Source organism: Melanaphis sacchari, unplaced genomic scaffold, assembly GCF_002803265.2.
Source record: "Melanaphis sacchari strain LSU unplaced genomic scaffold, SCAv2.0 Contig85_pilon_pilon, whole genome shotgun sequence".
NCBI classification, from domain to species: domain Eukaryota; kingdom Metazoa; phylum Arthropoda; class Insecta; order Hemiptera; family Aphididae; genus Melanaphis; species Melanaphis sacchari.
The window spans coordinates 2,177,917-2,400,441 of record NW_020271605.1 but is presented as its reverse complement, the minus strand read 5'-3'; the positions used below and the strand labels follow the sequence as shown (position 1 = coordinate 2,400,441).

General features: G+C 26.5%; 9 protein-coding genes and 1 pseudogene across 17 annotated transcripts in view; 4 read left to right on the top strand and 6 right to left on the bottom strand.

Annotated features, from left to right (window-relative positions):
- Positions 1 to 5,060: 5,060 nt before the first annotated feature.
- On the top strand, positions 5,061 to 8,487 carry LOC112602243 (ADP-ribosylation factor-like protein 5A). Of its 2 annotated transcripts, none has more exons than XM_025350211.1 (5): positions 5,061 to 5,945; positions 6,148 to 6,226; positions 6,314 to 6,522; positions 8,073 to 8,308; positions 8,374 to 8,487. In XM_025350211.1, exons 2-5 carry the CDS (start codon positions 6,181 to 6,183, stop codon positions 8,420 to 8,422), a joined length of 540 nt encoding a protein of 179 aa, XP_025205996.1. In that variant the 5' UTR covers positions 5,061 to 5,945; positions 6,148 to 6,180; the 3' UTR covers positions 8,423 to 8,487. The 2 variants fall into 2 exon arrangements, with proteins under 2 accessions (XP_025205996.1, XP_025205995.1); XM_025350210.1 differs by having other exon boundaries at positions 5,062 to 5,933; positions 8,374 to 8,486.
- Positions 8,488 to 8,596: 109 nt separating this feature from the next.
- LOC112602225 (cathepsin B-like) lies at positions 8,597 to 15,011 on the bottom strand. 2 transcript variants are annotated; one of them, XM_025350184.1, is made up of 7 exons: positions 14,661 to 15,011; positions 13,882 to 14,127; positions 12,205 to 12,405; positions 11,375 to 11,549; positions 11,189 to 11,299; positions 9,419 to 9,646; positions 8,597 to 8,970 (listed from the first exon to the last, which is right to left on the bottom strand). In XM_025350184.1, exons 1-6 carry the CDS (start codon positions 14,781 to 14,783, stop codon positions 9,441 to 9,443), a joined length of 1,062 nt encoding a protein of 353 aa, XP_025205969.1. In that variant the 5' UTR covers positions 14,784 to 15,011; the 3' UTR covers positions 8,597 to 8,970; positions 9,419 to 9,440. The 2 variants fall into 2 exon arrangements, with proteins under 2 accessions (XP_025205969.1, XP_025205968.1); XM_025350183.1 differs by lacking the exon at positions 8,597 to 8,970 and having other exon boundaries at positions 9,211 to 9,646.
- Positions 15,012 to 26,390: 11,379 nt separating this feature from the next.
- On the bottom strand, positions 26,391 to 31,464 carry LOC112602251 (cathepsin B-like). Its single transcript, XM_025350224.1, has 5 exons — positions 31,245 to 31,464; positions 29,978 to 30,295; positions 27,741 to 27,891; positions 27,329 to 27,436; positions 26,391 to 26,694 (listed from the first exon to the last, which is right to left on the bottom strand). The coding sequence occupies exons 1-5, from the start codon at positions 31,440 to 31,442 to the stop codon at positions 26,492 to 26,494; spliced, it is 978 nt and encodes a 325-aa protein (XP_025206009.1). The 5' UTR covers positions 31,443 to 31,464; the 3' UTR covers positions 26,391 to 26,491.
- A 1,636-nt stretch (positions 31,465 to 33,100) lies between these two features.
- On the top strand, positions 33,101 to 34,695 carry LOC112602299 (annotated as a pseudogene).
- Positions 34,696 to 37,404: 2,709 nt separating this feature from the next.
- LOC112602217 lies at positions 37,405 to 45,731 on the bottom strand. Its single transcript, XM_025350168.1, has 11 exons — positions 45,526 to 45,731; positions 45,074 to 45,451; positions 44,711 to 44,867; positions 43,971 to 44,078; positions 43,695 to 43,903; positions 40,104 to 40,286; positions 38,697 to 38,918; positions 38,419 to 38,619; positions 37,987 to 38,146; positions 37,772 to 37,882; positions 37,405 to 37,704 (listed from the first exon to the last, which is right to left on the bottom strand). Exons 1-11 carry the CDS (start codon positions 45,622 to 45,624, stop codon positions 37,499 to 37,501), a joined length of 2,034 nt encoding a protein of 677 aa, XP_025205953.1. The 5' UTR covers positions 45,625 to 45,731; the 3' UTR covers positions 37,405 to 37,498.
- A 1,704-nt stretch (positions 45,732 to 47,435) lies between these two features.
- On the bottom strand, positions 47,436 to 49,733 carry LOC112602216. Its single transcript, XM_025350167.1, has 4 exons — positions 49,398 to 49,733; positions 48,494 to 48,556; positions 47,554 to 47,643; positions 47,436 to 47,492 (listed from the first exon to the last, which is right to left on the bottom strand). The coding sequence occupies exons 1-4, from the start codon at positions 49,731 to 49,733 to the stop codon at positions 47,436 to 47,438; spliced, it is 546 nt and encodes a 181-aa protein (XP_025205952.1).
- Positions 49,734 to 54,068: 4,335 nt separating this feature from the next.
- LOC112602297 (sodium channel protein para-like) lies at positions 54,069 to 61,109 on the top strand. Of its 4 annotated transcripts, none has more exons than XM_025350301.1 (13): positions 54,069 to 54,222; positions 54,296 to 54,506; positions 54,780 to 54,910; positions 54,969 to 55,255; positions 56,192 to 56,365; positions 56,578 to 56,700; positions 58,094 to 58,216; positions 58,295 to 58,492; positions 58,602 to 58,746; positions 59,151 to 59,254; positions 59,336 to 59,606; positions 59,681 to 59,985; positions 60,110 to 61,109. In XM_025350301.1, exons 1-13 carry the CDS (start codon positions 54,204 to 54,206, stop codon positions 60,899 to 60,901), a joined length of 2,883 nt encoding a protein of 960 aa, XP_025206086.1. In that variant the 5' UTR covers positions 54,069 to 54,203; the 3' UTR covers positions 60,902 to 61,109. The 4 variants fall into 4 exon arrangements, with proteins under 4 accessions (XP_025206086.1, XP_025206087.1, XP_025206088.1 ...); XM_025350302.1 differs by lacking the exon at positions 56,578 to 56,700 and adding an exon at positions 57,249 to 57,371 and having other exon boundaries at positions 54,204 to 54,222; positions 54,975 to 55,255; positions 60,110 to 60,901; XM_025350303.1 differs by having other exon boundaries at positions 54,204 to 54,222; positions 54,975 to 55,255; positions 60,110 to 60,901.
- A 2,593-nt stretch (positions 61,110 to 63,702) lies between these two features.
- Positions 63,703 to 64,122, bottom strand: LOC112602296. The gene is made up of 2 exons (XM_025350299.1): positions 63,935 to 64,122; positions 63,703 to 63,880 (listed from the first exon to the last, which is right to left on the bottom strand). The coding sequence occupies exons 1-2, from the start codon at positions 64,120 to 64,122 to the stop codon at positions 63,703 to 63,705; spliced, it is 366 nt and encodes a 121-aa protein (XP_025206084.1).
- Positions 64,123 to 66,413: 2,291 nt separating this feature from the next.
- LOC112602295 (sodium channel protein para-like) lies at positions 66,414 to 126,093 on the bottom strand. 4 transcript variants are annotated; one of them, XM_025350295.1, is made up of 25 exons: positions 125,663 to 126,093; positions 83,949 to 84,042; positions 83,518 to 83,746; positions 83,246 to 83,278; positions 80,440 to 80,595; positions 80,016 to 80,221; positions 79,426 to 79,554; positions 78,713 to 78,804; positions 78,381 to 78,593; positions 78,238 to 78,304; positions 78,024 to 78,168; positions 77,745 to 77,909; positions 77,395 to 77,676; positions 76,871 to 77,014; positions 76,117 to 76,365; positions 75,921 to 76,017; positions 75,455 to 75,523; positions 71,493 to 71,800; positions 71,183 to 71,356; positions 70,937 to 71,099; positions 70,686 to 70,873; positions 69,496 to 69,700; positions 68,813 to 68,935; positions 67,659 to 67,773; positions 66,414 to 67,180 (listed from the first exon to the last, which is right to left on the bottom strand). In XM_025350295.1, the coding sequence occupies exons 3-25, from the start codon at positions 83,668 to 83,670 to the stop codon at positions 67,174 to 67,176; spliced, it is 3,483 nt and encodes a 1,160-aa protein (XP_025206080.1). In that variant the 5' UTR covers positions 83,671 to 83,746; positions 83,949 to 84,042; positions 125,663 to 126,093; the 3' UTR covers positions 66,414 to 67,173. The 4 variants fall into 4 exon arrangements, with proteins under 4 accessions (XP_025206080.1, XP_025206081.1, XP_025206082.1 ...); XM_025350296.1 differs by having other exon boundaries at positions 71,493 to 71,773; XM_025350297.1 differs by lacking the exons at positions 66,414 to 67,180; positions 83,246 to 83,278 and having other exon boundaries at positions 67,655 to 67,773.
- Positions 126,094 to 216,181: 90,088 nt separating this feature from the next.
- LOC112602287 (paired box protein Pax-5) overlaps positions 216,182 to 222,525 on the top strand; it is a 67,750-nt gene continuing 61,406 nt past the window's right edge. Inside the window, exon 1 of the mRNA XM_025350281.1 lies at positions 216,182 to 216,794. The gene's annotated coding sequence lies outside the window, so the exon portion shown is untranslated. The remainder of the gene's footprint in view (positions 216,795 to 222,525) is intronic.

Sequence of the window (222,525 nt, the reverse complement as noted above, 5' to 3'; positions counted from 1 at the left end):
ATGGATAAACATTATTATGATTTATAGTTTATGTTATAACTTATACTAGATACGGTTATATTGTCGTATATTCTTTACCGGCAATATTTCGATTGCTGTATGCGCTCTACCGTTTGATTACGTTCTACTGTGTTTTACCACTTTACAATCATACTTAGATTTTAGACAATATATTTTCGTAATAAGTTAGCGATATAAAAGTAGTTTTAATGATGAAAAAAATTCTAATAAATAGGTAATATATTATTTAAAATTATTATATATCGTCATCTCGTTAATCCGTTTTATTACCATTAATAATCATAAATATAAAAAATAATTAGAAAAAATGAAAATAAAATAAATACCTAAATATTAAAATACTTGTGTCATATCTCTCAAAAATGCGTTAAATGTGTCACTTTTGTAATTTGTTCATACTTCTCCTACACTTTTCAATAAGATACCTGTAATAGTTATTATACATATATATATATATATATATAATTATATTTTTTTATACCTTAGAAGCAAATCTGGAGTTGTACCAATGACTAAATATACGATCAAAAATTATATCGTACAGAAAAAGAGAGTGCTATTCTTTATTAACATTAAGCCCAATAATAAAAATATAAATTGGGTAGTAGAGCGCATTATACATCAAGCGTCCCGTAATTACAGGTAGACCATAATCAGCGGTAAAGCGCATGCATTGCGCTACATTCAGACATTGAGTTAAAACAAAAGCCTGCTAGTCGAGTACTTATTGTTATACAAGATAAATATAAAATAGATACTGAAAAGCTACCACAATAATATCATGTTTCAACTGTAATGGTGTTAATTGTGATATTAAGACGTACACCAGGCATTTCGCATCCACCAAGTAATGGAAAAACTAAAAATTCCTAAGGAAAGTCAGTGGTCCCAAACTGACTTTCTCAATTTTGTTTTTAAATATTATATCGTTTAACTGTCCCGCGCGAATCCCGAATGTATATTTAGGTACTCTGTATAATTTACGATCGTATGATAAAAATTAAATTCCAAGATTTTATTTTTTAAATGTATATCACTTGACAATATTTAAAATAACTCAATAACACTTATAATAATACATTGAAAACTAGAAAACACCAAATATGGATTTTGAACACACATTTGATGAACACAACTGCAAACAACACTAAAACAGTGAATACTAAAATCAGCAGTGTTGAGAAATATCTAGATAAATTATCTAGATAGAATTGATTTATCTTTTATCTTATTTAGATAATTCTTAACTCATCTATATTTATCTTCATCTAGATAAAATTCTAGTTATCTATGAGTACCTATCTAGATAATTTATTTTTATGGCTTAAAAAAAAAATTAAAATTAAAAATATTAATATTTTCAAATGTAAATTTTTTTGTTTTATTAACTCAGAGATTGACTTATTATCTTCTAGTAAAGTTTATTAAAAAATTATTTTTTTTTTATTTTTTCAAATTTAGGATTTTTTTGTATTGTTAAATCAAAAAATGACTTTTCATTTGTTCTAATTAATAAACTATTTTATTTTATGTTTATATTTTAAAATGTTTTAAATAATATATTTTTTTACCTAATATCTGTGATATAACCTATATCACTGAATACTTGCAAAATTAATGAAATTATCTGATATTTATTTAGATAAAAATGTATTAATTTTTATCTTTATCTAGATAAAATTAAGAGTAATTATTTTTATTTATATAAAAATTAGTACAATAATCTTTATCTTTATCTAGATAAATTATTAATTATCTATTCCCAACACTGAGTACCAGTATCTAATAGTTATCACTTCATTAGTAAGACTGCAAGAGTAGTAAGACAATAACCATATCAGTGTATAAGTGTTAAATTAAGCTAATACGTTGATTGCTTTGTTATCATCTTTAAAATCAACCTTCAAGATATAAGGTTAAAAGAAACAGATACAATTTGTAACAAAACATAATATGATGAAATCATTTCCATATTTTATAAGAATAATACAACCATATTACTTGATATTATACATAACAAATGAAGGGTTAATACTATAATACATTAAAACTTAAATCTGTAATAAACTTTTTGACTAATAAATTAAAATAATAAAATAATTATACACTTTTACAAAATTTGTGTTAGGTATTTTAAATTTTTAAATATGTATTTATCCAATAGAATATGAATTAAATAATTCATTCATAATTTAAAAAAAAAAAATATATATATCTCATTCTCACGATCAACAAATTAGGTTCATTAATTGTCTTTTATCTTCCGTCAAAGTTGAGTTAAATTGCATTAAATTATAACATATATATATTTTCAGAATGTCCTTGTTCCATTAACAGTACAATATCTAACATGCGGTTCCGGTTTCTTGGAGCTGCGAGAAAGTGAAAAACTGTGAAAGTGCTGTACTATATTATAATACAAAATATGTTTAATATATACATATAATACTTATAATAATTAGTAATGATATGTGCTTGAATTCCAACTCCTGTGAAAAACCACCCAAGAACTTCGAGGATACTAGATCTACATATTATGCTTTTATTCCTTTTTGTAGATGTGTAACAGTAAATTCGCGTCAGCGGTACCAATTTTGTGTAGCTGTTACATTGGTTCAAATTTTTTTTTTGCGTCTTTTTAATAGGTATTTACGATTACACATTCTAATCAGGGCTTGAATTAGCACAAAATAGTAAAGGATACCTGTGATTCCTATTTTAATTTGAGAGTATTCATTTAGTATTACCCAATAAAACTACTAATCATTAAATAAGGCATAGGTTATTTATTAATTTATCTGAACAAAAATGTATTTATATTTAAAATGATATTATATGGATAACTAATAAAATCTACAAATATTGTTGATTGCTAAGTATTGGCTATTGAGCTACGTATTTGTTATAAACGAATTGTTTAGGCCAATATTATCCATAACTATTACGGACACGAGTTTCGTTACCAAAATACTAATTACAGACATCAAGTTAATAAAAACCATGTGAATCGTGAACACAAATATTCCCCTTCACCATTTTTTTTTTTTTTTAGGACTAAGGACTCAAAAGCACTGGTACACTCTTAATGCTAATAAATAGTCTAATTAGATGTCAATTGTTTATATCAAGTACAAATTTCAGAAGGTTTGCAATCGTTATATTGAAAATAATGATTAGAATTGTGTCTGAAATTAATACGTTATATCATTTATTATAAATAATATTTATAATCAATGGTTATATTTATGTCCGTAATTCGTACACTACCTTCAACCTTGTTCCGGACGATAACTCGCATGGTTTTTATTACTTTGTTCACAATTCCGGAATTATCGGAGTATCGATAAAGGTACGTTGAAGGTATCTAATAATTGAATAGGTAGTAGGTACCTAATGGCGGCTGCAACGAACAAAGTCTCCATTTAACTGTTTAAAACAAATTGAGTCCAGCGTTGTTTCAAGATACATATTGAGCTAATGATTAAATGTTAACCGAGTGTCGTAAGTCAAACTTTAAAAACTTTGACTTAGTTATGTAAAAATTTTCAAATAAAAATTATTGAAGTAACAATTTGTAGTAAAAAAGAATAATTGAAATATAAACATGTTAGTATTATCATAGGATTATCCTTAAATAGCAAAAGAAGTCAATATAGTTCTTATTTGAAAACATGGTGTAATAATGAAAATAATACAAAAATCAGATTATGAATAATTAATGTATTATTTTTATTTTTTATTTAAAACTACTAATACATAATACAATGATAGCTTGAAAATTACGAAATAATTGTTTTATCAAAGGAGAAAAGAAGGTGAGCATGTTTAGTGAATCAATCTGTATATTTTGTATATATATGTGATATACTGGTATCATAATTATTTATTATATCCCTTATTAAATGATAAAATATAAATAGTGCAACGTGTAATATTATTAATAACTATGAAGACGTGTCTATTAAAATATTGTGTATGAATTATGAACTAATTAGTAATTATAAGTTATTATTATGTATGCATGCAACAGTCTACCATCATCTATTTAGATTATATAGCTTCGCAGTAGTTATAATATATCCAGCCATATCATTTAAGTTTATCTATAGGTTGTACTTATTTAAAGGCCATTATTTGATTTTTAGTATAACTTGTTATTATACAACTATAATAGGTATACGTACAATTGCTAACTTATATAGATAAAATTTAAATTGGTGTTTATCGCAGTTTGAACGGAATAGGTATCTCGTAACCAGTAGAAGAATGTTTAATAATAATTAATACCTAGCCGTTAAAATGATTACCTACTAACTAATTGAAATTAAAAGTTTAAATTTTTGAAAAAATAGATTGTTAGATAATGTGAAATCTGGTTAGAAAAATTTAAAATTCGTTGACTCGTAAGTTGTCTGCAGTTAAGAAAATAATAATAAAATAGATAATAGTATAATCAGCTAAGAATACAAATATAGGTACTTGATAGGCAACGCAAAGTGGTTATAAGCAGTGATACTAGCTAACATTTAGTTAACATAACTTGTCACAACAACTTGGTTTAATAGAGTAAGCGCAGGAACTCGTGATGTATCGTATAGATATGGTCTCGGTTGTGATTAAAATAATATTATATTAGTTTATTATTGTTCACCCAAACACAAATACTATTCTTTTATTATTATACCCAACAAATATTATGTATAATGAATAAATTAATTATACATTAATACTACAACGCATATAACACAGTATATTAACACTGTTGTACAGTTGTACGGGAATAGAAAATAATATTTAAAGTTTAATCGTTTAATAGGTAGGTACTTATAAGTTATAAGTAACTAATAAGTAAGGTCACTAAAAATTAGGTATTTTTATTTTTATCATAATTATGTCCGATCCGACCTGTGGAATTAACAGTGACGCATTTAATCTATTCTGTGATTGCACGACGCATCTCGGACGTTATCAGTGGTAATGAAATGATATAGATAAGAATATTAAAGGTAGCAGCGATAACGCGCGTAGTTGAACAAAGAATGATTAATATTAAATAATTTTTATTTCTATGCTCCCATTAATCGCCCCCTCCTAAAAGCAATTCAACTTTCACTTCTACACATTAGCGATCAGCCTCGCGCAGTGGTTCACTGGCACGTTTGCTTCTGAATTCGTGCATTGACGTGCAAAGGTTATCACCGTAAGTTGACTTCACATACTTAGTTCTTACTTCTTACCTCTATAATCTTCAGTGGTATATCCTGGTATAAACCGCGTACGTTTGTTATTGTTGTTGTGGTTATTAATATTTTTTATTATATAACTATTAAATACCTATTTATTAACGTCATGTCGCTGAGTTGAATAATAATAATAATAATATTGCAATATTGCATTGTTCCTATTCGTGTGAAAGTGTGAAACCGCGTTACTGCGATCTTGTTCAGTCGTACCGAATGCCCGTGTCGTCCAGTAGTCTGTTGTCCGGCAGTGCGCTCTCAGTCAATCAATCGGTCAGTCGGTCGTCTTCTCGTTATTATTATTAACTTCATAGATGTGGTCGCGCACTGCACCACCTGCAGCCCAAACGACGGCCGTAGCAATTAATGCGGCGGCAGCAGCAGCAGCAGCAACTATGACCTCCGTACCTTGGAGGTGCCGAACGTTCGTCGCGACCAGCTGAAACCCGACACCCACTGCGGCACGATATTTTACGCGACCGCCGTGCGTGTGTGTACTCCTCGAGCGAGTACGCGACGTCGGATAATAAGGATATTACAATCAGTTGCAGCGGCGACGATTGTCGTCCTAGCAGTGCAGTGATATCGTCCCGTCTCTTTGTTCCCGGGTTTTAGTTGTACAACCGATTCGGCGACGAAAAACCTACTTTTGTGGTCTGTGGCCGGAGATTGGTGAGTGTATAGGTAGGTGTCCTACCTCATCTGCTTATAACTTTAGTAGAGCTATGTGTATTTAAAGTGCTGTGGGAATGGGTCTGAAAGCTAATTGTACTCTGTAGGTCTAACGTAGACCAGCAGTTGTGTATTATAGTAATCCTTAATTGTTAGCAAACATTATCGATGTACATTCTAACTTTTATTAATTCTCGTGATGTTTTGCTTACAGTACTCTCATCAATACAGCCTGCCCACAGTCACCATGGGCCTCTTGTTTTCAAAAATATGGAGTTACTTTGGCACCGAAGGTAAATATTTTTAATATTGTCACTTTATGACAATTGATTCATATGTTTTGTTTGCGTTAATAATATCATGTTTTTGTATTGTTACAGAACACAAAATCGTCATCATTGGCCTGGACAATGCGGGCAAGACTACCATATTGTATCAGTTCCTAATGAACGAAGTTGTACATACTTCACCAACTATTGGCTCAAACGTTGAAGAAGTGATATGGAATAATATACATTTCATAATGTGGGATCTGGGCGGACAGCAATCCCTTAGAGCCGCCTGGTCCACCTACTATTGTAACACTGAGGTATATATTAATCAATAAACTTTGCTTTTAATCTTGAGATAATTTTGATAAAACATAAATATTAATTATTACAGTTAAGTAGGTATTTATTAAATTAACTTTCTATTAAAATTAGAATATTATAATCATGTTTTTAATAAAATAAAGTCATAAAGATAGATATTCAAGAGAATCAGTATTTTTTAATAATACCTTGGTATTAGATATTAACTATTTAAAACAGCAAGATTAAAAGAATATATAATCTGTTTATCTAAAATAAGGTTAAACAAGTATAGTCTCTTAGAAATAAAAGAAACCTAAAATAGCATGTATTTGATTTATATTATTTAAATATTTATTTAGTATCTACTTTAATCCTTGCAGTACACCTGTGTTAGAAATAAACTGAAATTTCTGTTTTTAGTATCTATATTCTATATACTTAGTACTTATCAAAGTATATTGAAAATTTTTTTAAGAAAATATTTAAGTTATTCACAGTCATGAAAGTAGGTAGGTACTGTAATCTATATTAAATGCATTTTTGCTTTGTTAATTTATTTCAAACAATTATTCATAAATATTATTTATTTAATTATTTTTTACTATTTATTTAAAATTTTAAAAATGAATATCTGTACGATTTATAATGTTTTGTTATGTTATGTATCGTATGCACTAGATATCTATATTTAAAATAGTAGGTACCTAATAAAAAAATAAAAATAAATGTAGTTGTGAAATGTGATAACATTAAAGTTGTTAATTATCATTTATCTTAGGAAAAATATTAAATTTTGTTTTTACATTATACCATTTAGGTATATAATATTTTTCAGTTTTACAATAAAATTTAAATATTTTTTAATCGGCTAAAACATCTTTTATCATTGATTAAACAATATTCTAATCAACCATGCGTGTAAGCCAAATAAGTATTAGATATTTGGATGCAATCCATAGGTGTTTGGTGGTTGCTAGCCGGAATATATTGTATCATAGCTGATGTAACATCTATTAGTGGATGTCATTTTTTTCTATATGCGTGGTTGATTTGAATATTATTTGATAACTACTGTAGTTTATTGATCAATTAATAAATGTATGATTAAGTTCTGATTACCAATTATATTTTGTCAAGTTATACTCATAAATAATTAATAAGGGATCATGATTGATAAAAATAATGAATAGAAGTTATGCATTTGACCTTCATTTATTTAATATTCAATTCAGGAAGTATTAAAATAACTTGTATTAATTGTATTCCTTACTTAATAATATTTTATATTTAAATTATCATTAAGTGTAAGCATACTATTCATTAATTTTTTCTTATCAAGTAGCATAAAATTACATGTTAACTTACAGTATTATTTCAATTAATAATAAAATCTAAAATTAATGTGTATTAATGGGTTTATGATGAATTAATTTTACAATATGAAAATGAAATTTTTTTATAATTTGTTTATAAAAAAATTTCAACTTAAATACTCATTTATCAACTGTGTTGATATCTTATCAATGTTAAATACATAATAATACTAATTGTATGTATGTTTTAGTTTGTGATAGTGGTCATTGACTCAACTGATCGCAGTCGTCTGGATTTGAGTCGTGAAGAACTGTATAAAGTGTTGAATAATGAAGAACTTTCTTCAGCTGCTGTTCTTGTTTATGCCAATAAACAAGACATGAAAGGTGCATTAACTGCTGCAGAAATCAGTAAACACTTAAACCTGACTTCCATTAAGAAACAACAGTGGCACATTCAAGCTTGTTGTGCATTAACTGGTGAAGGGTAGGTGATTTAATAGATAATTGTAATTGAACTTAGGAAATAATTTGACACCATATATTTTACAGATTGTATCAAGGTTTGGAATGGATATGCAGTCAATTGAAGAACAAATGAACACTTGTTATTATTTTTTTATTTAATTTTTAAAATTCCTTTTGTAGATTATTAAATGTATATAAAATGTATTTAACATAATAAGAATAAATTATTGTAATATATTAAAGATGTAATTAATATTCTAAAGTTAAAGTAATTAATAACTGTTCTATAATATATAATTTATTTGTTTTTATTTTTTAAACTTTTGGTTGAGTTAAAGAAACTTAAATGTCTAGTTATTAGATAACTAAGGTCTAAGGTAAATAATAGAAACTGAAATAATTTGATTTTCCAAATCTTATCTGAGCTGGTAAAAAATTCAGTTTATAATAGGTTTATGACTTGTGTATCTTCAAAATGGTATATAAATTATAAATTTGTAAAAAAACTAATGCCAATTATTAATATGCCCCTTATATCTTTGTGAAAAATAATCCGAAAAGATTCTCTGCTATAAAGTAGGTGTCAAGTGTACTTTTTCATATTGTAAGATATTAATGGTTGTACTTGTGTTGGTGAAAAGTTCAAGTCGCAATAGTGAATTATTCATTTTTGATTTTCAACTAAAAAACAATTAATATTGTCAAAAAATGGTTTTTGTGTTTATTCTTTATCTCTAATATCAGTAATATCTATGTTTTTCTTTGATTTTGAAAATTACTAAAACCTTTTATTTTTGATACCAGAAATCACTCTAAAAGTTGAAGATAATAATTGTTGTAAGAGTTGGTGATAGTCACACACAAAAAAAAAAAAAAAACTTAAATTGTAAAATCAATACATTAATATCATTATCAATATCAATTAATACAATCAATATTGTTCCACTCATAATCTATAGAATATCTAAAGAATATATTTTTTATTCAATAAGACCTAGGCAGTAATTTTATTCAGTGGTGAATTAAACAGATTTCACTTGTATCTGCTATAATTAATTATAAGAATGTAAATTAATTGCTGTGTTAACTTTTATCTGTACTTTAAGTTTTATTATATTTTATTAGGTACCTAATGTTTCACTGGTCTGACATCATAATTTTGGTATGCCAGCGTATCTGAAATTCTCAATCCAACATTCATTTGCAAAGCGTTTGATTTTGAAAAATCCATTGTCGCCCCAAGAAGTTCCCCATGAATTAGCTAATAACCAGTACCCTTGTCCTCCTTCCAAACCCCATCCGATCATCCGAACTGACAACAGTCCCAAATAATCACCAGTAACATGATGGTAAACACCTATTGTAAAAATAAAAATAAAAAAAAGTTTAGTAGATATACGCACAGCTATTATAATATAATATAATTAGTATTTTAGTTTAAGTCATTATTCTTAAGGCACATTTTGAATTGTTAACTATAGTAGCATGTAGGGTTTTAGAATGAAATATTATTCAGGATATCTGCAGGACTTATCTGGATTTTAAAATGTTACAAAATGAAATATCGAAACTCATTAAAATATATTTAATACTAGCTGTACCTGTACATTTCGTCCTGTATAAATTGCATTCGTGTCAAATTTGATTGCTTCATGCTAACATTTAACGTAGTACGTATGGATAATTAATATTTTTGGTTTTTTGATTTGGTGTATAGATAATATTTCTGACATAGTAATTTTACATAATATTGCCTCGCTCGGCATTGCTAGTGAACATTTTTTTTAATATTTTAAAGCAGTATTTTTTGCTTGGGTGGCCTGTGTTGAACTTCATATTTATTTTTTAAGTTGGCTTTCTTCAAAATTTCTATCAATTTTTAATATTTCTTTGTAAATTATATTATTTGTTTTTATGATTCTAGGGGGTTCTCCTAGGTATAAACGTATAGAATGTTTTCTGAGTTTACACGGGAGCAAGCAACATAGCAGCTATCCTTGTAGGTACACTTCGTTGTTCATTAAAATTACGACTTTTTTGTGGTTCAAATGATGTTTAATTTGTTATTTATACTCGTTCACAGAAGACATAGTATTTCTTTTAAACGTTTATATGCGTATTTTTCGATTATTTAAAAAATAAATAACTTAGTTGTTAATTAAGTATAAACATTGATTATAGAATATTCTATTCCATAATAAATTATTTAAGTACTTATGTACCATTAAAGGTTGTAAAATAATTATAAAATAACGTATTAACAAAAAATAATTTTACACGAAAAAAAATTCCTGAAGTAAAAATATGATCTAGTATTAATAATAGGACTTACTTGCATTAGACAATAATAAAAAAAAAATCTGGGAGGTGAGTAACACAAGATTTTGAAACGGAGTGTTAAGAGTTTTAGATAATAATCTTCCATACACCCTTCAAAAATTTTCTGTTAAGGTACCTACTATTTATTAACTATATGAATAAAATGATAAATTATCCTAAATTGTTAATTTGGTGGGCAAGTTGGTTTAACTATGGTACCTACCTATTTAAATTTTTATTATTTTTATATTGTTTTTTTTAATAGTAGATAGTCTAATTAGTTATGAAACATACTAATGTTCTATTTATAAAAATATTTAAACAAAAGCTATGTGCGTTTAAAGTTAAAATATTAAGGAAACATGCTATTTTCACGTATAATAAAATTTTATATTTTTAGGTTCTCCACACGTTTAGCGGGGGAAATCCAAAATGATGGAATGGTGGGTGGATATGTTATGAAGATCAACCCGATTATTATGTTATAACAGTCAACCTAAATTTTTCTTATATTTAAAATCGTATTGAAAAAAATATTTTACATAATATTATAGGTACTGATTTTTTATATTATTTATACCAGACTTGTAAGCGAGGAAATCTTCGTAAACTCGCATCGTGACTACGTATGGCCCGTGTTTTCTTAAGATTTTCCTTGCTGAACACCCATCGAACGTAAAAACTTTCTGAGCTGTCAAAAACAATAAAGTATGTATATAATATATTACTATGTAGAATCATCATTGTAAATCTCCGTTCGACGTACCTTTAATAATTTCGTCCAAGTACTTGCCCTTGTGTTGTGCATTATAGCAGCTCAAATCACATTTCGGAGTAACTACCGGGTCGCCGCCACACACGCCATGTGGTCCGAGCATCGAGCTATGATCAGCGGACGTTGTAGATGCGTTGCATGGCTTCACGAGCCACGGTTGACAGCCCTATTGATAAAGAGAAGAAAAGAAAACAATTTTAGTATAATAATTATTAATTTTATGATTGTTTGATCAATACAAGCGAGTCCTGGTTCAAAATTGTTTTGATGAGTGGTATATAATAAACGAGTTGGTACCTATGTGTATTCCTTACGACAAAAGAATATTTTATATGTTATATTATATTAATGATCTAATGTTTTTATAGTATATTAAATTACCTATTAAACCTTTTTTTTTTTTTTTACAGTAAACTATTTTGTATGATTTTTTATTTGAAATTGTGTTAAAAAGTATTTATTAAAAAAAAAAAAAAAATACTTAGGTATAAAATATTACTTCATATTATTTACTATTTAAATGAAGCGGCAAACCTTTACTTTTCTCTTATCTCATTTCTGTTAATTTTTATGATACGATGTCATAGTATTATGATGAACGCTTTTATGATCAATTACTTTATGTATAATTTTTTTGTTTTTAAAGGGTGATGAAGGGGGAGTTTAAAATTAAATTATATAACATTCCGAATCTCCAACTACTGGTATATTTTAAATATTATTTTTATCGAGAAAATTTTATTTGTGAATTAAAAATATACAGGTTTTAAAATCGTTTTCACGATCAATTCACATTTTTACATACAAATAAGTATGGATACCTGATTGCTTCCGTAGTCGCCACCAGTAACAATTCCTTTTCTTAGTATATATTTCCAAGCGGCTGCAGTATATCCTCCATTGCATCCGTTACCACAATCTTCGCAACAGGAAACTAGTTTTTGTGGCGAATAAAGTGCAGTAATGTTACCCTTGGATGCAATACATATGCGATCGTTCATCGCCGAAGTTACAGAAATGGCCTAAATAGATTACAGTTTTTTAGTTTTTTTTTTTTTTTATAGCTAAAATTTTAAATATAGTAATTAGATGAAGTTAAATCACTGTAAATTACGTATTTTCAATATTGATACATAATTATTCACTACCGTGACATTGTGGTGATACTAATAATTGGTTTGTGATGAAAACAACTAAAATATGTCTTATAGGGAACATGAAGTTGGCATTTCGTAAAATAAATAGGCACTGAAGTTCGAAATACCTACCTAGATTAAATAGTATTATAGTATTAAAAGTATTATATAGGTACACGTCTGTCATTACATAGCGAATTTAATACAATAGTTAATATGATAGCTAATAATCTAATTACTTTTTACTTACACTTTTACTAGTCATTGATGAGATTGTGTACTTCTATACACAGATATACTATCATATTAACAGGTACCTATAATTTTAATAGGCATCTTTAAAACAGAAATATGAAACTGCTTCTATGAAAATTTCATTGATTGATAAATTATAAGGGACATATTTTATTCAAAATTATGACAAAATGATAGCACATGTTCTGAAAAGGGCTAATCATACTGTAATAAACGATATACAATTAATTAAAATATAAAATTACTCTAATGATTAATAATTTAAAATTGTTGAATTTGCAAGTTATGAATATTAACGGTGTTCTATGTAATAATCTTGCATATGTATCGTTTATCTTTAATTATTCAGTGTTAAGTTTATTTAATCATTTACTTTATACCAAAAGGAATAAAATAAATAATGATAACAATATAAGTTGTATTTATTATATTATATTTTATTATTAATACGTAGATAATATATAATTTATCTTTAATTGGTACTTGTGCTTTTGGTGATATTTCATGTTTTAAAATGTCATCTATTATTTATTTTTTTGAAAAACCTTAAATATTATAATATTTTATCATAGACTATATATGTTTTTTAGATAGGTACTTGATACCTATTCAGATTTTTATTAATTTCTTATGAGTGAATTTGAGCGACTGACCGAGTTATAAATTATAAACACTATCATAACTTCTTTATTGATGATTCGTGATACAGTTTATATAAATATATATATATGTACAAAAGGGGAGGATATATTATGATCAATTCACTCGAGTCTTGTCTTCGCAGTGGTACATCATAAATTTTAACTCGTCAGATTTTAGTTGTAATAAATGGATACATTATGATGGACATATTTTATTGTTCAGTAATCTATTATCTTCAGGAGGTGATTACAAAATTGTCACTAGAAAAAAGAAATCCTTGCGGTAAAAATAAATTTGACGAAATGGAAAATATTGGGCCTATTAGTTGGTAATCATATCACCAACACTTGGCTATGACATAGTTTTGTATAAGACGATATTATTTTCCTGATATTTATTATTCACGCCTATCTATACATTTACAAAGATATGCACGTAAATATTGATAAATTAATTGTTGCGTACCCAATCAGCGGCACAGTTGCCTTGATTCCAGATGTGTGAAATGGAAGTGCAATTGAACCAATGATATCGGGCGTCGAAACTCTCAGGTGTCAGGTTCTCGTCGCCATCACCGTCTTTGTCACAATCGCCACCCCTGTCAGAACTGCCTTCAAAGATCTCGTGGTCCAAATCATGATTTACCTCGAGATGATGAAAAGTTCCCACTAATTTTTTGTGGTCGTTTGTATGAAAACTGTTTATTCCGGCCTAAACACAATTACGACATACTTTAACGCATTTATGGTAAATGAAAAATATCGTTTTAATCTCTGCGGTTTAATTTATAATACTGTCGAGAATGCATGTATAGTGCAGTTTATCTTGTTTTGTCCTACTACTCTCACTAGTCTCACTGCATTATATTATGGGATATAATTTTGAAATTGGTGATAATTTGCAATTGTCTACACGCATAATTTTATTACGCGAATGACACAATGCAATATTTTGGTTATTATACTCGTGTAGTTTTTAAGCACAGTACTGGACGAGATTCGTCAATAATTTTGTATTTTTTTAAGGGATTAAAATTGTTAAGTATCATTATAATTTTTTTTCAGTCTTAAATATCTTGAACGAATTTTTATTGCATAAGAAAAATATTTGTATGAAATCTGAAAAACACTGTTTGATTTCATATTTATCTGGTTTTGTAGAACAGAAAAAAATATGCAGGATATAGTTTTCAATTATTACTGTTAAAGTTTCATTTCATAAAAAATCTGACGTGATATTCTTACCTGCCATGTTGTGTTTGCGTTGTTGACGTGTGCGATGATTTTATGCAATTTTAAATTTGTGCCACATGATATCCAAAAACTGGATACGAGTATCAAGAGAATTTTCATTGTGTTGTACGACATACTTCTGCTTTACAGTATTTATTACTTGGTCGTTGAGTGTTAATTTATAGTTTTATAGTGTTTATTTATAGTTCGTTGAATTTCGATTTCGTGTTTTATCGACATTCGAATACGAGGTATAGGTATACCGACATTTGGTGCTACTATGAATTAATTGCCTGTTGTGTCGCGTTTTTTAGAGAGCGTTTTGACAGTTGTCGTGAACTTGTGAAAAAGTATGGATGTACTAAGAGAAAAATAGTTGTTAATGTATAAAAATTATTATTTCTAACTTAAAAATGTTTGTTTAAGATTGGAGTGATTAAATTTAATTTCAGTGAGTACAAGTACTTGAATAAGTACTCAAATTATGTATATTGTCAAAGTATATTTGTAGATTGTAGTCTATATATTACTCAATATTATATATTTATATTCATACATATAACAATTTTGATTGATGACCTTGAAATGTAAATTTTGCTTAGGAGTTATGAAACTTAATTTTAAAAGTGAAAGCAATAATGATAGTTATTAATTATGACAAAAATATTTTTAAGGTGAACATAGAAGTAAATTAAAGAGGCATAATAATATTGATAATGGGATTAAATTCAACTTAAAAAATAATTATATATTAATTTGAGAGTCGAATTGTTAAGTGTAGATAATATTTGTATAGAGTACGTTGATATGAAATACAAGTATCATCTTTAAAAGATCCACTACATATATTAATTAATTATTAATTGATTTTTCTAACATGTATTCATGCACACTAAAATATATTTGCCATAGATATTGCTATGTATAAAAGTTGTAACAGTAAAATAAAAGTGAAATATTTTCTAATAAACTATTTAGTATACTTAGAATATATTTAAAATTTTAAAACTATTGGTTCTAAATTCAACGCCTTTTATTGTATTGGAACAATATTTTAAATCATTTTTTAATTTTAAAATGGAGTATAATTCGTTAGCTATTTTAAACGTTTGTTTCTTATTAATGACATGTTATATTTAATACCGATTGCTTTAAAAAAACAAAATACTTATAATTTATCGATATAAAAATAACGACTTGTTTTAATTAATTGACAAGTGTGTTTATTGTTAATGCGATAGGTATACATTAGGTTATTAATGAAGTTTTTAGTCGTCACCATGCCGTGGTCCGGTGAACAACGTAGTTTCGTTATCGAGACATTTTTCAAAAACGCCAAATGTGTGACTGCGACAAAGAGAGCATTTTGCACTCGGTTTAAATTCAAACGAAAGTGTAACTGATCGGAAAACGATTTTGAATTAGATACAAAATTTAAGAGCAACACTGCAGCAACAGGATCTGCAAAATACCTAAAAACCAGTTGGACGTCTCAAGTTTGTGAGAACACCTGAACACATTGCTGCAGTAAGAACATCGATAGAGCAGTCTTCATCGGCGTTCTGCTCGAAAACATGCCTCTGTTCTCGAAATATCGGATCGAACGTAAGGCATTTTTTGTACTGTGATCTTAAATCACAACCATACAAGATTATGATAACTCAAAAATTAAGTTCAGTAGATTGGGAAAAACGAAAAGATTTGGTTCTTACAATTATTGTGCCTCCCAACGGTATTAAGTGGAGTAGCGACGAAGCACATTTCCACATTTCTGGCATAGTGAATAAACAAAATTTTCGTTACTGGACTGCTGAAAACCCTCGAACAATACACCAATGACCTTTTCATAGTTCTAATAAGTAACAGTTTGGTGCGCTTTGTCAACGGTAGGCACTAGGCATTGCGGGACCTTAATTTTTTTAAGAGGGTGGTGTGACAGTTACTGTGATTTCCAAACGGTACTGCGAGATGCTGAAAAACTTTTTACGTCTGAAAATTGAAGAGTATACGAAAATACTGATGCCTTTTAGTTTTGACAGGATGGAGCCATAGCTCATACTGTCCGTCGTTCTTACGCAGTTTTGAAAGAAATGTTTTCTGGTCGTCTGATCTTCTTAAGGGAAAACATTACATGATTTCCTTGCTCCCTTGATTTGAGCCCATGCGATTATTTCTTATGAGAATACTTCAAAGCTGAAGTTTTCAAACATCGACCTAAAACCATTGAAGAACTAAAGGAGGCTATTCGTCAAGAAATCTTCGGGATTCCAATCAATATGCTGGTGAGAGTGATGAACTTTCGAGAAAGGTTCCATATGTGCGTCGCTCGTTAATCAATTGGACGCAATCATTTGGACGATATAATTTTTAAAAAATAATTTAAAAAAAAACCTTATATAATATAGTTTAAATAAATAACATTTTTTTTTCTATATTATATTGTATTGGTTTTTTTTTTAAATTCACCTCGAAAATGTGGGAGTTCATTACGCCGAATTCTGTATTATAGTTATCAGTTATCACAGATAACTTTTATTGACCTAAGTATCTGCTCTCATATAATTGTTTGTTAAACAATTTTTATAACCAACAGTGATTAATAAAAAATAATTAAATATATTTAGTAAAGTATTTTATTTAATATATTTTTCAAATTAAATTCATTACTTTCATTACTAAATACTAACATAAACACTAAACACGTCATACGCCAACATTCATACTACAATTGAAACAATTATTTCTCTGTAATATAATATTGTTATACAAATTAAAATTATGACTAACTATGATAGGTAGCTATATGATTTTTATGATGTATTTTAGTTTACTATTTAATCAAACCAAAGTATTATCCAAATATTTCAAATTGGTATTATACACGTGAATTAAATAAGTACCTCATCGAGAATATTGTATAATTTTTTGGTAAGTTTTACTAATTTTGTAGCGAGCTATAAAAATTCTAATAAATAATATATTTAAAACATTTTAATTTCAGTGTTGTCAGTTCTATACAAATTTTTTACAAATGTATATTGATTGAAAGTTATTAATTTATTATGCAATATTCATAGTAAGATCATTTATAACTTTTTAACAAAGTTGCATCATAACTTCCAGTTATTAATCCAGAATATTTGTTATACATTAAAATTCTGCTTATTGATATACTAAGATTATTTATATGTACTAAGAATATTTTTGAACAGATGATTTAAAGAATATTTTTAAAAAAAATTTAATATTTTAACACAGAATAACATTAATTAGGTGTGTATAAATATTTTTTACCGGTAACATTATTTAATTTTGTGGGCAAGTTATTAGGTTTCACTTTCTTTTTTTTTTAGATAATTTAGTTCAAAGAAATGTAAAATAATCAAGTTTCCCAACTTCATTTCTGAAGAAAACTGTAAATTATCAAAAAATAATGTGTAAAGAAAATAAAAAATAATAAAAAAAAATATTGGTGCTAATGTATTATAATTTTAATATTTCATAGGTAAAATTTAATATAAGGCAAAAACATCAATCATTACAATTTAATTCATAAATTTTATGTATTTAATAATAATTATAATAAAATAATTATATCATGTATAGATGGTGTAAATTATATTAATATTAAAAAAAAACCTATCACGCATGTATATAATGATCACTAAGTTGTCGTTTACATATTATACAATATACCCAGTTTTAATACTAAATATTTATAAAAATATATTTTTTAAATTATATTGTATTACTTAGGAATATGTTAAATATTGATATTATTTATTATTTAGTAAATTGTTGATGTTGTTGCCTATTTAATGCTAAATATTAATTAATTATTCTAATTACTAATAAATATATTATTATTAGTGCCATTTTTAAATACTACTATTGTTTTAAATCTAGGGTTAATGAAGGATTTATTTTTATTTTTTGAATATATGTTTATCATTATTCATTACTCATATTTTGCACAATTAAAAAATGAAAATTTTGATTAATTTGTGTCATCAAATTTAGAATAGATTTTTCATAATCCTGGACTTTCAAATGATATCAATATTTTATAGTGGTTTCTAATAGTATAAAATAATACAAATTAAATAATTTATTTGTGACTGGAGGTCCGGTTTTAATGTAAACAATTGTAGAATATAAACATATGTATGCATCAACAATAAACATATTGTTTGTGAATAATTTGTTAATTTATATAAATACTTTGAAAATTATATTGAAGATTTAAAGATGTATTAACAATTTACTATGAAAAATTGAAATGTCATTATCATAGGAATTATAAATTTGTAATTTTATTGTATAAAGTTAAAAATATTTTATTTAATATTTTTAAAATATTAAAGTTGTATCCAATAGGTATTGTAACCATCAATAAAATGTAGAACTTGTATTAAATTTTACTAAATAATAAGATTAGGTATATTATTAGCTATAGAGATAGGTATTTTATTCACTATATAAATAGAATCTATGTATTAGAAAATGTTTATCAAAATAATTTAAAATGCAGAAAAAAATATAAATTATGTAAAATATCGGGCCCTTTTGACTTTAAACAAGTTGTTTACTTAAAATATAAATGTGTTTAACAAATGTAATAATAATTACATATTTATCTTATATTACCCAATCGACAATCGTGGTATTTATAATTATGCCTTGTTCCAAATGACTCTCTGCGGTTTTTTTCAAATCCTGTTTTCGACGTAAGGTATTCACTTTCAGCGAATTTCACTGGTTCTAGTATGAATATAAAATTATTATAATAATGTATATTTAATATTTATACCATATTATATCAATAACATATTAGTTCTGTGAATACTGTATAACAGTAAAATTAGATTATTTAGATTCATATTTTATAACAGTATCTATTAACTAATGGCCTTCGCTGCCGAGTTGTTTTAAGATAAATAAAAAAAAAAAATAGTACCTATAAAGTAAAAATAAATAATATTTTATAATGAATAAAAAATGTTGTTGTGTTCAGTAAACTTCGTGAAATATTGGGTGGAATATTCGAACGGCCGATTTTAAAAATAGATTTTCCCAGTATTAATTAAGATAAGAATTATCGCTAAATATTATTCTAAAACAACGCGTGCCATTTACTATTTAGTATTCATGGAACAGTGAAGTGGTGAATAACGTGCTCGTCCGATAAAATTGTTTTACAAAAATAATGACAACGTAGCCTCCCTGTGTTCATTTCGTCTTTGCTTTAATCTTAAACGCTATAATTCGATACCATTTATTAAAGCTGTTAAAATATGGATTACTAAGTTCTAAAAAATGTGTTCTTGAACGAAACCTATACGAAAAAAAAATCATTCGTCCACTTGAAAATGTACCACCTTTGCAAGTGATATAACGTTTAGTGGAAAATATACGAAGTAGGTCTGAGAAGAAATGGCCATCATCTTGAGGACATGATTAAAAAAAAAAAAAATTGTAAGTTATTTACATCATTATAATAGATATAGGTAATAATTAATTTTTATTCGTTTTTTTATTTTATTGTTTATCCTTGAAAATCGGTTGTTTTAGTTCCTCACTTTGCAAAAAATGCATACAAGTTTTTTAGGAACCCACGATTTTTTTAAACTACAGCAAAATAATTATCATATCATTATTTATTGTTTAAAAAAGTAAATTTCTCTAAATTAGAACTTTAAAAAAAGTAAATTTCTCTAAATTAGAACTTTAAAACGTCTATAAAAAATAATTCTTTAATAAACAGTGTTTCATAGTAAACTGACAATTATACTTTTGTTCTACTGAACATTTTCAACTCATATTTTTTTTTAAATTATCAATTGTCATCTGCGTTACATTTAAATTTATTTTTTTTAAATTTTTTATGCAAAATTAAGAAATTAAAATTTTTTTTATTTGATATTTAAAAAGATTAAAACAGCCATTTTATTGATATCATTTTTAAAATATGTTAGGAAAAAAAATTAAAAATGTTCTACCATTTATTTTCTACGATTTTTTGAAGTTTGCATAATTTTGTTATTTCAAATAGATTTTCTGGTTTATCGGTAATCGATAATCGCTGTAACATTGATAAACAAGAAATTAATTTGATTTTATGTAAACTTTAAAAATTGTTCAAAAATTATTGAGTCAACCTGAGTAAAAGTTTTTGACACCAAAATTTTGCTAAAAATCTGATTTAAAATATCTATCTTGATTATTTTAAATATCAATTACACATTTTTTTGATTTTTTATTTTGCATAAATAATTATCTAAAAATATTTTAAATGTAGCGAATATAACAATTGTCAATTAAAAAAAAAAAGTTGAAAACGTTCAATAGAAAGTTATTGCAATTGTCAGTTCATGGTGTAATATTCTGTATTTTTATATTTTATCGTTTAAATATGAAATATTTATGATCTTGTACTAAATTTTCAAGTATTTTTACTTGCAATAAAATTTAATTGATATTTAATTAAATAAAACTAAAAAATTGAAAATTTATTATGCCAATAAAAAGCTCAAAAATAGTTAAGGAATTTAGAAAATGTTATCATAAATAAAAAATAATAATTTAAACATTTGGTTAAAAATTTTGAGTATCCACGGTTATTCGTTTTTAAGATACATAATTATAATATGCTGACATTTCATTGTATAATAGCTAAAAAAATAACCTAATTTAATTTAATATAAGTTAAATATTAAATGTTAAGACAAAAGTTCAAAAAAAAAAAAAAAAAAAAAATGTAAAAGATATAAAACTTAATTTAAGTTAATTTAAGTTAAACAAAATGTTTATGTACGACGATTGCAAAAAAAAAAAAAATAATAAAATGATGTAAAAATATAATATATTCTAGGTACTTAATTTAAGTTAACATAAGTTAAACATAAAATGTTCAGACAAATTAAAAAAAAAAAAAAAATAATGTGAAAAAATATAAAATCTAATTTAATTAAATATAAGTTAAATATCAAATGTTCAGACAAAGTTCAAAAAAAAAAAAAAATAAAAATAATGTTAAAGATATAAAACCTAATTTAAGTTAATTTAAGTTAATCATAAAATGTTTATGCATAAGTTCAAAAAAGAAAAAAAATAATGTGAAAAAAGATATAACCTAATTTATATTAATTATAAGTTAAGCATTAAATGTTTATGCACAACTGCAAAAAAGAAAAAAAATAATGTAAAAATATTTAATCTACCTAATTTAAGTTAGTAATTATAAGTTAAATAAAAAATGTTCAGACACAAGTTCAAAAAAAAAAAAAAAATAATGTAAAAATATATAATCTAGGTACCTAATTTAAGTTAATATAAGTTAGTCATAAAATGTTATATTACATATAAGTTAAAAAATAATGTGAAAAAAGGTATAACCTAGTTTATATTAATTATAAGTTAAATATAAAATGTTCAGACACAAGTTCAAAAAAAAAAAAAAAATGTAAAAATATATAATCTAGGTACCTAATTTAAGTTAACATATTAAGTTAAACATAAAATGTTCAGACAAATTAAAAAAAAAAAAAATAATGTGAAAAATATAAAATCTAATTTAATTTAATATAGTTAAATATCAAATGTTTAGACAAAAGTTCAAAAATAATGTAAAAATATATAATCTAGGTACCTAATTTAAGTTAATATAAGTTAGTCATAAAATGTTATATTACATATAAGTTAAAAATAATGTGAAAAGTATAACGATTTATATTAATTATAAGTTAAATATAAAATGTTCAGACACAAGTTCAAAAATGTAAAATATATAATCTAGGTACTAATTTAAGTTAATATATTAGTTAAACATAAAATGTTCAGACAAATTAAAAATAATGTAAAAATATAAAATCTAATTTAATTTAATATAAGTTAAATATCAATGTTTAGACAAAGTTCAAAAATAAAATATGTAAAATATATAATCTAGGTACTAATTTAAGTTAATATAAGTTAGTCATAAAATGTTATATTACATATAAATGTTAAAAATAATGAAAAGGTATAACCTAGTTTATATTAATTATAAGTTAAATATAAAATGTTCAGACACAAGTTCAAAAAAAAAAAAAAATGTAAAAATATATAATCTAGGTACCTAATTTAAGTTAACATATTAAGTTAAACATAAAATGTTCAGACAAAAGTTCAAAAAAAAAAAAATAATGTAAAAGATATAAAATTTAATTTAAGTTAATCATAAAATGTTTATGCATAAGTTCAAAAAAGAAAAAAAAATAATGTGAAAAAAGATATAACCTAATTTATATTAATTTTAAGTTAAGCATTAAATGTTTATGCACAACTGCAAAAAAGAAAAAAAATAATGTAAAAATATTTAATCTACCTAATTTAAGTTAGTAATTATAAGTTAAATAAAAAATGTTCAGACACTAGTTTAAAAAAAAAAACAAAAATAATGTAAAAATATATAATCTAGGTACCTAATTTAAGTTAATATAAGTTAATCATAAAATGTTATATTACATATAAGTTAAAAAATAATGTGAAAGATATAAAACCTAATTTAAGTTAATTTAAGTTAATCATAAAATGTTTATGCACAAGTTCATAAAAGAAAAAAAAATAATGTAAAAATATATAATCTAGGTACCTAATTTAAGTTAACATAAGTTAAACATAAAATATTCAAGCAAATTAAAAAAAAAAATAATGTGAAAAAATATAAAATCTAATTTAATTTAATTTAAGTTAAACATAATGTTTATGTACGATTGCAAAAAAAAAAAAAAATAATAATAAAATGATGTAAAAATATAATATATTTTAGGTACTTAATTTAATTAAAAAAATAATGTAAAAGATATAAAATCTAATTTAAGTTAATTTAAGTTAATCATAAAATGTTTAAGCACTAGTATCTAAAAAAAAAAATATAATATTGTAAAAAAATATATAACCTAATTTAAGTTAATATAAGTTAAGTATAAAATATTTAGACACAAGTTCAAAGAAAAATAAATAATGTAAGAAAAGAAAACTCTGAGTAATAGGCTTAAAAAATTTTTTTTTTTTTAAATTAATAAAGTATAAGAAAATTATCAATAGTCAATAAGTTAGTATCACATAAAACTAGAAAGTAAAGGATAAGGCTAGTTATGCGAATGCATTGGCCTTTGATGAAGCTGCTAGCCTCTTGCTGGATTGACCACATCGTCTCTTTCGCCAGTGCATGTGCACCCAACACCCGAGCAATAGTTCTTAACACAAGATTCTGAAAGCGATAATTGAATCTTTTCTTTTCAATAAGTTAAACCAGTGATATTTTTTATTTGGACTCAAGTGTTCAGAAAGTTGTCTTCGTATTTGTGTTACCTTACTTTTTCCTAACAAGTATTACATATTCACTACTGCAAATCTGGTAAGGTGCATGAATGTATGATTATATTATGACGTTATATATTGTTATTATTATAGATAATAATATATTAAATCTAAAAAACAGTGTACTTGATCATATTTTCGAGAACCCTCTGAAGATCAAGAGGAAAGTGTAATAACTTGAATTTAATATTAGTATCTGATGCGTGATTATATTTTTCAGCACTTGTAAGTATAGGAAAATACGCCCCAGTTACATTTTTACTTACATTTATTTTTGCATTATTTCATTTTTTTCTCCAATTTTTCTCGCTTTTACATAAATAAATTTATCAACAATCTGATTAACTAGAAGATTGCAGTTTTTCCTAATTTTTTTTTTATTTTCCCCATTATAAAAATTAGTTCTGAGAATTTTTAAGTTAGATTTCATAAAAGTACAGACTAGATACAAAATTATGTTCTAAACTACCTTCATTTGTGAAAGTTGAAGCATTTTATCGACAATTTATAATATAGATATTTATCAAAAAATAACAAAAAACAAATATAATATAATACAATTAATGGTTATCATTCTGCTCAGAATTTAAAATAAATTAATCTAATAATACTTAAAGGTATTGTGTATAATATCATAAGTTTCAGAATTTCAGATTTTCAAAAGGATATAATATAGCCATGTAAGAATGAAGATATTTTTTAAATCCACTAAAACAACTGTAATGATATGCTCACAAATCATAATTTATTGTATATTTTATCATTTCGTTAAATACAGTAACGGTCAAGTTGTCGCACGCAGATAGCCCTCAATAAAAACCAAACGAGAGAGACGATCTATATTGTTTGGCCACGTGGGAACCCAAACGCTATTGCGACCATATGGCACAAAGCGTTTGACCTATTTTCGTGTGCCGCCAAAGACAAGGGATGGTCCAATGAGGCTCTCCGTCGTCGGGGACCCTGGCTGTCTTGACCACGCCGTCATCTTTAGTCAGTGCATGAGCACCAGCAAAACTATCGAGTGCATGAGCACCGACAAAATTACAAGTGCAGGCGCACCAGACAAGCGAGCAGGAGCTCTTCCCAAAACCTATCACGCACCCCACAACACAAGACTCTGCGAGCGACAGCTGGACTTCTTTCTTTTTCTAAGATAAATCAGTGTTGTTTTTCTTATTTAAATTTAAGTTTTCCTTAAATCGTATCGCAACTTGTGTTATCTTACATCTTTCTCTGAGGATCGTACTACAGGTATTCACCGCGGCGAACCAGGTAAGGTGCATGCCCTAAATACTTATTGTCAGTACGAAATCTTTTACTATTCAATTTACATACGGTGTATTTGATCATATTCTCGAATTACGATCTCGAGAACCCTTCGAAGAACAGGAGAAAGGTAATAACGCAAGAATAAGTTCATTCAATATTTATTAGTACCGGACTTAAATATAAGGTTTGTGTCCCTTGTGTCAGTCCGGCCACATCATACTCATAACTTATACCCTTTTATTTTTATTTTCTTATTTTTGTGTTATTACACAACCTAATAAGAAATCTCATATTAAAATATTCAAATTTTAATTTTTTTTTCAAAATTTCAAATGTCTATAAATAGTATTAAAAATGCCAAAATGTTTTAAAAATTATATTAAATCAAGTAAAAGTTATGAATATTTTGTGAAATTTCCAAGTTTCTATGACTATTTATTGTTGAATTGATTTTATCAAAAACTATATAGTTTTGTGTAAAATTACATTTTTCATTAATTTTTCTTGATAACTATGAAAATTATTAAGATATTTTCATTTTTGCCATCCAAAAGTACTATCTAGATTCATATTACTTCTAGGAATCATCTTAAAAGTTAAATATCTTAGCATTTTGCCTATATATACACAGAAAAAATAAAAATATGAAATTATTCAGCTTAAAATCTAAAAAATATACTATTTTTAACAAACTTGTAGATCTATTAGTTGTTATGATGAGATTTAAATTCACTGTATAGTATATAAATGATAAAAGAATCACCCTGTATAATATTATGTACACATTGTTATCGTAATTTAAAAATTTTTACTTGTTCTATTTTTAATGTACTAATCCACATAGTTTTTATATTTAGGTCATAACAAATGTATTAGTCTACATTGAATTGATAGAATCAAAACTTTAAAAATTAGCATATTTTTTTTCTATTAGAAATCTTATGGTATAATAAGAAATATATTATTCAAAGTTCCTATATATTTCATGTTATGATACGTTATAGGTACGTATAAATATCTAATTTCTACTTAAAATTCTTTTAAATAACAAACTTTAATACTTATATTTTTTATTTTTATGAATAATAATATAATAATAGATAGGTATTAAGTAACCATGTAATTTTTTGATACAGAAGAGAAGAAAAAAATGTCAGATAAAGATTAAAAGATCTTATCCGGTCAATCAAATTGTATATTATGACAATTCATAACGGTAATCCGGCGTACATATATTCTTCTATGTAACATTCGTTGGCACCTCGTTTAATTTTGACGAACCCATTTTCGCCCCAGTATGTATTGAACGAATTGGCTGCCAACCAGTATGGCGTGCCGTTTTCTTCTCCCCAGCCTATGATTTTAACCGCTTGAGTGGTAACGTATTTTCCAGAGTTATATGCGTATACACCTTGAACAGACAAAGAAAGCTTAGTTTTGAAGCAATTACAAATAATAACGGTTGTTAAAAAGTTACAGATTAGCATAACTTATATCTGTTGAGCTATGGCGTAGTGAAGTGAACCTACCAGTTACCATTCCGGATTGGTATTCAGCACAAGAGTTCTCAACCAGGGTATCGTAAAATTATTTTAAATGTAAAACAATTAAATATGTTATTCAAAAATTAAAAAAAAAAATTATTTTTTGAAAGATAGAAACTTGTGTGATTAATGTATTAACTAATTAATTTTTTTATAAAATGTATTAATATGTATTTATTATATATTTAGCAAAAGAAAACCAAAATTATAAAATATGAATACATGATAAACTACTATAGGGTGCCTCAAGATTTAAAAAAAATACCTTAAGGTGCCGTGAGCAAAAAAAGTTGGGAACTTTTAGTTTAATCATACATTTAGTTGCTTATCCTCGAATAAAATATTTGAGAATTTAAGTAGCACAAACGCCATGTACCATTTCATGTAAGAAAAAATCATATTTTTAAATACCAATCGTTGTACATTTTTAATAAACAAATAGATTACGAGTAACTCTTTAAATCTAAAGTTTGCAGACCAAAAAAAAAAAATTATGCATACCTGATTGATAGTTGACAAAGTCTTGGTACATATAAAATGACGCCGTTATCGGACCGTTTTCGTAAATTTCTTTCATCGCTTTGTATGCTGGGACACGATAATACTTTCCTATAAAATGTAATACAATATGTTATAAGTTTATTATATATTATAAATAGTTGGTAGGTGTTCTAATAAGAAGTTTCAGAATACCCACGACTCTATAACAGTGTCAATAATTTTCACCGTCATATAGTTGTGAGAGTTACACATTCCATTTTATTACATTGAGGTAGAGCTAGTAGAGGTCAACATATATGTGTATTGTAATGTTTTATTTACAAAAACTAATTTGAATGTTAAATACGAGTATTCAATGATAATATCATATAATAGTATACACTATATAATTTTCATGTAAAAAATTAAGTACCTTGATGATTGTCTTTCACGTACTTCGTCTCATAACTAGGATTATAACATTGGAAATTGCACTCTGGAGTGAAAAATGTTTTATTCGAGCATGCGTTATCAACTGCGTTTTCCGCATGTTGACATGGTTCAATCGTGTATGGTTGACATCCCTATAAAAAATAGAAAACACATACCTGCCATATAACACTGTTATATGAAAATAGATATTTGCTGTTGATATCAAAATAATATTAGGCCTGCGTTTGTTAATACTTAAATACGTTTCCTAAAAAATTGTTTGAATCGCATGCCATGGATATAATAAGCTATAAAACACACACACATTATAGAGTGTGTTTATGCTGAGAGATATGAATAAATATTTCAGTCAGATGGCCTTGTATTGAAATGGGGTTTTTGGAAAATGAAAAGAAATACTGAAATGAGAAGTATGCATTTTCAAATAAATTTCAAATTTTTAAAACTTGGTAAACAACGTGCACTTTAACTTGCTTTATTTTTTTTTAAACAGAACGTCATTTTTTTCAAGTAATATTTTTTTAAAACAAGTTTTGTATAAAAAGTTTTTTCTAAATACAAAACTGGCAAATAAAATTTAATATTTATGAATCATTTGATGACATTTTAACAGGTATATTTAAGAGGATGCCACACAGAAATTTTTTATCTCTGTCTTACAAGTGCGTAATATAGCAAATTTATGTTCAGTAGTTTAGGTTTAGCTTCGTTAATTTAAAAATTAGAGTGAATCGACCTATAACGAAACTTGATGGTAAAAACATTTTTTGTGTTTGTATGTGGGTTTTTTACGATAGTTCAATTTTTTTAGTGAGTTTTGCATATGAAAAATATAGTAAATTAAAAATGCTCATAACTCACTTAAAAAATTGAATTATCGTAAAAACCCACATACAAACACAGAAAATATTCTTATCATCAAGTTTCATTATAGGTCGATTCACTTTAATTTTTAAACTAACGAAACTAAACCTAATCTACTGAACGTAAATTTGCCATGTTACGCACTTGTAAGACAGAGATAGCAATATGTCTGTGTGGGTCCTCTTAACTCGTACGTGAAAATCGAAATAATACTTATGATATTGTTAAATAACTGATTGTACAAGATAAGACATAAATCAACACTAAATATTCATTTTCTTTATTTGTACTTCTGGAATAATGAAGTTAAATATTGTAGGTAATGAAAATAATAAAAATGTAGAGACTACGAATTTTGATTAAATTTATTTATTTCTAATTATTAGTTTTAACTACCTAATACATAAATTATTCAGAGTTTCCACTTTGATGTTACATACATGATTCTAAATAAACGTTTTAAAAATTCTATCGATGTAGTAGTGTTTATTTGATTTTCTCTCAAATTATTATATGTCATTTTTATTTTATTTTTTAAATCTTGGATGAGTAGGATGATCTATATATACCTACTGCAGTTTTTAAATGTTTCTACAAAGAAAAAAAACCAACTGATTTAAGTCTGGACGTTTCTACGGCCAATTGGTATCAATTCATTGGTTAGGGAATATTATGAAAATAAAAGTGTTTATTTTTATCTTATAAGTCTACATACGGTTATTAATAATATCGGAAATATTATATTGAATATAATTAAAATTTTGTTTAAAGCAAATTATTTGTAAACATTAAACTTCAACTTTAAATTAAAAAACTTTTAATTTGCTTAATTTTAATTTTGTTATTGGAAAAAAAAATGTTTTAAATAAAAAATGGTTTTAAAAAAAATTTTCTACTCGATTTATACCAAAATAAAATTATACTTTCACTTAAAAAAGTAAATTTTATTATGCGTATCAAAAGGGTTAAACATTTAAATTTGTCTGAAAATGTGTACTCCTTTTCATTCCCCGAATCCCTATTTCAATATAACACCATCTAACTCAAATATTTAGTGATACCTTTAGCGTGAACATACTGTACATAATTTTTATTTATTAAATAGTTTTATGTAATATTGAACTCAAAATAAAATTAAAATGTGTAATTTGCTTCTATCGATTCTAAATATGATAAAGTGAGTAGAGAAAGGTTACTTTAATTTTATTTGAATTTTAAATATAACTATTTGAAATGATTTCTATTATTTGTTTAATTTTAGTAGAATAATAGAAATTATAACGGGTAATAGTTACATGGTTAAGTACTTTGTATCCAATTCTAGGTATATTCTATAAAAATAAATGTTTATACCTCGTCCGAACCATATTCACCTCCGGATACCAATCCGTGTCTTCTATAGAAGTCCCAAGACTCGAAATGGTTGCCCCCCATGCAGCCATTTCCACACAGGTAGCAGCAGGACAATATTTGCTGTGCTGACAGTTTTGGTTTTATCGTTCCATTTGAATGGATACAAATTCGGTCGCTTACGGCTGACGCCACGGAAATAGCGTAGCTTGACTTGCAGTTACCCTGATCGTAAATATGACCAATAGACGGACATTTGTACCATTTTGCTCTAGAGTCGAACTTTTTCGGCAGGTTCAGTGGATTCCAAAAATCATTTTTCTACAGATAACACATTTTTTCAAAACATATTCATCTAGTGTGGGTGTTATTAGAATTATATCATTTTATGTGTATAACAGTCAGAAATCAACTAAGTTATATTATATTATGTTATTACTTATTATCAGAATAACATTTATTATAGTCGGCAAGTGGCCGCATCGTACCCTGGATATCACTCAGTAGTTAGTGGTTTTAATTTTACTGCAACCACGTAGTGCGCCAACCAACTGTCGTATTATGAATACGAATATCGTACAAACATTAAATATCAATTTTTTATCCTCTTTTTCTCTTGTTAACATTTCACGTATGCACATTATGTCAACATTAAAAAATAATAAGAAAAAGTCGTTTATAAAGACGAAATATTTTTAAAAAATTTTAGTAAATAATTTAATAACCACTGCCACAAAAATTCGGATGGGATCGTTGCGGTCACTCATCAATTTTCGTCACTGACTAGACTTGTAATAGGTAGGAATGTTAGTCTGACTGGAGGTAATTACAAGTATAATTTTATTTAAGATAGTGAAATAAATAAAAATAGTTAAGTTATTATTGCATACAATTACTAAATACCCATTTAGTTTTGAAAAAAATGTTTGAGTGCAATAATTTATTGAAAGAACATTTAAACCTTTTCTCATACGTGTGTGTATTACTGCTTACGCTAAATATTATTTTCAATGCATTTTAGCTAAGTATGGCATTGAGTAAAACAAATAAAATTATTTACGATTACTAATACTTGAAATGTAGAATTTATCTGTGACAGCAAAATTAAAAGTTGTTGAGTTTTGTCAATTCTATATTTTTAGATAACGCAATTTAGATTACATCAAGTGCTATGTTAACTGTTTTTGTCGAACAATCAATAATTCAAAGTTATCAAGGTTTAAGTTACTGTTACTCGGATTTAAAGTGAGAATTAATTTTTTTTACATACCTCAGAACGAGTCTTCATGGCACCAGCTGGTGCATTTACATTGTTTAAGAAATTGTTTTTGTCGTTTAAAGATGCACACCGTTCGCTGAGAACGATTATACACAGTAGTAAAATGAAAACGTTTACAACAGACATCTTATTACGAATGGAATTAAAACGAGAATGCGTTTTTTGTTGTGATTTTAAAACGTACTTCATAGTATTGATAAATAATTGTTCTGACTTCTTAAACGCCAACTTATATAGTTAATAACAGAGGTACTTGATAAAATTAGGTAAACGTTATGATATCTTTTTAGATAATTATTTGGCTTTTAATTAAGATATTATTTTGAATATTAAAACTAGGTACAATGGCAGTGAAGTTATTACATAGCTCTTCGACAAAAATCATTTTTGTTATTTTCGATAATTGTATATCCATTTAAATAGTAGTTATTTATCAAACCAGGTATCCAATATCAAAGGTTTTAGTGGAATCTATAGCAAGTTTATAATAAAAAAAAAAATAAAAGTAAGTTTTTGATGAACCATTTATTGTACGATATACAGTTATCTAAAGTAGCTTATGAATGTTTTCCTTAAAATTTTAACATATCAATTTATATAGCATAATTTATGCTGGCTATTCTAAATGTATTATGATGTATAAAATGAGTTAAACAAAAAAATCATAGTTGTTCGGTGATTCTATCATTGTATATATAAACCCAAAGTTATTATTGAATTATTTTTTTAAATGTATGATAATTTTTAAAATCAATTTCAACTATTTTACTGAAACTTATGTAATTTTTATAATATAGACTTGATATACAATTTACACGATGAATATATTATAAGATATTATTGAGTATATTCGTATTTTGTGATAGGTAGGTACTTTGAAGAATCAAAAATAATTTTCAGTACATAAAGTAATTGTATTATTTATTGGGAATAACGGGAAGTATGCAAAAATGATATTATTATTTTGAATTAATTCAAAAAAATTTACATTTTTTTTGAGCATTCGTATTTTAAATTTTGATGAAATCGGATATTACATCAAAGTATATTTACTTGTGCGATAATAGGATTTTAATTATTAGCAAATCTAAAAAAAATTTGTTCTGCGTCAACCTTTAAAAATTCATTTTTTTTTTTTGCGTAGGTATAGTATATATTTATAATTTTAACAATATGATTTTGGTATTTTAAGCTAGGATTTTTTTTTTTTTTAATTATTTTTGTTTATTTATTTTAAATATTTAAATAAAAATATAATTAGGTTTGTTTAGGACTCTGTGGGAAATTATTGTCATTATTAATATTTATAGATGATTTTGTAATTATGAAGAAAATATTGATGAAGTTTAGAATAAAATATCAATTAGGTATCAATAGTGTAGTAAAAAATTAAATAGATCATGTACAATGTGATCTAAGAACAAACGCCACTAATTTTAAATATAAACCTTGTGTAGTTTATTTAATTAATGTTATTAATTTAAGCTTAAAAATTATTAAACTATTGTGCATTAATTGTTACTATATGTAGTATAATCATAAATGCAATACCATTTTCAAATATTTTGTATAATGTAAATTCTATCAAAGAATAATTCACTTAAATATCGAATAGGTATTTTATAAAATCAATTTTTGCTTGAGTGCATAAAAAACATATTTATTTTAGAAAAGTGTCCTGAATAATTCCGTAAAACGGACAATCAACTAATAATCTAATCATTCATTGTATTCGTGTTTACATATTCATTCAAGGTACTCGCAATATATACTTGAAGGTTATTTGCTAGTTTTTCTAACATTAATCGATTTTAACGTTTTAAACATTTGTTGTTGACAATGTATATTATATATAATAGAACATCAATTCTTTAAGTCCGAATAAAATATTGTACAATAAGCATTGAGAGAAATACAACCGATATTTTACTTAGTTCAAAACATTCAGCACGAAGTATCTATATTTTACATATTATGCAAGCGTTACATGTTCGCATGAAACCGATTATGTATTTCTGTCACCTATACGGTATGGGATTTTGTCATGAAAATTTTTGGATTATTTATTTTCTATTGATATTCATTAACATAATTGCAAGTATTTATGTATACTATAAAGTTTTCATTTTTGTCCAAACGCATTTATCGATAATGTTAAACTTGTCTACAATAACATCCGTTATTCGATTGCATATCCGTTTTTTAGCGCAACCAATTATGATCGTACTGTTGAGTGTTAAAAAGACGATCATTGTAAACTACATAAGCGAATTCGATAGTCTTGTCCTCAGAATTAATAAAATTTCACTTACGCCGTACATGTTACGCTTCTTTGGATGGCTAATATCTACTTTGATCGGAGAATCCGTACAAGTTATGGCGTTCCACTATCGTACAAACTTACAATTTTTTTCGATATTTTCCACTTCTCAGTTCGTCTTCTCTAATGTTTGGATAGTCACGCCAATTTTGATGTACATTTTTCTCATCTCGTTGGTCACTCATGGTATACAAGAAATTAACAATGATATAACTTCGATCGCAGAGTGGAGAAAAAACAGTCTCAAATGGAAAGAGCTGCAATACATGGGAATTGTTCTAACAAACTCTGTGTTTGGAAAGATTATCATTATATTTATAATGTACACTATTATGGAGTTAACCTTTCTTTTTTATGCAATGTATTTAAGTTGGATGGGACATTTTTTTTATTGAAATTGTTGGATATATCATGATCTTGTTTGTTCGGGCTGGTTTGATGTTTCATCTTTTCCGAACAACCCAGAGTTGCAAGTCAAATGTAAATAGATAATTAAAGTAACGTATTGTTGTATTTGTTTGTTGGGATTAATTAATACCTTACAATTATTTGTAGTAATTATTTAGAAATTCACGTCTTTGAAGTTAAAACAGCAGTTTTATCATTTTTTTTTTAAACGCTTTGTATATGTCCAATATATCTTTGCATTGTGATTATTACTATAAAAATATTTTAGATAGAATAGATTATAATTTGTTTTTATGTTTTTAACTATAATTAGATTTTTATAATTATTAGTTAAATCATAAATAATTAATTTTAATTTCAAATAATTTATCTAATTCCTCTAATTTTTAAGAAACAGATGAAAAAAAACACAAGTACTTTTGAATAGCACTGATAAGACTACAGTTTTCGATTACAAAGAAGTATAAAAAGTTGATTTAATAATATTAAAATAGGCACTTAACTAATTTTGTTTTATTTAGTTTCAGTTCACCTCTTTGTACATGCTACATACTGATTTCAGTTTCATGCCATGTAATGTGTTTGATTTAACATACAGAAATTTAATAACTGTAAGTAATATAAAATTGTATTGATAAAATAAAAATAAATTCACTTTTTTTCTAGATATTTACCATAATTGCAGCCTACTCGATTTTTCAAATTCAAATGAAACCTAATGTTACATAATATATTTTTTAAACTTTTAATGTAATGTTAATAAATCATAATAAGAGTATCATCTTTTATTATTAATACTTCTTTTTCTATTTGAATTATTTTTCTGTTTACTCCTTCCCAAAGGAGCCTATATTAATTTGTATAATAATAAAATTATATAAATCTAATGTTATTATTATTTTTAATTTATGTTTTAGTCATAGGTAAGCATATTTCGTAAAAATATACGATTAATTTTAGTAATATTTTATTTTGAGGATAAAGAATGAATGTTTCGATAAAATATTATTAAATACTTTTTTTCTCTCTTTTGATTGTTAAAAATATACAACTACAAATTGTATATAAGAATTACATTTTAAGACTAGAAATAACAATTATAAGAATCAAAATTTAATATAATATCTCAATAAAGTTTAGAAAAATATTCTATTATAGTTTAATTACTATTCTACAAACCTATATAATATACTTGTATCATACTTGTAGGTTAGGTTAATAATAACGTTTAAATTTTTAAATAGTGAAAATTAATTAAATTGAGATTTTTGTTATCGTGTTTTTTTTTCAAAATGTATTCAGAAAAACGTTCGTAGTAATAGATACCTATAAATACTTAATATATATTTATATAATAAGTATTTATATTAAATATATTGTTTGTATATTTCTATATTTTCACTATAGTTTTTATTAAGTGAAAATATTATACAGTATACTTAATTTTATGTTTTTAAATACATTTAAAAAAAATTATTGTTATAAATTTAATTTCATCAATAATTACTAAATAGTGAGCTGTAATTTTTTTTTTTAAATTTATTAATTATTTAAACATATTAAATGTTTTTACTAAATATTATTGTAACACTAGTAACAATTTTAATTTATTATTTGAATCATTTTTTAACAGATAAATATTTTTTTTTATTTCAGAATTGTTTTTGTTATTTAAATTACATTAAGTATTTTATACAAAACGTTGCTCCAATAAAAAAATTAAAATAATTATTATTTAATTTATAGAACCTGAACGGAATGATGTATGTATTAGTTTTACAGTAATAAACACATATAATATAGTAGAATAAAATCTTCAATATTTCATTTTGAACAAGGTTTCTGGTAGAAAATTAGACTTAGTTTGTACTTTGGATGATCAGAATTCAAAATGTCCCAGTAATTTATAGGGACTGGATTATACTCGTAATTTACTAAGTACCAACTGCTTTTACTTATCTTATATAATTTTGTAGTTTAGTTTTCTAAAAAAAAATAATTTCGTTATTACTTTATTAATATTAAATATTAAGAACAAAAAAATTATATGAGCATGAAGTATACACACTCCGATTTATGTATGGAATATAATATCTAGCATATGTCCACCTCTGCTTCGCTGGCAAGCTTCAGTTCTGGCCACAAAATTGCCTATCACACGCAGAAAGAAGTACAGTGGGGTTAAGTCACATGACCTGGGAGGCCATTATGGAACGCCAAATTCGGCGTTCTTAATGAAACACCCAACGCCGGATTTAAATTGCCCAGTAATTTTCAGGTCATGTGACTTAACCCCACTAGACTTCTTTCTTTGGGGTTACGTTAAAGTTCACGTCTATCAAAATAAATCGCGAACCATTGAAGAACTTAAGGATGAAATTCGTCGTGTTATTGGTGAACTAAACCAGGATATGTGTTAGCGTGTGATAGGCAATTTTGTGGCCAGAACTGAAGCTTGCCAGCGAAGCAGAGGTGGACATATGCTAGATATTATATTCCATACATAAATCGGAGTGTGTATACTTCATGCTCATATAATTTTTTTGTTCTTAATATTTAATATTAATAAAGTTATAACGAAATTAAATTCGGCGTTCTCTTAATGAAACACCCTATATATGTATAGATGATTTAGTTAAAAATTAATAATTGTACAAGAAGTATGGCTTATGCATGTTTATTATTATTTAAAAAAAGTAGTTGATTAAATTTTAAAATATAAGAATAATAATATTATTATGATTTATACATTTTTCTTTGGACATTGATCCCATGCTATTAAATTGTATGCACATTTTGCTGGGTTTATAGTAAATTAATTTTCTTTTATTTGGTTGATTATTTTTTGAGATATTTTGTTCTCTAAATGAAAGCTTTGGATAAAAACATTAATGTATTAAATATTTTCTTATTGAATAAATGTTAGTATATTATAAAAATAATATACTACTCTATTTGTCAATAGTCAACTGCTCAATACACAAAGTGATGCTTTTGAATTGCTTTCACGATGAAGATAATATACTATAGATAACTATAAAGATAAAATATTAATGTTTTCAGCTAAATTTTGATCGCCGTTTCATTATGGAGGAAGCGCCATGCAGTATAAACTATATAATCTGTTAAGCTTTATGGTTCGTTAGCAACCAATCTGATCGAGTGCTGTAAAGTTAATTCTCATAACTGATGTGATATCAAATATTTTTTTAAGAAAACATTTTTTTTTTTTTTTTTTTTGTGTATTATTATGAATTATTAGATTTTTATATTTTTATAAATTTACATTAGTTGTTTGATTTACATCATTCTTATGCGAAATACCGCATTGTATAATAATTCAAAATGGTAACTAAATATCTTATTTATAAGTATTATTTTTAATGGAATTAATATAAAATAGTTTGTTAAGAAATACAACATATTATTATGTGGCTATACATTTTAAATCCTATGTTGATTGTTTGTTTATTTCTAGTATAATATTATTTCATGAACTATAACTCTTACATTTACATTATGAAACTGGTTTTCCAGTTGTAAAATAATCTTCAAACAAACATTCATTGGTACCACGACGAATTTTGAAAAATCCTTTGTCTCCCCAAGAAGTACCCCACGAATTCGCAGCTAACCAATATTGAACGCCTCTGTATACACCCCATCCAATGAGTTTTACCGTTATCTGACCAAGTAATTTTCCAGTTACATGTTGATAAACTCCTGAAAATGTAGAAATTAGGTAATATATTTGTAAAATTTGTTTTTATATTTTATCACAGTATCACACCTGATTTGTATGTTAGGAAATCTTCATAAACACGCATTATAGCAGTTACAGGTCCACGTTTTTTCAATTCTTTCTTGACCATTCCCGGACAGGTCCTTTCAATTCGTATTCCTAATATAAATTATAATATTTAAACGTTTACAAAACACAATTAGTTAAGATATTAATAATAATAATAATAATAATTTAATTTAAATGTTTTTTCATAAACCTACCCTTTGAAATGTCTTTTAGGAAAGGTTTTGAATAATTTAAGTTGTAGCAATTTAAACTGCATTTTGGCGTTTCTGATTTATATTTTCCACACATATATGACGGACTTTTTTCATCCAAAACTGTATGGTTACATGGTGGTATCAACCATGGTTGACAGCCCTTTAACGATGTGTTTTTATTTAGTGATTTCAATTTTTAAATTAAAATTTTTATTTTAATAATAATGGAGGTGGCATAAAAAATACTAAATATATGTAATTTTAATTGAAATTTTTCGAAAAAAAAAAGAAATAAAATAAGTAAATTTATGATATATAGTGCCGAGTTCAGATGTTATGTGAAAATTATTTCCGAGTAAAATAAATGTTTGAACTAATTTCGAAAAAAATTATGAAAAGTATTTAATATCAATTATACGTAATTCAAATTACTTCATTGCTACCGTAATCTCCACCTGTGACCAACCCTCTTTTTGTCCAATAATGCCAGGCTGCTCCAGAATAGCCACCATTGCATCCATCACCACAATCATCACAACAAGACAAAACTTTTTGTGGAGAATAAAACGCCGTTATTTTTTTCTTTGATTTAATACATATGCGGTCGTTAATAGCCGAAGTGACGGAAATCGCCTGAACATATGTTTTGAAAATACATTCACGATGTTTAAGAACGTTATAATCGAATAAATTATACACCTAATACATACCCAGTCAGCAGCGCAGTTTCCCTGGTTCCATATGTGAGAAATAGAAACGCATTCAAACCAATTATTTCGGGCGTCAAAAGTCTCTGGAATATCATTCGATCCATCCGTATCGTGATTGTCGTCTTTATGACCGATAATATCGATAATTTTATCATCTTTTTGAAAGCCCCAAGTCCCAATTATGTTTTTGTAGTTAGACGTACTGAATTGATTAATTCCAGCCTGTATGAAAAAAATTATATGATTTATTTATTAGTTGGTCTGAGATGGTTTAGTCCAATCTATATCTATGAAGAAATTATACTTATTAGTTGGTACACATTTTGTGTATACTAACGATTAGCGTTCATGAAATAAAAAAATCATGAGTTCACTTTAAAAAAAAAAAATGTATTTTTGTATACGTAGGTATATAGGTTAAACTTATAAATACTTTATATTGGATCTTACATTATTATAAAAAAAGTTAATAATATATTTATTTTACACTAATGGAAAGTTAATCAAGGATAAAATAATAGATAATGTGTCAGCATTTTTTATTTTTATTTTATCTGTTGGCTTTTGAAATATATCAAAATTATACTTACACTGAATATACATTTTAAGATGAATTCGATTTCCGACAATTTCATCATAATTATTTTTTATTAATTTTAAATTAAAGGTAATTTATTGCATTTGGAAAATAATGTGAGCGGTGGTCGTAGTTCCAAGAGTTATACATTTTTATATAAATCTAAAATTAATAAATATGCTAATCTAATAATTAGTAATTTTGAAGTTGAAATTTGTATTCAACTTTCAATTGTGACTCTTATAGTAGCTGATTTTATAAAATAGTTGTTTAGAAATATAAAATATATAAATTAAATTAATATTGCTTAATAAAATAAATTAAAAAAACTATCATCATATAATGTTGTTTATATAAGTATTTTATTAAACTTCCAATATGTTAAATTCAAAAAAAAAGGTTAGAAAATGTTTACAAACTATACTAGTATAGTTAGAAAATCTAAATTATATAACATTATAAATCTTTAAATTCTAAATCACTAAAAAAGCTGTCGTATATTTTTTGGATGAATTAATTTTTAATTTAATCTATATTTTTTTTTTATTAAGATTAATAAATTCAATATGGTTCTAAGAATAAATAAGTTATATATTTTAAGTTAAATACGTATAGTAAACAATTTACAAAGTTTCTTCAAAAAACTTATTTTTAGTAATTTTAAAGCTTTCAAAAATAATACAGTTTGTGATAAAAATTATAAACAATATAAACCATTAAGGTTTATGAAATAATAATATTACAAACATTTATTATAAACAAACATGAAATAAATAACGTTTTATCTGAATATTGATGTATCTTATATATTTTTATTTTATTTTACTTACTTCCCATGTTACGTTAGCACGGTTTACGTGTTCGACGATATGTTGAAGTTTAAATTTTGCATTGCACGACAACCAAATATTACAAAATAATAGTAATAATATTTGATTATTTCTTAACATGATGATGATTGATATTCGTAATTTTTTTCTTAAGTGAATACTAAAAAATAATTTATAGATATTTATTGTTAAATTAAGACTGATATTATAATCTTTTAAAATAACATTTAATTTTAAGTGTTATGTTCATTTTTTAAAGTAGATTTACTTATCGAAAGTTAAAATGGAATTGTTTACTTAAAATATATTGTTTAAGAGTAATTTTTTTTTTTCAAATTGTGTAAATATATAATTTTTTTTTGTATCTGTATCTATTTAGATAAAATATTATCTAATACTTCATGATAAAATATGTTTTACATACGTGACAATTTTTATACAAGAGTAATACTAAAACTATTGACATTGAGTAACATTTTGTCTAACTCGTCATTGAGTAGGTCACTTTAATGAATGTGTTGAATTTAAATTCTTTGATAATTAATTATATTTAGTGTACAATTGAAAATGATTCTTAGAAGATATGGCATATGTTGAATTATATCTCTAGGCTGATTTCTAGGGTAAATAATATAACTGTTTGAACCATTTTTTTCCAAAATCAATATTATAATAATAATATTATAAAACAGTTATTATGGTAATATAAGGATAGTTGTTATACTAATTGATCATCATAATACAGACGTGCGCACGGGTGCAGCAGAAGGTTCATGACGTGTTGCATTTGCAACATTTTTTGGGTCCAATAGATTGGTCCGCAAGCCGTAGGTGATTTACGTTTAAAGTTATAGCCGCTCAATCAAAGTCAACGTGGGCTGATTAATTCCAATTGCTGAATCTGCAGTTAAAATTTACGCAAGCTTATAATTATAAGTCAATACCAACGTAGGCAACGTAGACCAGTGTAAATTGGTTCGTAGAATAAATAATTTGAAAAAATCTGAATATTTAAAGAAAATATTAACAAAATGGTAATTTTCGTTTAAATAACCAATTTTGTTAAAATTTGAAGTTGAAATTACTATAAAAATAATTGTGTATATTATGTGTTTTTAATATTAATTTTTTGAGATTAGGAATCTTCATTTAATTTTCAAGCTTTAGCTATTAAAACTCTGAAAACATTTTTAACTATGAATGAATTTGAAAATTTTTATAATTTTGATGAATTTTATAAAAATTTTAAACTCAAATTAACTCTTTAATATAAAATTATGGTTATAATATATTATCAAATCATATAAAAATAAATATTAAAAAAGAATAAATATTTTGAAAATTCCAATATTTTTCGCAGTATATAGAAAGTGATAATTAGTATAATTGTAGAATTTCAGTGTGAAAAAAAAATAACAAAAATAGAATAAACTAAAAAGTATACAATTTCAATTACCTATAAGAAAATAGAAAACCTTAAAATGTTTTGAACATTTTATTATTTCTACTAAATGGTTTTATGAATGTTTAGTAAACATTTAAATTATTTACAGTTATTCATTTTTTAATTAAATATTGATTTTTTTTTTATTTTTGAAAGGTTTGTGAAATTTTTACCATTGACCTCATAAAGTTATAATTAGATCAATTTTATTTTTTTTAAATTTGATGACAGACAGATATATAATATATATCATTTTAAAACTAATGCAAATTTATTGCTTTGTTTAGAATTTAATAGATTTGTGATATTATTAATTTTTATCAATATGATATTTACTAGGTTATGACGTGATAGTGATCAATTTTTGAAAACTTATTTAGCTATTGTAAACGATGACTCGATAGTGTGATTTTTCAATTTTATCTAAAACAACTAATAATTTGAATTTGTACAAAAAATAAAAAAAATGTAAATTTGCTATTTATTTTTCTAATCAGCAAATTATATTCATTGAAGGGTATGACATAAGTTACTTAGTCCATAATCGTGTTTTATGATTATGAATTTATGAATAATTATGATACGCGGTTTTCATAGCTTATTATAGTGATAGTTATGATATACTTTACGTTTTATTGACTGTAGTTACCACTTACTAACTAAAATTGCATTTACTATTTTAATATTTAATATCTAAGTACTGAACATTAATAATTTATTTTCCATTGACACATTAATTCCATAAAGGCTATATTTTATTGATAACCATATACGTTTTATATTTTATAGCCTAATGTACATTTCTTACATCAAATTATTATAATGCTCCGTGTACTTATGTGTGCATTTACTATGAATTATATTTTATTGTCAATAGCGAACACCGTTTTATATATTGTATTTGAAAAAGAATTTAAAATAACAAATTATGTATTAGCTCATAGTATTTTAAATTTATTTTGTATTTTATATTTAACCATTAATTTGTCTAACGCTTGGATAGATAGGTAGAAAGGTTCGCAATTTTTATAATCTATCATTATATTAATAGTATGGGATTAGACAACTTAAAAAATAATAAAAACTAAAAAAATATCTTATACATTCTATCTTCACCAGTATTAAATCATAATAATAGGACCACATATTAAACTCAGTAGTTTGGTAGATTATGGTGTATTATGGTGTATTATAGGCTTATCAATTCAACGGTGTAGCAAATTTAAACTCGTACGTAATCCTCTACATTAAATCGAGGACCTTAAGCACTTCCGCATATAATAAGAATAATAAGTGTTAGGTAAACGAAATTATATTTAAAAATATACATTTGAATAAATAGTATATTATGTGTATAGTTAACTATACAAAACTATAAAAAATAATATACTTACTAAAATAACAAATATATAACAAACAATTCATTGCGTTGTAGTATAATAACTTAAATTGTTATATTTTTTTATAATTGGTTTATAGACATAATATACGTAAACAGTATATTTTATAAATATTTGTATATATCGATGTATAAGAAATACAATTGTTTAAATATTTCTGAAACAAGTTTGAAAATTTATTTTACTTTCAAAACATGATGTTTTAGATTAACGGTGAAATTTGCTACAGTAGTCATGCTTGGGTTAATCTATTTAAATTCGGAAATGTATTTATTTATTTTTTTGAAATTCCAAGATATTACAACCTACTTGTATTGTGTAGTTAATGATTAATTAATATTTTAAACTATATTAAATGTAGTTATTCAATTATCATACTTTGAACTCAACTCAAGTTTTTTTTTTTAATAGTATTAAATATTATACCGTTGATGTATTATACAATAATCTTGTAATTTGGAAAACAATTTTTAAATAACTGTATTAAAAGTTTTTTAATATCTATAGGATCATTAAAAAATAACACAAATAGTTTGGTATATAAAAACATAGTAAAAATGTTCAATGGTACTTAAAAAAAAATGTAAACCATGGATCTTTGAAGTGATAGGTTTTATTTTTTAATTTTAATATCATGCCATACACATGTCAAACATTTTAAATACATTATTCAAAGTAGGTATTAATGATAAACACTTGAATGATGCTTGCTTATAATTATTTTATGATACCGTGAACAATTCATCATAATGGCAATCCGGCGAACATTTTTTCTTGAAAAAAGCATCCGTCATTACCTCTTGAAATCTTGAACGTTCCGTTATCACCCCAATCTGAACCAAACGAATTGGCTACTAACCAATAAGGGACACCATTTTCTTCACCCCAGCCGAAAACCTTTACGCTTTGTACAGTGAAGAAGGGCACGTCTGATTGCTCGTCGTACTTATATACACCTTTAAAATTTAAAAAAAGTATATTGTCATTGTGTAACCACTATAAAAATATGTAATTTTCACATACCGGATTTGTAATCGACCAAATCATCGTACATGAAGAACTGGGTTGTTATCGGACCGTTATCGAAAATTTCTTTCATAGCCATGTAAGGATACACTTGATAATATTTACCTATATTTATATGGACAATAATAGTGAAGTTTTAGAAATATAGTTGAAACATTAATAATATTAATGACAAGATATTACATAGATTGCAATGATATGGAACGGATTTAAACTATTTATTGTATTATTATATTATTATTGTTATATAAATTAGTTAGAAATGATAAATTTGTGCATATGATGGACTATTAGAGTAGAATTGGATTAACCACCTATATTTTTTTATAACTGTTTAAAAAATGTAATAGTTTTGATTGTAAATACGCATGAAAAAATAACATATTACTTAAAATGTATTGAATATAGAAACAATCTCGAGCAGTTTGAAATGTAAATCCTATATATTTCAGAAGTTTGGTAGTTCATACAATGAAAATTTTGTATTTTGAATTAATTATACATTTTAGTATAGTTAATTTAAAGAACAAATTTTTAAACTTTATGATTCAAATAAGTATAGTACGCAATTAAATCATGTATAATAAATTAAATCATCATTTTCTTTAAAACATATCTAATATACGATTTTAGGCGAGGTAAAAATAACGTGAAACTTTAGAACATAGCTATGAAAATCATACAAACTAAATTATACACAATTATATATTTTATAACATTATTATAGTATTATATACCTTTATAAATATCGGTTTTGAACGAAGTGTAATAATTTGGGTTATAACACTGCATTTCACATTTCGGTGTTTCCTCTGTTCGATATGTCTTACAACTATGTCCAGATGGTTCTTCATTTGTTAGTTTACAAGGTGGCATCTTATACGGTTGACATCCCTAAAAAGTAAAATCAAAATATTTAATGATATTGTTATTTTTGAATAAATACAAGTATGAAAAAAAGATATTTATTTTTAAGTTGGATCAAAAACTGATTGAAGTCCAATAGATTCCAGAATTAGATTTGGTACTTAATTTAGTTAAAATTATATAATTATATATATATATATATATGAGATATTTATTGATACAATTATAGGTACCTGGCTGGAGTTGTAATCGCCACCTGATACAAACCCATGTCTTCTGTAAAAGTCCCAAGACTCAAATTGTGATCCACCATTACATCCATATCCACACAAATAGCAACAAGAAATAATCTGCTGTGCAGACATTATAGGATTTTTTGTGCCATTTGAATGTATACATAATCTGTCAGTTACTGCAGACGCTACAGATATGGCATAACTTGAATGGCAGTTTCCTTGATTATAAATATGACCGATCGATGGACATTTTGGCCATTTTTTTCTTGAATCGAAATTTCTTGGCAAACCATTCGTATAATAAACACTATTACTATCTCCGTATGAATTCAAATTTGTATTACCTTTATTGTTAAGTGCTGGTTCTGAAATAAGCTACTCAAAGTGTACATCGTTATTGTAAATGCTTTTAATAACATTTTTTAAATATGTTTAAATTAATTACGAACCTTAAAATAATCGTTTTCATTATATTGGTAGTTTGTTTTGATATCCCGCCCGGTGACATATGTTACAAAAACCAAAATTAATAAAAATTTAAAAATCATTTTTTTTTTTAAATTTAAATAACATACAAAAGTTAAAATTTAAAGTTATAACGCTACGTTTACAAACTATTCAGGAATAGCTGCAGTCACGTCTGATTTAAGTTTCAAGAGTGGCTCTATAAATAATAAATAAAAGATTGCATAGTACTTAAAAAGCATTTAAGCTGCTTATTAAACTATTAAAATGGGTATTATAACACAAAACTTATTGATTACCTGAATACATATTATTATCATATTAAAATTATCGACATTATTTTTACTATCTAATTTTGAATATTTAAATTTTAAACAATATTATTAGTTTACTCATTTTTAATTTTAAATTATACCATTATAGAATGTTTTCTTTTTATTATTGTATGTGTTCTAAAAAAAAAAAATAAATACTTCAAATAATATGAGTACAAGTGTGTAAACATTTATTACAAACGAATTATTTGAATAAGTTTTTATTATTTGTATATTATAATCTATTGTAATATTGCTTATATTAATATGTTCCATTTAATAAAAGTTATTGAAATATAAATATTTTAAACATTAAACAATTTTAACGATGTGTTTAGAACTGTGAAGCTAGTATTGACAATTTGTTTTAGTTGATAGTACACAGTAAATTATAACAGTAAATAATTAAGTACTTATACGAAATTCGCATTTTTTAAATTGTTAGTTAAATTTTATTGCCTTATGTATAGGTTGATATATATAAAACGCGTAGTATGGCTAAATAAAAAAAATTAATCTATTTTTTCAAAAAAACAATAATTTTAAATGTATAGTAAATAATTTTCAAATATATAAGTAATAAATAAATGTATATCTAGTAAATTTAAAAAGAAATTATAAATAATGTGCATGTTGTATGTCTAAAAAAATGTTCGTTTCCTATTTAACCGTCTTTTCGGTTATCCGTCAAGGCTCCGGTCTTAAGACTGATGGGGTTAATTGAGGTTCTTCTATATATAACATTAATGTGTATTATAATAACCGAGATTTCAGTAGTTTCACTAACTCCGTTTATTCCAATTACGTCAGCTGCAGTTAGAATTACTTTTTATGCAGTCTGTTATGTTAAGTACATAACGCTATAAATTTATCTATTCCCATGAATGGTTTTTAATTGTTTTGTACTGAATTAACAAATGTTAACCCTTCATTATATTATGTTATTATAACTCATGAGTATTACCTACCATTAAGATAATGTTAAAATTCAAGATGTTGAGCTGTATAATGTATAGTAAATTTCAAATGTAGGTACTTCGTCAATGATTGGTCACTGTAATGGATGAATTAATATTACATAATAAATCATCGTATACAATGAAAAATTCAAATCTTTATTTTAAAAGATATTTTATTATATTAAGTTATTTATTTTTCTTTTACAACAAGATGGGTTGATTTAATTCTAGCTAAAAAAAATATAAGCTATTCTATTATGTTAAAAACTAATTGTGATAACTTATAATGTATTTTTTTTCCTATTTTTGATTACCTACAACTTAAACAGCTAATTAGTTTTAATTTATTTATTTTTCAACGCTAAATTAAATTAAAATTTTTCACTTATTATATTTGTAATACATGTAAATTGAAGTAAAATATTATTAGAATTCCAGTCCGGTTTCTCCGAGGAAGGGAATGGGGTCGTTTAAGATATCTGGGCCTATGGTTTCATTAAATTTCAGTTGATGTTGTGCTTGAGTTTTGTTTCTTTGCAAGGTCAGCTACTTGTGAAAATAAGTTTGACTGTTATTACCACACTAGATCATGTTATTGAGTCTTCCAATATCCAATATTTTTTAGGTTAATTTCATTTGAATTTGAAAAATCAGGAATGCTGCAATTAATGTGATAATCTGAAAAAAAAAACAAATATATTTAAATTCAAGTAATCATTATATTTAAATTGTAATATACTGATTTCAGACTTCTGTAATTCATTTCGAAAATATTGCATGGCATGAAATTTAAATCTGCGTGTAACATATATAAATACGCATATTTTATCTGAAAATAATAAGTAAGTTTTTAATTAAAAATTAAAATATATAGTTATTTATCTATAAATTTAATGTGTTCTGTTATTATAATAGTATCAATAACTAATTAAAATACATTTTTTTCTTATACTAGTTCAGAGTTTTACTTATAAATAATATCATATAATTTAACGATTGAAGGTAAGTTACTATAGACTTTATACCATTTAATTTAAATTATTGCATGTTGTCATTAATGATCTTAAATAAAAAATATGAATACAAAAGGCAATGATTATAAATACTTACAGGTAATTATTTTAATAATTTAAAACGATGGAAATATCAAGATTTTAAATTCACTTTGATATTAAATATTAAAAAAAGTTAATTGATGAAAACATTATAAATTATTTTTTAAATCTTTTTTATATTATTAATTTGATAATTTGAAATACTTTTCAAAATGTTTAAAATATTAGACATACTAATGTAATATAATAAACGTTACAACTTACGACTTTCGTAAACTACAAATGTTATTCGATTGGTCAAATCTAAACTGATAGTTCTTATGAATAAAATACATCAGTGAACTGTTCAATACTAATTAAAAAAAAAGTTACTTTGGTTCAGATTATGAAGTTATTACAATAGTACATACAATAATTTAATTTAACTATCAATGGGCAGGCATGATCCATAGCGAACAGCTCGCGGGATGTCTGGACCAAATTTTAAATTCCTTATTATTTGTGAATACATATAATTTAAAACCTAAGGATAAAGGGGCTCGCACAAAAAAACGTGTTAATTAAATAATTTAAAATTTAATCGGTTCTTACTTTAATATACTATCTTACTTCGTATTTATCTACCTGTTTGTCATGTGAATTGAGGTTAATGCTGATTGAATTCAAGACCTTTTGTGTTCTCTGTAGCTAATAATTAGATAAAATAAATAAATGATTTTAATTGAAGAAAAATATTATTTATAATTTAAATTATGAAAAATAGTAACAATTTCTGAAATAAAAACATGTATTCAGTTCTTAAAGAGCGGACGAAAAAAAAAAGAATATTCGGGCATAAAATATAATTAGAAATAAAAGCATATTGATCATGGTTAACAATAAATGTCGAATAAAATGTATTTAAATTATTATTTAAAAAACTTTTTGGTTGAAATTGATTATCATCTTCTAAGATTATAATATACTTAAAATTATATTATTTGTTTTAAAAATAGTAGAAGTATTTTTTGAATTACTGTAGAAAGTAATTTTGATCGACAAAACATGATATCATGCGAATCAAATTATTTTAACCATTCAAAAGTTTTCTGTGTAAGTAATAGGATCACGGGTCACATCACATTATTTAAAAATTTTAATGGTTATTGTTTTTGAATTGTAACTACAAATCGGGATCAAGACGTCTTTACAGAAAATTATTGTTTTATGCGTAGGATAACGCGTTTTTTTTTTACGTATTTTTGGATTTCGAAAGAATGATTTTCTGAACGCGTTATAATATGCATTTGAAAAAACCACGATACGTGAAAAATTTGGTCAGCTTACGTCTCGTTTACAAAAAAAAAAAAAAAAAACGCAAACAAGAAAATATGTTTTAAACTCATCCCTCAGCACTCAACTCACACCGCGTTACCGGGTGACCCGAGATCTTACGACGGTTTCGAGTCCGCATCATTATTAAGGTATATATTTAGGTATTTCGGAAAAACTATTAACACGCCGGCGTCGCCGAACGGCGCATGCCCACCTCTAGTTTGCAGTTTTTCGTCTTGCGGATGATCTCGAACATCCAGGAGACGCTGAACACCGCGTTGACGGAGTAAACGGATATCCGCAACGCGTCGAACTTGTACGTCTTGATGCCGGACAGGTACAGCGAGAACACGAAGAACACGATTTCGGCGATCGTGCGCACGACAAACACGACGATGGCGACGCCGAACAGGTCGCGGGCCAGCCGGACGGCCGCCCGCCTGAGGTCGTCCCACCGGCCGCGGTACGCCCGCCAGTCGGCCACGGTGACGAGCCGGCCGTTGATGTCCCGGACGGCCGCCCGGACCGTGTCCAACAGGAACGCGTACATCAGCAGCGGCACCCTGGTCCACACGTTGTACGGATATCATGGCGTACTCGGCGACCGCGAAGTAAGCGAAACCGGTGTCCAAGTGGAACATGAACACGGCGAACTCGACGAGCGTGGACGCGCACAGGCACGCGCGAGTAGCGCGCGGACGGCGCGAGCGGCGCGGCCGCGGCCTCCCGCCATGCCCGTCCAGCGCGGACATGACGTCCGACAGCGACCGCCTGTTGCACCGCCACGCGATCAGCATCACCGGCGGTCAGCAGTACGTGTACACCTTGGCCACGCTCATCACCGTGGTGATGTCCCATATGTGCGGCATCCGCTGCTGCACCAGCGACGTCACGTGATCGGAGCCGTACGCGCAGTACGACAGGTTGGCCAGGAAGATGAGCGCGTCCGCGGCCGCGGCCGCCGGCCGTCCGGCTGGAGCCCCATACCGAACAGCCGGTAGACGTTCATCGCCGAGTTCAGGCGCGCGCGCAACGTTGCCGTGTTTGCGCCGTTTGTCCTGTGAACGTCGTCGAAGTCGTCGTCGTGTCGCGATCGCGACATAAATAAATCATGTCGGTCGGTCGGTCTTACGAAATCGCGACGCAGACGACCGTATTTTGGGGGAGGGGGCGTTCTTCTGGCATTTGTCTTGCAGTGTTTTTTTTTTATTTTTATTTTTTTTTATTTTAAATAATGTAGTTATTTGCGGGTCGAACCGATTGCGGGTGTACTGCTGTGGTTTACGCGTTCGATGTCCGCGGCGGTTGGGGCGATGCTCGGAGAATTTTTTTTTTTCTGCACGATCGATGCGCGACAGAATAATAATTGCAGTAGTTGACAATAATTGGGTTGATGTCGTCGGTAAAAAATCGATAGGGGGATGTAAAATTGTTGTGAGCCGAACTCGGTATAGAAAATCCAATAGAATAAAGTGAAAAAAAGTGTCAATAATAGCGTTTTTATGAATCAAGTTCCGAGAAAGGTAGTCGTAACAAAATATTCATAATGTTTTCCGTATTTATACATAATGTTTATTTATATTTTTTCGGTTAGATTCGCGTCACGGTCGACGGAGCTAAATACATTCTTCATGACCAATTGAAGGTTTTTAATACTTTTGACGTTTTATATTTACTATTTAGTGCTTGAAAAAACGAAAATACTTCAACTGAAAGTCCTAAATATTTCAAATTTTCAACCGATCATTTTTTAAGTAACTTTATTTTCGTTGACAACAACTTTAGTTTATTTTTTGCGCTACGATTTTTGCAACGTCAAGTTTACTGTAAAGTAAGCAGAGAATGTTTTGTTTTAAATTTCATATGAATCAGCTATACGTGTAGGTAACTTTTTGATTGAAGCTCTGGATCGAATAATCGAAAGAAAAAATTAAAGATTAAAATTTGAAATATCTCGTAATTTGGCATATTTTATTTTATGTATTTTTATCATATTTTTTAAATTTACATCGTAACTCCATTTAGTTAAATAAAATAAATATTTTTCAATACTTAAATTAAACAAAATACTATAAACGCTTCTACCAATTAATAAGCTAATCGATCTTTATTAATATTTTATTTTTTTGTTGCATTTTTTCTTCGCTATAATATCAATCACTGAAACCTTATTATTCATACGTAAATTCTACTAATTCAATTTTTTAACCGGTTTTTTGTCACTTATTATTGCTTACGAAGAGTAGTTTTATTATAAATAATCAAAACTATTGTCAGTATGTTCGACTGTCAATCGTCATGCAAATAAAACAGTAATACTTTGAGAAATACGTCAAATTTATAATAAAATTACAGATAAAACAAATCCACTGTCCACATTTTAGAATCCACAAAATAAAATTGGTCTTTCGAATAATCGGCTATATTCATGTATAGCAGCTTAAATTTAAAATCCCTGCATAGAAATCACAGTATCAAATTTAAAGTATATTTAAAATAATTACACGCATGAAAATACTCAAATTAAATAACCAGAAATTAATCCAGTCATATGATGAAAAACCAGTAAAATTGTCCAAAGAAGAAGAATTATTTAACATATTATTGACGCATCAAATGCTATATGAAAATGAAAAATTTTTACTCGTAGGTTCTTAAGCTATGTTAGCCAATACGTGACTGAAGTATTATTGAATTATAAGTGGTCGAAATACTGCTAGACATAATATATTTTATAAATGCATTAATTGTTTTAGAATTTGATCTATTTTAGTAGAACCCATAATGGCTAATTTTCTGGTTCAACGCTTAAAAATATATCGAGTCTTTAAAAAAATGCAGTCTATATTTTCCTGTTCAATAACCATCAAGCTCAGTTAAAGAAAAAAGTCGGCAGTAAATAAAGGCAAATAAAGAATATGTTTGTGTGTATATATAATATAATAATAATACCACTAATTTCGTCGGGAAAAATAAAAACTTTTAGAACTTAAATGTTTGTTTCATCAGCGACTCATTTGAACACATTGTATAATGTGTAGAGTAAGAGGCTATTAATTGGAATTTTATTCCACCACGATCGTCTCATTTTGATGGGCTATACGAGGCTTCCATAAAATCTTAAAAACACATCTATTAGGTAAATATTATTTTACATATTATGAAGAATTAAATACCATTTTAATAAAAATATAAGCTGTTCTAAATTCTCGTCTACTCACTCCTTTATCCTAAGATCGTCTGGACGTGACCTCATTAATACCAGCACGTTTTCTTATTGGTAAACTTACCTATTCATTAATCAAACCTGACTTGTCTTCTGTATGATAATTACTTAAAACAATGGCAGCGTATTACTCGACTTACGCTATGTCTTTGGAAACGTTGGAATGATTAATATTAATCCCAATTTCAAACCAGTAAAAAAATGATTTTCAAATAAAGGCCCAGTTTTAAGTGTTGATACTTTACTGCTAATTAAAAAAGATAATGTTTTTCTATTGACTTTGTCTCTAGGTTGCATAGTACAATATGTGCAGGCTAAAGTTGACGGTGTATTTTTTGTAGCAACTGTTTTAAGCTGCAGTAAAGAAATTAAAAGGTTAGTTTGTAAACTATGTACCCTTCTATTTAAATGTAACCTTCAGAAATGAAACATATTATGTTTATAATCTTAATTTTTTAAAAAAAACAGTAATAATATTAATATTTCGTCTTTATTCATTAATTTTATTTTGAATTAACATTTTTTTTTTTTTTTTACCTTATCGCAATTTTTTTTTTTATAATTTATGTCATAAGTATATTTTGATTTTTATATATGTTAGAAGGTTATGATGAAGATTATTTTTAATATTTCAATGCAGGTGGCATGTAATGCGTATATTTTATCAATTGTTTTTGTTAACCAGATTTTTGTCGTTAATTATTGTCGCTTGTGAAGAGCAGTTGTATCAATTTTTAATCCAAACCATTGTTAGTTTGAGTTTGACTGCCAATCGCCGTGTAAACAAAGAGTAATACTTTAAGTTATACCTCAAATTTATATTATTGCAAAATAAAACAAATCCACTGACCACTATCTATTTAAAATTCATTAAATTACACTTATTAATATACACCAAAAATTACTTATTAGTCCTAACTGATCTATCATTTATCATTAATTTTATTCCTCTATAAAATATGAAATATTCATAGAACAATTATTCTAGAAGAATTTTATACAAAAAAAGTATATTTGATATTATATATAACATAGTTAAATTTTATAATTATCATATTAATATTATTACGTGTGTAATAATTATTCTTAGTTAAAGTAATAGACAATAATAAATTTCAAAATAATTTAATTTAATAGAAAATACAAAATGTAAAATTTTTTGGACAGCTATTATATTATGTTTTATAGCAACATAATATTTATACATGTATAAAATGTATATAATAATGGAAAAAAAAATCATTTTTTTTAAATATTTTACAATGAATTATATATAAATAGGTATATGTCGACTTATTTAATACGTAGAATAGTTTAACCAATTTTAAAAAATATTATAGACTTTTAGTAATAGTACGATATTTAAATGTAAATACGGTTAAACTGATGTTTAAAAATGGAGCGTAGACATGCACTGCTTGTGGATAAAATATAAAACATAATACCTACAGGTTTTATTTTTATTAAATCGTTAACTTGTAAATTTCTAAAATATTTACAATTAAATTGTTAAAGCTAAGTCTAAAATAAAATAAAATATAAACATAATATTTTATTTTATTATTAAATTTAAAGGAAGTGAATGTGTTCTATGAGCGCTCCTATGACGCCTTTGAGTAACGATAAAATCAATAACATGGACTCCAGTTTGAGTTACAATGTAGGTTAACTCTCGTGTTATTTACATTATTTCTAACATATGATATTTTAATTTGTTTATCAATCGAAATAGTAATGTAAACGTTTAAGTTATTATTATAGTATAGTAGAGTGGTCAATAAAATATAGTTGGAGATGAGTGTGTACAGTAGTGGTAAATATTTATTTATAAAAAACGTGTGATATTTGTATAGTATGATATTAAAAATATTTATTTTTATGTTCAGAGGAGCTTCTGGATGCTGGAATTATTTATCGCAATAAAAAAGAACAACTAGATGTGACTATAGGCGATGGAATGGAGTTACTCATACGCGGAGAAAAAAATAAGAAAAAAAAGCCACCGGCGAGTAGTTCGTATAATTCGTTTGGAATGCATCAAAGCAGTACTGACGAGAACTATTACCTAAAAGATAAATATGAATACGACACAAGAAGGTAATATTCTATTTTTTTATACAAATTTAACATTTTTCGGAATAATTAATGAAAAAATATTTATAAAATAAGTTTCATTTCTATAACATAGTATTACGAAGTAATACTTTTTTTTTTAATTTTGTTCAAATCTACCTTGTTTTTTTTTTTTTTTTTAGGTTGTAAATCATTATTATTTAATAATCGTCATTATATAATAATTTAATCTCAGTTTATATCTATTTAAATGTTTTCATAAAACATTGGATAACAATGATCTTGTTGTTTTAATAGTACTAAATCTTACGGGAGTCACGAGCACGATCCTTACGATAGTGAGAGTCATAGAGGAAGTAAAAGAAGCTTACATAATACTGAGGAAAAAAAAGATCCTATCAAGGAAGACATTGAAATAAACCAAGACAGTGTGTAGTATTTGATGTTCAAGACATTATATTATAAATAAAGTTTAAAATGTTTAAGTTTTAGGCGGCGGTCTTGACGGAATTGCTGCAGAAGAAATTAATGATGACGAATACAAAGAACAAGGACCTGTTGAAATGGTAGAAGACATATTCGAAGAAGAAGAATATCCTGAAGACTGTTTTCCACCAAATTGTTATAAAAAATTTCCATTTTTAGCTGGCGATGATGAAACGCCATTTTGGTTAGGGTGGGGACAGCTCAGACTGAAAACATTTCAACTTATAGAAAACAAATATTTCGAAACTGCTGTGATCACTATGATTTTGCTTAGCAGTTTGGCGTTGGTACGTATACCAATATTACTAAAAAATAATATAAATACTCTAAATATTTTTCTAATGAATACATTGTAAAAATTAAAAAGTCACATATTTGATCCAGTGTTCAATATAAGTTTCCAAGAAGAGCGTACTTTATTTAATTAATTAATAGAACAATACTAATAACGTTGATATCTATGTTACTCGCTTAATCATAAAAATAAGTAATTAATATAAAGGAAATTAGCATAAAAATAAACTTAATATGTCACGTTATTTACTAAATATAATATTTAACAACACTATCAATATATAAATACGTTTAAATGAATTCCTTGGTAAATGGTAATATACAAATCAGCTCAATTAAGACACCTAAAATATTAAATAATTAAAAAGTTAGAACAAGAATATAATGAACATAATATTATAATATTATTATTATTATATTATTATAATAATAATATTATTATTATGAACTGTATAAATATAAAAAATGTATTGCATTGATCAAGATGTCATGAATTATTTTTAAATAAATAACTAAAAAATAAATAAATAATAATAATACTTTATATATATATATATATATATATATATGTATATACATTTGTAGTTGTGACATTTCTAATAAACTGTTAACTAGCAGTGGTGAATATTTATGTTGCAATTTTCGGTGAACGTTAATAAAATATTTTTATTTATTGACCAAATTAAAAGTGAATCTTCCTAATTAATATTGACCGTTCCGAATTTGATTCAAATACAGTATCTTAAAATGTCTCATTAAAATTTTTGTTTCTAAAACTTAATAACTCTTAAAATTACTTTTATTTTATAATAATAGCTTCATTATGGGTTTTAATAAAATGGGATATTTTTCTTAAAATACTTACTGGGAATAAGACTTAGTAATTAACTTGAAACAGTTATTAAAAATTAAAATAAAAAAACCCACAGGCTCTAGAAGATGTACACCTTCAGCATCGACCGGTTTTACAAGACATTTTGTATTACATGGATCGGATATTCACTGTTATATTCTTTTTGGAGATGTTGATCAAGTGGTTGGCGTTGGGTTTCCGAAATTATTTTACAAACGCCTGGTGTTGGCTGGATTTCATAATTGTTATGGTAAAACAAAATATTCTTATTGATTTATTACAGTTACCTTACTCTCTAAACTTTAATTAATATTTTAATATTCTTGGAAATTTATAAAAAAAAAAAAAAAAAAAAATGTGTAATAATTTTGAGCCAAATTTTCGAGAGGAAAATTATTACTGTCGTCACTGTTCTGCGCCATGGTTTTTGTACTCATTGGACACTATAATATTATCTTGTAGTTGTCATTAGTTAACTTGGCAGCAATATGGTTTGGGGCGGCAGACATACCAGCGTTCAGGTCAATGAGGACTCTTCGGGCTTTAAGACCCCTAAGAGCGGTATCTCGTTGGGAGGGTATGAGAGTAAGTACGAGCTGTCGGAAAATTTGTGATGTGGACATTTATATACTCACTATCTGTGTTATTTTCTTTCATTGTGTATAAATTTATATATATATATATATTAAATATTTATATATATATGTAATGCATTTGTTCTACTTTTTCTTTTATATGGCTACAATAACTAAGTACAAAGCCACAAAAGCTGCTACACGATGTTAAATTAATATTTGACTTGCAGTGATTTTTTGCCTGGGATGCGATTTTGTGTGCGTATGCGTGTGCATTTGTTTCGTTGCGAAATCGGCCGTCAGGATAGCTGTTATTAAACTAATCAGAAATAATACTATGAGCAACCGTTAGATTTGTTTATGAATATTATTAAATGAATAATTATTTTAAATCGTTCAAAGGCTGACTGGAGGATGCTCTATGTTGAATTTGATATAGAAACTTTATTATTTCTATGCCCGTACATATTTATAAACAAGAAAATCACAGCTAAATAACATTATTTTTTTTTTGGCTCTACCATTGTAATGCGTACTCTATGGCTCTACTTCACACAGGTTTCTCTGATAAATTTTGTTGCTGCCTTGTTGGGAGCCAGTGGAGTCCAAGCTTTCAAAACTATGCGAACTCTAAGAGCTTTGCGGCCACTGCGAGCTATGGCTAGAATGCAGGGTATGAGGGTACGTGATCGACAATATATAATAATGAAATACAGTTTTAAAATCCAATATTATTTTTATTGTTTATATCTATAAAATATACATATTATATTATTATACATTTTAGTTTCGGTATTTTTCTCCAAACGCTATACTAGAACATTTAGATGTGATAAAATTATATTTTACTATCAAATTCGTAAAATGTTCGCAACACTGTAGTGCTCGAGAAAATTAATTAATTTTATTTTTTTAAACGTTATTAATAGGTTGAATATATCGTTGTTATTATTATTTTTTATCAATTTGTAATATGAATCATATTATTATTGAACTCTTGATCATATATCATTATTAGGTATGGTAACATATTAAAATGTTGTTATTATGTATACATATAGCTAGTTATATTGTGTATGTGATCTACGCCCATTAAGAATTATATAGGTATAGTTATTTTGATGTGCGCAGATATTTAAAACAACTATTATATACTCGTATAGAATTGGCTGTCAATCTATTTAGATGAAGACCCGCATACCCTTTGTGCTATTTATTGTAGTTTCGCACCGTTTGGCTTGCGAGTATGCTGTGTGATTGACATCCTTGCATGGTATTATGGTTTATACTGTATTTTATTACTATTTACAGCATGATAAATAATTAAAATTTAAATTAGTTTTTTTTTTTTATAGTATCTTTACTTTTATCTTATTTGTGTTTATATTATTATATTATACCAGGTGGTGGTTAACGCTTTAGTACAGGCCATTCCTAGTATTTTCAACGTGTTACTGGTGTGTCTGATATTTTGGCTGATTTTTGCTATAATGGGTGTACAACTTTTCGCCGGAAAATATTATAAGGTAATAGAAAAGTGGTATTTTAATTAAAAATGTATCTGTTGATATTTTCAATATATACCACCAGACATATTTTTACAGTGTGTTGATCCTAAAGACGGGAAAATGTTGAACCACGAAATTATACCGGACAAAAATGTCTGTATAGCCGAGAATTACAAATGGGAAAATTCTAAAATGAACTTTGATCACGTAGGGAACGCGTATCTTTGCCTTTTTCAAGTGGCTACTTTCAATGGATGGATGGAAATAATGAGAGATGCTGTAGATTCAAGAGACGTAAGTGCATAGAAATTCATAAATAAATAGTTATATACATAAATATTGGTATAATAATATTATATAAATGTCTAAAACACTCAATGTATTATAAATTTATGTTTTTCAGACGCACGGGAAACAGCCAATTCGTGAAATTAATAATTATATGTATTTTTATTTTGTATTTTTTATTATTTTTGGTTCATTTTTCACTCTTAATTTGTTTATTGGTGTGATCATCGACAATTTTAACGAACAGAAGAAAAAAACAGGTGAATTATGATAAACATAATATAATCTATGAGTATTAGTTATTATTTTAAATAACCTTAGACATATTGGGAATAATCATAACTATATGGGCTATAATTTTAAGTATAATATTATGTTCATGTTCCAAACTACGAACTTTTGATTAAGCTAAAGAAAAAGAAGTTTAAGAAATATGCGATTAAGATTTATTCATTTTTAATTATGATTAATAATTATAAAATATTACAATAGTTCTCAATATGTTTCGTATACTTTAAAAAAACTATACATTTTATATTTAACTGTATACATTTTTTTTTTTTTTTTTTAAGTTATTAGCTATTATTCTATTAATTTATTTTAATTTTGCTTTTTTCTGTGCTAAAATATAATAAATTTAAAATTAAGCCTGATGAAATTTCAGGAGCTTCTCTTGAAATGTTTATGACAGAGGACCAAAAGAAATATTATAATGCTATGAAAAAAATGAGTTCCAAAAAACCGCTTAAAGCAATTCCAAGACCTAGGGTTAGTTGCAGAATTACTACTATAATTTTATTGTTTTACTATATTTATATTAGTTAAACTAAAATTTTTAATTTATTTTAGTGGCGTCCACAATCTATTGTCTTCCAAATCGTAACGGACAAAAAGTTTGACATGTTAATCATGTTGTTCATCGGTCTTAACATGTTGACTATGACACTTGACCATTACCAACAGACCAAACTGTTTACTGATGTATTAGAACGTCTTAACCAAATATTTATTGCTATATTTTCAACTGAATGTCTACTGAAAATATTCGCATTGCGATATTATTATTTCAAAGAACCGTGGAACTTATTCGACTTCGTAGTCGTTATACTTTCCTTAGCGGGTACGTATTGAAATAATAATAATAATATATTACATATAATTTCCTTATCATAATACTTAATTAAACTTCTACAGGTTTGGTGTTAAGTGATTTGATTTCCAAGTATTTTGTGTCACCAACGCTCCTTCGAGTGGTCAGAGTAGCTAAGGTGGGCCGAGTGTTGCGTTTGGTAAAAGGAGCAAAAGGCATTAGAACTCTATTGTTTGCTTTAGCCATGTCACTCCCAGCGTTATTCAACATATGTTTGTTACTATTTCTCGTTATGTTCATATTTGCTATATTTGGTATGTCATTTTTCATGAACGTAGATAGCCACGGAGGTTTGGACGATGATTACAATTTCCGTACCTTCGGGCAATCAATGATACTTTTATTCATGGTAAGCCATCAATCAGTCATATAAATGTCATGTCTAACGACAATAGTGATTCAATAGTATTTTTATATGCAATGACATAATATAGTTTGGTCAGATTTCTTATTAGTTAAATAAATATTTTCAGCTGTCTACGTCTTCCGGTTGGGATGCTGTACTGGATGGTATAACGAACGAGGAAAATTGTGATAAGCCAAATTTAGAGATGGGTATCACGGGCAGTTGTGGTAGTAGTGCTGTGGGCACGGCATTTTTGCTTTCGTACCTGGTGATTAACTTTCTCATCGTCATAAACATGTACATTGCGGTCATCTTGGAGAACTATTCACAGGCCACGGAGGACGTGCAGGAAGGTCTTACGGATGACGATTACGACATGTACTACGAGATATGGCAGCATTTCGACCCTAATGGTACGAGATATATTCGATACGACCAGCTGTCAGACTTCTTAGATATTTTGGAACCACCGTTGAAGATCCACAAACCAAACAAGTACAAGATCGTGTCCATGGACATACCGATTTGCAAAGGCGACCTAATTTACTGTGTAGACATACTGGACGCGTTGACCAAGGACTTCTTCGCGAGGAAAGGCAATCCCATCATCGAGACCGTGGCCGAGATCGGAGAGATGCAAACGCGACCGGAAGAGGCTGATTACGAGCCCATTAGCTCATCTTTGTGGCGTATGCGCGAAGTTTATTGCGCAATGATCATACAGAAATCGTGGCGCAAGTACGTGGCCGCCGCTAAACAGAAGTCGGCGGACGAAGACCGGAGTGATGGCGCTGCTTCGCCGGATGGTCGTGAAACCGCCGTGTTAGTCGAGAGCGATGGTTTTGTCACCAAAAACGGTCACAAGGTTGTTATTCACTCGAGATCATCGTCAAAAAGCTCAAGACTCGCCGATGTTTAAAACACGACACGATACGTCCGTATTGCGAAAACAATGTATTTTGTACGTTATTATTATTATTATTATTATTATTATTGATATTATTTATATAATGTATTTATTACGATTATTATGGCAACATTTGCGATTGGAGCTTTATTTTATAAAATGATATTGTTATATTCTTGATTTTCACTTAAATTTTTAACACTCTTATAATATTACTATTGGCCAACTGCTGTGATATATATATATGTATATATATATATATATATATATATATATATATATATATATATATATATAAATAAATATATTTTATAATTTGTAGTATTTAAGGTTTACACGAGAGCTTAAAATGATTATTAAGTGATATTATTGTTCGTTTATTAATGATGTTATTTGTTTCCCTATGCATAGTGGTTTGTAGCCAGCAATGAAGTTAAACTATTTAAATAAAACTTCACGGCTTATACACACTAGGTTAAAATACTTGTATTTTTGTTATTATTATGTTTATTATTTTTAAATTTTGTAATTTTATTAATGTAAAGTTTTTAATAATGTTTAAAAATGGAACGTAGACATGCACTGTCTCTGGATAAATTATAAAATATACCTACAAGTTTTATTTTTATTAAACAATTAACTTGTAAATTTTTAAAATATTTACATGTACATTTTTAATTATTAGAACCAAGTCAAAAACGAAAAAAAAATATAAACATAATATTTAAATTTATCATTAAATTTTTATAGTTTCGTTTCGCACACTAAATAAGCAACACGTATGTTTCGATCTCGCATTTGGCAAATAGTGCTGTACAAGTTACTATAATTTTTTGTTTATGACTACAATGCAAGCCGTGATCTGTCGGACGGTAAGTTTTTATAAACAAATATATTTTAAGTGGGTCACACTCAAACTGACCGAATGGCATAGTGTATGAAAATATGGATGTCGGTACAAATCCACCGATGCTAGTATTTGATATTTGGACACAATTATTAAACAGTAATGAGAGTTTGAAACATATAGTAACGGAATCGCGATTAAACAATGAGAAATTACAATTTCAGAATTCTGAAATAACTACTGGGAGCCTTAAAGAAATTTTGAGACCTCTTAAAAAAACAATCAAATGGACAAACGAATTAGCGAGAACTTCTGTAAAAATCCACAAACCACCTTTAATAACAATATGTGTGTATATAATTTTAAACAATTAATGATTAGTTTAAAACTCAAAGAAACTGAAGGACATGAACAACAAATGATAATATTGGCTAATGGTAATATTAAAATAGCAAAAGGTAACGAATATTAGTTTAATTAGTGGAGTAAAATGCAATTTTTTTAAACTATATGTTGTCATTTTTAATTTCTTATATAATCTTGGAAATTTGTTGGTGATAATAGGTAAGTGAAACACTTGCCTATAATTTTTAGTTTATAGTTATTATATTTTACCATTTTTTTTAAACATTTTTTCTTGTTGAATTAAAATAATATAATAATACAAATACGGTCATCCGATGAAGGGCTGATAAATACTATGTGGCATGATGCTGAAATGATAACAAACAAAGTACCAATGTTTTTATCAATAAATTACTAACATTTCTTAAACATTTCAATACTTACAAATAGCTTAAATAGTCTAAATATTTAAACGTGTTTATTGGGTCTAGGAAAATATAATTTTAGTGCTATGTTTTAAGTTTTTACAGTTAATACTTTTTGAATAGCAACAAACTGAAATTGTTTGATGAAAAAACTTTATTTTATGTGTGAATATTCAATTTTACAAAATTTAAATTTTAAATGTCATTTTTCTATCTTATATATTAATAATAAGCAATTTATGTGTGTAGGTTTATAAAATCCACAGAAATTCTCCACATTGATCGCTCTTTAATTTGGTACATAGGCGAGAATTTACACTTTTTAGGTCAATTTTTAAATTTTGTATTTTTAACAGAGACTTATAAAAGTTTTTATTTGTGCAATATAAACGAACCTTTTTTTGTAGATGTATGATTTCTATTGATAACATAAATTAAAATCATTTTTAAAATTATGTATAATGCTATACCTATATCTTATATTTGGTCAAAATAATTAATGTTGTGTTAAAAATATGAGTAGCTTACATTCATTAAAGTTTAAGACAGGGTAAATACACTGTAACTATTTTATGTGTCACAAGAAATAGCGCGCAGGATCAGTTATAATTAATAATTATTTACCTAACATATAAAATCTAAAATCTAAAACGGATGATATTTATAAAAATCTACAGTTTTCAAACCGATTTTTATAAATTAACCATGAATAGTTTTTTAGTAAGATCTTCAGTATTCTTTCTATTTTTTATTGTATATTTTTTATTTTTAGCACATATCTACATTTTAAATATAAATGACTTTATAATAAATTTAGATTTTTTTATCTGTTTTGCAGTTAATAAAATAGTTATTACGATTGGATATAATTTTAGACCTTTAATTTATACTTGATCAAAATGGCCCGAAAAACTGTGTTATAATATGTATAATTTACATAATATTTTAACGAAGTTTAAGAAGGAATAAATCCATAAGCATTTAATTAGTATCGGACAACATAGTTCAGAATAAGCTCAAAAAAAATATTTGTTTAATGAGCGAATGAAACTCCACTTTTTTTTTTAATCGAAGAAAACTAATCGAAACATTTTTGTATGATAAGCTTTCTTAAAAAAAAAAAAACTGTACTTGTATTCGTTTGTTCAAAAATTTTATTTGCGTATTTCGTTTATAATGTATGAAAGATGTTTTAATTATGATTTATGTTGTTGCCGTTTTGAAATTTGTTTATTTGATACTTTTTTAACACGTATTTTGTGGTTTTCATCGATTTCTTTCAATAATTTAATTACTGCACAATTTAATCCCATAAGAAATTGTTCTGATGGCGCAGGAACATTTTTATATGAATTTTTTAAAAAAGTCATGTTTCTATAACCAAATGTATAAATCTATTAAACATCATTTCTGACTTTTATTACCTACCTGATATGAATACAACTGTCATCTTCTGGATTGGACGGTAGTTCATATTGAACTGTAGATGTAGAAGCCATATTGTAGTCATAATTAGCCACAAATGATGTACCTGGTTGTTGTGTTTTTGAGTTATTAAATTTAATGGTTCTTTTATTTTGACAAAAAGAACATTTATTTTTATTAGACGATGACATGGTCATCATTAAATAAAAAATATTCTCAAAATGATCGACGATTTGGTTTTTATTTCATTTAGTTTTTAATAATACTTATTAGAGTAAAATATATAAATATTAATAGTCATTACAAATATTTGTATGATGTAAAATATTTATATAATGTAACTATAGTAACTTGAAAAAAAAAACTATTATTTGTTCATTTGAATTATGATTATAAACCTACGTCTTACAATAATTGAATAGACGCAAGAACTTATCAGTAAATTTTAAGCTTTCATAAATCCATTCCTTGCCCTTCTTATTACAATCCTAGTAGAATTTGAAATACAAAATTACAAAAACCACTCTGACCTCTAAATAATTATAACCATAATAAACTCACGTCAAAGTGTTATAACTGGTTAATGTATCCATCGTGTGTAAATAAATATATATTTTTTTCTTATTGTACTATGTGTAGCTTATATGATTATCTGAATAAAAGAAAAAATTTAATATTTATTAAGTTTTAAAAGTAATTGCAGTTTATATGACAGTTGACAAATATAGAATGTTATTAAGAATTTTCTACAGAAGAGCTTCAAATATATTCATCCGAAATTAAAAATAGATAAGAAAATTGTGTAATAATAATTTATAACCATTAAATTAATGGTAGTTTGAATTGATGAACAATTTTATGATTTAATTGTATCATTATTGTCGTTTAATTATATTAACAATAAATATTTTACTGAGTGGAATATTCATATGTTTTGTAGTTTTATATATCGTGTTTAAAAGTATGTATATGAACAATATTGGCAATAAATTGGTTAATACTAAATTGTGAATGTTATACATTATAATATTTATAATATACGTAAATATAATATATGAAAATCTACGTATGGATCAAGTAGAGGGTTAAAAAAAACACATTTTTTTTCTCAATTTTTTTTATTAAAGAGACAAACAAATTATTGCAAAATATGAAATGTACATTATTAAAAAATATCCGTAGGTAGGCAATATTATCCGACAATTTTCGTACCGCCAAAGAGGGAAGGACATGCCGGTGCGAAAAACGTCGCATACATATTTTGTTTACATTATTCAGCGTTGTCCTTGTCTCAGATACAGCAGATAACAATATAATTAAATTAATTTGGTTATTAATTTGCTTAGTATAAATTTACCCCGAAACAATAATAATAACGTCTCTTAAAAAGTATGCATAAAAACAATAATTTTGTTAACCCTTTAAGCAAAAATTATAGGTAAGAGGGTGTTTACACAATACTTATCATCCATCAATTAACAATTTTTTTACAATATTTTCTAAATCTTAAAACTTTCAACAATATTCAAAAGTGTAACAAAACGATTTTTCAATATTTTTTCAGTATTACAAATTTTGAATCTAAAAATAACAGTGCGTTTAGGACGAGTTTAATTGGTAGTTTTCCAATAAAAATGCATCGTTACAAAATTTGTGCGTTTTTCGAGTGATTGAGTCAAGCGTTTTTTTTTTTTTTTGTTCTTTTGTTCTTTAAGAAAAAAGGTCATATTATTAAGTATTTACGCTTCGTTTTTTTTTTTAAATTTTATTTTCTCTCCAAAAACTGGTATTTATTTAATGCTTTTAAGCGAAAGCGACGTCATTTTGGTAACTCTAATCTACCTAACACATTTAATTTTGAACTAAAAACTTAACAGATTACAACAAATTTAACTAAAAACTATGTTAAAATCTATTCATTAATTATAAATTAAAATTATCTAAAGCGCTTGATGTTATTTCTTTGTTTTCATTTTGGTGTTATCGCTTGTTCAATGTTAATCCCATATTTTAAACACGTATAAATAAATAAATATATAGATGTATATATATATATATATATATATAGGGCTGAATTAAAGCAATACAAGGTCAAGCCAAAACGAAAATGAATAGTCTCTACATAGTAGATTATTTTATTATAAATCATTAATACAAGTTTAATTATTTTTATTATTATTATTATTATTATTATTATTAATAAACATTTTTACAAATAAATTCGTTTGTTATGTACATTATTTTACTTTCTTTTGTAAAATTGTTCGTCCGTAGACAAAAAACAAAATACAAACAAAACAAAAACGGGCGAAAATAAAATAAAAATTCAATCACAGATACGACGTATATAGAAATATCACAGATCATTTTATTTTAAACTGCGTATTTATTATAATTATTGTATATATATATAAATACATATATAAATATATATATATATATATATGTGTGTGTGTGTGTGTGTGTATGTAGATAATATTATTTTTTTTTAAAGGTCTGTCAAATAAAGCCTGGTTTGGTGAATTGTTTTTATGTGTTAAGATAATCATTTTTGATTGTATCATATATTACAGTATATTAGCCAAAACTGTTTAACTGGTTAAACTGTATAGTGTAACAATATTGAAAAGCGTGTCGAGCTTAAATACTAAATAAGTTGTTTTTATCGTTTAGGTTACCAAAATGACGTTCAGTATAATGTATACAATAAGTTAAATGTGAATATACTTTAGCGAGTATAACTTAAGCTCTTCAGTGTCATTTTCACAGACCTACCTAAAACAACACCACAGGCTTTTGTAAGTGCATGTGCAATGGAAATATTCAAACACGCGTAAAAAAATCACATCTGGCACGGTAGGGATCGAAACGTTAGATCACCGAATCATTGTTTTGATTGTGTTTTCAATTTATTAAACGCTTACAGACATATAAATTATTCATGTTGAATAAAAAGAAAAAAATACCCACTGAAATTTACACGGAAAAATGTAATAATTCGATCCCTAGTAGTCATGGTGAAAAACATAGTTATTTTTCATCCAATAACAGTGCACGTGTAATTCATTTATGGCATTTCTTATAGAACAAATGTAGTAATTTAAATTCTCAGTGCTTTGTTTCGGTTCTCTTTTATCTTTTCATTATTTTCATAAGAAATAAAGAGAGAAAGTGAGCTGTTTTCCTAAACAGCGTAGTGTGTAGCCGGCTGAAGCGGTTCTAACAGCCGAGTTAATTATATGCTAGCATCTGAAATGTAAAAAATGACATAAGCAATTAATATTAATTATTATTTCTAAGATAAAAATTTAATTTTCATAACTGTTTTGAAAATAAAACTAATATTTATTTTCTTTTTTAGATTTTGGATTGATGACTGTATTAGTTTTACAATAATTGAAGTGTGTTTTATTTGTGTCATCACACTTTAGATTAGTAAAAAAATTTTGATTTTCAATTATGAGACTGATTTTTGGTAGCAATTTTAATCTAATTGATGGGATTTATAAGATTAACATATCTATTAAAGTTACCTACTCAATTTCGTGTTTCACTAAATACCTATACAACCAGTCGAGTTTCCGATTTGTATCTGTATTGAAAAATAAAAAGATGTTTTTGTTTCAATTGTATAAATAACTAATAATTTTAATTAACATTTTATTTTTAAAACAGCTATTATATTTTTTAAAAATGCATGATTTATTTGCATAAATTTATTTATTACTTTAAACTATCCAGGTCGAAACTTTCCTTTTTGTAATCATTTCCAACTTTATTTCCTTGATGATTTCCAATCGAATTCCCAACTTGGTTCTTTTTTATTTTTTGTTTTACATCACCTATATACACATAATAAAAATGTATTAATGATACAGCCTTACAGATTATTATATTCTTATATATTTTAATGAAAGATCTAAAGCTAAATTTAAAGTTTTATCAAAACAGCCTAACTTTTTATTTTTTGGTATAAAATATAATTTCATGAAATGATTAAACTTTTTATTTATTTATATAATTTGCGAACTTGGTATTAGAAGAGAAAAAAAAAATAATACATATAAATTATCATTAGATTTATGAGAAGTTTCGAAATTTCGATAAATACATTTGTTTTTCATTTTTTATTAAATTAATCGTTTGCAGATATTTTGCAAGAACCAAAATATATACTAATTTTATTTTATAATTGGCTCTATTAATAATTAATAAATATTATTAATCTTTAACTTTGAACTAATGTTAAAATATAAAATATACATTTTTTTCTTAACTAATAAACTTAGCATTGTATCAAAACAAAATTGCAAATAATTTTACTTATGCTATTAGTAATTTATATTTATAAGTTTTATTGATCGATTTAAAAATGGCTGATATCGATATAAGTTCGTAATACATTATATCGATATAATGATATCAATTAATATTAAAATAGTCAATGTATAATATGTATGTATTAAGTGGCGTTGTGGCCATATTTCATTAAAGATATTGGTTTTCTTAACAGGAGTAACATAATGATGTTTTTTTGAAACTGGCTAAATAATTTCAAATTCATCCATTTGTGACATTTACCCTATTCTTTAAAACATTGGGATTATAAATTACACATTTTCATTAAACTATACAGTATAGCTATTACAAATAAATCATATATATATGTATATATGTACAATGTACATATGCTATTTGTAATAATATTCCAAAAAGTAAAAAAAAAAAACTTGGCTTGTTATTTTTTGTATTGAACAAATATTATAAGAACCTAATAATTTTTACTGTAATTGTATTGATAAATTATTTCATTTATTTATAAAACAATTATTATGCTAATAAATTAAATAATATACTATATTTTAAATTATATAAAATTACCTGGAATTGTGAATTCCATCCCGTCACCAATTGTCATCTCCACTGGTTCTTTAGTGTCTTTAAATGGTGCAATAACGTCTACAATTGTTTCGTCAACAGGCAAGTCTATATCTTTACCACGACCTAAAAGTGATGAATACAAAAATATAGAAAACATATAAATAATCGTTTATTTTTTATTTTTAATGATACTACCACAGAATCTACAGTATTATGTTACATATTTTTATTATACTCGTACAATCCTATATGATATAAACATTATGCTATATATGTTATAAGAAAACACGTTTAAATTTATTTTGTTAGTATCTATACGTTTATTCTCAAATTTATTATTAAATAATTAATAGTAGACACATATATTATCATAGGAAATTATTGTTATATTTACTTTAGAACTGTCTTTTTAAATCTTCATAATTATTAATTTAACAAAGTATATTATCCTACTGTTTTCAAAGTGAAAATTGAAAGTATTTATTATATAAAAAGTGTACATGTTTATAAAAGTATAAATTAATAAGTTACTTTTATGTGTTTAACGCTATTGTATACACAATTTTATTTATACATTTTTTATTCTGCTAAGATCGGATAAAAAATAAAAATAGAAAAAAATTTATGATTTTTTTCATTTAATGGGAAATAGAAATTGGAAATATAGTTTAAACACTTCTCACCTGACACTTGAACCGATATCTGATTGGTGAGTTTCGCTCGGAGTGCTTTAAGGAAGTCCATTATATGCTTTTTCACCCATTTATTGAATCGGCCAATACGTTCAAATGCTTCTGTGATCTTGTTTGTGTCGCTATCAGCCGTAGGCACCGATAAATTAGATGAGCCAAAATTACTCAATAACAACGCCAAGAAAAGATTAAGTACCTGAAATAAATCATCTATTTGAACAATGGAAATTTATATTTTGAGATATTCTTGTAAATATTACAGATACAGATACTCGTTTACTTTAAAAAATTATAGTAAGTACCTATTTTAATTTTGTTAATATTTTATAGTCATAGTATCACTAGTATCAGAGATATAATTTGAGTTTTTGTACCTTATTTAAAATGTTGATGTCAAATCTATTACCTCTACTTGAAAAAAGTTATCATTGATGACTATTTGGATATCAAAATTTTTTTAGAACTTATATTTATTTGTATATTTTTTAAACTCTTAAAATTTGGTACATATCATAAAATAGTTGTTAAATTTAGAAATTTTATAGAAATAACAAGTACATTTTTCAATTCTTTTTGTGGCTATTTTTTTAGATTGTGCATATAAAGTTTTTTATTTTATTAATCATTTCAATATTTTAATGATTTCAAAAAATGATTAATTTTATTTCTAAAATTAGCTTAAATAATGAATAAAAAAATTAATAACTATATTTATAGAGCGTTTGATTGAAATATAAAATAACTAATCAATAGCTATTAGTATATTAGATTCATACAGTTAATTGTGTTGCTTTGATTTTTAAGTAGTAATATTAACCATATTAAAGATTTTTCAAACATATAATAATTTTATAATGCTGGTAAATTAGTTTTGGTTATTTATACTAATAATTTTTGAATAATGAATAATAATATCAATAATATTTTACGGAACATAATGGAAAAAAATAGATTATGAATATTTTTTAGATTATTTTACAAAAAAAGTGATTCAATTTGTATAATAATTAAAAATGATTTTGAATTTAAGATATATAAACTCGTTTGACGAATGATAATGGACGATGGTTGTAGATTTTGGAGAGTAATGATACCACTCCTTCGCCGTTTGTATTCAATTGTCACTCTAAATACTTTCCTTGGGTAAAAATTATTTTTATAATATCATAACTTATACATACCACGAGGTTACCGATGACAACGGTAGCCAAGAAAAATGGTATACACGTTGGTTCTCCGACATGTAAGCAGTCCCACATTGATTCAATCCATTCGCCACATAGCACTCGAAATACTATCATAAATGAGTGCAAAAAATCGGTGAAGTTCCACCGGGGAAGCTCGTGGTCTTTGAATAAGTATACTTTTTCTATAAATAAATACAATTTTATTTTTTTTTTTTATCTCTGTGCTAGATAACATTATAGATTACCTGTGTAGTTTTTTCCAAATAACTGCATACCCATAACGGCAAATATAAATATGATTATGCACAACACAAACGTTAGATTACCCAAAGCACCGATGGTTCGACCCATTATTGAAATTAAAAGATTCAGTGTGGGCCAAGATTTCGCCAATTTAAATACTCGAAGCTATAGTTGAATATTTCAAATCATTAGTTAATTATAACTTTATTTTGTCACATAGTAACCATTAGGATTTAACAAATACTTACTAAACGAAATGAACGCAATACGGATAGTCCTTGGTAACCCGCGGAGAGCAATTCTACTACAGATAAAATTACGATGATGAAGTCAAAGATGTTCCAGCCCATTTGGAAGTAATATTTAGGACTCATAGCCATCAGTTTCAAAGCTGCTTCAACGCCGAATGTTGCGCTGAAAAACTGTAAGCGCATTCGGAATTAGTAGAAATTTCAATATTAAACTAGGTAAGCTCGAAATCTTTTTCAACCGTTCAATGTTAATTTTGAGCCGTGGGTAAACATTATATCATTAATTTCATGGTACTATCATACTTACAACGTTAGCTTTGTTGAGGATGAAATCTAATTTGGGATCCATTTCATGATGATCGAGCGCCATGAACAATGTGTTCACTACAATACACAAGGTGATGTAGAGTTCAACGAATGGATCGAATACTATGAACGCGAGTCCTTGCTGAAACTTGAGCCACGGCCATCCACAGTCCCACACACAGAATGTGTCAATGAATTTCAATAACCATACTTGGAACTTTTCACGAAAAGTGGGTTCCTCGTCTTCTTCCTCTTCATCTTCCCCATCTACCGCATCTTCATCTGTTGGAAACACGTACACCGTGGACACTGTACCCCATGCACCCACGAGAGTACCCCCCGTTATTACTATTAATATAACACACATTCACTATCTCAGCACTTTTTTTGTTTTAATCGTTTATAAAATATTATTCCATCATAAATCAAAGTATAATAATCTATTTTACCATTTTCATAATAATACATATTTTATTCAAGAGTCTGTAAAAAAAAAAAATGTATTAAATCCACACTGTCTTTTAAAATTATAAAAATTACCAAATTAAAATTATATTTGAAAACTTTCTAGAATAACTATGATTATGTATTTTTTGAACCCCAATCTAAAGTTTGTAGAATATATTAATTTTATGCACAATATTTTATTTTGGAATATAAAATAATAAGTAATCAGTAAAGGTGTTATAAATTCAAAAACATTCTATTATAATTTTTATAATATTGCAATAAAATTGTAATAAAAATGCATCTGTGTTACGCTCATAGGCAATATGACTACGATTATTCTGCAGAGGTAACATTTAATATCCAGTGCCATTAAAATTGTCATTATTTTAATTTTTTAAATTATTAGGGGTAGAAAGTGTGGGAGAAAATCATTTATCCTCAAGCTTATATTTTGAAAGGTGAATTAGTAAGGTTTATTTTTCATAGGGCTTATGATTTTGTGTAATGATTATTGGTAGGAAAATTCCAAATGTATCACTTAATCAGTAATACCAATTCATTTTTATTAAAAATTCAAATACAAAAATAGATATTTAAAATCTAAAACCTAATAGTAATTGAAAAATTTGTAAATATTTTCATGACTGTCAATTATATGGCAGCGCTTTTAGAAAATGACAGACGCAACATGTCATGTAGTCTCTGCTTTATTCGTAGTCACGCCTATGGATGCGTTTATAAAATACTTTAAATTTAGAAGACCTATTGTTAGAATAAGATATTGTGAAATTAATTCAGCGGTTGTTCTATGTTTATCAAAGCTTTTCTTATTCTAAAAAAGGTATTCTAAAAAAAATGTGAAACAAATATTAATTTTTAAAATTGTTTACATACAAGCGAATTATTTTAATAACATTAAATACAATTTTGAAAGAGTAATTTTCCATCCAGTGATTAAAATATTGGTCAAATTACGTGTAAAATATAAAAAAAAGTATTTAATTAATAATGAGTTGAATCTGCTTGGTAAACTTATTGAATCTACAAGATTATTATTATAATTTAAAAAATATAAGCTAATAAAATGTTAATAAATTGACGTTAGTGCAATATTAAAAATATATAATATATAACCTCAAAGCAAATTTATATGTACTTAGAAAGTAAACATGTTTAATTGCATCATCATATTTGCTAAAATTTAACTATACATAAAATAATAAACTTATTTAGTGTTTTTCTATAGATTATGAAATAAAGGTTACATTTTTTTGTATAATTATTGATTCGTACTTTGATTAGTAAAATTATATAAGCCCATATAATATTAAATATTTAAAAATAATATTATTGATCAAATTATTTCTAAAGAAACCACGTATAGGTACTTTATAAAAGTTTTAAAACATAATAGAAGTTAAAAAAAAAAAAAACTATTAATTTTTTTAGTTTGTGTAAGTGCAAAATATTTGATTAAATATTTAAGTTACAACTTTAAATTAAATTGAAATTAAGGTTTTCATAATTGTTTGTAAATATGTTTATACTTTGGTTTACATTTTGAGTGTTGGGTAAACAAATTAATATGCATTTATTTATTAATTTTAAACGCTAACCTTTTATAGTAGTTAAGCAGTTTATAATGAGAATGTGTTCGTCAATCACTCAGTTAAATTCATTAGAAATATCAATAAAACTTATTAGATTATAGTATATTACAATAAATATGTATGAAAAATTATAAACTTATGAAAATAATTTCATAATATTTAATATATATTGAAGATTTTATGACCTTTGTTCAAATGTATAATGGATACATACACAATTAAAGTATATTTTACATTTTATTACGTTATAAAACAAAAAGGTAAATGTGGATTTAATTAATAAATATTTAAAAATGTTTAATGATTCACTGCTTTGTATTAAAATTTTAGAAATAAAAGTATTAGCTTGCTTAACTTTACTTGTAAAATAATTTATGAAAATATAATAATTTATACGTTGCTTATGTTATTTATCCTAACTTCAGTATATACAATTATTTCTAACTACAATATGAATATCTAAGTACTTTTAAAAACAATTAAATTTTTTCTAGTTATAACTATTATTATTTGCAATCTACATAGAAAGTGTGATCAATTATATATTATAATACACAAAATAAGTAAAATAAAATATAATACGAAGCTTAATTAGTAACTAAATCAGTAAGCTATAGATATACCCAAAATAAAATTAAAATGTATTAACTATAAGTACTACCAAAATGATGTTCATATTTAAAAAAATAACAATCTACGCAATATAATACTCCTTGATAGCTTAAACAAATCGAACATAGAAATAGGTTAAATATTAAAAAACATGGTGATAATTGTTTTTCGTTTACAGTATTAGCTAACAATTTCAAGTTCACATAAATATTATTATGGTCGCAGACTCTTGGATCTTTATGTTTCATTTCAAGAAGGAGAAGAATTAAACGCTATAATATACTATCATGCGTAGACAAAAGTACTGATTAGCAATTATAGTTATATTAAGAGTAATAAATAGTAGAAACAGATTTTGTCTAATAATAGTAATAATAATAATGATAAAATTAATATTATACTGCACACAAATTCTTATTTTTCTTCTATTATGGGCACGATGAGTATGCTGTTCAGGGGTGGGATAAATTTCAGGTACCTATAGGTAAAATATACTTATATCTAAGAAACGTGAATTGGATATGTTTTTTCACTGTAACTTGTATCTTTGATTTTTGCTAATGGTATTAAGTATTTTATAATTAAAAAAAAAAAAAAATAATGTTTAATATAAAATAAGTTTTTCACTTTCAGCATTTTATTTTCATAGCAAATTGATTAAATCAAAAAATTAATCATAAAACTGTTTAAAGATATCAGAACTTTGCAGTGTATAATACTAATCATGTAATAAGAAAATAATAATAAAAAAATTAATATTCTTTAAATCAGATATTGGTTATGCTTATATGTAGGCCATCTACGTATTGGTGATTGGTTTCACTATCATGATTTAAACAATTTAAAAAAATGTATCTTGTATCTCAGATGCATTATTTAGTACCTATCTTAAATTGTTAGAGTAAATATTGTTGTAGATATTTAATATATTGTAACTATATATTTTATTCAAATACCTATCTTGTGTCCATTAATAAAATAAGAAGAACCAATAGATCGAAGTGTGCTACGTCTGGTGAAAGACAATTAATCGTGTTGACAGAGATATTATGGTGTATGAGACTATGAGCACATTTAACATGCAAATCTATAGAGGGTGATAGCAATGTATTGTTTATACAGCGTTTTTTTATTTTTGTCATGGGAGATGAATTACGTTATCACAAACATGACGCGTAGAACATAAACATAAGACATATGTAATTACATTATTACTATTATTACACACATTCAACAACGACAACAAAAACAAGAAGAAATATGTATACGAATTTATTGGTTTAAGGCATACCTGCTTTTTCACTACCCCTACTTTGACGTCCGGCTGCTTGTTCGATGATATCGTTCAACACCATCACGTCTGAAACAATATTACATATTATATAAATATATTTCAACTGTTGTACGTCGCTATAATTATTGCACCACTATAATTTCTGTACAACGGCTGGTCTAGGAATGAATAAAAAAGAGCAAAACCTCAAATTTAATATATATTATGTTGTATGAGTATAAATTAAATATTCATATAGTTTTAAAAAGAGATAAATCACAAATAGTCGTTTTAAATATAATATAAATTTATGATAATAAACTATAACAATTAATGTTGATAATATGGATCAATTAAAAATAAGAAAATAGTCTATGAGACACTATATCTAACGATTTAAGGACTTTCAGTTCAGTTTTATGATCATTTGACGAATTTATATGTAAAAATATATAGCATAACTATTTGGACGTAATCAGTTTACCTCTCATGTCAACAACCGTATGTTTTTGCGAATCATTGTAACTGCACTCGTCTACTTTTTGTTTCGATTTGGACATGGAACTCGTATCGTAATCATCCTGAAACCCGATGTGATCAGTTAGTATTTAGTTATAGTAGATATGTGTGCACGTAAATATTTCTGTATCACTATTACTACTATATTTTAAATGCCTTACGTCTCGGTGATATCTCTGATCAGAGGAATTAAAATAGTTTCTGGCTGACCTCGACCTCAGCTGCCTCTCTTTGGTCATGGGTGGTTTGAATAGATCCGCATGCGACGTGTACGTAATTCGGGACGTGTGTGACGTGTAACTGCTATGCCTTGAACCAAAGTTTGCGTATGACACGGGTACAATGATGGCGCCATTCTCCTCACTCATAGGCGTCACTGCGTTTGAGTCGTCAGCATACGGCAAATGTTCCTGAAAATTTTAAGCGCGTATTTAGAATTTTTATTCGAAGGAGGAAGGAGAAGAAGGGGAGCTTATAAATTTTCCTATTTCCCCTTACATACTAATATGAAATTACCACTAATTCAAATTTTATGACATCGTTAGTTTATACTTTATAGTAATATAATTATTATCGATCAAAGAAGACAGCATACAGCCGTCCGACATAAGTACTTAACCATCACTTTACAAATCTAAAAATAATGTTTGATGAAATAATCGATTGGCGATAGCCACAAATCTTATCATTTACAATTTTTGATCTGTATCAAATTTTATAATCCGATTAGAAGAATTAAAACATTATTGTAATATACTTGTGACAAAACAATATACTATTCTAAAAAGTTTAAAGGGGTGTTTGTCTCAAAGCAACCGTGCACCATGGTGGTTAATTCATATTTTTTTGTGTTCCATTCAGTTAACGTAGATTTGAAACGGCGTGTCAGTGTTTCAGACTATCTTTTTCACTTACCTCTGCGTCGAGTAACGTGTTTAAGACCAACGGCTTTGTATCCGCTCCAGTAAACCTCGGTCTACCGTTTCGGTGTGACAGTTGGTGACTGCCACGCGATGCCCGTCGAATATTGAATGGCGATCCCGGCAGGCTGAGACTTGCCTAGAATTTAAAAGAAAACATTATAGATGAGCTGGTAAAAAATTAAATATAATTATTAAAAATATAATTGTAGTATTGGAGAAAAAACTCAATTGTTGACTGATGATTAAAGTTTATAAAGATTAAATGTACATAATATTAAAAGTTAATAAATTTCAATAAATATACTAATTTTATACATTATTAATATTTAATACAGAACATTTATTTTATTTGTCATTACTTAAGTATTATAAGACTATACCTATTATGCACTATATTATTCATGTTAAAATAAATAGTATTTAACATTTAGGAAAAATACTTGTTAGTTACAGTGATTAAAAAATGCATTATTGAGTTTTTTCTCAACACGACCCCAAGTTGGGCACGGGGCATACTTTTCTTGTTTTGCCGCTTTGCCTGTCTACACTTCCTGTGTCCGAATGTTTGTCGTGACTCGTGATCGACACCGATCGTAGGCTCATTTTCTCTCTATGATGATCGTTGCCAATCCCTCGGTCTTGGCCACCGGCGAACATATTGTCGTAGCTTTGGCACGAAAAGTCAGAAGGCGATTTCGGATGTTGAGTGACGTGCCGCGCTCTTTCTGCACGCTCCGCCACTCTTTCCTCGTGAGCTTGCCTCCGAACTTCCCTGTCTTTAGCTGCTTGTTCCGCTTCCTACGCGTTGTACAAAATTCGTCAATTATTATATATTTGGAGGTTCAGCTCGATTGTAAATCACTTACCCTGATCGCTTCTTCTTCAGCTGCCTCTTCTTCTTCAGCTTTTTTTTGCAACTCGTCGTAGGACATTGCTACGATAGCTAATATCAAATTGACAAGATAAAACGAACCAAGAAATATAATCACAATGAAGAAGAACATATGCCATGGTCCGGCAGCTCTTAACACCTAGATATGAAAATTTTATAATTTTTAAACACAATCTAAGTATGATATAATAATAGTTATTATATTTGCATAAAATATTATACGAGTTCTATGTATTCTGACAGTATCAAGTACCTGTTGGTATAATGCTTCCCAATTGTCTTGAGTCATTAATCTAAATGCCGATAGTAAAGCCCATGCAAATGTATCAAAACTTGTGTATCCATAATTAGGATTACTCCCAAAGCCTTGGATACACATATAACCTTCCTTGCATTGTCTATAATATAAATATAAATAAATAATTATTGTAGTGAAAATATAGATACTTATAACGTAATAGGCTTACCCAGCACCTGTACCGTTCCCACATAATGGATATTCATCTGGTTCATCTTCGCCAGGTTGCCAATTTGCTGAATTATATGAATACGATTATAATTATAACATAATTATTATCTTTAAAAAACTAACAAAAACACGTTTACATACATTTATTTGACATGAACGCAAACCAATTTTCATTGGTTAAATTTCCGGCTGAGCCGTCATCAGGAAAATGTTTTATACATTTCTGTGTTAACACGCCCATATAAATTTGTAATCCCAGTAATGCGAACACAGATAGTGAAAATATTGTTAATATAATGACATCCCTGAGGTTTTTCACGGATTCTATCACAGCTCCAACGATAGTCTTTAATCCTAAAAAAGTAAATCATTAAAATTTTACAGCTTTTCCTCTAAATAAAAATTAATGTTAACATTAATCATATCAAAAAAACGTATTAGTGTAATATGTAATTATGTCGTTTTATATTTACCAGGCACAATGGCTACAGTTTTGAGCGCTCGCAGTACTCGAAATGTTCGAAGAACCGCTAAATTTCCAAGTTCTATACCCATAGTAACGTAACTGAAAATTACAATATTTAACTACACGTGCTATAATTAAGTTATTGTATTGTACTAATTAATATTTGGATACCGATAGTCCACAAAATATTTAAACCTACCTTCTAAAAACAAAGGGCTATATACTAAGTATACTAGTCAAATAATAATATATACTATATGTATGTAAATATAATATATATATATATATAAATATATATATTTTAATATGGCTATGTTTAATTTAAAACCCGATTCTAAATAGTATCAGCTATAGGTCTAAATTCCGAATAAAAACGATTACACTAAACTATAAACAAAATATATATAACATATTTTGAAATTTGATACAAAAATAATAATAATGTACCGATATATACGTCTATTAATATTAATAATATAGATAAGTACATAAAATACAATAAAAAAGTAATTTACCATTTTCAATTATCGTATATATATATATTTTTTTTTTTTTGAAAGTGAATAAACCCAAATTTTATTTTATCGTATGTATTATAGCACCCTGCCAACCTTAACCCTGTCCCTCTTCCACCATCAAAACAAAATACATTATATCTTCGATTGTGGTTATATCGCCCTAGTAACGGTAGATATCTACAAATCTACTTCTACTACTCACGCTAATGCAATAACAATGAAGTCTAGCCAATTCCATGCATCTCTAAGATAGGTGAAGTGTTCTAATATGAAACCTCGGGCCATTACTTTCACAGCCGATTCGAATGTGTAGATGCCGGTAAATATTACTCTGGAAACGATTAGATTACAATATAAAACATAAATTATAAAAATCAATAATCATCCTAACGCTACATACACATAATAACACTATCCTCAACAATTTACCAAGTTCGCTAGCGATCTAGTATGTATAAGCTAAGACTCACTAACGTATAATAATAATAATAATAATAATAATAATAATAATCATTAATTATATAAATGTTGGTAAGTTCTAATAAAATATAATATAAACCTAAGGTCGAATAAGAATATAAATTGGAACATAATATATGTGTAAACATTAGATATTATTAAAGGATATAATAAAAATTACAATAATAGTAACAATAACAATAATAATAATAATAATGACAATAACAATAACAATAACAATAATAATACAAATAAAATAAAAACAAAAACAAAAATTTAACAAATAGATAATAAAATTTACAAAAAGAAGTTTTATTATTATTATTGACTTACTCAGACGCTTCAATAGTCGGAGTTGGGGGCATTATCATGAACACACAGTTTGTAAGTATAGTAGTGATGATTGTTACAGAAAATATCGGGTGGACTAATATGTAAATAGCCACCCGGCGGATAGGGTTGAAGGGGTCGAGTGCCCAGAGGCCATCGGTGGCGCTGAACCTGAAGATATCTTTTCCTTTGCTAATTACTACAAAAGTCTGCAAAAACAAAAACAGCAGAATGATAGACGGTTGTTTTTTTTATGTCATAGGCAACATTATTATAGTATTTAAATGTACATGACATTATATAATATGTATAATGTGTATATAAGGAGGGTCCACTCTGCCACTGCCGTCACCACCGCTGCCCGAGACCGCAAATGGACTTCCACGGCGGTGGAGACCGTAGTCGCGTAAACCCGACCTGTGCTTACTTTTTGATTGTGATAGTAAGGGTCGATATCCTCGAGCGGTACGGACGCTAATTCCGGTGGGAACGTGCCGACCAAACGGACCGGCAGTGGAGCTCCTTGTTCCAGAGTCGCGTCCGGCTGGGGACCTTCATCTTCGTCCTCGTCCTCATACCGAACCTATTAACAATAGAGTTGTACGACTTCTGAGCTTACGCGAAATTATTGACGAGTTCAACCGGTGAAACTCGATCAAACGGTGTTTGTATATGACTATATTGAAATTATTATAGTATAATACTATTAATAATGAAAACAAAATTATACTATAAGATTACAAATTATATACGACGATGCAGCAGCTATTATATACTTGTTCTTTTAGCGTGTTATGTTATAATAGATAATGATATGTTGTGGACATTTATGTTACAGATCAAATGGTCACATGGCACTGAACTTAATTTTTGCAACCATCTAAAAATTATCATAATTTTGTATATTGTACACTTGACAATGTAAAAATTCTAGACGCCACCTGTCTTGTATAATATAATATTTGTTAACTATTACAACGACCATTGATATCGATCATGGGGTGTTTTATCGTATGTGTTTTAGATAATAATATTCTTTGCCTAATTATTTATTGTAGTTTTTTTTTTTCGCGTAATTTTAATGTGTTTCTTTGTTACAGTATAGTTTTGTACGAGTATTATAAATTTATAAACAATGACTACCTACAATAAGTAACAAATAAAAAATACATCAACAATTTTTAACAATATTATTATTTATCTGTGGAAAGGTCTCTACCAAACGACAATCGCTTGTGTATGAAATAGTTCATAGGTACACGGGTATAGTATAGAAAACTTAAAATCGGTGTAATTAATATTTACTATGTCATATCAATTATATTTTCTAAGCACGCGCGTAATTCACATCATAGGTATAACAAGCGCAATTTACAATGCATGTTGACGTTATAATTACGTAAATTGTATTGATGGCATATATTTTATACAATTTAACCGATTTGATACGACACGGTTTTATCATGTTAAGTTGCACTACATTGTGTTCGACCACAATGTGAACACAAATTGTTCACGTCATCACCTGGTACACCATAGTACACCGGATCGGCATACAATACAATGCGTTCCTATTATTACGGCATAGACCGCAATCGTCGCCCGCGCATTCAAGTTATTAAAGGTCGTGAACATTTTTTTTCATCGCAGAGTAGGCAATCGATTTAATTTAACTATTAATTAAACGTGTTATTTATTCGCTGCATTTAATTAAAATTGTTCAGAAATGTTAGCAATAGATAGGTAGCATTGTTATTTAATACGGAAAATGAAAAAAAACCAACAATTTTTCCTAGAACGAATGATAAGTTGCAAATGCTTTGTTTTCATACAAAAACAAATATCAATTAACCACCACCGTCAAATTATTCGCAGAAGTCTTTACATTAAGTTATATTATGAAATTAATTTAAACAAAAATCATATTTTTCATATGCAGTAAACTTATGTTGTTATTAGTTTTATTTACATATTAGTTAGCTGTACAATTCTTTAATATACCTTGAGATGAGTATTATTACATCAGTAACATGAACATGGATAAATAATCAATCATGCACTCGTTTCATGTCAGTTATATTTACTATCAGAGTAATGTAACTTTGTTAAGTGTTAACTAATAATTAGAATTTATGTTACGAGTACAAGAAAAAATAAATGAATACCTTAAATTGTATAATTAACATTAAAACATGTTAGTTAATATTTAGCAAACGAAAATAAAACTCATTGAAATAATATGTGGGTAAACAAAATATAAAAATAATTTATTCGTATTTAAGCAATTAAATTGTTTACGATCTTAACATGTTTTTTTTTGACATTTTTTCAAAGAATTTAAAAAGTAAATTAAACGAGTATCTAAAATAAAGTTTATAGTTGCTATTTGTTTTTTAATTTCTTTGAAATTCTTCAATGAATTTAATTAATAATTCATTCTCATAATATAATTAGCAATAAAATAATAACGATTAATTTAATTTGAAGTTTCAATTAATTACATTGTTTATGTTACAAAATTACTGTTTCGATACTTTTTTTAGTCATATGATTAGGTACCTATGTTGATATGATGATAATAAAGATTCAATATGGTCCAACCAAAACGCATTTATTCCTTGATAATTTTATTAATCAAGTTAAATTAATCAGCTAAATTAATGATAATTATTACTGCGTTTCAGTGTAATATTACCATATAATAGTATAGCTCATTCCTTTTATTTCGAAAGTGCTAACTTACGTTTAGTCTAGCGAAAACTATTCTAGAAACTACTATAACTATAATTATGCGCACCTTAATAAATTGCAATAACTACTTTAATATTATAATACAGACCTAACTAACTATACATTACAATATAATATAGGCATGTATCAATGTATTTAAATGTATACATTTTTTGTAACAAACTTTTTGTTTGTTAAGCTCATTGTCATGACTCATGATACTATGTATAATTTAGTATAATTTATTACTTCGACATTATGGTATGTGATACTAAGAATTTGTGTGATGACATGCTTTTATACATTTGCTAAAAATATTAAGTAGCAAGTAAATTAGTACGCATTATGTACATGGTAACAATTAATAATATAATAAATGGATAATGTATATAATATGTATAATATATTATACATCATATTAAGATATGAATAATGTATGAATTCTAGCCTAATTTGTGGCCTAATTATAAATATTTCCTCTATTTTTTTTTCTACTTGCTTACGTCTTTATTTTTATTTCTCTTCCATGGCAAGGGCTGTTGTCAAATAATAAAACAAATAACATTAATATCAGAACTTGGCACAAATATATACTAGTTCCGTCTTAAATTCCACATTTAAATCACATTTAAAGCTAATTGTAGTTTTATTCCGGACGTCAAAAAGTGTTCGGCTATAAATTTTGCTTCCAAAAATATGGTAGTAGGGTTAAAATTTAACGACGAGAACGTGGAATGGATTCCGGCCGATTTGGCCAGAGTTCAACCAAACTCACCTCCCCTTCAGCTCTTTTTTCCTCAAGTTCTTTCTGTTTAGCATGATCTTCAGCTATACGCTGTTCGATGGCCCTCAGTGATTCGCGGGTGAACGGACGGAATAGGCTTTTTTCTTCACTGGAGAATGAAGAATCGGTGTCAGCAATGGACATGGTCGAGTGCACCTCTTATACCCTCGTCGGCCTGCCCCCTCCGGACTGCTGGAGAGGGCTCAAGCACGTTAACCCTCTATAATAATAACATAAAGTGATTAAATCAATACTTAACTAACAATTTTTTAACTCTGTGGTAAATTATATACTTGATGACCCAAACACAAACAAGTTTTCTATCATTAATTATTAAAATAGTTTTTAATCAATACAAGTTTTTTTTTTTAATTTTCTATTTCTATTGTGAGTATAGGGTATTATAGTGTTATGATATTTACCTCTCGTCCATCCGGAAAATGGCACCTGTGGCGCTCTATTTTGGATACATCCCTTAAACAAGACAGTTTGAGCAGGGTTTGTACACCTAATAATCTGAAAATACCAAAAAAATTATATTAAATCATATAATATTATATATTATAAATTATGAGGATTTAACTAAAATCAATATTTAAAAAAATAAGTATAATATTAGATGTTTAATGTTTTACTATAGATTATAATAATATAAATATTTTTTGGATAAGTAACAGATTATTCTCTGAAAAATATTCCGTAAAATTTTGGTTTAATAATAGTTATTAAACACGAAAATCAACTTCGTTAAAATAATTTTACTTAAAGTTTTATATTTTAAAAATGGTGCAATATATGACAACCATAAGAGCGGATTGTGTTCAATTTTATGAATTCCAACAAAATACTGCTAATAACATCAATTTCTGTTTGAACTTATCCTGCAGTACCGTAGCAGAAACAGGAGAAGTGTAAAACGACGGTAGTATACTGGGTAAAAATAAGGAAACCGTGAAAGAGAAAGTAGAGAAAATTTTAAGGGAAGATACAGAAGAAGAGAGAAGTGTTTAAGATGAAAAAGGAAAGATACACAGACAAATTTAAAGAGAGAGAGAAAGAGGCTATTGACCCTAAATTCTCCAAGGTCTTGCCTAAACTAAGTACTTTATTCGCATACGTAATTATTGAATTATGCACAAAAAATGTCACTACACCCAAATTTAAACTTTATGACATGATGTCGTTTGAAAGTCTTGTGTGTTAAAGTGAACAATTAAAAATGATCACTTAATATTTAGCATATATCTTTGAAATATCATAAGTTAAGTTAAAATATGTATATATATATATATATATAGGTGATTATATTGAGTATAAGAAATTATTTGCAATAATGAATGATAATTTTTTTTTTTTTTTTTTGCAAACTTTAATATGATATTATAATTTATAAACGAAAAAATAAGACTATAATTTTACAAATAGTGATTCCTTAAATTCTTGTTATTGCTCAATTAGTATTGAAGGAATCCAGTATGATCATAATTATATAGAAGAGAAATGTATCTTACCATCGTCATTTTTATAGATGTACACTACAATACATTATTTTACTATAAATATATTATAAAATAAAAATAAAAACCATTTATGATATCATCATATTAATAATAATCTTAATTATTAAATATTTTATTGCGCTCTTAGCAAAGTATAGTACTGCAATGCCTTTCGGTCTAAATGTACCCATAGGAATCATTGTCACTCTCATGAGAATATCGTGAACTCTTTAAACATCTAGGTAAATAACCGAACTAATAACCAAAAAGTACTTCTTCTTACTCAAGGGTTGTAAGAATAAAACATACTCGTATGTATATCATAACAATACATTTAGAGGTACGTTATTTATAAATGTATATACAAAACAACACGGGATGTACTATCGTATATAAGTATTATAATACATGTATGCATCTACTCTGGAGCGAGTTGAATATTATGTATTTTCTAAAATGTTTATTGATTATTTCTTACAGTTTTATTACATTTCTGAGGTTGGTTGAAGAGGGCGTGAGTACTTGCGGGTATAAACAATTGGCTTTGTCCTTGCGCACTCGAATTATGCGTTACAAAAGTGTTATGCTAAGTGAATATTTCATTGCGAACTTTATCATTTGTTTTGAGAGGATATATAACACATGGATATGGGACGACCACTCTTTTTTTTTACCTATTTTGTACAATCCATTCGATATCGAATGTGTACATAATAAGTACACAACATATGCGATGCCCTTAATAAATCCAAACTGTTATAATTTCATAGTATATATATATTATAAGTAAGTATTACGGTTGGAGACACGCTAAAAATTTATAGATTATAATATAAATTGAACATACAAATAATGTAAAAAACTATTGCATAAATGCATTAGTATAAATATCATATATGGATATAATATAAACATGAAACTAAAAAAAAAAAACAATGAAAAAAATTGAATTAGTAATAGTTTTTAGAACAAATACAATACTATAAAGTGTGTTCTTATTATTTTTCTATTGTAAAGTTGTTAAAAAAAATCGTTAATATAACAGATGAATTATTACATAAACTACAGAAGAAAATGAATGCAATAATTATATATGTACATCGTATTTCCACAGGCTACTAAATTCAAAACTAAAAGCACATTATGGAAATATATTTTCGATAAAATATATGATCTGATGACGAGTTTTATTTCATATAGTACAACAAGATGATTTTTTTTCTTTAATATCCATTGTTAAATTATTCTAGAACATTTTGGATTCTAAATGGAGCAATATTTTACGATGATTTGTTTTCTTTTTGATATCTGTCACCTCCTTATGTAACAGTAAAAATTATTCGATCTCTCAGTCAATATATTTTTTCATAGGAAAGTGAATATGTATAGTTAGTACTAGTGTGAGGTTAGGTTAAAATTAACAAGTTTTCAATACTTTTCATAATTATTGGGAAAACGTTTTTCTACACACGGTATTACATTAAAAATATTCTTTTCGAGGTATTTATAGATATATGAAACTTAAAATTCTTTTTCTAGTTTTTCTTCTATAAAATTTATAGAAATTTAAATAATATTTAATATTGTTAAAAAATATGTATACTTGTCAAACAATTTGAAAATACAAATAATTAATATATCACATAAGTTGTTTTTTTTTTTTTATAACTATTTCTAATTAAAATATTGACAAAATAACTATACACATTTTATTTTATTTATTTATTTATTTTTTTTGTTAATCAAAAATATTATTGATGGAACTTAAAATACGTGTTTTACGCAAAGTTGTTTTTAAAATATTTAGATTAATTTTCAGTTCTTGACTATTTATATAGAATAATATTAATAGTAAAATCAATTTAAGTTATAATAGCAATATCTTCTTTCTCTTCATCTTTCTTGACTTCATGGGGTCGGCTACCTTGGTCCTACATCTCCATAGGGCTTTGCCCCCACTTCCACTTTACTTACACCAGCTATTTTCGTGTCATTCTCTATTCTGTCTATCCATCTTTTCTTTGGTCTTCCTTTCAATCCCTATAGTATCAATATGAATATATTATAAGAAAATATACATAGTAATATAAGCTGACAGACCATCTTTGCTCAAAATCGATTTTCGTAAGCAATGATTTATCATTGGATTCAAATTTAACACATCCATTATAGTAACCTACTTAATGATGAGGTAAACTTGACATTTTCTGCAAAGCAAAGCATATATTTACTAGTCTATTTTTTTTTTAATATTATTTTTACTAATAAATAATAATCGAAATATGAAAATTTGAAATATGGTTTGATTTTATGTTTAAAACAAGATATTTTTTATTTTCTTAAAATTTAACGTAACATAATTTACAAGCATAGGTACGTTATATTTATTCATGCTGTTGTAAAACAATTATTCTAGAAATTAAATCTGTTTCAAAAGAAACTCATACAGTGAGGAAAAATTATTTTTACCGTATTATTGATCCTGTTACGGTGTTTTTATTTCAAATTTTTGGGTTTTGAGGAAGTCATATCCACAAAAAATGTTGTCTTGTTTTACTAAACTATAGAATATTATAACATAGACATTTTACTTTCAGATAAATCTATTTTACTAAATTATTTTTGTACTAAAATAAATTAAACTGCTATCAAATTTGAAAAATAAGAATATTACCTAGGGTTCCCCACGTAAGATGTTTTTGATATTTAAAAAACATTATGAGTGTTTTAAAAAGTTAAAACAATTTACTATTTTAATGAACATTTCTGACTCGGTTTAATATCTTGACCACACCCGGATTAGAGTTAAAAAATAACAACGTTCAATCGACAATATAATAGTTTATTATTGATCGTGGGTGTTGAAAAATAGTTTCGTGTCAAATATAAATTCAACTACACATTGTCGAAAGCGTCTATTTTAATGAAAGTTTTACATACGGTCAAGGTAGGCAGGAAACCTTAAAACTTTTCAAAATTAGTGCATTTTGACGATTTTTAGGGATTATTTCCATTTTTAAAATTTCATTATCACTTGTCTTTTTGCCCTAACTACTAATTGCTATCTAAGCGATTTAAATACTTACTTATCTATGTAATTTATAGTTAATAAATTATTTTATACACATGAATTCAAATATTTAATATAATATTGCCGAAGAATGATATCCAATATCTAGGTTTAAAGTTTTCAGGATGATTGAGATGTTTGAATGTATGTGAATTTTCTTCGACTCTTATTGATTAATTTAGAGATAGTATTATTAAAATAATGTACAATATGGTGAACAATATCTCAGTAAAAAAAGAAAAATTCAATTACCCATCCACAAAGTTACTTATAAACTTTACACTAAATCGATTGTCCAATTTTGTTACGTACAAAAAATAATAAAAAACATGTCTTTTGAAACCAAAATTACAATGGTATATAACTGGATTAATAAAATATGACTTTTGTCGGCATTATAATGTATGAATAGCACGCACTCTATAGGTGCGGTATACATCGACAGCCTATGATAGTATTAAATTAAAAATCTATTATTATTTTTTATGTCCTAGTCATAATATTCACGAAAAATGTTTACAGGAGAAATCAGATTATCATTGTTTAACTAAAATATATAAATTATATTTTTGTTTATTAACAAGATTGAGCCAAAATGCTGCCCTATTCGTCACAGAACCGTTCCTTTCGCCACAGCGAAAACTTATTTAAAGACTTATTAATTTTAATATAATAGGTATCCCAGACGCACCAAGGTGGTATCCGTTGTATCCAAAAATAATATAGAGCTGTAGGTGCCGAGTATTCTGATAAAATTTTATAACCCTGTAAAAGTTCTATGACACGTCGATGAAGTCGTTTGAAAAATATAAAAATTAATAGCGGGTGAAGTTATTACGAATACCTAGCCGCTTTATCGCACACACGACAACGTGGTTCTAACGAAAACCTCATGAACCCCAATTGTATAGTAGCATTATATGGTACAGGTCACGCAAACTACTATGGTCGTCGCATTGCAGCTTCTCCCAACTTTCCAAGTGAGGCATGCACGATTCGGCGTTTTTTTCTTTGTTTTTAACGAAAATAAAAACGCACCAAGAAAGTTATTTTTACCATGCGATTAAATTATGTAGATGCGGTGAAACATTTAAATACTCTCTTTCTCTCTCTCTCTCTCTCTCTATATATATATATATATATATATATTTAGCATATAATATATTATATGTACTATAGCACCACGAATTATTTTTATACCATCGTCGTATTTAACTTCAATAACGCACCGAATATATTTCATTATACGTGCATCGCGTGCTCGTGTATTCAAACCGGTGAAATTGCATAAAAGTTTATCACTACGACGACAATAATAATGGGACACCGTTCAGCTAACGTATGTGCCTTTTGTGTGTACAGCAAATAGGTAAGAAAAAAATATCGTAACAACGACGTAAAAAAATATATACCCAATACATTTTACGTATGTATGTGTGGTGTTAATAACAATGTTCTTGTATATGAAGAGGGATTTGAACAAATGTAAAGCTTTTAGTGAATTTGATAGTTAGGTATTTTATGCAGCTAAATGTATAGTCTAGAAGTTTGTCCGTTTATATAAACGTAATTTTATCTTCTCTTGTGAAAAAAAAAAACCCAAAATAAAAAAAAACTACAAAAATCTATGTATACCGTGTACAGTAGGTACACATTTCGTTTTTACATTGTTTCATTCGATGACCTCATTTTGTTTTTTGAAAAATGGATATGTATAAACTATAAAGTAGTCTGTTGCTGGATCATTACATTCTGTCAACGTTATTTATGAAATGTATTCACCTCACCCTACATGACAAAAAACTTATTTACCAAAATTACGTTTTGCTGTTGTGCGCACGTACGAAAAAATAATATTATAATAAAATATAAAGAACAACTCACCCAACGGAAAATTAGTTTACTGTAATTAAGTTTTATGTTTTATATTTTATTATTATTATTTCTCGTTAATATTTGCAAAATAAATTGAAAAATCTTAGTAATTTTGTTTTATATACAATTTCTATAAGAGTAATAAAAGTAGTATTAATACAGTATTAGATAAACCAAAAAAGCTGCGTTTCAAAAAGTAGCTTTTGTTATAATTATTTTTTGAGGTAATACGTATAAAAATTATAATGATATAAAAAAAAAAAAAAAATACCAAAATATGTTAAAAAAAGATCAAAGCTTAAAAGATTTATTATGTTTTTTTTTCATAGAATTATTTAAATATTCCATAATTTTAACTTCTATGAATAAACTTTAACAAGTATACAAATAATACAAATAAATAATCACCGAGAATTAAATTTTAATTTTGATACATTTTCAGTTAATTAGACAAACAAAAAATTGCTTTTACTAAATTTGCAAGCTAAACATTTTTAATGAAAAATGAGAAATTCATAATTTCAGTAGGTATCTATTTATTGATATGTAATAAATTATTTTTAAGTAAAAATGTGCTGTTTATATCTAAAACATAATATTAAAATAGCTTATGTTCAATATAGTAAATAAACATTAACTTAATACATAGAAGATAATATACCGATTAATATTTTGAAGAAAAAAATATGATTGAATATACAATTAAAAAAAATAAATATTTATATTATTTATATTTAATATATTTATGTCTATCAACTAGATAATATTTTAACTTTGAATTTGTTACGTATTATGCTTTTTATAGATAAAAACCATATGACATGTTGTATAATTAACTGTAAATAATTATATTTTTAAATTTTCCATTTTAATTTTAATTTATAAAATACACGTTTTTTTTATAGTCATAAATATTCATAATATTTATACGAAACTAAACTAACACTGTATCTACACAAAAATAATCACAAAATAAGAAAGTAATATACAAGAAAATGTATTATATATTATTATCCTCAGAAAAATTTAATATATTTATATAATTTAAAAGTTTTGTTATGCGTTATAGTTAAACTTAAATTAACTAAAATAAATATTTATAAAGTGTATTACTTTTATTTTTATGATTTCAATACGTATATTGATGATTTTTCAATATGTCATATCGGCTTACGATTTCAAAAATTTTAGTCTATATATATACATATATACAATTTATATTTACTAAACTTAACAATCCACACCTTTTAAATATTTAATCACATAAGTTCACTAATTTGATTATGATGTATTTTTTGAAAACTATTGGTTTATTAATGATACATATTACCCACATTTTATTCGTTATTAAAAAAAGGATCGAAGACTATAATTTATATTGTATATTGCTTTAAAGAACTATATTTTTATAAAAAATAATCAATAAACTTATCTTATTAATAAAACATAACATAAAAATAGACATATCTACAGATCCATTTTTTCACTGTTTATTTTTAAATTTTTACTTTTTAAAATGGGTTGTATTTTTAACTTAGTATTCTAGTTGAATATTTTTCTTAAAATGTGAATGTGCAGTTTGTAAACTCTAAGCAGAATGAAAAATGTATTTATTTTACAGTGTATATTTTATTTTATTTTTATTATTTTTGTCTCTTTTCACGTTTTGAAACAAAAAGTTCAAATTTTTAAGATCAATATATCTGTTACAGTAATTTGTTCCTGAGATACATTTGAAATCTACTATACAGTAGAAATAATGAATTAAATTAAAAAATTAAAATCGTTTTTTACACAAAATATTCGAGTTTATTTAAAATTTTTAGTTTTACATTAAAAATATTTATAGAACTTCATTCAATTTTTTTTTTTAATTCTTGTATACAAGGTTTACATGAAACCTTATATTATATTGCAAAACCCTTAAATAGTATGAACTTTCAAAAAAAAAAAATTGTGAATTTTTGTGATTATCTAATTTCATAACCTTATAAAAAAATACTATAGATTTGTGATAGAGCTTAAGATAGAATTTATATAACTATTAGTGAGTTTTCAGACTCAGATAAAAATCTAAATGTTGGTTGTGAAGATAAAATTACATTCTGTGAAAGACATGATTTCAATCTACAGATATTTGTTTATTTAGCGATTTCGTATTAAAATATAAATCTAATTTAATCAACTTATGAGAAATTGTGTAACTATTTTCTTATTTATTGTTATATTAAAAAAGAAACCAAAAAATTTAAAATTTAAAATGTCTAGAAATAGCTCTAACACCCGGTTTTTCTTATTTATTTATTGTTTTTTGTTTTTTTCTGATTATTAAAAAAAAAAAAAAAAATACTAAGCACTAAAAAACAAAAATGTGAAAAAATGTTAACTGCTTCAAAGGATAGTGATGGATTCAAACAATAAAAATACACATGCACACAGTTTAAATGTATTTAAATAATAGTTTTTAAATTAGCTATTGTAACTTACCAAAATTTAACACTGATCGAAACATATATTTTAATTAAATAGATATTTATTTATATAAATTAGGTTTTTGACCATTTTTAATTAAGTTTTAAAATACTTTCAATATGGAAAATTATAATATAAAAGTTCTGTAGACAACGACCTGGAATAACAAGCCTTAAAATAGTAATTATTGTTATTAGAGGGCTATACTTACATTATCATTCAATCTCCTCTTAATTCAACGAGTAATTTAAAAGTACTGCACTTTTAGTGTCAACATTATAATGGCTCCTAAAGCACTTTGACTTAAATAAATTGACACATCCGCCACTTTTGCTCTCTTAAGTTAGATGAGTGGTACGTAAGTACTTATGATTTTAAAGCTCATTATATATTTTTACATTGTAGCAAATTATGATAAAAAAAAACCTAAACTTTGTAATATATAACATATATGTTTATATTTATTATACGCATATATATAATACTTTTTATCTTAAATAATACATCTCGTATGATTAAATAAAGGACGTTTTCTTTTACCATTTGTATCAAGATAATGTATTGATTCAATATGCAATTAAACAGTCAGATAATGCGCAGACGGAGTTGGCTGCAGTGATTAATTACTATTACAAGCATACAATTTAATAAACCATAGACTAGTACACTACCTGATGTATATATACATATATATATATATATATATATATAAGTATGTAACTAAGGTTAGCTTAATGGATTCGAATAATGTTTGTGTGAGTGTAGGGTGTTGGCGCTTGTTGGCCATGTCGTCGGAAAAGGGTGAAAAAAGAGCACACAGTCAAGGTCCACCGCGAAAATCTTTAATCATTGTTGTTTGCCAACGATGGGGTTGGCAGTCAGGGTGGGACCGCATAAGTCGCGACGGCGGTAGCGAAGTAAAGAAACCTGAAGAAAGCGCATTTGTCAAAGTTTAATTAAAACGAAATAAAAGTAAGTATACACAGAGTTGGCCACCGCCGTTCGGAAAACAATAAATTTTAATGGATATCCGACAGATGGGTGTATAATGATATAGAGGTATTGTTTGTGGTGGTGAGGTGGTTAGGGGGGCCGGACAGGCATATAAAACGAATGTCCAACGTCGTGGTAGTATTATTAAAATATTTGTAACGGAAGTCGGTCGTTATAAAGTCATCGTTTTCGTTATCGAAAATAACGAATAATATATAACGTTCTATATATTATGCATAAAAGAGCGTAGTGAGCGCTTAACTTTATTTGGCAATCAGTTATTTGTGGCCAAATATTCTGTTGAAAAAATGATCAATAAATTGACTTAAATTCAATTCCTTATCCGTCTAAGCACATTAGTCGACTTTTCAACCGAAGCCACACACTACAACGCTTATTAGTTATTACGAGTACACTTATACGTCAGTATCTACCCAAACACCTAACCTTCAGAAGTTTTAACATTATTAATAAACTTGCACATAACTCACCTAATACACACAAAAATTGTTATTGAAAAATAGAGCTTGAAGCAGGAGTATTCCGAAAAAGTTATTTGATGTTTACAAAAAAAGAATATAATTTTATTTTAGAAAACTTTACAGATTGTATTGTACTTAAAAACAAAATTAATAAATCAAAATTTCAGAAAATGTAGTGCAATTTGTATATTACTACTTTTCTTTGAGTTTATTTAATTTATACATTATTGATTTAAAGAATATACAAATTAAAAATACAATTTATTAATTGTTGAAAATTGTATACAAAATTATGTCTTCTACATGTTTGATTCAACAGAGGATTTTAATAATTTTATTTTATTTAAGACACTAAAACGCGTAACCTGAAACAGTGAACAGAACAGTAGGTACAAAATAGTGCTTACACTAAGAAGAGTATACGACTCAATAACTAGTGACTAATGTGATGATCTTTAAGATGAAAGAATATAAAGTTCAATAGTCTTAATCATAGGTAATACTTTTTATAAAAAACAAAATTAATCCGTTTGAACTAAAATTGTTACAAATTCGTTTTAAATAGTTTTATTTTCAAAGTTAAGTTATATTTCTTTTATTAGTGATTCCATTTTTTTTTCCGGAAAACAAATCTATACAACATATTAATTTTACTATATTTTATTTTACAAAGTTTTGTAAAATAAAATCATTAATATTGACAATTACAATTTAAAATGAACTATTATAATTTAACAACTATACTACTTCACAAAAAAAAAAAAAACAAAACATACATTTTCTATAAAACATATTATATGAATATTATACATACATTTATTTACTTAAGATTTTTTTAAAGTTGGTCACAAATAATCGTATTTTAGAGATTTATTTTTAAATTAATCAAAATTCAAAAAATCAAAATCATTCAGTTAACATGTTTACCGCTATATTTGATATGATAATATTTTAGTATTTTACACTGTATTTGTATACATAAAAATATTCTATGCTTATAAATATTGTAAAGAGTTATGTAGTGTCAATATAAACTATGACACATTGTATAATAATATGTATAATACTGATACATGTTTCAAAAGTTAACATTAAAAATGTTTGCTAGGTAAAATGCTTAGATTTCAAGTGTGTAATATAATATGTGTGGACTTCAAGGAGTTGAAAGGACTCAGAAAACGCGGTTTGGCCCTTTAAACGACCCCAATACAGACAGACAGTAATAATATATAGTATAATGTATAGTTAGATTTATTGATAAAGTGCGATTCGAAAAATCGTAAGGTCATTTAAAAATCGTTTTCCCGAGTACTTGAGACTCTCTATATGGTACCTTTACAAAAATACCATTGCAGGGTATATAAATACATACAAAACACTCACTCTCATCTTGTATTTTCTTTGTTATAGTTTATTGGCATGTGCACATGACACTTGTTTCTTAAGAATATGAGATGATTGAAAAACGTACCAACCCAATTTTCTCATTTTCTAATAGATATTATACAGGACTATTTACCAAACATGTTTATTCTCAATTTTATCTTTGATAATGAATTTATTATAATTCTTATTTTTGTAAGTCTTAAATTTGTTAATAACATGTTAGATAATAGTTTCCGAATTTAGTATCCACCTAAATGTTTAAGCTAAGTATAATAGTCCTTAAAAATTTTAATTATTTTTAATATTAGATCAAGTATTTATTAAACTTGAAAAATGTTTACAAATTTTAAAATATTGATAAATTAATATTGATTTCCAAAATTTTTAAATCATCATAGATTAGAACCCATTTTCCAAACCCATTACCACATGTAACTATTTTTAAAAGTATCATGTATTTTTTACTTTTAACCTCCTAAAGCACTAAATAAATCCAATATGCTACCAGATATTTTTTAATACCTCATATATAAGTTGATGAGAAACAAAAACAGACATTATTGTATTATCAATACATTCATCAATTAACTTAGAATCTAAAAAAAGTTAGCATTGCCGCAGTACGTATATAAAATACTAAAAAAAATCTAAGTATCTAAAGTGTCTTTAAGCATATTTAAAAATTATAAACATCAGAATTTGAATAAATTCATTATTAAAAGAAAAATTGGGTGTGAGAATGCTGGGTAAATCACCACGTATATACATATTCATATACAATACCTGTCGAACCTATGTTGGCAGTTGTGTTGATAAAATATTGACGTGAGGGTTTCTGCCACCACCATATCATGAAAGTTTTATAAAGCTGAATTTATGTCCGCGCGATATACTGAAACGTGATTGCCGTTGAACATACAGTGTATATATGAAAAGTATAAAAGCGTTTTTATAACATTTTCGACCTTTTTTGGCTTTTTATGGCTGACGTATATTTCATATCACTTTTCCCCTACATTCTCCCTGTAATGACATTACATTATGTATAGGTGTTGTATATGGGACGTCGACATTCTATCCTTTTACTTAATTTTTTTCAGTTATTCTTACGAATACATTTTGACATGCCGCTGTCACTGCCGTCGTAAAGTGTAAGTACACATATTATACACACATACACTTATCTTGTTTCCTTATAAAAACCTGTGGTCATCACGTTTTACATAATTTTAACTGTTTACAGACTAAAATAGAATTCACTTTTAAGAAAGAAAATAATAATAGGAAGAAAAAAAAATGATAAGAAACCATTATTGCACACTATATAATATCATGATCGTATATAGAATTAAAATGGTGATTGATATTTATTTCGAATATTAACGTAGACTGTAGACCAAACTAAATTCAGTCCCAAAATTGTGGGTTCATTTTTGTCCATCTTTTAAGAAATAGAAATTAATTTAACTAATGGAGCATGGAGCTTAACTTAACCAGAGAAAATAAAATATATAAATCCACAATGTTGAAACTCGCCGCATAAAAGATAATATAAATATCCACTACAACGTCGAGATCAGTGCTGCGCATTTGCGTATTCCGAAAAGAAAAATAACCGTCTATTGAATCGAAATAATTTTATCAAAAAACTCGTTACTTATAATACGTTTCAATGTTTCATTAATATAAACGTGCGTTCAGTACCATCGAATTTATTACCATCATTTTCTTTCATCAATTTAGCCTTGTTTTCATAATATATATTATCAATCTGGAGTAACTTACATAAGTATAACGATAAGCAATAAACATAATTAGAAAAAGTTTATCTGTACATGAAAATTGTTCAAGTGTTAAATAATGTTTTAAATACATTTTTTCAACTGTTTTCCATTAATTATTGAATAAACAACAATATTTAAATATTTAAAAGTTATAGGTTGATTTGTATGATAAAAACAAACATACAAACCACCTTATTTTAAATAAAATGTTTTTTTTTTTTTTTATTTTTTTTTATTATTATTATTATTATTATTATTGAAAATAAATAAAGTAAGAAAATTATTATCTGTAAAATTAAACAAAAATGTATGTGAGATTATTGAGATTATTATAAGAGAAAATAACTGAAAGACAAGATGAGATATCCATTGCCACTGATTTAACTATAACTTATTTTTTATATATAAACACTTGTAATTGCTTAAGAGGACACGTGGTTAATTCAATTTTATGTGAAAAATCATCTGAGATAGTGATATAACAGTATTAAGCATAAGATGATTTGGGTGATATATAGTATTAAAGTGAACTTTTGTACTGTAAATGATAATTTTTATCAAGTATAGAAAGGAGGAATGTTAAGGTCGTTGTGTTGTGAAGAGTATGTTGCTAACATAAGCTATAGCATATAAACGATGACCAATTTATTAGAAGGATAAAGGAAAAAGTAATTTTTTGGATGAGAGACAAATAGGTTTATATTTTATAAGATGTTCATGGACATATCTGATGGGAAAAATTGTGTGCTTTTAGCTTACAATTTGTTTAATAGCTTTTCAAAGTGAGTTATCTGAGTTTGTTAATGATTTTATATACTGTTAATTAATTTTATCTTATATTTACAAAGAAAATTTTTCAAAAAACAATTAATATTGTAAATATTGTAGTATTAGCTTTTGTCACTATAAATAGTTAAAATAGTTTTCTTCGTGCATGATAAAATTATTTTGCACTACACCAACATTTTTAACTGATATTAATATTATTAATGTTATGATAACAATAATAAAAAGTAAGAACATTACTTGATTTTTTACAACTGTTTAAATTCGGTGATACACAAAGATATTTAATGGCAACAAACTTTTGATAGCAGAAATATATTATTTTTTATTTACTGGCGTGAATATTTTCACTTTTAATTTCGGTGTAGTAAAAAAAATTATTAAAAATCTAGCTGTATCTATTTTTAAGGATACGCTATACGTAAAATACAAGTGGAAGAGAAACTTTAGTTGTTGATCGAAGAACATTTGTTTTATTTTTGAAGTACTCGTATAATTAGGTGACAGTAATTATAAATTTTAATCTCTTTAAAGGGGTAGCGTGGTAAAAAATCTATGTAATACATGACCATCATCATTTATTGTTGTGTGGAAATTAGCTTATTGAAATTAAATTTAATTTATAATTAAATGAAAATATAATTATAATTATAATTATAATTATATAATTTATTTATTGAATATTTAACCTAACCACGCCCCACCCTGTATAAGTAATAACTAAACAGTAACATTTTGCTGAATCGGTAAAGATTTTAGCTATATTTGTTGAAAATGTTCCCCTTCAGTTATTTTTTTGATAGTATTTGTATGCGACATTGTTTTCACTATATTTAGACTCTAATTCTATGTTGTAAGTTTGATAAACAGGATGTTTTAGAGTATCGAGATAATTTAAAAACAATAATACGTAGTTTTTTAAGGTATAAGTATTTTTTGTTATTGTTAAGAATAACTGTGTTTCGTTAGTAATTGGATGCAAAAAATGAAAGTTCAAAACTCATATAAAAATGAAAATGCGCTTTGAAAAACTCTGTAAACAATACTTTTGTGTTATTAATATGAATACGGTTTTAGAATTTTTATTTTCCATGGTTTGAGTTTATAGTTTATTGCGATATAACGGAAATAAGTGAACTATGCAATGAAGTATAACCAGTGACATTAATTATTAAGTAATTAACTTTAGATATATGATTTGAGCTGCGGTGATATATTCTTTTTTCTGGTCAATATAGTATAACTAGTTGAATAGTTCACCATTATTGATTCAGACGGTTTTTTTTTAAGAAAACGGACAAAACTTCTAAAATTAATTAAGAAACAATAATATAACGATGCACGATGTTTCATTATCAAAAATCACAACCTAACTGGAGCCAAATTAAAATAAAATTAGTTGTACTAATGTGTACATTTTTTATATTAAATAATACTATATACATTTTATTATTATAATTTAGCCATTAGTGAAACATGTATGCATTAAAATTATACAAGACGCTGTAAAATAATTAATGATACAAACACTAACGACAGTCATATTTTACCAATTAAATATTCTTATTACTTATTTGTTTATTATTTCAAGGAATCTGATAATAAAGCAATTGTTTTCTAAAATATAGTAAAGATTTAAATATACCACCATTTAAAAAAAAAAATATTAATTTTATGTATACATGAAAATTTTTGGAAAAAATTATAATATTCTAAAATTAACAGGACAGAGGATAGAGTAGAACATAATTACATCATACATAAAGCGTATATTTATTGCAGCCATAAAAAATTGTTCATTTAACAATGATTTTGCTATCACAAAACGATATTTATGATATAATCATTTTTAGAACAATCATAATTTCTGTAGTTAGGTTATAAATCAATGAATATAATATAACGATTTACGTCAATATAATAAACATGCGATGATGGATAAAGTTCAAAACTAATAAAGTTTTTATTTTTTTTTTTCATCAGATTTAAGAAAACATCATGTAAGCATTGAACATAATCTTGAGTATCAATATATTGTTAGTATATGTGACCAGTGGCTAATTTCATGATTGAAATATGACTTATGTTACAACTATAATTTTTGTAGACTATATTTTAAACAGTACACCAGTCGTATTTTATTGAGTATTATATATTTTTTTTCAACGAGGTAAAATATTTAGTACCGTCTTTTTGAACACGGACTCATAAAAACATATTATTTATACTTAATAAAATAAATATTTATTTTTTTTTTCACTGTTAAAATAAAATAATAAAATAAGAATTGGAATGCCTATAAAAATACATATATTTTTTGCACTTTTTTACGTGTATTTAATAATCTTGAGTTTTAAAAAAAGTCTACTTCATGCATACTTAATTCTTAAAGTTTTCACTTGACTGAAAAAAACTACAAAAATATCAAGAAAAATAACTATTGATTTTTAAGTTTTACACAATAGTTCGATTTGATCTATACATTAGAGCCTTTGAAAATTCTTCCTATTTATTTTTTTTTTTTTATAGTGGTACATAATATGTATTATTTACATCATACTAGGTTTATTCATTAAAACGATTAACCGCAAATTCTAAGCAAAGTGCTACATGCTACTCCACTTACCATATCCCTATAATTTTACCACTAATATATATATATTCCTGAATCATTATTTTTTTTTTTTTTATTTTTTTTGAAGCTTCACTAAATTAAATCAATGCGCTTATAAGTTATATACTTTAATTCTAGGAATTTTTTTTTTTTTTGATTATTATACCTATTCATTTTTATGTCGAAGGCCGCTTATATGGTAGTGGCTCGAGAGAATGGTATAAATTTATTTTTTCTTTTAATTTTTCTTTATACTTTTTAAATTTATTTTTTAATTATATATTTATATAATGTCTTTACAATGTACGAATTTAGTATGTTTATATTATTACATAAATACACGTATATAATGTTCAATAACAGTGACCTGAAGGATCAATACCTGTGGTTATATTTGTGTTTATGCGTACCTAGCTAATTCTAGTTGCTCACGAACTCGGAAAGCGAACGTCACGCCAGTAGAATAGTCAGTCAAAAAATATTAATTTACACTAAGCATTGTGTGACCTGCAGGGTTCTCTTACATAATAAAATAAATACGTAATGCATAACAATATGTAAAATATATTCACATAATTATGTGGTATAATTTGTTAATTACTATAATGTGCATGCTATTATATATTCATAAATCCATAAGTATTATATATAAATTTATAATTGCAATTTATATTAAGTGAATTAGAAGTGGATTGGTCAAACACACTTGACCAGAAAAAAAAGGTTATAAAAGGCTACCACTAATCCATTAGTTACTGATGTTGCCTTTGTTTAATGCTACATAGTACTACCATGGTCGCTATTTATTAATATTTATGTAGTTAAATGTCAATGCAATAAGTAAAACAATTGATAAAATTAGTATGCATCATATGTACTGTTTGCCTTATAATTTTTTAAGTGACTTTATCTGAACAAGAAACGGATTTTGCATGTATTTAATTGTGAGTAATTATAATAGTAGTACAATATAATTATTCTATTCTTATATAACGGGTGATTTTAATTACCAAAAGTATGTGAAGTCAAAGTATCGAGTATTTTCCCATTTATATTTTTCTTATATTTACCTTAATATGTAGATTTATACTTTACCTATACTAACTACAACCGATTATGTGAAACACAGAGAGTGATAAAAAGAAAAATAGAGTTTTTAAATAAAAGTTTTATTTTTTTATTAATTTTTTTTTTTTATGAAAAGTTTTAGATAAAAGCGATTGAGAGTAAATTATTATATATTTTTAAAATATTTAACAACTAGAAATCTAGAAATTAACAAATTACTGTGGAAGTTAGAAGTAATAATTAATTTAAATACCCTGAATTTAAATTCTTAGTTAATTTTTAGATAAACTCAGTACCTAATACAATGTTTCACATACTGTTATGATAATAATCCAAATACTTTTGATGTGTATTGGATAACAAAATGTTTTAAATACAGATGATTTGAAGTCAAAAATTTTAGTTTTTCTGTTGTTTTTTACTATATTTATAATTATTAAATTAATAATTTTAATTTTAATAATTCTTAAAGGTATTTAAATCACATGTAAAAATAAAGTATATTTAACTTGGAGTTCATAATAAATTGCATATAATATTCACTTAACAACTCAGTTCAAACTTAAAACTATATAAATATAATAATAGACATTAAAAATAACAATTTTGGTAATATAAATAATTTAAGAATTTAATAAGTTTAAAATATTTTTAATGTAACATTCAATATAAAAAAAGTTTTATGTTTAAAATATTTTAAATGGAAATGAATGAAACTTTAGTAGCTTCACAATACTTCATACAAGAGTTTTTTTAATATAACCGAATAAAATTATCATTTAATAAAATAAAACTTTGTATAAAAGGTTTTATTGGGTAAAATTTTAAGTTACAAATATTACATCTTTGCGCAATGTTTTCATTAGTTGAACCGTTGTTTTAATTACACAAATATAAAACAAAATACTTGACCTTTGCTTTAACTGACATTTATACGTATAAACCTCGACTTTATAATAATATTATCATTATATTACGATCCATGACATTTTGTCAGTTGCTTTGATGTAATATTTTGCCTTAATAATATATTAGATAAATTATTACTTTATCGTGAATTTTAATGTTCATAAATGAACTTCCTAAACTTGGTTTACAGTACATTTATTAACGGATTTTTTAAGCGTTTAAAAGTAAAATATTTATTTTTGTTATGCATTTCAGAAATACATAGTGATAATAATTATAATTGTATGCTATTTCATAGTCTACATACATAATAGGATGTTTTCCTCGATTTCCGGGTATAATATGAATAACTAACATCTGTACGATGCAAATAATTATAAACACTGAAAGCTTAAAGCTTAATTTTTGATTCAATTAAAATGTTACCTAAGACACAATATTTCAATAGATTTTAAAGTCAATTTACGTGATGACTACTATAAATAGTAAAGAGCAAATTTTTCTGCAGAATGAATGGTTAAACTCTGAACATACGTACATAATATTATTAGAGTTGTAGTACCAGTATAGATAATATAAACGTAATCACATTTTACTACTTAACGCAACATTTATTGAATTCTAAAGTTTATTGAGAGAATAATTTTTATTCGTTAGGCTGATCATGGAACATTTTATGTTCAAAATACAACTATAGATCTAAAAAACCATTTGTTCCACGAGTCACGTTTATGGAGTCTTGTCCCATAGGCCGTAACACGTCTTGTTTTTGGCACCGAATAAGGTGAACATTTTAGGCCTAATAAAATAATACATTTTCTATAACTATTTTTTAGCCATATATTCTAGCCTGTAATAAATTGTATTTTAAGAGGATTATGGATAATAATGCATAATTTAATTAAATAACAAGATTATCATAAGTGCAATTGTGCCATGGGGTGTTAATCAAATTAACCAGTATTAAAGTAGTCGACGTTCTCTTTACATTGAAACTATATTATAGTAGAATGAATAATATAATCCTAACTATTTATGATAATTAAATGTTTATGCTTTAGAAGTGCGGTAAAGCATTCAAGTACTTATTTATAAATCGATTAATTTTAAAACGACATACTCATAAACGTTAATCAGTCATAAATATAATAATTGAACGTTAAAGTTAATTTATTCAAGTTAAATTACTATAGAAATTTTAAATAATTATTTTTTAAGAATATTAAGAATATTACAAAACAATACATGGAACTACTTCGTGAACTTGCTGTTCCATATTTATATCGATGACAACATTTATAGTCTTTGTAGCAAGACATATAAGAAACATTTATTTTTCCTTGATTTATCGTCTACATATAGTAAAATAATATAATATAATATTGTCGTTTAAAAAGGATTTATCATAATATAAATTAATCCTATACGAATATAAGACATGCAAACTGAAACGAAATGTCTAAATTCGCATTTTTTATTTTATATTATATATAATCACAACACTTAATAAGGAGTAATTAATTTAACTACTACTCTACCTAAATAATATTCAATATTATGTTGTTTTTAACAATATTATTCTAAAATTACAAAAATATAATCAATCAAAGTTACTTTTACTTTCATTAACAACTAAATACCAAAATCTTATACATATCTAGAACAGTAAATTATTAAAATGTTTAATGTAAGTCTTGTAATTTTATATAATTACGTTAAATCGATTTAAGTAATTTTTCTATCAATTAAGAAAAATTAATATTTATTTTGCTATAATGATGATCCACTAACAAATTATAGCAACGATAAAATATATTAAGTTGATGTTCTATTATAAATTACAATGCATTACTTGGGAGTAATATGTTTGGCTAACTCACAACGCTGAGAAAAAGAAAACAGAGATAATATTATTTGTGATAGAAATAAGGGTATGTGGAATCCAATAATAATTTTTACTATTTACTATACATTATTTGGAGGAGAAATGATTAAACAAACTACTTTTTCGTCGGTTTAAAAGAAGAACACCACATAACTCACATCTAATATGTAGTTAGTTTCAAGTGTTAAATTTTAATTCAATGATTAGTCATTGACCATTGTATACGAAAATACTATCCTGAGATGGCATGACTGATAGATCATCATCCGATTCCAAGAATAGCTTATATTTTATGATTATATTGTTTTTTTTCTTTTAACTGTTTCACTTTTTTTTCTTTTTTTTTTTTATCGTATAATATACTGTATGCTTTTTCAATTTACTAAAAAAAAAAATCTTAGAAATTAAATTTATATTTTCAACCTAGTACTTAACCTTATATCCAAAGTATCAATTAAATCAAATTGTCTACCATGAACTATTCTCAACATTTAAGGTTAAATCAATCCTAAATTGTGAGTGTAGACACCAAATTTTAAAATATTATTAGTCAACACGAATAAATAACATCGCAGTAAAAATATAGAATATATCACATATTGTATATGGTAATGGAAACATCATAACGTTATTATTAATACAAATAACGAAAACTAATTTTATTGAATACTCTTGTTGTTCACGTTTTTGTCAAGTCTATCGTACTGTTGACATATGTGTCGTCCAATAAGAGGATATTTTATTAACACTAGATATTTACAGAACTAACGAGCAGAATAATATATCACACACTTATACATACGAGTGATTTATTTGTATTTGACCAGTTGGTTTTTACAAATAATAACACCGATGACGTATCTTATTATTAAATAAGATCGTGTATTATGTATAGTACTTGTTGAATATATTACTTTTATTTTTGAGACTTAGAATATATCTGCAAGTTAATCAAACTTCGCAAATATTCTTAATAATACTAAAAGAAATCTGTACAAGAGTAAGTGTTTAAAAGATCCTAATATGTATTTATTCGAACGTTCCAAAAATAAAATATTATTCAGTTAGGAAACCGGATATTTTTAAGCTCTGGAATCGATTTTGAAGATTATTTTAACCGTGCGATGATCAATATGAGCTCTAAACAAATCTCAAATTTGTTCCTTATACGTTTCATATATTTTATAGAACCCCGTCTGTCCGAAAATCGAACTTTACGTGTGATTGGAGAAGGGATGGTTGAAAAACTTCGACGTGGTTGTAGAAACGATTTATGCGCTTCACACATAGATTCTGCAGACGTTTGGCAAAAATAAAAATCAGACGCCTTTTTCCTGCGACATGCTGGTTTATGCGTGGTAATGGTATAAACGGCCAGCCGACGGTAGATTTGTATTCCGATACCGTAGTCACATACACAAGCATTATACATACACAACGTGTTTGCACATGCAAAACACACACATTTTATAGTCTCAGGTAGATAGGTTATAAGACACAATGCGTATGTGTTCTATTCCCAAATGGTGGTAGTATAGACGGTACCCGAAAATACGAAAAAAATATATATAATAAAATAAATAAATAAAAAAGAAATAAGACGACAAAAGGTACAAAAGGACAAACCGTATTCATGAAAGAAGTGAAGAAGACGAGGTAGTCGAAGTGGTGGTGGTGGTGGTGGTGGAGGCGGTGGTGGTTATGGTAGTACGCGAGTGCTAGTACCAGTAATAGTAGTTGTAGTAGTGGTGATAGTATAGTAGTTATAGTAGAGTAGTGGAGGTGGCGATGTCGGCAGCTGGAAGTTGGAGGGAGGGTACACCGTTACGATCGGCGTGTGAGGGGGCGGCGGGGGGGCGGCACGCAGGGAAACAAGCCCGGACGACGCCCTTGCCACGCGAGTGTATAAGCGCGTGCGCGCGCGTGTGTGTGTGTATAAACATGTACATGTGTATATGTGTTCGTTTGTGAATGTGTATGTGTGTATTCGTTTGTATATATATATATATATATAAATATATGTGTGTCTGTGTGTATGTATTCGTTTGTGTGTGTGTGTTCGTTTGTGTGTGTAGTCGTGATCGATACGGCGGCGTCGAGGCGCCTGGCCCATACCACTACTACCATAAAACGTCAGGTCAATATAAGAGTTTTAAATGGGATGTAAATGTGTGTGTGTGTGTGTGTGTGTGTGTGTGTGAGTGCATTTTGATAATTTTACGTTGAATTAGACGTCACCGGGTTCCAAGGCGGCGCACTCGTACCGGTATCCTGTAACAACGTACAGCTTTATTCGCGACGTATCTTGCCGAGTGTAACGTTGCGCCGCCGAAGCTGCGACGGACACTGATATCTTATCGCGAGTTTAATAATAATAATATTATACGGCGCCGAAATTAAGACGTAATGTCTTAAGTAGTGTGTGCCGACGTGTTCGTGCTATGAAAACAATAGGCTGACCCGCGGTGCACGCGGATATAGGGGATACAAAAAATATTGTTTAAGCCCGAAACGCTGACGACGCGCGGGAGTGTTGTAGCACCTATACAATAATATACCACTGCCAAACAACGGTGCAGCGCCAATAGGTATAGTACGCAAAAGCGTAGGTAACAATATTACACGCAATATAGTGTTAATAATAAAATCGTCTTTTTTGTAACCCTCCCCGAGGGGGGGGGGGGCGAACGCGTTGCTTTTGTCAGACATGCAAGTAGCCGACACGAATTCAGTTCAACAACCCGACCACCGCCGAGTGCCGCCGCCGACGATTAGATGACATTTTCACACGCGCGAGTCACAATAACGTAGATTTTTACAAATTGGCCTTATAGCAACCTTTCATTAAAATTACATCATCGTTCGATTTTGGTCACGACGATTTTAAATGGATTTTCCTTACGTCTATAAAGGCATTTTACTTGTTTTTCGACAAAACTCTGTTCACTTATCTTAGTGAAATTCCGTTGGACCGGTTAGTCGAAACGATATACCAGGATTTATTTTTTACGTACCTGATAACTGATGATTAGCTACAGCATACAAAATTATGATAACTAAGACACCTTGAGAAAATCTCGATGAGGGAAATTGTTTTTATTCTTTATATTTAAATTTTCTTCGAATACACTGTAGCATTGTTGCAAGTTGCAACTGGCACAATAATTATTACGAGTATAAAGATTAAAATACGTAAAATAGGAATACTTATCGGGGCTTATATTACGCGCCATAGGCTATAAATCATTAATGACATTTTGTACTATGATAATCGTTCAATGTTTACCAAACAGTTTAAAATATAGTGTTCGAGAGTAGGTGTTCATTTAATTCCGTTAATAATTTAACACAGTACGAACCGATATTATTTCTGACATTGTTAATTTTTATTTTGAAAAAAATAAATATTAGTAAAATTATTGGTAAATATTTTTGAATAACAAAGTCTTAACAATTTATATTATATGTAATGTAAAAAAAAATTAAGTATATTTACTTTCAGTTTATTTAATTCAATTTAAAATTGTTCAAGCCTTTTTAAAGGCTATGCTTAATAATTTTCAATGCTGGTCTTCATGCATTAGAAATGAAATTTACAACCAAATATCTACCAAATAATTATTACAATAGTAGTTGAAGATTTGTATGATAATTTGAATTTGAATTCTCCCAAATAAGTTGGAAATAATAAAATAATATTAATAATATAATATGTATATGTTTGTTTTACAATTATATAAATATATATATGTATAATCATCATTTTTTTGTTTTATTTATACTGTGTCTACTATATGACTATAATTGTATGTTTGTATAGTTTAAGTATAAATCAGAAGATGGAGTGGACTTACAAATGAATCATGTTGTAAATCTCATATCATGGAAAATAATATCCCGTGAAAAACCGTCAAAATATATTATATCCTTTAACTAGCTGAAATTTCAATTTATAAACAATTTAGATTTTTTTAAACTATGGTACTCTGTATGCATATGAATAAATCTATAACATGAGCTACTCGGCGGCCAAATTCGCAGGGGCCAACCCGAGCAGATCAATATTTTTGAGAGTCATAAACATCAACGGGCGAGTCTGTGTACTACTGCGTTCGAAATAGTGTACAGAATTTTAAATGTTCACTAGTCTTTAAATAGTTAAAGGTAGCAACAAAAAAATTATTTATTTTTATTTTCTATATTTATAGTTGACGAAAAACAATACAATTTAATTTTTATCTTTGATATCAACAAATTGAATAGTTTTGATTAAAAAATTAAATAGAGTTCTTCGCCAAATTAAGCCTATTTATCTTATTAGAGATAATATGGGTTAAGTTATCAGAATAGAATATTTTAATTGAAATATTTTATTGATATTCTTCAATATTTTTTTTGAAAATTTTTAAATAATATATAAGTATCTACTTATTAGTTATAACCCAACTTATTGCATTAAAACTCTTATGATCATAACATTATTACCTATTATAATTGAAAAAACACATATATTACAAGTTTGTAATTAAGTTATCTATCTTATAGGAAATTTAAAATGATAAAACTCTGATTAAATTAAATTAAATTGAATTCCCTAACGAAAATACTATGTCGAAAAAATTACTTAAATAAAAAATAATTTAATTTTTTTACACGATTTGCCTAGGAACAGATTTTATCTTCACTCCATCATAACCGAGAGACTAAATTAAAAATGTAAGGCAAATATAACAGGATGATATTATTATATATTATTGTAAAAAAATAAACCATAATTAATTTAAATAAAAATATCTTATGTATCCATATCACTTGTATTATAATTTCCATGTAGATTGACGTTATATACAATGTGGTGATCGTGAGTGTAGATATTTAAGTGAATTTATATAATAAATTGAAAACATAGTTATGGCGGAATAAAACATTTACAGTCCTAAGATAAGTAGGTAAGCCAAGTTTAGTACGATAAACAATCAAAATTGATAGTTTCCTGTATACGTGCACGTTTCCGGACATGAAAAACGCTAAATTTATTTTAGTAGTTTTTAATCAGACGAACGGGGTTTTTTTTTAAATTGAAATAATAAATATAATATATGAACTTGATATTATAATCAAAAAAAAAAAAATGTTCAACTTGTAAGAGATATGCACAAAAAATGTCTATTTATATTACACGTTGATAAAACAATGCTGTAAAAAAAAAAAAAAGTATTATGTAAATTCAGTTGTATATATTTATGTTGCCTAGAGATAATGTTCAGGAAAATGTTCAAAAGTTTATATTTAAACCTTATGGATATTCAAAATAATAATAATTTATTTGAAAATTCTTTAAAAATGTAACAATCTGAGTTCATATCGATATTGTATCTTTATGTGAGTATTGTAAATGGTTTTTTTATGTGACTATTTTATTATTTGTTTAAATTTTATTTTTGTTTTAATAATGATTTCAGCATTACAATATAAACAACTATAATAATAATAATAATAATAGTCTCTTATTTATAATACAAAACAAAATATTATAGTTGTGGATATTCTACTGAAATTGTATTATTTAAATTTATATTTCAATATTTTTTATGAAACAATACTATTATGCGTAGATAATATTCATAATATATTATCCTCACATCATAGTCAGTACATTGTATTACTTTAATAATATTAAGTGATTAATAAATATCTATCACTCGTTATGAGTTATTGTTAATTTTAAATTAATAGAAATTAGAGTTCGTATCTTACTGTAATCTGTATTCAGGAAGTTGAAAAAAATGTATAATATTTTTAAAGTCCTAGATTATATATTTATACGTATAAAAATAGTTTTTTATTTACGTAATTTATCCAACATCAAAATTATATGTTACAAATATAATATAGCGATGATTACATAAGAATCATATGCGTACTTAGTAATTTTTTCTTTGATATACACAATTTGCCATTTTGTATAATATATATTAATACTTTAGAGTCTTACAAAAAATATTTTCCTAAATTATTTACTTAAATTTTAAACAGCATAATTTATTTTATTTCGTCAAACAGTATTTTAAAATAATTAAAATAATATAATTTATATAAAACAGGCATAATAATAAAATCCTAAATAGATTTCACTAAAAGAAAATATTCTATATTTTTCGATTGCTGAATAGTGATAAAACATTATTACAATTAAGATATTAATTTAAAATTAAGAAATTAAATTACAATTGAGTTTGAACTTTTAATTCAAAAGCAGCATTAAATTCATCACGATTAAAATATTACTCGAGCTATTGTAAATTGAATATACATTTTTAAATTACTTATGGTACCTACACGTATACATAAGTTGGTTCTTTATTTGAAATTAATTAATAGTTTCACTAAAAAACATATTTGAGCAATTTAAATATTAATGTTCACGGAGCTGAAATGGGGAGATATTTCCACTATACATTTATAGTATATGATTTTACTTGGATAATTTATCATGATCTCCATGACTCCATCACACACAATTTTGTTATTATATTTACTAAAAGTATCATCGAAACATTATAATTCTAATTTCATTTATATATTAGCAAACTTCAGCTAAGATTTTTGGCGTATTTACATATTACCCAGTTTTGTTGTTTAAAGTATTCTATACAGTATAATATACTAATACACTAAAATATTGGTTTTAAATTTTATATTAATGTACATAATTATGAGTATGATAAATCTTATATATACAACTTATAAATGAATGGTATTTACAAGTATATTATGTATATCATTATTTTGATAATGGATAGATATTGTTTTAATAAAATATAAAAATTGTAGATCAATTTTTTTTTTTTCTTGTAAATGTGTCATCAAATATGAATAAATCATTAAGATATACTATTATATTATATATACTTAATAATTTCATAGAAATAGGTATACTAAGCAATAGTGAATAAAATATAAAAATTTTTAAATAATTTCTAACTTAAAATTAAATACGTATAATTATTTATTTTATATCAATTATATACTTTGTTTCATTTTCAATAATACTCTTTAGTATAATGGATAGTACGTACAAATTACAATTAACGAAATGTGTATATGCCAGTTATACTGTGTTTTTATTTGGGCGTTTCCTCGTAATCAAACTTGCGTGTCATATAAATATGTGTGATAGTATATATTTATATACTAATGCCTTAATTATTATTATTTTTTTAATGAATTGTGATACTCTAATAAATTAATGTTATAGGTTAGCTACCTTTATAGTTATTGAACCTCCATTTGTCAAAAACTCAAAACTAATAAAATAATTAAAGCTAATTAAATATAATATAATTTATGTATGGAAAATACATTGTATTAAGTTAAACCATAAAATGTTTTAATTAATTAAGTGAAATCGATGATGACACTTTTAATAATTTAAAACAAAAATTATGTTAAATTTTTAATTTTGAGCATTGGGGTTAGAATTTTGTCCTTTTTGATAGGAAATTAAGTATATTTCACATTTTTTGAGGTAAAAATGAAAAATTTATTATAAACTGTATTATTCTTAAAATTAAGCAAAATTAAAAAAATAGTTTCAAAAAAAACTATGACACACAATAATTTTTGATAATTGTTTCATTGTAATTCAAAAACAGATAACTATTAATAGGTACTTAATATTTTCATAAAATATTTATATCAATTGAACAATTCTAAAATTATATGGTTTCAAAATATTCTGGTATTTTTTTTATGCTTAGTCAAAAATTTTGAAAATTTATTTTAAGCTTTCTCATAAGTTCTTCTTATAGAAATGTAAAAATTATTGGAAATAAATATAATACACACATTTCTGTTTATAGAAATTTTAAGTTAATTTTTTACGAGATTTAAATTTATTTAAAAGGTTTTATTACTAATAAAAAAAAAAAATAAATAAATGATATTTCTCACAGGGACTTCAAAAGTTTTTAACATTAAACAAATATATATATTATTTCTGATTGAAAATAAAAATTAAAAGAAATTTAAACAACAAATATATAATAAAGTATTGAAATAATTGTATGCTAACAGACTACTTTCAGAATAATTGCTTTAGTTATTTATTGAATTAAGATTTTTTAATAGTTTATTATGATACAACAAGCGATTATATAGTTTCTTTTCCAAATTATGGACTATTGGAGTAGGATGTTTATTAATTATTTTGTAAATAAATATTTAGTAGGTGTATTCACTGTAATCACTTTAAACACACCATATCATATCTTTAAATTATAGAAATCAATTATTGAAATTCATCCAATATCCTAGCTAAAAGTATTTAAAATATAATACACAGCATTCAACTTGGCAATTATGTAATATGTTATAAGCAATAAAAACTAAAATAATGTTTAATTTTTATCAAAAATTATTAACTTTAATATTACTTTAACAAAGATTGATAAGTAATCAAGTATATAATTATGTTATTTTATTTCAATCTTTTATATGTTGATGATCGAAGTAAGATACTCGTCGATTCAATAAAGGAATTTATTCAGAGGCGATTAATGGAAACTATAAAACGTTGTCTTCATTATACTTTTAAGCGTTTTAATATTAGTATAAAATGGAAGATAATATTTTATAATTACTACTTAAAAGGCTGTTGAACATTACCATACAATAAAAGTTTTATAACAAAAACAATATCAAAAATTTTAAGTTATAATAATACATTTAATAATGACAAACAAAAAATCTATAATATATCATTTTTTTTTTTTTTTTTTTTTTTAATTTGAACATATATAAATGACATTCAATTTTGAATTCAAATTTATAAGATTTATTAATTGTATAGCTATTTTTAATAATATTTAAGATAATAACTTATTTGAAGTGTAAAGCTAAATAATTCTGAACATTGAATGTTTGTAGCAATTTTTTCAAACTATTTTACAATATATTCTGCAATCGTATTATTTTGCCTAAGTATACCTGGCCTAAATGTTTATCATGTTATATTCATTTTACATTTAGAACAATCAAATACAGTTTTTTATGAAAAAATACCATTCTTTTTTAGTCAGATGCAACATTGACGATTGAAGACAACTATTAATTAGCTTTTATGTAATAGTTACCTAGTTCAAGTTGTTTATTTTTTTGTATACAAAAAAGTTATTTATTGCGTTATCGTGTTTCAAAATGCGGTAGTTTTTTAGAATTTAGAATATGTGGTGTTTTAAATTATGTCAATACCAATCAAAAGCTATCACCACCATCTATTGTGAAAAAAAAGATAATCGGTCAGAAAATACGATACATGCAGACAATACGTTATATTCGTATCAGCGTCGATTACACGTTGACAGCACTCCCTTCTTACCCTTCTCATAGGCTATAGCAGTTACCAAAGTATGTTTGTGCTACACAAACACATAACTAGTGATATTTTTCAAACTCTTAAATATAGAATTACATCGATTTTCACACCTTCCATTTTACAGAATCATATCTTGTCAGAAAACACTATCGAATGAATCGTAAACACTTGTATAAATAATTGTATTGTCTTTTCGTATTTAATACTCATATCATAAAACAATATTGATCAACAATAGTATTTAGTCATTGTTATGAAATGTAAATGTATTCACAAAATAAATAATATTCATCAATGTGATATTGGAATTTCAAATTATAAATAAATACTATTTTTATTGTAATAGTAATACGCAAGTCTAATTATTGAATAATTGCGTAAGAAAAATAAATTTATGTTGTTATTATCATGTAATCAATTTATTGAAATTTAACAATACTTCTGAGTTACATAACTTCATCTCTTGAATTTAATTAACATCAGGTATGATGTAATATTTATATAAATTAATTTCAATTTTACTATACATAGAGTATATGTCTTATAGTTTATTATAGATCAATTAATGGAAAATATGTGTTAATGGCCATGGTAAATATTATTATAAAAAGTGTTAAATTTACTATATAGTATATAGTAATGTCTTGAAAGTTATTCTAACAATAATTCTAAAATTATGTAAAATAGAAAAATAGAATATAACTTTAAGTATAGGAGTATATTTTTATTAATATGGAATATAATAATAATTCATGAAAAATAAATAGTTCTAATTAAAATCAGAGTAAAAGATTATGTTTACAAATTAAAAATCGTTAAAAAAAAACATAGTTTTATTTCAAAAATATATAATCTTAAACTAGTTAACTGGAAACCATTATAAGTTTAAAATAACTAATTGTAATATATTAAAAAGTTTATTAATATTAATATTCAATTATTTCAATATAAATATATATATATATATATTAAATTAAAATAAAATAAAAACAATAACCAATTTTGCTGACCATTGATTTTAGTGATCAGGTAGGAACTATTTGAATTAAGATAAACCTTAATTAGTTCGTTTTAAATGTAATTAACATGATTATTTTGATTGAATTTATTCAGATTTTCTAAGCTCTTTGGTATTTTAAAAAATCAATACAATATTTTTTAATTTCAAAATAACGGACGTAAAGGTGTATGAATAATTTAGTGAATTTGTGCATCCTACCTTAAACCATTGCCTTGCGTATAATCAACAAGAAACTGTCGTAAAAGTTTCTTTGTGCTAAACGTTATTAAGATTCGTTTTACGAATGCCCATTTTTAACAAAATGAAATTTGTTGTTTTGGTGTAACTCGAAAATGAATAACTGTTGATACTTGAAATTTTCACTAAATTTTTATATTAATATTTTAATTATGTGATAAAATTTTCAAAATATTTGAATACTTTTTTAGCTATTTATAGGGATAACAAATTTGTAATACTTTAAAAATTTTTTTTATAAATTTTGATAAATAATTATTTTCTTGGTCGAAATTCTTGAAAATTTAATACAAGATCCTACATAAGTTGTTTTATGCCTGTATAAAAATATTAAAAAAGAATCCAATTTTTTTTTTTAATATGTATTTATATTTTAGTATCATTAGTGGATGACTTCTCATAGCATGTGCGTGTCATGTGAATATATATATATATATATTTATGTTGGTTCTCTATTTTTTAGATATATTAATGTATAATGTATTTATACATTTTTTACCTTTTATCACACTTATTGCGCCTATTAGGTATAGATTGTTTATTTCAAATAAAGAAAAAAAATATTTATTTAAACTTAAAATTTTGATAAAATTTGTCAAAATTGCAAAAAAAATGATAACTGTTTTGTAATAAGAAATACATAAGAACTTTTTTTTTTTTTTATATCTGAATTTTCAAACTTTAATACACGATTCCTCACAAAATGTTCATACTAAAATAATAAAATCTAATAAATATAAAAAGACGATTATTATTCTAATAGACATTTAAAGTTAAAATTTAGACGAAATTACTTATTTAAAAATAAATAAAAATGTTAATTACTTTATTATAATTTAAAAACATTCACGGGGACTTAAAACTTTTACGTTTATTATATTATTATGAATTTTACAATACACTATGATATTCTTGGTTTTTTTTAAGATATAATTATTTATTTATACTATGAATCTATTTTTATTATTTTGCGGTATTTACACAGATAGATGTCATTAAATTTTGAGCTAAATTAGTCGACTAATGTGGTATAAATACAAATTATTATAATAATTATTAAATAGTAATAATATAATGAATGCAATATTTTTAGAAAAAAATGTTATAAATCTAATTTAAGTAAAATATAGGACTTTAATAGCCATATCAAAAAACTATTACGAAATATTATATTTAATAATATAGGGCATAGGCTGATGACCGTCTCCACTCAGAATCGTTTTTCGTAATCAATTCTATTTATTTTATTATTGATTGCTACTAGAACTAAGTACTACTTAATACTTATCTACCATTTAAAAAAATTCTTATATGGTGAAAACTATGTAATGCGGACCCTGAATAAAATGGAAAACTATCCAATACGAAATTTTTCTATGGTCCCGGTATGTCTCTATAGTGTTATATAGACATTGAACCTCAATAAAACGGAATCTTCCTAACACGGAAGCGGAACGATTTTGTAAGTCCAATGAAGTAAAAACTTTTCTTAAGCCGAAAATATTTCATGCGTCATGTTACGTTGATATAAATATGTCATAAAACGATAATTAATATAAAATTGCCCTACACCATGTATTAGTTAGGTAATTTGTATTTTTTGGTTATTGTATTAACGATACAAATTTATCTCGTATGTATAATGTATAGCTGTGGAACAATTATGCACCAATTGCAGTCTTACACTGAACAGTTTTCTTGTACATACTAAATGATGTCCATTCAAAAAATTATGATATTGGAAAAATAGCAACAACAGTGAAAAAACAAAAACTCTACATGATTTTTAGAAAAGATAAATGTTAAATTTAATTCCCAACCTTCATACTTATGTAATATGTAAGAAAATAAGTCTATAATTAATCTAAAATAAGTTATATGAAGTAAAGTAATAAACTAAGTTTATAATTAGTCTCTAACTCAAAAAATAAAAATTATAAATGTCGTAAACTAATTATTTAGTGTAAAAAACTGATACGAATTTGTAATCTGGAATTTTTCCGTTTTATTCAATAAAGCGGAAAGCTGCTTAAAGCAGAATTATTAATTGGCCCCATGTTATTCCGCATTAGACAAATTTCATTGTATATCTAATTAGAAATTCAAACTAATAACTTAATAATTTTTAATTCATTTAAATTCGTATGCAGATGGAAATGAGTTAGGAAGATGTATTAGCTTTAATAGTTATTAATTATATTTAATAATGTGTAAATAATGTACGAGTCAATAATCACTGTACCCAATATAACATATATTTTATGTTTTTTTTTTTTTAACTATTTTTAATGACTTTTATTCTGGTTTTTTGTACTTTTTAATATTATAAAAAATACTCAGATGCATCATCAATATTTAAAAAAAACATATAACAACAGTTTACCATAAAAAATGTTAGTTTTCATTTGAAAAATAGAAGTTTGCATCTTGTATGTTTGACTCTCTTTAAATATTATACACATCGATATAACTTTAAATATGTCCTTAAAATATACATACAAATTAAAAAATAGTGAATTCCCTTGTGCAATATGCACCCACCACTCACATATTATGATGACACAAAAACTGTTTGGTCTAAAGTAAAATTTTGAGGATTTCATTATCCTGCATAGCAGAATAAAACACCGATAAACGGTATGATCAATAATTAAACGGCCAAATTATCTGAGGAAAAAACGACTGCAATGGCCGTCGATTAAGACCGACTAATGGAAAATATCACGGATACTTGTTTTTCATGAGTACATACCGTAAACAACATGGTCGGCAGTCACTTCAATCATATTTATCGCAATTGAAATGTGCAAGTTTAGATCCTCATCGAGTTTCACCGATATATGTTTCGACAACAACTTTCAGAACTCATTCGCCCGAAAATTCCATAGTGAAATTGTATAAGCTTGCAATTTTCCAAACGTTAACAAGTTAACTGCTTAGTTGAGAACTAACCAAACCTACGGTATATTTATGGCGAGCGAGTTATAAAAGTATTATTTGAGGGTTATCTTTCTCCATGTTCGTCTCAACATCAATAGATTTACGATGATTTTCGATCGAACCATTTTTCCATCACTATCCACAAGTGTGTAAAAGTATAGTACTTATTGTATGACGGGATTCCGGTGAAACAAGTTTCTTCATCCCCGGCGCGACAAAACGCCACCACCTGTTTTTTTGAGAATATCGTTAAGTATAATAATTTACCTATATTATGTTATATCATGTTGTACTAGTTGATCCTGCATGACGTTGCCTGTGAAAAATTAAATAACACCAGCAGATTTACTACGTCTTAAAATCGATTAAATGTAAACACATATTTTTAATATGGTAATTTAGATGCTTTAAACTAAATATAAAATACAGGTCTAAAATTATATAAAATTATAATAACTATTTTATTTTATGTAACCAATGGCAATCCTATACAAACAAAAAAATAATATTCGTTTTTCATGAGTCAACAAACCCCTGTGTCATCCGCCCTTTTTAGGTAACAGCTCTGCTATACTCTAGGTGTCTAATATACCACTTTATTGAGAACGTAAGCCACTATAATGTATGTATTAAATTTTAATTCAATAATAAATCATTTTACACGAAAACCTAATTTAAGTGAAGGTGGTCTGTCAATTTATATTAATATGTATATTTATTTTTATGATATTACACTAATACTGCTAATAAAGTAAATTATTTTACTATTAGTAATACATGCAGGTTGAATAAATGTTTGTTAAAACACTGTATTAGAAAATATCATTGTGTGTTTAAATTTAAGCTTAATATTTCAAATAAACCCGTTTATAATATTTTTAATCGTAACAAAATAATTAAAATTATTTTTTGAAAATGGTTTTGTGAATAATTTTGAAAGTACAGCCCATGAAAAATATAAATATTTTTATTGTTTTGCTTGGTAGACGTTTGACGTTCAACAAAACTGTACGTACCTTTGCAAGATCAACCGAAAAACGGTATTAAAAATAATATACCATATTACTAAATGGAAATGAGTATAAACAAAAAGTCAAAATTACCAATATCAACCGTCTCTCCGAATTAACTTATACACACATCGAAAATGAATAAGCGCAAGTAGTGTGATCCATAGTGCATATTGAAAAGCGGGTGTTGACGTGGAATATAATGAAAGGGAATAGGCAATTGTGTGTTTAAGGTACATGGTGGATAAGATTATATTTTGTTTAATACATTTTATTTTTTCAACGTAAAATTATTGGACTACCTTTAATCGGTATTAATGAACAATATTAGAATTGAAATATATATTTGTGTGATGGTCCGAGTGTGCTTTTAAATGTATATGACAGTGAATTTAATTCCTTTGGGGACTACCACAAAAAGCCACAAACAAACACGAATATAATATATATCTTCGGTCACACGCACGGTATGTCCGATGGGAATTCCTCATGCTTAGTGGACACATTTCCACTGTGTGAGTGAGTGTATGGTAACAACAAAGTTACATTGTAGGTGTAACAACTTCAAAGGATAACGTACACACTAACAAGTTTATTATCATCTAACACTGTCATAAGAATAATAGTACCAATATTAATCAGTCCGGCGTCAGTTGTGCGTTCACGCTTTCCGATTGCATAAAAAATAAAACTAACCAATTTCCAGCTATTATATCGACGCCATGCATCCCAGATTCGATTATAATTATAATATATTGTGAATGAAAAAAAAATATATTATGTAAAAAAATAAATAAGATATAACGTGTAATAAAAATGTATTTAATTTGATATATATATATATATATAAGAAAGTATATAAGCATGTTACTACTCGTACATATACTATTCGGTCAAGTTTTATGATAGTTGTATAGTAAGTTCGTCATCCCTTTCAAAAATTTCGGTTACGTTTTTATATATTTTATTATTCTATACGTGATAGTATTGTGTATGTTATTGTCATATGAAAATTTCCTTCCAAGCTTTTTGTGTTCAATAATAACTTAAATAATTTATATAAAATAATACTATTATTATGTAAGACATGGAAGTATTGATTTACTATGTACTTTGCTATTTTTAAATATTTTTACTATGTACGTTTTACACATACCTATTAGTTTTTTAAGGCATAATAACCTTTGAATTTAATTTCTGTTAAGACATACCTATGCATAATAATTTAATATTGTACTACAAATGTTTTCATATTCGTATTATAATTGAACATCAAATACATTTTTACGACTAATTGACTCCTCATTTGCCACAATTTATTATTAATTTATTTTTAATGTGTTAAAATTTCCTATTATTGATTAAAACTTAAATATAATCGTAGTTTAATATAGCTCTAATGTATTTTAAACGATGAATATCGCGTTAATGATTGTTGAAATTAATACTTTTATTTAATAATAATATAAAGTAAATTACAACAGTATTGCTTAATTATTTCGTACTCGCAAATATTAAAAAACAATACTGATTGGCCAATATCTGCCAATAATACTGCTGATACAATGCCGCAGGTTTACTTAAGGAATATGTAATGAACAACTTACAGTTCAAGTAATTATTATAATTATAAACTATACAATTATTGATACATGATATCCATTATGTTGTACTTATATAATGTAGACAAGTGTTTTAAATTTTAATTTCTTCTACGCAATTATTTAAAGAAAACGTTTTTCAAAGTATAAATTTTGTTTATAACAGTGAAATAGATTGACAATATTTACAACTATATCTATAATTAGGTTGTTAACGCGATGATTTTCTACAACAGTGTAGTTTTCGTAGTAATTAACTACCCGATTTACTAATTTGATTTTAGAAGATTCGTGTGATTTTTGGCCACCTTCTTTTATATAGGCCGCAGTTGGTTTTTTAATTTTTTGAATAGATATATTTCAGAATTTAAATATTATCTTTAACAATCTTTTAAACCTTTTTTTTCTTTTACATGTTTTGTTATTAGTTTTACTTCGCAGCACGGTGGTTGTTATCTATTTGAGAGGATAAGGCGGTGAAACAATTTCTTACATTATATAACTTTTATCAAAAATTAAATAAATAAAATAACGTTCAAGTACATTATTTTCAATTATTCTATAATATATTAAGTCTCGTGTTCACATGTGAAATATAAGTCCAGTAGATCGAGTCAAAAAATACTATAAAAGAGTACTACCTAACATCAAATACCGTTGTGCTATGCTGTCTCATGTTTACACACGGAATAAATGCTATCTCATTTTACGAAATAATATGGTTTGGAAAATTATTTACCGAAAAACAAACTAATAACAAAGTTACTTACAAGTAGACGGAAAAAATACTTATTCATTAATGTATAATTTGCTATTATCATCATTGTTCGAACATATCAATCAATTAACCTATAAATCCTAAATTTAAAATATTTTAAACTAATTTTTCAGGAACAAGTTAATATTCTGAGCGAATTTGAAAATGAATATTTTAAATTATAAGATTCTCACTAAGAGAAAATAAATTTTTAATTTTATGTCTTTTGGTAAAATTTTGTACGGTGGATTATTTAAGATTACTTATAAATAAACTATTAGTACATGAATTAATAATTTAAATATTAATTTAAAAAAAAAATTTTAATAACTAATTTTTTTTTTGCATTTTTATAAGTAATGATTGACTGTTTTTGAAAAGTAAATAATACAATGTAATTTTGTAATAGTTTACCTACGTTTATAAAAAACATCTGCTTGAGACATTGCTACCAACTGATTCGTTTTCTCGGCATCTTATCTTAATACATGCACATATTGTAATTTAGATCGTGTTGTAATTTACATCTTTCAATAATATTATCATGATCACACGGCGTTTTGTAAAGGCAATTTAGCTACATAACAGGTATTTCGTGTATATCACAATTTACAAGTCACATCTAATAAAACGTATGATATTATCAATTTAATCTACCCTATTACATTGGTTAGTTTAAGTAGGTACATAAAATTACAGCGTTGATGAAAAATATAGAGCAAGGTGAAATTATAATATTGCATATTATTTTATTGTATTTTCAACAATTTAACGTAATTTTAAGCAATTGAAAATGAAACAATTAGTATTTAGTTAAAATTACAACTTTGTCAAAAATTATTATTTATAAGACTATTTTATTTAAATTTATGTAGTTCCCAACAATTGATTATATGGAAAATTATTATATCAAATTATATTTAAAATAATTCACATCTTCTTACTTTATTGAAATTTATAATGATATTTATAATTATTCAATAATTTATTTAATTGTTACTTTTTTTTTTTTTTTTTACTGTATTGAAATAACATAAGTTAATTCTATGATAAAATATGCTTTAAATATTGTTATTCGATGAAAATATAATTGATACAGTAGATATATATTATCATAATATAATCATTAATCTCTACAAATAAATGAAAAATACTCAAAAATAGGTGTGATTTTACGTTAAAATTCATGAAAAATACGAGGATGCTTATGATGTATGATTGAAAAATATTTAATAAGATCATACACATTAAATACCCATCTACCTCAAAGTTCTCAACCACATACGTCAGTAAACGAATAAGTTATCATATCTACTAAACTTCGTAGATACAACTTTATTTATAATATTTTTATTTAATGTTAAATTATAGTGCACGTTTTCGTTAAAGAAACATGCAATGAATTTTTTTTAAGAGTTCGTGAAATGTGGTAATATCTATTCTCATAAGGAACACGATACACAATTTGTATCATGTATACACGAATATATAACAATAGGACACGTCATGATGGTTAGTTGGTTTTGAAGAGGCCATTACTTAATGTAGATAGCGTCACAAACTTAATAATTGCCAAAACGTGGTGAACAATAAAATATTGTTAGTAGTTACATCATAAACTTCATATCCTCCAGAGAGAATATGTGGGTGTATATCATTCTATTCGTATGAATTTTAACTACAACACTAAGAAGCAAAAAAATAAATAAATATGCTTTATGAATATAATTTTATAACCAGGTTATTGTTCGTATAATATGGACTGATGTGGTTGTAACTTGATTATTATTATTTTTCTTTCTAGAAAAAAGTGGTTGTCAGAGAAATGGTACAAAGGTAAACGAACGTTGGTCGACTAAAAAACGCAATGTTTGCAAATACCTAAAGTATAAGGTTGAAAAATATTTTGTACTACCTGCCGTTCGTGTTTACTCACATTTAGAACATTAAATTTAAAATTATTTATGTATATAAATACATAAACAAAAAAAAAAAATTAGTATTAAGACTTTCATAATAGGTCAAGAAGGTATGACTTGCTAAATGTAAATAATTACGCTTCCATGACGTACAGCTTATTGTATAATATAAATTCATGCCTTCGTTCAAAAAAATACAATGACGTCATTAATGAGGTGAAAATGTAATATAGTAACATGGTATTTCTTTTTCCTGGTTGTATATGGTATTATAATTATTTAAATTGACCAATATTATAGTCTCTGACCATTGTTGTGCGTGATAAAATATTTTACGTTGTCGTAAAATTATATTTTGTTCAACGACACACGTGTTATTTTAGTATTAGTCAAAAACAGCAAAAACGATACACTTGGATAATCAATTATTATTTTGACTCATTGAATTCCATTATATCACATAAATTCGACAAATATAATGGTTGAAAAATAAATTCAACTTTTATGCAGAGAGTATATACGTTAGGAATAAATATTATTGTACGTATTATATATTATGTCAAACATTAAACAAGATCAAGTATATTATTATGGTTACAAAATATTTAAAGCGATATAATACATGTATAACACAATTAATTAAATACTTAAACAATTATAATTAATTAAATATTTTTATATTCTTAGTAATTTATTACATGAAACGAACATGAGCAAATTCTCAAAATTTAAATTTTAAAATGTACCGGTGTCCAGTACTGTAAACAAAAAGAATCTTAAAAAGTATATTTTTCCAATTGCAAGATTAATTTACTTATAGTTTGTAATTTAAATTATACAATTAGACAGAATTATGCACTGTGATAATTGGTTAAACAATGTATTTATGAATTATGATAAAAATTGCTTCGGAAAAAATACATAATTTAAGATAATCTTAACGGAAAAAAAATAATTTAGTACCTTAATATTAGTATTCTTCTATTTGTGTGTGTGTAAAGTTTCTAATTTTAATGTAATTATTCAATTTGTAGTTTTTAACATGTTTAACTATTATTTGACATTGTGTTGTAATAATAACTGAAATTCGATCATTTATCAAAAAAACAAATTAGGTACTTAGTTCTTAAATAACATTTTTAAATATTTTAGTGCATGCACTGGTGCATAACATTCAACGTGTACAAAACCGATTGGATAATAATAGCATCGAAAAAGCCTATACGTAGGTACTGTAAAATTCGATTATTTTACAACACAATAAATTATACTTGGAACAATTTACGTGGAAAAATTAATCACGTTTCAATAATAGATTAATGTGCGAGCTGTTATAAAAAAAAACACCCAAATTAAGGCATGCTTACGACCATTAAATAATAATATTAATGACCAACATTGACCTAATAAAAAGACTTTAACTTTTGATCAAAACAATAATTTTCACTATAGAGATATTCCAAATTGCTCCTTACACCGATTGCTGACCGTAAACTCAAACAAAATTCTCAGAAAACTTTATTATTATTATTGTTTTTCAAATACCTACAATAAATATGATATAATATATCAACTACATAATAGTATGACATTATTAAACAATGTACATAAATATCGTAACTCTCAGAACAAATTAAGTCACCAAACGAATTATTTAAAAGAAGAAAAGCTATAATAGACATATTATAATTATTTTCGTGTAAGATTCATCTTAAGGGTAAAATATTATACATACACACACGCGTGTGCATGTGGCATACGATTTACATTTACTTGCAATATTCTATATGGTACCTACAGCTTATCATAACATATAATATAACGGTATTCGAGTATATATAATCATACTATTGAATATATATTACCTATAATTGCGTCCAAATAGACCACGACACGCTGTACAGAGTACACTAAAATTACAACAGTGCAGTCAACGAACTCTAAGTGCACCGAATAGAGCACAATTTATGATAAATTATATCGCTCAGAGGTTAATAAAGTGACCGCTGACCCGGGGTATGTAGTCCCGAGCGTCGGATTTGTACTATGGGTGTCCCCAAGGCCGGTAGTGTCTGAACCCCGTGACCTCAAGTCCGCAAACTTAAATCTCGCCGGCCACGAGACGACAAATTCATGAGCGCCTGACACGGGTAAGTATCACTCGGTCCCACTATTGCTCAGCATACACGACTTTCATGCCGTTTTCAAGCACCCCATTCCCTCGCCCAGCAACCGTCAATGAGATTGTTCATTCGAAGACGCGCATCGCGACCTGTCCCGTAATCACGGTACGCACTGAGACGGCAATATCCCCTCGCGATAATTTTATAATTTGCACATACGTACGACACCGTGAAAACTGCAGTAATGTTACATGATCGTACACGCGTTAGCCACATAAACAAATTATATTTTATGCAATAAATTATCGTCACATGTGTTGTTTAGTTACCTGCGATGCGCGTGTCAGTGGTGACGAAAAGTCGCCACTGTCGAGCCGGATCGTCGATCGGGTTCGGTGCTTTCCATTTGCGGTCGGTCCGATTGTGTGATATGGTTTCCGAGGGGTGTTGTAAAAATGATGTTAGAGGAGAAAATTTAAAAAAAAAAAAAAGGCGAAAAGAAAAAAAAAGCGAAAAGAATTTTCGAAAAAAATCAGTTGACGACTTGCACTCGACAATCGATTTCTGTGATATTAAACGGATTCAAAAGTGAGTGACACCGACACCACACGATAAAGACGAACTAGAAGACAAAGTAGGAGACACGCGAAGTATATTGTAACAAACGGCAACGGCAACGGATGGGTATATAATATAAATGTGTGTGTGTATGTGTGTGTGTGTGTATGTGTGTAGGTGTGTGTGTGTGTGTATGTGCGAGTGTGTGTTTATTTGTATTTATGTGTGTTTGTGTGTATGTGTGGGAGTGTGCGTGTGTGTAGGTGTGTGTTTAGGTGTGTGTGTATGTGTTAGAAAAAAAAAAAAAAAACAATTTTTACAAATATTATTGCAAAACCCTCCAAAATTAGCCGCGTATCGGTCGTCCGGCTCGCCTAGTAAACGTCATCCCACTGCGGAGCGGGGTTTTCGTCGTCGTAGCCACCGTAATCGTAGTCACCACCGTAGTCGTCGTAGTCGTCGTCGTCGGCGTCGGCGTCGGTGGCGGCGGCCGTCGGTCGGCGTCGTCGGTGGCTCGTGTGGCGGTGCGTTCCAGCGCCGAGCCGAGCGTCGCCGTCGAGTTGCTCCGGAACTACACTCACACACGCACGCTAACACACTACCACGCACCGACACACGGTCGCTGCGCGCCCCCGTCCCGAGCAATCGATAGCCGATAGCCGCCGCCGCCGCTGCCGCCGCCAAAACCCTGGGACCGCGCCCTCTCTGACCCTCCCTCGCCACGATCGCGAAACTCGTCCGTCCGGCGGTGGAAGGGTACGACTACGACGGCGAAGAAGACGACCTATGGACGGCGCGGCGATTCGTGAAGGGTACTGTGCGTAATAGGGGGGTGTCGGGCAGTCGGGTGGAAGGGGTGGGGCGCGGAGAGGGGCCCCACGGTTTGCGTTATAGAGTGCGGGGTAGGTGTTACAGTGTATAATATATTACATAGGTACGTACCGCGCGGCGGTGTGCGGGTGACACAGGTGCCTTTTAGGTTCACTCAACCCTTCCCCACCGCCAACTCTAACGAGCTACTTTTCGGTCGGGCGGCATGTATAACATCATTATAGGTATAGAGGCATAGGTCGCCCTAGGGAATACATCATCGGTGGCGAGTTTAGAGGGTTTCGTACTTATGAACGCGTGGTCTTCCGTGAAGATTTTTCCCCGGCAAGGAAAAACCAAAATAATCGCAAACATGAATTTTTTATTGCACGCTGTACATGTTACACCATCCTTGACGAAATTCCCGATAATTTATCGGATTTAAACCGACTCAAATAACGATCGTCCATCAACTTTTGGAATATCGCTGTATAATATTATCATAACAATAGTGCCGCCGTCACGTGCGATGTAATACGTCTCGTGTGTATATTATTATATTATGTGGGTAAAACGATAATTTAGAAGGTATATTATAAAATATTAGTATTATTATCGGTATTGTTTTTCGTGAAAGATTTATTGGATAAAGCGGTCGTCGTATACAGCAGTGTACATAGATAGTTCGAAACTTCTACTAAAACTTTTCATGAAACATTTTTTCCGTCATATTCAATATACAGGGTGAATCTCCGAGCATCTCTTCAATCTCCTTTCATCCTCTAGTAAAGCATTTATTTAACTTTTGATTTTTAAAAGTTTTAACTAAGTTTTTTACTATTAGGAACCATATTTTAAAATTCTTAAAATTTATATACGATTGAAAGCTTTTATATGGAGATACTATTTTTGAAAAAAAGGATTTTTTGAAATTTTTATATCAAAAAAGTACTAACTCGGAGATTTGTTGGTTCACGAAAAACAAGTATATGGTTTTCTTATACATATAAATTATATTTAAAGGGTCAACAGTGGATGCAAAAAATAAAACATTGACTATGATTAAATATAATTTTAGACCTATGTTTGAAGTTTGGTCAAAACCATTCAAATGATCATATTAAAAATCCGCGTCGTTTACATTTAATGTAGCTTAAGCTAGGGTAAATTCGTAAGCATTAAATTTGTCACAAACAACGCGATGCAGGATCAGCGAATAAAATATAAAATGTATTATAATGATTAGTCTACTCGTATAATACCTTTTATATTCAACCCAATTTTTCAAATTATAAAATATTTATAAATTAATATATGTTATATTACCATACATGAGACTATTAACATGATCCCAATCAGAATTTGAATAGATTTATTATTTGAGAAAAAAACAAAGGTGAGCATGCTGTATATATTTTATTATTTACAAAAAAGTTTTTCATGTCTGTTAATATGTTTTATTTTTTTTTTTTTATTTCATCGATTTTTCAATTACAATAATTGCATTTATTTAAATTATTTCAAAAACTAATCTACAAATTATACTCTTAAATAATTTGATCAATACACTTAATTGATGCACAATATAAATCGTAACCAAGTTAAAATATTAACTCAATATTGATATCAAACTCTACTGTAGCCCGCTTGTACACAAACACTAAATATTTACTATTGATATTTTATATATTTATCCGAAAAGTTGAGGTTCACACAATATAATACTCCTTCTTTGAAGTATCACAAACACGCTTGATATACTTCTCCAATTACATTAAAGGTTTCTTTTCACTTTATTATTTTATTTGCCTTTCATGTCATCATTCTATACGACAATTTAAAGCAATCATGTAAACAATAAAATAGATAAAGTTATAGTACTAAGAGATTTAATTTGAACTTTTAAATCATATGCTTTATACCTACTAATTGTATTCTACTATTATTTCAATTAAAACGATTCTGATTTCTGTCCAATTAGTATAATATGCAAAAATAAGTTAGACATCAATGAATATACTTAAAAATATGTAAATATGCACTACAATTTTTTTTTAACGTTTTTCCCAACAGATTAACTAACCCAAGTAAGAAAATATTTTTAAAAATCAAATTAAAAAAAAAAAAGTACTTGTTTGAAAATACAATTACATGTATTTTTCAACAAAATAATTAGTCAAATAATACATTGTATTATGGTTTCCACTTTTATTTATATTTATAATGATAGCAATGTATATTTTATTAAAGGCTAAAATATTTCCATGCATTTTGTCACAGAACTATTCATGTGTATTGTTTGTATTAGAATGAAATTATTTCTTAACAAAGTGATGATATATCACCGATGCAGAAATCTGGAAATATGACAAAACAACTGACGTAATAAGAACGGAAAAACGTATGCACTTGACAAGTATTTTTCAAATATTTGCAATTCGTTTCTTTATAAGACGATAAAACGTTTAAAGTCTAAAATTACAATCAATTGGTACCACAATGCATTTTTTCTCTTTTTTCGTGGAATTTCAAATGAAAAGTAATTTTTATTCAAATAAAAAGTATAAAAACTACTGAGTATTTACTTACAATCTATAGATATATGAATAGAAAAAAAATGTTATAACAAAAACGGGTTTTTTTCAATAAATATTGTAATTATACTTTTTACTTTTTAGTGATTATAAGTAGGTAATCTATTCTATCTACACATAATAAGTACGATGAAAAGTGAAATATAATTAAGTAAATTCTATCAGAGTATTAACAATCAAACTTAATTACATCTATGATTCTTTAATAACAATAGTTAATTAATATAAAGGTATTTAATAAAACTTTTAATTCTAATTATATTAGGAGTATCAAAAATATATAATATTATAATTTGTGCTTTTAACTATTATTTTTTTTAAAGCACGCAGCATTACTGACTGATTTAAGTTATGGGTATTTTAATTGACTGTCTAGTAAACTTTTACACTCTGTCCATTGGACTTTTGTCCCGGTAACCTTTTGGACTATGATAAATAGAACGAGCAATAATGAGTGGTTAAAAAAATAAAAACAAGACGAGATTTCAAAGAGATTGTAATGATTTTACAGTTTAAAACGGATTTTTAAAGAGCAAATGCTGTTGAGTTAATATATTATTATACTAAGATACTTAAAGCTAGGAATAGTGTTTTGGTACCTTCGTAAATTTTCGTAAACGAATACCGTTTACGTATAAATATAATATTATCAACGACATTATAGTATCTACACGATCTATGAAAAATAAAAAATGACAGTTTAATCTCCTCTCTACAGACGCACCCAGAAGACGGCCGAGTAGATGAAGGGTCAAAGCCCAAATCTTGCAATAACAACGCCAAGAAACAGTCAGTTTCTTCACAATGTTATGACCATACATATATGTATGAGCGGCCAACGGTGCATAAGAATTAACAATACATTTATGTGAAAGAGGACGAGTAACATAATAAAAAAACAACAAATTTACGTTAAAAAATCGTTTTTATCACTGCGGTTGTCGTTGGACGGCCGGAGCTATAGTTGAAAAAATGTACAGTCGTCAGCTCTATAATATATATATATATATATATACATATATAAATATATTTAGACTATGTTATATATTCATGATAACACGGACTACTGCTGCTCCTCTGTAATAACATCGTTGTAAGTCAATTTGTCAATTTGTTCGTCTGTGTCGTCCGTTTATTAACTGTGTACATAATATATAGTATTAATATATATATAAATATCGTTCCCTGTGGCATTACTACCACCACTGTCGCCGCCGCGGCAGTTGTGAATGCTGTGATGATCTTGAGCGAGGAATTTCATTATCGGTGACGAAGCACAAAGTCGTCTTTTCCCGGGAATATTACTCTACACCTGTCCCTACCAAAGATTTCGTGGTAACCAATTTCACTACTTTGCTATATATAAACTATTTTCCTTTTTATTTATTTTATAAATAAATACGATAAATTCGATGAAGTCTTTGTCTCTCTCTCTCTCTCTCTTGCATACAGGATGAATCCTTTCGTCATGGTCCGAGGAAGAATAAATAATATTGTTAGATTATTACATAATTTTGAAGAGATGTATAACTGAATAAAATAAAATATTGTAAATCGCAGTTTTACTTACGATACACTATTCCAATGCAAAAGAGTAATCAACGAATGTACAATTTGTACAAACATACGATTTAGCAGTAAAAAATCCGTATCTACGTATTTTAAATACACACACACAAAAAAAAAAAAAAGAAAACGATTTAATAATTAGTGACTTTTTGATGTATTTCAAATTACATAATATTATAATATTGAACAATGTTTCAACTCCACAAGAACAACATTCCTCCTTTTCATGATAAACTCACATTAAATTATATAATGTGCTTACGCTTTGAGCAAAGAAAAAAAATACTAACGATACTCCATCAAACCCTTACTGCAACCGATAACCTTTCCTTGTAGCTTAATAATCAGTATATAAACATGTATTATAGGATAATGGATACCTATATGATCCAATAATGTGCACATGAAAACCGTATTCAATTTTTCAGACGTTAAGTAAATTATTTAGTCATCCAATATAAATGATTTATTTTTGGTTCATAAGAAAACTGTAACAAATTTAATGAGAAATAATCCATAATATATTTACTTTAATTAATCCGTGGCCCTGTATAATAACTTTTTAAATTGTTATATATACCTAAAATATATTAATATATTATATACACGTAAAGAACAAAATAAAAACCTGTACATTCCATATATGATATTATGAATTCATAACATACTATATAGTATATTATAGTAGGTACTTTGAATATCTTATTACTTATTATTATTATTATTCATACAAAATACAAATGGGTGAAAAGAAATAAATTAATCTCATCGAGTATATGACATAAAACTTGTTAAAAGTTGCAAAATTATATAACACGAAAAAGACTGTATTAAAATAAACAATGGTATTTTATAATTTAATGGACATATTATGCGGTAAAACACGCGCAATAATACATTTTATTGTTATGTTGGTTTATTGAAAAAAATAAATTATCGTTTGTTACGATACGCTCGCAAGCTACGAATGCGATAAGTAGAATATCGATTTACAGCGTTTGTTTTTATCGCGATATATCCCAATGTGCTATTTACTAATATTTTGCACACATCAACCATAAAAAAAGATGTAAGAAAAAATAAAAATCTTTCTATGGATAATCAATGAAAACTTCGATTCTAACAGCAATACAATAGAATATTTTTGGTATTCTGAAATTGAAAAAATTCATATCATAATTTCAAAATACAAGATAACTTGCTTAATCCAACAATCAATGGACTATAATGGCGTAAGTTAATTATAATGTATATATCTATTATTATCAACTATTAGCTTTCACGGTGTTATTGAATAAAACATTTTAGTTTCAGGATTCAACTAAACTGAGTATGCGCTATGGATTTGCAGTATGATTAAAATGTTACCTTATCCCATGCGACAAAATCGATATTATTTCTAAATAATAAGAGGGGTAATTTCCTACCTATACTATCCGAAACAACCACTCGAAAACAATTAATTAAAAAATCGAAATTTTTGTACGCCTAGTGAATAATATTCATTAGTACGAAAAAATATATAAACACAATATTGGATTATTATTAATTTGATAAATATTAATTTAAAAGTATGATATATTTTGTATGTTGGCGTATAGTAAATTAATAAACACTCTAATGCAGTAATGCAATATTTAAAAAATGATGTAAGTAATTCAATATGAATACAATTTTATATTACACAATATGATGAAAAGTTATTGAGACATTAATAAAATAAAATTAATAGTGAATATCACTGCATTCTTGTTTTTAATGAAATTGATTTTAGTTACAAAAAAAGCAACATAAAATAAATTGTAACTTATAATTATTTATTTATGTAAAATATGATTTAATGTTTTAAAATTGACCATTTTATTGAAACGAGAATATATTCTAATTTAGATTTTGAGTGAAATAATAGTTTTATTAATTTTACAATAGTATATATTTTTCAGTAATTTTTGAAAATGTTTGTGTCCACATATATTTTTTTTAATGGAAAAAATACTCTGATCATCAACTTTGATGAATGATCAAGGTTTCTAAAAGAAAATATGATTTAAATAGTACTTGTAAGTTGTAAGTGATAAAAATTGAAAACTGTCTATATTTTTAAAACAAACGGAAAAAAACTCAAACAACATTAAATATCTTTGAAAATGTTAATACTTGGGTCTTATTCAGAGCAGGGCAGAATGGCATAGGCCGGGCGCGCAATTCTAAGAGGGGCCCGAATTTCAATGCTACTTATGTAATATTTTTTTTACATGATATTTGAAAAATTTATAATGATTTTAACAATTTACTACACTGAAGTTTCGTTTTTATTTTATTGTATACAAGTACAAACATCGTTATAGTTTTAAATTCAAATATCAATAGTTATTAGTTTTTGAGTAACAGAAAAATAAGAAAACATGTCGGTCTCTACGTATATTCAAAATTATATTTATTATCTCCAAACTATCAACTTAAAAATCAAATTATTCTGTATCCCCAGTTTAAGTTTGTTAAAAATATATAAAACAACGCGATGTATAGACAATACAGATACATAATACAATGTACAATAAAGGTATTGGTTGAAATATCATAAAATGTACCAATTACAAACTATGATTTTCTAATTAAAACCAATTATTAATTTTAAATGAAAATTTAAATATACCTAATGAATTTTATTTGAAAAAAGTATACTTATATTTGTATAAAATGGATTTTTATATTAAAGTTATATGTACTTTAAACTTATAAAGAATAATTTGTTAAAAATAAATAAATATGTGTTTAATTAATTTTGATATATATTTTTAGGAATAATTTTTTTTTTTTTTACAAAAATAATTGATAATAATAAAAATATTAAAATTTATCAATTATCATATTGAAATATTATAGTGATTAGGGATGTTGATACTATGACAGTTTTCATGGTTTATTGATACCTCTCCTCCTTATTACTTATTTTATTAGCACCTATAAAATGAACATGAACAGACACATCTAATGGCTTAATATTCCCTTTAAAAACTTAATGAAAATATCCTTGCATTTATATTATCACTTACTGATTGTTTAGATAATATACACAGTACTTTACTAATGGTGAGAATGATGAGCAGGGATACGTGGGGTGCCTCAACTAAATTTTTAGATATTTTAGCATATTCCAATTTTTCTAATGATGGTACATAATACAACTATACTCTGCTTATGGATTTTTTATAAAGTTAACATTATTGTTAACAAAATATGTGTAAGTATTGAAGTATTAATAACTGATACATCAATACACGATAATTATTTAATGCGTTTACGTTTTGTGTTTAGGTACAAGGTGATAAATTACCACGAAACAGTAACAGAAAAGAAGACTACGAATATTTGTCCTAAAAGACAATAAGACAATGTTCAAAAATAAAAAATATTCTCATTATTCATTATGGTTGACATTCTCCACTCTGAATTGCATGAAAATAAATATAGAAACAAACTCGGAAAGTTATGGCTATAAATATCTCGAACATTATATTTGTAGATTGTGTAATACGATACTAATAATAGTAATAATATAGTTCATGTACAAAATACATAGGTAGCTCACGATACCGCAGATATCACAATAATAATCGATACATTATACTATTATACGAGCAGTGTACCTATGCGTAGTATTCATATAAATAAAATAAGTACTTGCTTTCAAAATATCATATTATACTATAATAATGTTATTATAGGTTTCTGCATTCGAGTATAAATTATATATATATATATTAATAAAATATTTATATTGTATAGGTGCACATCACAATAAAAATATGAACGCGACAGATTAAAAATGCTACAAAAATATTTAAATATTTGAGGGAATACTTTTTGAACTGGGTCCTTCAAATCGAGTAACATTAAAAATAGTCATTTTCATTTTTACGTTAACATTCATCCATAAAATTATTTATTAAAATTATTATAAAATATCTTTGGTAAATATTACTAATAATAACTAGTTTTATATATTTTTTAATGATTACAGTCATAGAACAAACGAGTATTCAGATATAAGGACAAATTTTATACATTTACATGGAATAAATGTTTTATTAAATCACTGTAAAAGACAATTTTTAGTAAAACTTTTGTTATTTATATTTATTCAACGTAGAATTTAAAATGTACATATGTTGACCTAGTAAGTAATATAACCTCCTTTTTTTACCCTTTATATCTGACATATACACACATAAATATGGTTCTTGACTTAAGTAGTAAAAGGAGACTACATAAGTAATTATTTTAATTTTAGAAGAGGAAGTTTGTATATTCCACAAAAAATAACAAGTTCTTTCCATCTGAAATTATATAGAAGATATGTTTTTCATGATTTTTTTTTTAAGTTTGTGCAATTTTATGATACATTTTATGATATAATATAATTTTAAATGGAAATTTATTGATCGATTGATGTATTATTTAAGCATAATACATACGTCGAATCATAAAGTGTTTTACCTTTTATAGCAAAAACCTTAATAACAGTAGTGGCACTAAAAAAAAAAAAACTAACACAATATATTTTTACTTGGTACCTATCTATATTTTATGTAATTATTGATTTTTTTATGCTAATAATAACCATGCAATATACTTTAGATTATTGATAAAAAATTTACAAAACTACTATTTATTAGTCATAACGATTCAATTCTGATCATAGGAGTAAAATTTTTAAAGATATTAATTACCTCCTCAGAATTTATTTTATATGTTAGTTATTTTAATTACAAGAGTAAAGTTACTCTCATCAATTTTTCAAGTTAAACCAAATTATTTTATTATTTAAGGTTATTATACAAAAATTGTGTACATCACTTAAACCGACTATAAACATTTCAAAAAAAGTTGTAAAAGTTCTATTAATATATTTTGTAGGTCATCGAAAGAATCGTACTTCATAGTGTTTTATAATTTATTTTTTATGACATTATTCTTGATAAATACTCATAAATGAGAGCAATTTGTATAATAAAGAGTACCAAAACAATTATTAATATAATGTCCTCAATGGTTTGAAGATATTTCAAAATTAAACTTTTCTTCTACACTAGTTGTGTTTTCTCAATCAACAAAAAAAAAAAAAAAAAATATTAATATCTAATTACTTATCTATACATTTTAAGAATTTATTGTGATATATAATGATTACCTATTTCAATTTACGATGGTAATCATTTTACACAGCATGTATACACCTAAACAACTTTTTTAGTTTCAATTTATTTAACATAGTTGGAGAAAATTCTAAAATACTTACCTGCGTTTATTTATCTCCTCTTTCTTCGGTTGTTGAGGTCATATGGGTGTTGGTTTCTATTACTACAGTTCACAACACGTACCTGTTTCTATTACACTTGTATACATCTAATATTTATATTGATTCATCCTTATTCCTTGTACATTTTATTTAAATTATGAAATTTTTTTTTCTAAATTTTACTATTATTATTGTATTTTTTTTTTTTTTTTTGTCTATTCATTTATAATTTACAGAAATGAATTCATCTGTATTAATATAATACACCATTTTAATAAATATAGCTTAAATAAATAATATTAGCTTATATCATACTGTGTAAGATAATATGATTGTAAGATTTTATAGATTAATTAAAACACCTAGGTAGTTAATATACGTTAAATGTACTTAATACTTTAGCTTACTGGCAAATGGCAATTTTCTAAATCATAGACATTAATCGTTTAGTATTAGATAACAATAATAAAAGATACCTATATTATAATAAATTTAAATAGAAAATTTAAATTGATATAATGTGTCGTACAAAAATGTATAATAGTAAATACTTACTAATGCACTTGATACATAGTTAATGGCTAAATATAATTCTACAAATCTACCACCTACATCTTTAATAGGAAAAAAATAAAAATAAATTTAATAACAGGATATAATGTACAAATTTGATTTTAAATAAAACCATCAAAATAGGTTCATTAAAAAAATATATATCGAGTTATGTAATTAAATTGTATTACTATACATGTTAGAAATTTGTTTTCGTTTAACAATTATTTAATTTTAATATTATTATTTTAAATAAAACTTATTTTGTACTTATAACCTACATATTTTCGATACATAGTTCTTTAGAACAGATTTAATGCTTGAGCTCAGCGACAACAGATGGCGTTAGTAATTCATTTTAATACAAACCGTACATGCTTTTTTTTATTGACATTTTCGATTACATTTTAGTTAATATATCATATTATTTCTATTTAACTGCTTATATTCGCTTACAGTCGTTTTTAAAATACTTTTAAAATGTTATATCCAAATGCATTACTAAATGTTGCAACTAAATAAACAAAATTAACTCAATTAATAACTACACTCGATGGTTATATTTGATAAATGACTTTTCTTTTAATTTATTTCTTATGTTATTTGCCATTTTTTGTAAACTATTCGAAAATTTGATTATTAAGTACAATTTGGTTAGTCTAGAAACGGAGTGTGTGAATTTTTGGACTTTTTTACTTCTCAAGTATTAATCAACATAAAAGGTAAAAAATTTACTCGAGGATCATTCATTACTTGAACTATTGTTCCTTTCACTATTCATAAAATAAAATAAATATATTCGATAAATATTTTATATTATCATTAAACATAGACTTAAATAAGATGGATACCATTTTTCAGATATTCAAAAACTGAAGTATTATTGTACACAAATAACTTAGTACATACCATACTATAATTTAGTAATGTCCAAAAATATATTATAATCTAAAATATAGACTAAAATGAACTCTTTAATTGGGTACAAATGGTATTTTTAAAAACCCTGATTGAAAAAAAAAATATTAAAAATATGAAGAAATATTGTTAGTTTGAAATTATCTTAATACAATCACGATTTATATAATTAATTAATTTATATTCTTTACAATAAAATAATAAAAAATATGATTTTTCTTTATACTAAACACAGCACGGTTAATCGTTTATTATATGTATCCAAATCTGATTTTAAAAAAAGGTACAATAGATTTTTTTTATTTATAACCCAAAATATGATTAATATTATACGACAATCGTTATTATGTTGTTAGTTTAATGATTTTGTTTCATAAGCTAAAAACGACCAAAAGGATTAAAGGATTTTAGCGGTATACTATACGGAATAATAGGTAAAAGATAAGGATTGAAGATGCCGCAGCCGTCGTCAACAGGTGTTATTAAGAAATACCATCAAATCGATAATTGATATTGATCGTTTTCGATAAAAACGAGTCGTTGAGTTTTAATGATAATGTATTATAAAAAAAAGAATAAAAAATAAATAAAATATGAGAAAACTGGTCTTATACTATAGGTACTCGATATCAAAAGTCGCATTCTATTGTCCAAAACAGCAGGACAATGCTTAACGTTGACTTCAGTCGAGTATCTTTTCGAGTGCTCACGTAACAATTTTTGAGAGTGTTTTTAATCGTATCATTTTTTTTTTCCCCCGAAAAGACAACGGGCTTGTTCAATATCATATTGTGTGTTGCCACTGAAGCAGTATTTCATATTCAAATATTATATTTACTTTGAAGATTTATGGACTCCCCGTGGATTGTCAACCCCAATGTTACGTATTACGTATCTAAAGTTTTCGGGTTTCTGCCATTCGCCGGAAACAGCAGAGCTATCATAACATTGTTATACTCTTGGTTAATATGGATATGTATGGGCTTTTCTGGGATTTACGTGAACATATACCATTACAAGAAAAACCAAAACGTGTTGCCACAGTTTAATATGCTAACAAAGGTATGTTCATCGTTGTTATAAATAACAAACAGAGTAACTCTTTACACGAGGATAAACTGATTTCTCTGGAAATATTATGAGTAACTAAAACTTATTATTTGTAATATTTTGTTTTGTATTTTTTGGAAACTTATTAAAACTGAAAATAAACAATATTAATACTTTATTTAAAAACATTTTCATAACTATGGTGATCATTAACCATAAAAAATCAGCTTGAACCACTTTTAACCCTTATAAATTATCATATTATTCATATTCCTTATTATTATATGATGGCTTAACCTATTTTTATATGCTAAATTAGAACTATTTTTTGATCTGGTAAAATTCACTAACTAAACTACTAAGGACATAAATTATAAATATTATTAATTGTTATTTTCGTGTATTATAATACATTTTTTTTTCTTAAATTAGTATTAAATTTAGTGATATTCATATAATACAACACTAAAAAAGATTTGTTTCTTAATTTAGTTACATTTCCTATAATTGTTTCAAAAGGTATATAAATATATATTATAAATTTGCAATAACTTACAAGGGTCTCTGGAACAACAATATCGAGTACTGTCAATAGTTATTAACTTATAAAGTTATAACTTTAAAACAGGGCTATTAATATATTAAATAGATTAAGTATCGATAAATTGTAAAAGCCTTTTTTTTGTTTATTAAACTCTGTTTATACAACGGTACACCTAAATGAATTTCTCGAAATAGTTGCGGGTTGTTCTTTGAGTGAAACTTTCGAAATTAAATCTATAGTAACTATTTCACTTAGAAAATTATAGTTTGTTTTATTTTATATTTTCAACGTGTGTATTTTATTGATTGTGATATATACAATGTTGAATACTATAAAATGCCTAATAATGATGCACAATATGTATTAAATTCGTTGCGGTTATATATAACCTTAATGAAGACCGATGCTAAGTATATCAATTTACCATACCCAGTAAACAAACTATTAATATTATATCGATTTATTAATGAATCATTTGTTTAATTTTAAATAATATTTATTTGGTATATTTTTTAAGTATTATTTATGTATAAATTTCGTTCTTTAGTTAAATTTTGTTTTGAACATATTTTAAATGTTAGAAATACTTCATTGATAACTACTGTAATACGGTTTCAGGTGATTTTTATCGAAGTACTGACCAAATTCATCGTAAACATTTTTAGTATCTCAATATCGGTGTACAGGAGCCAAGACTATAATCGGCTGTTGGAAAAATTCTACAAATTTGACAATTCGGGGTTGAGAATGCCGTGTCTGCCGGATGTGCACATTCAAATGTTTTACTTACTGTACGTCTTATTCATGAGTGTCCACAATTTTATTTGTAGTATTTTATATACGAGCATCCATACATACATATTGATGGCGTGGAATCTGTTTTGTTCATCGACAATACTGGTGATCGTTCAGTACATGGTATACGTCCGGATGTTAAGAGACAGGTACGAGTCGGCCAACAAAATTTTCAAAAAAAGTAAGCTCATAAGTATTTAATTTTTTGAAAATGACTAGATAGGTAATAATATACAGATTAATAGTTAATACATCCATTACTTTCGAATTCTAATTAACTCAGTATAGGTATAGCTGATATCAGGTATATATGTAGTATGTACTAAGTCATAATCTGAAATCGTATAATTTTATATTTTATAATATTACAGGATGTCTTACAATATTTTGACTTCGAAATGCCCACAAATAATAATATATAAATATTTTGTGGTTATATTACCATCTAACTTTTAACAGTCTATTTGAATAATTTAAAAAAAAAATCAAATTAAAAAATATATTAGTCAATATTTCCATTTATTATACAAGCAATTTACCAAGCATACTAATCTCCTCCTATTTTTTTTTCTTAAAATTTTTTTTTCGGAATTTCTAAATATGTTTAATAACCATCGCATAATCAAATTATTTAAATTTTTTGTAATACTTAAGAAATTTCCTTTGAATATTTTCTCTTCAATACCTGTCTAAAAATTTTTCTCCGATGTCAACTTAAAACATTTCAACAAAAAAAATAACTGATCTTATTAGATATTATTATCCAATGTCCAACATCGATAAAGGCATAATATAATAAAATGTATAATCAATAAATTATAAAACTTTTTTATGATTACATTAATATATTTACAAGTGTATATTGATTAAAATTTATTGTACAGGTGTGTCAAATAATTTTTTTCTTGATAAAAAATATATTTATCCAAAAGAAATGAACAGTTTGTTTACTGAACTTCATGGACTGACGGAAGAAGTAAAAACTTATTACGCATATCATATAATACTTATCATTGTCGAAACAGTTATAATACTTGTATCGAGTGTGACGTCATTGACGGTCAACTATCTTCATGAGTTGGATACAAAATTCGTTCATAATGAATATTTCATTGGACACTGTTCTTTGAGATTTTTGTTTTTATTTTATTTGGTTCGAGAAACCCATAATACTATGATCGAAGTAAGCATAACATAATTTGTACGTATAGTTTATAAAATTTTAAATTAAAGTTTACTTTATTAGTATACAATAACTATAATAACTTACATATTTTATCTATTCATTATTATGAATTAAATAGTAATACCTATGATTTAGTGGATTTATGGACATCTTTGTATTATAGTTTATTCAGTACTTTTGTAGTTTTTATAAATTTAATTATAAATAAATATATTTATCTGAATCACAACTATATCTTAAACCGAATATTAATTATTGATATTTCTATAATAAAAATCAATATTTTATTAAACTAAGAAACGTATAAAACAAGTGAAATAATAACTATACAGTATACATTATACTATAATAAAGCATGTGTACCTATACTAAAAAATAATTATTTAATGCAGGCAAAAAATACTGTTTTGATTGGTCACGAAGCATTGAATACCACATCAGACACAACGATTATGAAACACGTAAATTATTAATTGAAATACTTACCTGTTAAAATATTTAACTGTTTTAAAATTCATATTTTCATAGTTTGAAATAATAATACTAAATTTTTGGAATCATCCGGTTGTATTTGACGTACTTGATTTCTTCGATTTGGATTACAAACTTCTTCAGTCAGTAAGTATTTATTTTTAAGAATATATCCGATGTTTTAACAAATATTGCCATTTACTAAATATGCATTAGTTAAATAATTAATTAAAAAAAAAAAAAAATTGATTTTCAACTCGTAATTAAAGATTTAATAACGAAACATATTGTACAACGACTAAATTGGTCAGTGCTCTGTAATAATTACGCGAGCGTAAGAGGCTGTTATGGTTGAAAAATAATTCAATGGAATTAAAAAAATATGAGTCGTTAGTACTAAATGTATTATGTTATAGTTTGGTGTTCTACAATGAATCTATTTAAGATCATTTATTTTATATTTATTTAATGAAAATAAGTAATTCTAAAACAATAATCCATGCAACACTTTACATCACCACTGTCATAATATCATGTCAATCCTCATAAAAGTTAATTTTAATTATTCACGAATGTTTATTACCTAATTAATGATAAATTAACTTTGTATTGTTTATAATGTAAAAAGTTATACCTTGTGGACTTAGAGTGTAGTGTTTAATTTCTTATGAGAAGATTTAAATAATTATTTCTCTTAAAATAAGTATACGATGTAAATAATGTAATAGATGTTTGTAAACGCGCATGACTTTTGTCGGGCCTAACACGACATATCTTATTAAAGTTTGGGCGATGGGTAAACGTATTATTATTTAAGATTGCGCATTAAACATAATATTATATAGTTACATAATATAGCTCTTTTTGCTGGATTAAAATAATAATTATCAACAATCATGTTTCCAGATAACAGCATCCGTTGTGACATACGTGGTTATTTTGTTTCAAATACAGTTGGTGATCATGGACATGGCGTCTTAACAGTTTTTACTCTTACACAAAATACAGTTGTAAATAAATATATTAGGTATAATAAAGTATTAGAATAATAATTATATTACTGTATTATAATATATTGTGACTACTTATTAATATTGTAAGTGATAAAAAATTGAAATTAAATTCGCATTTCAAATTTAAAAAAATAAAAAACCACACTTTATGGTCTGATATTTTTGTAACGCGAATTTATAATCAACACGAACATCTAATCTAAACAAATAATAGATTTATAAATATTAATAAAAATATAATAATGATTTAGTATTACCGTGTTAAATATTTTAATTGAGCATGACATTTTAGGGTGGGTCATTGTCCAGATGGTTACCCATATACGCCGCTGATGCATGTATATTGTATATACTATAAATTATATATGTATGGTATTTACATATTATATCATTATATATTAGTGCTTGGGTTAAAATACGTTTAAAGTTTGAATTAAATTATTCAATATCACAATTATTCAAAACGAAATAATAGATTATTAAAATAATTATTCATAGTTTATATTAATTGATTTATTGTAAATTGTAATAGTAATGTTATTTATTTTAAATAAATTACAAAATAAATTTTAGTTTATTAACTTAAATAATATTTTCAATTATGTAAATTTAGTTTAAATAATATAGTTATATGTTATTAGTACTACTATGCTTACTAGTATACTAATATAACATTGAAAGTTTTTCGGTAATATTTAAAAAAATATGATTATTATAAATCGTATTTCATGTTTAAACTATAATTTAATACGAATACAATAATAAACTAAAAGCTATAGAATTTGAAGTACTATGTTTGAGTTTGTTTAATATATTTATATTTATATAATATTTTTGAAGTTGTTTAGTTAATAGTGTAAATGTTTGGTATACTTGGAAAATATTATTTATTACATTTTTTTTTTTATAATTATAAATGATTTAATGATATTTATTATGTTTAATATTAGAGCATAAAATCTAAAATAATTTTGGTAAGATTACTTACAATTATGTTTAAAAGTTTTTAAATAATGCAAACAATTTTTCTCCCAATTTAGTTTAATAATTTTTGAATATATTTTTAATGTGGCATCGTATGTGTATTTTGTTTACAGAATTTAAGATTATTTAGATATTAGCGATAACCTATAGCTATTATTATAACAATAATATTTAATGGTAATGTGTTTGTATTTTTATAGATTCAAAATTAACGAATACTGTCGACGATGCAAAAATATTTTCCACAATTATTTATTCGGATGATGCATTAATTTTACGAGCAATTTTAAAAATATTAATACTTTAAGTTTTTTTTTTTTCAATTGTTAGATTACAATAGTCATTCAGTTATAACTCTTCCATCAATCTTATTTAAATGTAAAACTTACTTTTTAAAGTTTTTGAATTATAAACTAAATATACCAATTATCACAGAAAAACTTATACAATATGCGAATCAATGAATTAGGGCTTACATATTATGTAAGGTATGGAGAAAGGTTGTTGATATAATGTTTATTTATGACTTGTTACACGATCACATTCATTTTTCAGAATTCATTTTTTTGTTAGGCTTTAATAAAACAAGTAACTGTTTGAGGAAAATAAATTTGTTTTATATTCCATTTTATAAATATGATTATGGTTCCTTTACTTTCTTTTTTAGATCATTAACATTAACAAACTAAATTATGGATTATTTAGAATTTTTTTTTATGTCACATAGTGTTTTTCATCGAAATGTAAACTTAACTTTAAATTAAATTGCAAAGTAGTTTTCAAATTTATTTTAATTTTTAATTTTTCATGTTGATTTGTTCTCTCATTAATTTAATCTTATTTAATAATTGTATTTATATTTATTAGGTAATTAATTTTTATAATGTTATGTCAATTACCGATACTGTAATACTAGATTTTATTGTCATTCACACTACTGTATCTACTTTTCAAAAGGATTCACTCAGTTTAAAAATATACGATATAAATAAATACATTTCCATGCTCCATAGTTGATTAAAAAGCAATACCTTCCGTCTAATAATAGTGCAATATTGTAGTCATGTAATACAGGCTATGTACCCAACGTAAAAATCGTTACAGACGAGATTAATTGTTTTTTATATACGCGTCTTCCATTTTCTTTTTGATCTGTTAGACTGCGACGATTTAATAACGTAGATATGTATAAATATATAATATGATGTCTTATACGCTTGGGATGCTGGGCACACCTGCCACCACCGCGCGCGTGTAGTAAAACGCCATTTTCTTTAGAAGATTTTTTTTCTTTAATCAGCCGACAATCTGTTTTTTTTTTTTTTTTTTTTTTGTTATCATTGTTGTCTATTATGTATCAATGACACTCCAATCGTGAGCCGTGGATTTTATTTTCCGGTCCATCGGTCGCCGTCGTCATCGTCGTACAGGCGCGCGCGCCAGGCCCATGGTCCAGCGGGAGAAAAACAGTGTGAACGAATTCGATTAACTGGCGTTTCACGTGTCAGTCGTGTTTTACACACCCTATTCACTTCCAAACTCACCTCCCTTTATGGTCAAATACTTATTACTACATACGTAATATTATATTACACATTGACCATATTGAACAGACGAAATCTCAGACGGTCTGAGCTATTACCTGCTGCATTGACTTTTCGGTATTGTCCTTAATGTAATGTTGTCGATTGTGCTACACGATACCCACAGATACAAATATAATAATGTTATATTATGTACTCTGCATATCTGGCTCGTCTGCTGGGACGCGCACTGTAATATTCACCTGTCGGCGCCTCTTGTGAGCACGTCTGATGACCGCGACGGTAGAATAAAAATAATAAGAATAATAAGAATTCATATACATATCATATAATAATAAAAACTAGCCAGAACGTGCTCGGCGACGGACTAATATTTGTAAACCGCACGCGCACACGCATGGCACGCCCACGTGTGTGCTATACGGTATGATATAATTTTATTCTCATTAACCCTTTACGATATAGTATTGGTTACCCTTTCGCTCCTGATAATAGTAATAACAATAATAATAATATGCAGGTGTTGACGGCGGCGAATTGGAAACGGATTTAATCGACCATTTAGTTCATATGACCGTGTCCGGACTTGGGGTTGTTTCTACTGTTGTAATATTGTATATTATCAATATTACGCCAGTCGTCGACAGGTATTATTACAGATGATATAATGTATTGTAACGAAGTTATGTCAAAAAATGGGAGGTAAAGCAGGTAGCTAGAAATGAAACTGTGTGGTAGTTGCTATCGTTTACTCGTCGCCATGAATGTGACGTAAAAAAACATTTATACATGAATGTAAAGTACAACGTTAGAACAATTTGTGTGTTCCTTTCTCACGAGGGACATTAAACAATCATGTATGGTACATGGGGTAATTCACTAATCATGATAATTGATAATTTGCCATTTGCTATAACCCTTTTATGCTTTAATTGATTAATAATATACATTTATTCGGGTTCTAGTTCTTGGATATCTTTGGAATCTTTACTTAAAGCTCATGTTTTAAAATACTTAGATATTTTATGTAATTTTAAGGAGTGTTCTGTATCTTCACGTATTTATTTCACTAAGACTATTACCTTTTTTACTGTAAATTTTTAGCAGATATTTTTTTGATTATTTTTATGTATCTAAACCAAAAATATAAGAAGTAGTTGTTACTTAATGAATACTGTGTATCAACGACAATATTATATGACTTAATATTAAATATAAAATTAATTTAATATTTAATCGAATTGCAAAAAAATAAAATTGTACTATTTAACGGTTCACTAAAATTGAATAAACCAATGACTAATCATGGGCCATTAAATCATGTTAAATTGACCATTAGCTTACTATATTGAATTATTAAATGTTTAGTGATTGTTATTTGTTTCCAAAATGAGACACATTTTATAAATTATAAAAAATTAATCAATAATTACTATAATATTTTCAAATCATCAAAGCTTCCATATTTTCTAAACCTAATATTATTTACTATATTATATATGGAATATAAAATGTATTAATCCAGAAACTACTCATTAAAATGTTGATTATTTATACACAAAAAAATTTACAAAAAATCATCAGCTTGGCAAATTATAATTTTAAAAGTTGTATTCTTATTATGAATAGAGAATAAGAGAAAATATAATATACTATTTGATTTTCTACTCATTGTTAAAAATACGATCTATTAGAATTTTAATCTATGACTAATTTAATTAAAAACCCGTGAAATTTGCATAAAACTGTAAACTAAGTTTTGAATTAACTACATTATTTATTAAATTACTTATTTAAAGTAAATAAATATATTTATTATTATTATTATTATTAACGCTACTTGGAAGTGGATGCGTAAATATTAAAAAAGTATCTAGGTATACTTTTAACTCAGAACAATGAGTTTTAATAGAAAACAAAAACAAGAATACGGGCAGACAATAGATGTTACTTTAGACTGATTAAGATGTTTGAAAAATTATAGTAAAAAATGCTGTCTAAGAGTTCTTAAGACTCAGGTTCAATTATATAGGCTTTAAATTCGATTGTGAAGATGTATGGATACAAAACATGGAACTCCATAAGGTACAACAGAACAACTTTTAAGTATTTGAAAGGAAAATTTTTAAATTGATTTTGGTATCATGCGTAGATGCAAATACAGGAGACTGGAGAATCAGAAATAATGGGAAGACTAAAGAGCTTTATAAAAAACCTATATTGCGAAGGAAACAAGGAAGTGACGGCTCATCTGGGCTAGACACGCATGATGAAAAGACAGCTCATTAGTTATTTATTTAAGTGGTAATCCAAAAGGAAAATAACCAAATAGGGCGACCTAAATTAAGTTGGGAATATCAGGTTATATAAGAGATATGGAGCAGGCAGTTTCAGACATAGAATAGCGAGTCTTAGAAATAGATATAGAAAGATGATAGAAAATATATTTGTCAGTATGACCTTAAAGGCCTAAACATCAAAAACAAAAAATATTTGATAATAATTTCTAACCTTAATGTTTTTTTTTTTTTTTTTTTTAAAGAATTACAACAAAACAACAAAAACTTTTACTCTAGGTATCATTTTAAAAAGTACCTACTATTAATTTCCTATTTTTGATCCCTTAAATTTCTAACAAGATCAAATTTTCTATCAAAAAACATCTTATGTTAAAGATTATCATAAAATAAAGTAAAAATAAACAACATAAAATCGTAAAGCCAATACATATTCATTGCTCCTTTCTGAAAATTCTAAATTGGGAATAAGGATCTTTGACAAACCACCTTGTAAAGTTTCGATAAAATATATTTAATGGAATCATAAATTAAACAATTCCAATCAATCTAAAATATATTATTGGAGTACCGTGTCTTCCATCTTCGTGACACATCTCATTATCGACTATTTTATAATGGCACATTTCGTTTATATCAATGTAGGTCAACATTTTTAGATCGATAAATATTTTTATAATAACTGCAATAACTATTTTGTGAATAACAATATTATTAACAATTTTTATTTTCAAAATATTATTAGAGTATAAATTTAATATTCTAAATAATATATCGGATTAAAACTATTATAAGTATATTTTTCAATATTTTAGTTGATACTAAGTATCAAATCTTTAAAGGGATATATTTCATTAAATTATTAGTATTTAAAATTTATAAGTAAGCTTTAAGTAGAAACTGAGATAGTTTATAGTCATTAATCATTATATATTTTTTAATATTATAATTGAGATGTTAACGGTTGCCGTAGGTTATTGTGATTAGAGGTTGTTATTAATTGTTGACTACCGTTATTTACATTGAAAATCTTTAAAAATTTAATATTTTTTATAAACAAATAATAATTTAAATTGATCTAAATTTTAATCTAAATTAATTACGTGCTATAATAATAATAATAATAATAATATAAAAGAAAGAAAGAAAGAAAGTTAATTAAAAAAAAAAAAAAAAACCAAAGGCTCTTATTTTTATACTTTTTTTTCTTAATTCATATTACATACACATGTAATACAAAGTTGTAAATTTATCAACAACCCAGTAACACTTTTGAAACATTAACGAGAAACTTTATCACTTCCATTGAATATAAATTGTTTTGGACTGGATTTAAAACTTTAAATAAAGAGAATTAGCTCTTAAGTGGACTGCATGTAACTTTATGATAGTAAATAGTTGTGGAGTCGCTCACTACATGGGGGTACGAACTCCGAAACACGGCTGTCATCGTCACACGAAAAGTAACATAGATACTGCGATAGTTTACGATTAGAACGATAACACAAATATATAATATTTATCAAAAAATATTATCTGGTGAGATGGTCTGAAGTTAAAATAATTATTTTATGAGCTATATACCACATAGACATAGTACAATTATGATTATCAGATTATGACGTATATTCGTGCAAATAAACTAATAAGTACTACAATATTATAAATACAAAATAATAATATGGCATTTATTGAATACTTATAATTATATAACAAACCTATGCACATACATTATTATTTATAATCAATGATAAAAATGAAAATGTAAAATACATGATTATTAATAATTATATAGCTTATATTTTACGGTAAGTTATTGAATTACTTATTGGAAAATCAGATACTGTGGTTAAATAAGCCCTTTTTCTATACAAAGTATACATTATACCTATTTTATTTATATATATATATATAGTCAAGCTTATTACAGTGTGTGGATAAAACTAAAATCAATGATTTGAATATTTAAACTGCACAGTTGATGTTATATAGAACACTATAACAAATTTAAGATTTGAAATGTAATATTACGATACTTAATAGTAATTGCTTTGGAGAATTTTTTTTTCATTTTCTATAGTTACATAAGAAATAAACAATTATTCAACGATTATAAACGTTTTTATTTTTATAAAAATGTAAATAAAAAAATAAATAATAAGTTACAAAAATGGTATTAATATAGTATCTAGTCTTTATTATTATAAAATATAAGTAAATCATAAATTAAAACACTTAGTAAGTATGTATACATTAGTATACTTAAAAATAATAATAATAATAAAAGGATAATAGTAGATAACCACTTAGCTAATAATACTAGGCATAGTTTATTGTGTACTTATACTGCTATTAATCGTATGTATCAAAGTTAATTTATTTTATTATAAGTAATACGATAGGTTGAATTATTATTTGCTGATGAAATTCTATTTATTAAATTATTGTAATTGAATTATTATAAAATATATTCATAACATATTATATCATTGTTATTCACTTTTTTTTAATACCAACTTACAATAGAACTAGGTGAATTAGTTCATGATATAAATAAGCAATAACTTAAAAATGATTCAAATCTTTTAAAAATAGCATTATATTTGTTAAAATAATAAATAATTTCGTCCAAATTTAAATTTTATAATAAATAACCATAACAAACAAGCTTTTCTATAAAAACTGGATATTTTATAAGCTTTGAAAGCTTTTAATAACATTGTGCCTTAAGCCTTTATTCTTTAAATTGTAAAAGAAAAACTTAATTATGGCATCATATACTAAATTTTTTTCGAAATTCCGTTAGTTTATTTTTCATTTTTTTGGATAATTATTAAAAATTAATAGGGTAATTTTTCCTTTTTATCCACCCCACCTCAATTTTCATTGAAAATCGAAAAAATTTTACTAACATATTTATTTCCAAGCTTAGAATTTAAAAAAAATAATGTTGTTATTATTAATATTTTTTTATGTAAATAGTCTAATTTCATTTTTTTATATGTTTACCTTTATTATTTTCATTTGAATTATTTTAATACAGGGATATTTTAGCCCATTACCGTCGTCTGAATTTTGCTGGGAGATTAAAAGATTTGAATGACTTACAAATCTGGAGCGAAAATGTTGGTATAAAATTAGAATTAGCTCAAAGGTGATCTTTAAATGAAGTGCACGTATTAAGTATAATCAGGACATTAGATTCATTAATTAGGGCTTTCGTAATCAAACGAAGAGTTGTGGTTTTGTAGATTATAGATTATGGAACGTATATATTTTTAAATTTTTTACTTTAGTGGTATTTCATAGTCGAATGTATTTATTATTAGTTTATACGTATAAAATATAAAAAATAGAACTCGTGTATAATATTATATATAAGTTTTCTAATTAATGAGTTTTATATCTATACTTAAATTATTTACTTAAATTCAATATTTGCATTATTTATTTATAACTATTATCAATGATGGATTTAAATAATTTATCAAACCGAAAAAATACAATTTTTAAATTTAATAAAAGTTAGTACTTAATAGTTTTAGTTTAAGTAATTCAAATAAAATACGTAGGTATATACAAAAATAATGATAGAAGTATAACAAAAAAATATATTATATTCGTGTGACAATTGTGTTATTATTTATATTAAATATATTTGTGTTTTACGTTCCAAGGACACAGCTATTTACTGAGGATTTTAACATTTTGTCTAAGTTTTTTTTAGAAAAAATCAGTGCGTACTAGTGTTTTAATGTACCTACAATCAACTGCCTATCTACCATACTTGAGCTGTCACAGTGCGTGAACTCGAAGTCTATATTGTGTATGTGTCGCTGTAAAAGAATTAAATGAACCACCGTGCCATTGATAATAACACAGTCATCTACCCACATCAGATTCGACCACGTTGCCGTTAGTTAGTCATTGCTTAAAATTATTATCAACGTATTACACTATATACACTCTGCAGTATTATACTCAACCTACTAATACGCATAGCCATTATAATACACAACTTGTTAAATTATAATAATAATAATAATAAAAATAAAAATGAATAAAAAAAAATAATAATAGTAGCATGGTAAGTACCATCGAAGGGTTTGCGCGCATGCTCCGGAAATCCTATACTAATGTCCAAAGTACAATATCCGGTCGAAAATTGACAGACCGTGTCAGCATCCCCATCATACATACACACACACACAAACACACACATATAAACAAACGTATACCACATCACATAAATCACTAAATTTAAATAATATGTTTTCATCCAAACAAAATAACACACAAAATACACGTACATGCCTACAGAGAATTCAAATACAATATGTTCACGGCCAAAACTAGTAGTTTGTACTGCACCACGGTGCACACAATTACAAAGATCCTCATTCCTACCTGTTCTTCGGCGGCGTCTATCGGGCAATACTGTTATAATACCAAATATGTAAACAAATAAATAAATAATAAAAAACCATTTACACGAATGCTGTACAATAATATTGAAATATTGTAACGAAATGCGATTTTCCGATGCTCTAGGCCGAAAGCGGCTCGCGTTTGAGACGTTGATCACGCCTTCGCCCGAGGACGTTTTTAAATCTTGCACCGATTAACAAGGACCTAACATATAAAGTAAAATAAAAAATAAAACAAGACAGAATCGTGTGTCGATGTATACGAAAATGGTTCAGATCCGCCGCTTCACCACCGCTGTCAACTGCACACCACGTAACGTGATTTAAATTTTTATGAGCTACATGTTGGATTGTTTTTATTTTGTTTTCTACAGTCGATGATCAATGATTACCTGTACTCGAAATATATCCGAATAATTAATAGCAGCAATTTAATGGTTACAAGAGATCATCAACTATGTCACGAGTTTGAGAAATAATGCCGCACACTGTACCACGAGTCAGCGTGTGAGGTATACCGAGTTACATCGTTATTAATAAATATGTAATTATTCTAAGTTTTAAATTAAAATACTTGCAAAGCACAGAGTTAAATTATAAAAAAATATTATGTTTAAATTTTAAATTATCTCATATCACGTTTACTTTAGGCCTGCCGTTTTTCTCAACAACTGTTTAATATCTTTGTCTTGCCTTGGACAAAATACTAATTTGGTATTAATACACAAAATTCAAACAACTGCTAAATTAAATAGGAAGACATATTAATACCACTAATATAAAATAAAATTCTCCATTATTAAATTTGCTTGTACAGGTAGTCTAAAACAACCTATCAATTTCGTCAGTGGTTATCCTATTTTCTCCTTAACTTATACATTTACATTTGACTTAATTATGCAACTAATAATTATGGAAAAAATAACTTAAGTATATAACTTGCGTAACAATAAATATATTATAATACAATTTACATACCTTTAAAACAAATGATATATATTAACAATATATCTGTAAAATATAAATTTACCGACCATTTAAATATATTTAAATAAAAACATAATAATAATATTAATAACCATACTCTTATATTTAGGTGATTGTTTATAAAACCTTTATAATGTATACATTATGTATATACTTTTAAAGTTATTTTATAAAATTAAAATTAAGTTTTTATGGTTTTTTTCTCCCACGCAGATATCATATTATACCAATTGAATAAGTTGCTTTCAAATACGCGTATATAATTGTAAAGAATATATTATGATAAAATAGTTTTAAAATATAATTAACATTACGTTATTATATTTATTTTTATTTTATGGTAGTATAAATACATAGAAATTTTAAATATTGAAAATTTTTCATAGTAACTGTTAACATAATATACTATATACATTATATTTAAGTATTTTATTTGTTATGCTATATTTAAATTATTAATTAAATAAGTACATCTTACCGTTTATCGTGACTTTTGCAAACATTTTTTCTTAACTAGTTTTGCGTGTATTTTGGAAATCAAGTTGTACTTCAGTTTGAAATATTCAAGTACACACATTTAAAATATCTTATAAAATATACGAAAACATAAACCGTGTGCAGTTGCAGTTTGTTTATTTATTAGTAATCACTATTAAGACATTTTTTAACGTAGAAATGCCATAATAACTTTTATTTTTGGCTGATCGGTGTTTGTATAAAATGTGCATTATTAATGATAGTGTAAATAATATGAGAAACCGCAAAATAACAGACTTATGTCTTCTTCGTACATTTGCCTATTTTAGTGCCTGTATGAATAATCTAAAATATTATTATTGGAGGTACAATTTATTATTATAGAATTATTTTACAGCCACTAAACAATTTATGCACACGGTAAATCGTGAGTTTTTAATTTCTTGATGGGAATAATGGAAATATTTGTTCTGTAGTTTATGTAATTACCGGTGAATTAACCCCAGTGACTCTACAAATATTTATAGGTTTGTAATTGTGTAACAATAAACACCATTAACCTAATTACAACTGCAATAACTTAAAACTATTTAAATATATTTGTAAAATAAACATTTTTATTTATCTGAGCATAACAATGGGAAGTAATTTATAATTACGTGTAAGCTACATGTAGTAAATAATAAAATAAAAATTAACTTCAGTCACTGAGAAGTCTGTCGATCGGAACTCTAATTTGATCAACAAAATTAATAACCATTATAAAATTTTAAACTTACGAAATGAAACTATACTGTAATTTATTATTACATTCATATTATATTATATTTGTCTACAGTATTAATTGTTCGGCCGTTTTAACCCTATACAATAACTGTAATTGTATTTCGTAACACTTTCCGCAGCAACTGCGATTATTACTTTAAAGATGGCCTATAAACTATAAACAAACAATTAATAACTATACGGCACACACATTCGAAAGATCGTTTGATAATAATAATAATCATAATAATATTTTGTATCGTTTTCGTCGATTAACATTGAATAAAGGCATATTGTAAATTGTAATGTAATCTGTTAAATATTAAAATGTTACGTACGCAATAATATTATGGTAATGCCTATACACCTACGTTATTGTTAACCGCGCACCACCCCATAAAAGAATGGACCGATACGGTTTTAATATACGCGCACCAAAACTATATACGCCTATCTGGCTATCTACTTAAGACCGATAAATGTGAATATATACGTATAACAATATCATAATACAATATCAACTGTACATTTTATCGTTAACCCAATAATAACGTTATGGGTTTTATAGACAACGGTAAAAATATATAACGGTTTGATGGTATTTGAACGTAAGTTATTACTGTTTGCGCTCACTTGAATTGCATGTATACAAAAGAGAGAAACATGCTGAAAAATAACGAGTGTAGATTCAAAAAATGTTACATTGATATATTTTTATTTTATTTTGGGACGTATATACCTACTTCTTTCGCGGTACAGTGCATAATATGACACTATTTGCGCATAGACGTATTAATCACAATAAATTCATAATAATTCAATAGCTTTTTGGACACGAAAGTCTACCAAATACAAAACACTACTAAAATATGCATTATTTTAAGTGACTTAAGTATGTAACAATATTTATTTATTTATTTTTATATTTCTTTTAATTGTGTCAACATACTTGATGTTTTTACTATTTTATATAAGACTATTACACAGAAAAATATCATCTGCATTGATTGTTTAGTAGCTGATAAGTGATAATATATCATGAACCCACACAGAGGCTTTTCTCAAGTATTTATTATGGATAGCTTGCGTTTACAAAAAAAATGTTATTCAATTTTAAATAACTTTTACATTTGATTTCTTTATTTTTGCCTTCAGTGAGTGGAAATATTTTATATTTGTAATTTTTGTATAGATTTGTGTTCACCTAGTATACATGTAGTTAATCACAAACTATTTGTTTTTTACATAGACCATAAAAATGTATGAGATGAAGTTCAAGAGTTTACTGAGTCACTGTAACAAATTGATAATGTTTGAATTTTGACATTGAATTTTAAAGCAATTTTTCAGTATAGCAAATGTCAAAGTAAATTAAAAACTTTAAAGTAGGTACAACAAACAATTTTAGAAGAAATTTCTTAATTTATTATTACCTACCTCGAATATTATGTTTGTAAAAGTCAATAATATATTTGCGTAGACATTCTAAAAATACATCAACTCCTGAACTCTATAATTATTACATTATTGATTATAAATAATAAAATATACATATAAATACGCCTATATAAGACATTAATGATGAAACGCATTTAATGATATCTAAGAGAAATTTAACTATTTCGTCATGTAACAAACGGTATGTAGGTTACAGTCTGTACGATAAATTATACGCTTTCCTAATGTTTATTTATTCAAAATATTTTCAACGATCATAACATAACGATATGTGCATTACACGAACACATTAACAATTATCTAAACATATACTAATAAAAGTATTATACGTATATAAGTACATTAATTGCCTTACAGATTTAAAACAGTTACATTTGAACTGGGATGAAAACGATGAACTTTATATCGATACACATGTGCGTTATGCACATGTTATGGTCTGTATATTGAAGCGAGAGTAAGTACCTAATACCATATAATGATTGTTATTATAAATAAACTCGATGCTAATATTTATGTGAGAAATAATATTAAATTCAATTAAAATAACCGTGTGATATATTTGAATGGCGTATAGGTAATAAGTATTGTATGTTACCTATGCGTGTTACGATGTATTACCTAATAAATTATTTTTTAATAATTAAATTCACTTGCAACATAAACGTCACATTGACAGTAGAATTAATTTGAGAACCAACGATCGAATATCAGATTAGGCTGTGTATGACTATGTAAAAAATATTATACTTGTATAGTAATGAACACAGATACTTTATGCAATACCTATATAACGTTTTTCGTGTTTTTTTTTTCATTTATCGAAACAGCCACCTGTTATTAGCATTGTTAATTATTCAAAATGCATTGCCTCTACGTCGCAGGGTGTCCGTTCCATAATCTGCGTCTGAATAAATTCTAGTCCCTAATTTCCGTGAATACGTAATTTATCCAAACTAAGTCCGAATTACTCTTTTTTTTTTATAATAATTACCGGAAACAACCGATGGTAATATCCTTTTTATGTGTACCCCGGTACCAACTATATAGTATACACGTATACATGTTGAACAATGGACCTGTTAAAAGCAGTCAAATTTCTCCATGGTCACTGAATCAAGGGTTAAATATATATATATATATATATAATATGTATTATTATAATTCACTATTAACTCGAACCAAGTAAAGAATAAAAAAATCAGGTGGATTTGTAATGATTATTTATTTATTTATTTTAAGTGTATACATTATAAATGTATAATTTAATATAATATTATTAATATTATGAATCTGTATATATACTATATAGTAAATTTACGATGGTTATTATTTTTAAGTGTTTAATTAACTACTTAGACTATTTGAAAATACGTACATTGTTTCCTTTTGTTGTTTTTTTTTTTTTTTTCGTTGACTTAAGTAAAAATGTTTAACGTTAATATATAATCGGGTAATAGTAATATAATTATGGTTTTTCGCTACTATACAATTTGAATTGAGAATATGATAGGTATCTACATGACTATATATTATTATATTATTTTTAATTATTTCACTATGACTGGAAATGACTGTTAGTATAAAACGACTGATGAAACAGAGATTTTAAAGTTATAAATAAAAATTATTATGGTACATATTAACATGAATGCATAATAATATACTATGTTTTCTTTTCCTACGCTTATTAATATGTACAGTGAGTACAATATTGTATAATTTTTATACATTTTATATTATATACAATGTACATAACCACAGGATTGGAAATAAAATACGAGTTATTACAATATTATGTAAATATATCATTAGGTAGATACTAATTTATTATGTTTTTACACCGCCTAAGCTAAGCCAACGATCCACTATCACTAATAATACAATAACAAAAACCGCTACGAGACCTAATTAACGTTTGTGTAATAGTCATAAAACGAGTCTCTGAGGAATATAATGTATATACAACAAACACGTGACTTTACTGGTTAGCCACCAAAATTAATTTCCTATTATTTAACATGAAGAACAGAGTTTTTCCCGGTGGAATACCATCAATATATTATAAGCCCATCAGTTATATTATTCAATTTAATTTACACCACTAAATGCTAAATCGAATTCTGTCACCAATTGACATTGCAACTTAGTTCGTATAATCGTATTTCCTATTTAAATTATGGCGTTAATATAATATTGTGTTCTTTTTTGAACATAGTAGGTGCGCTTAAAAATTATACGACTAATTTGCATATATCTAACATGTACATATTTGTGAACATTTTGTTGTAATGATAATTGTCGAGTTAATAATAATAATATAATTTTATGTTAGAATAAAAATTTGTAAAATACTTAATTACATGTTTAAATTAGTAAAAGTGGTACCTTTATATTATAAGTCATGTTTTAAATGTCTACAAAATAATCTATTAATAATGTAAAACTAACAGTTTCAACTGAGTGATGATCTTATAAATATTGTATATTAATAAATTATATTACATCAAATAAGTTACATTTTTAAAAAATTAAATATATTTTTTGAAAATAGCAATAATGTATGTTTGATATTATAATTAATAACATATAATCATAATCTCCTAACCTAACCTACATAATAATTTATTATAAAGAATTGTTTAGTGTAGATATTATTTTACATAAGTTAAGATAATATTATTTTTATAAGTAGAATGTTCAATTTTAAATTATAATATGTATTTAATATAAAATATGTTAATGTATCATTAAAAATAAACAAATAACTAGAAATTATACAACGATAATTCAAAATGTTCATAAAAATTAATTTCATACTTATAAGCACAACTAATAATCATTTAACTTTGATCATATTCTGTATTTAGTATAATATATAAAAGAGCTAATAGTATCTATTTATAAGATGGTAATTATGTTAAAAGATTTATAACATGTACCTACTGTACTTACATATTAAATATTAAGAGTTTATTTTTTCGAAAAATGATTATTTCTATATGTTTATAGAAACACATAAAGTTTTGTATTTTTATCAAATGCTAAACATCAATAATTGAAAGGAACCTAAGGTTTTGTTCCAATATAGAACATATGAACAGACATAAACATAATAATTTTATTTTTAAATAAAAATACTTTAATAGTTATACATTATTGTCATAAATTATTTACAAGAACTACTAATTCAAAATAACTATGTAGGTATTTAAAGCTTACAATATATTTGCATGAGTATTATATTTTATTTATGTAATAATTTAAATCATAATAATTAGACACTGGTAAATAAATTAAATAACATTTCTATGTTTCATTTTTTTTTTTTTTTTTTAATTGTTTGTATATTTTTATACCAACCAAGATAATATGGATTTTTAATCAAAATCTAACCAAAGGTTAATATATAACCACTTTATAATACAACTTCTGTTTTTTTTCCATATTTTACTTCTTAATTCGCGTTTAATTTACTTATATATTATAATTTAATTACTCATAAATACTGCAGTAACTAATATTGTTAATTTTTTTTTTTTAAATTAGTTGTATAATGAAGATACAAGTATATCAAATTTAATTATTAAGTAAAATAAAAAATTAACAATGATTTCTTAAAGTAAAAACATAGCTTTATACAACGAAAATAACCAATTAAAATACTTTTATATTATTATACTTTTAATTAAATTTTCTATATTTTAACAAACTCAAACATTAACTTTTTATTTATACAAACATTATTGAATATAGATGTAAACACATAATAATTTATGGTATACTTTAGAATTTATAACATACAAAAATAGACATATAATACAACACATAGGTAATAAAAATAATTTCAAAATCATCCAATATTTATTAAGAAATTATTGGGTTAATTTAAATATTCCAAAGCATTCGTCAATAGTTCCAATTTTAAACGTATTATATCTGTACTAAACCTACATCCTAGTGTACAATATATAACATTAATATAATACTATTACAATATTACATGAATTCTATTAACTAATTTAGTTGCTTTTGTTTTTGTTTTGTTTTGTTTTTTAATTTTTTTTTTTTTTTTTGTCAGAATCTCAACGATAAGAAACTGGTTCAGCTATGTTGATGGATTAAATGGAAATATCAGATTAAACCATTCGGTTAATCTCTCTGTCTACGCCGTAAATAATAAATAAACACTCGTCAAACTGCTCGTGTAATGTGTTTACATTTAAAATAGGTTTCATTGCATACGCAATGGCCTGTGGATTATTCACTTGAATAATTCAGTCATTCATTTATTTAAACATAATTTTGTTAAGGTAGGTAATAAGTAGGTATACAATTATTAGTTATTGTAAAAATAACTTCTAATAGTTTTTTGGATATTTTAAGCTTAAATAATGAACAAAAATGATGTTTATATTGTATCTCTAAGTGTAATTGTATTTTTAAAATTCTATTATTTTATTTATTGACAAATGACAATACTTTTAATAAGCAACAAACTTTTATATTGATGAGATAAAAAAAAATCAGATGCATCTATAACTTGTTGAATCTAATCTATTAACTCAATACATTTTCTATAATAATAATAATACATGACATGTAATGTTTTTATATAATTTATAAAATTATCATGACAGTATAAAACACATAATTAATATTTTAAATATTTGTTTATTTAATGTGTTTAATTTATTGATAATTATAAATATTATATTGATATTACCTAAAAATAGAAATAAATATAACTTCAGTGAAACTTAATATTATCTATTTCATAAAATATTTAAACCTACTTAATAAAAACTAAAAACTTCATTATTTAGAACAAAAAAATAAAAAATAAATATACTAATAATAGTATAGGTATTCATTAAAGATTTTCTGGTTACAGATAATAATTACTTAAATATGAACAAACACATTGGTTAAACTGACTAAATAAATCTATTGTACAATCTTAGAAAATTCAGATATTTAATAAGTTACATTATAAATGCATAATATTATAAAAAAATAATAATGGACGAAGAAAATAAGATTGAATTACACAGTACAATTAATAGTTATGTATTATATGCTTTTTTATAGCGGTACTATACATAAATGACTACAAGTATAATATAATATAGTATATTGTTCACTAAAATAATCAAAGTTTAATTGTATTTTAAGAAACGGTGGTAAATTTATTTTTGTTGAATATTGTATGAATTACTATAATTATATTATACCTAAATATTATGTATACGTATGCAAATTAATTAATTGCATGTATTTGCATGATGTAGTTAATAGTTAGTTAGCACGAGCCTATTTTCCCTAGTATTATTTTTATCTTTCTTTGCGACGTCTTATTATACTTAATGTTTATTAACTGAATTTTTCTACTTTGCTCATGAGAAAAATCGTATTATTATATATATTTCAATTTAGGCAAAAAAACAAGTTTTTAATTTTAAAATGAATTTAATTTAATTTATATAGATAATAGACATTAATATTCTTTTACTAATTTAGTAATAATTTCCTTCTTGGACAAGTAATAGTATATAAGTTACATATAGTTACTTATCCAGCTTTGATCAAGAAGTTTATTACAATATGTTAATTTTTCTGTGATATATGAATTATGAGCATGTTTAAACTGTAATATTTTTTATGGTTTGTAACTTGATTGATCTATTTTATATAATTATATAGAGCCATATAGTTTTCCAAAAAATAATGTAGTTATTTTAACATTTAATAATATTATAATAATATGTACGTCTATATTTCTATTATTTGCTTATCAAATCTTATACTACCTCAATAATGTCATATTGTTAGTATATAAAAATAATAAGACTTTAAAACCTTCAAGCATTTATTAACAATTATTTCATTCTTTAAATTACCATTGTACTAACAATACCTATAACATGATATTATGTAAATCAACCAACTACTTAAAAAATAACAAATACATTTTTCAAAAAATGCATAGCAGCTAGAGTAAAAAAATTGAATTAAGGAGAAAATGAGCAATAGATAATAACCCGGGGTTAAAACCTCATAAATAACAAATAAAGGATAAATAGATAATTCGTTTAATTTATATAATATAAATAATTATTATTATAGCTTAGCTATTTTTGCTTACTTTTTTTAAATAAACAGTATGTATAAAGTATAAATTATAATCTACGAACAAATTAAAATTGTCTTGAAATAATAATAGTTTTATAAAAATTTAAATTATTTGAAATACCTACCTGCCTTCAAATTTTATTTTTAATCAATATTTCGAGTAAACAGTAGTGTAAACAACACAAGTGTCAACCGTCGTTGCATTTTTTACTAGAAACATATAACCATACATTTTTGTCTAATAAAACACACACATATATATAACCTCTGCCAACTAACCAACTTTGAAAATTTCTATACACTTCACTGTAAGTAAAGAACATAGTTTATAATACGCACGTATATTATATATATTATAGTAACTATACAGGTTCTTATAAGATGTTGTATTTTCTTTTTAACGAATTTAATGATTTCAATCCTTAGAATTTTATTGTATATCATCAAGAATATACTATATATGTAAATAATATTATTTATTGAAGTAGGTGTACCTGATTTAGATTAAGTTCCTAATTCAGTAGATACAAATACTAAGTTAATCTTTTAGTATTCTTCTCTAATAAAATATTCCAGTAACAAATAAAACAAGATAGTCTCATAATAATTGTATACTATAAGAACTAAAGTGGATTAAAAAATGAATTTAGACCTTCATTACATAATACGCTACATTATTTAATTTTCTAGTGCATACAATATAATTTTTAATCTATGGTAAGTAATTAATTTTAAACAATTTTATTGTATTTATAGTATATTAATAGTCCTACCTATTATGAGTATTGAACGTTTTTCAGGCTTTGTGTTCAGAATAAAATATACGTGAGCAGGTGTTATACTGAATTATATAAAAAAAAAAAAATCTCCAATAAAAAAATGTTGTCAAACCTCAAACGAATTCGATATATAGCTGCTTGTATAAAAAAACAAAGAAGCCACTCGTATTACGTTTATAATAAAATATTAATATTCTACACTATCCAATTATCGCGCCCAGACAACGCTCCATTAGAGTTCAACTATACATCTGTAGTAACTAGTAACAACAGTTGACAAATCCGACGTGGATGTGCGTAACATGGTAGCCACAACATCATGTCTTTATTTATCGTTATATTTTATACGATGGCGCTGGTCTATAGCGGTAGTGACGATAGGAACTGAAAAAGATTAACCCTAATCAAAATACGATTTTAGTGAGTGTGATGGAGAAAGAAAAAGAGAGAGAGTGAGTGAGAGACAGCGCGCGGTTAGAATCGTCTGTAGGTCCATCCGTCGGTAATCTATCGGTGGACCGTTGATTGGTTTTCGGTATACGGTCACCGGACGAAACGTTGTAATAACAATAAACCGATTTAATGCAACAGGTTTCGAATTGTTTTTTAGAACCGAATTACCAAGCACATAAGTATATACAAATATTCGGATACTATTGTATGTTACGATCCCAGTGCTATGTTATCCTGCTGTCATGGATTGTTTATGATGTTAAGTGTGTGTGCGCGCCTATTTTAGGTAGGTAATACGCTAACACAAGTAATTTATCTGTAATCTGTTGAATTTTTTTTCATGCCCACTGATCTTCTCAGTGTACCCCAATCGATCGGTCCTTTTTTTTTCGTGTGCCCGACGTCAGTTATACAAGAACAACTAAACGAGTATTATTATTTGAGACAATGCCAACAGAAATAAATCATTTAGTTGCGTCGACGCCACAACCGATGCTGTCAAACTCAAACCTTCATTCTAAACGATACATTTAAGGCTTTACGCATACAAAACATCGGTAACTCAACTAATTTTAATGTATTATTAGTGTTTGATTTGTATTCAAATGTTATTCGTTATTACTCATTAGTCATTACTGTATAATAATTATACTGCAATACTGAACATTAAATTTTGTCCGTAACAATTAAAATATAAATACTTTTATTATTTATTAGTGTACATAGTACTGACTTATTTACGAGTAAAATGAGTGTTAAATGCGTCGTCCATTCAAATATATTTATAAAACAACTGTAACAAACAAAATCGGACCATAGTGATCAGTTGCGTTGTATTAACTATCAGTACACAACATAAACTATTAAATATATTATTATTTTATGTACTAATGTTGATTTATTTGTGTTATTTTCTATTATATTATTAAGATACTTAATTTTATAACTGAATAAATTAAATTAATGTCATGTCACTGCTCTTGTTTTAAAAACATTTAATAGGCCTAGGTACGCACAGTAAAATTATGCACATATTTTCTTTTTTTTATGACAGTTTTAAATTATAATTTTTAATACGTATAAAAATGCTATGATATGATATAAAATATAAATAATACATATTTCAATATACTATTTTATTATTCATAAAATATACTTAAAATAAAATTGTCATCAAAATCATTGCATAGGCTTACTTATATAGTTATGTATATTTATATTATAGAAAAAAAAACTATCTACAATAAAATGTATGTTATGATTACATATTAAATGTGTTTACTGTTAAGTAATTAAGTAATAGCTATATCACAGGAGAATAGATTTTGAGGGACTTTTTGTATAATATATATACAACATATTATAGTTCCGATGACCCCGTGTTAAACATTTAAGCATTTAGATTAGTAAAATAGTGATTAGTGACTATACACTTTTTCAATCTAAAACTTTTTAAAAATAAATAATCAAAACTATTTTGAAGTGAAGTATGTTGTTTGATACATAATAATAAATATTTCTTATTTAAATGCAAATCGTGATAACAGAAATAATTTAAAAACATTTGCTTTGCAAAAAAAAATGTATTTGGCATTACACCACACAAGGATTCATTCACGTGGAAAACCATATTCATGGTGTGTAAATAAATATAAAATATAAAGAGGCTATTGTAAATAACAGTTAACGCATATGAGATGGTTTACTCAAATCGATTTTAAATCATTTTCTTCTTCGGTAGCTGTGAGACATGGACAAAAAAAAAATGTATAAGGAGCAAGATTACTTAGCATTACAACAAACCAAACGTTACAACAACCATTTTTTTTGTTAATTTACCTAAGTCACATGTTCAGTAAAAATAAATAATTTATAAAAGAAGGAATAGAAATTGTACATATAAATAGAGGCGCCGATATATTTCGAAACACCTATGAAAATTTTATTTTGAGTCATCACACCCTTTCACCCAACCACTGACAAAAATATTCCTCTTCAAAACAATTTAGAATAGCGATTCCTTAACTGTGCACAACAAGCACATTCGAGAGAGTAGGGGCCTCACAGCAAATATAACTATTTAATAATACTTAAACATAGTATCTACTTAATCAAGTCTTAAATTTTGCGTAAATATAAATAACTTTTCATTATCCATGGGTCATGGGCCATAATCACCAAACATCGACACCAAAGTTGATGATATAATTTAATCACTGTATTCTTTATAAAAAAAAATATGCATAAATATTTAATATAATAGTTAATAAATGTGTATCGTGTAGTGTTTATTAGACATTAGTAAATAGCATAGTATAATGAACAACTAATAAGTACCTGGTACTTAGCCAATACTTAGTAACCTGGGTACATTTACTTATAACTATAGTTTATATGACAAATATCATATATGATAATATAAGACAACTGTCTTATAAGTACCGTGCGCTTAACTGATTGTGCCACTGAACTTTTTATAATAGACTATTATAATACGGAAATGTAACAACTAAGAAATAATTGTTACGAAATGTATTGAGAGAAATAGATAAAACATCGATTGAAAAAGCATACTTGCAGGTGGGATATAGAATTTATAACATAAATCATAAATTACAAGCCGACGAATGATGAAAACTGAAATAAAATTGTTCAGTTGCAATTAGAACACGACGTATAAGATCGTAAATTCGTCGATATTACGAATGAAACAGGTGTTTGAGACCGTCATCGTTACAACTCATCGTGATTCAATACTGCGATTCATCATCCGTATCGAACGGTGAAGATATCGCGACTTCGCGTAAGTAGTGCTCCGTCCGAGAAGACGTTCGCGAATCGTCCAAATCCAATGCGCGGCACGGACGACGCACGACGCATCTGCGGACGAACACATTTTCATTATCGTAACGCTTTTCCGAGTATTTACCGGTGGCGGAACTCGTCCGTGCAATAATAATATCGTATCGGCATAGCGGCGATGTACCTGCGCCTACACGTCTATGTTTCAAGAGACAAAAACATAGTCACTAAGATATAAGACTGTATAACCAGTTTTTGTCGGACGGGGAGAGATCGAAGAATACTCCTCGCACAAAAGTCACATCATTCGACGCATTATTGCATAAATGCGTTCAGCGGAGTCGTACCTCAAGACTGTATAGCCAATTCTTTTCGGACGGAGAGACCGAAGAATACCCCTCGCACAAAGGTCGCAGCATTCGACGTATAATTGCACATAAACGCGTTTGCGGGCGTTCAACTCCCGCGCGACCTGAGTGTCGCGTTATGACAGATAATGGCTTTTCAGACTTTGCCGGGTCGTGGACAAGCCGCGGACAGGTGGCGCTCACGAGGATATTCGTTACGAAGTCCGAGGTCACTATACCGTCGTATAATTCCATCATTGCTGTTGTCCAGTACCACATAACGACGTCCAAGTGTGTATGTGTGTATCGTATTGTGTAGTATACCTACGCGTCGCGGTCGGAGGTACTTGGCACGAGGGCACTGTCAAGACGGCGGCAGCGGCGACGACGAGCTGGCGGCGCGGCGTGGCGGTACCGGCGTCACAGAGGCTGACCCGAAAGATTGTTATCGGCGACGAATACGCGCGCACGTGTGTGTGTGTGTGTGTGTGTGTGCGTGGAGGAGCAGCAACAAGCGGCGGAGGCTATAGTGCCGGTCCGCAGAGCACGGGTTTTTCCTCGGTCGCGCGCCTCCACTAATTAGTACTGCGGTGCCTGCAACGCGATACTCCTCCTCTTCCTTCACCGGCTGCTCCTTCGGTCCGTCTTCCTCCAAGTGTATTCCTCCGTCTCTCGCCCGACATCGGAATAAGTACCTTACACGCACACACCGGTACGCGTATATCCGAAGACGGACGCGTGCCCCTCGACACACACACACACACACGCGCGCGCTCGCGCGCGCGCACACACATATGCCGCTCCAATAAACTTACGCGTCCACAGACCGAAACCGATTGTTTTTTTCTTCTTCTTCTTATGTTTCTTCTTCTCTCATTATGTTGCCCGCCACCCGCCGCTCTTCTCCCTCGTCGTATAATTTTCCATTTTTTTTTCTTGCTCACTTAATTGTAAAAACACGAGTACACATTATGCAGTACTACAGTTGTGTATTAGTGCCTGCAGGCTCGTACGATACATAACAATAATATAATGACGACGACGGAGACGGCGATAATAACACGAGATAGAGAGAAAGAGAGAGACTACTGTACGGCGGCCCCGGTGATTATACAGTCGTCGCGGGCACACGACATGCGTACCGTATTATACGTACACAATAACGATAATAACATATAGGAAGAAAGTTTTTTCGGCCAACGCACCGGAACCGTACGCCGCGGCGCGTGTCCCGACGCCGCCGCCTCCCGCGCGCGGATAGATCGTCTCGGACGACGGCCGAGCGAAGCGCGTGCGCCGCCCGTGCGGCATAACTATAACACGATATTAGTCTCTTACAATATATTTCGTCCCGGTAACAGCCAACGTACGCGTACGGTACAAGACGGTACGTTTTGATATACGTATTATTGTGGATACGATCCGCGAATTACGTCTCGGTCGTTTGTCCGGAAGAGACGCGACCAACACCGAAGTTGTGTCCGGCTAATTGTATTATATAACAATCCGGTGGGTTTGCATTGGTACGTGCGCGCACACACACAGGAAATGTTACCACTGCAACTTCGGTGACATGAGCACCGAAGAACGCCGAAACCCAAAAATCGGTCGCTAACGAATTATTATAAAGAGTGCTTGTACCGGAGTCAAATCGAGCCGAATATTTCAACCGCGGCCCTTCCGTCGTCGGTTCTTAGCCTTAGCACTTGAAAAGCACTGACAAATTTCCTAAAATGTATACGTCTTGTAGTAAAACTGTGGTTACTACCTGGTTCGATAGTTTAACACAAAATCTTAATCCTACGAGATCCGCGATGACTTTTACCATTTGTCAAAATTGAGTGACCCCTTATTTTATAAATTTTTTTTACAATATGATAACTATTGCTAATAAGGTTAGAGAGTTTAGTTTAGGTAGTGAAAAAGCTATATCTTTACATTTTATAAAAGTTTAAAAAATTTAAAAATTTACACACAAAAAAAGAGACATAAGCAATTTAATAATTTAATGAGTTTTAAGTAAATTTCAATTTTTTATCGGTAAATTTCACTTATCTCTTAAAAATATTATACAGATATTCTCTAAGTTGAAAGTTTGAAGTTTATTAAAATAGTACACTTATAATATTCCGTATCGTAATGAAAATATTTTTTAATTATGTTGCTAAACCACATTTCTTTTTTTTTTTAATTATGTACCTAAATCAAATTTTTTGAATTATTATTTATTTTTATTATTGAAACATAGCTAATATAAATATTACCAAACTATTTCATATGACATATCACAATTGATGCGTTTAACTTCTAACAAAAACTTAAAAATTATGAACCTATATATAGTTAAAATATTCATAATTATTAATATTTATTTTATAAGTTGTATCTATGAATTTAATGAACTTAGATACAGTTTTATTTTTATCATATTTTGTAAATATATAGTGCCTACTATCTACTGTGTTTCCTTAATAGTTAAAAACATTTTTAATATTTTTTTTCATAGAAGTAGTTTTATACATTATGTTAAGTTTGTAATAAATAATAATATAAACTACGATAATATTTATAGTTATATATTATGTACAAAATAAACAGTAAATATACTTCAAGTTATTTAATTAATAGATGATAATATCCTCATACAGGGCCAACAAACTGCTAAACAAACCGCTATATTTCTGATGAAGTTATGTACCTATTTACTCAAGGAAAGACTCTTAAATCAAGTATAACTCTATTAAACAAATCATGAAAAATTGAAAATAATAAATTGACCTGTTAAAAATTATATATTATCTGCAAAAAATATATAAATTCTGGGAATGAAAAGGATAAAAACTTTACATAATTTCTTCTGGTATTTAAAAAACTAATAAATAAACACATCCAAATAAGCTAACACTTAAAAATAAATATAGATAGAGTAATGGTATCTTTTTGTATATATATATATGCATCATATACATATTTATAATAGTTATGTATAACTTTAAAGTTGATTATATTATAAATATTAATATGTAAAGTGAAAGGCAAATAAAATGTATATTTTGCGTGGGAAATGAGCATAAAATTTATTCAAATAATTGTATTGTGCATTTTAAATAAGGTACAAGTCTAATATAATAAAATTATTTTTTCACTTATTAGTTTAACAGTTTGATTTCTATTCGTTTCACTTTTACCAAATACTCGTGAATCGTATACGGTATCATTGCAAATAATGAAAAAATTATAGTACTAACAAAAATTAAAATCATTTAAATACATTTTTAAATTCTAAACACGGAAATATTAAATTAGAATGGATTAATTTTACAATAAACTATGTATATTTAGTTTTGCATGTGATTGTCAATACTCATCAATCATAATTTTTTGAATCAATAAATATGTTAGAATCTTCAACTTTGAGAATAATTTCTGGTTTATATATAGGTACCTAGGTACATATTTTTAAGTTCTAATCTTAACGAAATTAGATATTATATAGACGACTACTTTACTCTACCTAATTATTTTGTTTTAATATAGTTATTTTCTTATAATTTAAAATATATTATTCATAATCTAAGGACTAAGATTAGAAAAATGTTTGCTACTAGTACTAGTATATACGTATATTATTAATTTTTATACACGACAAACTGAATAACCTTGCTTCGCCTGTGTTTAGGTTCGGATATTTTTTCAATTTTTACCCTTTTTATCCTCTGCAAAGGTTAAATTTTGAAAATCCTTTCTTAGTAAATGTTTACATCACAAAACAAAACTACTGTCCAATTTTTATACTTATAGCTTTGGCAATTCCGGCTAGACGATTATATATACGATTATATATTATATATAGTATAGATGAAATGTTTGGATTAATTTTAAATTGTTTATACTATGATTCTATTAATACTGATCTACTGTACGTCTATACATCGGTATTGACTTAAATTGATCACAGTTAGTTATATTATAAGAAATATTATTATAATAATTATAATTACTATTCAACGCATTATAGAATTATTTTTGTAAAAAATAAAGTCAACCTATCGTAGTAAATAAAAAATAGATGATAATAATAAAATACTAACAGTAGAAAAAACTATTTTTTTGTTAATAATATTGAAGAGTTTTTAAGTATTATCCTTAGATAATATTAGTAAAATAATTGGCTTAATTTCCTATAGAAATTATATTGTTTGGTGTTTTAATTGTTTAATAACATTCAGTGTAAAATTATACATTATAAAATGTATTATACACAAACGAGATGCAAGATAAGAATTACATTAAAACTACGATCTGATCGTGTTAATCAAGTTCCTGGTCGACGTGTTATTATTAATACGTTATGGTTCCAAAGTAAAAGCTGACCATACGAGTATAAAGTGATTTTTTACAAAAATCATACATTATGAATTAAATAAGTATGTACTTTCATATATTTTCAAAAAAAAAAAAAAAGGTATACGTTTATTAATCCAAGTGAATTAAGTTATTAATCGTAAAAACATTGTAATAATATAAGACATTAAATATTAATATCAAACACGTAGTACGTGCCTAAAAATGATTACATAATATTATTATTTGTTAGTACTTATGTAAAAGTCATGAACGTTATGAACAATAATATTGTAATCCGTCTTAAACTGTCTTACTGATGGGCCACATGATGAGTCGACAGAGTGTCACGAGCCTAAACCATCACCACGGTCTGCGTCCGTTTCGGTCGTTCGGAAAAAATAAAAGCCACGTTAATTACAGCTATTGACACAAACCAACCGTTGTCCAACCCCGCAGGTGAACAACAACGACGAAAACCGTCGTTTTCTATATTATTATTCACTTCGTCTGCCGTCTATGGCCATCATAATAATAATAATAATATTATTATGCGATAGGTACATAATACGATCTATTGTGCGACGGATGCAATAATAATGTTTTATGAACGTCGTGTAAGTATTGCATTACAATATCGCGGACATCGTCGCGCTCACGCGAAGGAGTGCCATAATTTTGTTTATTGTACCACCAGTTCAAAACCGAAAACACGCGCGTACTCGGATCACAGAGCAATGTGACGATTGCTCAGTGACTCGTACACGTCCCTTTGCCGGTTGGGTTAGGTTAGGTTAACAATAACGATGTGCCTAACAAATGATAGTTTATAATTAGGGCTGAGGACTTCTAATTTTTTCTAATTTTTTTTTTAAAGATCGTGGAAAAATTCTAATGATCAACAAGTGTGTTCCATAACACCTGCAGGAGATCAAATTTAAAATTGTATTAGCGTATTTTGTCATTATTGCATATACATTTGAGTATATTAGAAAAATTAAGAACATGGTTGGTAATTTTTGAAATAAGTTCTTAAATTAGCTTTGACAAAAAAGAACAAATTGGTAAAATTTTCAATTTAAAAATAATATTTTTAATATCGGTTAGGTAATAATTACCAACTGACTGATAAAATCGATAAAACCGAATTGCGTATAAGTTGTGCGCGATTATTAAAATTCAGTTTTCCGTCATATTTTTATTTCAACACGAAGGAGATGACAACGAAGAAAAAAACAAAAATATCAAGAAGACGAAAAATTGTAATTTCAAGTATTTAATAATAAACTAATCGTAATATAATTTTTATTTTTTTTTTTTTTTAAAGAAATATTATATAACTAGACACAATAATAAAATAAAATAATTTTTTAGAGCATATTTTAAGTGCGTATTTTTAGATTTTTAAATACTAAAAGTCTTCAGCCTTATTTATAACACAATAATATCGTTATCGCGTACATTATGTTATTATGACGTACGAAAATGTTTCTCTTGTTTCGAAGGAATAGTACGTCGCAGGCAGGCAGGCTAAAGGCGATAATTTCGTCGTTTGCGTTCCGGGCCGCGACGAGCAGCAGCTGCAGCTGTCGTCCGCCGGCCACGCGACTCGACCGGAAACCTTTCGTGGCCACCGGACCGCAGCGACGACGATGACGACGGCGGCGGCGACGCGTTTATTGCTACTCGTTCTTCCGCCGACCTTTACGCGCCGCCGAGACGTTCGCCGCCTACGCCTCCTCCACCGCTTCCACCGCCGTTTTCCCGGCCGCCACGCGTGCACCGCGTACACACGCTATTATAATACACATTATATTATTATTGTTGTACAATACATTATAGGATGACAGTCCATAGACGAAGACTGGTTCCGCTCCGGGTATTTCCGACGGAAGTAGTTTTTGTGTTATACACAGTACCTACCTATTGGTATCATCCATATAATACCGCACGGTAAAATATCGTGTTATAAGCGTACACGCGAAAACAGCCGCTCCTCGGCCCTTTCACAGCGCTACTGAAATTAAAACGTGCGTTTTTGTTGTCGATTTTCAAACTTTTTTTTTTTTTTTAATGTCGCAATTAAAATAAAATAATACCTAACGGAAATGGCCGACAACCGCGGGTTTCTATAGACCTCACGACGATGTGTCATAAGTCTTTTTACATTTTGACATCGATTCTACATTTTTAGACGCGTAATACGCGCAACTACTCGCCATTTAAACGCTATACCTAAAATAATACATTATAGGTACTACCATTTGTTTTAAAATAGTTATGGAGATGGAATTGGTTAATTTTACGAGCCAAGCAATCGGCTCTGCGAATAATAAAGTTGACAATAAAATATTATGATTGTTATAGATCAGGTCGTTACTCGTGTTTAAAAAAAAAAAAAACCACACACACTGAAACGACGCCACCGAAGCAGGGCATCTCCGTCGTGCAGGTATTAAATCATCAAATAATACGAACAATATTGTTTTTAATAATTTATAACGACGTGGTAATCGACATCACGCCGAACTCGTCGTTCAATAATAATAATATAATTTTGTCGACGACGTGCAGACACGAATAGACGATTTCGATCATCCGTTGCGGCGATAATAACTACACGGTCTCTCGACGACGATGTTTCTCTCGAGTCCGGCCGCAAACGATCGCCCGTCGCCCGTGACGACCGTCAGCAAGTCAACTGCTGTACGCGTAAACAACTCTGATGCGTATATTGTTGTACTGCAGGTACGTCGCAAAGCCGACTGCATCCGCAGACCAACGGCTTTGAACAGCGATAACAAAATCGAACGCTCCCGAACCCGACACGTCGCGCACGACTCGCGGACGCCAAAGGCACGCCGTTCTTGTAACGACCGATTAATTTTCTAAATCAACACATTTCCGGTCAGCGCACGATGGCCGAAAGCAAGTCGAAACGCGGTTCGCCTTTGGAGGACCCGCAGCTCAACACCGACTTCACGTACAACTTGGACTCGTGCGTGGTGCAGGCGTCGCGGAACGACAGGGACACGACGCCCAGCGCACAGGGCGTGGTGGAACGCGTGTGGATCACGAGCCGGCCCCCGAGACTGGGCCACGGCGTGGAGCCGACGGTCAGCGCGCGGCGGACGTACGTGATGCTCACGCACGTGCAGGGCCAGACGATCGACACGGGCGAGATGATCTGCAAAAAGGTGTGCACGATGGACGGTGGCAAGGACGACGGGGTCAACACGGCCGCGGCCGCGAACCCCAACAAACAGGCTTCGCAGTGTCCCCGAGGTCAGCCGTGTGACTGACCGGCCCCGCACCGCAACACCCCCTTTGCATTTTGACGACGGATGAAATTACCGCGGTGTGCGCGCCACCCTTAAACCTGGAGTCGTTGTACCTACCCCGCCAGTCGAGATTTTAATAAACGAGAAATAAAACTTTAAACGACCGATGTCTATTATTATAATAATTAAGCTATATCGTGATTGTTCGACAACGAAAACGAGTATAGACGATCGTCACACAAACGATTGACGTTGCTTGCTCGGCGAACTGGATAAGCTAAACATTGTCCATGTCCAAACTCTCGAGTTTGATTAAAAGGGTCTCCAGTCTGGTTTTACTCGGAATCAAAAACTGTTAAAAAAATATTATCACGTCATAGAAATATATTATTTAGGAGTGTTAGAAATAACATTTAACTTAATTTAAATAATACCTATTTATTTTTTAAAACCTACTAGTTGTAATCAATTATACGTTTTAAATTACCACGTTTGGTAACTTTATATGCTACGACTTGAAAGGTTATTAATCGCCTTGAATTTTGTACGACAGTGATAAAATTATAGTCAACGTTTTAGATAATATTCAAAAATATAATCGTGCAATGTTATTTAAATAAATCGTAATTTATAAAATATTTAAAAAAAGATTGAATAAGTATAAAAAATTTAAATCATTATAATTTATAGTTTCTGAAACTTTATCATTATAATATTTCAAATTATAAAAAATATATTATGTCAGACCACAGATACATATCTATGTGTCAAACCATACAAGATATAAATAGTCTACATGGCCGTAGTGATTATCATAATATTGTACGCTCCAGTGTGGCGCACCATTGTTGTTGTACATACAACACACTGGCTGAAACATGTTTTGTTTCAAAACGTATAACTTGTTTAACCTAACCTAACTCGTTTGACGCATACGCGCGGTATATACGTATATACCACACCGCAACCCTATAATTTGCTCACAAACCTAACCTATATTACGAGTGATTTTTACTTGTATATCGACGCGCGTGTGGCGAGCGTTAGCAAAGTTTTAGATCCGTTCACGGTGACAGAGTTTCCGGTGGAATGCTTTTGGACAAGTGGTTGTGGACAGTGTTCGTCGTCCTGTACAACTTTCTTATAGATCGCCCGCCAAAACGTGAAACGCGCGACAAAGACACGATCACACACAACATAATATAGGTACTATAATAACCATCATGTGCGCGTCGCCGCCGGCCGGACCGTGGTCGTCAGCCCGTGACAGCGTGTGTGTATGAGTATTCTACAACAATATATTATATATTATAATATTGTCTTCTTGTGCGGACGAATTACTATGCGGATAACACACCCCCACAACAATAAAGGCGCCATATGTCCTGCAGAAGGGGGTATTAGCACCTTGTGCTTTTTCCCATAGAAGAAAACCGTATCACACACACACACGTTAATAACAATTGCAACCTTTGGTCGTCTACGCGCCATGTGTCTTATACGCGGCCGATAATGACCAAGAATAAAAACGTAAAGAACACCAGCGCGCGCACACATACTCACGATACCGGAATTTGCCGGGCCAATGATTCGCTGCCGGCAGGTGCCAAAGGGTCTTCTACTTCTGCTATACCTACATGTATATATTAGGATGTATACGTTTATTTATATATATATTTATAATATGCTCGTCGCGTATATTATACTATTAGCGGTAGTTACAGTTACTGCTACCACGGTATACGTGCGGTCCGCAGTGCGCCGACGGCACAAGAGTTCCGCACAGTTGACTTTTGGAAGGAACTACGGTGAGTGGCCGTGCCGAAAACACCCGGCCGCCGTGGCAAAAGCTCTACATGCGTTGCATTGACGATGACGACGGCTGCGTCTTCCGACTGTATTATAATTCCTACACCTACGTATTTATAATTTATATTTACGTCGTATAAAAATTGTATATCCTATCGCGTACGCATCGTATTTTTATGTTTATTGCATTGTAGTTGTTTTTTTGCCGGTCGGAAGTTTATTAGTTACGTATTATACAATAGTATACAATATCATTACGTACACATGTCTTATTGCACTTTCTAGGTTCACTGTTTTTTTTTTTTTTTTAATTAAAATAATAATAACATATATGACGTGTGTATCATGATCGCATTTAGTTTTTCTTAAGTTCTGTTTTAAGAGTATTATAGTGGTATAAAAGCAGCACAGAGTATACTACAGCGCTATACAAAATTCAAAATTTTGATTTAATTTCTACACATTACTTCTATATTACTAGTTATCACATACAATATTACCAGTAGCCAGTAGGAATTGCAGGCAATGATATTTTCAATAAAAACATGAAACCATTATTCATTATTTTATGTGTATTGTGATTATGCTATAGCGTCATTTTTATTATGGAATAACTGAAATTGATTTCATAAAATTAATAATTTAATTATTTTTATTTTTATTTGATGCATCCCTCAATGAATCATAAAATCTAGTTGACAAAATCATATTAAATTTATCATTTTCTTTTTTTCATATAATCTTTAATGAAAATAATTAATAAAAAAAAAAAAAAAAATATTTTGTTATCGAACAACATAATATAATTATATACAAAAATAAAACAATGTAGTTATACAAATATATATATTAGTGGCAATGTGTATAATATTGGTATTTTATAAAATCTTTAGGAACTTTATATAATATCAAATACTGCTGGCAATCTATAAAATTGTTTAAATTACCTAAGCATTATATAAAATGCCAAAAAATGTACCTATAGGTAATGTATTAAATCCGTGTTATCAGTATTAATATTTGACAATGTACCTACCTTCACTTCAATATTTAAAAAATTGTATTTTATTAATTTTTCCTTATAAAGTACCTATGTTCTGTATAAGATTTTATATTTTAGGTATAGAATAATATAACAGTAATAATAATAAATAACTGTGTACTACCCACACAATTTACAAATAAACTTTTTTTGTTTCATTTGTATGCATTTTATTACGAAATGCATAATAATTATTATATAAAATATTTAAGAAATGTATGTAAAAAAATAAATATATTATACACTGCTTTAAAAATCATCGGGTATTATATATAGGCATTTTATAAATCAAATATATTATATACATTGCCGCTAACATATAGATATACCTATTATATTATATAATATTATGATATAAAAATCTATGCACTTGTGTATTTGGCTAAAATAATTGTGTAATTGATATGAGATAATAATTTTTAAGTCTAAACAATATAATATTACAATTCAGATTTGTCATGACTCATCTACATTCAAATTTCATGCCTATATTTATTTTTTTAATTAAATTGGTTGAAACTTGAAAAAAAAAACAACAAAAAAGGTGAGCAAGTGAACACCGCTCTGCTATATTCTGCAATAATTGTCAACAAGTCACTATAAATTAAAAGTGTTAAATTTTATTTCAATGATTAGCATCATTATATTCACGAAATCCAATTCTGAGCGTAGACGATCTGTCAGCCTATAACACCAAGTATATTTCAAAAAAGTGATGTTTTTATATTTCTATTATGGAAAATTTATTTTATTATTAGTATTACGGGAGATTGATTTAATTTTTCTGATAAAATTGCATTTACTATACCTATTATTAATATTGAATTTTCAAGATGATATGTTTATTTTCTATTTTTTATTATTGGTATTCAATTTTAATCACAGAAATGGACAATAGTATAATTTTATTTACGAAATAAAAATTTCGAAAACGTTAATTTCTACCATTGAATTAATAATTTTTTTATTGTAGAAGTGTTCTGATGACACCTGTTGATAGCCATTACTATTGTTACGTGTATTTATTATTTTACATAATTTTATGGAGTAAAGAGTTATGTGTATATTTCATAACTAAGCTTACGTGTTCATGGGCGTGGTATGCATTATACCTACTCATAAAAATTAAATTTCAAAAATTTTAACCAAGAAAATGCTAGAAAAACGCATTTCAAGTCATTAAATATTATTTCGATTAGGTTAGGAAAGGAGTTACATGTATATTTCAAAACAATTTCAAATGGTCAGGGGAATAGCATGCTGTGTACTCGCAAAAAAAAAAAAATCTAAAAATTGAATTTTTTACTACCTATGAAGTATAAGGACAAGCATGTTTATGATTGTTTCTATGTTTTGTTTTAATGTAAATATTCTTTATTGTAAAAATTTGAATTTCAGGCGTTTATAAAAAATTAATATCATTTTTTTTTATTTCAAGAGAAAAAGCTATGACAAATCAATTTTAGATAAAAAAAAAAATGACAATTTTTATGAATTTCTATAGTCAATAATTAATTTGAACATTTTAAAAATTATAAATTAAAATAGTAATAAAAAAATAGGTAAAAAAGAGTGACAATATTTTTAAAATTATTATTTTATATGTAAGAAATACTAACAAAACATTAGGTGAAAATTCAACGTATCTACGACTATTAATTGTTTTTTAATTACACCAAATAAAATGTATTTTAATAAAAACTGGTTTCGCGTAAAAGTTTTCATTTTTGTCTTAATATTTTGTTTATTTTTTGTGATGATTTTATTTCCGGCTATTTTAAACAACTAATTATTTTGTTCAATAAATCATTATTTGATTTTTCATTTTATTTAATTACTATTGCATGATCTATTTTTATCAAAATCATGACGTATTATAAAATTGAAGTCATTTTTATATTTTTAAAGTACACATTTTGTCTCTAAAACATTGAATATATAAAAAAACTATGCATAGTAAAAATTATAATTTTACGCAAACTAAGTATGTGGGGTACCGGCGTATATTAAGTAAAATAATAATAAATGTGTTGCGGTTATTTGCGTTTTATTAAAATGGAATAAGACAAACCATTGTAAAATTTCTCTTATACGTATTTTTAGTAAAATCCACTAAAATCATTATGAAAACGTTATAGTTTATAATACAACTGTATTATATGGAATTGTTTGAAAACATTTTTCAGTATATTTTTTCGAAAAATAAAAATAAATTTATATTTTCATAAAAAATTAAATTGTTGAGCTACATAAGCATCACAGTGTTAAATTAATTTTTCTCTGGAAAATATTTTGGCACAAATTCTAAACTCTGATATAAATTAATACAAATTAAAGTAAACACAATTAATGATAAAAAAAAAAAAAAATCAAACATTGTGGTATCTGTGTAACTTACCTGAATTAAATCATGTAGACAATTTAAATTAAAACGACTTAAAAAAATTATATCAATGCGATTGTATCGATGTAATAAACATACAATCGACACAAACAACTTAAATTTGGCGTCTGTGGTTTTAAGGAATCGAGAAAAAATATCATTATGAGGTGTATCATAATATAGCTACAATTTAATTATGCGTTTTAGGCAATCGGCCATCGCAGTTAAACGGGCTGCGTTGAACTATGTACGATTAAAATATTACTTCAGAGCGTGACCTTAAATCAAGCAAAAATATAACATTATTTTAACGGGATACTTACGTATTATTTACAGTAATGTTCATAGTCTTGTTGGTAAATACTATAATGTTGGAATAAACTGAACATTACATAGAATATATGGGGCATACCAGTATAAGGCGTACCAGGTAGATATTAATATAACATCAATATTCAATAAACACAGCAATAAAAAAAACAACAAATTTAATAATAATGGTGGTATATATAACTTCATAATATTATAATTTTATTATTTGCGTGGTTCACCCATCTGAAACGGATAATTCGCCGATGTATATATTATATTATATATAAATATGTGTGTGTGTGTGAGTGCGTAATCGGATCATTAGAATTAACTGTACCTACTTGTTCTACCTGTACACAAAAACTACGTATATACCATATATTATGTTCTATAATACATGTTGTACAATAAACGACCTATTATTGTACACTGGGCTGCCTTTTCATTCGCGAGAGAAAATTTCTATTAGTGACCGAGATCATATTTTAATCTTTTTATTTTTATTTATTATGATAGTTTTTCATTTGAAGCTATTATTATTATTACTATTATTATTATAAATGATTAATTTTATTATCACGTTATAATATATTTTTTATATTCTTTAATCCTTGTACATTAAATCATAGAGTCCTGTGACGAGGCTAGACATCCTAAAAGTGTGTAATTACTATAATTCACTACTTATTTGTATTATCCATTTTATATACCTACAGATAGTAGGATTGATATTTTTCATAGATTTCAATCATAAAAAAACATTATATAATCTTAAAAATAAATATAAATGTAAATAAAACAAACGAATTAACATCATTTATTAACACACACATATATATTATATATATTATCAAGAAAATACATATGTATACACGTCATCTGTTTTCGTCCGGAGTTTCTAAAAGTTCTGGCTGGTGCAGAATTACATTCTATTATATAAGTGTTCAAATGAGTGATACTACTAGAGGGTGAGTGGATGTAATCGTGTCCTTGCATGTCAAACTGAGTTAGGATAATATTTATATATATTTTTTAAATAGTCTGTCTATCAAACTCCACCTACACCACTACACCTATCCACTTTTTCCCACCAACTAACTTTGAATGAGTACGATCCGCTATATGATAATATATACTCATACTAATAATAATTCTATAAAACAGGTTACATTATACAGACGTTCGACCGTCGTCTCACCACCGCCACCGCCGCCGACACCGATGGTGTGTAACGGATACGGGTAGTAGGGGACGACGGGCTCGACCGGTGCTGTTGCTGTGGCTGGAGCAATTAGACGGGATGACGTTACCGTTTCGCCGCCGCCAGTGTGACGTTTCGCCGGTTGCAGGCGACGACGTGTAAAGTTCCCAAGCTACGACCTTAAATAATATATTGGTGCGTAATGATATACATAATGTCGTTTAAAGACGTACCGACACCGGAAGCGGCGCCACGACCATACAATATCATACCTCCTGTAATACACTCATATATATAATATTGATCGATGAAGGATGACAGCCGCGGCTGGACGGTATGGGAGAGACAACGGGCGCGCGCGTCTTATGCGTACATAAAATATTATATATTTATATCATACGTATATATTGAATATATTCAAGCATTTCTACGACGCGGCGGTAGATACTCGTCTACCCTCTTCCCCCACAACCATCCAGAAAATGCGGCACGCACGCGGAACCGTGAGTTTCCCACGGGCGCCGACTCGAATCGCTAACCGCACCGCCACCGCGACCGGATATTGAAAAACGTTTCTCTCCGCGAGCGAGCAAACATCGGAACAGTTTAACCGGGCCGCCGCGTCGCCACCATCACCAATGCCGTGTTTCGGGTGTCCGCAGAGCCCGAAGCCGGAGGTGAGAAACGGAACTACCGGAAGCGGATGGGGACCGCGAGGATTTCGTGTGTGCGCGGCGTACACTATGTGTCTATGTAGACATGATAGTATTATTGCTTTGATTATATACAACTCGTATTATACCATATATGCCTACTATAATAACATGTTTCTATATTATCGATTGTCAGTGTGCCGTGACGTCGTATATTTATACATATTTTGTAATATTTTAAATATTGATGTGTAGGTACTAACTATTAACTCGGGTCGAGGTGGACTCGTGATCGTCTCTATCCATATTAAATAAACCACAAAGTATATAATACATTATATTATAGTGTATTACAGTGTACTTAGATTAGTTCCAGATTAGTAGGTAAATAACCCGATTTACTTTTTTACAAAATTTAGCTAGACCTTTGAACCCACCTGTGTGGATTTCATTTGATATGCACAACAACCAGTTATTTTAACTATTCATTAAATTATACTATAGTACATAATATGTGTAAACAGGTACCCAATATTTTTTAATGCCTACTATAATGATATACCTGTTGAAAACAGTGTTTAATTTAAATTTAATAGGTATAAAGTTTTATCATATGTCTACTGCAGTTTTATGACTGTATCGATTGTAAAATCTGAATAATAACTTAGATTTTCAAACTGACATAACAATGTTTATTTATTTTTATTTTTTTAAACAATAGTTTAAAGTTAAATAAGTGATATTAATTATTATAGTCAGTATTGGTAAGATGGGCGAACTATGTTCTCGATTTGTTTTAATGTATTGTTATTTTTAAGATTAAAACCATAAGTTGGTTATATGATTATATATATCGTATAGATTGTAGCCAATATGTTACACGTCATTTATTTTTATTTATTATTTCTGAATCAGAAAAAAATGAATACAATTCACTTGTTTTAGTTTACACTGATTGATAATATTAATTCTGAAGTAGAAGCAATGTTAGTGACAGAAAACCCGTGGTTTTTATATGTTTTGAAGCACATGACAAATGTAATCTATTAGACATAATAACGTCATTTTTATTTAAAAACTGACAAGAAGTTATGTATACCAAAAATAAATGTCTATTATTGAGAGATTAGCAAAAAAACCTCAGAAATTAAGCGTTTAAAAAGGTAGTATGAAAAGACAATAAGAAAGTTATTAGAAAAAAATGATATGTTTTATCATTCTATTCTAATGGATCTACGAGACGCATTAGGTATCTAAAATTTGACTTTTTGTTATACATATTACCTATGATGTAAAAATTATTGGTTTAATTATAAATTTTAATATATTATCTTAAATTAACTGCTATTATCTTATATACAATTATTTATATGAACAATAATCAACAAGTTAGGTATATACTTATACAGCTTTTGCCGTTTTTCAATCGTTAATTGCGTATGAATAATTTAGTATATTGATAATTTTTTAAATAGTGTTACAAACTATATAGGTACCAGGTGGCTATAAATTTGGATTGTACTCGTATTATTACAATTTTTAACTACTTATTAAACAAATAAACAAAATAAATACTTTTTTCATTTATTATTACAATATAGAAATTTTTATCTACTGACCTATGTGTATTTATACTATGTAACTGTTAAATTAACTTAATATACCTACTACATTATAGGGTGACCAATCGTCCCGTTTAAAATGGGATTGTCCCTTTTTTGATCATAATGTCCCGTTGTCCCGACAAGTTCTGAATGGGACGCTTTTTATCCCGTTTTTTAAAAGATGGTATCCTTTTAATTCCGTTATTTCCATATTATTAAAAAATAATGTTTGTAAAAAAAATATAAAACAATTCTAAAAATATAAATATATAATAACTATTAATTTATTATTTTAAAAAATTGTAACTAAAGTGTAATGGGAAAAAATAAAAAATTATCATATTAATAAAAAAATGCTTATCTCGTTTTTTATTTTTATAAAGATGATCAGCCTATACTACAAATATATACATATTTAAATATTGGATTGCGCATTTTATTTAATATATTAATATTAACACTTGAGTTAAGACAAATTTTAATTAGATATTTTTTCGTTCGCGCCTTAGATAATAATTGAAAAATATGCGAAATTATTTTAATTTAGTTGTCTCTATATTTTGGAGATAAAATCAAGTTATAGTGTATAATTATTTTTATTTTGTTTGCAATTTTTACAACAACAAAAACATAGAGAACAGTCGTAGTTGAGAAGTTAATTACAGTTATGAACAAGTAGTATTATATTTATTGTCATGAGTACATATATTTGTACTATTTTCATTCAAATTAACACGCGCTACTAACCTTCTTCAAAAAATTACTACAATACGGAAATTACGGAGATATTAAAATTATATTTTGCTTTTAAATTATGTTATTATATTCTGGCTACAATTACACATATGTCACTTTATTTCAGCATCTAATATATTACTTAAATAATTTGTTATTTGTTCAAAACGTGATGCATTTTGTTGCAGTACAGTAAAAATGTACTGAAATTCTAATAGAGAGAGTGCACACACATTTTTACATTATCATTCTACAACTTGGAATTGGATTACAAATATTGTTAGGTCAATTTATTTCTCATTTCTGTTTTATTTATCACCACTGTGTTATTGAAAACGGAAAACGTGTATATAAGTTGATTGATAAAGGTATACATCATACATAATCGATGGAAAAAAAAACTAATAACGAGTACAAACTATTTATCAAAAAAAAAAAAAAAACCATTGTAAATCGTATATAGTGTTATGTTACGATTTATCCGATACAGACACACACACACGTCTGAGAACGGACGTGATATATATCCACTACGTAACGTTTCTAGTACATTTTTTCGACTTTCATTCAAGGCCCGCTTCTTAATACACATCGTAATATATTACGCAGGTTTATAGTTTTATACCCGATTAAGGGTGTCGGCGAAGGGTTATCAAGCCCTATGGGAACCAGGCCGAGTTAAACGCGGTAGCTACATCATTTAGCGCCCTCATTATAACATAATCAACCGGAACCCCACACTACGAATATCCATAGTCTTTTATATATATATATACATAGGTAGGTATAGGTAGTGGGTACATCGCATCTAATATAATCTTTTATATTATGAACGTGTATGTGGGTTATATTTCATATTTGTCGGACAACACAAAAAACGATCTGAAAAAATCATTTTTCTCAAAAGAAACCGAATGAAAAAAAAAATATATATATATAAAAAAAATGAAACGTAATTATTTTACTTTATACCGACCGGCGGCGCGATTCACTGTGCTACGTGCTCGTTTTGTTTAGACGGGTAGAATTCACGGTGGCGGCGTGTTTGGTTTGCTCGTAGTCGCACACATTATTATTTCACACACACACACACACACACACATTACGTCGTATATGTGATATATAATAGGTACACACAAAATGTATAATAATTACATGATAAATTACATTCTACCCTGTCGAAATCAGCTTAATACACCGCGCGACGACGTGCCCGCGTTATCTACACCTAGGTACCTATACACCTATACAATATTTAGTCTGTGTATATGCACCACCGTCCGATCGTCGAATGGTAAATATTATTATAATGTTAATACAACAATAATTTTCTCGCGGGGTAGGTACGCCGCGTATTCTAATCACGCTCTGTGACCGAATTGGAAGATTTTGGAAGATTTCAACATGGATATTATTAGAATACATCCCACTCGGAATAATAATCGTAATTTATTATTCATCATTATAATAATAACAATGGTAACTTAGTGCATAGATGTTTGTGTTTATTATTATATTTAATTTTTTTGTAAGGATATTTGTCCCACTTTTCAAATAATTCTAATCGGAGCGGAGCAAGATTTTATCTTTTTCTCTTTTATAATTTGTTCATTTTCTCAGTTTCTCATTTTCTCTTATTCTTAATGAACAAAAATTACATAAATCAAAACATGGAGAAATGCTAAAAAATATTATTATTTAAAACTATATAGGTATACACTATACATAAATGCAAACAGAAGCCTATTTTTATATAAAAAATCAAGTCATCATTAAAAATAAAAATAAATGTGTTCTTCACAACAAAAAAAATATATTATTAATATTTTATGTTTTATACATTTTAATATTTTATTACATTTTTCACTATTTTATACTTAGGTAATTAAAATTTATCTATGTATAACCGACCTAAAAATTATACCTAAATATTTCATTAATTTTTATTAGTCACTTTTTTTATTTTCATTTTGTAAATTATATAACTTATACGATTACGTGTATTTTTTTTTCCTTCTTAGTCTACTGTTTTACTGTTATAGATTGAATATTTCAAATAAGTACAAATGTATGATATCCTGTAAATAAATAATATAAAACAACAACAATATTATACTCGTAATTTATTCTTTTTTTTTTAAGAAATAGAATTAAAAAAACAATATATAATTATCTTTTATATTGTATTACTTACAAATTTTTTTTATCATTTTCTTCCTCGAAAAACTAGAAATAGATAAACAAGTCAAATATCAAAAACAAATAGTATAACTTTGACTTACATGTATAACAAATATATTAAAAAATTATAATGTTATGTTGTATAAAAATAATTTAAAACTAATGTCCTTAGCTGCTAAAGTTGCAATATGATGAATATAAGAAATAGAGTTTATTTTATATAATATGGAGACTAGAGGAAAATCTAAAACCTTTATCAAATACGTAGGTTAAATACATCATTTAAATTATATTTTCTTTATTTTTAGTAATTTTCTACTATAGATGGATATAGTTTGGCTTTTATTTTTTTAAATTAGTTAATTAATAATATATATTATATACTATTATATTAATTACTGCTTTTACAATTTAATAATCTATACATTTTTGCATTTAAGTCGTAAAAAATTCGACAACCATAACCTAAAATACGATTTTAGCTGTGGAAAATGGTTTTAAAATAATGCACTAAGATATTATTTAAAGTGCATTAATATTTAGGATTGTAAATTAATTTACATAATATACATAATTTACTTTATATCTTATAAATAAATAGATTTTTAAAAATATTAACTTGTATTAATATTACACTATTATTGTATAATTAAAGTTTCTCTTACAAATTTCATAACTTTTTTTTTGTAACATATATATAATGATTTGAAAGAAAATGCATATATAATAATTAATAAACAACATTTTATAACTGTATAATATATTATATTCTTACATAATATATTTTTGCCATACATTCCATACTTATATAACGTGCATAATATATATCTTGTATTTTATTATTTTACTTAACTAATTTATGTCTAGATTTATATATAAATAAACTTACCTAACTTAATTGCTATTTATTAAATAATTTAAATAACATATAATATTTATTACAGAAATACAACTATGCAACATGTGTATTCATTTTGAAATTCGAACTCTATATGAAAATAATTTAAACCAAACTATCAAGTATCTGTTCGAAAATCAAATTTGAAAGTAATTATTGTTTGTTAAGCTGGACTTACCAACTGACCGTGATAGATTTAAGTCAAAATATTTAATTTAGTAAAAATATTTTTAGAATTATCCTTTAAAAATTGTTGAGTTATTAATTTTGAGGTATATATTAGTATATATTAGTATAAATATTAGTATATATTTATAGTATTTAAGCCGTGGATCGCGTATAATGGTATCTATTTTTGTTTTTGAAAATTGCCATATTTATTGTGATGGAAAAAATTTATTTTGAGGAAACCCATTTTATTATTTAATAGCTATAACTGTTTTGTTGAAAAAACATAGTACCTAACATATTTTTATGTTTTGTAATATTTTATTATATACTGATTGTACTGTCATAAACATTTGATATTCATTTATATTCGGTTAACTTTCATACTACAGTTTATAGACTATCTAGAGTTTGAGTTCAAAATAGACGAAACATAATTTTATAAAGGTTTGGTATAAATCCCCAAAAATAATGTTTAAGTTCAGTTTGATGTCAAAAATCAGGGTTCAACCCATCACTATAATTAATATAATATGTTTAATAATATACAACTAAGAGAAATAGATTCAATTACCTAATTTAAATAATATGTTCACAGTTTATTACTATAATAATGTATATTTATTTTATTATATAATACATAATGTTGCGTATTATAATTTATAATTATAAAATATTATTAGTTAAACAAAATTAGAAAATTTAATATTATTCTCGATGATAAGTATTAAGTATAATGTCTAAGTGTAAGACTTTTGTATTGTAACATTAATTTAAATTGTAATAGGTAATGTCTTAAACATTTATAAACGAACAATAATAATAAAAAAGTTTTCTATTATAATTAAAAATTCATAATATTGTTTAATTAATAATTAATTATTAAATCTAGATATTTATCAAAAAATTAATTTAATTATGTTTAAATTACAACTCGTTATAGAGTAGAGGTGTATTATTATGTTGTAGGACCGTAGCTATAAAATAATAAATTTGATGAGTGGAATACTTTAATTTGATTAAATAACAATTTATTAGAAATATAAAATATAAAGGTACATATTATAATAAACTAAAATAAACGTAAATTCTATAATACACGTATCATAGTACGTATGTCATATAAACATATAAAATAATTCTTTTTATAATAAAGTAAAACAAGTTAGTACCATTCTGTTGTACATTAGTTGTCGAGTGGGTCACTATTATAGGTTTGTTATATTTGAATTCAATAATATATCATTGTATACAAAATACGATTCTGAGCGGAAGCGATGTATCAGTTTATATCACAAAATAAATAGTAGTAAAAATAATCGAACTAGTTCCAATTTGATATCAAAAACTATCCCTTATTTTTGAAAACTAAAGTATTAGATCAATAATATTTAACATGTAATCGTCAACAAAAAAAAAAAATAAAAAATTAACATCACTATAAAATTAATACATTCATTGTGACATCAGAATTTAAAATATTCGTTTATATTAGGTACAATATATTATTCAACTAAATATAGTTGACAATAGTATAATTGACTATAATTATGTATCTAATTTATTTAAACCAATTTGATTCAAAATATTTCTCATCAAGAATAATTGATTATTTTCTTTAGTATATATTTGAAAATAATTTATAGTTAAATATTTATTAGTTTTTGAGTAAAATGCCGGACATAGGTCATATAATAATTATTTTTAGTATTACATGTATATCAAACGACCACATAAACTATAGCGGAAATAAAGAATAAATATTTTTATGTCAAAAAAACACGCACATATTATGCGTATAATGTATATATAATATATTATATAAGACATAAAAATATAACATACCCATATATTATGGCATATACACTCGAAGAACTTTCAATTTAATATTTTAGTTGTAGCCACAATTTTGAAACGTTTGTAGTAATTTTAATGTTGCGTAAAAAAGTATAAAAATAATAATGATCCACCAAATTAAATTTGAAAAATATCTTAGAATGTAGTATAATGATGTATTTCCCATAATAATATTATTTGAATGCCATATTATTATAATAAGTGCGTATCAAAACAATAAAATATTATATAAACCAAACGCTAAACTAACAATAATTTCAAAATAATAAAAATAAATAGTTATTTAATAATAAAAAAAAATAAAAGTTTTTTTTTCACATCAGTTCACAATTTAGCATATTATTTTGCGATAACAAAAATTCGCTAAATATTTCGATACTATTGATAAAAATTTCAATTTTATGACTAAGGATTTAAAATATTATATATAATGTTCCTCAAAAGAAGATTTTACTCCAATAATTTACAAATAATAAAAATACATAGGAAAAATTGTTTTTGTTCTGCATTATTTTTCTTTAATTTAATTAAAAAATGTTATAAAAAAATAATATTATCGCATCTATCCATGTAAAGAAGAATAAAATAAAAAAAATGGAACGAATCACAGAATTATATTGAAGAAACTTCAAAATTAATAAGCACTTGATATTAAAATTGTTGGTCTTCTTTGCACTTAACTATTTTTACGTACGTATTGACCGTAAATTATTAAAAATACTTTGTTTATTAAATGTAGTTTACTTTTTACTTCATATTTTATAAGTGTGTGCTAATAAAACTTTTTATGTTTACTTTAGGTATATTTTATTATTTATAAACAAGGTTTTTGATAAAAAAAAATTACATATAAATATTTTTATTGATATACTTTTTTTTTTTTATTATTATTATTCTTAATTTAATACATTTCATATTCCTAATTAGAATATTTCTCATTTTCTGGAAATTTGTTTCAATTAACCAGTTACAATAATATTTTAAATCGAAACAATTTTTTTGCCCCGTTTTTCTAAACTTTAAGTAAATATACCTAAGTAATAAATATTTTATTCTTCATATAAATATGGTTCGTGTACAATTAAATATAATCTACAGAATAGATAAAAAATAAAAAATAAACATTTTCCATTCCTTAGAGGTGATTTTTTTTTTCTGAAATCAACATAATTATTGTTTAAGCGTTCATCAAATACAGGGATCGATTATAATATTATCACGATTATCACGTATCAAGATATATTTTAGATGTCTCCAACCACCCAGGACACCCAGGATATACTATGGATAAATCTTTGTTTTGAGATTTTAAAAATTCTATTAAATATATTTTTTTGAAATATTTGATAAAATAAAAATAAATTGTTTTAATATCTAGTTTCCATCATGTACCTACATAAAGCGAAAAAATTTAAACATTTATAATACTATTATTTATGGTTCATAGAAGTTTTCTCAATGCTTTATTCATGCAGGTATACATATAATAATCTAACTAGATATTCTTTGAAACATTACTTATAATTTATAAACATTCATAACATAAAAAAATTTATATCTAAAGTAAAAAAAAAGATTGATATCTTATATTTGTTGTTAAAAATAGCTTAGTAATTATTTTAAATTATAATATTATATATTGTAGGTATCTGGTGGTATTAATTTTCATTTTTTATTACTATAATGGTTGTTTATAGTTAGTTACTATCAAGTAACGAGAACAAATTTACAAATAGGTTATTAATATTTAAATGCATATATATAAATAACAATCATATTAACGCTATGATTTGGTTTCAAAAAGTATTGTGTATAATATATAGACCTTATTGTTATAACGATAATTAAAAAGCTAAAATAACTGAAAAATAATAATTAATCTAAACTACGAGTATCCACTTTAATTAATCATTAATTAACAATGTTTAATATGGCTATAATCACTACAATTAATGCTAATAAATAATAATATCTTTTTATTAATTTCATCGAAATATTTATAAAATTCAGATCTCTATGTACATATAATATCATTAATCATTATAGCATCATTTGTTAATATAATATGATATAATATATTTTAAATACGCAACTATTCTCGCGTAATAGCTGATGGTATGAGGTGTAATACATAAACCACACTGTTGCTCAATAATCTATCACCCGACCGTTTGTCACTCACCGACAAAACGCCGATAATGTACACTTGCGCTTAAATAAACTAATTTATAATAATTTCTATACGAGGTTCAATGAGGCGGAACCGAACATTTCACCGTGAAAACAATTTTTTAATAATACACTATGATATTATAATATATATATATACATATATAGAATACTTTTCCCGTGTCGTGTAATTATAACGCGGCACTACGATAAAACAAATAAAATTTGATTTGCTTTTACCGTGAAAATGCAGCAGTAGTAGACAGTAGTATAGGTTCTTATTACTACACGCCCACGCCGCAGTTTAATTAACCACCGTCGCTGACGACGCTTTCACAATGATTACGAATGATTTCCGTTTGACTGTATTATTTCAGTGATGCCGTTGCATAAAAAAGCGGGAAAATTCATATTGAAATGAGGAGATAAATTAAAAGTATGAGTTCTATATTATATTACTATAAATGTGCAGAAAAAATACACTTAAAAATGGAAGGGGGGTACAAAGCTTTCAATGGTTTTTTTTTTATTATTATGAACCTTATGTAACATAGGTGTTTTAAAGCAATTTGTTTATATTATATTTACTGATTGTTTACGATATGAATTATTTTTTATATTTATTAATTAAGTTTCCTTTAGGAATTTGATAATATTGATATTTGATTGAAGGTCAGGTTGTAAATGCTTCCACTATACGATTGTTGCGGTATGTGGTATTCATTTCTCCAGTTCAAATTTTTGGCATTCGGTTATGACGTGCTTGACGTATAATCCACTCCACATGATTTACACGTGAGTGGGTCCTTAATCTAGCAATGCAATGGTTTTATTGTTTAAGTGAATACCTATATATTATAGTCAACAGCTATATATACCTCAAATATAATATACGCACCATTGCATGTCACAATAACCCTCAGACGAGAAAAGGCGTTGAATTTTTTCAGCCGTTTTCCCAAATATTATCGATTTCATTTCGTCGGCTCTATGATGAAACGTAAATCGTAATAAATCTCTAGCCCTCCGTTTATTTTGTGTTTTTATTCTTATTTTTTTTTTTTATTTTTTGTTTATCCCACTACCTATGTTCATTTCACGTGCACGAAGGAAGCGCCGATTGGTCTCGGTCGATATCCATGTCGGATTGTTTCACCCTTGTGATTCAAATCAAACAGTCATCATCGCACGGTGTTTATTGTTGAAACTTCCATGAAACCACATTCACCCACTTTGGATTACCTACTAGTATTTTTTTTTCTGTGTAATTACAAAACCTATTGCCACCGATTACGAAGCAATTCAATTTTAAACCAGTGTAACGGAATGTACCTATATAAAGTCTGTGACTGACTTTTATTCCATTATGTATTGATAGCAATAAAATAAAATAAATATTTTACATTTATTTAATTGCAAATATTAAGTGAAGCAATCCGAATACATTGTTCCAGATAAAATTCGAAACAAATTTAAATAGATACATATATTTTCAGATATCGCCTTCGAGTTACAAGTTTAATCGACAGTTGTATAACGAATTGGTAAACAAAATCATAGTCGTTTATTTTCGGTGAAAAGGAGATTGAAGTCGAATCTTTTTAAATAATTTTGGTTATGTTATTTAGATATTATTGGATTTATAAGAAATACATAATGTATGACAACATACCTATTTAATTTCTTTTATGTTAACTTTTAGTAACAAAAATTTTAATATTCTTAATAAAATTACGGTATGTCATATAAAATAAATATATGCCATATATTATGTACATTTCATTGAACCCCCAACAACCCGTGAAAAAGGTTGCGCAAACATATGCTACTTGCATTTTATTTTTATACACTGAATGTGGAATAAAATGTTAAGATGATATAAACGTAGTTAATTTGATACATGAATAATATATTTATATATATTACATAATTGGAATATTAAACTTCCTCCACAATATTAGGTATTCTTCATCACTAACATTATTACTTTCATAATTTTAAGAAATTAAAAGCTATCAACTTTACACTTAAAATATTCTATTGTAAAAATTTCAAAAATTTTAACCAACGGAGCACAACTATTATAGATGTAAAGACGAAAGGCCTGTTAACTAGTTATTTTTTTATCCTTTAACTTCTTTTAAGATATAATTCAATCAGCAAAATTTTAATATAGTCAGTTATTGAAAAAAAAAACAATAATATAAATTACATTGCAAATGATTGAAACTTATTTTTTAAATAATTATCAAATTTAACTATAATCAACATAAAAACAATAGCCTTTAATAAGTTATGATAGCAGATAATAACTAATAAGTGTACGTGAATATAAATTATTACTTTATTAGTATAAATCTTGGCATCTTGTTGCACCAATTAAACAAAATGTGATAAAATTATAAGCTTTAAATACTTTTGAGTATTATAACTAAAATTAAGAAAATGATGTATTAAAAGTATACAGCAAAGCCATTAAAAAATTACTAATATTGCAATATTGCTGCAAAAAATACATTTTAACTATGAAAATGCTATCAAAAAATGATTTGAAAATGTGAAAATTCAACTAAAAATAATTTTTAATATCAAAAAATAACTTATTAATAAACACTTTTTAAAAGTTAAAATAAATTAATTCCTAAAATACCTAAACACAATTTAATATCTATGTAAAACAATAAATTAAAAACTATTTTTTTTTAATTTAAGGTACTATTGTTTACTATATATAAATTAATATAAATACTCAATAACATAATATTATGTATAATTTACTTTTTTTAATGTTCTTTTATTTTTCGAAAATATTTACCGATAAGGCGATAACATTGCATTAATTATGAAAATGTGAAGTATATTCATATAGTACTCAAAAATGTATTTATTCACGAATATCATAAGAAAATACAAAAAAAAAAGTTGTGCAAGTATTTGAACTCGGTAACGTATATTTTTAATTATACTTTTAAGAAAGTTTTAGCATGTATAACTATAGATCCATATCATGTTATCATTCAAAAAAAGGAAAAAAAGAATTGCATAAATATGTACAAATGTACAATAGGTATACTCAATATTGTATATATTATATATTTTTTTTTTTTATAAATGATATTTTGTAATGAAATTAAAGATGTTAAAACAATAATAAAAAAAAAATAAAATAACACTCGAAATAATTAGAGTAGACACTTAAATGGATTAAACCTTGTATTTTAAAAGTCTTGTGATAATATCAGTTGTAACACATATATTATAGTATAATACTTGCACCTTTGTTTTTTAATTCAGTTATGTCAACTGATTCGATAGCATGTCGTTTGTATATGATGACAATGTCATACTCAGTATATTATAATGATTCTCATACACTTCCAATTCCCATGGCTATGCCTACCTGATGTAAATAAATTATGGACAAAGTTGTTAGATAGATATATATTTTATGCGATTTTGTATGTTTATAATTTATATTGCGAAGTTAAGCGCAAGTAGGTAAACAGTATAAGTGTGTGTAATTTATTTACAATTGATATACTGTAAGTACTCTAGCACTCAACATCTAGTTGTTTCTACGTATAAAATAAAACAACTCATATAATATAGAACGGTGTAATTTATGACGATTATATAATAATCGTATGACAAAAATTATATAATATTTTATTATGCTTTTCTAAAGCGAACAACTATTGGACCACTGACATTTTGGGGATTAATCATAAACGTGTGTTAAAACAATTGGGTAAGTATTTAGGTACCATGGAATTATAAATATTATATACCTAATATTTACATGTTACAATTATTTAATATTATACTTAGATAGAATTATTGCCACTAAAAATATTTCAGTTAAATTTAAATGAATATCAACCAAAATCTCACTCCATTTTATGCCTATACTTTTTATATTATTTATTTTACTATAATTCAAAATATGAATACAAATGCACTAAAATTATTCTCCATGCGCATATAGTCTCATATAGGTAGAAGAAATTAATCGCTGTTGACTTGTATCGCATATAAACCAACGTTAACGCTTTTAATTGGCGTAGAACGAGCACATCGTCAAACTCGTTGTTGCAGTAAATTAATCGCGTGTCGCTTAATCTATCCGTAACATATTATAACGTAACTTGTATAAACTGTATAAATCATAAGTAATTGTAGCACTAAAAAATTCGCTCATTTTCGCTTTAATAGTATGCTCTGAAAAACACAATAATATAAAACACAAAAAACAAAAAATTAATTTTCTTACAAATATTAAACTTAATATGAAAATGTTGCTTGTTAAGGTTAATTAACATCGACTATTTAAATAAAATATCATAATAAAAAAAAGTATAAAATCAAAATCATTTTATTTAAAGATGAGCAATCAAATTTCATACTTCACTTTTTTTTGGGTTTTCTTAAGGTTTCAATAGCTTAAGTTATTAGTAGTTAAAAATTACAGATTAAATAGACAAATGATAATAAAATTATATTTTTACAATAATAAAATTAATAAATTTACAATTATAAATAAGTTGCATTAGTTTTATGTTGGTAAGAGGCGTATTACATAATTTCTTGTATTATAACACTAGAATTTTATTCTATAGAGATTTCTTTTGCGTCTTTCTTAATAATATGTATATGTAAAAATATTATACAACTAATTTTACCTGAATACAAAACATATTTGTTTTTACAATAATATTTTTTGTGATTTTTTAAAACAAAATACACAAATTCTATACATTTTCTGTCATAGTTAAATTTAAAAAAAAAAGATCTTTTTAGATTTTATAACTAGTGGTATGGAGTAACATATTATGTGTACCAAAAATCAATAGGTCAAAAGAGTTATGTTTTTTATATTTCTTAAGATATTTTTAAATGAAATTTAAATATTCTACAAAAATCTATTTACTGTATAGACTAAACATATTTTTAAAGTGCGTATAATTATTAAGTAACTTATATTGGTTAAAATTATTTTTAATATGTTCTAACAAATTGATTCCAGGTTAGTTCCACACTTAACTATATTTTGTGATACATACATTTGTCGAATATTTAAGCAGTTTAATAGGTTTTTAAGTTTTTTTATAGTAAAATAATATACTATTTTCTAAAATACTAAAATTAGTATAAAATAAACGCTACCAGATCAAAAATATTTATATAATTAGATAGATATTTATTAAAGACCCATATGAATTGCATGTTTAATTATACACTTATACTATAGGTATGATAAATTATGGTTGATGAAGGAGATTGAACTGTTTTGCAAAAAATAAATAGATATTTGTATGAATATTTTATCAATGGTTAATTATTCAGTCGACTACGTCATTATACTATATTGAATAACAATACAAGTATAACGAACCAATGAGCATGGTCACTTCGATACCGATAAATCTAAAATATTTTTGATTGCAATTTTTTTCCAATAAAATATAAAAATAGAGAATCTTGTAGGTATACCTATAACTTATAAGTTACGAGTACCTTTTAGGTACAAACAATAGTAATGTACCTATTACCCATGTCATGTAAATTTTATCTTAATGCATTGCACAATCTGTAATATAATGTGTACCTATATTCATTGTATATATCCTAAAATGTATACTATTTTTACATCATCCAGTCAATATTTTTTGTGGTTAAAACTTCTAAAATATTTATCGTTGTTTCAGTATATAGTATGTACAGTATCTATCCACCTGAAGTGAACAATTTTTGGTTCCTAGTGTTGATTACCACTAATAGACACAACTGTAAATAGTACATTTTGCGGATTACCTCTACTTCTGTCTAATATACTTTTACATTGTTTAACTCAAACTATATAGCCTGCAACGACTACAACCGTTATTTTATCGTTAATTTCATCAAAGCATATATTTTATCCTTAATCCACCCATCCGTAGATGATAATATATACAAGTAACTTAACTAATTTACGAATTAAACATTTCATAAATAATATTTTTACTTTATCCAAAAACCGTGTTGCCCGTATGGGTAGTGTTCACCTTACCCAGATAATAAATGAATATCTACAGTCCCAATTTCTTACTTTACCTATAATATATATATATATATATATATATATATATATATATATATATATATATAATATAACCATAAAATTCTTAATAAAACAGTTATTTTACGGTGAAACAATATGATAAATTTCCAAATAAAAAATATATACCTAGCATATTACTCATATTAGTTAATTAAATATTATATTTATGAATATATATATAATTTAATTTCTAAATATTAGTTAATTGGCCGTATATTATTATATTCTATAATATAAACATTTTACTTATAAATAATTTAATTTATAAGCACTTGATCTACATTTATTCAATAGTCAATACTCAGTGAATATGAACATTATAATATTCATACACAATATATAATTTTTATAGTACAAAAACGTTTTTATTTTTAAATTTAATAAAATAATACAAAAAAAAAAACTTATTCTTTATCATAATATAATACCAACTTATACATACTTAACATTTTCAATGAACTCATTAAACGATTATAAAAAAAACATTATCTACCTAATTAATTACATTATTGATGAATAGAGACGAATTTAAATAAAGTTCAACTTAAAATTATTTACGATTTCAAATAGAATGACTAGTAATACTAAACAATTATATCAAAAGCGGAGTAATTCTATTCATTTTTTTTCTTTCTCCATTCATGCATATGCGTTTGTTCTTTATAGAATAATTTGTATTTATTGTAGATACGTATCTATAGTATATATTTGATGGAAAACATCTTATATTAAATATTGATAATAATAATAATAAAAATAAAAATAAATAGTTAATGTTTATATGATTGAAATGAGAAAATTCATTGAAGACATCGTTAAATAAAAATTAAAAACTGATTATAGAAAATTATATAATTATGTTTAACGATAAATAATTTATTATTCTTTATTGTATAATTTATGTATAACTACATAGACCATATTTAAGCAATATCAGAATATAAATCATTATAAGTAAATATAAAAATTAAATAAATTAAATACAAAAATAGATATCAGTAATCCCCTACCAAAAATTACAATTATATAATATAATATAATATAATATAATATATAAAACATATCTGCAATTTAAATAACATTTAAATAGTACAAATAATGTTATAGATAAAACTTTTAAAATATTTTTTTTTTATTATTAAATTGAGTCCGTGATAGTAATTATTATTGGACAAACTTTAATATTTAGTAAATATAGAAAGAAATTATTTACGTGGGAAATACATAATACGAGTACAAATAGAATAAAATAAATTATTAAGCAATTATAATAAACAGTGTTTAGACTTTATTGAATACTTGAGTTGTGTAAGTTTTTCATTTGGTTTTGGCATTGTGTGGTTTCGATAAAGTAACATGACTAGAGCAATTCTCTCCTCTTTTTTTCAAAAAACCAACATTCTGTGATGATGTGTTTGATGTTTATAGGGTGCCACAGCTAATGCAGATTGGTGGTTTATCCCTCATTGTGAACTGTTTATGCGTAATGTGAGTAAAATTTTATATTTTCTAAAAATAATAAACAAGTTTATTAATCAAATGAAGAAAACTTTAAATTCAAATTTAAACAATTTTATGAACAATATAATATATTTCATATATTTATATTATTTAATACATATTAAATTTGTGTGATAACTGGCATTTATATAGATAACGATAATAATAGTTAAAGTAAGTAATTATAAATATGACTCTATGTAGGCAAAAGTTAAGATTCACAAAGATTTTAAAGCTGTATATGTTAATTACTTAATTTTTTTACTTGTAATTTATAATCTGTAACTTTGACTCTTAATTACAAATTAGGGATTTCTTAAAAGTTTACTTACTACGTAACTCAACTATAGTTTATTTATTGTAGTCACTTTGAGAAACACTCCAATTAAAATTGTTGTTTACTTCTGTTTGAATGGACTGGAAAAACTTTTTTCGTCCACTAGGAAAGTTTCTGTAATGCTACAGTGATATTATTTTAAAAAAATAAAAGATTTGAATGTTCCTCTGGGGTCGCATTTTGCGTTTTTTTCAATCTACCTAGTTTGGAACTTAAGATTATATTAAACAGATTATGAAAACAACATTACATCGGTAAATTCTAATAGGTGTGTGAATGATATATATATATATATTTAGTCTATATTATTGTCGTATTATCTGACATCACATATTGTAAATGAATACCTAAATTTTAAAACATACAATCGTGGACAAAATAAATATTAAATTCTGCAATTGAAAACTAAAATAAAATTTGTACAAATTTATTTTTTAAGTGGTTGATTCATTGGCAATTGGTATAGACAATATTACCTACTATATTATTTTTATTAGTTATAGATTTAAATTCATGGCTCTTTTAGTCTAAGTCCTTATAATAAGATTTCAAATAAAATGCATTTAATTATACTGATATTAGTGATATTAGAATAATAAAATTAAAAAAAATCTCATAATATTTAAATATTTATTTTTTGTCTTGATTAATTCTTAAAGATTTCTATGTAGACATAGATCTATAAAAACTTGAGTATACTTCATACATCGAGTACATTCTACTTTAAACACGTAGACTTAGCAATAGTAAGTTTTATAATACTTAGTTTTTATATTTTCATCAAATGCCACACATATACCCGGGAAAGAGAAAATTATAAATCTCCTCAATCATTGCCGAATCACTCAAGAGAGATTGCAGGAACCTGTCACTATATATATATATATATATCTGTCATCATCGAATTTATCGTTATCATCAATCTAATCAACTAAGTTTATAATCTCTTAATTATTTATACACGGACATATAATTTTTGTAATTTATTAAAAATTGTATTGTTATTTTTATTTATGTAAATAAATTTAAGAGTAATATATTATACAAGTCTATCCCGTTATAGTGGCCACAGTTGCGTAAAAAGTTACCCGAAACAAAAATTCCCCAAATCTAATAGATAATATAAATAATAATAAGATGTACTAGAATACCAGATAATGTTTAATATTTTTTTGTGATGGTTTTACTTGAGTATTTCATGTTTTATTTGCATAATTTAGTGCGAGTCAGTGTTCAAACTTAAATCAGAAAAATAAGGTGCATTGAACTGCACGATTTGTAAAAAAATCATCGTTTTTTTTTTTTTTTGTCATTCATCAATAATATTAACCGATAAGTCGTGAAAAACCCCAAACGGGGAAAAAAATACTTGATTTCTCACATACCTACAGTAAGACCATATCGTATTTTTTTCATTCCGCGGCCATATTGCCGTCTCGGCGGTTAATTTTCACGGACAAATCCATTTTCTTTTTTTTCACTTATATATATTATTATTTCGTATATTTCCACAATTCCACGGCGTGTGCCCTCGCGCGCGTTGGATAAGTTCAACGCATCCTGTTCTCCCACTCACTTCAACGACTATATGGAGTTCAACGACCAAATACCTATTCTCCACCGCCTATTCCTGTAATGCTCGCGCAATGGCCTCCACCTTCGTCGCGTACGTCATGATGCTAACTAAATATATATACACAGTGGTTGAATACCCTTTACGATAAGAGGCGATGATAATAATAATAATTATACCTACTATATACACATATATTTTAGGTATACTTAGACTGTATTTTCAAGTACGTAGATACGCGTAATGGATATATCTATAGCTGTACTGTATGTACATATAAAGGTATATTGTAGTCATTAACTGGAAATTAAAAATAATAATCGACGTGACGCCTTCCGCAGAGCGAACCTTATTGGACGATCGTCAGGCTCGTGGGGGGAGATAACCCGGCCCTCGGGACCCCCTCCTAGGTGGACCGGTCCTCTCGTTCACCCGCACCAGTTCCACTTCCAAATAAATCATTACACCAATTGAACCGGCAAACGGCTCGCCGTGTCCGCCGCCGGATACGGAAATCTCAACGAATTCTCGTGTATCCATATTGTATGTACATATATATACTTCTAAATCCGTGAAATGTATTGTTATCTTAGTAATAATAATATATAAATATATAATATAACATCTTATAAAATATATTTGGAGATCGATGCCTACATAATATTATAACGATATTATGGTACGGACATTGACTATGTATTTTTACGGTCAATAATGTTTAAAAATACCTATCTTTATAATATAAATATATTAGTTGTTTAATACAACTGTTTTTTAATTTTAGTTTAAGACTATTTATTTTTTATTGAGTTTAGAAACACGTGCATTTTAAGTACACCTAGTCAATGATTATATTATTATATGGTGAATGCTGCTTACGAAAACTGAATAGCTATTGCTATATATTATACGTAAATTATACTTGTTTTTTATCCCAACAATTTCGGGCATTATATGTTATTAAAGACTTTTACGTGACAGGTTTTGGAGTTCTAATAACATCAAATTAAAACTTGGTATATACTGTATAAGTAAAAAAGATGGAACTACTGGGAACTATTTAGAATAATAAACATTGTAGTATATGATTATGTTAGCTTAACGAATTACAAAACTATTACACGTACCTAAAACAAATATAGTTGTCCCATTCTAAAAGATAAATCAACAAGTATGTGTTTTGGAAGCCTGCAATTTTCTACTCTATTATTATATTATATTTCATAGTATGCCATTGATATTTTGAAAATATTTTGAGTACAGAACGTAATAGTATAACATAAAATAATTGATTTTCATAATATTATTGTATATACTTAATATATAATGTATCATATCTTATAAATTATAAGTTATAATATAATATACGAGTATACATACGATAAACCACTGCCTTCATTTTAATACATATTATATATTTCCAAAATTATTATTTCATTTTCTTAGTTTCACATTTTTTAAATATACAACTAATTTAATTCAATTTTCTTCATACTATTGTATGAACACTATTATATTACACAATACCTTTTAAACTATATAAATATATAATATATATATAGTATAGATATGGTTTTGAAGACAATTAATGGTAATTATATGATTACTTACAAATGGCACAATCAAATTCAAAAACGTATCGAGAGGCTATTAAGTGGAAATAATATAGTAATTTTTAAGTTTATAATTAGTATTGTGTTTCTAAACACTTTGCAGTTGTACGCCAACTAATAATTCTGAACAACTTTGTACATAATATACCAAATATATTGTAAACTCTCAACTATCTATACATCAAATATTTAATTTTTAGTAATTTAACTATAACTATTGAATAATGATAAATTTTTAAATAGTATTATAATGCTGTAATGTTTTACCTATACAATTATACAATAATTTAAAAATAAAATAGTTAGTTGATTATATAATACACCATAATATAGTTTCGTGTATATTTACATTAAACATTGCTTACTGACAAACAGCAAGTACAGTTTCTAAAATATTGAATATAACCCAACAACATATAAAATATAATATATCAAATACTAAAAAACTTATATAATTGAATTACAGATGAATTAGTAAGAAATATAATTATATATTATGATGTATTACAGTTTTGCAATCTTCTTTTTAGATGACAATATCTTTGTTTATTAACTTATTTACCTATTTGCTATGGTTTTGTTTTTAGGATCAGATAACTTTGATATTGAAAAAATAGAAAAAAATAATACATAGTATAAATTATATGATTATACACAGAAATAAAAATTAATAGATGATACAAATAAACAAAATACGCAAATTTTAATAGTTCAATCAAAAACTATTATTTTAGTAAATATAGGCACATAGCTACCTATATTATGTTACTTTTTTGGTGCATATAATTGTGTGTGTTTTAGAGCTTTAAATATCGCTAAACCTATACCGGTTAAGACATATCATCTTTTATTTAATTATAAAATATAAAACGCATTTATGATATTTTTATTAGAATCAACATTTATATAATTCATTAATGTTTTTTACTATGATTATGGTTTTCTATATAGATAGAAATTGAATGTATTTACATTTTACATCAATTAAATACATATAGGAGTTTAAAAATATTAATTTTTCTAGAAGTATACATTCTAAATATCCGTACACTCTTTTTAAAATCAAATTAAAATTTATCATTAGACAAGTAATTTATTTATTGATCATTATATTTTACTTTTGTCAAAATTTTATTATTTAATTTTGTAATTTTCTTTTATAAAAATAATATCTTACATATAGTTATATAGACTTTAAATATTTAAGGTTAACACTATATTATTAATTTATTTTCACTTAATTGAACAGATAATATATATATATATATTGTGATGTAAATATTAATGGAGTTTTTCTTTTAATACTGAAACTGACTTTAAACTTAAAGTATACATAAAATGAATGATTAAAATTGACGATATTATTGTCTAGCGGTGAATATATTACTATTTATTTTTCTTTTTAACAAATAATTCATAGATTGCCTTTTAAAATATTTAAAACTTCCATCAAATATTTTTTATTAATATATAACTATGTAATAAAATATATTAATATATTTGCACAAATAATTAGTTAGATGACTTAATATTCTTATAAATACATAGTAACGTCTATAAACGATACGTAGATGTTGTGCACTTTCTCAACACTATCAACCCTGTACCCAATGGCCAATACTATATAGATACGTAGTATCACAATTACGCCATCATAACTTTGAAATAAATATATGGTGGCAAAAAAATGTTGTACTATTATGCTCCGTAATATATATACCTATTATACCTAATGAAAAATCACTTACCAAATATTAGCCAACAGCAGTTTTATTTTCATTGCCAAAATGTATTTTTATTTTTTATTGATCATATTGTACATCTTGGTTACATTGGCCATTAGCTATAAACAATATTTTCTTAGCCTAAATTTTTATACGAAATAATAAATTTGATTTTTTAAGAAAAAATAATAGGTTATATTATATATTGTATTATTTGTATTACAGGTATTGTTATCGATCACGAATTTCTATTGTTTATGTATAGTTTATCAACAATTTTACCACACTATACATGTTAGAATTCACAAAACCATCGGTTCTATAATATATTATGCATAATTGTATAATGCATATTATATAACCAATGACAGGTATCAAATTGTCACGTAGTCATCCATAAGTTGAAACGTTCAATATATTATACGTATAGGTACTCTACACAATACAGAATATATTGGGAACCTGTCAACTTGGCAACTTACTGACACTTACATAATATAATATTACGCACTCACTCGTGAACGACGACGCGAAAACAGTTTGATCTAGTGAATTGAACGGCACGATGGAAATGGTGAAAAAGGTCCCGGCGGGTTTTACTCAGACTGACCGACGACGCGGAAATGAATGCGGTTCCCCGATCGCTGTTCAATAATCTATAGTAAATACGTATTATACAATATTAACAACGGTCGATCTAATCGTCATCCAATTATGATTTACGTTACTTGCAAACTACAGGTAATCGCCAAACGCGGTATTTACCATAATTCTGTTGATGTTAGAGATATTCATGGGAAATGGCGATGCCGCCAGCCGTTTTTATTCACGTCAGCGACGCGCCATCTAATATTCAATGAATCCCTTTAAGACTGGATCAATAAAAAATATTATATCGTTATTATATCATATTATACGTATGCGAACTGCAGGTAACCGCTATAATTTCTCATCAACGGTTGACGATTAGTAAATATGAGTCAGAGAAAAACGTTGCCTATTCATAGACCTTTTGTGTCTGCAGCGTTTCATTTGATTCTGTTGATCAATCTGTTTCCAAAACACTCTTCACAAATGCGTTAAATGTTATACAGAGTGAAGATGTCTTGAGAAAATGAATTTATAAATCTCGAGATTTGATATAGATCGGTACCAGGTAATATAGACTCGAAAAGGTTCAAATATTATTGGTGTCGTCTTCATGAATGTTTTAAAAAAAATTTTTTTCGGTTTTAAGTTTTTCATTTTGTATGAAATTGCCGTGATAAAAAATTAATAACTGAGGATTTGACTATAGTTTTCGAAAAACCGATTTTGAACTCTATACTGATTCAAGGACAGTAAAATATCCATCATTCCATATGTTTTGTATAAATTATGTGAATAGTTTAGATTAATTAATTTTAATATGATATTTGTTGCTGAATTTTATTGACCAATAATCAATTCTTGAATTGTAATAAGTTGATTTTTATTTTAACACACGTTGTATCTGTTTGCGTGTGTAATGTATATACGTAAAGAATCTTCTTTGCGTTTATTTGAGTTTCAATATTTTTTATTTTTATTGCTCATTCATCGGAGATTTTCTAAAAGCGGTGTCTAAACGCGTCAATATCAGTTATAAGCTATCAGTAGTCACCTACTATATCATAACTTTAATAAATAAATAATAATACTTTACTCAACCTTTTCTTTAACATTTCTTATTGTAGGTGTCACATAATATTATAATTATTTTTGTGTAAATATTATCGGTTTGAGAAATCAGAATGAAATTTACTGTGTTCTTGAAATTTACAAATCCTAAGATAATTGCAATTAAGTTCACGGATTAAAATTTTGAATAGTGAATTAGTGCGGTTCAACATTAAAATTGAATTGAGGCGGTTATAATAATATATAATAATAGTACAGTAACAGTGCACTTTGCTGTCCATAAAATAATTCCACCTCTTTTATAGGACTGTTTAAAACTTATTTCATTACTAACTGAAATTGTGGATATTATTGGCCCACGACAACGCTATTAAACTTTGTTTTCGCTTAACGTTCTTTTTTACTATATTTTTTATTTTTGCTTAGCTTCTGATAATAGTAAGAATCGTGATATTAGGAAGTCTATAACCATCCTCAAGAATATAGAGCAATGAATTGCAAAACGAATTTTTCAAATCTAACTTGGAGTTCTAGAGATTAGCGGATGTAACCAAAATAAAAAACTTTTCAGCATTGTTAAATTAGTAAAAATAATAAATAAATGAAAAGTTAATTCACATTATTTTTTTATTTGAATTAAACATTTAAGCAGTATCATTAATTATAATGTGTCATTTATAATATTATATTATTCATAGTCGTCCATTAGTTTACTTATAATTATTTTTATATACGATTATCAAAATGCTGAAATTATTATGTGTATATACTATACATTAGTACATGTTGACAGTAATACTAATATGACATTACTTTTTGAAATTTAACAACATTAATTTTTATAATTTTTCAGTGTTTGGATATCACGTTAAATTAAAAGCTGTGTACGAAACCGGGCCATCAAACTTTTAACAACTTAATAACGCCGATTTTCTAAACTTTTTACCATTTTAAGATTACCCTATGATGGTAAAAATAATTAACCCATAAATTACTTTTCAAATTAAAATATTCTTTGGTACTATAATTGTTAAGCAGATACATTTTTGAAAATTTTAATGCATCTAAATCGAAATTTAAACGATATCAATTTTCAAGTTATTAATAAACTGTATTGAGGATAATATAATCCTTAATAATTTATTGTTTTACATGAAAGATTAAATAAATGTAATAATATTTTGCCTAGTATCTACTTATAGGATAAGTATCTATTAGTTATAAACTAAAACAATTTAAACTTAATAAACTGTAACATATTTTTAAGATATATTATATATATATACCATACTATATACGATATATATCGTATCATTATCAAAAACTTTAATTCAAAGCATAATATAATCATTCCACCAAGTATATTTTTTAAATTGTATTTAAATTGGAAAATTATCCTTAACACATTAAAGTTTAAAAAAAAACCATCTAACAATTTTAAAAAAAAAAAAATATTTTAATTAAAAAAATAAGAATTTTGTCTTCTTAAATAATAATAATTTAAGTAATTATTAAAAATTGTGGATCTTAAATGTACCTAACAGTTTCAAAGTTAAAATTTCAATATATTTATTACAAGAGGGAATCATAAAACTAAGTATTTTTGATGGGCCATCCTGTATAAATTTACACAGGTTCTTTTTATATATAGGTTGCAGTTCAACAACTAGATATTTATTGATACAGTGCAAACATATTCTATAGCCTTGTCAAAATTATAATTTTTAGATAATCTGTTTGGTAGGCATAGAAAATACAGTTGAACTATGAACAAATTATGTCAGTATAATAATTATACTATTAATATTATATACTAATTAGTAATTATTAATCATAGAAAAATGTTTTATTTAAAATCAAACAGATCAGTATGGTACAATTTAACGGCGACAACTGGATCACTTCTACGCAACTATAAATGGTGATTTTATTCTTTAATGACGTATTATTTTTTAAACTTTGATTTGTAAGTAATATTACCTATTCTCAAATATGGACACAATAACATTATAGGTGCTTAAAAGTTAAATTTATGATGTCATTAGATTAGATACTTTGGCTATTTTCCAAGTGAAAACTTCCCTTTTTTTTTGGAAATTGACTTTACAAAAAATTTATTTTTATTTTTTACTTAATGCTAATATATATAATTGAAATTCGGACGAGAAATGTTTTTTTTAGTTATTGTTTATACTAAATTACTAATTAATATAAAAGTTAGGTTAGGTATTTTTGTGGTTTGGTATGTACTCGTAACAACGGTATTGTTTATATATATTTTCCATACTGCAATATAAAATAAAAATAGGAATAATATCAAATATGTAATTGGAAAAATAATTATTGAGTTAAGTACAGTGTGAGAATACTTGGTAAATCGCCAAGTTAATAACCTACGTGTTTTTCTGCAAATTATTGTATTTGTATGATTTTCTATTTACAGTTTTTTTTTAATCCTTGGAATATTTAACTTATTTTAAATTGTTTCCACGAATACTCATTTTTCTTTTGATGATGCTTAATCTTGAGATTTATTATCCTTATATAATGGTAGTTGTCACTTGTCAGTGTAACTATTTTAACGTTAAATTGATTTAGTTATGTGTGCATTATTCTTCCACCAAATAATCATTGATATCAAAAATTTTGATGGCGAGCATAAAACTATTTTAATCAACAGTTTAAGTTTATAAGATTTAGACTATTATATTAAAATATATTCATTATAAATGAATACCATTTTTATTTTTTACTGTGAAATAAAACACGAAAATAATAAAAATGTATTGTTATTGTATTTTCAAGTAGGTACAAAACTTGATCAACCGGAAGTCAAAATATAATATTTTGACATTAAATTACCATGGTATATTATTATCTATTTAACAATAAATATACTTCTTTAATTGCTCATATTTTTATCTTATATACAAAATACTATAGGTACTATTCCTATAATTTCACCTAAACTAACCTACGAAACCTTAATATTTGACGGACGTCTGTGATTGTGTTAATATATTTGTATTCTTTATTTTAAGAAAGTTACTGTCCACCGTGATCATTGCTGCACGATTTTCTTATAGCAGAAAAATATTGAATAATAATAATAATATTATTATTGTTTTTAGATAGGAAATATTGTATTGTTAAATTATAATAAATCATTTAGGTAAACTATTAGATAAGAAATTATTATAATTTTTATTGTTTTTGAACAAAATATATAACATGATCTAGTATGATAAATTTAAAAAAAAATGTTATAAATATTTTTATTATTAAGTATAACAATTATTGTAAAAAAAATAAATAATAATAATAATTAATAATAGTAGATATGATGTGTGTTCAAGTTTTAGCGAATAATATGCTGGTTGCACAATTTCGTTCTCAACGCATTCTCTCGACATACCGTTCACTTTGATCGTTACGCACCAGTAGATCGCGTTGCAGTATACTCGCTAGTTGTGTTTACAAAATCAACAATAATTTATTTTACCAACACTTTTTACAAGATGGACCATATTATTTTACATGCCTAAAATCTAAATACATTTTAATATGTCGATAATGAATAATGATAGATAATAATGTATTATTTAACTTACTACGCATAATAAAATGTTATTATTTTAATAATTATTATTAATAATATGATAGATCGATTCGTTGTTTGTATAGCCACATAATAATAATTAATTAGATACTCAATATCAACGAACAGATTCAGGTAGTCCACGCCTTGTCTTGGCATTTTAGATAGATCGATAAATTATGCCATGATATCTAACCTTTATACGTGTAAGTTATTATAAATAAATCAAAAGTACTTAAAAGTCTTGAAATTCATTATTTGGTAAAAACCATATAAAAATTCATTACTTGGTTTATACATTTTCTCCAGTTTTTATAACAAACGTATCAATGTTTATATTTTACTGACTGGTGTATTAAATAGATACCAAAATGTATTAAATATAAATACATATCATAAAGTTATTGCTTACTTATAAATTATAATTAATCATACATTAACAACAATTCTATGAAGATTTTCTTTTTTAAATTTCAAACTTTAAAAGTAGCAAATTGGATCAAATTTGTATTTGTGAGGAGGGGGGATTAAAAATAATAAATATCAAGTTATTTCAAAACGATCAGAAGAAAATTATTTTTTTGTTTGTTATTGTTAAAGAAATAATTGTTGTTTAATTTAAATGTTCACTAAATATTTATAATAATATTTTCTAGATATTATTTATTATATTAATACTTACAAAAATTTTTAGTTTTCTTTTAACTATTTATAGACATTAAGAATTGGTGATCAATAAAAAAAAAAAAAAAGATAGGTTAAGTTTAAAGATAAGTTTGAAGTTCAAATACTTGGCTAAATTAGATATTTAATCAAAAAATGACAAATATTCCCTCTAACAGTTAGATATATATATACATATAGTTATATTATAGTATTTTAAAGATTATAAGGACTTATAAGTTTTCTTAATTTTGAAAATTATTATTTTCCATACATAACAATATGAACTTTTCAAATTATTTAAAGTACCCAAATTTAAGCTATTTACTTTATGTACTTATTTACATCGTCTTTTGTGTAGTATAGTATACGATGTGACGTAACTACGGAAGATAATTTATCAACTACTTGCCCCCAAGTAACTCTTTTTAATTCATAATATTTTTAATTTCAATATAAAAATGTATTTTAACACGTTATATAAACTTTAAATCATATGGTATTTCTCTAATAATGAAAAACATTGTGAATTGTAATAAAGATCTTATAGTATCTCAATCCAAAAAATGAAAAAAACTATAGAATTATTATTATAAAATATAATAAATATTACCTATGAGGTATAAATGTTTTTTTGTCTTACTCGCAAGAAATGAAACTTTTCAAACATACTAAACGACGCAAGAATAACATAATCTAAAAGACTTGGCATAGATATATAAAATTACATTGACATAATATATTATTAGTAAGCTTAATATTACTTATATGAATTGTAAATATTTTTTCATCTCATCTCCTGATAATTTTTGCAGGTATAGAGAAGGAAAAAAGTATTATTTTTCTAAAAAATAAAACCAAGGAAAGGAATTTAATCCCCTTCCATTTCTCCTCTAAATGTCATCTTGAGATTATGCCTTTTAAGAAACTATATAAAATATATATATATAATTTTCCACAAAATGTTCTTATAGTTACGCCACTAGTTCTAATAGGGATGCCGCAGTAACTATTAATTTAAGAAAATTACAATAATATAATAATTATATTATGTATCATAATAATTATTATATAAATTTTGGTTTTTGCAAAAAGTAAGTTCAAATTGCTATAATATGTAATACGTGTATGTCAATTCGGCTGACGTAATAAAAAAAAAATAGGTATCTTTTAAAATATACACGTATAGGCATGTATGTTTTCTCATATTTATATATTATATGTATTTAATTAACTCCCACAACAAGGATAGAACTTCTCACAAAATAAAAAATAATAATAATAATTCAAAAGGACACATGAATTAGTCCAGATAAAAATATATATGTATGTATCTAGTATATATTTATATATATATATATATATATATTTATTTATTTATTTATTATACTTATTAAATACATACATATAAGTATCTACTATCTGGTTTATTAATTTACGTAACCTAGAATGTTCATATTGCAGAAGTGAGTTATAAATCTAAGGCCTATAATACCTAGGTCAAATTAACGTATACCAACACTAATTAAATAATTTAAATTATAAATTATAATATGTTATTTGTACAAAAAATTATAATAATAAATTTATGTTATTTATATATAAACAAGCTAATATTTTAACTTACATTAACTCAATCCTTGACTCACTTAAAATACTTCAAACAATTTAAAAACTATGTGTGTTTTATTTCCAAAAAAATACTTTACAGGCAAGAAAAAGGATTCATAAAATACGTATAGGTACCATATAGTACTTTGTGGTTTAAAAAATACACGTATACACACTTAGTATAAAATATGCGTTATTCTCATTGATGAAGTCAACAAATGTATAAGCACTGCTGTGTTATATACTCGTACATATAATCTTCATATTTTTTATTTAACCTATTACTGAAGTCTGAAGGAATCCTTCAAAATATGCAATGCTATTGCTTTACAGTTTGAAAACACCCGCATCACTTGTATATACGTACTCATATCAATAAAATATTTAAATGAATACTTAGAAGCACCTGTACAATATAATAATATAATGCCTACCAACTGTTTAATGGTTCACCAATAAGGGAAACAATCAAATAACAACAGTCCTATATGTGGTTAGGTTAGGTTATATAAGTTTTTATCTATGTTGTTGTCATTATTATTATTTTTGTTTAATCTACATTTAAATTAAATCTACCTATACCTATTGGCTATTATATATATATATGTGTGTGTGTGTGTATTTGAATTTGAATATCAAGAGATGATTATTTCATATTAAATAGATATCTAAAGTATTTTGTCGATTAATACTCTACAATAGTCAATAATACTTTTTTCATTAATACCAAATTTATTGTCTTATACTATAATATATAATATTACGAAACCTACCAGGACACTACCAAAGATGGTAAGACTAACAATAATAATGCTGGATTTTTTAAATATGATTTTAAGTTTTAAAATGTTCAACAATTTAACATATTGATAATATCATATAGGTACTATTATATAATATATACCTAACTGTAAAGGAATATTTTTTAGATAGGTATATATTTTTATTGTTATTTTTAAGACGGTAAACGGTATACTCGTAATAACATACAATTTTAAAATAATGTTTTGAATAAAATAAAAAAACTTCTATAAACTTATTTATGTTTTTTACTCCCGATATTATTACAGTACAGGTTATTATAATGGGTATTAACCAATTTTTATGAGTAAAATACCAAAAACGACAACTTATTAGTTATAGTTCAGATCTAAAATTTGGGGTGTAAATACCAAAACATGTTTACTACTGTATATTTAATTAAAAAAAAATAATATATTGATTGAATTTTGTCAAGAAAATATTTCAATCAATATATTACATATCATTATACTCATGCAAATGCCAAATACCATTCAAACAATTTTTAATTTTTCGGAAATTCGCGCTTAAAATAACTATAACATTTACTATAGTTTGATAAACGTTAGTTAGATTGATAATGTGGTAAGTACTATTAAAATATGATATATAATATTTTCTTATTTCGATTATAACATAATATTACACATGTGATCGAAACTAGGAAGTAATATAGATATTATAATATATTTTCTTCAAGTAGTTGGGGGGAGACAACAAGAGAATTTCTCTTAAGAATTTTTTTTTTTTTTTGGATTTAATAATTAATGAATGTTGAATTAAAATTATAACCTATCCTAACTTTTCATTCTTTGACGTTATCAGTTATACATTTTTTCAAACATCACTAATCAAATTCAATAATGTAAATCATTGTATAATCTATAACCGTGTTATAATAGTGAAAGTTTATTTATAAAAACACATTGAATTTTATAGTCTTGAGCCTTTTTTATATCATGCTCGTATTCTTATAATCATAGTTAAAAATATCTATTTGTATTATTCAACCAATAACCTATCAATCTATGTATTTGTCTAACTCTTTAAATTTTTTTCGCATTAAATATTGTGTTACTATAGGGTTGTTATTGAATTTGTTTTATATAATTTTATAGTAATACGATATTTATTTTAATATTTCGTCTCTTTCACTTCAAACTCGAAAATATTTTCCAGATACGTCACTGCGGTATTTAAATAATATTCACCAACATAATGACAACATTTATCAACATAAATAAATATTAATAGTCATGAATACGCCTATAGTGTACCTATAGTGTCTATATTAAATACATTTAATAATTTTACACTGAGCATTTATGTTTTTTAAGGTATGGTGATCTACGGGTAACAATTTTTTTTTTATTAAAAGCCTGAAAAAGAAAACTATGAACAAATTAAATGTATTGATAATAAAACCTATAATATATTTAAAAAAATTATATAATACAAAATAATTACCTATGCGTTTGGTGTTATTAATGCATGTGGTTAGAACTTATTTAAGAAATAAAATATACAGGCTTATATAATTGAATACTTTTGTGTATTTTGTTTATTATGATGTATACTAAAAAGTTATAGGTAGGTACATAATAAAATTAAAAACTTAAAATGAAATATATTCTACAATGCTCACAAAAAATACCTATTCATAGGTTGATAATGTTTTTTACTGTTTCAATTTTATTTTCGAAAAACTCGGGGTAAACATGGCCGGGCTCTATATATACTAAATTATACCTACAAAATAAATAAATTTACGAAACAATATTCTACATATGTTCTATACTGGTGGCATGTTTTGTTCGTGTGAGAATGAAAATGACAATAATTATATTATTACGGCAAACATATCACAATCACATGTGTAAGGCTGCACAAAAATCTACACCTCGCTGCAGTAATATAATAATATTGCATAAGAAGTGTCTCGGTCAACAATATATATATATATATAAATACATAATATGGTATAATACCAACTAATAGTTGAGTATTTAACAATAAGGATACTGTAGTCTATATACCGAGCACTTGCAGACTGCAGTGCAGTCGAGTGGAAAGCGCTCAGAAACAAGACTTAGAAACAGGACGTGTTGTTGTTTTTTGTATATTTTTATTTTCTATTTTTGTTTGGAGTGCATTATAATAATATGTGACTATGCCTCTATACATTTGTATATTATTATATATATATCTACGCTTAGTGTCTACGTATAGTACACAGGTGATTATTCTATCAAACACTTATTATTTTAAAACCTAATAACATTTTTTCTCACATTATTTCCTAGTCAAAATAAAACGAAATTTGAAATTTTATTTTAAATATTTATTATCGTTAATTATTTTTTAAGTTTTTACTATTTTTAATTTCATATTTTGAATCAGAATGTTTTTTTGCAGTATTTCTATTTATATAAAGCCTGGAATTCAGACCTGTAATTTATGAGTTATAATTGTTAAGTATTTTATGTTTAAATGATCGGAGTAGTAAACCAACATTGAAAGGATGTTATCCCCATTCTATTCCACTCACCTACTTTAAGTATTCATAAATTAACTCATATATACTATTTGTTCAAATTTCAATTTTTATGTATCGAATTACTCCGAAAAATATTCTGAAACTGAATATGAAAATAAAAATAATTGTCATTCAAAAAAATAAAAATACATTGTTTTATTTCAACTGAGGATTATGTAAAAAAAAATATTTTCAATAACGTTAATCAATTTTAAAATGATGTATTTTATTTGATAAAAAAAAAAATCAACCATTATAAAAGAAAAAAGAAAAAAAAAAGAAAACTGTCATAAATTAATGTTTATAAATTTCTACTATTGATTAAAAATTATATTTTAAAATTCAAATTCATTAACTTTTAATTAAAAAATATTCTCTCATAAAAATAAATGAATATGCATGTAGGTATACTTTATACGTAATTCACACATCATATTATAATTTATAAGCATTCAAATCTCAAATTAAAAAAAAATAATATATATATAATATATATTCAAGTTCCTCACAAGAATATATTACGCGTGTATAACATAATAGTAAAAGTTAATTAATCACCGAGTAAACGTTGCGCTCTACCTATTGTTCAGTCACTTCAATCATATATTTTATAAACAACTACAAAAGCTCGCACAGTGCAGCAATATTTTATGCATTTTTTTGAGGATCAAAACGAATTAGGCTGTGCACCATTAATTTTAACGAAGAATCGATCGGAGGTCTATTTTTCGCGGAAGACTTAAAACATGATATAACAACGGGTACATTTTGTTTGTAATAAATGCAAGTGGATTTTAATCGTCGGTGCAATATAATATTATTCTCGTCAAATCGAATGACTATATTATATTGGTAGAGCGATTTTAAATAATAGTAGGTGATATTATGCTATAAGTTATAGTCTATAACAATTATTATTGGACGTACCTATGTATGTATAGAAACAAACGGGCGGTATTATACAAATACCTGCAGCCGTACCGCACAACTGCATACACGATAATAATAATATTATAATGTTATTGTTATGACGTATCGTCATGTCGGCGACTTGCGGTCACAGATGTCGCGCGAATTATACTCGCATTGATGCGGCACGATGACCGGCGGTGTACACCGCGGACGTGATAGGCGTGTGTAGGCGTATGTGCTCAGTGCTCACTCGTACGGCAGGTACAATAATAATAATAATAATAATAATAATAATAATAATAATAATAATGATAATGATAATGATAATATAACAGTATAGCGCGCGTTACATGGCTGGTTATGGGAATAATAATAATATTATGGTGAAACTTATGTTGTGGCGGGAAAGAACTACTGAAAAGACGCGGGCGACCGGGCGGCAATAAAGTCGTCGACGTCCCCTGCCGCCGTCGTCGCCGCCGCCGAAACCGAATCCTCCCCCCACCGTCCCCGCGGCCGCGGAGCACCGGCGTGGGTGTGAGAGGGGGAAGGGGTAACGTGTTGCCTCGTGTGCGTGTGTACCCGACAGGTAAATGCGCACGCCAGAGCGTGTGTGTGTGTGCGTGTGTGCGTGTGCGCGCGTGTGGCACCTGTTGCGGGCGGCCCCGGCTCCGGGCCAATGGCGTGCGGCCCGCGTGACGGCGGCGGGGGAGACGGTGTTCCGAGCGTTTGGTTTGCCAGTGGACCATAGTACAGACCGGTACCTCCGCGCGCATAGTACCAGTGCCTAACCAGCGAGCACGGCGGACGACGGTCGTGACGCACCATCGGTAGACCATATAGAGAGCTTGCGATCGCGCCGGTGTGTGTGTGTACGTGTGTGTGGCGTGTGCGTGTGCGTGTTGCGGCGTCTGTGCTTCGATTGACTCGATCGCAATTTATTTATTTTTTCTCACCCGGTTCGCTTCTCCGCACCCGTGCGCATCGACGACGCTTCAGCCCTCCGGACCGCTCCACCGGATATCCACAATATCGATAATTCCGTACGCGCTAAACTTTCATAGATACGTATAATATTGTATAATAATCGCGGCGACGATTTACGCGACATCCGTCGTCGGCGCCGCCGTTCCCGTATTAAAATACTCAAATCGTCGATTTCGCCGTGTCGCTCCGTCAACACAAAATATAAAATATCGTATACTAATAATATTATCGTTGGCCGTTTACAAACTAGCGTGTGGCGTTTATTGTCCACCCTCTAGTTGTCGTCGACCGATTTCGCGGGCCCATCCGCCGATAAGTGCGCGTTCGAGTGAGCAGCTAACGTCCGCCACGGGACACGGGACCTGCCCCGGAACGAGCTTTAACACACTGCTTTTGGTGAGTAACTATATGTGTTGTCTATTTATATTTATAATATGCCCATTTGCATCTACCCGAGACTCGTAGCACGCGTCTGTAGTAATATTATTATATCAGACATTCTATAAAAATAATATTATAATTCAAGACACGTCATGTGGTTACTAGTACACCGACCGAGTAACTTTAACGCAGGTGAACGCTGGGAATGCATTTTTTCATAATCGATTTTAAAGCAATAATTCGTATACTTTCTTCGATAAACATTAATTTTATTTTTACCAAGCTATTGAAATTCAATATCAATAATATTTACTCAATCAAACTTTGGATGTAGCCTATAATAATATGCTTAATTTAATGATTTATAACTTAAAATAAACTATTATGACATTATAATTTATAATATAATATATAATTTTGATAAATATGTGCAAACACAGATAGAAAAAAAATAAAATCGTTTTGATTGTATCTACGGCAAACTTTACGTGCACATGTTTTCAATATTTTCCTACGACGGTTGCCCGTAAACACACTTCCTTTCCTCTCGTTTTCATAATATCCCACGGCCATTCGTTATACAATGCGTAAACATTATATTATACGTAAATTATAAATATATATACATATATATATATATAGTCATACTATTATAAGTTCATCGTGACACTGAGATGTTTTCATGTTATTATTAAAAAAAAAAACAAATACATTAACAAGCTTAAAACTGAATTAATATTTTCCCATGAAGTTAATAGTATTATACCTATATTTTAGTTATCATTGCTGCAATACTAATATTATTTACCTAATTAAGTATTACCTCAACTTCAACTGGCAACTGTTAAAAATCATGATTTTCAACACAGATAATTCATTTTTCTCCTTACATGAAATTTATTCGTTATTAAAATCCACTATTTACGTAATATAGATAAAGCGCATTCGCGCAAAATATTTTTTTTATGTTTTTAAATAATTCTATAACAAAATTATAAATCGCAAAAATTACAGAACATGATATTTTTGAGAGTATGATTATATCAGTTAGTTTAAATATTGTCTCAAAACAATTAAACATCCATTTAAATTCATATTTTTTTTTTTTTTTGTAAAATTTTAAATCCAATAATAATAAAATATTATATTACCGATATATCAAATTCTCAAAAATATTATTCTCTATAACTTTTGAAAAAAGTAATTTGATTTTATAATTTTTCTTAAAATCGTTAAAAACGATTTTACATTGATACGTTGAATCTATATTGCTCGTGAAGTCTGATAGAAAAAACAAATATGCTGAGATCTTCGAATACAAAAAAATTGTTTTATTATTCATAAATTTTCGGTTGAGGATAAAAATTATATGTGATATACTTATGTTTTGTATAATCAAGAATGATATAAATAAAATAAATTAGGTACATAATATACTTAATAACAATATTAAAAATATTCCAAAAACAATGACAAAAAAAGTAATTGTGTTTGTATTAATATTATATGGTTAAAAATATTAATTTTTTTATCATCAAAGGTTTCAGAACAGTAGAAAGAATTTAAAAATGATAGAAGTTTTGATGGAAAAAACAGTTACAATTAATCTTACTAAGTGTCACAGATTGAAGTACAGCTATTAAGTTAAGCGCTCTAGGGGGATTTTTCAAAACTAAATTTTGAATAACACAGTGAAATCTTTAATTATTATCCAACACTCTGGTGCTGAAATTTTGTCCGCTATTCAGATTTTAGAAGGTTCATTTTGCAGAAATATTGTAGTTTGTTCAAAAAAATTCTCCTACTTATAAATTTTCATTAAAGGAGGTTTTACTGTATTATTATATAGAATAGAATGAAGTTACGTATGTCATATATATTATTATAAATTATTATATATTATTTACAATTATATGTAAAAAAAAATGTAAATCTCATGATTTTTATTTTGAATTCCAATATCAGTCTATGTTTTATTTTAGCGTGTGTGCTTGTGATGCATAATTATGTTTTTTTTAAATCATTGTCCTCTTGATTATAAAAAAAAAAACCCAACAGACACAAACAAACAACGTGCGAGTGAATCCAACAGGTCGGTGCCCAGCTTTGCCGGGCCGCACGTTTATTGTTGTCGTTTCCGCCGATTACCATTCTTCTATCACACTCTGTATAACATATATATTTATACGTAAATTATTATTATATCGTACATCACTTATTTGACTATATAGTAAAATATATAAATTAAATTATCATATTGATACAATATACGTATAAATTGTAGGTATACGTAAATTATATATAAGTATTTAAAAATATATTTTTTATACACAGTACACAATTTACAGTTTCGTCATTCCGATAAAACTTTTCGGTAGGCAATTCAATAAAATTATAAGGTTATCTAAACATCGTGACAAACTCATTTTCAGCGTACACGCGTCACACAAACGCTCCACTTACGCAAATTCGTATACCTAATAGTTTTTTCGCACATTTTCCTACTATCTGCCTCTAATGAAAAACGGTGTCATTGACATTTCGACGGACACGTCACAACCCTTTTTGTCCCGGACTTATTATAAATATATCTGTCTATTTATATATTGTGTGTGCATATATAGTTTTGTGTCGTTATCAGAGTCGAACAGCAGCTGCTGACATTGCGCCTCGTATAGACATCAAGGACAACACAAAACGATAATAATTACGGGTTATACTGCTGATGACGGGTCCCCTAGTCATAGTTGTAGCCGTTGCCGTCAATCGTCTATACCGCACCCGCACCCGACGTCTGTACAATATATTATAATGATATTATATGAACACTATGGGCATAGGTATTATATATATAGCAATAAAGTAAAAACACTATAATTATTGTGCGCTACTGTGAGTTTTTTTACATAACACCCAGACGGCCGGCGTCGGCTGCAGTGCAGTTGTTTCCTAAATCTTGATTTAGATGTTATCTACGATTTGGGATCATAACATAAGTCACTAGTTCAATAATCAAAAGTCAAATTTTCCAGTTTATTGAACGACTATGAATTATTATTGAACGAACGAAACAAATTATTATTAAATCGTACATTTCAAATTATTTAACATTTTTAAAGTCGTTTTACTTTTGAATTATTTCAATTTTGATTTTTGAATATTTATTTATGTTTTTTTACTATTATTCTGAAAGTGTTTTGTACTTTTTCATTAGTTTATTAATCAAAAAAAAAATAAAAATAATTATACTAAAATTGGTGTTTATCTATCTTTTAAGAACTACACAAGTTTTATATTTTAACAAGCGTTTATATTTACTTATTTAAAAATATATAACAGTATAATTTAGAACATCCGTAGTTTTATAAAAAAAAAAAATAAATAGACAATTTATACACAAGTAAGTGAACAAAAAAAAGTTTTTATTAAATACTTTTTCATTTGCCAATAAAATAATTATTTTTCTTTTATGTTTCATTTAGTATTCCGTTATTTTAACTATTATAAGTTTTTAATCGTATAAAATTAATTATAATTTATCATAGAAAATATAAAACGTGTATCTTTTATGAAAAAAAAAATAAAAAATAGTTTTCATACTAGTATTAAAACATATTTTGATAAATAAAAACTTAATTTTGAATATTTTTCTTATTTTTTAATAGAATATTTTCGGTTTTTTAGAGAAAATTAATATCGTTTTGTTGAACCTTTAAAATCTGGACGCTACTTAATGTTTTACATAGTATCAATATTATTTATTTATGAAGTAGTATATTTAATTATTTTTGTTAAATATTGTTAGGTCGAATGTACTTTGTAGGTACCTACTTATAGATTTATTAAAAATATAGTTAATAAAATATTTTATTATTTATACATATGTAACTGTTTTATGTTTATATAATAATACATTATCAACACATGAGTTTTTCTCGATGAGGCCCAGATTTTTTTATAAGAAAATTAAACTAAATAAAAAAACATGATTTCATAATATTAATTTATTCACCTTTGTATTTTAATTTAATTTAATGTTTAAAATATGAAAATAATATTTGTAGAAACAGTTTTGAAACATTAACAAGTAATAACAAATTGACATATTTTAAAATAATACTAACACCTTTACATATCGTTGCATAAATCTTTCAAAATGATAATATACTTAAATATTTTATCATTGTTACAAATCTATTAAAATAAAATATAATAACATGTAAATAATTTTAAAAACAAAATATTACTTAATATTATTTATATTATGGATATTATTATTTGAGATTTGTATTACATATTTTATTAAATTATTTTATACAAAGAGGAATAATAAACAAAAAAAATTTGCATTTTCCCACTCATTATAAATTTAGGTACCTACCTACAATGTAAGTTTTATACATTTTTAAAAATATTTTTGTTTGTAAAAAAATAATAAGCTTGGATATCCAAAAATTATTCAATTAGGTATTTATTAAATTAATCATAAACTTTTAAAAATAGTCATTTTGATAAATGGGCGACGTACAGTGCGTATATTATGAAGGGGAAGAAAAAAATATCTCATGAACAATCATATAAGAACCCAATTGGTTGATTGGAAAAAAAGGTGTATAATAAAATGATATATAAAATAAATGTATAAACCTAACCTGTACATAAGAAGGAAATGAACGAGAAAAAACCTCAAGAGAAAGTGGCAGATTAAATTTTCCTACAGTGGAAACCCGTCCCAGATGGAAAATCCAATTAATTGCGTAACCATCAGTTCTTTTTCCGGTCATTCGTAACTGCAAAGATATATTTTTTATAAATATATATAAATTTATATATATATATATATACATATACATATATTTATCGATTTACATTATTACTCGACGTGGTTCATACCGTTTTATTTGTATCGCGGAAATCGTCGCGTGAAATAATATAATTTATAAGAAAATCACACAAATATATTAATATAGACTATTACATTTTTATTGTAGTAATAATACTGACGGGTTGGATAGGGCAGGTCATTATAATATGATATAATATAATGATAATAACTATATACATTCATTTATATTATTATTTTATTGGAATGGTGAATTTACGTGGGTCCAATTCAAATTTACTCGATAAGTATTTTTATAGGTAAACTACGTGTCATGTATTTAAGTGTTGAAATTATCTGTGTTCCGAAAATTCCTTATTCCTTATTCCGCATCAAAAGTACACATAGATACTATAGAAAGGTATTATATTGTAGCAAAGGGTACCTACTGTAGTCTGCATTACACACGGAGTTATTCCTTCCGTCATTACCAAGCCCCACGGAAACCCTTGCCACCCCTAACAGCACGCAGACACGTTGTCGTCACAATAGACGTTAATTGTCTGTGACGTTTCCACTGCTGCTGCGTCGGATGTCACAGGGCTCTACGGTGTGTATGATTGTATAGTGCATATATATGCAGGTATATTTGTCGCATATTATAATAATAATAATAATAATATAATGTATATTAACACCAAAATGAGGGTAGCACTAAATGTATATAAAATATGTATATTATATTTATGTTTAAATGTGTTGTGTTATATAAGCAAATGTATTGTGTATGCGTTTTTTTTTAATAAAACAAAAGCTTCGATAAATAATATATTATTTATCATATATACACAATACACATAGGTGACAGGAATCACAGATGAATAGCACAAAATAGTGTTAAAAATACGTATTATATAGAATAGT

Bases quoted from the DNA above. Each gene is read 5' to 3' on its own strand.
- LOC112602243 (XM_025350211.1), top strand. From the start codon at position 6,181: ATGGGCCTCTTGTTTTCAAAAATATGGAGTTACTTTGGCACCGAAG. The intron at 6,227-6,313 runs GTAAATATTTTT...GTATTGTTACAG, and splicing joins GAGTTACTTTGGCACCGAAG to AACACAAAATCGTCATCATT. The intron at 8,309-8,373 runs GTAGGTGATTTA...TATATTTTACAG, and splicing joins TGTGCATTAACTGGTGAAGG to ATTGTATCAAGGTTTGGAAT.
- LOC112602225 (XM_025350184.1), bottom strand. From the start codon at position 14,783: ATGTCGTACAACACAATGAAAATTCTCTTGATACTCGTATCCAGTTTT. The intron at 12,406-13,881 runs GTACGCAACAAT...TAATCTATTTAG, and splicing joins GCAACTGTGCCGCTGATTGG to GCCATTTCTGTAACTTCGGC. The intron at 11,300-11,374 runs GTACGTCGAACG...TGTTTTTGACAG, and splicing joins CTTGGACGAAATTATTAAAG to CTCAGAAAGTTTTTACGTTC.
- LOC112602251 (XM_025350224.1), bottom strand. From the start codon at position 31,442: ATGAAGTACGTTTTAAAATCACAACAAAAAACGCATTCTCGTTTTAAT. The intron at 30,296-31,244 runs GTATGTAAAAAA...TGTTATCTGTAG, and splicing joins CCATGAAGACTCGTTCTGAG to AAAAATGATTTTTGGAATCC. The intron at 26,695-27,328 runs GTATGCATAATT...TGTCTGTTCAAG, and splicing joins CTTTGTCAACTATCAATCAG to GTGTATACGCATATAACTCT.
- LOC112602217 (XM_025350168.1), bottom strand. From the start codon at position 45,624: ATGATTTTTAAATTTTTATTAATTTTGGTTTTTGTAACATATGTCACC. The intron at 45,452-45,525 runs GTTCGTAATTAA...CACTTTGAGTAG, and splicing joins ATGAAAACGATTATTTTAAG to CTTATTTCAGAACCAGCACT. The intron at 44,079-44,710 runs GTATATAATACT...ATATAAATATAG, and splicing joins CAAAACCGATATTTATAAAG to GTAAATATTATCAAGTGTAT.
- LOC112602216 (XM_025350167.1), bottom strand. From the start codon at position 49,733: ATGTACGCGTTCCTGTTGGACACGGTCCGGGCGGCCGTCCGGGACATC. The intron at 48,557-49,397 runs GTGGGCATGCGC...TCTAATTATTAG, and splicing joins CGAAAAACTGCAAACTAGAG to CTACAGAGAACACAAAAGGT. The intron at 47,644-48,493 runs GTAGATAAATAC...TATTATTTTCAG, and splicing joins TCAATTCACATGACAAACAG to ATAAAATATGCGTATTTATA.
- LOC112602297 (XM_025350301.1), top strand. The intron at 54,911-54,968 runs GTGTGTAGTATT...AAAATGTTTAAG, and splicing joins CATTGAAATAAACCAAGACA to TTTTAGGCGGCGGTCTTGAC. The intron at 56,366-56,577 runs GTAAAACAAAAT...ATTATCTTGTAG, and splicing joins TGGATTTCATAATTGTTATG to TTGTCATTAGTTAACTTGGC.
- LOC112602296 (XM_025350299.1), bottom strand. From the start codon at position 64,122: ATGTCATCGTCTAATAAAAATAAATGTTCTTTTTGTCAAAATAAAAGA. The intron at 63,881-63,934 runs GTAGGTAATAAA...ATTTGGTTATAG, and splicing joins GACAGTTGTATTCATATCAG to AAACATGACTTTTTTAAAAA.
- LOC112602295 (XM_025350295.1), bottom strand. From the start codon at position 83,670: ATGTCCATTGCTGACACCGATTCTTCATTCTCCAGTGAAGAAAAAAGC. The intron at 80,596-83,245 runs GTAAGCAAGTAG...TATTGTTAATAG, and splicing joins AGAGAAATAAAAATAAAGAC to GTTCGGTATGAGGACGAGGA. The intron at 76,366-76,870 runs GTAAGTGAAAAA...TAAAATTTTCAG, and splicing joins ACACGTTACTCGACGCAGAG to GAACATTTGCCGTATGCTGA.